General features: G+C 51.7%; 8 protein-coding genes across 32 annotated transcripts; 3 read left to right on the forward strand and 5 right to left on the reverse strand.

Annotated features, from left to right (window-relative positions):
• Nucleotides 1-827: 827 nt before the first annotated feature.
• PKP1 (plakophilin 1) lies at nucleotides 828-42,959 on the reverse strand. The gene is made up of 13 exons (XM_005447226.2): nucleotides 42,758-42,959; nucleotides 35,624-35,724; nucleotides 25,653-26,077; nucleotides 16,433-16,577; nucleotides 14,702-14,909; nucleotides 13,779-13,956; nucleotides 11,584-11,698; nucleotides 10,223-10,378; nucleotides 9,943-10,119; nucleotides 7,726-7,879; nucleotides 7,031-7,217; nucleotides 2,129-2,213; nucleotides 828-899 (listed from the first exon to the last, which is right to left on the reverse strand). Exons 1-13 carry the CDS (start codon nucleotides 42,957-42,959, stop codon nucleotides 828-830), a joined length of 2,205 nt encoding a protein of 734 aa, XP_005447283.1.
• Nucleotides 42,960-61,426: 18,467 nt separating this feature from the next.
• On the reverse strand, nucleotides 61,427-124,708 carry IGFN1 (immunoglobulin like and fibronectin type III domain containing 1). 4 transcript variants are annotated; one of them, XM_055727995.1, is made up of 28 exons: nucleotides 124,187-124,707; nucleotides 121,201-121,421; nucleotides 120,399-120,562; nucleotides 94,976-95,116; nucleotides 90,200-90,268; nucleotides 89,589-89,711; nucleotides 87,003-87,142; nucleotides 86,655-86,754; nucleotides 85,752-85,799; nucleotides 85,086-85,131; nucleotides 84,144-84,318; nucleotides 83,439-83,552; nucleotides 82,273-82,444; nucleotides 81,380-81,652; nucleotides 78,576-80,705; nucleotides 74,604-77,726; nucleotides 73,208-73,332; nucleotides 72,291-72,432; nucleotides 71,472-71,768; nucleotides 70,537-70,836; nucleotides 69,450-69,623; nucleotides 68,451-68,579; nucleotides 67,658-67,960; nucleotides 66,268-66,356; nucleotides 65,130-65,325; nucleotides 64,198-64,497; nucleotides 63,363-63,689; nucleotides 61,427-62,592 (listed from the first exon to the last, which is right to left on the reverse strand). In XM_055727995.1, the coding sequence occupies exons 5-28, from the start codon at nucleotides 90,216-90,218 to the stop codon at nucleotides 62,579-62,581; spliced, it is 8,859 nt and encodes a 2,952-aa protein (XP_055583970.1). In that variant the 5' UTR covers nucleotides 90,219-90,268; nucleotides 94,976-95,116; nucleotides 120,399-120,562; nucleotides 121,201-121,421; nucleotides 124,187-124,707; the 3' UTR covers nucleotides 61,427-62,578. The 4 variants fall into 4 exon arrangements, with proteins under 4 accessions (XP_055583970.1, XP_055583967.1, XP_055583968.1 ...); XM_055727992.1 differs by having other exon boundaries at nucleotides 74,604-80,705; nucleotides 124,187-124,708; XM_055727993.1 differs by lacking the exon at nucleotides 124,187-124,707 and adding an exon at nucleotides 122,230-122,324 and having other exon boundaries at nucleotides 74,604-80,705.
• Nucleotides 122,366-129,473, forward strand: TMEM9 (transmembrane protein 9). 4 transcript variants are annotated; one of them, XM_055727998.1, is made up of 6 exons: nucleotides 122,366-122,421; nucleotides 124,635-124,736; nucleotides 125,159-125,250; nucleotides 125,675-125,783; nucleotides 126,292-126,423; nucleotides 128,165-129,473. In XM_055727998.1, the coding sequence occupies exons 2-6, from the start codon at nucleotides 124,641-124,643 to the stop codon at nucleotides 128,312-128,314; spliced, it is 579 nt and encodes a 192-aa protein (XP_055583973.1). In that variant the 5' UTR covers nucleotides 122,366-122,421; nucleotides 124,635-124,640; the 3' UTR covers nucleotides 128,315-129,473. The 4 variants fall into 4 exon arrangements, with proteins under 4 accessions (XP_055583973.1, XP_055583974.1, XP_055583976.1 ...); XM_055727999.1 differs by having other exon boundaries at nucleotides 122,412-122,513; XM_055728001.1 differs by lacking the exon at nucleotides 122,366-122,421 and adding an exon at nucleotides 122,623-122,771.
• Nucleotides 129,474-130,744: 1,271 nt separating this feature from the next.
• LOC102049618 (alpha-1,6-mannosyl-glycoprotein 4-beta-N-acetylglucosaminyltransferase-like) lies at nucleotides 130,745-136,130 on the reverse strand. 3 transcript variants are annotated; one of them, XM_055727996.1, is made up of 5 exons: nucleotides 136,027-136,130; nucleotides 135,542-135,710; nucleotides 132,811-132,948; nucleotides 132,344-132,491; nucleotides 130,745-131,990 (listed from the first exon to the last, which is right to left on the reverse strand). In XM_055727996.1, the coding sequence occupies exons 3-5, from the start codon at nucleotides 132,919-132,921 to the stop codon at nucleotides 130,846-130,848; spliced, it is 1,404 nt and encodes a 467-aa protein (XP_055583971.1). In that variant the 5' UTR covers nucleotides 132,922-132,948; nucleotides 135,542-135,710; nucleotides 136,027-136,130; the 3' UTR covers nucleotides 130,745-130,845. The 3 variants fall into 3 exon arrangements, with proteins under 3 accessions (XP_055583971.1, XP_027672496.2, XP_027672497.2); XM_027816695.2 differs by having other exon boundaries at nucleotides 132,811-132,945; nucleotides 136,027-136,129; XM_027816696.2 differs by lacking the exon at nucleotides 135,542-135,710 and having other exon boundaries at nucleotides 132,811-132,945; nucleotides 136,027-136,126.
• A 4,874-nt stretch (nucleotides 136,131-141,004) lies between these two features.
• On the reverse strand, nucleotides 141,005-154,326 carry TMEM183A (transmembrane protein 183A). Of its 2 annotated transcripts, XM_055727997.1 has the most exons (8): nucleotides 154,174-154,326; nucleotides 153,480-153,569; nucleotides 150,317-150,472; nucleotides 147,865-148,024; nucleotides 146,556-146,736; nucleotides 143,154-143,234; nucleotides 142,341-142,496; nucleotides 141,005-141,483 (listed from the first exon to the last, which is right to left on the reverse strand). In XM_055727997.1, the coding sequence occupies exons 1-8, from the start codon at nucleotides 154,268-154,270 to the stop codon at nucleotides 141,298-141,300; spliced, it is 1,107 nt and encodes a 368-aa protein (XP_055583972.1). In that variant the 5' UTR covers nucleotides 154,271-154,326; the 3' UTR covers nucleotides 141,005-141,297. The 2 variants fall into 2 exon arrangements, with proteins under 2 accessions (XP_055583972.1, XP_014142155.1); XM_014286680.3 differs by lacking the exons at nucleotides 153,480-153,569; nucleotides 154,174-154,326 and adding an exon at nucleotides 152,138-152,236.
• Nucleotides 154,327-157,209: 2,883 nt separating this feature from the next.
• Nucleotides 157,210-214,816, forward strand: PPFIA4 (PTPRF interacting protein alpha 4). 16 transcript variants are annotated; one of them, XM_055728262.1, is made up of 32 exons: nucleotides 157,215-157,272; nucleotides 177,171-177,303; nucleotides 182,267-183,072; nucleotides 191,066-191,167; nucleotides 191,289-191,453; nucleotides 192,060-192,134; nucleotides 193,274-193,369; nucleotides 193,811-194,032; nucleotides 194,489-194,635; nucleotides 194,759-194,897; nucleotides 195,532-195,611; nucleotides 195,968-196,099; nucleotides 197,597-197,659; nucleotides 199,016-199,107; nucleotides 201,232-201,373; nucleotides 201,625-201,830; nucleotides 202,263-202,503; nucleotides 202,738-202,773; nucleotides 203,362-203,495; nucleotides 203,663-203,826; nucleotides 204,465-204,561; nucleotides 204,796-204,877; nucleotides 205,308-205,508; nucleotides 206,471-206,593; nucleotides 207,745-207,771; nucleotides 208,698-208,873; nucleotides 209,627-209,724; nucleotides 210,393-210,568; nucleotides 210,796-210,864; nucleotides 211,705-211,882; nucleotides 213,003-213,094; nucleotides 213,206-214,816. In XM_055728262.1, exons 3-31 carry the CDS (start codon nucleotides 182,836-182,838, stop codon nucleotides 213,059-213,061), a joined length of 3,759 nt encoding a protein of 1,252 aa, XP_055584237.1. In that variant the 5' UTR covers nucleotides 157,215-157,272; nucleotides 177,171-177,303; nucleotides 182,267-182,835; the 3' UTR covers nucleotides 213,062-213,094; nucleotides 213,206-214,816. The 16 variants fall into 16 exon arrangements, with proteins under 16 accessions (XP_055584236.1, XP_055584237.1, XP_055584238.1 ...); XM_055728263.1 differs by having other exon boundaries at nucleotides 213,583-214,816; XM_055728260.1 differs by having other exon boundaries at nucleotides 213,003-214,816.
• An 806-nt stretch (nucleotides 214,817-215,622) lies between these two features.
• On the reverse strand, nucleotides 215,623-219,485 carry MYOG (myogenin). Its single transcript, XM_005447228.2, has 3 exons — nucleotides 219,006-219,485; nucleotides 216,505-216,586; nucleotides 215,623-215,744 (listed from the first exon to the last, which is right to left on the reverse strand). The coding sequence occupies exons 1-3, from the start codon at nucleotides 219,483-219,485 to the stop codon at nucleotides 215,623-215,625; spliced, it is 684 nt and encodes a 227-aa protein (XP_005447285.1).
• Nucleotides 219,486-232,643: 13,158 nt separating this feature from the next.
• On the forward strand, nucleotides 232,644-256,477 carry ADORA1 (adenosine A1 receptor). The gene is made up of 3 exons (XM_055728395.1): nucleotides 232,644-232,861; nucleotides 233,230-233,614; nucleotides 255,404-256,477. The coding sequence occupies exons 2-3, from the start codon at nucleotides 233,274-233,276 to the stop codon at nucleotides 256,035-256,037; spliced, it is 975 nt and encodes a 324-aa protein (XP_055584370.1). The 5' UTR covers nucleotides 232,644-232,861; nucleotides 233,230-233,273; the 3' UTR covers nucleotides 256,038-256,477.
• The last annotated feature ends 3,031 nt before the right edge of the window (nucleotides 256,478-259,508 follow it).

Genomic DNA, 259,508 nt, shown 5'->3' on the forward strand with positions numbered 1-259,508 from the left:
TACCTCAGGGCTGTGCTTCTTTTGATTGTAAAGAGCACATCGGGGAATGGAGCAAATAATTCATTCTGGGTAACCCAAATCCCCGTCATAGAGACATCTGATATTTGAAAAGCGCTTAAAGCTTTTCCCTTCAGTGGGAATTGTGAATCAAAAGTACCTTATGGATTCAGTCCTCATTTCGCACTGAGGAAAAAAACCATAATGGTGCCCTGAAAATTCTGCCCATGATTTCTCTAACCTGGTTTCTCTATCGGGATTCTTCAGATGGCAGCACATAGTTCCAAATTTTGACATGAGGTTTACAGGTGGATTATTAAGTACTCAAAAAATCCCTAAGGGTGATGGTTAATGCCATAGCATGTGCTGGAATTAATTGCATGTTACTGACACTATCTGGATAACATTCAAAGTTCAGGAATGAAAGTATGTCATGGAGAGATTTCTGTGAAAAGCCCCACCTGAGAGGATTTGGCGAAATGTAATTAATCAGTTATTGCTTGGCAAAGAAAGAAAGACAGGCACATGAGGCGTAGCCCAGTGCAGCGGCTTTGCCTGTCCTACGGTGCCTGCGCCTGCCTGGAACGCAGAGCTGCGCGGTGCCGGCAGCAGCTGCACTAGACAGATGTTCATTGGAACAGCATGACCTCGGACCTTTCATCAAAACAAATGCTTGGCAGTTTGGGCTAAGATTTGTGATGAAAATCTCACAAACCCACTTTAAAGGAGATTAAAAATAGCAAAAAGGGCCGGGGGTTGATGCACCGCTCCTTTCCCCACACACCAGGGCCCCGTTCTCACCTGCAGCCTGAACGTGCATGGAGAGGCTCCTAAAATCTGGAGGAGAGGGTCCTGAAGGTTGTTCCAGCTAAAGATCCCATCATGTTCTTATCAAATCCTTGCTGAAAAAGCAGATGTATACGTAGTGCGGTGAGTGCATATCAATTTCAAAACTGTAGCTACCTACTGCTGTGCGAGTGAGCCTGCTGCCCCACTCCAGCAGCTGCCCTCCACTTTAAAAGTGCGTTTCGTTCCCAAGCAGCCTCCTCTGTCCTCCCTCTGTGTGCCTCTGACACACCACCCTGATCGACGGACTTCATCTTCCTTGCATTGCTCCCCACCCGCCAGCAGCTCGGCTTCTCCAGCTTCACCGCAGGAAACCTTTGCTGAACCAGCCACTGAACATGATTTCACCTTACTCTTCACCCTGGCAAAACGGCAAAGCTATGTGCATGGTGCCTATATCCCTGCAGACTCCCATCCTTCTCGTCTGGTGTATACCTATGCAATGCTCATCTGTGTGAACACAGGAGTGACTCAGTCACATCAAAACGAGTTGGCACGGGCTCCCGAACAGAGCCTGGCACAGAGCTGCACAGGCTCCTATGGAGAAAGTCCCTCACCGTTAACATGAGAAGGGTATTTCGGCGCTCTCTGCCTTCCTGCCCCCGGGGAACCCCCTTGGTGGATGGTGCTCTCCTCTTTAATTTGGCCCTTTTACTCTCTGCAGGTGTTGCTGCTGTGGAGTTGGAAAAACCCAGCCTGTTCAAAGCAAGCCACCGGGAGCTGGCAGCTGCTTGGTGCCCCGGCTGCCTCTGCGCTTTCGCAGTTTCTGTTGCAGGGAGCAAAACAAATCCTAACTATCCTGGGTTTAAGAGATTACCCTGACTGTAGGGTGATCTAACCACAGGGTAGGGTTATGGACACAGAAGAAAATGGGGGGAAGGAGAGGAAGAACCTTGCCAAGGATCTGTTGGGACATGCTGATCCTGCACGACGGATTCAGTGAAGGGAATCTCCTGGGGTACTGCAAGACGCCCGGCTCTGCTCCCAGCGCTGTGCACACCCTGCGCTGGCCATGGGAGCCGGGTGGCTGTGCTGTGGCAGAGACCGCCTGGACAAGCACTGTCCTCAGGGTGCCAGCTGCCCAGCACAGGCTTGTCACCGTCCCTACAGCCCATCCCAGCAGCCGCAGCTGCCCCTGGCTGCCCCTCGCCCAGCTCACTGCTGAGAGCATCGCTGTGCTCCCAGCGCCCCGGCTGCTCCCACCGCTGCTAGGTCACCGGCTGCAGCAAGCAAGTCAGGATTGGGGCTGCTCTTGTCAGCCGAAACACAGAAGCGTTTTCCTTACCTGCTTGAGCACACTCTGGAGCTCCCTGTTCGACCAAAGGTCTGTCAGGAGGAGGCGAGCAGCTTCGGCTGCTTTCGGACAGGAGCTGGGAAGATGAAAGCAACCCCAGTGAGTTACGGCAGGCCACCAGGCAGCGACCCACGGGCATCACCCACCATCAGCCTCCCCGTGGGCCCATCTCCAGCTGGAGGGCTGGCTAGACCTGGCAGGGGGCTGTCAGTAACCCCCCCTCGCTCTCAGCAACGTTATGTGGCAACAACCCCTGGGACCAGGACAGGACAAATGAAAACGAGGGGAGGATGCCAGTGGAAAAATACGCATTACACTGAGCTGAAGGAGTGTTCCTGGAGCATGAAATTTGGGAGAGTGAAAGAGGAGGGACATGATGCCAACCCTTCCTCAGAGTCCATAGGGACAGTGTGGGTGAATCTCTCAGGAGGGCAGCGCAGGAACGGGCGAAGGAGACGGGAGCATTTGTAATAACAACATCTGCAACCGTAAGTCCTTACTCAGCACAACTTAATAGATACTTGCTCATGTAACATCTCCGAAACCATGAGTCATAGCAGTACCTTTTATAATTTTGGAACATTTCATACAACCACCTAGATATAAAGCTCCTTGCTGGTTCTTATCACTGCTCCTGATCTCCTGGACCTTGTCCTGTCTGTGGGAGACTCCTGATCTGGGTTCAGTGCAACAGCCCCAGCCTATCTCAGCCAGGATGATGGAGAGGTAGGGGACCAGACTCAGGACTCACTGTATGATACAGCTTCACAAAACATTGTGCCCTGAAAGCCATCCTCATCAGAGCATGAGAAACGGGACTGACCAGTTAGCAGGAACCTGGGACCTGCAAGCACCCTGCCCGGAGCGTGAAAGGACAGGAATGTTCCCCCATTCAGTAAATCTGGGGGCATTTCTCTAACATGCACGGCAGTTGTTACCAAAGAAATTAGCAAGTTTAACTCCAAAATGATTGTGCAGCCTGTACGTGTTGGTATTGTGTGGAGGACTGGGGGAGATGCAGACCAGCAGAAGTTCTTGAGCAAGGGTGTGGGGCAGAAGAATTAAGTTTTACTGGAAAATCCCTTCTCTGGTTATAACCATTCCATGCCCTGTCACCAGAATGACTATATGTGAAAAAAAATGTTGTGGCTGAAATATTTTTTGTGGCTGAAAAATAATTAAAAAACAATAAACCCAAAGATATCTATGATTAGATGGTCAGTGCATGTCCTGGACACTCGCTTTCAAGGATACATTGTTCCATATCGTTTCTCTCTAAGCTAGAATGATTTTCTTTTTTTGTAATTTGCTCCTAATGATTCCCAATACATACTTTTTTGCCATCATGTCTTCAGAGCGCACCTCAAAAGATTTTTTTCTGTTCAAAGCAAAATTGCCAGCATCTGATATCTGAGCCATTTACAAATTCAGACAAAAGAATTTCTTCCCTTAATTTGAAGGATCGATACTGACTCTGTTTCATACAGCATCTACTGCTTCTATTTATGTGTAAAAAGATTAAGCATGTACTGATGGAGCTGTGATGAAAATTTCAATATGGAAAGTAGCATATCCTAAACAAAAGTGCTGGGAATAGTGTGTGCCTATAGCAGCGTATAAAATGGAGCAGAATACCAAGGACAGTTGATTTGGGGAAAAAATTTCTTAAAACTAAGTTGCTCAAAAATCAAAGTTGATTTTAAGGTCAGTCTCTTTCCTACAAATAGAATTATTTGTAAAAAAATGTAGAAAGACAACAAGGAAGATGTCCAGTGGTGGCAGTGGCAGCAGTCATCCAAAAAACTATTGACTCAACAAAACACAAAAAAGACACTAATCTCAAGGAGGTGCTGGGGCAGGGGAAGCATGAGGGCAGCAAAAAGTCTAAGGACTTCATACATGCGTATCAAGTAATGGGGGAAAATAATTTTTCCTCAAAGGACAAAAAAATGAAGAACATTATGTATGTCACAGGACGTGCCAAGGAATTCCTGGAATAAGGATTTCTTCAGGATGTCATAGGTTTATCATGTTGATGTCAAGGTGCAGTCTTTGAAAGAAGTGGAAAATTGGCAATGTGTGGATGAGAAGAGCTCTCTTCCACAGGGAAGAATCAAGGAAGGACCTAAGTTTCTTGAAGGATGAGTTTTGGTCAAATGCTATGGTAGAATTAAACTGCAAAATTAAATTTTGCAATAGAAAATGTGTGAAAAGTGAACAAACAGAGAAACTGAAACACATCAGTGATAAACGGACTGTGAGATGAACTGCATGTCTGATGCTCTAAATTAAAGGAAAAGGTTTTGGAGAAAAGCTTTTAGTGCAGGCAGAACAATTATTGAGAAAACAATTGAGAAATAGTATCATTTGAAAATCAGCAGAAAATATTTTTCAGACAGTTGGAGAAGAAAGATGAAAAGGATATCAGACATCACAATAAATCAGTAACAGCAGCTTGGCTTGATTTTCAGAAACACCAACAAAAAAAGAGGGTAGTATTCAAAGTTTTGGCAACTTGGATTAAAAATAAGAGTGACTGAACACCATCATCACCATGAAACCCATGCCACAGATGAGGATATATGTAGGAGATGGAGACAATTATTTAATTGGGATGCTCCAGGAAGAAGAAACCACAGCTATCAGATAAACTGCTGAACCCTTCATGCCTTTCACTCAGAATACAGCTACAAGACACATGAAGCAAGAGAAACCTCAGCTTTGAGGAGTGCTGGCTGGCATTCGAGAAGAACATGGGAAAGAAAAAGATCCATAACTTACTTATCTGTAACCTGGAAGCCCTTTCTAAAATACCAATTCCAAGCTGTTTGAGCATGTTAAACTAATGAGATACAGCACCAAGTACAATGGGAGGCCGGTTCAGAAGAACAGGCAGATGGTCATTGGGTGGCAGAAGAAAGGTGCTGGGGAGGCACAAGACAGACAGACCCACCCGGCCAGCACCAGCGCTGGGGGTGAGGGAAGTGTGTCCGCAGGGAACCCGGGCAGATTAACAGAAAACTGCAAAATACTAACAAGGTGCAACATGGCATGGTGTTCTGCATCTGGCCACCCCTGAGACCTCCACTGTTGTCTTTCTGCTGGCTGTGGTGCTGGGAAGGGAGGGGGTGACAGCGTGGGACTCGCCATGTCCAGCATCAGTGTGGGGAACATGGGGTCTGCACTAGGTGACAGCCCCCAGCAGAGGCGCTGGGTCTAGTTATTACCACCAGGGAGTGGGTGAGGTTCGTTCTGATCTAGGGCTGGACAAATCCCACCCTAAAATTTCTTGTTTATCTTCACAGGCTACACAGTGAAGTGGGAAAAGTTAGCTAACACTGTGTCCAGTTCACTAAAAGGGAGAAACGGGAGGTTTCTTTCACATCTGCCCTATGGGAACAGTCTGAAATGATACGGCTTTAGTGAGTAAGATTGGTCTTGGGTGTAAATTGTAATTTTTTTCATAAGAATTGAACAGCATAAAAATCTTTGGGGACAGAAGTGAACCACGGAGGAAAAGGAGCAACTCAAGTATTGGACACCCTAAGAATGGGGAAATTTCTCAGAAGGAGTTTGTGATACAGGAGGCAGGAGGAACACACCGAGGACATCTCCAGAGTTTAGTAACTCTCGCAGTTTAGTGAGTCACTGCAAGTAAAGCTCATCAGACAAAGCAGTCAAGACAATTAAGGTACGCACAGCCCCACTTGTGCAATGCTGCTGAAGGAGTAAATTAGCTGACGACTGGTCTGAGGGATCCGAAGCGGGACTTTAGGCAGGAGAAAATGCCATTCGAAACAATGAGGACTTAGGAGAGGGCTGGGTTTCATGTTAATTGGGCTTGCTGTAGAGTGGAAACATATAAAAGCAGCAAACTGACCAATGTTTGTTGGCTGAGGTCCAAACTACACAAGGAAGCCACTTCTAATGACTGAAAGGCTTTCTGCTGGCATGACACCAGTGGTAGATCATAAGTGGTTTATCAAAGGATGATGGTGAAGGCACGCGAATGTCTTTCACACGACAGAAAACACTAGGTTACTTGCATAAGGTATTTTAAAACAAAGACAGATGGTAAGAGGGATGAAGGTCTAGGAAGGAGTATACATGGTCAAAGATCATGTAAGCTTAACACCAGTTTGGCCAGGAGCGAACATACAGCTTGGCAAGGGTTGACAAGCTTTTGCACAGGGCTGTAGGGATCATGGGTAACAAGCAGGACAGAATTACTACCACCAAAACTCAAACAAAGTCCTAAAATAAGAAGTGGTAAAATATGTTGAGATTGCTCAGTTGTTGTAAAATATGTGTGAGTAGACCAGAAGAGGTACTTAAAGTAATACATATAAATAAGTATCATCACAGCTGCATCTTTGCCGCTTGAGGTGGATGTTTCAAGAGAAAGATGAAAAAATCTGAACACTAAATCTAAGCACAACCCCACTATATCAGCAGTGCCCAAATCTCAGACCTGACTTTCATGACAAGGTTTGCAAGAAGCCGTGAGTGGGAAGCCGAGGTATGAGGGAGCCAGGCTGCGTCCTGACATCCCCTGGTTTGAGGGCTGGAAAATTTTAAAGGGTTTAAGATGTTGATGCTTCAGTTCTTTTTAGAATTTCTTAAAATCCAACCAGCAAATTTCCTGAGGTCCCTTTGCAAATCCCACCCTGGATGGCTCATGCCCGTTTCCAAAAAATTGGTGCAGAGGATTTGTCTAGCAACACGCTTGGATTTTTTTGGCTCTCAGTTTACAAGCACGGGGAAAGAGTAGTGCTTTACTATGGCTCTGAAGAGTGCTGGGAAGGCTCTGGGGCTAACCTGGCTTTGCACAGTGTATATGGGCTCAAAAATGTCTGTGCCCGACCCTCTCCATGCTGTCTGCCCCAAACTCACCCATTTCGGCACAGGCTTACAACATTATTTAGCATGTTGCTTGTCAAGTAAGACTTTCCCAGGTGTGGGTTGGACATGATGAGGTTCCTCAGAGTGTAACAAGCTGATGTCATGATCTCGCCATAGCTGTTGGTATTTCCAGACTGGAATGACAGGAGACGTGATACATCTGGGAGCACCTGGTGAGCTAAAGAGGTGGAATGTTCCAATCAACATTTAAATAAAACCTAGCACAAGTGAATGATACTATTTGTGTTAGCACGACTCAATGCAAGAATGCAGCGTTATCTCTGGAAGGGAGCACTAATAATGTTGGACAGCAACGGCGTAATAGTCATCACTTTCCAAGAGAAAATGAGTGTTACAGGCCTCTGAAAGGGCAATGATACTGCTCATGGGTAGTCATGTCCAACTCAGTTCCCAAAACACTGTCATTCTCATGACCCTGCAGATTTGTCATTGTCTACAAAGCATACCACATGCTTGTAGAGACTTTGAGATAGCACAGATTTTGTTAATTAAGCCTGCAGATGCCACCTGTAATTGTCCTTTTGGCCAGAAGAAATGACATTGCTTTGCCCAGTTTCAGAGCTTGACTAAGTCCTGTTGTGGGGTTTACAAAGCAAGATGGGCAGATATTGGAGAGCTAGAAACCAGACACTGTTCTGGTATCTGCTGTGGTGGAAGTTACTTACCCATGGTTTTGTGGAGAACAGGATGCCGGGACATATTGCTCAGCAAAGAAGCTCCAGACCGGACGACTTCAGAGCTGTTGGACTGGAGGAGCCGTGCTATGCGGGGCAAACCTTTTTCCTTCAAACCAATCAGTTGGCTCATTGCGTTGGACATCTAGGGGACAGAACAGAGATGTCTCATGACTTCTAATGCCAGGAGGACACAACTGGGATGATGTACTGGGCCAGACAAACATGACTACACTGTAAAATAAGCATCTGTATAATACCTTCCCCTGCTACCGTAATCCCACGTACTTTGTCATTCACCCCTCTGCCCCACACACATTTGCAAAGTCAACCTCCCATCTTCCGTGATATGACTGGCACTTCTGTCCTCTTTCTAGAGCCTGAGTGGGGACAGTTGCTCACCCAACTGATATTCCCAAAAGCTGGAGAAGTTTTACCTTCGTGCCCGCATTGCCCTTGCCCTTCACAGTGCCCTTGCAGCTCCCTGCCATGCCATAAGTAATAGGATGTGGTAGAACAGAAATGGCCAATGGACACTTTCAAAAAACAATCTGAAGACCAAAAATACTTATCTTGGATTCTGATCTGGTGTTTGGCTAGGTAAATCTAGAAGATCTCAGCACGTAGCTAATGCAGATGAGCATTCATGGACGTTGAAGCACATACCCATAATAAATTGCCCTCTTACTGAGAGAGTTTAAACTGAACTGCTCTGCTACTGCCCCAGCGGAAAGGCTTCTGAAGATTGTCATACCACCAGTGACACATGTCCCTCAACAGTGACATGGGAGTGGAGGGAATGGGCTGGAAGACAGCCCTCTTCCAGTGGGCTGAGACTCAGTTTCTCTCCCATGCTCCAAAAGGCACATGTGCCGTGTTAGATTCATACCAGCAGCGCTGGGGTGTGTAAAGTGCAGTCTGAGAAGAAATTCGGAGCCATCCTCTATAAGCTAAAGGATTATAGTAACCTTTGTAAGCTTGTCCCCAGTTTCCCTTTCTTTCAAGTGACAGCAAACCCAGCCACCCACCCCAACCTCAGCTCTGAGCTGGAATAAGACCCTTGAAAGGAAAAGCTGCTTCTGCACATCCAGGCAAATTCCAGCCATTCCATTCCAGAAGGCTGAAATGAATTGCTTCAACACTGTCGGAGCTGGTTTTTGTTTGTTTGTTCTCTTCCCCCCTGCCCAAAAGACATTCTTGTATAATGATGCTGATTGCTGAAAGGCTGTTCCTTTCCTTGGAGCACACGGCTTCAACCCCATTTCTCTGATCAGCTCTACCCATACTGCGACAGCCTCTCCCCACATGGTTGTTAGTGGCAGTGCTTGGTTTGACTGCCAAAAAACCCTACTTCACATTGCAAGACTTGTAACAAAAGCTCCCAGGAGATGAGAGCTGGCAGGTTCAGGCTCTTCTCACAGTGAAGGCTCCTCTCGTGAGTCACGCCGTGTTTCTGGGTGGAACGCTTTGCACACGTGACATGCCTCTCCTACGTATGAAATAATTATCTCTTTATCTCCCTAGCCATCTTATTTAAATTGGAATTGATGAAGTTCGACACAAACAGACAAGTCGAGGTTTGCCCACGTGAAGGCAGCCTGTGAGGACGTGTCCACGGCGGTGATGCTGGGCACAACAGAGCTGCTGTCGTGACGTGTCCCTTGCCATGCCCTAGCTCCTGCAATACCCGCGGTGTCACGCAGCCCGTGGGTACCTCCACACTGCCATACCTACAGGTTAGGACATCTGTCAGAGCTACTTTACAAGCGGCTCTGATGTGAGGACAAGCCACAATCCACAGCACAACCCACCCTGTTATTAGAGCCACCTCCCACTTAAAAACACACACAGGCGGTGGCGCACGCACATCCTTGCTCTCTCCTTTAATGACATTTGTCTGCATGTGCACATCTGGGCACATCCTCACTGGTGTCTTGGGGGAAGGGTGCCAATACCAGTAGATGCTGGTAGTATGACCAACAGCCTGGGGAAATGCAATGTGTGGATCTGGGATGGACTCTTGGGATGCTGATTAGAGCCCCCCATGAGACCCTATTTTCGGCATTAATAAATACCTCAGCTGAAACCTCCACTATGGAAAGACTTGCAGTAGTGCCCTGAGGTTTAAGGGGGACATTGCCCTTTCTGATGGCTGTAAAGTGCTGACACCTTTGGCTGCGAGTGTGCGGAGGAGGGAGGAGCACTTACCAGCCCTCGGCTTGCAGTGAGGTTCTGCAGAGCTCCAGCACAAGCTTCCAGGGTGGCATCCTTCTTGCTCTGATCCATCAGGGACAGATAGGTGCGGATGGCATCAGAGTGGTACAGCCAGCTGGGTCCTTTGGGTTTAAAATCCTCCTCAGGAAGGGGAACACCGTACTCATCATTCTACAAAGAGATGAGAAACTGGAAGCTCAGATACTGCTCTTCACTTGCAGCCCCTGCCTGGGGCTGAACTTCACATTTCCAAGCCCTCTGAGGTACATCTTACCTCCATTTTACCACTCCTGCTGTTGAAACAGCCTGTGAGAGTTTTGTCCATATAAACGCTCCGGGCCATGTGGTTGAGCTGGGTGTATTTGTTGGGAACTTCAGCATCCAGGCGGTAGGAAAGGTTGTGCAGGATGCAGATGCAGTTCTCCACAGACTGAAATCACCCCCAGAATAAAAATGCAGGCATCACATTAGGCAGAAAAATATGGAGCAGCACCTGCTATAGCTCCAGAGAGGACATATACCACGCTGTAATTAGCTTTTTTAACAGTTATACTGCATAGGCTCCTGACCCTGCTTAAGGCAGCAATGGATGGGAAGGAAGGAGGAGGTCTACTAGGCATGAATGAAGGCCACATTGCCCAAATGCCAGTGAGCTGGCTGACTCAGTGAACCTTGTTAGGTCCCACTGCTGCAGAGAGGTTTGATAAACGGGAAAAGAGAGTGCAGAGCGTGCTTATATCAAACGGCCCGCTAGGAAATGCTGGCTCTTGAAAGTCTTCCTCTTGCCATAGTCAACTTTCAGTGACTTTATCCAAGTCACAGCTACAGATTAGGGGACACTTTTTACCAAGAACAGGCTTTTAAGCCTCCTTTACCTGGATGCCAGAATGCCTAATGTAAAGAGCAAGGAAGAATTTTCACTAGATACCTGCCACCCGCACCAGACCACACGGACACACGGCCAGAGAGCCATGTTCGGTACGTGCTGCTGAACTGGTCATGCAAAAGCCATTCCCCAAAGAGGAACTTCTCATCTGAAATAATTCTGGTACTTTTTTGGGCATCGATGGCTTTAGGATATCTGGCTAGTATCACAGGTGGAACTCCAGAAAACGTGGCTATAAATGCTATTTTGTCCAGGATAAGTGCTGCTTATACGTAGCAGTCAGAGACACAGTGGGGGGAGTGGCAGAAAGATGCCAGCTCCTGGCTCCCTGCTGGATGTGGTGCCAAGCTGGGGATTATAGTCCTGTTGGACTTGAGCTGCCAATCTGGGACTTGAGTCCTGCTGGATGAAGAGATTTAGTGGAGGGAAGAGCAAGAGATGGAGGTTAAGATGCTGAAAGGACCTCAAGGTAAGAGGGGAATGGGGGAAAGCACATTGGAGGTTCAGGGGCCAAAATATTTTGCCATGCCTGTTGTGTTTGGTAAAGGAAAATTGTAAAACCCACCACTACTTCAGGCCCAGAGCAATCCTATGACAGATCGCACAGGGGTTTGGAAGGACAAGAGCAGCCCCAAAAAGTCTGGTCCCTCTTGTGTTCATTTGAAAGGGATTTTGAGATGTTCCCAAAGTTGCAGTTACTGGCTATGGGGCTGAACCCTAGCAAACAGCTTGGGGTGAGCATCTGGTACCTTATCATCTGGTCGGTTAGAAGCCACACAGTTCTGGGAGTAAGTCATGACAGAGTCGATCAAGCCAGGGTAGTTCCTCATGGTCTGGCGTCCCATGTCTGCAGAGCTCAGGTTTCTGAATAAAGTCATCACGAAGCATGTCAGGAGAGAAGGAGGAGAGATGGTTAGTTGGGTTCACTCACTAGTTTCTGTGGGCTGTTCTGCCTGTAGCTATGATTGAATTCCAGGATATTTTTGTAGGTTCAGCAAGGCTGGTGTACTGGTCTCATTTTGAAGGACCGCACTGGTGCACAGCTCTCCTGTTGCTCCTTAGGACCTATTTAATCTAGGAAAATATCCTGTTGAGGAGCTCTGCATAGAGTGCGTCCTCCTAGTGAGAGTAACTATCAGCAGTATTTGCCTCGGAGGCTGTGCATGTGCCATTACACAGACTCCTCGCCTCCTTGGAGGTGCTTCCAAAGAGAAGGCTAAATAAAGACCATCTGGGATTCTTGTGAAAATCAGGAAGGTGCACCTGGTTGTAAGCATGGAGCTACACAGGGTCAACAGCAATATATGTGTGGGACAGTGGGGCAGAGAAGCTGAAGAGCAGCAGTTGCTCTGACCAGAGGGACTGGCCAGTTTGTAATGCAGTGTATTCCCAAGCACGGCTTGCTGCCAGGACAGGGGAGTTTTTCCAGTAACAGGAAATGTTTTTTGTTGTTTTGTTGGGTTTTTTTCTTCCCTGTTTTATTGCCTTGTAGCTTGCAAATGAAAAACAAAGAGAGGTTGGCAGTCCTTGTGAGATATTCACTCCAGGCGTTCCAGAACTGGATTTGATGTTCACTCTGATTTGCAGCCTCCTCATTAACATGAAGTCATCTGCAATCCAGAAATGCTTGAGCAGCAATGGCTCGAGCCCAGGGCAAACCCAAGGCTGTTCTCATCTCTGTGTTATGGTGTGGCAGGGCAGTGAGTCAGAGCAATCCCGGCTCAACCCTCGGAGCAGGGGCTCCGGACCCAACCATCCTGCTTTCCTTACCTGTCTTGCTGCCCTGCCTGGGTCCCCCAGGCTGCTGAGCATCCCTGCTGACCCACACCCGGGTGCTGGATGTTACTGCGATGTGGGAGACAGAGCCTGCCTTGAGTTAAACTCCACGGAGAGCTGCTTTTGCAAGGTGTCATCGTACCCTGTCCCTTCTTTTAATGGGCTATTTTGTGGCATTGGTGGGTTGACGTGGTCTTGAAAGCAGAGCACCTCGTGCAACGTACAGCAGACACCCTGACATGCAACTGCATGGGGAAGGTGCCTTCCAGGGCAGGGAAAGGAGCAGCACTCGCTCTTTTTCAGACACGGTTCCCAGCCACAGAAGACGATAGTATCACGTCTCCAAAGGCCCCTGCCGTATTCACCCATTTCGTTTCATAAGCAGATACAGCTCCTACTAGCTGCATGTCTGGTAAGGGTGCGGCTGGCGCTGCGCTCCCTCGGGGAGAGCTTCACTTGATGAAAGTACCTAATTATACAGGGTATTTTTTTTTCTTCCCCCCACTTGTTCCCAGTGAGACAAGGAGCTTGCATCCAAGCGGAGGAGGGTGGTAGGAGAAACAGCAAGTCAGGGCGAAGATCCTCTACAAAAGGGCTCTGGCTTTCCCGTAAAAAAAAATAAACTACTCTGGGCTCAGTCTGCACCTCCTGTTTTGTCACTGACCTGCCTGATGAGCCAGGAAAAGTCCAGGGCAATGGGACTTCCCTGTGCTAAAACAGTTACTAAAATCAGTGGGAAAAGCCCTGTTTTCCCCACATAGAGGATTGTGTCATTTTGTCACTTAAAAGCCATACCAGTTTGTTTTCTAGCAACCAAAATTTTCTCTGGGACCCTCAAAAATCTAAAGGAAAAGGTGTGGAGTTCCCTGAGCTGAACACTGCCAGGTTTCACTGTTGCAGCTCTCCTATGACAAAACAACTTATATTTTTTGAGCAGAGACTTAGCAAGAACAAACTTCTTAAAAAAAAAAAAAAAAAAGCTACTAGGAAAAACATGTTACATGTTATTTTTCTCCACCTTCTCTTAGTCAGGAAAACTTTCTCAAGGAGAATGTTTTATTAATACGATTGCAGTGAGTGTGTCTTTAGCTTATTGTGAGAGGATTTAGACAGCCTCAGCTTTTGTCAACGGACACAAGCTACAGTAACTCCCTGCTGGGTGACTCACCTCAAACAGCCTGTAGCATTGAAGAATACTTCTGGGTCAATAATTTCTCTTGTCCTATTGCAGCTGCCATCAGACCAGCCAGAGAAAGGGATGATAACGCAGTCTGTCAAGACGGGGAGTGCCTCCTGTATCAACTCTTCTTTTAATTCATCAGTGGAGGAGAGGTTCCAGAGCAGTCCTAGGAAGGTAGGAGACAGGCTCAAGCAGAGGCTCACCATGTATTAGAAACTTTTGTTAGGTCAGAGTGAATTCCAGCAACTAAGCCCTCCTTCACTTCATCCTTCTTTGCACTAAGCGTGCAGAAGCTGCCCTAAAGCCTAGTCTCTGTCCATCCCTATAGTATAGAGGCAGGATGGGCACCAGGGGCATGGTGTCATGTGAAGGTGGGCATCTGAGCATCCTGCCTTCCCCCAGAATTGCTGTTTATTGCCATTAGATTGCAGGGGGAAGGGCATCTTTCCTGGGATCTCATAAAGGCTTGTACACAAGACCTCGGTCACAGCTGAGGGTGATGTGCACCAACGAACTCACGTCAATCCTTCAAGAAAAGGTGAGACACCCATGAGACGATCTGCCCAGCCATACTGGGATCTCCAGCACCCTTGACCTTCCCTGAGAACAGCAGGGAGCAGGGGTGCAGGAAGGCATGGGAATGGCAGGGTGACCACAGCTGTGGGGGGAAACCTGGGGCAGGTGCTTCCCCAATGGGCGCTTATGACATGAGGAACCTTTATGGGACAACGAAGGGCCAGAACCTCCTCTGCCTTCTGGTTTAGGTTGCCATTTGGTGTGACAGGAGAATAGACCTTCCTCTTTGTGGTGTGGCAGCACATGGCTACTGGCCCTTCGTGTGCTGGAGCAACACGGCCCACAGGCAGGGAGGAGCATGGTCCTTGCTGAGGGCTGAGCAGGCTGCTGCGTACCTGTCAGTTGTTTCTGAATCTCAGTGTTCCCCGTCCTCCGCAGGAGGCTCACGCACTCCCTTATCCCATTCTGCCGCCGGGTTTCTATCTTGTTGGTTGGATTCTTGAAGACCAAATTTCGAAGGGCTCCGGCTGCTGCCCGCTGTACGTTCTGGTTTGTGCTGCGGAGCAGCTCGACGAGCTTGGCGATTCCCCCCAGCCGATAGACCTGTACCAGGGAGGACAAGCTGCCATCAGCAAGGGGTGCAGAGCATCGCTGGGACAGGGACAACTCGAATGGGCATGGCAGTGCAAGGAGCCCACATGGCACGTACCCAGGGGAGCTGGGAAAGCAGACCTGGCAGTTAAAGGGTGGCGAGAGCTTGCAGATTACATGTCTGGTTCAGGCCAGAGGTCATGAGCACAAAGGTGCTGGCCTTGAGGTTGGAGCTTACACTCCAGAAGTGGATGTCCATGCGTAATGGCCATTGCTGATGTAAATGTGCTTGCTCCCACAAACTTTCACCTACGTCCATCACCCTGCATCAGGTGAAAATGTTGCTCTGCCTATCTGTAGAGGCCATTTATAGCAATATAATGACATGATGTGGTAATTTATCTGCATCCTGAAATCACAGGCTGAGCTAAAAGGGATGCTCACGGCAGAGTGTAAACACCCTCCAGGCCAGCCAGGAGCCGTACTGGGCTGTCCTCAGTTGGGGCAGCACCGGGAAGGGGTGTGAACCCCGGCCGGCAGGACACCACGCACATGTCAGGGAGGTTTGAAGGCAAATTCCTCCAGCTGAGCTCTCCAAAACGACGAGCGTTCCCGCTGTAGGATGCCCTCTGTAGCAGGTCTCCTGGGGACATGATCCCGCATGGAGCCCCTCCTGGCGCAATCCAGCCCATGGGCTGGGGATTTGCTGACAATAGAAAATGAATGAGCGCCTTTCAGAAAGGAAAGAAAACAAGCGTGCGCCGGGATGACTCACATACCTGCTCTGACACATCTTTCTGGGAAGCGATGGGATGGGACAGGCCGGTGCTCAGAGAGTGTTTTCAACGGTAACGAAGGGTGTGGCCACCCCACCATTAGCGACGGTGCCGTGGGCTGGGGTACCTGCACTCCCACAGCTGCAGCAAGGGCACAGAGATCTGTCCCTGCACTCTGCCGTGTGTCCAGCTCCGCTATCATGTCAGGCAATGGGAGGCCACCTCCGTAAGGATGGCACTGTGGTAACCCCAGGTTTGCATGACTGCAAGCACACCGGGGTGGGGATAAACCTTTGTGACAGCCTTGCTACAGCAGATCCGTCCTTAAGGCTGCTTCCTTTGCTGCACGTTGGCATTAATTTAGTAACTGGAGAGTGAGAGCATAAGAAAAATAAGCTGCTCGGTAAGAAGGGCTTCTGTTTGATCCAGTATATTTGTACCTGATTACTGTTAACCCATGGGCTTAGATGGCTGGAAATGGCTGAACTGTCACTGAGCAATGCACAGTGAAGATCATTTAGGGCAATTTTATGTGGCTCTTATGTTGCAGCTCTGACATAGCAAAAGATTTGTGTGGAACTGCATCCAGAAGAAGACACTGCACCTGGGTGCCTGCTTCTGTATCACCAAAACCCGATAACCTGCGTCACGGCCACTTACGGTGATAACGTGGACACAGTCTCCTCCACTGCCTGGTAACTATTCCCCTCTTAAAATCCCAGCTGACTGCTATTAAGAGCTCCGAAGGGGTTTGCTCACCTCTTGCTTGGCAGACTCATCCTGGAAGCAGGTGTGCTGGAGGTAGTAAGCACCCATGGCCTGGTATTTGTCATCAGAGGAGCACAGAAGCTGTATGGCTTTCTGGATGGTCATTGTACCGCCGTCTATCTCATCACCACATATTCTGTGTTAAAGAGAAATACAGCATGGCGTGAATGCTCGGCTGAAATGGCTACGTCAGTACTGGGAATTGTTAGGAAGGAATCGATTACAAAATGTAAAATATGATCATATTGCCACATAAACCACACGGTGCACCCCTAGTGCATTTCTCTGTCTCAAAAAAGAGATGATGAAAGTGGGAAATATACAGTGGAGGACACTAAGGCTAATAAATTATGGATCTGGTCTATCCAGAAACAAAGGAGACAGAAAATAAAAGCTTGGTTGAGGTGCTAGATGTCTAATCATGTCTAAAGTGGAAGGTTTAATGAACCGGTATTCACTGTTTCTCAAATAAAAGAATTAGTGGACAAGAGTGAAACCATCTGTCAGGTTATTAGGGCAATCTAAAGTAGGCAGATGCTTTTCCCACAGCATGCGATCCTTTGATGTGAGGTGTGGTGGAAGCAAAAATGTGAGAGCAGCTGATGGTCTTGGGAGGCTAGAGCAGATCCCTTAGGAAAACGCAACTGGCATGTCTGGAGTGATGGGATGGACAAATATTGAGTTTATGAAATACTAATAATAGCAGTGAGACATCCTGCTCCCAGGGTATGTTTACACTGGTAGTCTCCAAGCTCTTCCCAAAAGTTGGCCACTGTCATCATCCCTGTTATAGGTAAAGAATGTGCCTACAGACTCCAGAGGAAGGATATGAATGCCTCTGGCTGGGAGCAGGACTGAAACCTTGGGGGAAAATACAAACACATGAAGATTTGTCCACTTGTTCAGAAATATGAAGGTCTTGCTCTCATTGGCTTGTACCTATTTAGCATCAACTGTGATGTTTTAATCACATAAAATTATAAAAAGGAACAAACTTTCAGACTGATGAAGGGGCTCTGACCTGCAAAGCTTGTCTGCGTTTCCAATTATTTCAGTTAGTCTAACAAAGGTTACTCTCTCTTCTGAGCATCCTTGCGCCTTAGGCGTGCAGCTGGCTGCAGCAGGGTCTCTGCTCGTGGCAGAGGGTCTGCGTCAATTTGCACCAGAATAAATGACCACACAACGTTCAGGACTGAGAAGAGTCAAACCCCAAACTCCTGTTTGTTCATTACTATTTCAGCAGTGATGGGATACAAATGGGAAACACTTTGTTAACAGTGGATGAAATAAAAAAGGTGAGGGAGGGCTTTGCGAGGACAACTAGGTCATCGTTGTGCCTGGCTGATGTTATTCCCTGTTGAAGCTCCAGTTGCGATTGATGTGGAGTTTTACCTGGAGACTGGGGAGATCAGGTCCTGTTTGAACCACATTAATTTCTACATAAGCTTTTTCTCCATGTCAAACTAATGAGTGACTATGTAGAGGGGCTGATTGTCCTCAGGCAATCTGGCAGACTAACAAAACAGTGTTTTTAAATTGGTTCGTTAAATGAACCAATTGCATTTGAAGTGCTAAATATTACTACGAGGGGGTGGCTTCTTCTAGGCATGGGATATGCAGAATTATTTTCATTGTGTCAAAGAAACATTAAGAATAAAGGTCTAAGAAGGACACCCAAGTGTGGTCACCACCACCAGCAGCTTACAATAAGATAAAATATTTTGTCCTTAGCATCCAAAGATTCACCTTCACACAACACAGGCCAGTGAATAATATCCATAATTCTACAGCAAATTTCATACAAGATATCAAACCTAACAATCATGCTGTGACACTGGAAGGCAGCGTGACAGGCTGTTTTGTCTCCCCAACCCTCATGGCTATCAGTCTCTGTCTAGTTTATATTACTCATTTAAGCACCTGTGTGGTCAATGGAGAGAAATAGATGCTTCTAAGAACAACTTGCTTTTGTATCTTAGACATTCTTCCTGAGACAGGAAGGCTTGGAGATACCTCTGCTGATAGACGGGACTGATAGACAACAGTCTTGGATTGGACCTTAAGCATTCAATGTCTAAGGTTAGATGAACTCATTCCACTTCTATTTCTACACTATCAATAAAACATGGCTTCGTCATATGATTTTTCATCAGTCTGAACTTGTATCAAAACTTGGCTCACAGAAACTTCCATTACACTTGCAACAAGGAAACATAAAACCGAAAGACAAAATTTAAACTAGGAACTATGGAACCTCAGAAATCTTTCATTTGGATGCAGGATGCTGTGATTTTCTCTTAGTCTTTTTCACATTCCTCGGACATGCAACAGAGCTGAGATGCAGATGGATCCAGCATGGGAAGCACCAGAGGGACTTCTCCTTTGAGGGATCCAGACCTAGGCTGGCATTGTGTGTGGGGGGAGGCACCTGATTAAACGCACCAGGCCAGAGGCCACACAGCTTAATTAATAATGGTGATTTTTTTTTTTCCTTTTTAATTTACCAAATTGAGAGAACCCCTAAATCAGGTGCACTTTTTATGAGAAAGAAGGATGTCCATTTGGTCCAGCTACTCAAGGATGGTGGTTTTCTACACACCCACTCAGTAAGAGGGCCAAACCCTCCTTCATCAGTAAAAAACTGGGCACCCAGGTCCAGTTCTGTGTGGGAAAAGATGGGGAAGGTTCCATTTCCCCTGCTGGCTCACCAGCAGGAGAAGTTCCCAGAGGCTGAGCCGCTGGGCTCAGTCATGCCACCTGAGAAGCAGTGTTTTCTTCTAGCTGAGAATATAATCACCCTGGCAAAGCCTGCGCTAATGGGAGATTGTTCATCAGCCAGTCAGGGATATTCCTAACCAGATCTACATGACGAGAACAGCCCGCTCCAAGACAAATTCTTGGGCCGTGGCCATCTCCAGCCTGGGCCAATGTGCCTGGTAGGAAGAGCTCCAAAGGTTGCTCTTCTTCCACAAGAAAGCAGCAATCAGAATAGGGAGAGACCTCAATTAGAAATGATTCAACAGGAGACAAATTAGATGATCAGATTCAGGTGTGGAAGGGAAACAAATACAAGGATCAGTATCACAGAAAGGCAAATTCCCTCATTTGCTACTAATGCTTTTGGTTTACTTTGTATTAGCAGATTGGTTGCTGTTAATCAGATCTAAGTCTCCATCCTGGTTATTAGGGCTGCAAGTTCCAGGAGAGGAGGAAGCCAGAAAACTCTGACAAATTCCATTGTTCATTAATAAAATCACAATGGATTCACTTGTCTCGCACATCCAAGCATTGGAACCAAGCTGATAGCCACGGTCTACGCCGAGCAGCCGTGTCCACCCCTGGGACGTGGCACCAAGGTCTTGATGGCACTGAAAGCTCAGCTGAGCTTCCCCTCAGGCTTGGCTCTCCGGGCAGGTGCCAGGGGAGATGAGCACAGACTGACACTGAGCCAGGGAGGAGGGCATCCCCACCATGTGCAGTGACACAATCCCTGCCAGGGCAGCATCACGCACAGCTCCTCAGCAACTGCTTTGGATGCAAATGCGCAGCGCGGGCAAGTTCACATCACAAGGAGCCAGCACTGTGAAACAGTCCTTTTTAGAGGCAGTTAATTCCAAACAAGACCAAACCAAAATGACGGTACCTATCGTTGTACTTGGTTCTTCTTTCATTGTGTGGCATAGCCCTGGAGAATTTATCTTTTGATAGTAGTCACCTCTATTTATCCCAAAAGAGAGGAGATCTAGCAGAAAACACCTTCAATACCTTTTCTGACTCTTTCAGTAACTTTTCTACATTTTCACTGTTTACAGTTTCCAGAGAGACTGAGCTTCTGCCTAGGAATGGATGGTTACAGGACACCCTGACCTGTAGCTACAGCTCACAGGGGCTGCCACAGCTTGGCTGGGGCCAAGTCAGTATCACCACAGACAAATATGTCTGAATGGAAAATCCAAAGGATTGTCCCAGCCTTTACTGCCTCCTCTGTAGCTGCCAGCCGGAGTATTCAAGTCCTTTAACAGAGTAGCACCAAGATCGTGCATATTTCCTGGTGCTCTGAGAGACACTTGCTTCCCCATGATCTCTAATGTGCTGGTTTATCCTTTTTGTCCCAGAGAGCACCAAGGGGAAATGCATCCACATCTGAAATTGAGGCCAAAGGTGCATGTGGTATTACAGAAGACAACACATATTGTAGGTGTCCATTAATGGCTCCTGATCTGTATCAACAACCCTTAAGCTGGAGAATGTCTGCAGACACTCCAGCTCATCTCTTCATCTTCACAAATGGGAATACCCTGAATCCCTCAGAAGGGCAGAGATCAGCCTGGCCTCTCACTTACATCTCCAGCTCAAACGCCTGGGTCTCCCCTGAAGTCACTCGGGAGGCATTGACCGCACCGGGGGCAATTCACTGACCTGCCTCAGATCTCAGCTCCACTGGCCAGTGGCCGCATCTCTGCAAGGGCAGAGGGGACACCCGGCACAGATGCACGTAACCAGCTGGCTAGTGCACAGGTTGTTGCAGAGCCACAACCACCACGTATCACGATCTAGCCTGGCCCTGGGCTCTCAGCCGCACGTGCCCGTGGCATTGGAAGCAATATGGGCAGCACGTCGGCAAACAGAAATAATGCAATGTCATCCGGCAGTAACCACTGTTTTCTTGTACCTCAGGTTCCAGCTGGAGGGGGACAAAGACTCAGAGTTTTCTGGGATGCATTAAGCATCACATCCTTTATTACTGTTCTCATTATCGCTACCTGATGACCAAAGAAAACGTAGAAACATTTTTTCCTGACTGGGCTGAATTACAACATGTTGTTTAGCTAAAAGCTGGCTAGCTCAAGATGACACACTGTCACTTGGAGCATGTCACAGGTGCCACCCATCAGATGAGACAGTTGAAATCAGGCATAACACATGTAGGCTTCACCAGCTGCTGAAATCCCTGTTGCTGCCAGTTTCCAGGATGAAAGGCTGCAGATCTGCAGGATTTCATGACAGCACAAAAAGAGGAGCTCCAGGGAGGAAAGGGAGCCCTGGAGCCCAAGACGACTCCCTCCAGCTCTATCGGGTAGCAAGACTCAATCCAGCTGCATCGCAGCAAAGTGTGAGCGCTGCTCATCGAGAGCTGCCTTTGAGCAGGAGCCACCACAATAACCCATGAACTTCTGAGCCCAGGACAGATATACCGAGCTGGGAAATGCCCCATATATGACATCATGCTTCCCAAGGCTTGAGCCACGGTATGGATGTAGAGAAATATGTCTGGAAGGGACACCAGAAGGTCCCTCTCTGCTCACTGAGGCAGGACCATAACGACAGGGGTGGTGGAAGAGAATATACTTCAGGAGGAGGTTTCCAAAGCAAGGCAGTAACGTTCAACCTCCTGATCTGAACAAACAGCGCAAACTCAGATGTCATCACCAGAACCAATACTATGGGGTGAGTAAAACCCTACATCATGCTGTAGTTTATCATAGAATGGTTTCTCCCCAAAAAACATTTAGGTGTTAAACTACTCATCAGGTAGTTGCAGGAAAGGTGCTTTCATCAACCAGAGTTGCTGCTGTAAGAGGAAGGACTCTCCTGAGAGATAGTTATCAAAGAGACAGCCCTTCCATGTCTTACACAGCCAAAGCCAGTTAAATAAACGGAAGCAATCACCAGTCAAGAATAGTTCCTGTCATTAAATAACTTTGTGACCAAGTGCAGAAGGACTGTCCTGTACAGATAGTTTGACAGTTCTTGCACACTCAGTATTTTGATATCTACACATCACTCTCAATGAGAACGTCCAGTGACGCCTTTTTCTTCTCACACCATCCAAGGAGATCGGATCTGTAACACAGGACACCCGAGAAGCACCATGCTTGAACCAGTACTGACACTGCCCACAGTCACTGCATTGCAGAGGAGTTTTGTATCACAGACAGACCCAGTGGATCACAGGTCCCACTGAAATCACCTCACTGGATCACCACTGAAAGCATGGGAACTAGCCTTTCTGTTGCTCATAGAGATGGTTTGCTAACCTGCAGACAAGATCTCCACCTACACAGATCTGCAGCATGAAAACCGAACACAAAATTATCCCTGTTATAAAGGGAAAAACTCTACCTGAAACCCGAGCAGAGCACCAGACAGGGAACCACCAGCAGCTATTACCCAGGCAAGCCCTTGTCCTGCACATGGAAGGTAAATATTGGGATGCCTACAAGCAAACCTCTCCCTCCTCAAAGATCAGGCTACCCAAATGCAGACTGAGTTCTCCAAGTGCAGAATCCTCCAGCAAGAAACAGTCCTACAGAGCAAAGAGAGCCCAGATAGAGCCCTAACCCATCCCCGAAGGCCCCTTCCCAACAAAAGCAACACTACAGACCAAGGCTAGCAGTGACCTGCTGGGCACTTTATAAGGGTTGATGACCTTCCTATTAAGTCATTTTTTCAAAGAGAACAACTCCTTAGTATGTTTCCAAAACTTTAAGGACCAGTGCTTCCAACCTTATCTCTGAGTGAGGAGCAGAAGCTTTTGTACAAGCTGCCCTCCGGACGAATCCAGCTCCGCAGCGATTTCACGCCAAGCAGGGGGTGTGCCCCAGCCAAATCAGATTTACTCAGGGGACACAGCCCCAGCTGAGCCTAGGACTTGTAGCCAGACGTTTCCACATCAGAACCTGTTCTGCCAGATGAGCCATGCCCCAAGCCAGGAGAAGTATATAAATGGAGCCACTCCCTAACCAAAGGGCATCCAGCACTGGAGAGCATTCCTCTCACAACAGCAGTTCTTCTCTTCAGAAAACTCCATTATTTTTCAAGTGACCTTTCCAAAGCCATGACCAAGTCTACAACCATGAGCGCTGTGCAGTGCAGAGCAGGGCTTGCTTTGGGGAGCCTGCCTGCCTGGGACTGACTTCTCAAAAACAGTATTTGCCTTTGGCAGAAGCCAGCTGCAGTCCCATGTCTAATCATTCTGCTATCCCTCCCACTACACTCCTATGCTCTTTAGTCAGAAATTCCCTAGAACAAGTTACTTCCAGTTTATGTAAGCCTCTGTTTCCTATTCCAGAGGAATTACAAAGCTTCTGAAAGCAGCAGGCCAATGCCACCAGTGCTCTGGGTTGGGCAGGGCTGATTTTGCATGTGTTAAACATGAAGTAACCGGGCACATGGGAAGCTAAAGGTTTCATGACAACATGCTAACGAGCGAGTGAAATTTCTTGGCATACATACTCTGGAACATACTTCTACTCAATACAAAATGAGGGAGGCTGTCACAAGCTGCCATGTCTGTCTGGGAGCTGTGATACCTTCTGGGTGGGTGCAGAGCAGGCTCTGCACGGCAGCGATGCAATGGCAGCGCAGCAGCCCCTGGGAACGCTTGTGGGAGACGCAGACCCTCCTTCTCCAACTCAATAAAACACTGAGACCGTGAACTGCAACGTTTTGCAGTTCAAAACATGCAGACTGTATGCTGACCTCCCGTAAGGTCCTGCCCCTGGGGGGGAACAGCCCCGCACACCAGCATGGGCTGGGGGTGACCTGCTGGAGGCAGATCTGTGGAGCAGCACCTGGGAGTACTGGGGGGCAGCAAGTTGCCCATGGGCCAGCACTGTGCCCTGGTGGCCAAGGGGCCAGTGGGACCCTGGGGTGCATGAGGAGGAGCGTGGCCAGCAGGTGGAGGGAGGGGATCCTTCCCCCCTCTGCTCTGCCCTGGGGAGGCACATCTGCAGTGCTGGGTCCGGTGCTGGGCTCCCCGGTTCAGGAGGAGCTGGGAACTGCTGGAGAGGGGCCAGCAGAGGCTACAAAGCCGATGAGGGGGCTGGAGCATCTCCCTTGTGAGGACAGGCTGCGAGAGCTGGGGCTGTTCAGCCTGGAGAAGACTGAGAGGGATCTTATCGACGTCTACAAAGAGCTTAAGGGCCAGTGTCAGGAGGACGGGGCCAGGCTCTTTTCAGTGGTGCCCAGGGACAGGGGCAACGGGCACAAACTGACACACAAGAAGTCTGAATTTCCTCTGAAGACGAGGAAAAACTTCTTTCCTTTGCAGGTGACACAGCACTGGGACAGGCCGCCCAGAGGGGCTGTGCAGGCTCCTTCTCTGGAGACATTCCAAACCTGCTGGACATCACTCTGTGCAGCCTGCTCAAGGACAACCTGCTTTAGCGGGGGGTTGGACTAGATGATCTCCAGGGGTCCCTTCCGACCAGTCTGGGATTCTGTGATTCCAAGACTGGTTTGTGCTGACCAAATCTCTTCCAAGACAATGGCAGAATATGGTTGGTGCTCCAGAGCTGGAGCAGCAGCAGCATCAGGGCAGCTTTAAATCAACATCACTGCAATGCCATCAAAACCCCACTCATTTTTTTCTGTGAGAGCTCTGCTGCATTGGACAGACGTATTAGCTTGGGAGTGTCTGAGCTCACTGGTGTGTTTTACACGTCCTGTTGTTGTAGGCAACATTTATAAGGGACCTGATGCTGAGACATGAAGGACCATCCTCCACCCTTGCATAATTCCTAACCCAAATGGAACTTCATGCTCTGGACAAGAAGGAATTGAACAATTTCTCTTCCTTCCTCTTTCCTGGCTAGGTAAATTATTCCAGTTAGGCTATTTATTTCAATTTCTGACTCAGTTTTTTTCTGGAACCCAAATCAGACCTTTTGGGTGAATGAAGCAAGGGTTGGGTGGAATGACAGAGGGGTAAATACAACCCCTCAGCAGGTTCTCAGCTCTGCTTTTTGTCAGACTCTCAGGAAGATAATAACTCCAAAGTTAGTTGATTCTGGGGATTTGTTTTCTGCCAAATCAAAGCCACATCACCGTCAGGAGAGGCACCAAGCTGCACACCAGGATTTCCGCTCTTCCCCTCCTCACTCTCATCTTGCAAAGGAGCTGTTGGCTGGTACCAGCGCAAGGACTGGGGCATCCCCTTGCCCACCATCACACAGCTACAGCAGAGGTATGTACGCTGAGCCAGTCCTATTGGTTTCCCTCTGTAGCCCACGGAAAGAAATAAGCCCTTTAAGAGTGTGACTCATCTGACCCACTTTAGACTCTACTGCAGGATGCAATTAGGTGCGATGTGCACTGCGAGCAGACCTCCAGTGGCTATAAAGCTGCTCAGGTGACTAGCTTTGATGGACAGACCTCCACAGCAGACGTCTACATTTACTCAGGTTCACCCCCACAGCAGCAGACTTACTTGGAGCCGGACTGAGCCTGTCCATAAACGACGTCCTGCTTGCAGCTCATCATGGGCTGGGCATAGACCACATCGGGCTTGTTGCTGGAGGGGCAAGAGAGAGCCCGTGCTGGCATTTTTTTACTTGTCCTGGTAGTTCCTTGCTGGGTGCTACAGCTGCTGTAGATGCTCTGGCGGTTCAAGGTCGTCTTGTGCTCTGCCCGGCCCCCCACCTGACTCTTCCTCAGCGTGCCCCGGGGCGGTTCGCAGTAGAGGTCAGGCTCGCTCCGGCTGCTCTTGATGTTCTGCACAAAGCAGTAGTCGCTGCCGGCCCTGGTGGGGCTGCAGACAGCCTTGCTGTAGTGCTTGCTGCCCCAGCCCTCCATCTGGCTGTAAGAGCTGTAGCGCCTGTTCTCCACATCCCGCTTCAGGGTCCCGTTGTACAGCTGTCAATGAGAAAACAGGAGGCAAAAAAATTAGGGAAGGGTTGAGCTGCAGATGGACATTGCCAAGCCCACCCCTGTGTGGGTGTCATGGCTACCAAATCCCTATGCCTCTCGGGTATTTTTGTCACCCAGAATTTATGGGAGGTTAGCCCACCTGCAGGCTTACGAAAGTGCTAAACCCTCCCTTGAAATCTGGGGGCACTTAGTAATCAGGACATGGCATCCAGGAGCTTGAAAGCAGAACCAAAAGCTCAAACATGACCTTGGCAACAGAGAAAAAGCCTTCTTTCCAAGAAACGGGGTCTGACCCCACCTGTACTTAGAGGAACTCACATCACATCTCCTGCCATCACAGAGAATGATGTCCCATTCTGACCTTCCAGCACTGCCTGCATTTATTTTTAATTTCCCTGTGATATTTTGCTCCCCTTCCACCTCTAAGTTCCTTAGGAAGGGAGTAAAGGGAGTGAGAAATCACTAAGAGGGGATTCTTGAGTCTTATTGTGCCAAGAAACAAGTGGAGACAATGAATATCTGTTTATGAGTTACAAGGTGTGTAGTATCAGCTCATATAATGGGGTGTTCTGGGAACAATGAGGGATACGCAGCAGGAATTGAGATGACTAAGCCAGGAAGAAAAAAAAAGAATACGACAGTAAAAAAACCCTGCAATTAGTCAAATGAAAAAAATGGTTTTAGCTTGCCTGCTGTCAGGTCAAAATATCTTCACCGCTTCACCAAAAGTCTTCCAGATTTGCCCCAAGTACACCAGGACTGAATCCAATATTCTATTGCAATGTTAACACTTCTGGACATTCAATGCTGGCACCTGGAAGCCTACAGGGCTGTATCCAAGTGACAGACAAGTCACCAAGGTATAAACTCCGGAAAGAAAAAGAAATAAAGCTATTTTCGTGTTGTTTACCCCATGTAGTGATTTTTCCCACTGCATCCCCCTGAGCATGCTGGCAAGCAGATCTCTAAGACATGCAGCAGACCAGCATAAAAAGAACTAAAGAATAAAACTGCCTGCCTCCTCCCCCTGTGGCTTATCTCAGGAAAGCTCATCTATGATCTCTTGTTGGGCCAAGGTTTCTTTTCTCACATAACTTTAAGCAGCACTACTTTGGATGCCTCTTTCTGCAAAAGCCACCCAAGGATCCCTTGGGCTGGGAAAGAAAAGTCAACACCAGCATCTTATTTCCATAGAGGCTCAAGGCACAAGGTGTGAAATGCCTGTGCCTCGTACAATAGTTCATGTCACTGAAAAAAAAATCCGTATTTCCTAACCTAGAAACACCCCATGTGCCAGAGAAATTGTACCCTCTGCAGGCTCACCCTGAGTCCCGCTGCCCTGCCCCAACTGTGTCCCAGCCCTGAGCACACACAGCATCATTCCTGTCTCCAACGCTCTGCAGAACTGTCATTATGGTAATTAATTAAGCCAAATATTTCCATTAACAAACTGATCTTCAAGAATGCAGCGAATCCTCTCTGCTGTGTCCCAGAGAGTTGCACAGGTAACGGCTGAAAACTTTTTAAAAGGGGCTGCCTAGCAGGCATGCCGTCTGGATGAGAAGGAACCCTTTAGTCCAGCTACGCCAATACCCAGCTTGCTCTGTCATCTGAGCGCCAGTCTAAAGTAGTTTTCATACTTTCATTCTGCAGGTTTGCATCTAAACAGGTGAATTGCTGGAAGGGAAGAAAAGGGGAGCAAATTCTCTTTGCATTTACTCCAGAGGACACACAAAAAACCTGTTCGTACTGCAGCGCAGCAGGTAACAGGTTTGGTGCACACTGCAGGGCTCCAGGGATGTGGAAGAATTGGCATGTGATAAGAAGAGCAAGGATGAGGCACACGGGTAGGGGCCATGAGTCTCAGGGGCTCCCCTTGCTGCGGGGCAAGCCCACTGAAATTTCCAGGATGGCCACATGTGGAGGTTCTCCCCATCCCAGTTTTGCTTTGGATGCAGCACGCACGCAGCAACGGCAAAGTGACCTTTCCTGAAGCCGTGATCTACCCTGCTGCGGATGAGTATGTCCTTCTAAGGGTGATATCATCCACATTTTTCCTTTATTTTCCTGGGTTCAGAAACCCTTGGGACAGTGAGGGCCAGGCTGGGGATGCAGCAGGAAGGTGTAGGGTGGACTTTGCTGCCCAGTGGAGCAGGGAACTGACTCCCAGGGCTTGCCACTGGCAGCAGCTGGCTGGAGGACAGAGCAGCAGCTTGTTAGATGTGAGCCCTGTTGTTTTTCTTTATGAGTCAGTACAAGCCGGGATTATTTTGTAGGGCTGTCAGAAGCTTGGCAGAGCTGTGGAGCCCCGAGGCATTTGCTGAAACCAATTCAGCTAACCATGGACGAGCTAACTTGTTATTTATCTAAAGCTATTGTTTGCTCTCTAGCATGCTCACATGGGCTCTCCACCAGCAGAGCAGGGGAGGGGTGAGTGTGTCTGTGTTTATAGATACAGAATTATCAATTCTCTATTTCCTGCTGTGTTTTATAGTGGCATATAGCATAGTCCTCTTTCTTGCCAGCCCTGAGATGGGTGAAGTAAAGCGACCGCCTGTTTGCAAAGACACCTTTCTGCAACACAGGGAGCCCTGAGCGGCAAGTCAGTGCAGGTCCTGGCAGGGCGGGGAAGCCTTCTGCAAACTCATGGGAAAATAGTTCCCGTGTGATGTGAAGCTCATTACCGAAGTCAGTGCATGACTTTTATTGCTGATTCTACCAGATGCTTGGCTGAGCCCATTTTAATCTCTTTCAAGTGGCACGGACCTAACTGGTATCTTAGGATTCCTCTTTGCAGCAGGAGCCTGATCCAAAGCCTCCAGATCGATGAGGAGTCTCCTGCCAGCGGATTTCAGACCTGCTTGCCAAATAGTCTCTATGAATCCTTTGCACATATGTAGCTGGCCTGATCACTCCTTGATGTCGGGAAAGTGCCATGTCTGCGCCTTAAAAGCAGCTTGGTCAGACTAAAACCCACATCCCCACTGCAGACGTTCATCAAGCTAAGTCAGAGACCTTTGCTTCCAATGCTGGAGCAAACGTGGCCAAGGGAATGGGGTTCCCCACATTGTTATCTCTTTGCTGGATGCAGCGATCAGACAGATAGGATGCACAGCAAGGTAGAAGAGAAGCACTCTGCTGTCTGGAGAAGAGATGACAGCTCTGAAGGTGAAGATGATGCTATTACACAGTCTGTGGTTTAAAGAGCCACCTGACAACAATCTTGTAGCTTTTGCTGATGCCATTAGGTGCATAGATGAGCTCTCCCTATGCAGAATAGCATTAGTGAAAGGAAATAATCAATCTCTCACCTTCAAGCCTCATGAACCGCCCAGATTTCCTAACACCCTGAATTGCGTGTGCCCACTGCTTGTAAGTGTTCGCATGGGGGAGGTGGGCCGGGTCCACACCTTCAGGAGTGCACAGAAATGCTGGAAAAGACAAGGAAGTCCCTCAAAGCAGGGTGGAGACATAAACAGTGATTCCCTCTGTGCTGCAAGATCTGGAAAACACTTCAGAAGACCACAGGCTGTCCCCAAGACTTCTCCCCACGGCACCTGAGGAGTCAGGGCAGGGTGGCCAGTCCATCCTTTCAGCCAGCTGCTGGTAGTCCCCTGCACTCGTGGGATGCTGGAGGATGTTCACGTGCAGCCAGGCAATGCCACCATCCTGAATTTTAACTTGAACTTCTCCTCCCTACTGTGAAACGAGCGTGTGTGCTGAAGCCAAGCCTTGGGAGCCGTTCATTCATATTAAAACAAGGAGGGGAGGTGCGGGGAGGAAAGGCAGCGAAGATGAACCCTGATAGCGCGCAGGTGCTCTGTCAGGCCCAAGGAGTGAGCGCTTCCCTTCGCTGGCAGCAGCAGGGACCTGCCTTTAAAGTACTGAGCAGTTGTGGATCACCAGTTCCCAGCCTGCAGCGTGGGACCATTACAGGAACATCCAACTGCCACACAAGACAGGTACATAAATGTCTCTAACCTCTTATTTCAACTGGAATAAAACTGGTGCTAGAGGGAAAGTCAAAATGGCATTAACCCAACCACTAATCATGAGTCCTTCTCTGTCTTTTTCTTCCATAAATGCTTCTGTTTAAAAGGAAAAGTCTCTTTCCTCGTCCCACTTTCCAGAGAAGCAGAAGCACAGAGCAAGGCGCACCAGCCCCGGGACTCACACTCCGATCTCAGCGCTGCCTTTCCGTGGCGGAGGCCCTCCCAGATAACTGGGTGTTTCTGACTCCTGCATCTAAGGACGCCATCAGTTCATTACCTAGCTCTAATTTTTTCCCTTGCAATTTGTTTGTTTCTAGAGCAGCAGACAGACAGGAGTAAAGGACTCCGTATAAACATGTCAGGAGCAGGTTTCTCCCAGGCTGGAGGGCAAAGCACAGGCAATGCAACATGACAGCGTCCCACCCTGAGTGATGGGTGGGGAAAACTCTTGATGCTACTTGCGAAACGCTTTAGCTGCTCCCTACTACACACTCCGTTGCAGGGACAAAAAATTGCAAAACCAGCAAATATATTGTTTATCTATTTCTGAAATGCTCTTTCCCACCTCTCCTGGGTGCTGCCTTTCTGTATGCTTTTTCATCTGATTCTTTATGCAGCTGGGATTTAGGTCTTGATGGTTCAGTTTTTTCTGGCCAGGGAAGGTAATGTCCAACTTGCTACCCCAAAGCATATAACCTCTTGCAAAACTTCATGGGGGTGGGGGGTGGGGGACACACGGGACAGGACAGGACGGGGCGACTGGGGTCTGATTGAGCAGTGATGTGCAACAGCTATAAATCTTTGCTTTCTTTGATGCTACCCAAACTACTCTAAAATTGAGGTTCCTTTAAATTTGAATGTGTCATCACAGCAAATGACAAGTTTTGCCCTGAAACTCTTACGGAACAAAGCTGATAAGAGATTTTTGTCCACAGAGGCAAAGCCAGCCAGGGATAAGAGGAAGTCTTCCCATCTCATGGCAAACACCACTCATGCAGATAATGCATTTGAGGGAGAAGCTTTGCAGCACACCGAGAACACCTGTTTAAGAATCTCCATACAGCCTCTAGTGCAGAGGAATCACCAAAGTGCACTTTTCACTAGTGCCACAATGGACATGATTGCCACAGAAGCCAAGCTGGGGCGGGGGCAGTGCAGCCTAGAGCCCGAGACCCCAGCAGTGGTGCCTGCGGAAAGTGGTGGTGAGCACTGGTGGCCCAGTAGCCAGTGGTCCCCAGCTGCCATGTGCCAGGATCCAACCCAGTTAACCGCTTTAAATGGAGCAGCATCAGGCATGCCAAATATCCCTCGGTCTGGGAGCAGGGCTGCTCTCAGAAAGGTTCCTCACGAGAAGCCCCAGGCTGAGGTCAGCCCTGCGGGGACGATGGCCTGCTCACCCTGCTGGGGGAAGAGCCCCCAACACCTAGGAGGTGCCTCCTACCCTACCCAGCACAGCAGGGGCTGGGTGCCCGTCTGTTTCCTTCTTGTGGAGATAACAGCATGGGGAGGTTGGGTGCACCTTGTCCTGATACTGCATCATCTGGACAGTGTCAAAACAGACATGGGACCTGGGACCCCCCAGCCTCTCTTCCAGGGATGGAGCTGCCAACCCAGCAGACCCAGGCAAGGGCAGCATTGCTGTGGGGGGAATTAAGCCTCAGAGGGTATTTGCTGATGGCAAGCATCCTGGTTCCACGTGCTGCCTTCCCTTGGTGCCTTGGGCTTGGCTGTGCATCTCCAAAGCTGTGTCCATAGTCAGGATGACCAGCACACTCACTGTAACCCATGGGCCACTGGACCGTGGCAGTGGCTTCGAGCCCAGTGCTAAAGAAATCCCATTTTTGGGGTGGCATTGCGATGTCAGAGTCAAGGGCACAGCTCATGCTGAGACTTCTCCTGCCATGACTGCACTGCTCTAGGTGCCCAGTTTAGCTTACTTTACCTCCCTCAGGTTTGTCTGTGTAAACTGTGGTCACCATTGCACCTTCTGTGGGACCTCAGGCACTACCTTATGTGAGGACAAAGCATAGCCAGCTCATTCGGTCGAATGGCTTTGGAAACTGGTGGCCACTCCTAACTCACATCACCAGTAGGGTGGCACTTGACTCTAAGGGTCTTCTGGGCTCCATCCAGCACCTGGAGTGAAAGATGACCTAAGACGGAGAGGTCTGCAGCCACTACTGCACCCCTTGCTGCATCCCACCGTGGTCACTGCGCAAATAGGACTGGGGGCTTCACCCCTGAAGCCAACACCTGGCACATGAGCCAAGGAAACCCTGCAGCCAAGCGCAGACCTGCTGCCCTGAGTGCCTCTTTCTGGAGTGGTACCTGATCTCAGTTACCTGCACTGATAATGAGTAGGTACTCATCGCATTGCTAATTACAGTGATGCTACGAACAAGGCAATCCACAAGAGGAATAAACAGAAAATAGTCTTTAATAATCGGTAAATCAAAGTTTTAGTCAGCAATGTTGACTGATCTGGAGAGAGATCTTCCTCCAGATCTATCCTTTCCTTGCTCAAGTATTTGAACACCAGTATCATAAGGTTGGGAAGGAAACTCAGAAGCAAAAAGCCTGAGATTTCCAAAAAGACACAAAACAAGATGAAAGGAGGAAGTCAGGAATCATAGTTTTGAAGAGCTGTGAGTGAGACAGATACCTCCAGTCACTGAGAGACACCATCTAAGGCAGTGCTTTATAATAAGGTGATCTAAGAGCAGTGTCTTAAGTTGCAGGTGCTGTGGAGCAGCAGCATAGGCATGGATTGCCTGTTACACCTTTTTAACTCCAGAAGAATTAAGAGTAAGTAAATTTCCTGAACACCATGCTGGGTCATTTCACCGAAACATCTGGATTTGCCTGTGCATCTCAAAGGACTTAGTGGTTCTCAGAAACACTCACAGCACCAGCTCCAGCTAGAAAGAAGTCCAGCAATTTTTTCTTCAAAAATAGATTTGATTTATCTTTGTTTTCACGTCTCAGAAGCCAGGAATTACAAATAGGAAATGTTTTTTAGAACGCCTGGAACCTGCACAGACTTCAAGCAGGTCCATAGACAAAAGTCAAAGTTAACCCAAGCTGGAGGCTGGTTGTGGATGTGTATAAACCTGTAACACTTTTCTGGAAGAAGCAAAATGGTGGAGGTTCCTAGCTGTGGCTGGGGAGTATGATGTCTGTTAAGCTTGTTAAGCAGATTTAGGCTTGAGGTTATAAGTTCCAATGGCACTTGGGACTCATCGCCCCTAACTGCAGTCATCTACCTGTTAGGTGACTGCTCCCATCCAACTGCCAGTGGAAGGAGATAGGCATCCAGAGGGGCTGATTCATCCTGACCTGACAGATCTCCAAGATAGAGGAGATGAATCACCTCCTCGTACTTCTCCCTTTGTTGGCTATGGGAGGAGTCTAGACGACTTGTTAAGACTAAATGGCTGATTTTCAGATAGACACAGTTAGGTAAGACAAATTTTACTGTGAATCCTTCACAAGTCCTGGTCCCTTTTTCTGAAGTAGCCCAGGTCCTGCAGACTTGTACCAACAATTTCTAGAATTGAAGGTTTGTAAGACACAAGTTTGGAGAAAGACCTTCCCTCACCAGTAAATGCAGAAGAGCCCCTCAGGGAAAAGCTATGGACTGCGTAAGTCTATGGTGAACTAGGAATGAGTGAACTGCTGTGTCCATGGTGCTCTAGGGTGTCTAGTGGAGACCCTGACCTTCGTAACCATCTTGTACGCTGTTCACCACACTGTTGGACTGAAGTCCCCAGCAGCCAGTGGTATTTCTAAGTACCAGGCTTCTGTCCAAGCTGTTGTAATGATCGGGAAGAAGATCAGGGATGAACAAAATTAAACAATAATCCTCACACCAGCAACACTAGCTTCAGCACCACCTTGGCAGCATGAACACAAGCTGGAGGGGCAGCTGCAGAGTTGGAGCTTAGCTTCCTCTCTCTCTAACAAAAAAAGACAAAACCCAAACAAACAGCTAGAAACTGCTGGGATGGCTGGAACAGAGCAGTTTTGCTTAGACAAAGCATAAAAAGCTCCACTCAGAAATCACAACAGACAAACAGCAACATATCATCAAAACAAAACTTCACAATCATTTGGCTTATGAACATCAGAGGCTCCAGCTCTGGCTCTGGAGGTCCCTCAGCTGCAATTTTCTGGTGGCCACAAAACCACTCTGGGATGCATCACTGCCTGCTTACCGTGCTTAGACCCTGCTGCAGAGCCCTAGTGACGGAGATGGGCCACTTGGCTGGACGGACCTCTGCTCTGACCCATCAGAGTCACCCCTTTGGTCTTAGAGCAGGCAGAAACACCACTGCCTGGGATTTAACCAGCTCAGCAAAGGACATTAAAACAAGTCAACAGACAGCCTGCAAATAAACATTTCAAAGACGTACCAGTACTCTCAGTCCTTCCTCCTGAACACGCAGTAGGTAGCAAGCCTAGCAAGTGACACTGCTGCCTTGAAGCAAGCACACTACATACACCAAGGCCATTAAGAAAGGCAACAGATATATCTTTCTGAAGCTGAGGAATTCTGGTGCTATGAACAGGCAAAGGATCTGTCAGCTACCAGAAAAAGCTTCAACCCTCTGTCTGTGTGCTTGAAACCAACATAAGCACCTTTCTTGGTTCAACCCTTTGATGGTTGAGAGGGAGCTGCTTTACAGTCCCAGAGTTGTTGAAAGGAGCCCTTTCTCTTTCCCGTATTTAAATCCCAGATCTGTGAATTGCTCCTTTCTACTTTATAGCTGATGAAAACCAAGGCAGAACAGAATACAGGTCTGAGGTGGAGGGGCATCATAAGCACAAATTGTCCCAGTAGACGATGGACTGGCCTGGAGTGATTCCCATGTACCAAGAGTCTGTCACCAAGGACAAGACCAGGACGTCTGTGGGATGTATAAACTTAGATTGCACAAAGACAAGTACTACCTCACCTGTGCTTTTGCTGGTAATCTGTAATATTTTGTTTGGAAATCACCATGAGAGAAGTGGACCTCCTCTTTTCCAAGCTCTGAGAAAATCTGAAAAGGTCTGCTCTAGCATTGAGATTGGGAATAGCAATACAGTTGTAAAGCAAATCCCCTGACCGTCACTGCTCAACCACATTAATGTTGTTCACAGAGGAGTTTTGGTACATGGAAACAAAAATGGAAACTGTTCCAGATGAGCAATGGATGTGCTCTGAACTTGAACTGAGTTGTAAGAGTCTGATCTCATGACTGATCCTTCAGACAGCTTGAAACCTCTTACGCCGTGTGGATATTTATCCACAAAACCAAACTAAATCTTGTTCCACACTAAAATCCCCAACGACATACAACATAGATATAGGGTCCTTGATCATCCTCTTCCATTGCATTGAATTACATTCTAAGATAGCCACAGCCATGTGCAATCCCTCTCTGGCAAGTTTCTGAAGTGCTGTGATCTTCCTACATGACTGCTTCTGCTAGAGGGTGCTTGCTGTACAGGTCACCTCAAGAGTATGCCACAGTCCCCAGATAAAAGAGTATCTTACCGGGTAGCCCCAGCTGCTGTTTCCTGTCTGGGTTTTGGCATAATAGCTGCCCCGGGATGTCCCGTAGCCGTAACCATCAGCTAAACCATCGTACATGGAACCTGTAAATGGAAAAAGCACAGTCAGCAGGGGGAAGCGGTCCCACAGGCACCCCTTCAGAGCACAGTGCTCTTTTTTCCAGTGAGTTTAGTTACTGAGGAATAACAGAGTTAGAAACCTTACCAGGGACACAGGAAAGACAGGCAGTAGGTTGAGCCCTTGCCATTGCAGGCAGCTCATAGATGTTCATTCCAGAAGAGCTCTTGGAAACTCCAGCCCTCAGACCACAAGCAACTGCCTAAGGTTTTCAGCAAAGACTAAACACCACAAAACGTGTGACAAGGGCAGATGGGGTCAGAAACTGGGCCAATGCCTTAGGTCTTTGCTGCATGAGAAGGTCTGGATGCTATTTTGTGCTACACATCCTGGAAGGTCTGACCCTGGAACATGCTTCCTCTACTCTGACTTGGAGATAAATAAAATTTGCCACTTGTCTGAAAGCAAAAGCCACCTGCAACCCTTTCGCCAGCCTGGCTTTCCTGGTCTGGCTGCTAACAATCACATCAACACAAGCAGCCCAAGCAAGGCTCACTAATTCAACCAACAAAACATGATGGATAAATATTTAACACCTGGGGATCTGAAATAGTTAAACACTAAAACACCTGATTGCACTGCCTTAAATTTCAGTCTTCCGTCTCTAAAAGATCACTTTGTGTCTTTGTACTTTCTTTTCCTGGGAATGTATTAAGCTCCATCATTGTTTTGGGGGCACTGGGGAGATCTGTGAGATGAGATCTCAGATACATTTTGTAAAGATGCAGGTGTCTTGGATCAAGAGGAATACACCAGCCATTTCTACTGTTTCTCAGTGCTTTATTCAGAGTGCCTGGATTTGCCTGTCCCAGCCCTACTAAAAGCTGTGTCTCCTCAGTAGCCTTTGGCAGTGTAATCTCTGGATCCATCCTAACAGTATTTTACTCAATGCTACATTCATCACTACAAGAAAAATGAAGCGAGTCATTCCCTTTCCACACTGGAATTCCCTTAACCCCCTTGAGATGGTCCAAAAAGAGTTCAAGTTCATTCACGTTACATTTTTCAAAGTGCTTAATAATTGTGGCATCCCAAGTCCCGTTATGAGGAAGTACAAACCCTATACTCCAATTAACTTCCAGGGGAAGCTCTGAATGTCTAACGAAGCACAAAATCAGGACTTACCTGTCTTAAGTTATGCACCTAAACTGGTGGGTAATGTCAGAAATATCCTAATCTCTCTGATTGTTTGATAAGACTCATCTCTTAGATAAACTGGATAAGCTCGACCACAAAAGCCCTGAAGCCACTCAGGTCTTCTACAGCCACTGATCCTTCAAATAAATCTAGCTTATTGCCTTGCCTAAGGCGCCCAGAACCTGTTATGGTGATTTGGTTTGTGGCTAAAAATTCTTGCATTTTCTCAGGAAGATGATTCCTGTAGATGTGGTATAAATAATGAGATTTGCTTTCTATTGTCAACAAGAGAGGAGCAGGACTGGACAGATGGCAGCATCTGAAGAACATCACTGAATGCAGAATAAGCAACAGTAGAGTAATTTCACAGACATACACTTGCGCAGGAAACCACAGGACCTCGTCTGCCAGTCTAGAGACTTAGTGGGCACTGCTCCCTATTGATATTGCTCCAGCCCTGACTGCTTCATATACACGAAGTTGCACAGAAATTGTTGATAAGGCAAGGAAACGGCCATTGACGTGCAACGGGAGGCACAACTCAGGTGTGCCTTTCACCTTGTGCTTCCCTGCTCCACCCTGGGCTTTCCCAGGAACTCCAGATCAGGGCATTAGTGTTTGGCTTCAGCAGAAGCCAGGCAGGGCTCGAAATGGTAAGTCTGGGCCAGTGATTTGCCAGGGGACAGAGCTAGCCAGGAACCACAGCTCTGAGTGCAAAGGTAAAACAACCCCATGATAACAGTTTCCTGGCAATTCCTTCTTACAGCCAACCTCTTGTTCTGTGCAAACATCACCTAACTGCAGGCAGGAGCACCTGGGAGCACTGCCCCATGCTGTGAATGAGCAGTTGGAAGAAAGGGCATGACTCACAGCTTCATCTGACCGGTCCTCCCTGGGGACCACACTTCTCCTTTCAGGATCCATTCTTGCCATGCACTGCGCTGAAGGCTTTGGGTTTGAGCAAGGAGACACCAAAAATAAGCCAGTTTAGGCACACCTCTGATTTTCTTGTATAAACTCACCATTACGTGGCCAAATTCAATAGACCATGCAGTTCATGCAAGTTTATGTTCTTCAGTTGTTTAAGAGTGGCCTTCACCTCTAAGAACTTGTATAGAAGAGCTTAAAAATACATAATTATATATAACCTCAAATGTTCAAGGCATTTTGAAGCCAACTTGCTGACTGGGGACTACTTCTGGCACCACACGACTGTGATTTTTTGCTTGGAGAGCTCAGTCTATAGTCCAGGAAGAACCTGGGAATTTTCTGATGGATGTGGCTAAAGGAAACATCATCTTTATTTAGTCCTGCAAGTTTAGACGGTTCTCTGCCTGGTTCATCTAAAGAGTCAGCCTGGAGGTGTATCGCCAGCCCTCAGGGGAAGGGAGGATGTTCCTCTTTTCAACCACCTCAAGGGTAAAGACCACATAAGCTGGTCACAGGTCCTGAGAACTTGGGATAAAACCAGACTATCTCCTGAAAAAAAACATTTTGGTAGGGGCTGAAAATGCTTTCTGGGGGAGATGCCTCCTTGGTACTTTTTTCTAGCTATGTCCATATGCCTGTGTCCCATTCGTTGTCATCCAAGCAGCTGTTTACGTCTCTTAAGTGCCCACTTGCGCTTAGACAAACACAGAGCCAATTAAACCCACTGTATTAGCAGCAGATAACAGATGGGATGGAGGCAGAAAAGACATGGCTGAGAATCCCTTGGATGAAGCACAGGCTTCCCAGCAGCTGTAGTTGTGGGCAGAAAATACCTCTAAGGGGCTGCTCAGGTGCTGGCTAGGCTGTCATAGGGACCCCTTTCCCCTGCCCCCAAACCGTCATTACCCCAGGGCATTTCCTTCAAAACTTGGTCGATCTAAAATCTCATTTCTCTTCAGTGGCACAGTTCCCAAGGGTGAAAACCAACTACAACAGGTAAGGATTGCAAGATCTTGCACTCAATCCCTGTGAGCCCCACTACGTGCCCACATGGCCCTCCTCCTCCTCCTCTCTGTAGCGGTTATGGATCACTGCAGAGCAAACTGCAACTTCTATCCAGCCCAGCGTGCCTGTGCTTGATGAGTTCACTGCTGTCTTCAAAGGCAGCTTCACACCCCTTGAAGCTAAGGGACTGATGGCAAGGAGAACGGCATTAAAAATGCCATTTTTCAAGCACGACGGTGAAAGGCTTCAGCCAGACGCATAAAGCTAACAGGGAGCACTGTGGAAATGGATGCATGTTAATAAATATTAATCTGTGGCAGGGAAAGGCAAGACAAGAACCAGTCACTGGTAGCACAGGCTAGACAAGTTAAATAATGAACTATGCACGGCTTTAAAACAATAAGGATGATTAAACATAGGAAAAACGTAGTAAAGAGAAGAGGGCCTGTGGGAGGCACAAAGCAAAGCCTGGCTGCTTCCAAGGGGAGAAGGGTCAGTGAAATCCCAGAAGCTGAGATCCTTGCTTCATTTCTGCTCTCTGTCCTGTGAGCTAAAGTATTTCGGTGTTTTTCTATACTAATAATCTAAGGTTTGTGGAAGAGTGGATGGCGTTCACTGAATCATCTCATGCTGTAGGAAGGTTAGAGAGGTCTTCGAAAGGCTTACTGTCCCCAAAATCTCTTCTTCCCTTCTCATCAGAGCAATGCCCCCCGTCAGAGCTAGGTCAGAGCGAGGCAAGATGGCTATCCGCCCAGCGCAGCAAACCTCCACATCACAGCTCAGCCGTGAGGCAGAAGGACACGGCACTCCACAGCTGGGTTTCCTCAGGTCTTTGCTCCCTGCTATACCCTGCCAGCCAGTGACAAGTCACTGGCAAACCTTTTCTTTAGCCAGAGGACTTTGCAGACGAGCCCCGTTGGCTCCAAGGAGCTGGTTCGGCTTGGCCTTTGCTCCTGCCGTGCCACGGAAATTCATTTTCCCTAGAAAACAACATTACTTGCAAATTCAGAGGGAGCCATCCAGTTAGCTGTTCCCATGGTGAAAAGGCAGGTGTGTCCTAGGCAGACCCCCAGAGCCAGAACCCCAGGAGGGGAGACTCTGCAGACCCCGAATGCTGTGGCTGCCCTTGGGAACATGCTGCTGGGCTGAGAAAAGCCCCCACTGCAGGTGGGGGGTTGCGCTGCCTGCACCAGGCTCCCGCTCACTACCCTATCCCAGTGCACTCCAGTTTGAGCCCCAGTGGCTCACCTTGCCCTGCTGTGGCTTGTGCACATGTTGGGTGACACCTTCAGAGAGCGGCCACAACTCCTTGATTCACTGGATCGCAAACAACCAATTAATTTTATGTATCAATCAACAAGCAAGACATGGAGGGAACATCTGCTGAACCCCTAAAGAAACTCCAGCTGGGATACAACACCACCATCCCTGCTACAGGCAAGAGGGGTCCATGTCCATGCTCTCCATCCTACGTACACAGGCACATGCATTCCTGAAGCTGGGAGAAGCTCTGCACCACGCTTCGGCTCCTGCTCAAGCCACAGATCCAAACACAGCAAGAAATGGCTGGACCCGGACCAAGAGCTAACCAGCCACGGGCAGGAGACTGTCGGGGTGCAGAGGGAGCAAAGCACCTCAATGTTATCAAGGGGCTTTGTGAATTCCCCAACCTGTGCTGCCTTTGAGGAACATCTCTGAGAAACCACGGAAGGAGGCAGGTAGCTGGTGTTGAAGGAGCATTTGAACAGGCAGACATCCACGCCTGACCGACCCACGTAGCCTGTCTGTAGGAAATATTAATGCTCTTCATTAGCTCTGCCCAGCTAACCTTTGGGCCAACAGCAGTAAAAGCAATACTTGAAAGCTTAGTCTGACCCTCTCAGGCTTCAACCCAGAAGAAAACCCCAGGAATAAATGGCAACTTCTTGCCCTTCTGGGATTCCATCCAGAAATGGCCTGAGAGAGCAGCTGCCGGAGTGAATCAGCCATCGGGACCTTCGTGCTGGCCAACCTCCCTGCAGTGGGAATGGGGTGGCCTCTGCCCCATGTTTGGAGGCAGCTCCTGGGAGCTGGTTGTGACTCAACTTCCCTGGGACACAGAAACCAGAGCTGCACATTTCCACGCAATTCCCATTCCCAGACATTTCCAAAAGTGTCTGGAGGAGGGGTTTAGCTTCAGCCTGTCGAGCAGAGACGGGCAGCTTGGGAATTTGTTGGGTTTTTTTAGTTTCCCAGAGGTTTCACCTGGGCTCCTCTCCAAGCAGAATAATCCCCCTCTGCCTCCCTTCCTTCCTGCCGATGGGCAGCAGTGGGAGACATCTCTCTGCCTGCTCCCCTCCGCTGGGAGAGGAGGCTGGCAGAGCCCCAGCCCCCATCCAGAGCCTCTCGTCTCATCCTGGTTTGTATTTTATTTTGTCAGCTCTGGCACCATAACACCTTAAGCAATGAGCCCTCCCGAGGTAGGATGAGATGTGCATCTTCCATTTTGGTGACAAAAGAAAGCTCTCCTTGCCCTGTCCCCCACTTGCCCCTTGGAGTCTATGTCCACAAACACACACAAAAAGAAAAAGCAGAGATTTGTTCCTGGTGGTGCTCATCATGGGTCACTGCACACACGCTGCCCACCATGGAGCTGCTCTATTCCCTCCATTGCAGTAACGCCACACATACAGCCAGGATGGCTTCTATGGGCGCACCACCTCCACCCTCACCCACAGCCTAGTGCCACCCATCTTTTCCTGGTAAACCAGCCCAAAACAAGTGTCTCGACCATGACACCTCACCAGCGCTGGATTCAGCCTCATGAACCAGCTTGGAAAAGCTGCTGGGCAAGCCACAGTCCCTGAAAGAGATGGCAGAGGCTGACGCAGCTCTCCCAGCCTTCCAGCAAATGCCCCTCTGCATGCTGCTTGCTGAGGACACAGCTGAACGGTCCAGTCCCACCCCCAGCACCCCTCTCTCCCCCAAAGTCTCGGGCTTATCCTCTTCCCAGGGAACCCAACCAGGCCACTGAGCTCACTGCAAGCTGCCGACAAAAGCACCTTTGAGAGCCAGGAGGTTTTGCACTGCAGCTGTCACAACCCTCTGGGTTTTCAGTTTCCAGCTGGGGAAAGCTGGGGTTCACCTCCAAATCAGCTTTCTCCAGATACAAGGATGGCAAAAAAACCCCACATTTGCCAAGCCTTGACCCAAAGAGGAAGGTATTCCAGTAGGAAACCTGGCTCCAGGACTCAGCTGACTGCTTGCTTTCTCTGGCACGGACTCAGCGCAGAGCATCCCCACCGAGCCAAGGCAAGGCAGCACGTAGGAAAGGACACCTCTCCTCCTAAGCCATCTCCTTCCTACAGCTCAGCTGGGGTGTCCCGGAGGCTCCCACACTTCTCAGCCTACAAATGGGAGACACGTTGGGAGCTTCAGAGGCAATTCTCGAGCTTGGGCCTGTGTCCCGCACGCGGGCAGAGCCTGCCCTCCGCCTGCCGCACACTGGGTGCCAGCTCCCCACGGAGCGGTGGGACAGCAGAGCTGTTGGCCTTGGCCATCCACAGGGACTGGTCTGGTGGAGGATTCCAACCATGGGGGCACTGACAGAGGAAGGATTTGCAAACATGAGGCAGCTACTCCAGCTTTAGAGCCAAGGAACAAGTGGTTAATGGCACCACACTGAAATGCCCGAGCACCTCAGGGATGCGGAGCAGCGCAGCGCTCCCAGGAGCCCAGCTCTGGCCAGGAGGGAGCCCATGCATCCAGCTCCCGTGCAGTCCTAATGCTTCCATCCAGTGCAATATCAGCACCCCCTGCCTGGGGTAGCCCATGAGAGGCGCAAACCGGTCTGTGCCTCACAAACAAAACCCCACAGAAGCACCCCACAGCATCTGCTCTGTCCCCAGACAGGACCCCCTCGCTGTCCAGAGCGCAGTGGGATTTTACCTCGGTTGGAGTGGCCCACACTCGATGACACGGATGACTTTTGCTTCTGCCGCTTCACCGTCATCATCACTTGCTCTTGGACCCGCTGTTTTCCCGTGCCCTTAGTTTTCAGCTTGTGGTCCGAGGGCAGAGCCAGAGTGGAGCTGGCCTGGTCTTGGAAACACTCATACGCCAACGCTGTTTTCAGTGGAGAGTGAAGCATGGCTGCAAGCAGACCGTGGGGCTGGGGGGAGAGGGGGCTGCACTTCACCTGACCGTGCACAACACAAGGTGACAGCAAAAGCGTCTCGTGCTGGGGTTAATCTCCCAAACCCCTCCTTGCCATACGTCCCCCGGCTGAGGGTGTCTCAGGGCTCTTGCTCCCGGCTCGGCTCCCCAGCGTGTGAGCAGGCACACCCTCTGCCAGACTGGATATACAGCCCTGCCTGCACACACCCACACGCTCCCCGCCGCGGCTCGCTTGCAGCCCCCACGCTGCCGCTGCAGGGCACACGGCTCCCCGCTGCCCTCAGCCCAAACCTGCCTCCCCCAGCCTGTGCCCAAAGGGAAGGGTCGACGGGGCGGGCGGGTGCCAGCGGGGAGCAGGCAAGGCTGGGAGGTGTGAGGACTGGAGGTGGCCATCACCGTCCCCTTCACCACGAAGGGCTCATGGGCAAGGCTTTGTGGGTCTGGGTAGGAAACGGTGCTCTTTGGCAGCCGGAGGGCTGGAGTATCTCCCACACAGCCTGCTCACCTTCTATTTTATTATTCCCCTTAGTCCAAACTGGATCAAAGTGGTGTCTGGGTGCCAAAAGCTTGGGGATGCCCCTGCTATTAGGAGGCAGCATTGCACATGCCCTGGTCAGAGGAGCAATGCTGCCTGCAGACCCGTTCCTGCCAGGGGGTCCAGCCTCCATCCCACCAAGATGCCCCCTGCACAATGTGTCCAGCTCCCCATTTGCAAAAAGCTTCCCCTGCCTGCACAGGTTGCAAATCCACCCCGCTGAGCCCAGGACTGCAAGGTCACCCGCAGAGCACTTGAAGTGGGGGTCATGGAGGATCCTGCTGACTGTAGGGTGATCTGTGTCCATGGGGGTGAGACCTCTTCCTAAAGGGGTCTCACTTTTTGCAGGGACAGCCCTATGCAGAAATCAGGGCAGCTGCCAGGTAAAGAGCTGGGGTGATCTTTGCAAGTAACCTGGGGTAGCACAGAGGAAAATAAGACTTTTTACAAGCAGAATAGAAGATAAAGTGGCTGTACAAGAAATGACATGCCAGGTTATGAGCAGAGAATTTTTCTCTCTGCCAAGCCACACTGCAGCAACTCGTCTGCAGAGAACCAAACACCTCAGCGCTGGTGTGACCAGTTTCAGGTCACAGCAAGCGCTGACAAAGCTCCTGCCAAGCCACAGGAGGCTGGTACAGGAGAAGAGGCACAAATCCCACCAGGAGGGAGGCCAAGGTGAGGGCGTCAGGACAGAGGCTTCCTGGCCCCCCCAGGACCAGGTCCCGGGTGCTCGCACCAGCACACAGCCCGGAGAAGGGCCAGGAGGAGCAGGCTCCTCTGCGCTGCTGGATGGAGGGTGCTGTTGTAGAGGGCACTTGTGGAGTTTCTCACTGGTGGGAATCATCAGTGCCCAGGGTCTGGCTGCCCACAGGCCTGGCGCTTTCAGCTCACAGGTGCTTGGTCCCTCCTTGGAAGCAGTGGGAAAGCACTTTATTTTTCCCATGCATCAGATTTTGTGTTTTGCTGGTGGGTTGTGAGCACACAGGTGCCATATTTCCTATTTCCTAGGTGCAAGAGCAGTATCAGGAAGCACAGGGTGTGCTCTCGGGGAAGATGGATGTAGTGCATCTTCCTCTTCTGATGCTCCAGGATGCTCCTTCAGTGAAACACCACAGCAGAAACCCAAGCTTTGTTGATGAGACAGGACTAGAGCAACTAAAGGGTAATCCCCTGTGGGACCCTCTCCCCACATCTCCTGACCCTTCACCCAAGGGATGCAGCAGCTTCGCTCCGCTCCATCACCCGACCAGCCTGGACATTCAGACCATGCCCAGGCAAGGCCAGCCAGGATGAGGGGTGGCTGATGCCCAGTGAGATGGAGCAGGATATTCTGCTGCTCCTGTGCATTTCACGGAGCAGGGATAAGTCTGTGTGCTCCCAGTCCAGGTAAGGAACAGCAAAGCAATACCTGGGTGTTTTTTTCCTCTGTCCTACTTGTTTCTCCTGAAAGCTTGTTATCGATGCCAAACGATGTTTTCGCAAATCAATGACAGGCTGTCAGCGTCAGATGGCTTCTGCACAACAAAGTGCCCAGCTCTTGCAAACCTGTAATGTCATTTCCCCGCCGGCAAGGAACAGCCCTCACCCTGTCCCCGCACGGGAGAGCCAAGTGTTTATCACATCCCGTCATTTGGCTCTGGCATCTGCCCTCTTTCACAACTTGCCCAAAATGCTGAGCTGGGCTGTGGAGCTGGGGACAGGGAGCTTACAGAGGCTTTCAAGAAACAAGAGTTTCTTCGGGCGAGTTTGCACGAGCTAGCCCAAGGCAGGGAATCTCCCAGGTTCCTACAAGAGACTCCAGCCCCATATCTAAGAGAGCAAAAGGTATTTAAACAAAGGAGTTTGTTGCACTTCTATGCAAACTGCTGTTTCTGCCCTGAATCACGGGCTGGGGATGCTTACCTAGCAGGGCATGGTGAGTGTCATCCCCAGCAAGCCCAGTGCAGCACCGGCGCAGCAGCACGGCTTGCACCTACCAGCGCCTGGAGCAAACTCCCTGTCTGCCTTTCTGTCTGGAGCTCACAGGCAGCAGCGGGGCAAGGCTGAAAGGGGAACAAAACCTGTGCCCAATTCCGGGGGCAATCGGCCAAAGATGGGAGGCTAAAAAAAAAAACCAAACCCAAAAAAATAGGCAATCGGTGATTTGAGGGAGACGGGGGCCTTCGCTGCGGTCCGACAGCTGCATGTGTGCACACCGAGCATCGCATGGCGATGCCGTGACTCACCGCTCCGCACCCCACACCGGGACACGCCTTGTGCATCTGGCCTCTTCAAAGCATTTTTGTATGAGTTCCTGGGAATCCTGCCAACTCGCTGATCGCAATCAAAGGGCTCTCTGGCCCAACACTGCTCCCAGAGCCGTGCAGGATTTGCTGTTCAAACTTGTCAGGCGCTCCCCAGCTGAAAGTGTCTACGGGTGGCTATAAAATCTGCGAGAGGAAAATAGTAGTTGGCCCCCAAAACTGCAGTCCTGCTGTGTGTGTTTGGTTCTTCTTAGCAACTAGGGTTGCTTCTTCCTCAGGGCGGGTGGTCACCAGGAGGGACAGACATAAAGGTGTTGGGAATTTCTTGTATTTCCCAGGATAATGCCATTTTCTGAGCGATGACTCAGCCTCACCCTGGCACAGCTGAGATTTCCCAGCACCTGGCAAGGTTTCTCCAGGAGGAAACCTGCTCTTCAGATTTGCAAAACCTTAGTTTCGCTCTGCCTCTCACGAAAGGCTCTCCTCCTGTGGGACCAGAAAGCGCCACAGGAACAGGGCAGATGGAGAGCCCAGATCCAAGAGGGTAACCAGGACCCAGCTGAAAGCAAGCATGGAACTGCCAAGTTGAGGAAAGCCATGCAGAAGCCTGCTGAGACATGTGGGCAGGTTGTTCTGGAGCGAAACCTTCCCTGCACTCCCTGCACATGTGGCACTGAGATGTTTTTGCGGTGGTGCTGTGGGAGGAAGAAAAGGTGACAGCACTGACCAGCTCATGGGCTGCCCCTTGGCAAAGCAGGTGGGCTTCACCAAGCCCTAGAAATCGCCCACCATGATGGATGGGAGCTTAAGTGAGGAAACCAGGAAATCGCTGAAAAGGAAGGACAGTTCAGGGAGAGCAGCTGCAAGGCTACGCTAAGCAAGATGAAAGCCTTGCATAATGGAGATAAAGTACCTGGGAACAAAGTTAACCCATCGTTAAGGTCTGCCCTAACAGAAACATGGGATCACTGAGGCAGGAAGGGACGGACCCTCTGCCCAAAGCAGGGCCAGCTTTGCTGAGCTGGGTCAGGACCCAGTTGCTCCAGGCCTTGTCCAGTTAAAGTTTGATGAAGATCCCACAGCCTCTCTGGCCTCTCTCCCAGTACTTGACTATCCTCATGGTGATTTTTCCCCCCATTATCTAAGAGGAATTTCCCATGTCCCAGATGGTTCCAGTCAATCTCCTCCTGTCCCCATGTGCCTCAGAAAATCTGGGTCCGTATTCTTTGCATCCTCCAGTTAATTAGCTGCAGAGAGTTGTAAGATCTCTCCAAACTGTCCCTTCAACCTGAACCAACCATCTCTCCCAGCCTCTCCTTGTGTGTCCTGTGCTCCACTCCTGACCATCCTGGGGCTGGAGAGCAAGCCAAGCCCTTGCCCGTGTCAGCTGGACCTTGTGGGGTCACGTTCCTGGCTCCCTGCTTTTGCTGCCCCTGTTTGTGGCAGATAGCACATGTAATGCACACAGGGGACACCAAGCAGGGCAGGACTTGTGTGGCCTGGAGATCACTCTTAATGCTCTGTGCAGGAACCTGCAGGTGCCCGTCAGCAGGTCCAGACTCAGTGCTATCAAGGCTGAGGGTGCAGGCTGTCCCTTCTGCCCCTCCCCGCGCTCGGACATCCCTGCCAACCAGTCACATCCCAGGTCCCACCTTTGATGAGCAACTACATCACAACTTTGAACTTCTTACAGTTCAGAGGGCTATGCAGGCCTGTCAGCGGCTAAAAAGGGACATGCCTTGGTCAGCAGGTCACTCTGGAAATAAGCACCAGCAGTGGTCATGCAGCTGCCAGGGAAGGGAGGTGCCCTGGGAGGAGAGGATGGTGATGGAGAAGGAAGGAGCTCTGCTTCTCCTCCAGGAAAAAGCCATCAAGTTGGCCAGTCCACCCAGTTTTCATCTCCTTGTGTCCCCATCTCACTTGAGGAGCCTCTACAAAACCTGTCCAGGAGTTGCTGATCTCCTCCCATCCCTACCCAGTACCCTCTGCCAGCTCAGTGTCCAGGTCAGGGTGAGCTCAGCCTGTTGCTCTCTTCCCCCATCTCTCTGGGTGAGGCACACTGTGGGGGAGATGCTTCCCACCAAGGCTTACCAAGTGGGACCCCGCTGGCAAAGCCCCTCCTCGCTACAGCCCAGCAGCCCCAGGGCAATGCTTGCAACTGTGTTTGAGTGAGCCTGGGATAACGAACTCCTTTGCAGACCGAGTCCCAGCGAGCTGCACGGAGATCCCAGCTGGGGATCTATCCTACCGCTGGGGCTCGTCCTCTCCCAGGGACCTCCCTGGTGCCAGTACACTCAGTGCCGGGCTGTTACACCTGCAGGGGAGGGTGGCTGCAGTGAGGGCCATCAACATGGCTCTCACACCACATCCAAAACACAGCACCTCACCAGCTACTAAGAAGAAAATTGACTCTGTCCCAGTTGGAACCAGGAGAGGGACTCCTTATGCTCATGGCACTTACCTCTGGCGGTGGCGCAGCCTGTTCTCGGGGACCAGTTACCTGGGGCTGCTGCAAGAGGCTTCCCTTGACAGCGGGCAATGCCGCTGAGATAAGCATGTTGGTCTACATGTCTGTGTCACGCTACTGCCCACCACATCCAGCCATGCACACTCGAGGCTGCCTGTGAGGACGTGCCAGCCCCTCAGCAAGGCTGTGTTCCCACCACGGGCTGCCAGGGGACAGTGAATCCTGCATGACCATGCCCAGAAGACCTGACAAGCCTCCGTGGTAGACACCTGCTCCCTAGCTTCATCTGCCTGCTTCATTTCTGTAGGTCTTGAGGACCACCCAAGGACCTGGCCAGTGCCTCTCTTGCTTCTAGATGTTTAATAGGTTGAAAAGTCCCCCCTCTGCATGCCATCCCATGTCTGGAAGTCCAGTGGGAGCTGGCTATCAATGGAGACAGTGCCTGAGGGTGGCTGGGGTTGGAATAACCACACTCAGATGGGGGAGAAAAGCCCCAAACCCCATGAAAAAGCCCAGAGATAACCTAAATGTGTTTCAGAGGCCCTATGGGGTGCAGGAGCATTACCTGGGTGGTGCCTTGTAAATGCAGTCAAGTCAGGTCCTGCCAGGTGCATCTGCTGCTTCCAGGAGTGGTTGGAGGGAGGGCAGGGATGTGAGGCACCATCTCCAGAGGTGATGCTGCCAGGCTCAGGAGCATGGGAATGCAACTGCACAAAACATCAAGGAAAGGACTTGAGCCCGTGCCCACCGTAAGTCAAGATACAGACCAGGGGGGTGACTACAACTAAGAAGGTGTGAATGGTCTCCCACAGCTGGGACTTGGGTGAAGAGTAGGTGGACAGACACCTCAACCAGGATGGTACCTGGAGTCCTCACCTCCCCACCCCGTCACATTCTGGACCAGCTCAGGAATGCTGCAGGGAAGGGAGAGTTTGTTCCCACTGTGAAAGGTACAGAGGTGACAGGACAAAATTTAGAAAGGGAGCAAGCGTGCAACTGGCACGAGGATGCCCTCGATTCCACGATGTTGTGAAATCCCCACACAGCTGGTGGGGGAGGAAACCTCGTGGATCAGTTTATGTAATGATTTAGCAACACACCGTAGTGTGACCTGACTCGTTAAAGCAGCCTCTGGGGAGGGGAGCGGGGAGTGGGAGGCGATCATGCCGTAGTCCCCTGGGACAGACGGGGAACACGGGGTGCGTCTGGGAGCGGAGGAAGGCTGTGAGTGCCACATGGCCCGTGAACAACAGTATGGCAGGCACGGGCTGCTTCCCCTGCTTACGCATGGCTGCGTGCCCCCACTGCGCCTGGCAGCACCATCGCTCCACCACCACGTCTCTGCTGAGGGGTGCAGATGCTCCTGGCACTGGTGGAGCCTTTTCCCTTCTCTCCAGGGCACCGCTGCGGTGCGGGGGCTTTGGGACATTTTGGGGACATTTGGGACAGGATTTTATTTCTCTCCACACCCTGGATCAGTTTCACCCTAGCTTAAGCACAAAGGTACTGTTTGACATTGGCGTGGGTCTCTGCTCACGGGGAGGACCAGGGCAGCCCAAGCACTGGGATCACCAGCTTGTGGTGGTGCCACCCCACTACCTGGCCTCCAGGCCTGGCCTCTCACCTACCCGAACTCCAGGAGGGTTTGTCTGCAGCTGCCACCATGGGTGAGTCCTCTCCAGATTAAAACACTGCATGCATGGGGCCAGCAGTGTCCTGCAGTCTTAATCCCATCGGTATCTGGCACCATCACCACTTGGATCTGTGGTGGGTGACGATGTCCTTCGTCAGTCACATAGATGCCATGCTCATCCCCTCCTTTGGAAAAGCAGATGCTGGAGGATCTTGTCTCCCCATCCTCCTTGCTGTCTGGCGTTTGGGAAGGCTCTGATGCCTGCACAGCACCAACTCCTCCCTGGTGTGAGCTGCACCAGGCCGTACTGATGGACACCCTTGTCTAACTACATGCAGGGCTGTGGTAATCCTTGGAGAAGCCTCAGCTGCTACGTGGAGCGCTGGCCAAGGAGGAGAAGAGAAGATGATTGAGAAGAGGACACAGACTCCCAAGTTACTCCAAGTGAGTGGCACCAGGCTCCCATCAGGGAAGGCTCTGGGATGCCACGGGCTGCAGTAGCACATCTCTGCTCCATGCTGGGGACACTCACTGGGTGGGAGACACGTGGAGCAGGGCTGACCCATGGAGACTCATCCTCCAGCCCACCCCATCCCAAGGGGTCAGAGGCCCTGCAGTGTCAGGGTCAAGCACAAGGAGATGAAGTGGGGTGGGGGGACGAAGAGGGCACATGGACACCAAGCATGGGGCAGAGGCAGTCTTCGCAGCATCTTATTTGCTCACCTGGCATCCACTGCAGGGTGCAGAGGGGGACTTTGATGACATAATAATCCCCATAATCAAGGATGGACCAAATAACCTCATTCTCTTTTCTAAATAAATTATGAAACCTGGTTAAACCAAAAAAAAAAAAGTATGAACCAATCGATGGAGGTGCGAGTCATGCTACTAACTTTCTATAGGATATTGTTAATTTTAATAGTGAAATCTAATACTGGTGATGTTAATCAGCATGTCAAGCAGGGGTTGCCTTGTTCACCCACATCTGCTTTCCAGGAAGACTCCATCCCGAGTTGGGGTCTCAAGATGGACAAGCATTCCCATGTCCACCTTACCAGGGAAAAACAGATTTTCAAAGCTAATTTACAGCCAGGCACAAGAACCACCTTCAGGTAACAGTGCTAGAGATGAGGCCAGGAGCTTCAAGGGAATATTCAGCCACCCAGGTCGTACCTGCACACCCAGCGCTGGCCCTCGCTTGGCCTCCGAGTCCCTTTTGCCAGGGCTCTTCTTGCAAACCCCCCCTCTCCACTGGGAATATGCCAAAGCACCAGGCTACATTTTTGCAGTCCTACCTGTACCTACAGGAGGGAAGCTGGGCTGCTCTGGGAAGCACGGCATTGCGCTCCTGCCCCTCTCCCTGTGGCACCGTGTGGCAGGGAGCCAGCACAGCTACCCCACTGCCAGGACAGCCTGACCCAGCTCCGACACCCAGCTCCCAGCGCTCGGGGCAGAGGAGGTGCGCACCTCCCCTCGGCCTTGGTTTAAGGAGGCAATTTATTCCGCCTCCCGGCGAGTTGGCTGGGCTCCTGCTCCGCATCCCGGCAGCCCCAGGCACCACAGAGGGACTTGGCGACACTAACTAGCAAGTCCCAAGTGGAGCTGGGGACAGAAACGGCATTTGGCCCTCAGCTGGGGTCCCATGTCTTGACCACGACACGAAATCAAGGAGAACAACAGGAGGCTCGTCCTGCAGAGTGTGTCCCTCACCTCCTGCCACACTGCTGGAGGACAGCACACACCCATCCCTGTTTTACAATGGAGACGACTAGCCAAGTCATCTGTGCAGGAATGTCCTACACACGACGTGTCTTGGTGCAGCGAAAGCAGGCTGCGGTTTGTGCGCCAGCTCCTCCTACCATCTTCTAGGCTGCCGAAGCCCAGCAAGATACACCACTGTCAAGAGCCATCTCCCTTTTCCAGGTCTTCTGTAGGATGCAATAAACTGCCATGTGTGTGTATGTGTCACTGCCCTTCACTAGGTGAAAGTCACAGAAAGGTTTGGGTTGGAAGGGACTTGGAGTGGTCCCGAGTCCAACACCACGTTCAAAGCAGAGCTCGCTGCAAAGCCAGCTCAGCTCGCTCCAGTCCTTGCCCAGTGGAGTTTTGAATACCCTCAAAAAAAGATCCCATCCCAGGGCTGCACATCTCATGGGAAAAAGATTTTTCTTTACGGACCGTTGGAATTGTCCCTGCTACAGCTTCTGCACAGTGCCACTTGTACTTTCGCCACGCACCTTGGAGAATGACCTGGTCTTCCCTAGTGGGGGTGAGCTGCTGGGCTGGAGGCACCATCTCCTCCAGCCTCGCCGCGGGGATGCTCCGGCCCAGCTCTCCTCCCTGATGGGGGAAAAGGGGTTTTTAAGTAAGTTGTCCAGCAACTTCATGGACTTCAGAGTTTCGGTGCACAGCCTAGGGATGAGCACATGCAACCGAACTGGCCAAATACAGTCATTTTCAACTACCCAGCCACTGAAAACATCTGGGGGGGTGCGAACATCGCTGCGAAAGGGTAGGAATCAGTAGTCTGGCAACTGGGGGCTACCGTGTTCATGTGCCATTTCTGCAAAACTCAAGGCTGACAATCTGCGGTGTGAAGGGGCCAAGGCAGCAGGGTGGGTTCACTGCTTCTGTGACACCAGAAAGCAATTTCTTTTTTCTTGAAAGACAAAGTAACTGCTGGGGTTGAAATACACATATAATTTCATTAAATTAAATCATTAAGGACTGCTCTACTGGTTAGGAATGACTGGGAAAAAAAAATAAAATTACCTTGCTTCTGTAGATCAAAGTGCCTTGTCTTCCTCTTGTAATAAAAACAGTCTGACATTTGGTATAAATGTTTGATCTAGAAAACCAGAAAGGATGTTTCAGTAGTTATTAAGTAGCAGCTGCTCTAAATGATTTTTAATCTCCTGTTTAAGTTGATATGACAAAATACAGTAAAATTCAGTCTTCTTTGCAGAAATGGGTTTTAACACAAATTTTCTAGACAGCTCTACTGCATATTCTACTGGAGGCCTTGTGTCCTGGAAATTTCCTTGCCTCATGGACGCCTGAATGGGAGAGGACAGGGCACCTCGCTGCAGCCCAGCAGGGGCTTCCAAAGGCAGAGGACCTCCGTGGGAAGGGAAACTACCCGTCCTTGGCACAGCACCTGGCGTTCAAAGCATTTACACTGGCTGTGGGAAGGAAAAGAGGACAAATAGGCCACTAGGACACTTTTTCGGCTTTAAGCAGTACAGAGAGCCCTATCCCAATGGCCAGGACACTGAAGTGTTGGCCAGGGAGGCTCCCACCCACCCCATGGATGTCCCAAGGGTCTTCCCTGCGCAGCGACGTTGGCAGTGCCATCACAGCTAACGCGAGAAGGACAGAGACGAATCCCTGGTGCCAGGGCAGGAGCATGGATGGGCTCCCAGCCACCCTGCATCCCTCATCAGACCAGGCTGCATCTACGGATCACGCTCTTCAGACCCACGTGGTGGCCTACGACTTAATTATTATTCTCAGAGGTTTTTTTTGGTGTGGCTCAAATGTCAGAAATAATTGGAGGGCAGCGGTAGGGTGGGGTGTTCAGAGCATGAAACCAGGCTTTGTCCTGGAGACAGCTGGGTGGAATAACTCAAATAAAAGCTGAAGAGTGAGATAACGTTGGAGGAGCTGGGTTCAGGGCTGGAGCTGCGCCCTGGACCCCCATCCTTAGCAGCACACTTACACCTAGACATGTAGGTCACTGTGTCTCCAAGTCAGGACACAAACACACATCAGACACCAGCAGATGATCCATCCATGTGTGGTCCGGATTTCTCTAAGGCCCCCAGCAACCCAAAAAGCTCAACAGCCCCAACACAGCTGCTGGAACGGCCTCTGCAGCATCACAGCATCTTCCCTCAGTGCCTGGTCTTTCCCAGAGGAAACACGAGTGTCCCAAAGGCTTGGCATTGTCCCAGGGTATCACAGCCGATGCTACTCCAGGGGACAGGAGGCTGCACCCAAGCTCTCACCTGTCCTGGCTGCTGGGGATGGTTAATGGGGAGGATAGCTCCTGGAGCCTTCTGGCCAGCAGACTGGAAAAGGGTCTTGAGAGGAATAGAAGAAGCTGCTGGTGGTTTTGGGGAAGTGCCTTGTACCCCAGTAAGGCATGGAGCCTGCGGCACTGGAAGCCTTTAAGGAGCAGACAGACACCTCATCTGAGCAGGGTGATTGCACTGTCTCACACTGGAGCAGGGGAAGGACCAGGAGACTTTTTGAGCTTCCTTCTCACCCTGCAACACTAAAATTCTGCCCTTCCTTGAGCACCATGAGACTCCCCCCGTGGCCAGCAGCCAGGTCTGTGGCATCTCACAGCAGAGATGAGCGGTGACAAGGAAGCTTCAGGCATTTGCTGTATGACCAGGCCTGGAAGAGGTGACCCGGCTCCCTGGGCGCGTGGTCCACACTGGCACAGGCTCCTCACATGCTGCCCAGGGCTCTGCCCCGCAGCCACAGCAGCACAGAGCTTGCTCAGCCGGAGAGGCTGCTGCAGCGGCTGGGCATCGCCGTCTGCCTGCTAGAGCCAGAGCTGCCATGCACCCGCCTCACGGCCAGGCATCCCCTGGGGTGTGCCGGCACACAATTCCTGCTGCCCAGAGATTCAGGGTCATCGGTGTGAAGCTTACTCACATATTTGACCGTATTAAAGGCAACAAGCTCCTTTCTGGGCCAGTTTTCTAGAAGGGTGGAAAGGAGAGGTGGTGCAGCCCTGTTTAGGCATGTGCACAGGCACTCTGCTGCATCCCTGCTGCCCTTTGGACCAAGGCTCCTGAAGCTGTGATTCCTTGCCAGACAAGTTTTCAAAAGCCAGCTATCAGCTCCTTGCTCCCAAACACGTGTCCCTGTAATAGAGGCAGCTTATCCTCTGCTAGAATTGAGCAACACAACCCTCCTCTTGCATTACCAAGCCTTTCAAGCATCATTTGATAAGCAGTATGAGCGCAGCTCCTCAGGCATTGCTACATCTTTTGGCGTGCTTTGCCCTGCCAAAACTGTGTTTCAAGCTAGCTATAAATTATGCTTCACGGCTGGCTTTCATCTGCTCGCCATGCAACGGGCGAGAACAAAGGACACTACGTGCCACACCAAGGCAGAAGAGCCAAGGGCCGGGTGGAGGCAGAGGCAAGGCAGCAGCAGTCTGCTGGGGGAAGCAAAACAGCCCCAGCCCGCTGCGGTCTTACATCAGAGGTGGGGAAAGCCGGGGCGGCTGCTGCTGCCAGCACAGGAGCTGGGGTATGGCGGGTGAGGGAGAGGAAGGGAAAAAGTGCAGAGGAATCTGGGTTTGCCTGCGTGGCCCGAAGCAGTTACAGCAGCAAAAGCAGCAGCAGGCAGCGGGGCAGGCAGCCACTGTCCCATCAAAGGGACCACGCGGAGGGCAGGCAGCTGCACACGGACATGGTGCGGGAGAAAGGCAGAGCTGGAGACAGAAAAGAGCTGCACAGACCGGCACCTCTAGAACCTCCGGCTACTCCGAGGCCATCCTAGAGGGAACGGCATCGCCCAGAGCAGAGGCTCAGGCCAGGTCAGAGAGCGGGTTTGCTTGCACAGGAGTGAGCAAGTCAAAGGAAATGTCACTTGCAGGGTAACAGAGCTTCAGAGGTCAGCGCCTCTGGGTCTGTCATGCAAATCCGCATCTGCTGGAGAAGGCTGCGCCTGCGGAGGGCGAGGAGGAGCCAGTGTCACTGGGGAGGCCAGGGGGAACAAGTGTCAGCCAGTCCAAGCACAAGTTTGCTACGCTGGGTGATTTTACCAGGTTCTGTTTCAGCATGATCCTTTCTGGGTGAGCTCTTGGAGGACCCTTGGAGGACCCCAGCCTGTGGGGCAGACACCCAGTCCTTGTGGCAGGGCTGGGACTGGGCAGCGAGAAAGGAGCGAGGCTGGAGGCCTTGGAAGTCCCTTTTTACAGCAAGAGCAGCTGCTGTGCCAATGGTCTCCTTATCGTGGTGCAAAGACCCAGCTCCCTGTGGCTTAACAGGATCCCTTCTGTGAATCCAGGTGCCTCCGGAGGCTGCTGTCAGAGTAATGGAGCACACACAGCACCACCTTGTGCTGCCTGCTGCATCCTGGCTTAAAGTGACCCCCCCTGGAACATCAGGGAGCTCCCCCAGGTACAGCAGCGCTTACATCCCACCTCTGTGGCCCACAGCCCGAGATCCAGTCCACGCTGTATTCACCCTGCCTGCCTTTGGCAGTGGATGGCTAACATCATCCTCGCTGCAGTGGTTTGCTTTTGTCTTTCATGTTACCAGGCCCAGAACTAAGACCAAACAGGAAATTATGGTCTGGCTGACACCTCCATCCAGCTTTGCACTGCCAGCACTACTGAAGGCCTGTTTGAGTTGAGACAGCACTTGAGAAACTTGCGCACCTTGATGTGCTTCCCTGTAGGAAAGCTGCCCTGGGTGACCATCATGCCAAGCATGGCAGGGAGATGCCCTGGGCGCTGCCGCTTTGCACTGACCGCCTAAATCACGAGAGGTTCAGCTGAGATGGGCAGCTGCCGGGCTCCCATCAGGTGCTGAATCACTGCTGAGACATGCTGCAGAGGGTTTAGAAATCCTCCAGACTTGTCCAGTTTTACTTCTTTGCATTGCCAATTGCAGCAGTTTCAGCCAGGCATCCCAGAGCGTTTGAGGGTGACTAACCCAGACAATATCAGCTTTCAGTGCCTGCACCCCTCTAACCCGCCGACAGACTGACTGTGCTAATGCAGCAGAGATTACAGCTTACGTGGCACTGAGAGCATGCAGGGACCTCCGGAGCCGGGGAGACATGGTGAAGGTACCCACACACCCATAACACCCCAAACCTGCAAGGACAAAGGGCAAGGACTTGGAACCTGGTAGAAGTAGAGTTTCCCCCCTTGGGAGCATCAACCCTGCACATGGAGTACCCCTGTACTCCAAGGAGGGAAGTTGCAACCAGTGCAGATCCAGCATCCATGGAGTCAGAAAGTGACTCCATCCTGTCCTCCAACTAGCCCAGCCTGTCCTTCCCCAGACGGGGTGGAGGAAGAGATCTGGTTCCTGTTACTTCTCTTGTACAAAGCAAGAAAGGCTGACCTTGCAGAGTAGGTCCTCCATACCCCTGCCCCCAGCAAGCCATGAAGCAATATGACATTCCACTGGGCTCCCGTTCACCCTCCCAGGGAGGGCCACTGCCCAAACCAGCACCCTCCAGCATAAAACATCCTTCCCTGACCAGGCTGTCCTGGTGTAGGTGTTCTAGGATGCTCTGGAGTTGTGACTGCCTCCTTCCAAAATGGGCAATGCTGTATGATCAGCATCAAATTCATCCTTCTCGTTGGGCTGGCTGCTCCCCCAAGACTTCCAGTGCAACTGCACAGACCCCCTGCATTTGAACAGTACCCCAAGGTGGGGCAGGCTGGGGCTGGCTGCCATCAGCCCTTCCACACTCTGCTTGGCTCGCCAGCTCGCAGCACACCTGCTGCCAGGCCGACTAACTTCCGTGGGGAATGGGAAACAGCACAAAAGAAAAAAAGTCTTACCTGATTTTGAGAAAAGGAAGGGAGCCACGGAGACTGAAAGCAGAGCAGAGCAGGATGCTGAGCTGCTCCTACGTGAAGCCACGGCCCCACCGTGCCCTGCCGCATGATGCTGCCCTGGGCTGGTGACCACCTGGCCTGGTTTGGGCAAACCAGCACGGCTCCTGCGCCCTCCTGCTCCGCTCCCACCTCTCTCTACGTGACAGCCACGCAACCAGGGCCGAGCACGGCACAGAGGGAGCACGGCAGGACGCGCAACAGGGTACCGCAGCTGTGCCCTCTCACGCAGGCTGAATCCCTGCCTCGGCAAAGCCTGCGAGCCCCTCTGCCTGCGGCACGTGTGCCTTCCTCGCCTTCCTCACCTCCCGCCGGGAGCTCCGGCAGTGGCTGCCTCCTGGTCTGCACCTCCAGACAGGCTGCAATGACCCCGCTCAGGAGCAAGGGAGAGGCAGGCTTTGGAAGCAGGGATGATGATGTTTGGATCTCAGCTACAGAAGGGCAGCATCCTCAAAGATTTGGGGGTGACGCTGCCAGGGCACCCTTGGGTGTGCACTGCTCCTGCCCTGCCCTCAGCATGCAGGAAAGCCGTGCTCAGCCCGCTGGCTGGGGGTCAGAACATGCCAGTGGCAGCTCTTGAAGTCTCAGGGGGGTCCTGAAGCGTCTCGGGCCTCTGAAGGGGCTGGAATCGCAGAGGCTTCTGCACTAACACCCACTCCGCACTGTCCCCGGGGGAACCAGGGGTCCCACCGCACTGCTCCCTGGGGCAGAGGGGCTGGGGCTGGCTGGGGGTAGGGGGTGGGGGGTGGGCAGGGGCTGCCCCCAAGGCTGCCGGTCCCTGCAGAGCGCTGCAGTCCCAGGGGCGGCCAGGACCCCTCCTGCAGCAGCCAGGCCCAGGAGATGGATGCAGAGATGGATGCAGAGGTCGGCAGTCACTGCTCCGAGCTGCCCAGCGTCCATCCATCAGCACCTGCCAGGAGGGTGGGCTGGGAGCCCCTGCAGCTAGGGAGGATTTGTCCTGCCCAGAGAGGAAAAGACCCAGAATTCCACCCCATGGGCTGCTCCCACCACACAGCCAGACCCATCTGTGGGGAAGGGTGCTACGCTGCCAGATGCACCCAGGCTCTGCATCTTGAGAGGCTCCCCAAAGACACCCGTGTAAAACCCCACACCACCTCCTGCCCCCTGGCCAAACCAGACCACCACCCAGCCTTCACACCCGGGTGCACGCCGAGGCAGGAAAGTAGCAGCATCTCCTCACGGAGGGCTCCCACCGAAAGCGGGCCTGCAGCGTGGGCAGTGCTGTCCTGCAGGGAAGGGAGCCAGGACACACGGCTCTGCGGGACACCGGCCCCCGCAGCGCACCGCAGACCGGGAACCCGCAGGGGAAGGAGCGGGGGGCTCCTGCCCCTTAGAGCCTTGGTCGGTGGCTGCGATGGGTGCAGAAAAGCCTTCGCTAAGCAGGGCCTAAGAAGGAAAAATCAGCAAGGAAGAAGGTCCAGAGAGTCCCCAGAGCTGACACTAGCTCTCAGAAAACAGCACGGAAAAGCACTGCTGATCTAGGAGCAGACCTGATCTCATTCTCCAAGTCACCAAAAACCACAGAAGTTGGAGTGCTAACACGAGAATGTTGGTTTTGTGGGGTTTTTTTTGCTGCAGATCAGGCAAAATATGCAAGCACACCTACTGCCACGGAAGGCTCCTGCGTGAGGACCTGCCTCCTGCCCCGGCAGGGTCCACTGCCGCGTACTCGGGGGCTGAGGTGATCTTGCTCTTACGCTGTTCGCCCCAAGCTGACACAGCTGCTCACCCTCTGCAGTGACACACACGCCAACATCAGCCAGGCCCAGCCCTGCCTGTGCAGAGAGGTGAAAATCCCTGTGCTGGCAGAGGCACAGCTCGGCACATCCACCAGCCCACCCCGTGCCCTCCACCTGGGGTAGCAGTTGGCAGAAGAGCTCCTCTGTCCCTCCCAGCTGAGGAGCATCGCTTTCCTCCGTGCTCATAACCTGATTTTGGGGACAAACTCCACTAACCTGGTGTTGCTGCTCCCTCTTCAGATGGGAATCTGGGGGAGCAGCTCCAAGGGGCTGCAAGGCAAGTGCCAGCAGAGGCTGAGCGCTGCAAAGCTGCAAAGGCAGGCTGCAGCAGTGCCACATGCCAGCAGCCCCAGGGCACCCCTGGTGACATGAGGCCACGGGCTAGGGTACCCTTACAGCATCCTTGGAGTGCTACAAGTGGTTCCTGGGAAGAAGAGTGGTCAGGCCCACCCCAGCTCCCCAGCTACCATCTTCTAAAGTCAAACAGCGACTGCAAAGAGTGACAGCAAACCATGCAAAAGGGACGTGGAATTCTCTAAATGCCACCGAGCTGGAGTATGAGCTCAGCCACCCCCAGGGTGCCGGGAGCTGCTGGCCAGCCCACAGCGAGCATGGCATGAGACCCTCTTGCTGAGCCAGTGGCAAATGAGCAGCACCAGGGATGCAAGAGGGGTTTATCAGCTCGATTCCTCCCTCTCAGCATGCCAGGGACTGGGTGACTGCTGCTGGTGCCAGCATCCAGAGAGCTGGTTTGGGACCACCTTGATGAGAAGATTTTCACTGCAAGAAACAGGGGAAGTAGAGCTCAGGGTGTCTCTGGAGAGCCCAAGGCTTTTGTGGCCTGCTTCCCCTTCGTGACTCGGGGAGGCCACTCACTTTCAGACCAGGAAAGTTTGACCGACAGCTCTCTCCTGCCCCGCCACGGCTCCCTCCAGGCCACGCTCTCCCCTTCGGCTGCCCCTGCAGCATCTGGTTTTCCACGGGGGAGGGCGATTCCCGGGAGGGGGGCACCGCTTGGCTGTGATCAAAGTGCAGCGCTGCTGACTCCGAAGCGTTCAGCAGCCTCTCCTGCTGCCTGGCCGTTTCTAGCCCACCAGCCTCACCTGGCCACATGCCACTGGTCAGGCTCTGTCCCACAGCCCTGCCTGAGCTGCTGGCTCAGCCCCGCTCCCCAGGTGTAAGTACTGGTGCTTTAAGCACGTGGGGCTGCAATATAAAACATTTAAGAGGATAACAGCAGAGGACTAGCTTGAATAGATGCTGCCATTTGGGCACAGGGATAAATCTGTGCACCTCAGCAAGACTTGCAAGAGGCTCCTGCTCCTGGCGTGCCAGGTCCTTCCAGAGACCACTCAGGCTTCAATCTCAGACGTTCAGGTCCTTCCAACAAGCTCGGCCCTTATGCTTATCAGTCAAGAAGAAAACAGCAAAAGTAACCGCAGTGCTGCGCTGGCCACAGAAACTACAGCGCGCTCCTACAGCATCGCACCCGTGTCAGCCGGTCTGAAGCTACTGAAAGCTTGGTGCTCGTCACTCACCCATGCAAGAAAGCATCTCTCTCCTCTGAGCATGTTCAGAGTACGAACGGCAGCAAGTGCATCTCCAGGAATGAACCTAATTCAGGCCTGCTGGGATCCACGAACGTGCAGATTGCAGGGAAGGAAATCTTGGTCCTTATCGACAGAGAATCATAAACAGAGGTGCCCTTCCTCCAAGGGAAGGGAGCAGCACATCCCACTCCTTGTAGGAATTAATTTTCCCTCTTTGCAGGGAGCAAAAGGCCACCTCAAAAGAAACATCTAAATCCCAACGGGCCCTCCCCCAGGTGCAGCACAGCAGCTCCCAGCTGAGCACAGAGTCCCTCAGCGGTAGCAACAGGCACTTGCTTTCCCGACCACGGCCCTGCGCCTCTGGCTCAGCACATCCTGACACCACTTCACCCGCCGAACGACGGCGGACGGCTCAGCGACACTTACCCTCCGTGCCCAGTTTCCAAGCACCTCCAAAGGACGGACAAGTAGCAGCACATCAAGGGGCCTGACTGACCTGGCTACCAAAGCTGCTCGAGATGTCAGTGTACCAGGGACAAGTGGCCTCAGCACAGCAAAGTACACAGGCCGGGCATGCAAAAACTGCAACAGACGTGGATTGGCATTTAGGAGCTGGCTGGGTTTCCTTCTCCAAAATAAACACTTGCTCATGGTAGTTTTTACTTAATTTTACTTAATTATAGTTTAATTTCACAATCTACTGTCGCTACGTCTGTACAACATTGTACAAAATATAATCAAAAACAACATTTCAGCCCCACATAAATGTTTGACTGGCTGTCTGAGGATCCAGTGGCTTTGAGTCTTCGATCTACACTCTCCTGTCTTCTAGATGCTGTCATCAAAGAACCTTTGGTGCTAAGGCTACAATGCCAGACGTTCGTACAGGCATCATAATATTTTGCTTTCCAGGTTCCTTCTCCGCTCAGTGGTGGAATTCCCCAGCCACGACAGAAGATCTCTGGTGGTACCTCATATTTCTGCTCAAACACAAAATGTTTTTAACCTCTTTTTGCATCAGGCAAAACCACTCTAGCAATGTCATGAGGTAGGGGCAGTTATGTTTCAAGGGTGATACTAATGGGGCGGTTCAGGACTGATACATCCTTTTTTATGGCACTTGCTATTGGAGATTTAAGTAAGCACCAGTCTGCTCACAGTAATATAACTGGTTCTAAATTTCCATTTGTTTCTGTATTCACTGTGAGTAGCGCTACCCCATGTTAGCCTAGTCTGAGAATGAATTTCTTGCCCAGATAAAACTAGCAGGCAGATACTCTTTGCAGCTTAGAGATTAAGGGAAATAATATATTAGCTGCTACTGGTAGTAAAATACATGCAGAACTGCTTCTACCAGAATTAAGAAACCTGTTGAAAATTATATAGAATCTAAAATGACTGCTTTGGATTAGAAAATAACATGCTAAAAGGCCAGCTTCATAGATCTCTGGTGCCAAGAGATATTCTTGTTGCAGCCTGACAGCAGGTGATCTCTGTGGAAACTTTCATTTTGGCCTATTGTTTTTCTTCTCATGTTCTGTGTTCCTGAAGCTTCTAATCTGTGTTTTAAAGGTCTAGTGGAAAGCCATGATCTTTACAAAAAGATACAATTATCTTAAAGCTTTTTTCCCCATTTTGACTACAATGCAGCATCATGTTTAAAATGCAGCTACTGGATCTGAAAAATAAACACTCAGACTATAATGAACATTTGAAAATAAATACATAGCCTTCATATAGGCCAGTTCACAATAAAAACCTTTGCCGTCACATAGTAGTGGAGAGATTTTCTCAGGAAGGTCATGCTACAGGGTGGAGTCTGAAAACAAAAGAAAGAGAGAGTAGCTCAATATTGTAATGAGGGAGACAGACAGTCTGTAAGGTACACTAGGACGGGGACCTGAAATGTTACGGGGACAAAAAGACCAATGTCTGCAAAAGCGTTACAGGGATTTAACTGACCCATTTCTCCACTCATATAATCCTACCAAGGTATTCCAAGTTGCATTAAAAGGGAAATACTTGACTCAAAGTAAAGGATATTTCATAATTAACTCAGTAAAACTGCCAACAGTATTCATCCACAAGTGCATCCACCATGAGTCTATCCCCAGTCAACTACACTGATTCTCTGTTCACATCAGGATCCCCAGTGACCCCATTTAACTTATACCACGTCCCTCTCTTTCCTCACTTCTCATTGCCTTTGGCCACCTAACAGGCTGTTTCCTCACTGTGTCACCTACCCTTGCACACCTTGCAGGATCTTCTATTCTGCAGTTCCTGCACTGTAGAAATATCTGACCTAGATATTATCAAATGAAGATGGGAAAGTTTCTAAAAGATATTCCCAACATCAGCCAAAACCTCTGGCTCACGTAGAAATCATGTGTTTTTCTCATGTCTGCCTTTTCATTTCTATTTGTTTCATACTTGATCATTAGTAAGACAATAAAAATTCAGTAAAGCACATACACTGCCTTATAGGAGATTGTTCTTGTCAGTAAATAAAGCTGTATGGGCATCTTGACAGCAATGACACATCTTGACATCACATGATGAAGGAAGAGAAGCACTGAAGTTTGTTACCTTTAATAGTGAGGAAGGCTTTGCTGAATGCATGGCCCGATTCATTGGTGGCTTCTACCATATATTGTCCTTCATCACATTTGGTGACACCGAGGATGACCAGGGAGCAGACACCAAAGTCATTTGTGCAAAAATAGGCAGGATCATTGGAGAGGTCTCTGCTGTCCTTGTACCACGTGATCTTTGGAGACGGATGGCCTCCAACCGCACAGCTCATACGGCACTCGCTCCCAGTAGTCACCACATGAGGCTTCAATGGGACGAGGAATCTCGGGGGCTGGTTTTGATTAACTCCCCTGTATTTCTGTGGTTTGACATGACATTCAGCTGTAAAAAGAAGAAAAACACAACAGCAACTTACAAACATACACTCAGATACTGCTCCACAGCTACCCACGTCAGGGTTTAGAGGACTGGGTTTTAATCATGACACTTTGTTGTGCAGAATGTCTGGCATCCTGCACTGTAAATGGCCAGACATCCCATGCACCTAAGAATTGTTATCTGTAATCTATGTTTCTTCTCAAATTAGCCAGTATTTAACGCTGAAGTCAGAAACTTTAGCTTCTCCAAAACTTAAGCGTTAGATTTTGTTGGAAATTAATTTTGGGGTGAATTGCATGATATAATGGCTGGAAACAAAGGATCTGTCTGCACAGTGTCCACGCAGAAAGGACAAGCCTTCCCTGTTAAACTGGAATTTCTTAGGGTATCTCTACAGGTTCTTGTTCTGGGCAACTAAATGTTCACAGGAGGAAAGACCCATTTCAGGATGGTGTGTTAAAAACAACAAAAGAAACAACGCACAGATAAATATTTGTAAAAGCTGTTTTACCCTTTGGTTTTTGAATTCTCCAAGGCTTCAGAGTTTCAGACGGACCACTGGCTCCCAAGTTATTTTTTGCCACAACCCTAAAGTAGTAGTCCCGGCCTGGGATCAGTTTGGTGAATGTGAACTTGTTAGTGTAGATCAGGTCACCCACCACATGCCACAAGCCCTTCTGTGATTCACGTTTCAGGACTGTGTAGTAGAGATCACTTTCCCATTTCTCGGATGGTGATGGCTCCCAGGTTACTGTCACTGTATTTGGCACATTCTCTTGCAATTGAATAGGCCCAGGAGACTGTGGGGTATCTGTCAGATGAAGGCAAATATGTAGGGAAATGTAGGGAAAGTGGCACAGTACAGAACCCTAAAAACTTTGAGTCCATTCTGTCTGGGGGCTGAGTAAACATCCTGGTCATTAGAAGGAATAAAATTTGATTCCTCCTCCAGTCCCCAAAACTCATTTGCTATTAACTGACCTTCTGCTGCATTACACCTGCGTTGCTGGGCTGCCTTCCCATGAAGGGAGGCGATGAGGGCTGGTACAGCTGAACTTTTACACCTCTTGGAGAGGCAGCATATACAATTGTTGTAGCTATGACTAAATGTCCTACAGCCTACTGCTGGCTAACCTTAGACTGTTACAAAGAGCATGAACTACTCCTCTGCAGTTTGCACTATCCATCTGTGCAACCTCGCCTTTTTAAGCAGAGTCACTCTGGAAGCTGAGTGCAATTCTAATTAGTAGACTGCTCTGTCCTGCAGACATGGCCAAGTGATATCACAAAACAGACAGAGTGAACCTCCAGGAAAATTGTGCTCTAGTTCTCCCTGTGCCTGCACGGCCTAACTGCATCAGAGCTCGCTGCGCTCAACTCAGCTCATCGCCTACTGCCTATCCGCAGTAAATCTGTGCGTGTATATGGTAGTGAGCGAGTTACCTGTAACTCGAACTTGGAAGCTGAACGTTTCTCTTTTCCCTAAGCCATTCTGGAGCTCAACAGTGTAGATGCCACTGTCAGTGAACTCAGCTGCTCCAATCAGCAGCTGGGTGGTACCATCCTTGGTGTTTATTGTAGCCCGGTTTGGAAGAGGAAGCCCATCCTTTAACCAGGTCACCACTGGATCTGGTGATGCCTGTAAAGAACAACACAAGTTATAAGCCCGCATGTTTTGCCTCCAGATTGTGTCTTCACATCTTCAGTTTCATTACCTGTATGAATTCCATCCCAAATGTATACCTACATGACACAGTAAAGTAATATTTAGAAATACAGATCCAAGATGGATCTAAACGCCATAGATAAAGGGCTGCTCTGAAGTTTCTTTGTAACTTTTCTCTTTCTCTGTGTCTTTTAAGAATGTTATTGTAGTAAGGTGTTCAGGTTAACTATGACAAACAAGGTGTGCTAGATCAAGAACAACAGATGACATCAGTAGTTAGTATTTTCTACTTTTTAAAAGATGTGCTGGTTTTGGAAAGAAAACACATCCTCAAAGTCTTTATTTCCATTGTGCCATCTTTGGTCTCTATTCTCCATGAGATTAGGAGAAAGGCCAGCAAATGCACACCCTTTGCCTTCATCAACATTTTCCTGATACCCCAGACCTCACCTATGTTGTTCCAAGCTTGTCAAAGAACACAGGATTTCTGCCAGTGCATGCCTGTTTCTCAAGTCCTACTGCTTAGTAGGACAAACAGTCAAGATGTTGCTAGAAATGCTGCCACGAGGCCTTCTGAGGGAATCAGAGGGAAACTGATGGATTTTTAAACTCTAAGTATATCAATATTTTCTGGTACTAATCTGTCATGGTTGATGAATAGCATTGTGCCTTGTTTGCAGAGGCTAATGAATGACCACAATCTCATAAAAACACTAATGTCAAGAGTGACAGCTGAATTCTCATTCATGTTTTTCTCATGCAGAAAGTATACCCAGCACAGGCAGGTTAAAGGATTTGCCCATTGTCTTGTAAACAAAATTTCATGCCAAGAAAACAGTAGCTCAGTTTTCATGCCTGCTATTGAATACAACATAGAAACAGATGGGGAATTTCAAAACACATTTGAATACTTACTTCAAAGGGAATATCCACTCGGATGGTATTTCCTGCTTTTATAACCAGGGAGCTTTTCACCTTGTCATCTATTAGTATCCTGGGAGAAACTGGAAAAGACAGTAATTACAATAAAAAGTTGTACATTATTACAGAGTCACTGGCTGACAAATTCATACGCGTGTTTGCTACCCCTAATGCCTTTCCAACAGCAGGTCTGCAGGCTGTTGATAAACTCATAGTGCTACTGTGGAAAAGATGCTCCTCGATTCAGTACCAGAGTTTACACCTTTCACACTTCTTTACTATTTGCCACTATGAGTAAACAACGGGAAATGATGAAAAACCACATTCACAACAACGTTTGTATACATGTGATGTCTCAGTCGCAGAGAAACTGTCTCTTTGACACACTTTACCCCATCATATGGATGATTTTGTATAAATGACATCTGGGGACAAGGAGATTGCAACGGACGCTTACGAAATATACATGCAATACAGAGTACAGAACATCCTCAAGAAACTAGCCTGAGTTTATTAAAAATAAGCTTCTTTAGTATTTAAAATATTTTTTCTTTATTCTCTCTTTTCATCAATATTATATACTACTGTACTTAGCATTTTTCTAAAAATGCCAAAGTCAATAGTGCTAAGTTGTATCTAGCACGTCCAGTTTCAAACTGAAAAAACTGCTTCCCAGATGGACCCACATTTATCTATTTACTGAGCAGTTACAAAAGGAGTCTGCAAGCATAGGCCAAAAGTAGACATTTTCACTTGGGATCCAAGTTAAGGAAGATGAATCCCTCACACAGTTATCTCTTACTCCTGCATTTCTGCAATATTCCCAAACAGCAGGGGAAAAAACAGAGCTACAGACTGTAAAGATGAAAAAGTGAAAAAGGTAAAAACTTTCAAACTAGAAAATTAAAAAGGAAAATAAAGGTTACAAAAAACAGCATAACAATTGCGATTTAATAGAATGAAATAAAATGCTGGGTTCCACAAGACTGTATTAAAAATTGACTGAAACCTCTATTTTTCCCTTAATAGAGCACAAAGCATGTGCGGTTTCTGTTTGGTGATTGTGACTGTGGTATAGCTCCGCACAGGGGGCGAAACATAAATCCCAGGCAAAAACAGAGGTTTAGGGGTTCTTTTATCATAATGAGTCTTTAACATGAGCTGAACACTGTGCATTATACATTTATTATTAGTTAAATCTTCAGAATTTCCTCATGACGTGACTTAATAAGACCCATACTCTACAGGAGTAATGTAGTACTTGTCCTTCTGCTGCAGTCTGGGACTTGAAAGCAGCTCTTCACAGCGTCCTGCAGACCTTGCTTGCATCCCATTACCTATAGAATGAGCTCGTTCACTCTGAGAGCAGCCCGCTCTGACTTACCTACAGCGGGAGCAGCTTCAATGCAAGCTTCAACCTCTGTGGCTTCTCCTGAGCCACTGTCATTGATGGCTCTCACACGCAGAAAGTAAATCTCCTTGGCTTGGAGGCCTTTAACTGTGTAAGTGGCCACCTCTATGGGGAGAGTATTGCATTTGGTCCAGCTGAGGTTGTTAGAAGACCGCATCTCCACCTCATAGCCTTTCACATCCATCCCATCCTTTGCTTCAGGTCTCTTCCATGTCAAGGTGACACTAGTGCTGTTGCTGCTGCTCACTTTAAGGTCTTGCACTGGACCTGGAGGTTCTGGAAACAGGAATTTTATTTACATTTTTATATTTTTTAAACTTTTACAATTTTTCTAGGATTTCTGTCCCCTCTTTTGAGTCACTTCAAGAATGTTGGGGCATCTCAGGAAGTGCACTGGATATCCACCCTGCTGTCTTGACTCCACCTTGTTCCAGTTCTTCAAAGCTGGATCCAGATGCCCACTCCTGCCAGCTATGCAGTACAACCTATGACACTCCTGAAATGGTCTGCAACCCATCCTGAATACTTCTCCACACTGTATGTAACCCCCACGCAGGAGTCTGCCATATCCAACTTAGACATCACACAGGAAATCCTTCCATTGCTTCCTCATGCCGATAGCAGATTCTCAACCATGAAACATTCCCCAATTCTTTGATCTTTGTTTTCACATACTTTTTCACAAAGCATTTAAAAACATACATTGTCAGTCTACATTCAGCTTTATGTATCCCCAAGCCAGAAGGATGGGGGGCAGTGCACTTACTCGTGGAATCCCGCGCAAAGACAGGCTGTGACGGTTCACTGGCATCTCCTATGCCAGCAGCATTGACAGCTGCCACACGAAATTCATACTGCAGACCTTTCTTGAGACTGGTCATTTTCAGCTTCTTGTCTGCAGAAAGAAAAGGAGTGTGTTGGCTCAGGTGTTCCTCAAGCAAGAAAGGGGAAGACACCAATGCTGTACTTTACTCCCTGTAGAACTGTGGATTGAATAATTCTCTGGAGTCATGTAAAAATGCTGTCACTGATTACCCTGCCCTTCCCCACCCAAGAGCATGTGTACTTCTGGGACATGATCATTATATTCCCTTTCAAATCAAACAGCACTTAAAAGCTATTAAAAGTTAGAGAAAGCATAATACTGCTTTCCCTCATGGAATGATCCTGAACTCTTCTACACCAGATAAGAAGTCCTAGCTTGCACCTGATAGATAATGTTAGCTATAGTCAAAATGCATCTTGGAGCTCATACATTTCACTTGGGTTTCTTTATATGCCTTCCACTTAAAAATTTCCATCTGATGAGTTCCTAGTGCAAGAACTGAGGACAGTAGTTCTGCATGTGAAGACTTTAGTTCCAGAAATTGGAGACCTCAGTTTATCTGTAGAGGAGCTACATCCCAGGATGCAGCAGTGAGCATCTCTGCACACTTCTCCAGCCATATGCTTCCACACAATCTAGAAAAGATCATAATCCTCCTCTCAGGCATTCAGTTGTATATAAACTCAAGACCTGGCTTTGCTACGGCATAGCTGTGAACCTTAGCTGTGAGGAAACATATACACTACAGCTGTGGAAGGTAAGAAGGTAAAACTTCAGATCGGGGTAACATGATTGCGACAGGGACAGCAAGCATCTCAAGAATTCATGAAGAAAAACACTGATGTGAAAAGGTGTAAGATCCTAAGCAGCTCCTGAACCCAGCTGACCTTTTTGTCTTTTTCAAGTCTTCCAGTGTGTTCCGGGATTTAAGCTACCTACCTGCTATAGGCACGTTGTTGACTGGCAGCCAGGTCACGGTACCCTTCTTACGCTTTTGAATTATATATCCCACGATTTGGGAACTGCCAGTTTTACGAGGTGCTTTCCAGGATATTGTGATGGTGTCTTTGCTGGCACTGACAATCTCAGGGGGATCTGGGGCACCAGGTGAAGCTAGAGAGAGATTAGTGTTTCATTATTAGCAGGTATATTTTTATTGCAAGATAAGAATGTCTTCTGTGTCACTTACTCTTCCAGTTTCCCCAAGGTATTCATATGGATGTGTTTTGAAACCGTTTGACTGAGACCTAAAGCTGTGTATCTTATTCCCCACACAAACAGGATCCATGATGGACCTCTGTTCCTGAATTTCATTTTCATGAATGACCTGCTGTCACCATGACTGACGATTCCACTGTCAGCCTACCGAGTGAAGTATGTCATTCTTACACAGTAGAACAAGTCAGCATTATTCTTACTTTTCATGACAGAAAGTGGAAACAAAATGGATTTTCTTAGCCCTCTGCTAAAGCAAAGTACAGAGATTCTCATAATCATGAGGAGGAGAATGTAGAAAGAAGATAATTGGAAATAGAATAGAGCATCGCTTTCTCTCTAGTACTACATTCATGCCCACGGCAAAACTGTTCTAGTATTTAAACTCATTAAGGGACAAAAAATAGAATTAGTAGTTTGGGAATCAGGGGAATGAAGCGGTCATGCTGAAAAATGTTGCACATATGGAGACACTCCTTTACCTATGGAGTCAAGAAAAGGCCTCACATGTTCCCCTTCCAGCCAAAAATTTCCTTTGATCTTTATGCATATTACATTTCCCCCATGAAACTTGCTTTCCAATTCAGAATGGAGCATAAATGAGAACATAACGCCATCTCACTCAGACCACCAGAGCCTGCAATAAACTTCTAGTCTTGATATGCAATCTCCATGGATTTGTGTGAAGAATTCACAGCCATGATTCAAGTTAGATCTGTAGCAACATCTACAATGCAGTGAGTCTGATATCAGCTTTGATAATGAATTTCCCAGATAGTGTTGAACACTATTATGGAAAGTATTTACTTACCTTTACTGACAGCCTTCACTTCATCTGATTCCAGTGCATCACTAGTTCCCTCGGCATTTACAGCTCTCACCCTGAAGTAGTAGCTCATGTCTTGTTCCACTTTGTTCGTGGTGAACGTAGTACAGCTCCTGGGCACTTCTCCCAACGTCACCCAGTCGTTCTTGCCTACCTGTTGACTCTCAACAATGTAGCTTTGTACTGGTTTGCCTCCATCATCCTTTGGGGGCTTCCACTGAATGGTGATGTCATTTGCAGAGCTTTCTACAACTTTGATGGGTCCTGCAGGTGGCTGTGGCTTGTCTGAAAAGATGAACACAGAGAGACTATGAGTTGGCTCCAGAGCCAGACGTGCCCCTGGGTTTGGAGCAAACACTGTCTCTTGCTCACCAGCTGGGAGACTCCGATTCTGATGGAATACATGCATAATTGCAGAACGAGGGATGGGTGCTTGAATTGTCTCTTAAATACTTCCACTAACTTTTGATAAGGAGGGGTGGTGAGGGGAAGGTAGGCCCTTGCTCCATGAGCTAATTGTCCTCATAAGCACGGCACCAATTCAGCTTGCTTATAAAGGAAGAACACCATTTCTGGTCTTCCAAAAGAGTACCGGCATTTATGGCAGGGCTGAACTTGGCCTTGATAACCTAATGTTAATAAATTTCCCTGTTGCTCATAGTTCCAGCTCCCACAGTCACCCAACATTCAAAACTCAGCTGCTGAGGCTGTGTAAAACCAAACTAGATTTGTCCCACCTCATATTAAAGGGCAAGAAACATGTCAGCAATCTTTGCTTGGACCCTAATTTAGTGGAAAATTACATAGTCTTGTTCATCTTGGAATAGGCAATAGCTCTAAATAAGGTTGTCGCCAGTATTAACGGGTTGCCTGCCTAAGCTTTACAATGAAAGCCACAGTGGATGTTGTGGGGCTCTTACCTATTACCACAAGCTTTAAGTTAATCTCCAGGACTCCGCTGTCATTCTTCAGCCTGACTTTGTAATCCCCACAGTCCTTTCTCTCACTGCTGGAGATGGACAGCATGGTAAAGGTCTCTGTTTTATCAACACGAATCCTGGTGTCATCTGCTAGCTCCATTCTGTCCTTCAGCCATGTTGTTCTGACTGGTAGCCGACCTTCAAAAGGGATCTTGATCTTTACTTGCTGCCCTGCCTTGGCCACAGTAGGAACGCTTGTTAAGTTTTTGAGGAGAACTTTGTCAACCTGTGGAGGATCTAAGCAGGTGATACAAGATCATTAAAAACTGCAGTTCAAAGAGGATAAGGCTCACCTTGGAGGGAAAGGCTTCCCCTCATGATGCTGCCACTAATGCTTAGAAGCTCAGAACATTTGGACCTTCACCTTTAGTTGCGTGCTCGGTGCTTCACATACATATGTGTACTTTGCAACAGGATAATTATTGCAAAGCATTTGTGGTATCACACTGCCCTTTTCAACGGAGCAACTTTCTCATAGGCAATACGCTAAACACAAGAATGAAGAATCTGGGCTGACAAAGTGTTATATGCACCCCAAACAACCCCTCTGGGTTAATAACAGAAGCTATTCAGGAAGGCAACCTAGTTAAATTTGTAAATACAAAATGCACCAACCTGTACAAAACCTATCTCCCATTTACATGGTAATTCTTTATAATAAAGCTGCCACAATAACCAGCTGGAGGTCTCTGAGAAAACGTATTAGGTTTAGAGCACATCAAGGCTAGCGTACTGCATTGGTAGTTTGAATAGACTCACCTTCAACAAAAACTGAAGCTTCAGTTTTTATATCCCCACCTTCAAACCTGTATTTCCCGGCATGAATATCTTCCACTTTATTAATAATTAGTTTGTGGACTAGACCTTTCTTTTCAAAAAAGATTCCATCCATGTTTTTTAACTACAAGGTAAAGCACAGAGACCATTCTTTAAAAAAGGGCAATCCAAACTTAAACAGACAAAAATTCAAAATGTAATTGAAAAGACTTATGAATGATACACATTTAATTACAGTAATATTCTGGGATTACTCATCTGGCAACATCGCATATAAGCATTATCAACATACTTCCCACAAAGACTTGATTCAAACACCATTAAAATGAATTTTAGTAAAATCTCCAAGCTCTTTCTTTCTATTCTTAATGACAAAAACTTTGGCCCACGCTCCAGTACGACACCTCAGAACTCCTACAGTATCATCCAGGTCCCACAACTGGAATTACTGTTTAGTGCTGTTTTGGAAGATTGAATACGATGTCTGTTTGACCTTAAGCACTAATTTGAAAAAGCACTCTGTGTTATGCCTGCTGGAAGGAAGGATCCTTTGAAGATTTTTCCCTCGCCTTTTGCATGTTTCTTACATTCACCAAGGAAAAGGATTGTGTTGCAAGGGAGAGACCCACACCATCTCCACACAAGAAAAAGAATAGAAAGCACAAAGACTTCTGTTGTCATCAAGAAGGGAAATGTCTTGCAGCAGGAAGAGGAGAAATCTTGGTGGGTTTGTATCAAGAGTTTTGTTATCAAAAGGCTCCCACAGAATCCTTCCAGGGCCATACTCAGACTACAGTAAGACTGGCAGAGGGAAGGACACTTTGACATGACACTTAAGAAGTAGAGCCAGCGAGCAGAGCATTGCTAACCAAAGAAAACAGCAGCTAGAGAACACCCACCTTTAATCCATCTTTAAACCAGGTTCCTGTCACTTCATCTTTACTGACAGTGCAAGACAGCTCGGCTGGTTCCCCTTTCAGGACTCTGACATCAAATAACTGTTTGTTGATAAAACAGCGTGGTGCTGAACATTCAGAAAAGAAAATGTTGAAAAGATGCTAACTCTGTGTTATACTGACCGGGAGAAATGTATAAATGGAAATGCATGTGCACATGAGAAGAAAAGAAAGCTTTTTAAAAAAACATACTGTGGTCATGGCAGGCTTTTGTACAACAAGACTGTGGGCCAGCTGGCATTAACTTATTGCACTGAAGGCACATGCCAGCTGGCCTGCATACCATATAGTCCTGACATCAATCTAATGGGCAATGGATTCATCACGAATCACATTATCCATCTACAGATTTGCTATGTTAAATCTGCGCTAATTGTCTTGGCTCCCTCTGCAGCCAGTGGAAAGAAGCAGGGTACTTTGGGATATGGATATACTATTACACCGTTCTCCTCTGCACTGACCAGATCCAGGGCTGCCCAACCACTTCCCCCCAAACAGCCCCCGGTCACACTATTCTCTACCCCCCATATTCCTCTTTCCCGTCCCAAGTTCTTCTCCATTAACAAGCTCATCCCCTCTCTAATAAACACCCCATCTCCCTCCCCAATTTTGTTGATTTTACTTCCTTATTTATACTGATGTTTTGTTTGTCTTGATAATTTCTAACTTGTCAGAATTCCATTAGGCAAATATTCCCCTTCAGTTATACATTTGAAGTTTCTCATTTCTACAGTTTTCAAAGTATTGTCTCGCTAGTCTTGCCACTGGTCTAAGTCAAAGAGCTGCATACACATTACTCTCCTTTTACTATATGCAACACCTTATTATTTCTGATGTTACAAGAGAAAAGAGCTCTTTACATTAGGCTCAATGTGCATATTAATCCAATATAAGCAGGCACAGATTTATTCCCAGAACTTGGAAATACACAGATCTTTGCACTAGATGTTAGAACAAAGTGAAACAATAAGTTTCAAATTGGAACAATATAAAAGAAACATGGCCATATTCCTTGAAACTATATGGGAACTAATATGTTTGTGAACTGAAGTCTGTTCCATGTGGATATGAATCATACACTTGAATGAACAGGTGATACCTGCTCTAGATAATTTAAATAAAGACCATTTAGACCTTTTACGGCAGTTTGATCTGAGCAAATTGAGTAAGACTACACAGCAAATCATTTGTAAAATTAGGAATAGACCATGATATAACCAAATTTCTACATATAGCTACATTCGTCTAAACCATAACATTCAATTTCTCTCCAGGATTAGGAATGTGAGTATCAAAATGCAAAGACCACCAATACAGAAGCCATCAGTTAAACACGTACCTTTCAGATCATCTAGACAGTAACGTCTTCTTTTTTCCATACTTTCCGTACTCAAGAAATCATTGGCTTTAATATCAAGGCTGGGTTCCTGTTCTCTCAGATTTACTGAAGGAGGTCCACCATAAAGATCTGACATCTGGCCATAATCCACTGAACCTTGACCAAAACCACCTGAATTCCTCCCATCAGCAGATCTGTTACGGGATTTACTCCCTGTCCCTCCAAAGGCAGAATTTTTGCCATAAAGGGAGTCTACCTGGCCTAAATCTCTGTCCTGACCCTTGGCATCAACTTGACCTGAATGCGAACCTCTGTCATCAGATGAACCTTTGTTCCCTGATCCTCTGAAATCACTGGCAGTGCCCTTTCCAGGTTCACCTCCCATAGAAGATTTGCCAGGATGTGAACCGTGCCTATATTCACCACCTCGTCCAACAGCATCTTCTTTACCACGGACTGAATGTAACCCCCTTTCATCACCTCCCAGCCTCCCACCACCACCCATGCCAGCCCTGGCCCCAGCAGACCCAGTGTCCTTGCCGTAGGGAGACCCAGCACCCCGTATTGCAGACCCTGCAACACCACCACCTTCTGAGGAAAAGCTGTCTCCTCCTGATCCACCCATATATCCCTGACCTCTACTCAGCATACTATCCTTGCCACGATAAGATCCCACTGATTCTTCACCTCCAAACGGAACACGAGCAGCTCCTCCCACAGTCCCAGTTGGGAGACCATCCTTGCCGTAGAAAGAACCAACACCCCTTGCACCAGATACACCAGCACCAGCCTCATGCCCACCTGGGAGACCATCCTTTCCATATGGAGATCCAAAACCACCAAAATCAGATGCACCAGTACCAAATCCGGTTCCCATTCGACCTGGAAGACCATCTTTTCCATAAGAAGAAACAAATTCACCTGCACCAGCTAAGCCAGCATCACCATAACTCCCAGCTGGGAAACCACCCTTTCCATAAGGAGAACCAACTGCCCCTGCGTGAGCTACACCAATACCTGCACCAGCTGGGACACCATCCTTTCCATAGGGAGAACCAACTCCCCCTGCACCAGCTGCACCAACACCTGCACCAGCTGGGAGACCATCCTTTCCATATGGTGACCCAATACCCGCTGCACCAGCTACACCAGCACCTGCACCAGCTGGGATACCATCCTTTCCATATGGATACACAACTCCCCCTGCACCAGCTACACCAGCACCTGCTGGAAGACCATCTTTTCCATACGGAGACACAAATCCCCCTGCACTACCTACATCAGCACCAGCTGGAAGACCATCCTTGCCATAGGGATACCCAACTCCCATTGCACCAGCACCTGCACCAACACCTGCACCAGCTGGGAGACCACCCTTCCCATAGGGAGAACCAACACCAGCACCTGCACCAGCTGGGAGACCATCCGTTCCGTAGGGAGACCCAACTCCCCCTGCACCAGCACCTGCACCAACACCAGCTGTAAATCCATCCATTCCATATGGAGATCCAACTCCCCCTGCACCAGCTGCACCAGCACCTGCACCTGCTGGGAGACCATCCTTTCCATATAGTGACCCAACTCCCGCTGCACCAGCTACACCAACACCTGCACCAACTGGGAGGCCATCCTTTCCATAGGGAGACCCAACTCCCCCTGCTCCAACACCTGCTCCAGCTGGGAGACCATCCTTTCCATAGGGAGACCCAGCTCCCCCTACACCAGCACCGCCAACACCAGCACCTGCTGGAAGACCATCCTTTCCATAGGGAGACCCAACTCCCCCTGCGCCAACACCTGCTCCAGCTGGGAGACCATCCTTTCCATAGGGAGACCCAAGTCCCGCTGCACCAGCTGGGAGACCATCCTTTCCATATGGTGACCCAATACCCGCTGCACCAGCTACACCAGCACCTGCACCAGCTGGGAGACCATCCTTTCCATAGGGAGAACCAACTCCCTCTACACCAGCACCGGCAACACCAGCACCGGCTGGAAGACCATCCTTTCCACAGGGAGACCCCACTCCCCCTGCTCCAAAACCTGCACCAGCTGGGAGACCATCCTTTCCATAGAGAGAACCAATTCCTCCTACACCAGCACCGCCAACACCAGCACCTGCTGGAAGACCATCCTTTCCATAGGGAGACCCCACTCCCCCTGCACCAGCTACACCAATACCTGCACCAGCTGGGAGACCATCCTTTCCATATGGTGACCCAATACCCGCTGCACCAGCTACACCAATACCTGCACCAGCTGGGAGACCATCCTTTCCATAGGGAGAACCAACTCCCCCTGCACCAGCTACACCAATACCTGCACCAGCTGGGAGACCATCCTTTCCATAGGGAGACGCAAATCCCCCTGCACCAGCTGCACCAACACCTGCACCAGCTGGGAGACCATCCTTTCCATAGGGAGACGCAAATCCCCCTGCACCACCTACATCAGCACCAGCTGGAAGACCATCCTTGCCATAGGGATACCCAACTCCCATTGCACCAGCACCTGCACCAACACCTGCACCAGCTGGGAGACCACCCTTCCCATAGGGAGAACCAACACCAGCACCTGCACCAGCTGGGAGACCATCCGTTCCGTAGGGAGACCCAACTCCCCCTGCACTAGCACCTGCACCAACACCAGCACCAGCTGTAAATCCATCCTTTCCATATGGAGATCCAACTCCCCCTGCACCAGCTGCACCAGCACCTGCACCAGCTGGGAGACCATCCTTCCCATAGGGAGACCCAACACCCCCTGCACCAGCTACACCAATACCTGCACCAGCTGGGAGACCATCCTTCCCATAGGGAGACCCAACACCCCCTGCACCAGCTACACCAATACCTGCACCAGCTGGGAGACCATCCTTTCCATATGGTGACCCAACTCCCCCTGCACCAGCTACACCAATACCTGCACCAGCTGGGAGACCATCCTTCCCATAGGGAGACCCAACACCCCCTGCACCAGCTGCACCAATACCTGCACCAGCTGGGAGACCATCCTTTCCACACGGAGACGCAAATCCCCCTGCACCACCTACATCAGCACCAGCTGGGAGACCATCCTTTCCATATGGTGACCCAAGACCCGCTGCACCAGCTACACCAGCACCTGCACCAGCTGGGAGACCATCCTTTCCATAGGGAGAACCAACTCCCTCTACACCAGCACCGGCAACACCAGCACCGGCTGGAAGACCATCCTTTCCACAGGGAGACCCCACTCCCCCTGCTCCAAAACCTGCACCAGCTGGGAGACCATCCTTTCCATAGAGAGAACCAACTCCCCCTACACCAGCACCGCCAACACCAGCACCTGCTGGAAGACTATCCTTTCCATATGGAGACCCCACTCCCCCTGCACCAGCTGGGAGACCATCCTTTCCATAAGGAGAACCAACTCCCTCTACACCAGCACCGGCAACACCAGCACCGGCTGGAAGACCATCCTTTCCACAGGGAGACCCCACTCCCCCTGCTCCAAAACCTGCACCAGCTGGGAGACCATCCTTTCCATATGGATACCCAACTCCCATTGCACCAGCACCTGCACCAACACCTGCACCAGCTGGGAGACCACCCTTCCCATAGGGAGACCCAACTCCCCCTGCACCAGCACCTGCTCCAACACCAGCTGTAAATCCATCCATTCCATACGGAGATCCAACTCCCCCTGCACCAGCTGCACCAGCACCTGCACCTGCTGGAAGACCATCCTTTCCATAGGGAGAACCAACTCCCGCTGCACCAGCACCTGCTCCAGCTGGGAGACCATCCTTTCCATAGCGAGACCCAACTCCCGCTGCACCAGCTACACCAGCACCTGCTGGAAGACCATCCTTTCCATATGGTGACCCAACTCCCCCTGCACCGGCTACACCAACACCTGCACCAGCTGGGAGACCATCCTTTCCATATGGTGACCCAACTCCCGCTGCACCAGCTATACCAGTACCTGCACCAGCTGGGAGACCATCCTTTCCATAGGGAGACGCAAATCCCCCTGCACTACCTACATCAGCACCAGCTGGAAGACCATCCTTGCCATAGGGATACCCAACTCCCATTGCACCAGCACCTGCACCAACACCTGCACCAACTGGGAGACCATCCTTTCCGTAGGGAGACCCAACTCCCCCTGCACCAGCACCTGCACCAACACCAGCACCAGCTGTAAATCCATCCATTCCATACGGAGATCCAACTCCCCCTGCACCAGCTGCACCTGCACCTGCACCAGCTGGGAGACCATCCTTTCCATAGGGAGAACCAACTCCCCCTACACCAGCACCTGCTGGAAGACCATCCTTTCCATATGGATACCCAACTCCCCCTACACCAGCACCGCCAACACCTGCACCAGCTGGGACACCATCCTTTCCGTAGGGAGACCCAAATCCCCCTACACCAGCACCTGCACCAGCTGGGAGACCATCCTTTCCATATGGTGACCCAACTCCTGCTGCACCAGCTACACCAATACCTGCACCAGCTGGGAGACCATCCTTTCCATAGGGAGATGCAAATCCCCCTGCACTACCTACAACAGCACCAGCTGGAAGATCATCCTTGCCATATGGATACCCAACTCCCATTGCACCAGCACCTGCACCAACACCTGCACCAGCTGGGAGACCATCCTTTCCATACGGAGACACAAATCCCCCTGCACCACCTACAACAGCACCAGCTGGAAGACCATCCTTGCCATAGGGATACCCAACTCCCATTGCACCAGCACCTGCACCAACACCTGCACCAGCTGGGAGACCACCCTTCCCATAGGGAGAACCAACACCAGCACCTGCACCAGCTGGGAGACCATCCTTGCCATAGGGAGACCCAACTCCCGCTGCACCACCAACACCTGCACCAGCTGGAAGACCATCCTTTCCATAGGGATACCCAACTCCCCCAGCACCAGTTATACCAGCACCACCAATGCCTGTGCCACCTGGGAGACCATCCTTTCCATAAGAAGTCCTATATATGTCTGCACCATCTACACCGGCACCAACAATGGCTTTGCCAGCTGGGAAACCATCCTTTCCATAGGGAGACCCAATTCCACGTGCATCAGCTACACCAGCATCACCAAGACGTGCTCCAAATGGATGACCATCTGGATCGTACAATGCCTCCATTTCTCCTGTGGTACTGCCACCTGCACCAGATATAGCCCTGTCTCCAGCTGGAAGACCGCCTGGGCCATATAGCAAGCCTGACCTTCCTGCCTGACCTAAATGACCGCTAGCATTAAGTGTCGGGCCATCCTTGCCATAGGGAGTCCCTGTTTGTCCTCTGTTCATGCTTGCACCATTCATATCGGCTGCAGTTGGCAGACCATCCTTGCCATAGGAGGTCCTCATTCCTCCTGCAGTCTCAGTATCTGCAACATTTTTTCTAGCTCCAGTCCCCAGACTAGTCCGACTGAACCGATCACCTTTACCATCTCCTCCTCCAGCTGAATCATGATCGAGTCTGCCTAACACAGAACTTCCATCAGTAGCACCTAATCTCCCAACACTCCCAAAGCCAGCTTTGTAACTAGCATCACCTAATCTACCATCCTTGTCACGCTGAGAGCCCACACCTCTATCACCCATGCCAATGTTAACAGCACCCAGCGTACCATCATCTCTGCCACCCACAGAATGCCGTTCACCCACTTCTCCTAATTCATCACCAGTGTCTGCTCTGTCTGTCACAGAATCCTTGCCATGGAAAGGCCTTAGCCCACTTTTGCCTCCTAAGCCTTTTAATCCAAAGACACTACCATCACTTGCCACTGAGTCTCCATCTAGGCCTGCTCCAGAAAACTGCCCAAATCCCATCCTTCCATTTCCATGGGCTCCATGTAGCTCATCTTTTCCCAAAAATCTACGGTTTCTATCCATATCAATGGAATGGCCTTGACCATTTCTGTACAAGCCATCTTCTTCCGTGCCAGTGTCCATAAGATTATCTTCATCACCAACATATTCTCTGCGTCGAAGTTTCTTAGCCCTGTCTTTATCTGGTAATGTTTCTTTCAGCCACTCAGATTTCTCTCTTTCATCTCCTTCATGCTGTCTTCTCTTTCCTTTGGCATCTGTATTGAAGATGCATTGTTTCATTGTAGGAGATATAATTTACAGGAAAAGAGAGGGGGAAAAAAGAACAATTAATGGGTCATGTACTGCACCAACAGCCAAATAAAATGTGTTAGCATTTGTTATAATTTCATTCTAGGACACAGAAACATAATATATTTATATACATTTCAATTCAGTTCAAACCTTGACTTTTTCAGTGTCACATTCAGATGTAATTTTACATTTCTTAGTTAAAGAGACAATTATTTTTAGTGGAAACATGCTTGTTAAAAAACCCATATAAACAAAACAAAAAAAGCAGAAAACCAAGGCAAATTTCCAGCATTACAGGTCTAATTTAGAGGGGCTTAGATTGTTTCTGGGACTCATTAGTTCCTTCTGCCTTCTCCCTCCAGCCCTGGAGGAGTTACAAAATCTCTCATGCGCAGAGTAGCTGTAAATAAGCCAATAGGATTTGTCAGGACTAATAAAAAGGAAAAAAAATCTCTCATTTGAAGAGGCCAGGGTCTAACCAGACCTTCATTTTTCCAAATATAATTTAGGAACTAGAGGCTTAGTAATTCATTTCTCAGCATAGAATCAGCTCAATAAGCAATCGGGCAGTGAGAGGAATATTGTTTTGTTAACAGACCTCAAGCCAACACCATGAGAATAATGCAGTGTCACTTACACTCTACAACAAGCCAGGCATTTGAGGAGCAGAGTCCGGTGTCGAGCGTGTACATGCCATTGTCAGAGGGCACAACGTTTTTGATAATCAGCTGGTGGGTCAGACCGTCAGGTGTTACGGAGATCTGGTGCTTCTCACTTGCTTCGAGGAGGTGGGTTTTGTGTAGCCACACAGCGTCGTAGCAGGGTGTGCGTAGGTTACATTCAAAGACGGCATCTTGTTCCTCAGGACAGCGCACATCACTGAGTGGCCGCTCAAATCTCACAGGGATGGCTGCAATGGAAAAATCAAAAGCTGTAGAAGGGAAACAGAGAGCTATTTCTGTCCTCCAAGAAGAAGTTGTTGCAGCTGAAGGAAGACAGACAGACAGGAACTTGCCATGTCTGCAAGCACTGGTTTAAGCAGAAAAAGGAAAAAGTGAGATGTGCTCCTGTGCCCAGTTCTACAGGACAGAAAAGCAGAAAAATAGATTTTTGTTATCTTCTGAGATATTTATATCAGCACATCGCAGTGATGTGTGGTAATTTGTAGTCATTAATGTATTTCAGCAGCATGATACTTGTATCAAGATGGTAGTTATTATTCTGAGCTTACAAAAGGAAACTATAGCATGGGTAAGTTAAGGAATTTTCTCACTGTCATCCAGAAGTCAGAACAAAAGTGGTACTTGAACCCAGTACTTCCGACCACAAATGCAACACCCATATCACATAATCATCCTCCCTCTTTTTCTTGTGTCATATAAGCAGCCCTTACTTGGCAACACAAAAACATCTTCTGTAGTTATCAGGCTTTACTGCTGAGCTTTGCATATGTTCCTATATACAATTTTCCAGCCAAAAATAATTCCTTGTTACAGTTGCACATCACATGCATCTAACTCGATTCCTTACATTCAGCATCCAGTTCAGTTGAGAAAACAGGTACGTCCTCCACTCTGACTTGGTACATGCCTGCATCTTCTGGCTGTACATCGTTGACAATGAAATTATACCTTTTTCCAATTCTCCTCAGGCAGTACTTTCTGTATTCATCCTCCGTTCCATATCTGACCCTCTCACCATCCTAGGAAGAGAAAGAATACGCTCTTAAAGGCAGTGCACAACTAGTGCATGTCATTCCAAGCAAATGAGGCCAAATTTGTATTATGATCACCTTGATATAAACAATTAACAACAGAGAAGCCTACACTCTATTACTACTCACAGGGCTCATTGCTTATGTAACGCACAGGTAATACTATGTGCAGTAAGTCCTGCACAGAGCAGAGCATCAGACCCTCGAACTGGGCAAAACAATAGCACTTTGCTAGCTCAGATAAGGGTTTGAAACTTAAATAATACACAGTTATTGTAACTTGGAGGACAAAGTACTTTCTTTGCTTAGACTTAGCATCCTCATAGATGGATGCCATAAAGCAGGTGAGTTCACCACTTTACAGACAGGAAAACACTTGGGTTATGTTCTCCATCCTGTGGCTGCATCGACTTCATGTCATGCATTTGATTCAGAAGTTCATAGAGTTCATCTGACCTCCTCTTTAATGAATTCCAATTTCCCCTGTATTAAAGCCACTAACCACAGTTTGAAATGTATCTTCCAGAAAACGATCCACAGCACTGATCACCTGGGGATCACACCAGGATAACTACAGAACTAGATGGGATGTTTTACTTCCTTGAGATCTTCTTTCACAAAAGTGAATTGTAGTGGAATAACACACTCGAGAAGGTGAATAAAATCAGTCTGTTTTTCTTATATGAGCCTGAAAGACACTGTTAGAATTTCCTCTTACTGGAAGAGCTCTTGAAGCCAAAAGGATGTCAGTAACTGACTGTTTCCCCTCTACATGGATCTACAAATCCCAAGAGATATTCACCACCAAAGACCTCCTGGATACCCACACCAACACTTCTCCCCAGCCAATCTAGGTTTCTGCAGTGGACAGACAACTTTAAGAAGCTTATTTGCTCTCAGACACTGCCCAGCAGATCAAGCATTTTATGCAAGAAGACTTCAGTGGCTGCTGTAAGCTGGCCAACTCATCTCACCCCCTCACCTTCAGCAGATAAACTTTGCTATTACTATTTTTCAGGTCCATCTCCAGAGTGAACATAGCTTTTCCCTCCTTGTTGACCTTGATGTGTCCAAAGTTTTTGATACTGTGTATTAGCTGCAAAGAAAGATACAAGAGCCTATTAAATAAGGCTACCATGACAGAAGTTCTTAAATTGTTGAACTAAGGTGAAATCTACATTTTAACTGCAGAGAAAAGAGCTACCTCTAACTTCATGTGTATAGAAGAAACATCTGTAAGTTTCCAGAGTTTCCTCTTGTAGGCAAATTATATTTTATGTGCTACGTCCTAGTCATTCACACACTATGCAGCCACTAAGAATCCAGGTTTCTACATGTTCTGGTACGTAAAGGCCGGTTTTGACTCTCAGGCATATAACTTTTCAATTTGGGGTCCAGATTCTCATCAGAGGCAACCGAATACAGATTTTAGCATTACCCTATGGTCAGAATCCCCTGTAATTTATGAACGGAACTTCAAAAAAGTCAATAGCATTTTCATCTGCATGAGTATAGAGGTAGGACCTCTTTAAAACATTGTCATAAATCATTCTCTGTCATGCAATAAAAATTTCATCTACAAAGCAAATTTAGGAAGGTTTAGCCTGTTTTCAGAAGCTACTGCAGAACTATAGCACTCTGCAATTTGTTAAAAATCAGTGTTTTCAGTGGTTTCAGTTTATTTTACCTCTCCTTGTTCACTCTCCGCGTCCTTCCTCAGCTCCTGCAGCTTTCTCAGCATCCCACGGAAGTCAACAATTCCGTATTTCATACAGATTTTTTCATAATCTCTCCTATCTGCATGCAGCAACAGTTGCCAGACTGCTTCTTTGTCCAAGGGTTTTGGTTTTGGTGCTGGGGCCCTTAGAACCAGGAAGGGGAAAAAAAAAATCAAAATATTTTGACAGGCAACAAGATGTCTTGTTTTTCTGTATTTAATCCTCTTTCATCTCTCTCTCCATTTTTGTAGTTTACTTGGCCCTGTAGATGTAGACAAGAAAGAATGGGACTCTTCCAGAACAAGTATTCTGCATCTATGCTACAAATTCAATGCTGCCAGGGTACAGTCTTGCCCTGGGCTGTACAGGGCGAGACTAATGCAGTTGGCTGCATTGTTAAATTGTTGGTCACTGGCACACTTTGGCCCAGGCCAGCCTGCACTCTCTCCAGTAACTTCTCAGCACAATTTGGGATGTTGCACAGGCCAGAGATCATTCCCATTAGGCAATCTCTGAAGGGTCCCACCTGGGAAGTGAAGGGGTTTCTGCAATGTGCACATGGCAGTTTGTGCAGTTGGCCTGGGAGCCAGGGCTCAGTCCCTGATCAGCCAGAAAGATGATGAAGACTTGTCATTTAGGAAGTTATTTCTGAGCTAAAAACAAGAAAGCAGAGAAACAGATCTTTTAAATCAAACACTTGTGGTGCAAAGGAACGTACACCTCAAAATGAGGTTGATACCTGCTCTTTATCTCAGCCTTACAGACAGTGGCAAACAGTCTTGTTATGTCTCTCCATATTGATTGTCAACAATTTTGGAAACAAGACATGTTGCCTTGAAGATCTATGAAGCTGTCCCCTATCAACAAGAAACATCTTGGAAGTGTAACAATGGCCTTCATTAGAGGCTTACCGCTTCCTCAGCAGCTTCCTGAAGTCCTGAAGCATCTTCTTTAACTCTATTAAAGGGGAGCGGGGGGGAACAACAAACATTCAGATACCCAACACTGTAAAATACATCCCCAAAAAGAAGATAATGCAAAACAGCCACAGAAAACAGGCCATTCTACTACGCTGTTTACCCCTGGTGATTTTTTCACACTTTACAAAAAAACTATCATGAAACTTAGAGCCAGTATTCTCTGCCATACTCACATCTTTGAGTGGGGTTAAAGATCATCTTTTCCTAGGGGGCTTTCCTCTCTTTCTAGAGAGGACACTGTAGAGACCCACTATATTCCAGCCATGTTGTGTTTGATCCAGCTGTATTTGACATCACAAAACCCTTTTCTAGCATTAACAATTCCAGAATCATTACTTAGAACAGCTCAAAGCCATGTCTAAGAATGTCACTTTACCCAAAGGTAAAGAGCAAGCAGAAAGAGATGACAGAACATCAGAGTTCATTAACCCTTGTCTTACTTTATTCTTTACAAGTTTGGGGCAGTGGTAATGTGGTAGACAGAGAAGAATTAATTATACCACTCCCCAAAAAAAGAAATTATATCTAACTGTATATTTATATTTTTATATATATGTGTGTGTATATACATATATATATAGAAACCCTCTAACTTACCATCAGCAGGATGAACAGGAACGTATTTCGCTTTCCTCTTAAAGCCAACTGTAGTTTATAAGAGAAAACAGGGAAAACAAGCCGTAAATTGAACAAATTAACACTCAAACTAACACCAGTAAACCACTGAACTATAAACCCTCTGTATCTGATACCAATGCAAGAGGAAATCCTAGTCTGAATTTCCTTGTCAATCTGACCCTGACTCCTAGTAATCTCCATCTACGAATGCAATATTTCTGTAACAACCAACTCTGTGCTTACTGGATACTCTCCACAGTGGAGGAAATTTTCTGCCCTATGAAGCTTATAGTTTAAGCAATGGTATGAAATATTAACATCTTGTTTTAGAGATGGGGAGCCAAGGTGCAAGGATTATCTGGCCAAACACAGATAGTTTCCTTCTAAGCTTACGTTACAGGCACACAGGTGAAACGGATGCTTCCAACATAGTTCACCTCCTACTCAAGTAGATTCCAAGAACAGTTCCGTTATATCGTACCCACAAAGTCCTCATTTCTCTCCACTGAATATAAAGGGAAGCAGGGGACTAGGTCAGGTGGACACCACAGATGTCTGAAGTGGGACGAATCCCTTCCAAAATACTGATTTGTTCAACATCATAAAGCAATTATTCAGCCAATTCAACACTAAATCCAGAGTGTCTGACTATGGTCCAGTGCAGTGCCCACAATTTCTTCTCCCTTGCCTTAAGGTTCATACTGTCATGGAGCCACTAACATGAGGGGAGTCACAGGAGACCTCCAGTCCCCAGTGAGGGGAAAAACAGACCTTCACAGCAAGGATACTTAGACAATGCTCTGGGCACCCACCCCCAGAGGACAGCAAAGCAAACCGCTTGGGACCACAGGACCTCTGGAGGACAGAACCTGGCAATCCTACCTTGTATGATCCTGAGGCCGGCAGAGCATGCAGCTTCCCCATATTCATTCACAGCACAGCAACGATACAAATCACTGTCATCTGTAGTCAGTTGGTTTATCTTAAAAAGAGGAACACAGTAAAAGCTCACAAGTGCCGTGGTTCAGCTCACACACCTTCAGCTTCTAATAAAACAGCTACTAAATGACATCTCAGATCTTTCTTCTGTTCCCAGAATGATCTAAAAAGCTTAGTTTGCTTATCTTTGTGTTCTCAGACCTGCTGACATCTGTATCAGCCCACTGCAGGTTTTTCCTTTCCATTGCACTCTTGGTTCCATGAGTCCTGTCTGAAATATTTGATCTTTACCTGCAGAATGAATTCATTTGTAATGTTATTGAAGAATGTTTCGTATTTGGCAGGATCATCCATTCCTCCTCGCATACGTGTCCATTTCACGTCAGGGGTTGGGACACCTTTGACGACAGCTCTGAAAATGGCATTTTTACCTTTGAAAAGAGACAAGAAATTAATTATTTAAGACAGCTTGAATGTAAGCACTTTCATGTCAGGCCCCTTATTTTGTCAACAGACTGATCTCCAGAGTGAGACATCTGTTTTGTTTTAGGCAGAAACATTCTTCAAAAATAATTATATCTTTTTGTTTTCTCTGTAAAAGATGCCCAAATTACCAATTTAAGTTGCATTGAATGCCCAAATTACTGTGAGACATCTGCCATAATCTCCATCCTAACTCACTGTCTTTCAAAGAGATTACTTGAAAACTAACTTCAAAATTCACCACTGACACGTATGGCCTTTGCCTACGTTTTTATTGCACAGCCATGTGGCTAAGAGAAATCATGTACCCAAGAGAGCAGCATTTTGGTATCTTGGTTTGACTTTGACCTCCCTCAATACTTGGGCAGGGTCAAAAAGCAAGCAGTTATTAGCTCAAGTCCAGGCTGGGCTACCTTTCCCCACACCAGTAATGTCAGGGTTTGCCTGTATTCAACCATAAAAAGTCCTTAAAATGTGGTGTTAGCCTGCCAGACGTGGCTGCTAACATCCTGTGAGTCTCTGAAATCAGTGGTGCTATAGCAAGTTCAGCCTAGACTTGCTTCTGGCTACTTGTATGAACTACTTGTGCCACCGCCATGAAATGCCCAGATCCATTCTCGTCACGCATATATTCCCCTAAAGTTCCCATTGCCTCTCCATTCCTTCAGACTATTTTCTTTGCTGTGACCATGCTGGGCTGGATGCTAAATAACAAAGGACTTAGTGTGCTGGAGTCCCCTGTCTCTACAGTCACCGGTAAAGTTCACCTGTAAATAGTTGCAGCTCCTGGTCTCTTTTTCATCTGGATAAATTTGGATTTATTAGGAGGTGGAAACCAGAAAATACCCCCTCTGCACACTTCAGAAAACCCATTCTTAACAGACAACACTGTACCACAACTGGGAAGACCCATGCAGATTAGGGTGTTTCCCCATGACTCCCTACATGTCTTCTGTCTGGAATATCTTCCTTGTCTGCTAGCTTAGCACCACCTTGCACCCCAAACACACCAGGCTCAGCTACTCAAAGAGGCAAGGAAGGGAGAAGTGGATGGGGTTTACCTGTGAGCTCTCTCATTCACCTCTGCTTCCTAAAACCCCGAGTACACTGCAGCTGACCACAGAAACCTCTAACCGCTTTACCACTGCCTAGTACAAACCTTTTTTTTTTTTTTTTCCCAAAAGGCTTCAAAGACATAGGAAACAATATGAAACAAAACACAGAAATGACTCGTGTAGGTAAGCGGGAGTGTCACAGGGCAATAGGAACGGAGATGAGTTGTGACTGGGGATGTAGCTCAGGGTGGAAACGATTACTATCTTTCTTATGCAATAGTTTTGGTCTTCAGGTGACCAACACTGTTAAAAATTCTCCCCAGAAAGTCTTGCAATATTTCCCACACCCTTCTGCAGTCAACACCAAAAAACTTAATTGATGCAGCAAGCTCCTGCCAACAGATTCTTATCAAAAGACATCTTCCAACTATTTCTGAGCTTGCGGTACTATCTAATATTAAGGTTGTTTCCAACTGATTATACCTTTGCCAAATTTTAGGCATTCTGGCTGCAAATTCCTATCCTTGCCATCTGTCACAGGACACAAGTCCACAGCTAGGAGTATCAGCTAATCCAGGCACTGAATGCAATGGGGCAACGGTGATACAGAGACACTCGTGCCTCTGCACAGCCACTGAATTCAGTTCACAGTGACCAGCCTGGAGGCCCTAACATCTTGTATGTGAACTACGAGGAACCTACTGCAAATGAAATAACTTGAGAAATTTAGGCAGGACGGCTGACCAAACCGCCCTGGTTCACGCCTGAAACGTGCAATGGGAGGAAGGTGGAGGAGGAGGAAGGTACCACTAGAGGCCACTGCGCTCCTTCATAAAATCTCAATGGCTCGTGAAAATCAACCGATGGGCGTAACGACACTGAAAGCCAGGGTGTTCGTTAGTTGCCTTCTCTGTACTCTAACGATCCATACTGCTTCTTGAAGTACAGCCTAAACAGCATCTGCAGTCAGTATATCTTACTTCAAAAAGCAGTTAATTTTGGTGCTGAACACTCTATAGTAGTTAGTTCAACAGGAAAAACCGACTTTTTCCATGCCCTTAATCTTTTGCTGTGAAATACTTGGAGAGCTTCCTGCAGAATTCACAGGAATTGTTGTACACATTAGGAGCCAGATTTTGATCTTGCATATGCTAGCGAAAACTCGGAATACCTCTATCAGTACTGATGGCATTTTCATCAGTACAACAAAGACTTTGGCCACACAACACTTTTTTCTGGTATAGTCAAATCTCCTTAGAGACTAGCTTCCTTTAATTATGATAATTGCTTAATGAAGGTGAGATGGTCTGTGGCTTTGACTGCTCTTCAAGAATCTCACCTTCCTGCAATGTCAGAGTGACGGGTTTCCGCTCAAAGTCAGGTGTGCTGCATCCTTTTGGAATATCATCCACAAACTGGGTTATAACAACTCCTGGGATGGAAGATTTCTTGAAGGATCTTACTAGGAAGGCAAGGAAAAATACATTCAGTTAAGATAATTTGTCCTTTAGAAACTCTCTCAATCTGCATTGCCTCTGTGGAACAGTAGCTGTTCCTGCTATAAAGGACACCTGCATTCTAGTACTACAGGCTGTAAGCGTGTCCAAAGGCTGGAGCGTTACAGTCTGTGATGTTGTGCTGATTCATTGCCAAGCTAGGGCCCAATGGGAAAATCTGAAAGAGAGATCACAATCCAGGGCCACATCGGCTTACAGGTCTAGTGGCGACCTGGATAGAGAATGCTTTATGTTCTGTTATTGTTCCAAATAAAACTTCCGAATCTGACATGACAAAGACACTATTGCAAAGGTCAGCAGAACCTGATGGGCCAGTTACTGGTATCTCTCCTTGTGGTGGTGAAAGACAGATACCTACCTACCAAACAAGAAAAGCAAGTTGGGCTTTTTCTCAGGGGTACCCCGGTTTTCATTGCTGTGTTTATTCTCTCACCTGCCTGATGGCTTGTCATGGTGCTTTACACAGCTGCCTATGGTCAGCACAAACAGACTACAGGTTCTCCTGTGAAAAAGACAAATCATTTCATTTATTCGCAGATCACAAGGAAAATGTCAGACATTAATACTGCTCACTTCTGTCAGACATTAATACTGCTCACTTCTATGATACAGTTTGCCCTTCCTCACTTGCCACATCCTAGCAGCCAAGTTGAAAAAGGCCTGCCAATCAACACACCGTGGTATGCCTTTCCAAAACACATCATGACACAGTTCTGAACCAATGCAAACCAGGTACGAAATGGCTAGCAGGGCTAAATGGAAAACGTATGCATCTAACAGCATCCCTCTGTCACCTCTTCCATTTCCATGTCATCTGGCTTGCCTCCAAAGACCTCCTCTCATATTTCAGGCAAATATTACACCACATGGCACTCACGTGGTGAGTTCTGATGGATGACAAGAGCAGTTGCTGAGAAGAAAGCCACAGAAATGGATGTCTAAACTGGGGCATGAAGCAGAAGCACATCCTGATCTAAATTAGCTTGTTTAAATTAGCAACAGACCTGAGAGCAGACTATAAGCTACTACCTACTTTAGAAGGAAATAGTGAAGTGTGAACTTGGCGTTAACTAGCTATTGTTATAGATCACTCATGTGACCTCCTGCTAAAGGTGTCTCTTTCCCTGTATTTAGAAATTGGACAACATGTAATGTAACACATCACTATCTTGCAAGTGAACTGTGAAGGCAGATTCCTTGTCATATGAGAGATGCTCGGGAACTATAGAGTTACTGAAGCTCTGAAAGAGCAATTAGATTAGATTCCCATGTGGGATTAATGCTGTCTCTCTGTTTACCCTCTGCACTCCTTCAGTCAACACAGTCACAGAAGAACATGCAACTTTCAACAGTTTTAAAAGGCAGATGGACTCTGTCAGCACACCCATGGTTTTAATTCTGTTCCCTATATCAGCCATTCATCCAATCTAATATTGCCACACTATACTGGATGAAAACTAGGACCCCAACATCCCCTTGTTATATGCTTAGCTTGGAGTTGCATTAGTTGTATGACACTTGGTTTCAGCTAAGGGTAAAAGACAACTAAGCTAACAAAAATAATTTGTGTCGCATGTCCCATAGATAGGCCAAAGAAAGTGTAACTCACAGCACTTCTGGGTCAAATTCTGAACCAAAAGGATAAACTTTGTTTTTCTGTTAATCGGCAGTGGCAAACAGGAACGTAGACATCTCTCCACAACAAATCACTGGCTCCACTGCTGCCCTTAACACAAACCTTATTTTAGGGCTCTGCAGACTATACAAATCTCATAAATAATTGATTACTTGGAAAATCATTCTGTTAGCCTCACTGGCTTCAGTGGAAATGCACATGAAACAACAGAAATGGGAAATGATAGATGGGACTGTGCAAATGACAGCCAAGTCCTCTATGTCACCTCCCCGTCTGGTGTGGGTGACTTTTGCTGCTATACACCAAAACAAGAGTTTTACATTTCAGTGCTCCAGCTTCCATGTGCTGATATTTTGGCGTATCACATAGTCACTTCTGAAAACCATTGGCAGATGTTTTAAAAATTGCAAGTGAAGGGAACAAACAGCTTGTGGGAGGGAAAAGATGGAAAAGTGAAAGGAAAATACGATGATTCCAGGGCACCCTGCCCTGCACCGGGCAGGGCATTGCATAGCAAATGGCAGAGTTTTTCAGAGACTCTTGATCATCCTCTTCTGATGGATTTATTTTGTCCTCCAAAGTACTGAACTGTATTAACAGTGAGCATTATAATCCCCTATTGCCTTCTGTAGTCTTGTATCTTCCTAAACTCCTGAGCTGAAATGTCTAATGATTACAGTTTTCAGCAGACATGATGACTTGACATCAGCTTGCAACAGTATTCTACTAAGCTCTTTTTAGGTTACGCTCACATTTCTTCTTTGCTACTCCTCATGACTTCTCTCTACACTAGGCAATATTGACGAGTATCTACAATGAAACAGGAACATGGTCCAAATTCTCAGGTCCAAAGCTATCAAGAAACTTACTCTTTTCTTGTTACCAAATGTATCATGTCATACGGTTGTTCCCAGTCCAGTGTGACATAACATAATTATAACCTATTGAGAGATGAGAGATGACCATATTCAAATGTAGTTTAAAAAAAGAAATAATGATGATATATGCATCGGTGGTAACAGACACCACATATGCATCTTCTCAATGTACAATATGCCATACAGGCACTATGCATAACCTCCTGAGTTTACAGGGCCTTAACTATTTCAGAAATTCACCTGGATTAAAGATAAGCTGCTGTGACTCCTTATACTCCTGTGAATTCTTGCCTTCTGGAGAGTGAGACAGAAGCATGTTAATGCCACACATTGATTGCACAGTTAAAATAACAGTGCCAGGATACGCAAGAGAACATTCCTTCAGCGTAATTAATCCAACCACATCGCCTTTTCTAGTGTCTTCTATGTTAAATGAGGACCAGAAAATAACGTATCAGCTGGCAGAGACTCATTCAGACCCTTTCCTGCTTACTTTTAAAATTTCTGCTCCCTTCTTACATGAATAACCATGGTTTTTCTTTGACTTCAGTTCAATCCTAGACGAGAAATCACAGAATTTTTACAAGAAATGAAAGACAGCAAAAGCCTTCCAAAAATTACCACAGTGTAATTCACATCTTCACTCACAGATGCTTGAAACATAGGTGTCCACACTAAGATGATCACTGAGGTTGCTATCTATTCAACAGAGACAGACAAATACTTCCAAAAGGCTATCTGCTTCTCCCTAGGTGAAATGCTGCTGAGCAATATCCCCAGCACAACAGGGCTAATGCTGGAAGTAGCTCAACACTCTCACTCCTCTGAAAAATACATCACCCTTGCCCACCTAGCCTTTCACCCTTGCGTCACCCTTGCCCAGCTAACCAAGACTGGGCTATTTCCCAGCCCAGGCAGAAGTCTGCCTGCTTTTCAGCTGTGGAGACATTCTCTTTGGAGATGTGGCAAAGCTTCCACAGCTTTGAATGCAGAGCAGGAGCAAGACCTTGACTTGTAGATATTTCTAATCTACAAAAATAAACCAGATAGCCTGATGGCGTGGGAGATCTGCCCTTCATTTTGTCTATCCATCAATCTGTCCAAATGAGATAGAGCAAGAGCCCATTCCCTTTTGCAGTCTGACTGGACACTAGTGATAGAGCCATTAATCAGTTAAGTGAATAAGGAAAACATTTGGGACTCACAGGATTTGGAGGTACTAGTGGTGTCACACAGTTATTTATGAGGTTCAGACAGTGGAACAGACAGACAAGATGTGACATAATTGCTGGCAGAGACTGGTGGGCAAAATTAGCCAAACTTGTAAAGAAGTGACAGGCAGTGACTGGTTCGGACAGAGGTGATGGGTCCAGAGGCACGGGATGTACCACAGACATTGGCACAAGCACAGTAAATGTGGAGTACAAAGCCATTAGCATAGACCACAGCAGAAGACTTGAATCATCTTTATTTTTTGATTATATTAATGGCAACAGATGTACCATTCTATTTCTCTTTGTAATTCATAAAAATCAGGACAGTTCTAACACAACAAATATTTTGTGTTGGACACAAATACCAAATTGTGCTCAGTCTTAAATTCTAGCTGTGCTTTACACCAGAAACCCAGGTACTCACTAAGAAGGATTTCTCACTGAAAATTTCTCTTTTAGCTTTGGGTGGGCTTGCTTTGTTTATTTGTTAACTTTAAGTAATATTTTGAGCTTGAGTCTTCCCATTTCAGAAGATTTTTAAAGAAAAATCTCAAAGACTTTGGTTAGAACCACAGAACTGAAGGCCAGCAACTGCAGAAGTGCAACTTCATGACAACTTCTGAGCAGGTCACAGAGGGGGAACGTCACAAGCACTCCAGTGATGAATGGTCTTATGTAGAGTGGGGAGGAATGCCCAAGGATCAGATTTTGTGTGACTTATCCCTTCGGTAAATCTATACTTGACTTGATCTTCTCTTCTGCCTCAGGGATTATGAATATAACATAAGCGATTGCTCATGCTGTCCACAATTTACGTACGCATACACCAGATACTCCACAGCTATTTATTTATGAAAGTGGCACTGATAGAAAATGCCAGAAGGAGAGACACATTATCTATATTTTCTAAGTGAATGAAAGCAATTAAGGCCCAACAGTGGTGAAGAGGACAGTGAATTCACGTCAGTTTGGTGAAGCAGGTATGGGATGACCACACGACAACAGGTCAGTCTGTTCCTTTTGATGTCCACAACATACCTATGAATTCTTTCATAATTTACATGTGCATTTTCATACAGTCAATAAATTTAAAGCCAGCATAACAGAGCAAATACAACAGAGTTCTACTAAACATCCAGAAGAAAAAATAACATATCCCTACTTACTGTCCCAAGAAACAATGTGTCCAAGATAAAAAAAAAAAAACCAAACAACAGCTTTAGAAACCATAGTGTACCTGGGCCACAAGCCCTATGTTAGCTCCATGGGACAGTTACAGGAGATCTCCAACAGCCTGCCATCTTACTGGGGCAATCAACGTATGCTGTAGGAGACCACTCCTCCCAGAGCATTTTCAACAATTTTCAGACCTACTGCAACCCAGAGCAATGCCTACTGTGACAGTGAAGGTGTCACTTCATCCTCCCAACTCTGTATCAGCCCTACACAAATCTCAGCGGTGACATAACCAAACTCACTACCTTGTAAGTTGAACTTCGGAGATGATCCTGCTTGAAGTCAGCACTGTGTCTCCTGGCACCACGGTGGCTCTGTCTGTTGGCTCAGACCACAGAGCTCTTCATAGGTGTTCAACAGGTCTCTTGGTCACAGATATTAGCGATCTGTATGAAAGAAGCCACGCCCCTTATTAATCTGTTGTAAATGTCACTAAGTGGCAAAAGAAATGACAAGTTCTTGTCCCCCACACACCTCTCCACTCTCCTAGAAGCTAAGTCTGTGCTCAGTAGCTGCCAAGTCAGGGCGTCTCTATACTGTGCTGTGCGCAGTTGTAGGGGGCTTGTTACCCGCCCATGCCTCCCACAGCACCAGGGGAGGTGCAACTGAACCCCACTGCCTTTGGCAAGCCTCAACCAAGGCAGTGGGCCAACTTGGTCAGATGCGACCATCAGTCAAGGCAATGCTGGATTTCCAAGTGTAAGCTGGGTCAAGACTTTGTACCTCAAGGAAGGACAAACATTTGTGCAGATCAACGGCTTGTCCAAGGAAGGGACAACCTGTACATCCAAGTTTTGTACGACACACCAGTAAACTGTTTCTCAGAGGTCGTTGAGTCCTCAGGAGATCTCATAATTGCTTAGCAGAGAAGTAAAACCGGTGAACTATTGCATTTGTGTATGGGGCAACCATGCCTGGGCTTGGCCTTCATAAGTAAAGTCTTTCAGTCTGTGCTGTTCTGAGAGGTCTGAAAGAAATCCAGTTCCTCCTAGAACAGCTTCACCACTACAGCCAAAACAGACACCTCAATTCACAGTCTTTCCTTCCAACACAGCCACAGGCTGATCCCTGCTCCCATGAGCAGCAAGAAGGCCCCTTACTTCCATGGACAGGTTTACCCTAGAAGTGCAAGTGCCCCAAAATCTTTTGCTTCCAGTCTGCCCTTGCAACCTGTAAGCCTTTCTTCCTCTACTCAGAAAACTGACTTAGAAGCAAAGGTGCCTCTATTTAGTTCCTGATGTTCACAGAGATGGCCAGTCTGGGATCAAATGCTATCTTCTCCCAGCACCACTACATGCAGGCAACAAAGCCTACTCAGTCTGGGAGTCTACTTTCCTTCGTGTCTGGCTGAGAACTTACAATCTTTTTTTCCTTTGCATTGTGTGCCATACTAAATCCTCACATTCAGCTCTGAGATTCTGGCTCCAGAAGTTGGCAATGGAATTACTTTTGTCATGCTGACCTCCAGAACAAGGTTTTCCTCTGCTTTCCTATCAGGAGATTAGAGTTCTAAAAGCTGTCTTTAATGGGAAAGGGAACATAAAGTAAAAACTTGGTCCTATAGCTAGGACTCGTGTTACACAGGACAAAGAAGAACCACGAAAAGCACCGTTTCTGCTAATCTTAGAAAGATGATCTTTCCGTTTTGGTAGCAGTATGATTCGTCAGCTGTTCTGAAACAGCTATCAAAAACTTGTCCTTTGCAGGGCTGGGGATCACCATTTTAATCAACAATTTGAAATGTGAAAATGAAATTCTGGAGTAATTTTCTTCATTCCTTCTTTCTTTTTGACAGTTATTGCTGGTGACCGTATTTATACCTTCCCAGTGCAAAAGAAAACATGTTGATAGAGGAAAATGTGATTGTTCAAACTGATGCTTGGGCTAAAATCATTCCGTTCTACATCTCTTGTTACATTCACAGTGATATAAAAGTAGAAGCAATTCCAAAGTCAAATATAAACAATTTGAAAGTTAACAAACTAAGAAAATAAGACAACAAGGACTTTCCGTCTGCTGCTGGAAAATCCTCGCACTCAGGAGCAGACACTGTTTTCTAGTGGTGTCCCAGTGGTTTCCCACAACATCTTTCTCTGCCTGTTTTGGCCAATGATCACCCCAAGGACACTTCCTCAGACATTAGTCTTACTGGTCCGGGGCAGCAGTTATGTTACTTTGTTGACCAAATGCTTAGCCTTAACATTAAGTACCTTTAATAAAACCAGTTGCTACGCAAGACTCAAAAGACAGCGACACTTCAGGTAAGCCATAGGAACGCTCCCAGAGGAAGCATTTATTAGCTTCTACTAAAGGCTGATTTCAGCTCTCATCAACTGCAGCAAGAGCCGTCCGCGTAGCAGAGTTAGCTCAAGCAAAGGACCTGAGCCATCCCAGAGGCACAAGGCTTACTGCTGTTCCCCTTCCCAATGATTTTCTCCCCACTGAAAGCCCACAGCCGATGATATTTAGTCTCAAATCAAAGACATTTCTATCAATGTGTCATTTCCATCAATGCCACTTTCATAAATAAATAGCTGTAGAGTATCTGGTGTATGCGTACATAATGACAATTTAGCTGTTGGTCTCTGCCTGAACAACTGAGGAATTCCTAATTAGATAGGCAGTTGGGTCTAGCAAGTACCAGGAGAGCCACAACTCTGCCTGGTCCATTGAACCTGGACCTGATAGGGCTTTGACCTATTTCCAGCCCTGGTTTTACAGTTTTCTTGGCGGGGAAGGCAGGGAGACCTCTCTTACAGATGGACTGACAACTTAAAACCATCTGTGACAGAGCAGAGTCCTCCAAGAGACTGACCTTCTTCCATTTCACAGTTTGCTTTCCACCCGCCCACCCAAAAGTCCTGTTAACCCCTGCATGCCAGTGGATAAGCTACCACATACCACTGAAAACCTGCAAAATGTCATAATGAATCCTGGCACATTCAGCAGCGGTCACTGCTTTCACTGCAAAGGGGACACGTTTTTCCCTGGAAGCAAGTTCATTCCCCTAATGAAGGGCAGTGAAGAAGTGTCAAGAAGCAACAGCTGCAGGACAGTTATTTCAGGACTGAATCGAAAAGTATATTTTATCTGGAAACAAGACTATTCCCACTATTCCTGTCTTCTGTTTTCCCTGCAATTCCCTTCTTCAGCATATCAATATGAAGTCTACCCATTCTGACCAGTGACACTGGCACAACTCTTCTTATAGACAATTGGTGCCCACCACATGGCTCAGACAGAGCAAGAAGTGAAGAAACCAAGACCTGGTAGGTCCAAAAAGCTGACTGGACTTTCCAGTTCACTAACAGATGACCAAGGTCAAAAGTTAGTCTTTTACTTGAGTCTATTGGCCAAGCCACACCATTGCCCTGCAGCGTGGGGGTCTGGTCAGTCGCTGCGCTGAAGGTCAAGGCGATGTCAGGGAGGCTTTGGGGCAGAAATATTCAGAGATATGTAACAGGTCAAGGTATGCAAAGCTCAGAACTTGGGTTCAAAGGCTACTTCGAAATAATTGCAATGAGAACCCCATAAACACTGCACACACACAAAAAAAAAGTTGCATTCATTCAAGGATGGGAAAGGGCATAAAAAATGGAATAAAGGTCCAAATTCACTGAAGACTACCAGTTACCTGCATTCCTACCGCCACCCAGCATACTGCATTGAGTCAGGTGAGTCTGACAGTACCAATCTTGCTAGTCATGTATAAGTAAAAGGACATTTTATCATTCAGATCAGGCCATGGACCCGGTGGGTCACAGGAAGACATTTTATTTTTACCAGGAGAATGCCCTGCACCAGGATAAGGAATACTCACACCACACAAGTGGGTGCCGCAAATGAGTCTTCTGGACTCATAGTATTTTATTTGAAATATATGTGATGTACCAAGTATTGAGTACTCACAGCTCACTTTGATTTCAGTGGAAGAAGCTCATGCTCAGCCCAGTTCCTCAACATCAGCTCATCCATGTTGTACACTCCAGAAGAAATTTAAAGGACTATTTTAAGGCTTGAAGCCTTGGTTATTTTACCTCCCACACCCAAGATGCCACTCTGCCCCTTTGCTACCAGCAAGCTGAGGTCTGTCATCACTGTTCACGCAGAGCCATGATTAGACCCACTGCTGTTAGCTGGACTTTCAGACGCTGAGATGCAACTCAGCATAAGGAAAAGATTAGAATCAGGGTAACAAATTCAAGAAGCAGCAGCGCTCTGCTTTCACACTGTAGATTAGCTCCCTGCTTCCCACGGTGCATGGAATTCCTTCTATTCCCTTGGTCAGGACCGATTTAATCTGTTTGCAGCCATGACTGACTGGAGGGGCTTGCTAGCATGATCTATGATTTCTTTCTATCCAATCTATGATATCTTTCCCCTTACGATAGCTGCTCTAATGACTTTCTTACATGCTCCAATGCCTAGGCTGGCCAGTGTTGGGTTTCACTTACCAGACTCACCAAAGATGCGATTAAACATCAACATGTTACCAGACATACCACCCCACCAGTACTTTTCACCCCTCCTTGAGATACTGAAAAAAACAACATTTTAACCTGCTGTGTGCTTTAATGAATATAGAAAGTCAGGCATGCCTGCATCGCTTTCATTTGACCCTATATGGCCACTGGACTTTGCCAAATGTCTTCTTCTCTATTCACATTTAAATATACATTCACTATGTATATTTGAACCACTTTGCATACGCCACCCCTTGGCCATGCAGAGGGTTAATAAAGCTCACTACAAACAGCGAAAAAAAAAAAAATAAAATTGTGCTATTCAGATGCCACAAAAGACTCAAGTTTTAAGGCTTTTTCTCATTCCCGACCCCCCCTCCCCTGGCCCTGCTTCAAACTAGAGCACACAACAAATACCCCGCTTCTGGTTTATTTATTTGTTTCCCCAACCTCTCAGTGGCAACAGATGAAAAAAGCCCAGTCCTCGCATGACAAGCTATTTTAATATTTCATGCTCTAATGTCCCAGGAAGTTTGACACTGAAACAAACAGTAAGAAAATCTCTCTGAAACACCAAGAGTCCGCAGCATGTACCACCTTCCCGCTCTCTCTGCAGGACACCTGAATATTATTGTCGGCATTGTTCTAGTGCTGCCCTGCCTGACCTTTGCCTGCCCAAGTTAACATGGTGCCAGAGGACTCCCATCGCTGGGAATGCCATCCGATTACTTCTGAAGGTTGTTCTCTGTCAAACTCTCTCCTTATCCAGCACTAAATAATGGAATAAATAAGTGTCATCCTGAGACAGAAAACTATGCCAGCATCCAATGGAGAAATAACTAAAACAGAAATAATCACAGTGGAAAGGACAGCATCTCCCCCCTTTTACCCCTCCTTGCTCCAGGAATCCTGCATTTTCACAAAAGTGTTGCAGTGTCCCCCCTTCTGCAGTCATGAAACTAGCAGGGTCTGTCACTCCCCATCAGTCACCCTTCCCGCCTTGTGAAGGGGATCGCAAGGAGCTCGAACACACCTTGGCTCACAGCAAACACGGCTACCGAAACAGGTACACAGCACCCACCTGCCTGTGCCACCGCAGAGGTCCTCTTCTGCCCTGACAGCTGTCCAAGCTGCAGCTCCCCCCAGTCCTTTCTGCTGTCAGTGCTCAGTTGTAAGATCAGTACTGGGTCCTTGGGATCCTCAGCTGCTCCCTCCGTCTCGCCTTCTGCCTCCCCTTCTCTCACACTTAAATCTCTCTCTCGCCCTCTCCCTCTGGTAGGTGAAGCCTGTCACAGGGCTGTTAGCCTGTGAGACATCCAGATGATATTTTTTTATGGGAACCTGATGCACCTGCCTCCTATTCATTATTATTTCAGTCCATACCAGTAATGGTGCTGGACAAATTTGAGATTAACATAATTCTTCACCATTTCACAAGTCATTGGAGTGGTGCTTTTTCTGCAGATTGTGTTTCCTCTTCACAGCAACTCATTAAAAACTTTGACACAGCTGAATGGCTCTGGATGTTTTAAAGGAAACTGCAGCTTTATTGGTTTGAAACCAATCTCAAGAACAGCTAGGGTTACTAACTTCGGTCGAGTGGCCAAGACATTTAAAGATGAGGCGTCTCCAAATATGCTCCTTTTAAAAATAACTCTTTGAAGAGTTAGTATTACAAATATAAAGGATGAACAGAACATTTCACAGCACCAGTTCACAGAATTTATTAGCTTGCAGTTGAAAAGCATGAGCCTGCACTCCAGTGACATGGCTGAGAGCAGCCTCCGTTACCTGCATAGCTGTGCATACCCCTTGGAACTAAAGGTACCTCAGAAGCATTAGCAGGCAATTAGGAACCGTTAGGTCAGGCTGGAAATGGAGATCAGATGTACGGACTAGGTTCTGCTTATCAGGAAAGGCTTCTTCTGCTAGGAGACATTTATCCAGAGTCACCTGGAGCTAATCTAGATAAAACTTAATGAAAACAAAAGAGAGTCCCAAAATAAAAGAGCCTAAGGCAGGGGATGAAGAGGTTTACACACACAGTTTCCTCAGCTTGCAGAGGGTAGTGGGCACCCATGGACTACCCAAAGCTCTCCTTGCTCCCACCCCTCGTAGGTTTGCAAGCTACAGACATTTCTGGTGTTTCATTGCCCACATTGTTCACCTCAGGGACAGTCACACCTTGGGTGATAATGTCAGCCATACTCACTAATCTCAAAGGCAATCCTGCACAAACTGTGAGGGAAGGCGCACACAAGCACATCAGAGCTTTTAAAAAGCAGATGGATAAAGTTCAGCAGCTTGTCCTCTTCAAGAAATAAAATGTGCTTGTGGCATAGGCTGTACATGAAGCACTTCAAGCACTGAAACGTGGGCAAAGTCCACAGCCCCAACGATGTAACCTAGCCTGGAATCACACCAGCTAGTCCAGCGCCATCCAACAGGAGATGCAAGAATCTAAGGAAAACATAATTTTCAAAGGTTTTGCTTCCAACCACTTGAAAGCAAACCCACACACACCAGGCAACGGGCCTATTGCACCCCGCATAAAACTATACCTCCAGTGCACCAAGCCTCGGTAAGCCCTTAATTGTTAAGAAGGCACAGCAAGAAGTATGAAGATGAAGTAGCAGGAGGACAGCAGTTTTGCTTGTACTTTTATGTACTTTCCAGGAAATCAGATAACTCAAATGGGGTTATCATTCCCTAACCCTTTTACTTCAGATTAATCAGCTTTTTGAGTTTGGATTCTCAGTCCCTTGACATCACAGTGGCCAACTGAAATCTGCTGAGGATTTCCTACCTTGCCCATCAATAGCTAAGCATCCTTCTTGTAAGTGAGAGCGCTTGAGCTGTCGCACAATCTGCTGAAGTTATACTGGAACAGATTTAAGCCATAAAGTGCAGGTGACATCCCAAAGAATCACATTTACACACACTTGCAGTCAGCAAAACATAGAAGGTCCCATTTCATGTGGTAGAAGAGAAAAAAGGTCTTCTGCTGCAAAAAGCAGAGTACCAACAACCCAGGAGATGCTAAAATCAGTCTGATGATAGACTTGAAAATATGTCCCAGTTACCAGACCTCAGAAACCCAAAGGGCAGCCTTATGTAATGTGCTTTACTTAGCAATCCTGACACATCCCTTTCCAATAACCCACTTCAACAATTTGTACGCCTGGGTATTCCCTTCCCTTTGACAACCCTCATAAATATTATTTCCTATCAGACATGTGAGAGAACTCTACTGGAAACCCACCAAATACTATGACCGCGCTGACCTGAGGATGTGAGATTCCAATTGTAATTTCATCCCAAATTAGCAAGTGGTTATTGGTTGTCTCAAAATTGCATTTGTCGGGAATGAAAATTCTTTGCCAAAATAAGCCATTCAGATTTATTTACGACACAGACAGATTTTGTTACTCTCCCGCAGAGTATTATCCTAAAACACTGTCAGCTTGACCAGCTCTGGCCCTCTCCCCTTCCACGTTGCAACCCAGTCATTAAATTGTCCATTAGAAGTTGTACTGAGGGCACAAAAACCTTCACACCTCTACATCAAATGAGGATAAAACACGGAAACAACCTACTAGTGCATTAAGCCTGAGAACCCTGAACCTCTGCTGTGACAGACTAAGAATACAATCCACTTTGTGCTCTTCTCAAGCTTTATGCTCAAAAAGTATGGAGTCTCAAGGAACTGGACATGGACACTAGAGACAGTTGTACAAATTGTCACATCTCAGCCATTTTCATACTCCCAGCATGTAGTCTTGACAAAAGTGTCCCACAGCAAGGCACAACAACACTGCTTCAGACCCAAAGCACAGGCTCCACACCAAACCAGGATGCAGCCTGGCAGCAAAGCATCCCTCTGAGGGACCAAAGATCCATTTTGATTATGTTTGTCATCTCTCAAGCATCCAGCCAGAACAATACATCACAGTCCCTTCAGGCACCTGAGCATGTACAATTCACTATTGCCTTCAAAGGCCACACTGTGTCAGTAATCACTGGAAGTCTCGCCTCTAGGGAGGCTGATCTCAGGTACCCAGCTTCTGTGGAGAACAAGCCCATGAGCTGAATGACCTACCCAACAGCCAGGAGCTCGGCATAAGCATCCGGACATCAAGTGGAGGGTATGGTTCAAAACCAGAAACTCTACCAAGTAAAGTGCTGGGATCCCCTCAATTACCCAGGCCCAGGGTATAAAGGCAGACTCCCCTCTTAGTTGTCCTACAGCCTTCTGCCAAAGGGGCAGTGAGCACCTGTTAGGCAGAGAAGACAAGTTACTGAAGCATCCAAAAGCACTCAGAGCCTTCCCGGGGGTTCAGCTACAAGACAAACTAAGGGCCATCACCACCAGAGCTTCTTTTTCAACTATTGCACGTCCCTTTTCCCCACCCCTCAGCCACCCACATCCGCCAGATCAGTAACTGCATCTTCAGAATAGCAGCAGGAGGACATGAGAATGCCCCAGGTAATGTCACATAAAAAAAGATGGGCCAAAACCTAAGCAGCAGGGATAACCAAACTGGGTCAGAAACCATTCACCTCTTCCAGCCTTCTTCAAATGGAATTAGTATGTGCCAAAGGGGATTCACTGGAGCTCACCTGACCCAGAACCACTGACAGACAGCAGCCTGCCCTTGTAAGCTCTGATTGCTATCTGGGTAACCTGACCTCTGCCTGTGGGCACAAACCAGGCCAGCTGACACTAAGCAAGACGGTAAGTGTCCAGCCTACAAACGCCTCCTTGGTCCTGGCCCAAGGCAGGTCCGATATCACCCTCTCACTCTGGCTTGGCTGACAGTTGCAGGGATCCTGATGGCCTTGTGAGGGCTTTTACCACACCATGAAGGCAGCTGAGCTTTTTGCCCCCAAACACCCCGTGGCAGCCAGTTCTCTCGCTTGTTCTCCCACGTGATAGTGACCCAGTGTGTGACAGTCACAGGCCTTTACTGCTCGCTACCAGTCACAAGGCCAGCCCAGGGTCCTTAGCAGGGAAATACCTGTAAGAGCTGGATGCTGGGGAGCAGGCGGGGCTGGGCTGGTCCCCAATGGAAGGGGCAGCCCCAGCAGCAGCACGTACCTTACTAACCAGGTGCTCTCACCCAGCACCTGGTGCGGGCTAGCGGAGAGGTGATGGTAAAAAGTCAAGGCCAAGGTCAACCTGGGAAATCCACACAAGAGTTCAGGCACCAGCCTGAATACAGGTGCAACTACAGCAAAGGGCAGGAGGGGGACAAAGGCCCAGGCCTGAGTTTAAGTAGAGCTCCTGGGCCATAAGTGGAGGGTGTGGGAAGGGGTCCCATGTGAGGATGCTCAGGGCAATTAAGGCCTATTAGTGCCCTCAGAGCCCCATCCCTGGATTTCAGAACTTTATTCCTGTGACACAGCAGCTCGCCTAGGCCTTGCAACCAAAAGGGGCTCAGCACCATGCTTCAAATTCAGCTCCCCCTTCCCTCCCACCCTGCCTTCCCTAAATTGTCCTGCTTCTATGGGTGGTTCTGCTCTTCTGCTGACTTCTAGGCCCAAACAACCTCTCTATTCCCTCGGCAGCACTCATCTGCCCCAGGCGCCTTCCCTGTTCATGACTGAAGGGGATGGTGGGAGCAGAGCCAGGGGGAGGGGCAGGTAGCAAGCAGAAAATGCACCGGGCAATGGACAGGCAGTCAAGTACAGAGGTTTACCTCCCTCTCCTCTCACTCCCCAGCATATGACAGGAAAAACTGTACCATTTCATTGAACGTACTCTTCACTACTTTGGAACTAAAGAGGAAAGTCCATTTTTGTTAGGATATTCTGTTTTTCTGAAATTTTCAGACTGAGATGCTGCTCCCTTCCATGCTCTCTCAGCCTCTAGAATGAATCTATGCGATCCCACTTTAAACAACATGGCAAGACTTTCCACAAGGAATTTAATTTGGTTCTTGTGCCATTTCCTCACTCGAGTATATGCAGTGGATTGATCAGTGCTGTCTACACAACGGTCTTCATCCAAGTTCATCCCTGGAGGTACCTGCTCTTCACACTAATGTTGACTTTCTAAAAATTACTTTGCCTTTCAAACTAAAGCTGACTTTCTAAAAAGCATCACAGACAGTAATCTTTCTGTTTAGGATCAAAACTGCAACTAGCTCTTGTGGGAAGGTCTCCGTAGTCTTCAGCAAAATAGTTCCTTGCTAGGGATGTTCAATTCATTGTGCTGTGAAGCTGTACCAGCTGTGTCCCCAACCACAGGGCTCTCCTTTAGCCAGTTATTCCATTGACCCAGGGATGAGACAAGCACAGAACTGGAGGTGCCCAGTAAAGAGCATCAAAGAATGATGGTCAGACTGCCATGTGGCCTAGTGCTTGGCTGTGTTAGATGATGAAGTCACTGCCAGTACTTCAATGCTTCTGAAGATACAAGATTTCATTTTTCAATGAACATCTCAGTTTGAAGTGTCCAGACCTGACTAATAGGTCAGTACCTCAAGCCTTCCCTGACATCACTGGGATCACCTGGATGCACATGTCTTGGTGCCCACATGCTGGGAAGACCACTGGGATATAACGTACATGCATGAGTCTGAATGAATGAAATCATTTTGTTTTAAAATAAAATCACCTTCCCCTCCTTTAACATCTCACACTGAGTTCTGTCATCTCATTGCAATGTTACTCCCTATGACACAGCTAAGTTTGCAACTGCCTGGGAAAGGCAGAGCCTCCAAATAGGAACCAGACGATGATACAACATCTTGTGGACCAGTTTACATCCCGGTCTCTGACAGTCTCCAGGACGTACTTTTTATGTATTGCCTTTGGTGACATTCAGTTGCATGTGCTCTGTATTTTCCACCACCAAGCACGTTCTGCCTGCTCTCAGTCAGGCAGACAGGCAGGCTCCTGTCTGATTGAAGGGTAGAGGGACATAGTGAGCAGGTCACTTTTCAAGGCAGACGGATGGATAGACGCATCACTGAAACAGACAGGATAATGTCAGGGGTGCTGATACGTCGCAGCCAGACAAGAAGAGAGGAAAGGAGGAGTGGGTGTCAAGAGTCGGGTCCTGTGTCAGAATGGGTGATGGATGAGGGAGGACTGTCTTCTGGGAAGGGTGGCTGGGGCAGACAATATCAGTGCCAGGAGCTGAGCAGAAGGAAACAAGACCCACGAAAAGGCCCTGATTAACCCTTCATTTAGACAGAACTAGTCTGTGGCTCTGAGACAAACTGAACAGCAAGCAAATTGCTTGCAGTTTGGGCCTTCACAAAGTCCAGCATGTCCTTGTCAATCACTTTGACAGATTGAGTCCTAGATGGTTCAGAGCTGTCAATGACCATGACAGTGAATGGGTCATCGTCTCAGCCACTCGTGCTTTTCAGCTTCATTCAGCTTATTTTTCAGGCATATCTCATTTTACACTCACCACTTTCACTCCTCTCTTTTCACCCAGTAAGTGTTTCTACTTTGAAGGGGTTGTAACCAGAGCAAAGGTATTATTCCTTCCACAGTGACCATACAGGGGTGGAGCTGTCTGTGCAGCCCATGGTGGACCACAGAAGAGGAGAAACCTCACATGTGTATCATCCGAGATGGCTGGCCTGTATTCCTCAGTGGCACTACAACTTTGGACCCCCTGTGGTTCCTCAGGGCCAGCTGGGTCACGCTGACAATTCCCCAGTCCTTGTTGGGAGGAGGAATGCACTAGTGAGATGCTCCTCTTCGCCATCCTTAGCATTCCTTTCATGGCAATATTAAAGAACTTGTGTTAACACTCTGAACTGGCAACAGCAGCAGAGTGGGAGGCTGCTGATGCAGGAGCGTCAATCTGGCACAGAGAACAAGACTTCTAGCAGCCCAAGAAGACACAGAGAAAAACTCTGGAAAGCTTTAAAAAGCAGGGAGCAAACAAGTAAACCATTAACTGTTGCTACTCACCTTCTGCAAGAATATGAAGACACAATTTCTGGGCTTTGTGTTTATTAAAACATGTCCATCTTTCGAAGTATAATTTTAGTTCTCTGTCCCATACAAATACACTAAAAATTCAACTTTTTCATCCTGGTGTATTATTTTCCTATCTATCCATCATCTTCTAAGTGGCTATCTCATATCCCAGGTGCCCTTCTTTTCCCTGTCCTCTATTTATCCTGTTGGATAACTTGTATCTTCTTTGTAGCTTATGAACTTATATCTCATTGATAAGAACATTGAGATCTGCAGTTTGTCTTCTCTGGAAGGGTTTTGGCCTCCTTCCTGACTCTCTAGGTATGCCTGCAAAAATAGAACATGCGCATTGCTGACTTATGACCATATCCTTGAGAAATAAACTTCCTTAAACAACAAGCCACAGCCGTCTGAGGCAGAAGCCAAGATATACTGGCCTTGCCACATGCCACAAAGGTCAACAGACCCAAACTGCCAGATCAGACAGCGGGACAGAATGCCAGAAGCAAAGGACATATAAATCTAATGACTGTCAGCTTAACTATGTCAGCTGATTTCTGAGCTCAACCAAGAGGGTCAAAGGAGAAGGATGGTCCCAGTTTACCTTTACAAGTCTCAATGAACTGAAGCCTCTTTTAAACACAAGTAGTTATAGCAGTTCCTTAATTGTTTGAACACGCAGGAAATGTTCTTTAACACTCACCTATATGGTGTATCAGGCAAGAAGTCTACAGGTCCCAGGCAGCCAGTCACACCGACCTGGTCAGAAGGTGGCAGGAAAGCTGTGAGAGTCTACAAAGCAGCTGAGGCCTGTAGTGCTCTCTGCTGCATCAGCAAGAACACGGCCAGCAGGTCAAAAGGAGCAGTTCTTCCCCTCCTTTTCTGAGGCCACATCTGAAGTAGTATGTACAGGTTTTGGCTCCCCAGTTAAAAAAAAAAAAGGTCTGGACATACTGGAGTGAGTCCAGTGGAAAGCCAACAAATAGGAGGTTCAGTAGGGGGTTAGAGCCCATGAGGCAGACAGGCTGAAGGAGCTGGATGTTTTCAGCCTGGAGAAGAAAGGATGGGGTAGGTCTGAATTTCAATCTCCTGTGCTACCTAGGGTGGCTTACAGCGAAGGCAGAGCCAAACTCCTATCATCACAAGAAACAACAGACACAAGGTACAAGAGCAGTTCCAATAAGATGTTAGGGAAAAAAAATCCTGTGAGAGTGGTCAAACTCTGGAACAACAGCCCAGAGAGATCATATCTCCATCCTTGGAGATATTAACAATTTTACTGGATAAGCACTTTCTGTGTACAAGTACTAGGGCAAAACTGAAGGAACTTGCTTTGTTAAAAAATATGGAAACAGGTGAAGGGCTAAAAGAAGATAACAATCATGAATACAGTAGAGATCAAGACGAAGGTGGAGTGACAAGGCATATCAGCAAAGGCATGACCATAAAGAAAGAAGGGCAAGCAATACAGAAAAGAGAACTTCTGAGAGTCAACAACCATCTTGATAAACCATCCCCCATAGAGCAGGTTGGGGTGGAAGCTTCCAAACCTCAGCATGCCAGAGTCAGGGATTTAGGATTCCTGGCAACATTTCTCTTCTAATGGTCTTGCCTGCCATTGAAGTCTGTCATTAAGGCTCTACGAAAAATTGCTGACATGCTACAGTCTGATATCAGTTATTATTAACAACTAGGAAGTCCTAGTTTATTAAAGGAGTAAATTTGTGCATGCTCAGAGAGGATACAAGTTACTTTCATCTGCCTTAAGTGAGTAAGAGACCTTGCACGATCAGGTTCCTTTGACCTTGCATGGGTGTATGAAAACACCAATCCTGCCAGGGCCATTATGGCCTGTTCCTACACTCAGGACCCTGACTCTAACCTTCAAGTCTTTGGCATGGTACAAAGTCAATTTTAAGTGTAAAGATAATAGTTCAGCTATTTAATCCCTACATTGGGGCAGATTTTAATCTATCTGGTCCTTGAAATCTGTTGGTTTCATTTCATCTATACGTTCCATAACTTTCTGAGACTTCAGTCTGAGAGAGGCTCCAGCGGAGACACTCACAAATGAGAAACCAAAGAGTAGGGACCTCCACACTGAACACAGATATAAAAAAAATATTGGGCTTTTTTTCTGCTGTGACCTTAATTTTCCAGCGTACTTCCTTCACACCTTCTTCACACCTAGAGATTCTGTCAGGTTTCTTGTCCTGATGAGTTTGAGAAAGGATGTTTTAATAGTTTTTATGCCTTTTCCAACCTGGTTTGTTTTCAAAATCAGGATATGCTGTGTTCAAGAAGTGACAAATATCAACCACAGTAGGATAGTACAAATTCCTTAAAACAGTGAAAAAATCTAGACAAAAAAAGAAGATTAAATGGGTTCACTCTGCAGTGTTGAGAGGGTGAGAATGTGTGAAGCCTCAGTTTTCAATAATAATGACAGTGATAATTATGACAACAAAGCTGACATGAGAACAGAGGGAACAGAAACAGAAATTACCGTGAAAGCAGTGGAAGAAAAACTCCATGTGCAACTCCAGTACAAGCTGATGAAGTATTGCTGTTAGAAAAACATCAGTGCCAGCTTTCAATCTCAGTTTTTGAGGCCTACACCAGAATACGGGGAACACTGCTGTTTGTTCATATTCAGGAACAATTTTCTTAAGTAAGAAGGTGTATGGAGATGGCATCATGGGCTGTTCAAGGTAGTGAAGAGCAAGCTATATTAAAAAAGAATGAATAAGGTTAGTTTGTTCAGCCCAGCAAAAGAGAGAAGGGGGGAAAATACTATTAAATACCTTACAAAAGTAAATATCAAAAGGGGGGACAAGGTGAAAGAAGGACAAATGGAAATAACTGACTATAAAGAGGAATATCAGGAGATTTTTAACTATTAAATCTGACTAATACAGCCTCCTAGTTAGAATAATAAGGCAGAGCATCTGACAGAGTTAACAGAGGTTTATTTATTTTATAATGGGAACTCTGTGACACAACTTTCTGCCACTCAGATTCAGAGGTCTTTTCTAAGGTCAGGAGTGAAGTCTGGGGGGACAAATGGCCCGGAGACACTGAACTCAGAAACCCTTGGCTGCAGTAAATGCCATTTGGGAGTGACTTGCTGTACAGTTATTTTGGCAATTTGTTGTCCCTGCCCTCAGGCATTCTCTTCCAATAGCCAAATCATAGTGAACTTTGTGCACAGCACGGTAGGGCACCCATCTACCAGGCCAGCAGCACGGCAATGAAGAAAGCTTTAAGTAAGACAGTGTACTCATTTGAACTAACAAGCCAGCATTACACAAGCTTTAAGCGCTACCAACATCCAGGCCAGTGATGCCCTTAGAATAGAAGGTCCCAGTTCTCACCTGCTAGCAAGACCTCCACATCTTTTAGGTAGAAATCATAGTTTGGTATTTCATAGAGGCGGAAATACCACTGTTGTGTGTCTGTCTTCTCCTATGTCAGTTATAGTGGTGATTCTTCCATCATTTGGTGTGTAGATGTGTGTATTTGTGTGCATGCCTGCTTGACAGTACTTGATTTGATTTGCTGAGTGCTTCAGGGCCTAAGAATCACAACAGTTGTCTTAGGGTTCATAACTCTGCTGACTTGTGATCAAGAATGCGGAAAGCTGTGACCCAGAGTATCCACTCCACCTCCTTCGGCATCCGGCTGACAATTGAGCTGACAGCAGAGCTAATGCTCCAGCATGCTCAGTCTAGTGGGCTGACTCCCCTGCTACAGACTATAAATTACACACGGCCAGTTTTAACACCTCTTGATATAGTTATGCATAAAAGCTTTCAGTCCTAGTGGCTCTTTAAGTGGTCCGCGCATCTGCCTGCCCGAACAGGTGTTAATAATAAGGAAATAACCTCCCTGGTGAGAGGAATTTTAGAAGCTGTGAGGAGGGGTTGCAGTGGCAGGGAGGACAGTGTGAATGTGGCTGTATACACCTACTGACACCCCTGGGCACTTGGCTTCAAGGACGGGAGCTCACCCTGCAAATAGATCTCCCTGGCAGAGGCCTGTGCCAAACACAACTGCAACAACAACAGCACTTGTACTGTGCCTTTTGGGTAAGAACGTTTTGCTGGACCGTGAATCCCCAGACTGTTTCTTGAGGAGGTGGGAGACAGAGCTACTGCATGATTTGTTAACTTGAGAAATGAGCGTTCCTGAGGCAACTACTAGAAAAGTCTTTCTTCAGACTTTAGGACAAGACACACAAGACCTGACACAACTGCATTACAGTCCACAGTCCCTTTCAGAGCTACAGAGACCATCCAGAGGCTCTCTGATTAATTTTCCATGTTTGGTGAGAGGCAGTAATTTGGTTGTGATTCACAGAAATCTCAGTGACACCATTCAGAAAGGAAGCTCATCATGGAAGCATAGCCAGGAAGCAAAGCCAAATAAAAGCCTCTTCATACTCATAAGCGAGCTTTTCCTCATACTCGAGCATCCCCCAGAGGTGAAGAATTGCCCTGCTTGGACTAATTTGGATGAAGTGGGAGAAGCAGACACCGAGTGGGGCACTGAGACCAGTGTCGGGCTATGCAGCTCTGTCAGCAGCCTCATCGCCAGCACACTGCTGTGACTTGGCCGTTTGCCGCCGACTCCCTGTGAGTCCGGGCTGGGCCAACCCCGCGTTACCCTGCAAGTTACCAGCACACACGTTCCTAATGAAATGACCCAGCAGAGCATCTGCTCCTGCCAGTGCCAGAATCCACCTCCCTTTTGCGCTGATTGTTGCTCTCTGTGCACTGTACGCTGCAGGAAGGTGAGCTGGCTCGCAGTCAGGGCTGCTGGGTAGCACATGACCTTCAGCATGACCACCAGTAGTCCTGAGAAGATGCCATTCCTGCTATAGGCTTTTTGTCCCCACTGCCACAGATGTAGCATACTTTCCAGATCACCCATTGTAACATGGTAAGACGGCGTAACTCCATGATAGAGGTATTTACATGACACCATAGAGGAAGAACTGGACCTGGGAAGTTGTGATCCCATCACAGCCTTTCAGGACATGCCATCAAAAGAGGTCTCTGTTACTCTGCCCTACTCTGTGTGGTGAATAGCTCCCTTGAACCATCAATTGCAACATACAATTAGCTCCCCTAAGCAAGTGTCACAGCAGAGTCCTGGCAAACTGCCCTTCCTCCCACTTCTCCCTCATTAGGCTGCTCCTCTCTTGCTAGATCTTTAATTAGCTTGTCATCAGCAACTTGGCCTGGACTGAATACCCTGTATTGTCCCAAAAGAAACCATATAAGGCAGATGGGACACTAAAAGCAGCAAGAAAGTAGAGTGAGAAGACATGCAAAGCAATTGGTATGTGTCTGACTTCAGTGGCAGGCTTGCCAGGGGCAGTAGTAAGATTGCAGCTGAACAAACTGGGAGTGTCCAAAATGTAGGCTGGCTGAGATGCAGCAACCTCATTTCAACAAACTCACCGTAGGGACAAGAGAAGGGAGAGGCAAAACCCAGCAAAACCAGTAGCCTTGGAGAATAAAGCTATTTATTGTGCCATTAAAGCAAAGAGCTCAGCCACGGTCAACCTACTAATTCAGCTTGGAGCAGTTTCACAAGAAAGCTTTGTTTACACCTCACCCGATTCCCTTGCTTTCACTAATTCAGAAGGCAACACTTGGCCTGAAATCACCTTTTCCCTGAATTCTGCAGCAGGTTGTATTCCCCCTGTCTGCCACCCACTGAGCTCTGCAGATGCTCCATGGCGCCACTGCGAAACACTGAGCCAATACATGGAAGGAGAGGAGGGCAGCAAAAATGCTGGATGGGGAGGGCAGCCCATAAAATATACACCTGTTGTCAATCAGAAGCCAAGGCTTATGTCAGCCTGCTGCAAATATTTTCCCTTCCACCTTGGTGACCTTTTCAATCACACTTCATGAGGGAGACTGCTCCCATTAAGTGCTACTCGATCCTCTGCTAATGCAGCAGTTATGAAAGGACCACAGCACTTGTCAATAGGATAAACACCTTTGCAGTGGGAGAAGGCTGCAGAGAAGGGGCATACACCCACCTTCTGTAGGATCGCAGCTCTCTGCGCCAGTATGAGCTGGTTATTGTGAATGCAGTGGTATTCCCTGCCACTGGGACACCCTGCAGACCTGGCCACCACTCCTATGGGCTATCTGGCCACCCCTGTACTATCAGACATGAGTATTCCCCAACAAGGAAAGAGTCATTGAGACTGGGAAGGGACTGTGAAATCTGGCCATGGTAGAAAGACCAGCTTTCAGGATAATCTTCCCTATTTCTGTTGCGTTTGAGGCAGAAGATCTATAGAGATCTAAGGGGGTCTCACAGCACACTGAGAAAGAACCAACCACTGAGCAGCAAGCAGCAGAGGTTCCTGGTGAGCAGCTGCAGTAGCCTCCTGTAGATAAGACAAAAGAAGGAATGGTGGCAATAACAGAGACACTCTCCATTGTCTTTAAATCACCAGGGAGAGATTTCTGCCCATCTGACACGTGGCTGAGTGGTCCTTCCCTCCACTCGTCCTGTGTACGTAGAAAAGATAAACAGTACAGCTCGGGAGATCAGACTGTTGAAATATAAAGGGAGAGATGTTATCTTAGCCCTGAGGAGAAATTTCCTGGCATGTGACTGCCATCCAGGTGGTGATAACTAGATATAATTTATTCAGGTAGAAATCTCTCTTCCCACTCTAACAACATTTTGTTTGCTTTGTCCTGAATAACAAGCCCACCAATGCCCTGGAAATGATGATTTGGAACACATGTGCAGAGTTCCTAATACACCGCAATGACAAGAAGTTTCATCAACTCAGATAAATAACCCTGCCTTCTCGGTGACAGTCTCTCATACTTCAGATGTCTCACTTCCCCTACCTGCCAACATTTGATATCTATAAATAGGGCCAACTGAGAGAGGAACAGGGGATGTATGCTGCCACCCACTAGATATGTTAGTCTCAGGCATATGTTTGGAGGGAACTAGTGGTAAGTAAACAACACAGCACTAGGCAGCAGAGGCCTGACCCTGCAAGGCTGGGGCAGTCTGGCAGATCACTGATCAGTCCAGAGCTCCCTCCAGAGCAGACTGGCTCTGGACATTCTCCAGCTCTCCTGCCAGGAGCACAGGCCTGCACTGCTCCAACACCTGTGGCAAAGCTCCAGCAGAGACCCCACATCCCTGCAGCAGACTAAGCTGAGCCAACGGCAAGGTTCAGGAGACGCTTGTGACGCCAGGTGCAGCACTCAGTGATGTTGGTGTCAGCCTTTCCAGCACTGCCAGTGCAATGTGAAGCAGAATACCACCACCAGCACCTTCCAGTAACTGACCAGTATCTTCCAGTGTTGCATCAAACACCCTCTGGCACAGCATCCCCCATCCCTCTCTCTGCACAAAGGCTGCACTCAGGGTTCTGCCAGTCCCAGCAGTGCAGATCACCCATGTTTCCATAGAAAGGGCAAGTATCTCCCTCCATAGATGTTCTTCACTGTTACAACCACAGGCTGATGAATCTCACTCTGCATTACACACCCCTCAGTCCCTGAGCTCAGAAGAGCAATGGAGGGAAACAGGATTTTTGGCATGCTCCTACTGCTCATGGGACCCTTTGTTACACAGAGCTGGAAGCCCAGAACAATCCAGCACAGGTCTTGGTGATGCAGAAGCATTGAGTGGTGGCGTGTCACATTTGCACAGGCCAACCCCATCAAATATATCCCTTGGAACCCAGTCTCAAATAAATCCTGACCAAGCAGAAAGCTGCCGTAGCAGTAGCACGGACCAGCTTCTGTGCCCAGGCCCTTTTGTCTTCCTTTCCAAGCAGAAGGCTCTTTGACAAGTACAGAATTACAGCTTTCCAATCAGTATCCACTTGCTGGTAAAAGCTGTTAATTGCCTCGTATAGTCTTCTGTCAGCAACATTATCCCCTCTCGTCCTGCTGAGACTGGGATGAGGGACTGTCCTGTTCAGTGGCTGCAGAGCAACATGGGGAGGGGGAAGATGAAATATAATATGAGAAATAATATCTATGGCAGCAAGCAAGGCTAACCAAAAAGCCATGAGGAGAGCAGGATTCCAAGGAGAGAGGAATGCTGGGGGAGGAAAAGCATGGAGTTCTCTTGACAAAGATCCAGGATCATTTTAAAAGGGCCCAAGAAATTATTTTTTAAGGTCTATTTTTAATACAACCTACATGTGTGATGAGTGCACTGCCTGCCACAACACTATCTTATTACTTCCAAGATTAGTAACAAAAAGATTAATTTAGAGAGGATGGAATATTTTCTAACAAAAGTGTCACTACCTTCTGGGGAGCAAGTCTGACCTGAAAAGATCACGTACAGGGAAATCCCACACCACAGACAATCCCTCATGGATAGGAGTCCCCCAGCTGGAAATACAACAGTTTGGGTTAATTTCAGCACAGCTGGGGTGACTGCCGATGACATCATGTGGCTGTAATATGTCACTTTAATTGACCATAAATATATGTACTCCGCTACAGCTGACAACAAAAGCTGTGGAGACAACAGTGGATTAGGCCTACGCTCCTGTTCTCTGAGGAAACTTCATCAAGCAGCTATTAAATACTGAAACGAGCCCACGGTCTTTGGTTCAGGAAGTTCCTAACTCACAGACAGATGGACCTTTGAGGCACACCAGGAACTGGATCCTTGAACACTACTACAGCTCTTGCACCCTGCCCTACACATCACTGTCACACGAAGAGAGAAGCAGGTTATTTGGCTAGATGCTGTGATGCGGTGTCATACGAGTGTATTTTTGTACTTGCGTTGAAGTGACTGATGTAATATGGGGAGCCTTCAGGAGCTTCCCACCTGCATGCCAGTGCTTGCTTGTCTGACTTATGGCTTAATTCCTCCAAGTAATATAGAAATAAAAGGCTTATGAACATTCCCTGTCCTTTTCCAAAAGCCACAAAACCCACAGACAACCCCTCTCAGCCCTCCCTAGTGCCGGTCCACACAGAAGACGACAGGCTACTGTGGCTGGAGCCTCCATTGCTCTCCAATTTGAGGCAAGGCCCTGGCATGAGAGGCAAAACTCCCATCCACATTGATGGATCCATAGTGATGTCCCATCTGGAGACTCCCAAATTAAAAGCTGATGGCACAGCGTTTGGGACTGAGGGAACTTGTCCACTTGCTAACATTTTTGTATTCTCTTCTGTGCCAGAGAAACTGAGAATATACTTTACTTACACTGAAAATTACCTCCTCCAAATGCAGCTGAATCATTTCTCCAAGTTGCTACTAACGTTTCTGGAGAGCACCTTGCTCCAAGGGAGCCAAATACAGACGGGATCCTACAACCACAGCCCTCTCCCAGTCCCACCAGCCCTTCCACATGCTGGAAACTCATTCTGCCCGGAAGTCTCTACAAAAATCACTTCACTCTTTTCAAAACAGAGCAGCTGTTTAGCAGCAGCTCAGCACAGCAGGTCAGAAGATGATGAATCCTGTATCCAGTTGAGGCTTGGGAATTTTTAGGGAAACAAAACCCCAGCTGTGTAAGCTGGAAGAGGGCTTAGACATCTGCTCCAATACTGCTGCTCCCAAACTAGCACCAAGCAACCCTTCCAAACCATGGAGACCTGGCTTTGAACTGCTCCGAAAGCAGTGACCTCTGGCAGGAATGATTTCCTTGGTCTCACACAAAGCACTTTCCCGCACTGTGCTGGTTTTGGCTGTGATAGAGTTAATTGTCTTCATAGTAGCTAGTATGGGGATATATTTTGGATTTGTGCTAGTCACCGTGATGACAATACAGCGATGTTTTCATTACTGCTGAGCAGCACTTACACAGAGCCAAGGCCTTTTCTGCCTCTCACCCCACCAGTGAGCAGGCTAGGGGGGCACCAGAAGCTGGGAGGCGACACAGCCGGGACAGCTGACCCCGACTGGCCAAAGGATATTCCATACCATAGACCGTCATGCTCAGTATATAAGGCTGGGGAAGGAGGAAAGGGGAATGCTCAGAGTTACAGCGTTTTGTCTTCCCAAGTCCCCACTGGGTGTGATGGAGCCCGGCTGTCCTGGGGATGGCTGAGCACCTGCCTGCCATGGGAAGTGGTGAATGAATTCTTTGTTTTGCTTTGCTTGAGCACGTGGCTTTTGCTTTACCTGTTAAAATGTCTTTATCTCAACCCACAAGTTTTCTCACTTTTACTCAGGATTCTCTCCTCCATCCCACCAAGTGGGACCAAGCAAGTGGCTGCGCAGAGCTCAGTTGCTGGCCAGAGTTAAATCACGACCCACTCTGAACAAGAAAGAGGGATCCCTGACTATCAGCCCAGCTCAACAGCTCTTAGCTAACAAAGTGGAGTAGATCACAGCGGGAGGTGGGCTGGGGTGGCTGCAGCCAAGCAGGAGCATGACCTTAGAAGGTAAAACCAAGCTGCTGCAGGCCTGATGCCAATAGTACACTTAGGCCTAACTGTTCCAGTGTTCCATGCCATTCCATCAAAAATCTTGGAGAAACTTATTTTTGGCTGAACCAGATCTCACAGAAAAGAATGCCAAATGCAGCGTTTCTCTGCCAATCAGGAGGAGACTTACAGGGAAGCCCAAGCAGCCAAACAGCAGAGGACTGTCACCAGAGGCTGTAGCCGCTCAGTCTCACAAACGTGATCTATCACAACCAGCCTGATTTTATTCCTTCCCCTCTTCCCCCACATCACATACAGGTTAGCAGGAGGATAGCAGGAAGGGTGCCGCTGACACTTCACAGACTTCTATACACCCAAACCATGCCGTAAGCACCACCTCTGTAGGCAGTGCTCTTATAAGCACCGTCTTAGAAGATGAAAACAGTTATGTATCTGGCTCTGCAAAGTCTCTATCTGCCCCAACCCCGTAAGAACACATTCTCCTACCCCTTCAGGTGGCAGCTCCAGCAGATGAGGCTATTTCTCAAGTTCCTGTGTGGTTCACAGTAGAGCTGCATCTCTACACACCTCCCAGGCTTCAGGACAGAGCATCAGCTCTTGAAGAAATACTGCAGGTCAGAAAGAATTCTCTTTTCCTTCTAACAAGGCCTCTGTTCTTTACTTGGGAACCGAGCTCAGGCAGAGGGAAGCAGTGTGGACCAGTGGCTAGAGCACTTCCCTGGGGTGTAGCAGCTCTTTCTTCTAGTCTTAGCACTGCTGGGTGAGCTTGGACAAGGCCTCTCTCCTCCACTGACCTGTGCATATTTAGACTGGAAATGGTTTCCAACCTAGGGGCAGAGGCAGCCTACGGAACAGTTAAATGCAACTAAGGTGGAGAAGCATGACTCAAGCCCTTTGGGATATAAGCCATGCCTGGGTTGTTTCCCCCTCGCCAACCCAGAGACACCCTGCCGCCAATGCTAGGAGTCTCCTCGCCATAACACTTCGAGGTGCAAGTGAGCAATAGCTGCACAGCTGTGAGCTGTGTGACACAACACCAAATTCCACGGTCTAGATTTATCCTTCCATGGCCGTTACATTAATGGTTGTTCTCCAACACATTCATCCCACAGGAGATCATGGTTGACAGAGGGTCCTTCACAACACCAGCTTGTCTGTGCACGACCAAAGGACACATACTGACACTGCATCTCCCGGGCTATCGGAGTCCAGCATGCTGGGAAAGCCACACCTTCTGTCAACCCCCACACGCACACCAGCTGCTCCTGCTTGTGATTGACAACGTTTGTTCATCAACATATACTCAGAAATCTCTATAAGGCTTCTACATGTCTTTTTAAGATTGTCAGGTCTTTCATGTTGAGACCTTAATGCACCCTCACAAGCAGTTCTTGTGATCCCCATACAGTCTTCAGTCACCCTCACAGGAACCCTAGAGCACTGCTGCATACCATTTGACTGAGAAAACTGAGGCACATCACCAGAAGCTGCTTCCTTGGAGTTGTAAGGGAGGTGACAGCAAAAAGAGAAGAATTGCTGTTCCTTGGTCTAACCAACCATCCCGCACAAGGAAGAGAGCTCAGGGAGGTTGGGCCAATGCCCAAGCACCCTTGCATCCTTTCTTGTCAAGGGAAGCACCTTGTTTTGAGCTTAATACAAAGACCAGATCATTTTGTTGCAGGTGAGGAGTGAATTGTCTTCTCCCTGAATTATAGGACACCTTTTATAATGGTAGGATGTATCCCGAGAATATTTACAAGTCAATCTGTTTGTTTACAATATTAAATAAATTGCCCTTTAAATATCTGGCAGCTGATGTGACCCCATCGTTGTGCTGGAAAAAGGTTTACAGTGTAGTCACTAACACCCATTTCCAGAAAGAGCAAGGACAAGCTGCTCTGTGTCCTTAGCCATTGGTCACGTTAACAAAAATGCCACCTGTCCTTCAGAAGCTGATACCACAAATACCAGTAAGGACTAAATACATCGGTAAGGGGAGAGTTCAGGGCACTAACAGTGGCGCCTGACGCATTTCTCCTCTTTTATGTATTTGTGTTTCTTTGTTTCCTATGCTGATCTCCAATTCCTTCTCCCTCCATGCCAAATGATTTGTGTTTGGGTTGTATTCCCAGGATGCTGCCTATGGAAAGCTCCTCTGAGGCACCTCTCTCAGTTTTCTGCTGCCAACAAAGCTAGAGGGAAAAACTGGGAATGAACAGCCCCACAAAGTCATTGCTGATCCTGCGGTCTCCAAAGTATGATGAAGCCCCTCCACAGACCACCATGCAAGTCACAGACCCCTGCAGGCCAATTTCAGTAGCTAACATCAAATATCTTGGAATCCAGGGCAAGATCTCTAAGTGTTCAGGACACACTACTGGAGCTAGATTTTTGCAGGGACCAGCATTCAGCACACTGAGAAATTCAGGAAACGTGACCACATCTGTTGGATCTGTGTAGCAGTGCACTTATGAATAAAGAAATAAAGCGGCAAATCCTGCTCCCTCCAGCCAAACTCTGTTTTTTCACTGCTGCTGGGCTTTAAACACAGCAACAGGGGTGACATCCAGACAATAACTGATCCTGCTACATCTGAGTTACCTCGAACAGACAAAAAAGCTGTACTGGGCAGGGGGACAGCCAGCAAGAAAGGAAACAGAAAACTCTCCTGGAGGTGTTGTGTGTGAGATCTCCCTCCCATCACTACGAAGAAAATGCACACACAGCTAAGTCTCCTTTCCGAGGGATCGCAAATCAGTCTCTTGAAAAACAGCCTTGAAAGCGAAATGCAACTTCCAAGCTCGTGTAGTGTTTGGTGGGTCTGTCTTTGAGGCACTCACCTGAAAAACGTGATCCCTGCATTCAGTGTCTCAACTGCCTGGGCTGTTCCTTTATTTATTCCAAGGGGATTTCTCAGTGTCTTGTCACGAGTTCAGGCTGCTTCCTGTAGGTTTCTATTCAGCTTACTCCAGCCCCACAAGAAGCAGCGATAGGTACCTTTGGGCTGCACAAGAACACAGAAGAACAGATTGACAACAGGCATGTCAGAGAAGACAAAAATATCTCCTCACCAGTTGTGTGCTGGGAAAGTTGGTAACATAAAATCCCCATGGTCATCTGGCTCTTAAACCTATAAAAACTCAGTTATTTCACAACATTGGCAGTGTCCCACAGCCAGGCCTAAGGTTCTTCTCTGAAGTGAGATCTGTGAGTTAGCACCAAAGAGGTTCTTCCGCTCAGCAGTGCTGGAGTAGGAGGAAGGAATTAGAAGTCCCTTGTGCATCTAATACCCAGGATTATTCTCATGGAATATTTCCTTAGATCAGTCCAGCTGATGTAGGCCACAGTCCCATAACCGACTCCAGCTGAGTATGGGGGGAATGCAGCTGTGGCAGGGTCAGGATTGTACACATTACAGCAATGGGGTTAGAAAACACTTTTACATCAGTAATTCCCATCCCTGGGTGCATAGAGCAGTGTGGGGCATTTTAAAGGCTGGCAGTTGCCACAGTCTATACATTCTGCAAACCCTAAAACAAGCAGCCTCAATCAATTTACTCCTTTCTAAAAAGTTACAACTTATCTATGCCAGACAGACATTCCCCTCTGATTTACACAAATTTCAGGCTGAATATCTCTCACCTCAGTCTTCTCATTTTTATTTTCATCAAAGAAGCATCGATGCAGAAAGGGTCTTGCCACCAACACGGGACAGGGCTGCAGTGCTGCATGGAATGGTCCCATCGCTGCACAGACATGGCCGCGGGCACACGCCAGGTGAGGCACAGCCACCAGGTTTGAAGACTTTAGACCTCAGGTTTGGGCCTCCTTTTTCCCCTGTTCCATCAATGGATGCTTTTTATCTGAAAGAGAATTAGATCCTGATTTTATCCAGCGCCACAGATAGAGCTCAGGTCAACCAGCAGAAGACTGGAGCAAGCGGAGAAGCAACTCAACCCTTCCAGGGGGCTGCCACAGAAGCAGGGCCACAGCCGCGGCTCTGTGCACGCCTGAAGCAAAGGGTGCAGCCACAGAAAATGGGGCAAAACCCAGCTGGTTCTCGAGCCAGGTCTCAGAAACGTTCTCTTTGGACAAACACAAGACCCCACAGGCTTGGAAAGGCACAACGCTCTTCCTGGCATAATGATAGAGCAAAAATGAGTCATTGGCTTCTAATACAAGAGACTGACTACAGACCCACAGTCTTTGAGCCTAGAAGATCACAAATAACATTTATAACTACGTATCAGCCAAAACATCATAACCAAGGTTATGTGGCCTGGGTTTTCTCCTCTGATGGACAGCAATGCCTTTCCTGCGAAAGGTGTGAGGCCAATTAAGGGGGGGCGCTGGGGGGGAGAGCGGGGGGGGGGGGGGGGGAGTGGGGGAGCTGGGGGGGGGGGAAGCTGAGAGGGAGGGAGCTGGGGGGGGGGACCTGAGGGGGGGGGGAGCTGAGGGGAGGGGGAGGAGCTGGGGCGGGGGAGAACTGAGAGAGAACGGGGCTCTCCCGTGGCTCAGCCTCAGAAGGGGGCGGCCTGGCCTGGCCTGGCCTGCCCTGCCCTGCCCGACGAGGGGGCAGCCACGCGGGGGTTGCCCCAGGCCAGGTCCGCCTAACGCCGCCTGCTGCCGCCCGGGCCCGCCGGGGCCGATGGCGGCCGGCCCGTCCCTCACCTTGCGGGGCGCGAACGGGGCGCGGAGCCGCTCCTCAGGAGCCGCCCGGGAGACCTGCCTCCCGACTGGCTGCGGACTACTGCCTGTCACTGGACGTCACCCCTCGCACCAATGGGAGCGCGGGGAGCGGGGCGGGGGCGGGGCTTGTGGGGGCCGGCGCGGCGAGCCGTGCGCGGCGGTGTGGAGGGGCAGGTAGGGTCCCCGCGCTCGGAGCGGCCTGAGGGGAGGCCGGACCCGGCCCGTTCCCTGCCCCGCGCCGCCTCCCTGCCCCCCGGGCCTGAGCCGTGAGTGGCCTCGCCGGCCCGCGGGGGAACCCGGTGGGCGGATGCTTGGTGGGCGGGGGCGCTCCGGTGGCGGCGGCCTGCGGCTCCTGCGGTGGCAGCGGCCTGGATTGCCGGAGGCCCCTCGGGCGGCCGAGCCGCCGGAGCGGGGGCAGCGGCGTCGGGGGAGCCGCTGAGGGGCTGAGCACCTGCCGCCCTTCGGCGGGCACCGGGGGGCCGCGGCCGGGGGCAGCCCCGCGCCTTGCGGGGCCGAGGGGCCGGGTGAGCGCCGCCGCGGCTGCAACGCGGAGCCCGGGGCGGAGCGGGGCCGGGTTTACTCTCGGGGGGCTGCGGGGGACCTGAAGGTGGAGCCGGTGTCGGGGTGACCCGGGGGCGCTGCCAGGCGCCTCAGTCGCGACTACCTCGCCGCGTGTGAGCCCCGCTGCTCCGCGGCTGTTCCCGGTTGGGGCGGTCGGGATGCGGGTGCCGTTGGGCAGGTGCCTGCGGGGGGCCGGGCTGATGCGCTGGGAAGAGCCGGCTCCAGGCGCGGGGGCCGGTGCCCCTGGGCACGCCGTGGGGCCGGGGCTGCGCTGCCCTCGGCGTGGTCACGGTGCCTCGCAGGTGACGGGTGGCGCCTGGCCAGCGGCACCCCAAATTCGTATTGCGTTGCTGGGAGGCACGGTCTACTAGACGACGCGTTTTCCCCTGCTTTTATTAAAAATGACAGTTATGAATTGTTCAGATGATCTGAATTTAGTTGACCAGGCTAAAACAAAATTCTAAGTACGTGCTCGGTTGCTGAATTATAAATCCAAGCAAGCAGCAACCCGAAACCACCTACAGTGGGGCACGTGCACTGTGCAGCTAGGCCGTACACTAACCAGCATTTCTGATAGAGATAAACCCCTGATGTCTCCAAAGAAAAATACATTGTTTGTGGAGGTTTCTGCTAACTGGGGTGCAAAGGGTTAAGAAATCCTGCGATAGGCTGGTAGGTAGGACTGGAATGCATTTTGATGGTTTTTGGCAGGTCAGCTTGTTTAACTGGTGTTTTGTTTAGATAAAGGAGAGAGGAACTTGGTGTTTGTAACCTGTTACATTAATTTTTAAGAGAGTTCACACAGGATAAAGCAAACGGTGATAGAGCATCCCAGTGATGTAAATACGAATGGAATTATGTTAGGTAATAGAGTATAAGTACCTGCAGTTAGCTGTGGGATTACATGTGCCGTATAGAGCTGATTAATAAAGGTGTAAATTACCTTCCCTGAATAAAGCTGTGCTGAAGTGGCTTTTCAGAGCTCTCCCCAGGGTGACACCATGAGGCCTGCCGTGCCTTTTGTCTCCGAGCTGCTGCTGTTGCAATGTGAATGCCAGCCTTGTTAATGGACTGACTTTCCTTTTGCGGCAAAGAAAATGAACCCATATTCTTTTGGATTTGTGCAAACACACGTCTCTAGAACAACTTTACCTATGCATATAGAGCAAAACGCATATAATGAATTCAGCAGCCTAGCAACTTGAAGTAATTTTTAGAAACTAGGTTTGTACGGAACAGTTGTCTTGAGGTAAAGGAGGTTTAGGAATCAGTAAATATTCCATTCCATTGCCATAGTTAATGGCTCTTGAGAGAGGAAAATATGCTGACCCCTTCAGAAGCAAAATGAGTATCAGAAGGTGAACGATTTAACACTTACACAGTCCACCAGCGAGGCCCAACTGTACTTCTTCAGGTCAGTCTTGGTCCGTGGCTTTTCTGGTTCTGTGTCTTTTACTGGGCGAAACTGTCAGCAGCAAAGTACCTGTTGCAGAGCTCTTCAGTAGCTGGAGAGTAACAGGAGGTTATCTGGAGTTGCAGAAGTCAAATTGTGAGGAAGTCAGCAGTATTTTTTTGCAGGACTATGAGAGTTTGGATTTGTGGCTCTAGATGGTGAAAGCCTTGAGAGTTTTATTTGAGTATTTCTTGGGATCTGTGTAAAGTGTTTCCAGGAGGTTCCAACTGGCATCAGCCTTGATTCAGGGATAAATTTCTACTTCCTGGGCAAAATAGAAGCAAGTGGGCCAAAAAAGAAAGCTCAAACTAACTCATTCTGGCTGCATTCAGCTGAGATACTTCATCCTGGATATGCATTTTTGTTTCCTCAGGCTTCCATGATGTTTGTCCAGTGCACCTGGAAGTGTGCGAGCTCCGTACTGCTGATTGTGCTGCTGTGCTGCATCCTTTCTCCCCCAGCACAAGCCAGCAAGGTGAGTGAACAGCTTCAGACACAAGCAGTGAACCGTGTGTGTAGTACAACACAAACAGCAATGGCAGAGAAGCAGCTGTTTTTCTGTGGAAGTTTGCAAAGATAAGGAGTGCTATAGCAGTTGTGCATTTATCGTATGTAGAGCTGTGAATGTACGTGATGGTAGCCTCTGCCCTGTCTTCTGCCGTATTTTGGAGTTTGTATTTTAAAATTTGTTTGAAAAGTACCTGGCATCTGGAGCAGAGGTGCTCAAGGCGTTTTAAAACTGTGAAGTTATTGATGTCAAAGAAGCAGCACAAGAAGAGATGTGTGAAGTCCTCTCTCTGAGAATGTTTTGCCTCTTCCCACACCCCTGCGTGGCCAGGGCAGCAGAACTGGACACACGTGTTCGCTCACTAGTGCCGTCTCCTCTTGCTTCTGCAGAGCTCAGAGGACATCCGCTGCAAGTGCATCTGTCCCCCATACCGGAACATCAGTGGGCATATTTACAACAAGAATGTGTCGCAGAAGGACTGGTGAGTTGTGGGTTGAAGCCTGAGGGGTTGGTCCAACGCTCCAGAGTTTCCAGCTGCTGCTAAGGAAGTAGTTCCCTACCTGTGCATTTGCAGAGGAAGCAGTTTTGGTAGGTGATGTTCAACCCAGGCAAGGGGCATTTTTTGAACAGGGATTGAGGAATCTGGGAGGCGTGACTTCTTAAGCTGCGGCTCTCAGCAGATGTAGGGCATACCCTCCAGTCTGTTTCACCTGGACTGGATCCCTGTAGAAGGCGCTTGGACAGTCTGTCCCAGGAGCTTTGGGCCAGTTGAGCTGTGAGGGGAACTCTTAAAACCGGATCGGTGTTATCAGCCTGATGGGAAAGCTGGGACATGCAAAGTCACCTCAGCGTCCTTCCACAGAGCATGAGTGTCACTTTGTACTGTCACTGATTTTGTGTTGCAGCAACTGCCTGCACGTTGTGGAGCCAATGCCCGTGCCAGGGAATGATGTGGAGGCCTACTGCCTGCTGTGTGAATGCAAGTACGAGGAGCGCAGCACCACCACCATCAAGGTAATTGTGGGTCTGCTCCCTGTGGCTGGCTCCTTCTCCTTGCCATGCCATGCCATCACAGGCACAGCGAGACTGGTGGGCTCATGGAGAAGAGCCCAGAAAGGGAAAATAAAACTGTCACAGCTACTACACGGTGGTAGTGCCAGGAGCACCGTGTCTGAGTCAGGAGGCTTCCTGGCGTGAGGAGCAGGCTGCACAGGAGCCCAGTCTTCTTGCTGAGGATGTGTGACAGTGCCAAGCACCTCTGAGCAGGGACCCATCATGCTGGTCTCCTCTCACATGCAGCACATGCCCAAAACTGGCACAGTGCAGAGCAGATCAGCACAGGTTATGCAGCGATGGCACTTAGGTCTCCTCAGCCTTCCTGCAAGTGCGGGAGGCTTTCTAGTGAGCAGAATTAGAATGAGAGATCAGATGTGAGAGGCAGTTGTGAAGGGAGCTTCCCATCCTCTGTCTGCTTCTCCTCTACATTGCTGATCCTTTTCCACTATGCTGTCCTTAACTGCAGGTGATCATCATCATTTACTTGTCCGTGGTGGGGGCACTGCTGCTTTACATGGCTTTCCTTGTGCTGGTGGACCCTCTGATCCGGAAGCCAGATGCTTACACCCAGCCCCTGCACAATGAGGAGGAGAATGAGGTGAGGCTGTGCCGCTTGATGCATGCGGGTGGCTGTGGTCATGGTGGAGACGGGGTGGTAGGGCGACAAGAGAAGGACTGACAGGGAAACAGAGTGACCTTGTGCTTGTCCCCTCTGATCCAGTGTGGGACCAACTCCATTGATCTTTGGGCACTTATCACAGGTAAACGTTTAGACTCAAATCTGTGCAAATCATGCTGAAGCACAAAGAAATACTCAGAGTACAAGTTCTGTATTATGAGCCCGGATGAGACCCGTCCTCTGGGGCAGGGGGTGGCTTTTTCACCAAGTGACTTGAATTCGGTATGTCTGTCTAGATGAAACTGAAAGTCAAACAGTTCCTGTTTGTGCAGTGTCCTAGGTGTAGTTACTTGGTGGTGAGCTTCCAGGGAGGGATGGGTTTAATGATGTGCTGAAACATCAGGCAGGCCTCTTTTCTAGATGCTTGAAAGATTGGCCTCTGAGGTGTTGTTTGACCCTGCTCTGGGGCTGGGCCCTGTTGTATCTAGGCTCTTGTCCCTTGTGCTTCTTCCCAGAGCAGAATTTCAGTCAGATTCCATCTTTCTGGGGTACTTGGCCTACAAAGTCTTGGGTAAGAAGATCAGAACCCAGCTGAAGAGAGCTACTCTCAATCTCTCTCAGATGTCGGGAGAGAACAAATTTCTTGCCGCATGAAATTCATGCAATTTCAGCATCCAGCTTACAACATCCTTCCCCCTGGGAGAGAGGCAGTGCTTTAGGGGGAAAGATCGGGCCCGATTCCAAGGGGGATTTCAGAACAAGGGCACCCTTGTAAATCTGTGTGGAGTGGAGTGGCTGCATGAACAGTGATTAGCTCTCATGCTTGATTGCATCTGTAGCTCACGCTCTGTTTGTAGGATGCAAGGGCTGTCCCAGGCTGGCTGGCTCTGAGCGTAGCGCGTGGCTCTGTGACACAGCTTTCCCTGGGGCTTGCTCGGTTCACACACGCGCAGTTTAGCCAGGCGCAGAGCTCTCCCGGAGCTGTTCCAAACCCCAGGGCACTGCTCGAGCATCACCCCGGCTGCCACCCCCGGGCTGCTGGGAGGACACTCGTGAGGAGGCCTTCCCTAGCAAGTGGTGACTCTGGATGCTATCTGATTATGCTTTTGCTCCACAGCAATAATTCAGATTTAGATCTAGGTGCGCACTGTAATTCCTGATCTTAGATGAAGTTTATCGTATGCCAGTGTGCTGGACTGTAAACTCTGTGTGCCTTGGTGTTTGTGTGCCACGATGGGTCCCCATTGAAGGGGCCATCTGACATTACTGCTGTGTAAATGCGGTTGTTTGAGCAGTCTGAACAGCAGGGCTGGACAAAACTCCTGCAGCACCGTCTGAGAGACAGATGAGCAGCTACTATGTAAGCTAAGTGCGCCGAGGACAACAGAAATTGTTGGCCTCGTTTCAGCAGGGTGATGCAGTTTTGCTTTAGCAGTGCGGCTCCCTGCAGACTCCTAGCAGTGGCTTTCCAGCAGAGGTTTAGACTTGGTGCAGTTCCTCTCCTAAGGGCTTTTATTTGAGGCCTGTGTCTTTACCATGGGTGGTCCCCAAGAGCAAGCTCTCCAGTAGAGTTGGGGAGCTCTGAAAATGAGTTCTTTGTCAGGACAACTCAAGCCTTGAACTGCTCTTTCAGCTGAAGTTTCTTCCAGAGTCAAGCTGCCACCTGCTGCGTTTGGGCTGGGCATGCCTTAGTCTCTTTTACCGTTTCTTTCCGTTGCAGGATGCTCGCTCCTTGGCCACAGCCCCCACCCCGTCTGGCGCCAGAGCCAACACGGTGCTGGAGAGGGTGGAGGGGGCCCAGCAGCGCTGGAAGCGCCAGGTGCAGGAGCAGAGGAAGACAGTTTTTGACCGCCACAAGATGCTGAGCTAGATCTTTGCTGAGCTATGTGGCACCACTTCCCAAAAGACAGGGAAGCTCCGCTGGTCAAGACAGACAGCAGGTCACCCTTCAGGACATTCGTGGTGTTTGACTGACAGCTCTAACCCTCTCTGATTTACCGTCTTCGTAGAGAGAAGCAGACCAAAATGCTTGCCTCTGGTTTTGTCCCCTTGCCCTTTACCTCTCAGCCCAGAGGCTCCTTAACCCTCACCTGGCTGAGCTCTGCGCTGACCGTTAGCCCCGTGGCTGCATGTAAGCGGTCAGTCGCGTGCAACGCTGCTGCCCCGGCCACGAGCTGGCTCCAGCGGGGCTGCAGCTCCAGCGCACTGTGCTCGGCTGGGCCCTGCAGGCACCACCTGCTGGGACTGAAGTCTCCGTCAGCCCACCCCCGCATCAGAGACAGGGGTCTCGCTGCGGAGTGTTGGAAGCTGGCTGAGGCCTTCTGGGATAAATATAGTGGGATAATTTTTATGTGGGATAAATTATGTGGCGCTCCTTCAGGACAAAGAAGCCACCCCCTCCTCCAGTTTACACCGATGTTAATTGGGTGTCAGGTGCTGAGACAAGTGTGTGGAAGGACGAGGAGGGGTTTCCCTGCCAACGGTCAGCTGCTGCTTGCACTTACCCTGGTGTAAACGGAGTGGATTTCCACTCCCTTCAGTGGAGTCTGTCCAGATCTACACCAGCATAACTGAGACTGCAGCTTGTTTCTGTGTAGGTGCATATCACAGAACTGATTAGTCCATTCAGAAGTAAGAGACCAGCAGGTAAAAGGTTGATTTACATTCCTATCTTTTCCTGCTTTATCAGTGGATAAAAGCATACTGGGGAGGAAAGCCTTCCGTTTGTACCCACGTTGGTAACCCTTGGTGCTCTCCCTGGGGTGAAGAGCATTTGTGTCCAGGAGAACTTGAGTAAAGGGTCTACTGGAGCACCGTAAACACTTGTCTGGGTCCTGGGGCCCTGGAAAGGGGACACTTGTGCTGCTCAAAACACTCGGAGAGCTCTGACTGTACTTGAGCTGTGTGGAGGAAACTGAAGTGAATCTGCAATGTATATACTGATCCCACTGAGAACATTTGTAATGTCAGGAAGGTGCTGGAGTTTATCATGTAGCATCTCTCTATTAAATGCAGACAAAGATCTAGTACACAGCTGGCTTTTTTTCAGGGAAAGGTCCCATGATGCCAGGTCTGGGGCTCCCAGCACTGGGTGGCTGCTCTCCAGGCAGCCTTCAGCGCCCGGCAGGCCACAAGACCTCAAGACAGAGCTGTGCTTACGGCACTCGGGTGTTTCTGCACCACAGGTGGATCCCCGGGCACTGGCTTTGGTCTGTCTGTGCTCGGGGGGTGACTGTCTTGCTCCAGGAGAGCAGGTCTTAAAACGGCAGCCCACCAGAGCACTCCTGTGTGGCAGAGGTCAGCCCCGAGCTGCCCAGCGGGGGGGCCGAGCGGATCAGAATTCCTCGCTTGCGGGAAGTTGGGCAATTGGTGCTAAAAGCTTAACTGGGAGAGGCACTGGTCACCGCCTTGCATGCTAGTGCCAGCGGCTTTTGATGGAGCTGCCCAGCAGGATCTAGCCCTTCCCGCTGATCCTGCCAGACAAATCCAAACGGAACCTTCTGGGGGCTTTGTGCCCGCTGCCTACGTGAACCCCAGTTACCCCTCAGCACCTCGCTGGGCTAAAAAGTACCCAGAGCTGCACATCGTACCGAGGTCACATTTTTCCTTCATCCATCCTTGTTCCGTGGTGCTCAATCGTTGGATCTTTCTCCCCCTTTTTGAAACCTCATCTTCCTTGTCCATCCCTCGTGGACACGGTGTTGGTCCCTGGGAACTGCAGCCCCTGAGAGGGGAAAAAAAACCAACAAAACTTTTACGAGTGTGAACAGAAGCAGGGGCTGGCTGAGCTGCCGAGGTGTCGTGCGGGACCGGGCTGGTGCGATGGGTCCATCTGGTGGCCGGTGCCCCTCGGGTCAGCGCCGAGCCGTGGGTGATCACCAGCGGTGGGGGTCCTGCACCCCTGGGTCCCTGATCCTGGAGGGCAGGGGGGAGGGGTTGGTGAGCGACACCCCCCGCCCCCCGGAACAGCTTGAAAATGGGACAGGAGAGGAAAAACCGCGCAGGCTGGATGTCGGGAGGCAGTGGGTTGGAGACCTCAGATGGGGAAGGGACTGTGGAGAGGTTGCAAAAAATGCCGCTGCCTGGTTAATTACTGGGTTTGTTAATTGGTTGATTAGCTTTGTTCTGTACACCACCCTCCCCAGGACGAAATGTTTTCTACTGCCCAGCCTGAGGCTCCCAAGCCTCTGCTCCTCTCCACACCCTTGCGCTGCTCGCGCGGGCACCCCCCAGCCAGCACAGCCTGGTGGCCCCCACAGCAGCGCCTGCCATCCCTCCAGAGACGGGCAGCAGTGCCAGCGGCAGTCAATAATTTAATTCCTTATCAAAAAAGCGAGTGATAAAAATAAAGGCTCTCTTAATACAAAATCCAGCCGCTCTGGCAGCCTGCCACGTCCGCGGTCAGGTGTCTGTTGCGGTCCAGATGTCGATGCTCTGGATGATGAGCCACTCGCTCTGGTTCCGAGTCACCCGGATCCTCACGCACTCCACGGGGCTGGGCATGCCCCTCTCCAGGCCCCGCCGCTCAAAGGTCCCTTTCTCAAAGGTGCCCACCGTGGTGTAGGCAGCGCAGTCGCGGCCATCGGCCCGCTGCCGCCGGCCCAGCTCCAGCACCCCCGCGTGCAGGAAATCGCTGCGGCGCTCGCTGGAGCCGGTGCGTACCCGGACACGGGTGACACGGGCCGGCTGCTGGAAGACGACGGAGAAGACGCTGCCGGCTGCTGGGTCCTTCCCCCAGAAGTACCCCTCTGCCGTGCTGTAAGCCTTGAGGGGCTCGTAGTTCTCGAAGATGGACATGCTGGTGAACAAGGCGGCTGGCGGGTTGTCTGGGAGGTCCAAGGCATCGGCCTGGAACTCATCGTCCTCCAGCCGGTTGACGGTGCCCTGGAAGGAGGAGTAGAGGCCCATGTGCTGGAAGAGGGAGGGCTTGAAGCGGATGACGTCCTTCTGGGTGAGCAGGAGGCGGAAGTGAACCAGCAGCCAGTCGCACGGCATCTCCTGGTAGAAGAGGAGGAGGAAGCGAGCCAGGCGAGGAAGGTCACTGGAGCGGTAGAGCTTACCGATGTAGCCCAGCTTGGAGAACTCAAGGGTGGCCCAGTTGGAGCCTTCCTGGGAAGCCAGTGCCTTGCGGATGGCCGTCAGGAAGGACTTGGCGCACCACACATCATCCTCGATCATCAAGTAGTAGGACGAGAGGTTGGCGGAGAAGGCGAGGAGGAAGGCATAGTCCACGTTCTGCTTGGACCTGAACTTCACCCGCTCCTCTGGGTCATTGTAGTTTCTCTTCAGGCCTTCCAGGGTGGGATAAAACTCGTGGGGGGCGTGGATAAGCAGGAGCCGGCCCAGGAGGATCTGGTGAGCAAACTTGTGGGCGATGTTGGCGGCCACACGCGCATTCCACCCAGGGTCTGCATCTGCCAGGTGCACCACCACCACCATCTCCTGCAGCTCCTCCTCTGTCGACTGCTTGAAGAGGGACTGGAGCGTGGCCGGGAGGTAGTAGCCACGTGGCCGCCGTACTGATGCCAAACCCACCGCCAAGAATTCTGCAAGGTAAAGGAGAGGCAGTGGCAGGCTGCGGGATCTCAGCCACCCCACAGAGATCAGGGAAACCCAAAACACCTGCCCCAGTGCAAGGCGCAGAAGTATGAAGCACACCTGGACCACATGGATCTTCCTCTACCCCTCCATCTCCCCAAACAGAGCAGCAAAGGCTGGCTAGGGAGGCAGTCACCAGGTATCAGCAGGTCCCCCATCCCCACAAGGTTGGAAGCAGACCCACAGGAGCTGCCACGGCAGCAGCAGCGATAGGGCAGGTCCATGCTGAGATGGGCAGCTGCAACGGGGCAGATGTGCAAACCCAGAGCCCTGCTCAGTCCAGGGTCCAAGAGCCACTCACTTTTGTGGGGTGACGGGGAGCCAGCGAGGAGGTGGTAGGAGATGTTGTGGAGCACAGAGAGATCATCCGAGTCCCTGAGGATGCGCTGGGCTCCTTCCGGCTGCAGCATCTGCAGGATGGTGTCTGGGGCCAAGCCCCTAAGCTCCACCTGGATGGGAGCCGCAGGCAGCCAAGTCAGATCCCATGGACACACGTGAGCAAGGGGTAATGACAACAGAGAGACCCAGAAATAAAAGGGAGACCCAGAAATGAGGGGGAGCCCCTGTCCTGCCCTCCCAGCTCCCGGATCAGGGAAGGCCCATGCACACTGGGCAGCCCCAGGGAGAAGGGAAGGCAGAGCTGGGGTTTGGAAGCAATCCGGTGCATGGAAGGGAGCAGAGCTGGGCTTGGGGTCCATGTGGGGCAGGTAGGGATGGAGGATGCTCCAGAGGCCCCTTCCAGTAGGACATCATTGGCGGGGGACTCACCTCCGGGTGATCCTGTTCCTGCTGGCTGCCCCCATGGAGGAGGAGGAGGAGAAGGAGGAGGAAGGAGGCTGCAAGCACAGCTGTGACAGAGCGCTTCAGGGAGCATCGCATAGCACCAGGCTGGCACGCTCAGGCCTGCTGGAGGAACGGGTACAGGCTGGGGAAAACCACCGTCCCCTGGGTGGGACAGTGGGGTGGCACCTGCATGCACCCCTGGGGCTCACCCCTCTGCTCAGAGCACCCAGGGGTGCGCACCTGGGGCAGCCATGGGGCACTTGTGCACCGTCCCCTTTGGGCAGGCAGGGGCAGGACACTCCGATCCAGCACCAACAAAACTCAGCCAGGTACAAAATCCACCCCACCAGCCCTGCCAATGCCCCCAGCTGCCCTGCAACACCCCACGCCGCAGCCCCAGAGCCAGAGGCAGAAGAAACACAGGTGACACACACATCCCTGAAGGCTTTTGGGTCAGGGTGGCACCCAGGAGCAGCCACCAAGTCCTCGATACTTGGCACCAAGCCCTGGGAAACACTCAGGTCTCAAGGGAGCCCAGGCTGCTCTTCCAGCACGGCCAGGATGAAGCAGCTCCCCCAGCCCCCCCTGCTCCCTGCCTGCCTCCAGGCAGCCGTGTTTGCCCAGTCCCAGCCACATCACTTGCTCGGTAGGACAAGAAACCTGTCCCCAAGGCAGGAGAGCGTCACCTTCAAGGACGTTACACTGCTCTCGAGATACTTCACCTCTCGTAGCAGAGGTGTGGCAGGAGGCTAAAAGGCTCCTGTGTGCACCTGGGGTTTTTCCATTATAAATATGACTGGGTCTGCCCTGGGAGAGAAACTGGAGACCGAGCGAGCGCCCAGCCTGGCGGGGCACACACAGCCAGCTCCATCCAAACTCCTCAGGCCACGGCAGCTCCTTTTGGACAAAGCATCTTTGGATGAGCCACATGGAGGCAAAGCACTCACAAGTTGTACAACAAGCCGGTGAGAAAGCTGCCGGCCGGCCCGCACGAAGGCTGGGCTTCGCCCAGGGCTTCTCTCCCAAAACATCACCGCATCAACCGCTGCTCCGCAGCCAACACGTAGCACCTCTGTGCCACTGCCCTGCTGCACGTGCTGGGCTTATTTTAAGGAGAAACCCCCCATTTTCCTGCCCAAGAGTCCCTCGGAGGTTTTCAGCCTCTCAACAGGCTGATGTTGACTCAAGCAGGTGTCCGTACGTTGTCGTCCCGTACTGTCCGTCTGTGTCCGTGTCCCCCCCGTGTCCCCCTCCCCCAACGCAGCAGCCCGTGCTGTCCTTGCTGCGTTGACCTCACCCAGGAACGTTGCTAGTTTCTCAGATAAGCAATTAAAACAGCACGAGCTGCTCTCTCCCGGGGAGGGCTGGGCTGAGCCGTGCCATTATCCAGACCCACCTGGGCCAAGGAGGGTGGAGGAGCCACCCCCCCACACCCCCCCACACTCCCCCCCGAGCCCAGTGGTGGCCGCAAGCTCGCCATCGCTGGCTCTTCGAAGCACTGGGGGGACAAGAAGCTCCTGGAGCTGCTTAAAATCTCCTTCCAGGGCACAGCTGGGTGGGGAGAATTGGGGGTGCTCATTGCCATGGGGCAGCCCTCTGGCCAGCTCTCCCCAAATCCCCCCCCCCCCCCCCCCCCGCAGCGATGGGGCACAGGCTTTGCCGGCTGCGGGGGGAGCAGCTTTGGGGACCCATCCCAGGCCAGGGGACCCCCCACCCCAGAGCCACCTGGAGGTGGATTTCCAGGCCCGGACCTCCGTGCTCTGCGGGGCAGTGCGAGGCCGTGGGGCAAACTGGGAACGATGAGGCTTGGCCGCTGGCCACACACCGCGCTGGGCGTATTTATGCTCTGGGTGGCCAAAGGATTTCTGGCTGCCGGGAGGGCGGTTGGCTGCCAGAAGCCCATCCTGGATGGAAAACAAGGTGCTGCTCAGCATCCCCAGCTCCCACAGGCAGCAGTATCATCTGCGGAGCCTGTGGGGAACAGGGGGTCCCATGCACCTCACCCCTCCAACATCACAGGCTTAACAGAACAGAAGGTAATGAACGCTACCCCATAATTAGCTCCCTAATTGGGCTTTTGATTTTTAGCTCCATGCAGAAACGAGCAGCCAAGCTAGACAGGCACAACCAAGGGCCATGCCACTGTAGACACATCACCAGGATGCAGCACCCTCTTGGCTGCTGCTGCTGCTCAGGGTGCCTCCACAAAGCATCCCGGTTCCTGCTCCTGCCCTATGGAGACATTGGGCCAGTGGCCAGGAGCAGCTGGCTGCTGCGAGCCACTTGCCTGGAGCCAAACTCCTCTGCTTCAGTAGGAGAGCCCCAGCCAAATGGGCTGCGTGACGCAGCAGCCATGACTCAGTTCAGCAGCGGAGGGGAAGGACAAGGAGTAAATACACAGCCTCGGTCCCGCGAGGCTGTGAGGAAGGGCCGGATGCTCCCTGCACGCTGGCGGCTCCAGCTGCTTCCTCCAGCACTGGGGAGACTGGGGCTGGTTGCCGGCGGAGGAGGGGAACAACCAGGGTTCACTGTCCCACTGCCAGAAGCACCCCTCCATGCTGGGGGAAACTGAGGCACGGAAAAAGGCTACGCATCACCCAGCGGGTAAGTGCCAGATCTCCCGCATCCTGGCCCAGTGCCCACCACCACCTCTCGGTGTGGATCCCCGGGATGGAGAGGGGCAGGGTGTGACCCAGTGCCAGCTATCGTCACTCACTTGAGCAGAGGACACGGCAAATTGTGGCAGCACGATGTCCCCGATGGGCAAATTACGGCAGCTTGGGGCTCCGTGGGATGGGGCACCCCTGGGCCCCCTGGGAGCCAGCCGGGGGTCCAGCCCCACACTGTTGGTTTACCTGTTCCAGGGGATGTCCCGCAGGGAGGAACTGGGGGGAAAAGCCTCGTTTCAGTAGTGCAGGACACTGGGAGCCAAAGCTTTAGGTCAACCCGGGTCTCCCACAGCCCCACGGCACAGGGGGGCTCTGCAAGCAGCTCAGTAAAGGGACACCTGGGTCTGACCCGGTCCCCACAGCTGACAGCATGGGGACCCCCAGCCACCAACCCGCCCTCACCCGCCCCAGCTCCCCAGGCGACCCCGGCCCAGGGCACCCCTTCCCCATGCAGCCCCGTCCCATGACACCGGTGAGGCAGCTGATGCCCAGCACCGCTCCAGATGCGCCCACCGTGGCGGCAGAGACTTACGGGTGCACGGCAGCCCAGCGCGTGGGTGCTCAGCCGTGGGAGCCAGGCAGCCTCGCTGTCTCGCAGGGTGCTCGGCCCTGGCAACTTCCCCAGGGCTGGCTGGACTCTGGTTTCTCGCTCAGCAAAGCCCCACCCCGAGTCCTCGTCTGCCTCCCGCAGAGGAGGAGCGTCTGCTGGCGGCCTCTGCCCCATGCTGGTGAGCACTGGGTGAACTGGCCGCGCTGGTGGGGACCCCAGGTGGGATGGGGCAAAGGCCCCCCAGTCCCACTCTGGGAGTTAGGGCAACCCCAGCTTCCCCCCTAGCCCGGACTGGGCACCCCCATGGCACCGGCTGTATCCCACCCACCGCCCCTGCTGGCAGCCCTGGTCCCTCAGGCAGGGTCAGACCCCCAGGGGCTCTCACCAAGCCCCAGCGCCCCAAACTCCCACGGTGACACTGCGCTGTCCCGTCCGTTCGTGTTCCAGCCCTTGTGCCGAGATGGCAGAAACCTCTGGGGCTGCCGAGCCAGAACTGCACCCCCGGCAACCCAGGCCAGGGCAGGGCTGGCTGCCAGGATCCCACCCGGGATGCATCCCACAGGGGCACCACCACGGCTCCCCCCCATGCCCCACACCCACCGGAGCACTGGGCATCACAGCCCTGACTGGGGACAAAGCCTCTTCCCTCCCCACGAGCCACTGGGGGCCACGCGGGGCTCTTCCCACAGCCCAGCTGGCCCCCAGCTCCTCCACCCTCCAAGCCTTGCTGCTCTCCCACTGCTTCCTCCCTCCAGACCCACAGCGGGAACGTGGACCCGGAGCACCCATGAGTCACCCAACAGCAGCACCCAGCTCAGCCAGGTGCTCCTCACCACCTTCCAACACGGCAACTCACCTACAGCATCCCAAGGAGAGCGAGACCCTTCCCTTCTCCTCCATCCCAACCTCCCCATTAATCCACATGGAAGCGCAGATCCCATTTCCCTCCTCGCTGGCTTGGACCTCTCCTACCTTCAGAAAGGCCCCAATGTCTCTTCCCAGGCTCCATCTTCTACAAATCCCCTGTGACACCTCCCAGCCCCTGCTGCTTACTGCGGGTCCCAGTGGAGCCGCTGGCCCTGGACACTTCTGCGAGGACAAGGGGCTGCAGAGAGGCAAGGCAGGGCAGGAGGCAGGCGATGGCGCCGGGAAGGAGAGGAAGAGATGTCCACAGGCTCCTGGATCTGATGGCTTTTGCTTTTCAAACTCTGCTTGATTTTTAAATCCTTAAATTCCCATCACGGGATGCCTGTGGCTCTGTCACACCAGGGTCCCGAGGAGCTCAGTGGGGACACCCTGCCAGCACTGGAGCAAAGCCAGCATCTACACCTGGGCAGGGCTGGAAGATGCTGGGAGAGCCAAGGGAGCCAGGATGGTGCAACCCAGCAGAGATCTGCTGTTTAATCGCACGCGGTAAGGAAGGGATGTGGGGCTCGGTAGCTTGTGGGGGATGTCTAAACCACCAGCAGCAGCTACAGTATGGGGAGGGCTTTTCCCACCGCAGATGCCCCATGACCCCCATCCCTGTGCAGGAAGGAACCAGGGCTTGGTCCTTCCTGCACTCGCAGGAAGGAGGAGGAGGGCGGGCGGCCGCGGAGCCCAGCGCAGCCCTGGAGTCGCCAGCACTCGCGGGTGCAACAGGCAGCCCGGCCACAGAAACACGCCTGTCAGGACAGCACTGCTGCGGGTGCTGCAGAGCCACCAGAACCCTCCTTTGGTTCCCCCCACGTGCCATCTCAGGGTGCAGTGCTAGGGCAGAATTTGACCCTCTCTAGGCACATCCATGAGCCTGCCTGGAGCAGGAAAGGAATTCACAGGCAGGACGCAGCCCCCGGTGCCCACCGCCACGTGGTCCTGGGCCCTCTTGCCTTCCAAGCAAGTCCCACAAGCCCAGCCTGAGCCAGCCCATCCTGTCACCCCCTTGTGCTATGGTGCAAATCCCAAATGCTGAATTCAGGGTCTGGAAAAGGGCCTCTCCACCCACCTCCCCCCCAGGGGCCACCGCACATTGTTAGCACCCAGGCACAACCAGGGCTCTGGCCCCCAGAGCCACTTGCAAACCTCCCCCTGGCCTGGGACCCAGTGCTCGCACTCTGCTCGCTGAATTATTTTGCCTGAAGAACAGAGGTGGCTCAAACGAAGCTAAAAGGCACATTTTTTGCTGGTTCTTGGAATAAACTGGAGAGCGAAGCCCCAGGTCCAAAGGCTATTTCAAGAGGTGCAATGTGGCTGCACAGGCACAGACCCTGTGCGGGGGGCCAGGGAGGGCCAGTCCCCCCAGCTGGGGCTGGAGCGGAGCACTGGGGTGGGACAGGCACCAGGGGACTCCCCGCAGGTACCGGCCACCTGCCCCACGGCACCCAGCGCTCACCCTGCCCCGGCTCAGCTCCCACCCTACACCTGAGGCCCGGCAAGGAGAGGGCAGGGTGGTGGCCGAGCCTCTGTGTTTCCCCTGGGGAAACCAGAGAGCTGGGCCAGATCCGCTTACAAGCCCTCCATTATTCAGGAGCCCAAGCAGGACAAAGCGGAGGTAAATGAGGGCCCCACGCAGCAGGGAGAGCGTCGGGCTCTGGCCATCACGATGCCAGGGAGGGGAAACCACGGTGCCCTGCGGCTCTACACGTGGGCAAGCAGATCCCAACCTCTGCAGCGTCCCCACTGCCTCACTGGTCTCCCCACGTGGATCACAACAGGTCCTGGATCCCTGCCCACACTGCTGATCCACACAGCTCCCTCACTGGAGTCATCGTAAGGTTTGCTAATTGCAAAGGAAAAAAATTCAACATTGTTCCTCTACCTTTTATGCATTTCAGACTTAAAGGCAGCTGGCATAGGAGAGGCACCTCTTTGAGGTAGGGGCATCTGTCCGTATTTAAATGTCCTTATCTGAAACCAGCCAGTCTGTCGGTAGCACGAAACCTCCCGCCCAGCCGCTGCCACCCGCACGGCTCAAGGGCCAGCTGCCCAGGGAGAGTTATGGGGCTGAAAGCCATTCACCATCTGGCACGGGTGCTGCTGCAGCACCTCTGCTCCAGAACACGAAGCGCACCCTGGACATGCCGTATGCCTGGTTAGAACATATTCCTGCTGCCACAGATGTCAAAACCACACAGCCCTGAGATTTGTTCTGTGTTTCTTCACAGAAGCAAGAGCAAGGCACAGGCTGCCGTTGCCGTCCCCACTGGGCTGGAGCAGCTCTCCACCAGCAAGGGCAGAGCTTCATACAAACCCCAGCCACCAGCCCAGAACAGAACATCCCTGCCCCCACCCTCCACATCCACACCTTGTGCACAGCACAAGCAGCAACCACCAGGCATGTGGCGCTGGCACCATCGTGGCCAGCAGCACTTCTCAGGGTACGCTGTGGAAAGTGCCCTGAAGCTCTTCAAAGCACCTGGGCTTCTGCAGGAGACAGGCCCCGAGCAGCTGGGTGCCCCCCCGGGCCAGCACACACCGGCTGAGACAGCCCCGGCGCAAGGCAAAGGTAACCATGTTCACTGTCCATGTTTCCTTCCTCAACTCCAGTGGAGAAACTCCACCCTGTGACCAGAGGACTTGTCACCGAGTTCATCCCACCATAAAAAGAAAATTGTTATCTACCCATTGCTTCCTGCCACACAGGCACTGCCGTGTGCTGCGCAACGCTTGGAGCACTGCAGCTGCAGCCCTTACGCACGGCTCCTGCACCAGCTTGCTGTTCTTCCTCTCCTGCACCGCAAAGGCAACAGCTCAGACTCGGCTGCACCATCACCGAAACCAGCTTCGTTATCATGGATAACGGCACGTTTTTCTTGCCCTGTAACTCTACTTTGATTAATCTAGTTTCAAAACCTACCTGTCGGCATCGACGTGTGTCCAGCGGCAGTGAAAAGGGGAATGGCAAGGTAGTTTTCCCAAATACGTTTGTCTGAAGTCAACAGCACAGAGACCCTCACGCAGATCCACATTTGGGGCAGATGTCCTTGGTGGAGATTTACAGTGGCAGAGGCACACGCAAGGAACTCCTCGCAGGCAGCTACACCGGGATCAGGGGGTATTTGTGTATGAAATTCAAACGGAGATGGCAGAACTCTCTCTCCTTCCAGGAGCTTCACTAAACATTAGGCATGGAAGAGCACTCGCTCACTCCCGCTTGAGACAAGATGTGATGCGAAACAGGTCTGAGGAGCTAAGCACTGACAGGCAGCAAAACCCAGTCCAGGGTTACTCTTCCCACTGTGGCCCACCTGCACTCCAGCACCTCCACCAGACCCCCGGCTGGCAGCAGCAAGGTGTTCACCTGCCATCGCCTCTCCAGCCCGACGCACGCTGGACGCAACAGTCCGTGCTCCTGACGGGCCCAACCTCTCTGCCCCTCTCCCTTCTCAGTCAACCCAGAGCCACAGAAAGTTTCAGGGCCGCTTCTTCCTCACAGGAATTAATTTCTTTAGGCAAAAGCCAGACCACAGACTGCCTCCAGGCTTTCCAGTGCCAACAGGCCAACACTACTCCACTGCTCTTAGATAAGACACAGGCAAGTCCTTCATCACTGCTTCAGTTATTTCAGTTTACCCCCTCCATCCCCTCTCCCTCCCTCTGTTTATCTTCTCTGAAAAGCACCTTCTGGTTTTAAAGGTTTAGATCTTCTTTTCAAAGAGGAAACATCACTGTGAGAACCTGGAGTATCTTTAAATTCAAGACAGACTTTTGCCTTACAAATCCTCTTTGAAATAATTCCTTTGTTTGATCATCTATGCTTTTTTCTTTCCTTAAACTCCTGTCTGTTGGACTGCGAATTAGCATTATTGTTGATCACCGCTGCTTTGCTTACTGCTCCTCAGACACTGAAATATCACACTGTGTTTGAATGCAATCCTGCTGGAGCAAAACAAACATGCATTTTGTCTGTTCATTGTTTCTGGTCCTACTAAAGCTGGAAAGCAAAACCTCCTGCTTCCTCCCGAACAGAAAACAGGACCACTTTCATTAGCACCAAAAGGATTTTAAATGAACAGTTCCAGGGAGCTCCTTTCAAATCATAAAATGTGAATTTTACATAAAAGTGTGTTTACAAATAGTTTCTGCTTTACACTCAGCTCTGCCCATCACTGACCAGAAGTTATATACATACAGATTAGCTCAGTAGCTTCAACCACTTGCAAGGAGACTGCAGAATTTATTTAAGAAATAAAAATAGGATTTCCTGGTTCCTAGAAATTCTCTTCAGCCTGCCAGATTCAGTCACCTGCCGGCTCCTGCAGAGTCAGGAGAGCACTAAGCTTTTGGAGAGAAGGGGTACTGCGGGTGCCACCAGTCCAGGAGCCGCACACTATGCACAGGGTCCAGCACAACCTGCACTCCTTGGTCAAGGCGAGGTTTCTTGCCGTTGCGAACTGGGGCATCCTGGAACACCAGGCGCACGCGATGATGCCTCATGTCTGTACTCACATTGATGGTGAACTGCAAGAAAAGAGACCAGGAGGTGCTTCAGAAAAAGCAGTCATGAACACACAGAGTTCTTAACAGTACACTTTTAGATATATATGTATTTTTTTTTAATTCTTCTAAATCGTACAAGTCTGAGGTATTTCAGGTGCTGGCAGAGCTGCACTCTGAATCTACAGCACAAACCAGTTCTCTCTGGCTTGCAACCCCAAATAATAATGCCAGAAGTGAACCTGAAAGCAAGTGGCTGTCTGAGGAAGCCTGGAACTCACTGCCTGGCTCTTAAATGCAGCCAGACTGAACCTCTCCTGGGCCCAGGTCACTCTGAAAGCCTGACTCCCACATACAGCCGCAGGTGCTGCCCCACGCTTTACTGCTGCTCTTGCCTAAGCATACCTGCTCTGCTGCCGTCTGCAGCACGGCGTGTGGAAGTTTGTTCGAAAGCTGCTCTGTTCTCCCACGAGGCAGGGACCACATACACATCGAAAGAGTTTGCTCATATAGATTTTTGCTCTTACAATTTATTGCCATGAGGTAAAGAGATATTTTCTCGAGGAGGGAAGACCTCCTCTTCTCCTGCATCCCCACCTCTTGCACTCCCTGCTGGAGTACTGACAACTCATCTGCCCCCAGATGCTGCACAATCACAGCTCCTTGCAGATTGTCTACATCCAAATAGCGAAGAGCTGATGGAAAAGCAGAAGCTAAACTGAGAAGATCCTAAGCATTTCCTCTGATTCCAATCTCCTTAAGATTCCCAGAATCGGTTTGTTGATGCAGCAGCATGATTTACACAACACCCAAGAGGTGTCCTCTCCATCTCCTTACAAAAACCGCACATGCAAAGTTTGCCTGGCAGATTGCTCACTTACCAAGGTAAACGTCATACCCATGACTATTGGCACGAATATGAAGTTAAAGGTGGTGATCTGCAGTAGACAACAATCCTGATCCGGATTTGTATGGACTTCTTCATACTGAATTGGTGGCTGAAGACCTTTGTAACACTTGCTCTTAAATCTGGGAGACTTGAAAGAGGGAGAAATTTATTTAGCTAAGCAGAAACCTATGAGGAGAGCTTGGCTGCTTCTCACCAGTGCTGACTAGCAGGTTCTCACCACATTCCCATGTGTTTGGGCAGAGCATTATATAAACAACAAAAAACCATCATTCAGTACAGGCAACTTGCAGGACCATTTCTTTACAGGGGAAAGCTACAGAATCCCCCAGGTTGCCTGAAACTCCTTGCTTCTCCTGAGACTGCTGGAGGTTTTCATTGGCAGTGTTGGCTTTTTTCACTTCTCTGGAAAATTCTTTCCAATGGTAAAACAAGAAGTTTCAGATTTTGGTCCGCATTTTGACCACTAAAGCCAAACAGTCTGGATTTTGGTAGTAATCAGTAGCAACGACCCAAAGATTAGATTATTTGGGGTAACAAGTGATCCACATCTTACAGTGGAGAAAGGACACCTAATGAGGAAATAAAAATGTAGGATTCTAAATGTCTTGGTAATACAGACTGAAAACTGAGTGTAGTTTCAGAATGTGCTTTAGTTGATCATGGGAGTCAGAGTTTCCATTTATTGTCTGAATGAATAAAAAGTTTCCACCTTCCTCACTGCCACCCAGAAAAAATCGTTACTGCTTCAAAAAAAGTCACAGCCATTCTGGTTCTTCTTTCATACCTGCTTTTTGAACTTGAAGTTGAATTCCCACATTGCTTCTTGTCTGTTCCCTTCAATCTTTTTGCACCAGAAAAGCAGACACTGCGGTGGAGGGGAAAAAAAAAACAAGAAACACAGAATTATGAAACCCTTAGAGGTACCACTTTAAGTAAGTTTTAGCAGAGCATAAAGGCTTCCAATTACAAACACAATTACATAGGAACAGTTTGGAGCCATTTATTCAAATTAATTATGTTCGAAGAACAGGCTCAGCAGTTTAGATCTCCCAGTTTCAAGTTGGCCAACTCATCATGCAACTGGATGATACAACACATGGCCACTGACGTGCTAAACAGAAAAATCCTGTTGTGCAATTTGCCCCTTCCACAATGCAGAGATGAGCAGTACAAACTCACCTGTTTCCCCCGTCCACCAAGAACTCCCATTAAACTGGACCCCAAACAAGACTAAAGCAAGGAACAACTGAAAACAGGCTAAGGATCAAGAAGGAGAGAATCCAGAGGGAAATGCAAAGACCAATACATGAGCTATGAGGTGACAGATGAGAAAGTTCCTAAGCCACCGTGGTGTCAAAAGATCTTGACATCACTAAGCACTAACTGTCATACTTCAGAGTATAAAAACACTGCCGGGATAGCACAGCCTGATCAACCTACTGTCCCTTTTTAAAAGAAAATGAGAAAAGGGCTTCAAACAGCATCGGAACTAACCAGTACTTCCCTCCCATGCAGGCATACACCAGGAGTCCTCCAATTTAATCTGCTTATCACTGTGTGTCCACAGGATCCATGCCAGCACGCTGCACTCATTCTAAGCAGAAGTTTCAGCAGAACTCCTGTGTTGAACTGAGCAGGAGGGAAATTCCCTGCCTACAGTGAGCAGAAGCAACTAGCTTTCAACAGCTGAGAAAAGAATCTAGCAAGTCAGTCCAACCAGCCCTGAAAACATTTCCACACCACAGATGCCAGCCCACCACAGCTGGTCTTATCTTTTAACAATGTCAGCAGGAAAAGGAAGAATAATATGAGTAAAGACAACTCCCCATGACCCACGCACAGTCTCTCCCATGCCAAGAGAAAGCCTGACTGGGTTGCAGGGTGAAGCACACATTTAATTTCATTCCAAGATAGCATGACCCCAAATGAAATAAAGCCAAAGCCAGCTTCCACCATGGGGGGTCCATAATTAAACACTACAGGTAATACAAGACCATTTACTTCAAACTCTTGAGTCACATCCATAAACAAGAGTCCTAAAAAGGACCTTTATCCTGACAATCTTCATGAGGTCAACACCAAAGCTATGTGGAATCAAGCTCAGAAATGTGTCAAGTCACTTCCACCTGGGATAAGGTGGCCCTCAGGTTTTTTTCCCATTAAAATAATTCTCCAGGTCTTTGCTAACTCAGGTAAGCAGCAGATGCTGCTGCCATCAGTGGCATTTGTAGCTCACCTGCAGAGACAGCCTGATCTAGCAACTTGTTTGGTCATGGCAAGTAGTGAAGCACAAAATGGTCAGTACCTCCTAAGGGGCAGAGGATGTCGTCCACGGGTCAGCCGTCCTGCCCTTCAGACGCGCCGTACGGCCTGCCGCTCCACCAAAAATAATGGGGGTGTCTTTAAAGGGCAAACACTTCTGCTGACACCATAACGGCTCCAGTGTCCCACACAAGCTAGGCTAGGGAAAGAAAAAAGGAAATTAAAGAGGAAAAGCTAGATTTGATAACACCCGGGCCTGGGGTCTCCTCTTGCCACATGCAGTTTATGTAGGCATTTGCCATTAGTTTCAACGACCCGTAAAGGTATAACCAAAGCCCATGAAAGCAAGAACATGGGGAGGCAGTGTCAGATCCTCCTCTGTACCCACTGTGCCGAGGCATTTCTGTGCACAGTAACACAGGTGGAGCTCAGAGTCTTGCAACGCAGTAGTGCAGCACGACCAGACTCAGGATGGCCTTTTACGCTCCAAGGGATTAGGTCAAACCTCTACTGTTCTAACAAAGCCTCGTCACCATTTAATTTCCTTTTTGAAAAGCTGAATAATAAAAGACTGCACTTCAAGAATCTTCCTCAAACTGTTAGTACAGTAGAAGCACTAGCAGTGGGCACCAAAGCCGTTATGATGTCAACATGTATGCTTCCAAAATGCCAACCCTGCCAGCATCACTTCAGGGTTTCTAGCTCTTACAGCCACGCTACCAGATCCGAGCAGTGGTAGGAAGTTAGACTCAGAAGGACTAAGCTTAAGTTGGAATTTCCTAGAAACGTTTATTGTTTATTTTTTATTTTTTAAGAAAGATGATACCCAAACTGGGGTTTCAGGAAGAGAATGAAGAGCTCTGGATGCAGAGATAAGACTACACACAGAACTGCGTGCTTTTCTCCTGCTCTGCAGCACGACTTCCTTGTGTTACTGCTGGATGTTCCCTGAGTGGTATGACTTTTTTTTTTTCCCAGTATTCACTCAGGGATAGGAAGGAAGAAAGGAGAGATGTCCGTACAGATAGATGAGGTTGCTCTCTTTTGCATGGAGAAGAAAGTACAACTCTTGAACCAAAAGCACTTCAGTTTGGCTCCAAAAACCTCATTCAACAGGTTTTTGACTTTGGATTTGGAGGGTGGAGAATTCACATTGTTGCTTAAGCTGCTCACAAAGTATCAGCCAGTTGCAAGTTAAAACCAAACAAGAGACACAGGCATTTCAGAGTTAATGGTCAACAGCAATTACAGAGGAATGGATATGCAAATGCTCCAAGCTGGGATAGCAAAGGGAATTGGCTGCCCACACCAGAGACAAACCCTTTACAGCCCAACACAGCTGCAGCCCCAGTCCCAAAGCAGACTTGCTCTGCACACTTGCCATGCTCACAACCTCACTACCCTCCCTTGGCCAGACACCAAAGTCGATGGATGACCGACAGGAACGCAGTATGAAATGAGTCCCTTTCAGAGGCTATCGGTGTCACTTCTCATCTCTCCAGATGCCTGCTACAGAGAAAAGATGTATTCTGGCAGACAGTGTCAGAATAGAGCAGAAGACATAAAAGCTGATCCTACTGCAGCCTCCTTTCAGCAACAAATTTGCAACAGAGGCGGGGAGAGCTGCAAATATCCCTAGCAGTTCTGATGTTCAGTGAAGTGCTTTTTTGCTGATTACAAAGATGTTGTGGTAGGACTTAGGCAGAAGTTACCCAGAAGAGTAACCAAAATCCTCTGCAGTAGCAACTACACAGATACAAGTAACCAGCACACTTATAAAATCCCTATTCAATTAGTAACCCTCCTATACCCAGGCTCCACTGGTCACTGTCTAAATATCACCTATTTTTCTTTTAGAAAGAGAACAAAAAGCAGGAAGAGCAACATCTCTGACATATCCAATGTCCTTACTGATTCCACTTACTCTGGAATTTTTTAAAGTGCTGGGAGTACTGTCTGGAATAGCTGGATTCCTGGAGACTCGAGATGCGAAAGGCTCATACATGTGGTACAGCGACCGGATGACACACGCACGGAGACAGTGCAGCTTCTCCATGGACTCTGGCCGCAAGCGGAGAGGCAGGTACGCATCCAGACTGTAGTGCCTGAAAAGCCAACGACAAACCCAGCACATGCTAAAGGGTCAGAATGCCAGAGACATGCAGGAGAGAGCTATGAAGAGATCAATGCTGAGAGAAAACTGAACATCTGATCAGAGGACTTCTTGTCAACTCCGAGTGCTTCAAGGGTGTTGTACTGCTCTACATGAAATCACAAGACAGTCTAAAAGACTTTACCTGCATCAGAGAGGTTTTCAGCATACACATAAGCCTATCACGCTACAATTCCCCAACAACTCCTTGCAGTTTGCCCAGAGACCACATGGTTTTAGCTGCAGGATGCACAAAGGCCTGCATGCAGATTCCAGCAGATTCTCAAGGACTCGCTTTAGCTGAGCTTGACAGCACGCTTACAAACAACTGCCTGAGCGATCTGAATGCCTGCGCTTGAGGGTCGTTCTTTGATCAGATGCCAAAGGAGCCTTTGCTAAGGAAATTCACAATAAAAACCAGAGGCGAGGATGACCATGGCTGCTACTTGCTCTGCACTCCTGCTGCTTGTGCCTCCTGGGTGACAAAGAAATGTAAAGAAAACGTTCTGTCCTGAAGGGAACCCTAATTGACATGCAACAGGACAGAAGGGTTTCTTTCACATTTTCACCACCTCTTTGCTCTTCTTCTCTTACTTTATTTATAACTTACTTCTGCCACTGAGACAGCTTCAAAATACCTTAGTTTCTCTGAGGTCACCCAAATTAAAGGAAGGTGGCCATGATCAAAGCTTGAGGCAGGGCAAGTTTTCTATCAGGGATGTCTGCCTGTTTTCAGCAAGGTAATGGCACTGACCTTACTGTAAACACTTTGAGTGCTTTACACACAAAGCACACTGTTACAAACAGGAGTGCGTAGGCCATGGCTAGCAAAAAAGCACAAAATGCTCTGAGATTTTTATACAGAGCATCCAGGAACATGCCACATAGATCTATTTCCGGACCCAAAGCAGATGCAATATACCACAACCCCTGGCCAAACAAGGCCTGCATCACCATGTCAATATGCAAACATTATAGGACCCTAGCCTGCAGGGAGTTATTTCCCTATTTACAGCTCTGCAGAGAGCTGGTCACTGCTGAAGCCTCCTACAAATAGTTTAAAAATTCTCTAGAGTCTCACCTTCTGTAGAGTCTGGTCCAAAAGGCGGCAGTGCAAGTAACAGTCCAGGCTTTCTTGCAAATCAAAGAAAACCGGACAATGTCTTCAGGACGAATGTAGGAAGCCAACAACAGCCAGATATCGATGGGGTATTCTTCTCCGCCACCCCCATCAGGATTTTCTAAATGCAATGAAGGTACGTTAGTGTAGTAAAGAACCTCTTTATCAGTCACATCTAGAGGCATGTGCTTTACTACCTGTAGCACAGGGTAAGAAGCTGCAATACTGCAATATATACACACAGTCAGCCAAACAAACCCGAGTTAGTACAACTTCATTATCACTGCCCCCGGTCTTCTTCAGTGTGCTCTTGCCCGTCCCCACGACCATTACACTTTCCCTTTGCTGTATATATGCCATCACTTGTCCCTGCTGCACTGTTTGCACAAGTATGCAAGGTGGCAGCTTCAAATAATAATTCAGGTTGAAAGGATTCTCTGGAGGTCTCTAGTCCAAGCAGCCCAGCTCAAAGCAGGATGAGTTAGATAATTTTGTTCAGGATCTTATTCAAGTTCTGACTGTATCCAAGGATGGAAACTCCACAGCCTTTCTGGACCCTGTTTCAATGCTTGAACTTTTCACAGCTGAGAAGTAACATTTAAGTGGAGCAGTAAAAAATTGGATGGCTCTGTATTTGCCAACTTCATGCAAAGGAGGGCCAAGCTCATGCATTTTTATCAAAATCATTCATTTAACAGGTCTTCAAAAAATGCTTTACACTAGAAGTCCCTGAATATTAAGGCATTGCCAAGCTCGTCAATTCTTTGTTCAAATGGTCATGATATTTTTGTAGGAGCTCTGCTAGGGAGAGCAAGCAATCTCTTCTGCAACTGGCTAATCAGTTGCTTTTTTTAAATCTGTAATTGCATCAAAGCTTCTTGAATGGGAAACTTTTAACACAATTCACATGAACAGAATGGCCTGTTCTAACTCTCGGAGGTGTCAGAACTGCTCAACCAGAACTGAAGGTTCAGAAACTCTTTTCACTCCTGCAGTGTTTTTAAGTCAACACCACATGTTTTTCCACAGCCATTGCTCCAACTTTAGGAGAAAAAATACTTTTAAAGAACATAAATAACTAAACAATACCAAGCATTAGGAACATCAAGAAAAGAGAAAGAAAACATACAACTTGTACACAGTCTAACAGAAGAACTGCTATGAGGTTTGCAAACAAGTGGCCTAAAAAGAGGTGTTTAAGAACTTGAGGGTGCCAGATCTAACCCCGAGACAGCAGATTAATAACATAGGGCAGTACTTTGTCCTCACATGATGAGGATAGTACTTTATTGCTACGTTCATTGCCAAAGAAAGCTCTGGATGCAATCACTTCCCTACACCACTACAGAATTATGGCAGGCACACCCACAACGGGCTTAATGTCCCCTTTGCTCTTTCAGCTCTGACTCAAGCCATCAAACTACCCAACTGCTGAACTGCAGAGTGCAGCCAGAAGCACCACTGGTGCGTTACCATTTTTTCTTCCCTACACATGTAGCAGAAGTAAGACAAGGCTGTGGTAGAACAGAATACTGCCCTTCCAGACTCATAACCTGCATAACTATCTGCTCAGATATTCTTATTTTCCCAGGATTCTGAAGGATGTAATAATAAAAGAGATTAAACTCCTGTCCCAGAGGAGTGCTGGGCACCTACAGGCAGTGGTGGATGTTGACACGTTACATAAATTAGTATCAGCATTAATAAAATTAAGTTTTTCTTAAGCTCAAGAAACCAAGTTAAAATTTTAATTCTCAGCCTGAAAGCAACCTGTTATTAGAAATTCCTGCAGGATTCCACTGTGTGGCAGAACAGTGTGTTGCTTATACTACATTGCAAATTGCTTTCTACAGAGTTGCACACAGTGTAAATGCTGACAGATCTATCTCCCTGGAATTAAGATACAATGATGCCACTAGGGCCAAATTCCCTTGCTGGAAGAAGAGCCCTCTAAACTCATTTGTAACAAACCACAGCCTTGGAAACATCCTCAAGACAATGTATTTTGCCAACAAATACATCCTGGAAGCAGCAGTGGTTTTCTCCCCCCTAAAGCAAACCCTTCTTTCACCAACTTGTGCAATGAAGTAACATGTTCAGTGGCAAAGTTTCACAACTCTTTTGAAGGGCAGCATTTGTTTTCCAAGGTTGAGGGAAGTTTACTGAAGGCAATGAGCTCTCAGGCTTTGATTTCATGCCCAAGGCTCTGCCTTTGTGAAAAGGCAACACCTCTGACCAAGTCCCAGCAGATTTAAAAGTGATTTAACCCTTGGCATTTCTTTGTGCACATACAAGTTACAGAACGCCCCAGAGCCCCACGACTAGCCTGTAAATAGCAAACATTAACATCACACATGCAGAAGATGCAGATGCAGCCCCCACAGAGACCCCCAGGAGAAGCTGGCAACCATACCTTTGTGTCTTTTGCTCTTCTTTTTTCTAGATGCAGTTCGCCCATTGATGCTTTCCTTTGTATCCATTTCATCACTGCTGTCACAAGACTCTCCTGACACGGAGAGAACTTCCTCAGCAGGAACGCAAGAAGCTTCCAGACCACAGAGGGATTTTACTAGAATGACAAGCAACACCACAGTAAGTATAATAGCAGAGAGGAAAAGGTGATCCGAGTTCAGGAGATATTTCAGTGGAACCACTGCCACAGCTAAGAATGCTAACTGCATTAAAGCTTTCTGGTGAGTGACACAAGCAAGTAAATCCTGGGCTCAAGGATTACCTTGTCAGAGAAAGATTAGTAAGGGTAAGAGAACTGGAAACATAATCATTCAGCTTTTTGTTTTAAAGAATGAACAATGAGGATGATTAACAGCACATTATGCAGATGATTCCATTGGTTTAGCTGAAGCTGTTTACAACTGAATAGAACAACAGGCTCTTTTTCTACAGAGCTAACTGGTTCCCCTGCACACCAGAGCTTCTTTGAATGACCACTGCTCAGCCTGTATAAAGCCAGCACCTACTCTGTAATTGCTCTATGAACACAGAGAAGATGCCCTACTCAGCAGAATAGAGATCCTGTGGCTGATGACACACAATCCATCAGCAATATAACTGAGCGCCAAGCACCCAGGAGCTCCACTTACCCTAGAATCCAGTGAAGGGAAAGACTCTGGCCTAATGAGGAAAAGAGCAAGTCGAATGAGTTGGGTTTTGGGCTGGTTTTGGGTTTTGCTGCCTCTGGGGAGATGTTTAGACACACTCCCGCTAGGAAATATTATTTTTAAAACTTGATCTGGAAACAGAGGGCTCATTAGGGCAGAAAAATACACGTGTGAGGCAGTAATGGCATCCTTGAAAAAGGAAGATGTGGTCCTACATTACAGCTGCATGAGGCACTGTCATAACGACCAACATTGTAACAGCATTACAAATGCTTTGCAAATAGTCTGTAGAATTAATTCAAGAAAGCTGAATTTCAACCTAATGTACTGGGTGAAGAAAAGGCACCTGACTACACCAGAGGAGGCTTGCACTGCTAAAGCTTTTCTAACCCAGCACAAACTGAAGCCCAGGATGGTTTTCTACTTCAGTTACAGTCACCAGAGCCACTGGAGAGCAAGACATGCTATTTGAATTAAAGGGACAGAGCAGCGGGTTTGGGGGAAATCGAGAACTTACTAAACAAACTCTGGCAAGAAATGTTCTCATTTCTAATGACAGAACAAGGTTCTGAAATGGTAAGACAGCAGCTGGGAAGACAGTCTTAAGAAAGAGCTTGATTGTACCCACTGACTAGAGATACTTCAGTGCTTTGCTAAAGCAGTTCTGCCTCACTTTGCACAGTTTACACTGTACACTATACATTCATGCCAGTGGCATTCCTCGCTGTCAAATCATACCGCCCTCTCTACAAGACCTTTCTTAGGCAAAAAGAAAAATAGATGTCAACACAAATGACAGTAAATTATGAAATCAAATACAGCCAAGCAAGAGAGGGCAACTGACAAGAGACTCAGAGAGAGGTTTAGAAACAGGAACCATCAAACTCTGCAAAGGAAAGATCAACATCTAAGTCGACCACACAAGTCCCGAATCACACTGCACTGCAACCTTGCAGAGGCACTTCCCCTTCATCTCACTGTCCTAATCTCCACCCCACCCCTGGGGGTTAGGATGTGGAGGAAAAAAGCTCAGGAAAATTCCACCTGGCCTTTGCTTCCCTCCCCGTGAGGTTGGCTCCCCACGTGCGGGCAGCTGCACAAAGTGCAATGTTTACCTGGAGCCAAGAGACAGGAGGTGCGTGAGGCCAAAGGTTAAAGCTCCCTGGGCAGAGGCTGCCATCTCCTCCCGGCTGCCTGCTATCCCCATGGCCGTGGCCTGCTGCACCAGATAAGGCTGTAGCATGCGTCAGGACTGCACCAGATAAGGCTGTAGCACAGCCCTGGGGCTGGGAAGGAGAGATCCAGAGGATCCCCGGCATAAGGAAGGGAAAGCCCCAGTGATTCTGCACTGCAAAGACCTGAGAAAGGGGTAGGCAGGGAACTGCCGTGACCTGGAGTCATCTAGATAGCATGGAGGTGAGCCAGAAACAGAGCAGGATGGTAGGAGAGGGGTTAAGATGGACAAAGCAGGTAATGCTGGATGCAAGGACTCAGGGTGGTGGGCCAGGGAGAAAGAAAAGACAACAGTTTGCCAGGTATAATACTGAAGGGCAATACTTTGAGCCACTGCCTCAGAGAAACAGAATACAGAAGGATGAATAGGGGAGGGAATGGGAAGAGGGAAACCCCCTCCCAAAGGAGGTGACAGAAGAGGGAGGTGCCCTGATCTTAAAAGCTTGAGAAACAGCTGCTAAAAAGGGTATTTACCAGCATAGCTGCCCCATACAGTTTCCCTATGACAGGCACTCCTGCAAAGAGCATATCTTCTTTAAAGGTGTAAGATTTCAGCAATATAATAAGAGTTTTCCTATATGAAGGGTTCAGTTGTCACTGTCAATGTAATACCATTCACCTGCAACACATGTGACCAGCTACATTTAGAAGTTGAGGCCCAAATAGCAAACAGGGTGTGTTGGTTCCAAATGTTCCCAGAAGCTAAAAACCAAGGAGGAAGTAGATAACAACTTATTACAATACCTTTCCAGGAAACTCCTTTATACAGTTCACCAAGGAAACAGCAACACCCTCAAAAGACCTTGCAGCTCACAGCACAGGGAGGGGCAAACAAATATGCCAGAACTATCATAATCTTATTCTCACTGCAAAGAGTTTTACCTGCTAATAAAGTTGTCTACAGTTTTACAGGAGGTAAAAAAGACTCCCATCAATGTTATTTTCTGTTTCAAGCATGAGGTAACACCCGGTAGTTAACGGAAAAAGACCCTCTATTTCAGGCACTAACAAAGACTCAGCAATTCTTACTGGACTTCTGACAGGCTTTCTGTAAAACCTCCTAAGATCCTTAATACCTCACTCTGCAGAGAGACAGAGACTTGTTTTCAGGCACTAAATGAGACAGATTTTCTCAGGCCATGGAAGGGGAGTTTCCCACATCATGCAGAGGCCAGCAAACAGGGAGGCAGCCTGGGGAAGGCAAACTGGCCAGTGTAGACTCACCTTCCTGCTGAACTGCATTGGCCACGGCTTTTTTCACCCGTCCAGATTTCACAACAGCCGGATCTGAGTTAGCATAATCTGCCACCGTCACTGAAGGAGAGTTGGAAGACAGGGCGTCAGCAGGATTACGGATTATAAGGGGGGAGATAGAAGGTCTAAGAGCTGCAATCCCTCAAGGGGACACTCCCCACAGGAACAGAGGATTGAGCTGGAGATGCACAAGCAGGAAAATGCACCCAGGCAGACAGCGGCAGGCCAGGAGCCCCAGCAGGCCTCTACCCCCGCCCAACAGTCTAGGAGGCCAGGGGACCCACCCCCCTGCCCAGCCCGGGTCTCTGCCTCCCTCCACCTCACCCAGCGCCAAGCCCCACGCCGCGCCTCACGCAGCCCGACTGATCCCCCGGCCCAGGCTCCTCCTCCACAGCCCAACACAGCTGGTTCCCACACTCCCACATCAAGCCAGATCCACCTCCCGCTGAGCCTGGGCCGTCCCCATCGCCCCTCGCCCAGGCCAGGCCCAGGCCCCTCGATCCCTCGGGCGAGGCCGCGTCGTCCCTCGGGCCCTGACCCCGGCCCAGGCGCCGCTCTCGGGCCAGCCTAGGCCGGCCCCCCCCCCGGCAGGGCCGGGCCCCGCTGCTCCCAGGCCCCGCTGCAGGCCCGGCCCGGCCCCGCTCCCCTCCGGCCCGGCCCTCACCGCGCTCGGAGCACACATCATCGGCCCGAAACTTGAGGCGCTTGCGGGCGCCCCTCTTGGGCATGGCGGCGGCGGCGGGGCGGCCGCGCGGGGCCATGTCCCGCCCGGGCCGCAGCGGGGCCGCGGGGACAGCGGGGACAGCGCCGCCCCCGCGCGAGACCATGACGTCATCCGACCGCGACCCTGCCGGCGCGCCGCTTTGACGTCACGGAGGCACGGGAGGGGTAGCTCTGCGTGCTGCCGCTGGGTGGCGCCCCCTGCCGCCCCAGTCCTCCCAGTAAGAACAGCCCCAGTACCAGCGGTCTATCCTCTCAGTAACGAGGGTCCCTGAGGGGACACCCCCCAGTAACGAGAGGCGCTGAGGTAATTGGCCCCCTCAGTAACGAGGGTCCCTGAGGGTTAACGCCCCCAATAACGAAGGTCCCTGAGGTAACTGACCTCCCAGTAATGAGGGTCCTTGAGGTAATCGCCCCCCCCAGTAACAAGGGCACCTGAGGGGATAGCTCCCCTTCCAGTAATGAGAGTCTCTGAGGTAATTGCCTCCCATCACCTCCCAGTTACAGAGGCCTCTAGGATAGCTGGCTCCCCAGTGCTCCCAGTAATGAGGGCCTCTGAGGTAACTGGGTCCCCAGTCCTCCAGGTAACAGGGACCTCTGAGGTAGTCACCTCACACACACATAACAAGGCGCGCGCCCCAGTGGGGATTTCCACCCCTGGTTCTCCCAGTAATAAGGGCTTCTGGGGTAACTGGGTCCCCAGTCCTACCAGTAATGGGGACCTCTGAGGTAATTGCCTGCCAGTGTTCCCATGTGATGAGGGCCTCTGAGGAAACGGCTCCCTCCAGTCCTCCCAGTCACAAGGACCCTGAGGTACCTGCATCACCAGTCCATCCCCCAGTCCTTTCAGTAACAAGGGGCTCTGAAGCAATTACCCCTTCCAGCAACGACTCGTGCCCACTGTCCCCCTGAGCACTTCCCCAGTGCCAACATCTGTGTGATCCCCCTCCCGCTCCCCTCCACTCCCCAAATCCCTGGCTCCAGCCATGCCCCCGACCCTGGCTGTCCGCCACCACCCTGGGGTGCCTCAGCCAAAGCTCACCATCACCCTGCAGAAAGCTGCTGACCAGGGACTGGGAGCGCAGCCTGCACCACCAGCTCCCAGTGCCCATCCCATGTGTTCATGGTGGGCGTCACCTCACCTGCGGGTGCAGTCATGGGTGGTCACCAGCTGTAAACCATTTACTATTTCTTTTAGGGCTAGATCGGGTACTCCATGCTTGTTGAAGAAGTGATGCTACCTCATGGGGGAGAAACCACTTAAAGAGGATCCACAAAGAGAAAATGGGAACAGTAGCCCAGAGTCTGATGGAAATTTTGGGGCCTGTGACCGGCTGAATGTTAGTGCCATGCTGAATCGGGGATCTGGGCACCACCAAGAGCAGATGCTGGTTGGGAGTCCTGGCTAGTCCTGGAGGAGTCCAAACCGGGAGGCTGGTGGGTCCCACTCCCCTCCTTTGGAATTTACACAACAGCAGAAGAGCACAAGCCCTGTCTGGCTCTCCCTCCTTCAGCAGGCACCGATCAGCCCCCAGAGTGCTGCATTTTCCACCTGTGCTCCTTTACTACAAGACCACAGGAGATGATTCAGCTCTTGGGAGGCTGGGGCCGCGGTGAGATGCTTTCAGGGCTGTGGCTTCACCTCTCATGCCTCCCTGAAACAAGGCAATGCACAGGGTACGCAGGAATCCACATTTGTTCTGCTTTCCAGGCACAGCCAGGAGCTAACAGTGTGTGTAACTTATGTTCCTGACTACATTTCTTTCTCTCAGCATTTCTTAAAATATGTTAAGAGCATTTTATCAGCAAAGAACATACCTGATGATTGAGAAGACTTTTGATCATCCCAGACAGGAAAGGCCATTCCTTGACAGAAATGCTATTTCTAATTCATCTGTTTTTAAAACAATTGAATCAAATTAAGGGGAATGGCAGTTAATACAACCAGATCCTGGCTCCGATGGCTTTACCCACTTCTTTGGTACTTGAAAATGTTTTCTTTGGACTATGCTATTTATCATCATCATTCGAGAACCATATCACAGTATTGTTTTTGAAAAGTAGAGGTTGTCTTGGCTTGGAAAACTCTGGCATGTGGAAAACAGATAAAATTTTACCAGGATGTTAATGAAGCAATACAAAGCCAGTTGTTTCTGAGTCTGGCTGGGATTCAGATCCAGCACAATTCCTCCCCTAGCAGGTTGAGGGTATTTGTCTGAGACCTCCCCAAAGTTCTCCAGCAAAAATACTGATGAATGAGCTCAATGTCCCTGATAAAGCCCGGTGCGATGATGGAGCTGGTGCTGCTCCCTGACGATGCCGGTGATCCCACTCGTTCCCAGCTGTCTTGCTGAGAAGAGCTCCTTGGTGAGGGCTGGATGCTGGGGCTGTGTGAGGGGAGGAGTGGCATCTTGTGATTTCAGGGGCCCCAAATTAATCACTTATCTGTTAACGATGTCTCCCTGTGTGGGGTAGGATGCTGGGGTGGGTTAGCCCTTCAGCTGCTCCCGCTGCAGTTCCTGGGCAGCCTCTGTCTCAAATCCCATTTTAGGGTGCAAGAGACCCTCACCAGGGAAGGAGCCAAGGGCGATGGTACAGCCTCGCACATCCACTGCCACCGAAACCAGGAGGGGCGATGTGCCTTGTTCCCCCCCACAGCTCAGAGCTGGGCCTCGGCATGGCGAGGAAGGGGATGTGGCAGAGCATGGGGCTCACCGCCTGGCCCATCTCTGCTCCCACACGGTGGTGGTCTCTGCAGCTGGAGGGGGAGGGAAGGGACACCCAGGGCTACACAAGCCCCCCAGGAGAGTCCTGCCCCCTTGGGGGCTACTAAACCACAAGGAGGTTCCTGCCCCCCAAGAGAGTTCTATGCCCTTCCCAGGGGGGTTCCTGTCCCCCCAGCCCCCCGACCCCTACCTCACCCCGCGGGGCGTGGCCAGCGGGGCGTGGCCAGGCGGGGATGCTGACGCAGGGGCGGGGCGGGGCGGGCAGCGGGAGGCAGCGGCGCGGTGGCGGCGGCGGCTTCCAGCGACTTCGGCGGTCGGTGAGTGCGGGCGGGGCCGGGCGGCCCCATGCTGCCCAGGGGGATGCTTCGCCCCACGCGGAACCGGGCGGAGGACGCTCTGCCCCCGTGGTCCCCCAGAGGGGCTGGGTAGGGGATGCTCAGCCTCGCTTCTGCCCCCTTGGTGGGGCTGGACTCGGGAGGCTCTACCCTTTCTGCCTTCTCGGGGATGCTCTGCCCCCCCTCCCTCGAAGGGATGCTCTGCGCCCTCCCGTGGGGGTGAGCTGGTGGGGCTTTGCTCCCCATTGTCCCCCGGGTGGGGCTGGGCTTGGGATGCTCTGGCCTGCGGTGCCCCGCAGGGATGTTCTGGCCCCCAGGAGGGGCTGCTTCAGTCCGGGGGTGCTTTGTCTCCCACCCCTTTACCCCTTGGAGGGGGTGTCTGGGTCAGGCGGTGTGCTGAGCTCCTCCATTTCCCTTGGGTTACATCTGAGCTGGAGGGATGTCATCCTCACACCCTATCTGGATTGTGGGGGGACTTGCTGTCCCTTGACATTACCCCCAGGCTGGGCATCTGAGCCAAGGGTTTGCTCACCCCACACACACAGCTGGCCACAAGGCAGGGGGCTGAGAAGGCAGATGTGCTCCCCCATCCCCGCTGGGTGTGCAGGCAGGAGGGGTGAAGGGGTGGGCACATCCACCTCCCCTGAGGCTGCGTGATTTGGGGGGGGGGGCAGTGGTTCCTGTAACTCAGGAGTGGGGAGGGGTTTTCAGCTGTTCTCTGCCCCTGGAAGCCCCTCAGTATGGTCCCAAGCTGTCCTTTTGCACCCCCCCACATCCCCCTCATGCTGCCACCTTACAGTGAGGAGGGGGGGAAGGCATCTTGGTGAGACTGGCCCTACCCTGGCCTTCTGCTTCTCTGATTTCCCCACACTGTATCCCCCTACCTCCCTGAATACTGTCTCCAGCCCTCGAGCATCTGCCCTGCAAGCATCCACCCAGTGCAAATCTCTGGGCTGTATCAGCCCAGTGAGTGTCTGCTTGGCACTGAGCTCTGGGCTGGACCAGCTCATGGGGATGCTGGCTAGACAGATGCTCATGGGGCTGGTTCAGCCTGGAGCTTGGTAGAAGGTAAATGCCCACCAAGCTGGTCCAGTTCGGAACTGGGCAGATGCTCACCAAGCTGGTCCAGCCTGGACATTGGCACTGGGCAGATGCCCACTGTGCTCAGGGCTGGACCAGCCCAGTGAGCATCCAGCCAGCTTGGCTAGCTCCAGCTGTGCTCACACTGGTTCCCATCCTCTTGTCAGCTGGTGCCATCTCATCACAGCTGTGGCAAGCTGCCTCCAGACACCATGATTTTCTCCTGAATAACCAGCCTTTAAGGGCTTGTTTATCCCCTAAATTGCATCATTATAACAGCAATTGGCTTAGGAAGCTGGGTTTTGTTAAAGCTGTGCAAAACCTTCTGGGGACGCCCTGGTTTTGGCCAAGTCAGGGTTGGCAAAGTATTCATTTAAGCTCGTTTGCCACCATCTGCTCATACGCTGGAATGAAGTTTTCCTGGTGGGTTTGATACCACCACGCCACTTCGCGAGCGTGAGCTGGTACAGAGGCAAGGTGTGAGCTGGAGTTTGGTACCTGGATGAGTGTGCCCATGTGATTCAGGAGTTTCTTGTTTGCAGTGCTGCCCAGAAACCTGCCCAGGAGGTGGAAAGTCAGTGTTTTCATAGCTCTGATGGTCTGGGAGTCTTAGGTATCTGTGCTGTTGGGGATACCACAATGTGGTGCTCCCTGCATCTCAGGACAGTGCTGGTTGGGAAACAGGACTGATCTCTAGGGACTTCCCTAGAGATTTGTCAGGGAGCTGCCAGCACAGGATGCTGGTGCTGTCCCCGTGGCACCCAGAGGTGTTCAGTTGCACAGACGACTTCCCAGCTTTGGTGCTTGCTTCTCCTACATCTCTTTTCAAGGAGACAGACCAGAGGTTGGCTGGGACTTATATCACCAGCTGGAGGGTGATGGGGAGCCCCTAAACTAGCAGGTTTCTGAGAAATTGATGGTGGGACTGGTGATCTGGCTTTCCGGGGTGGCCAGCTCAGCTGTGACTTGGCCAATGTGGGATTAAATGGCTTGTCCATCTCTGTGCAGCTTTCTGGCTTCATGGCGAGGGCGAGGAGGTCTTGCTCTGTACCAGTGGCTTGGTCCAGCTGTGCCTCCACGCTTGCCAGCAGTTGAAGAGCAGATGCTCGGGGATTGATCTTGCTGGAGATTTGGGTTCCTGCTGGTCTCAATTGTCTAAGAACGTGCTGCCAGTAAAAAACACCCTCAAAACCTCCTTGCCCGTATCTTTTGAGGGCCCTTTTTTTCAAGCCTTGCTCTTTCAGGCAGCTCCTGCTGGGGTGCAGGGGGATAGGGACAGGCACAAGTGTGGTAGTGTGAGGAGAAGGAGGCTGAGTGAGTGCGAGCTGGGCAGATGATGGGATCGTGGTGTGCTGGCTGGGGAGATCATGGCCGTGAGTCAGTGTGAAGAGAGAGCCTAAATACTCTGTTAGAGGTGGGAGTTTGCGCTGAAGCTGAGGGAGGCAGCCCTGAAACCTCAGAGGGTGCTGAACCCAGACTTGGGTCCAACTGGAAATGCTTCTGGAGGTCTCCACTCTCTGGGGACAAGGAATGACTTCAGCGCAAGTATCTGTCCACTGCCATTTCATGTTTTCCAGCCAAGCAGACATATACTGGATTTTTTTAGCAAACCTTGAAACCTTGTTTTACAATTAATTTCTTCCTAAAGAATGCTTTGGTGAGTCTGAGGTTTCCCAGGTGATTCTCAAAAGTGAGCTGGGAGGTCTCCGGGCTGGTAGCTGGAGGGGAAGGATGCTGAGTCCATTGCCCAGCTTTCTTACCAGAGAGGTGTAAAGGCAGTAACAACCCCCTACTTCACAGGTGCTTTCTGTGAAATGCCAAGCACCAAGTATGGGGGTGACTGATGGTCCTGACTGAGGGTGAGGGCTCTGGTCTGGGCTCCACAAGTGGATCCAAGCCCTGACCAAGCTCCTGAGGGATGTGGTTGGGAGTTTTCAGTGCTTAAAGGGCCCTTCTCAGAGCAAATGATGCCAAAAGGCTTGGAGGTGGGTGCACGTGTGGGTGTGCACACACGAGTTGGCATTTGGAAGGGAAAATATCACATGAAACAACTGCAGTGTTGGGGAACAGGTCCGCATTTGGGCCCATCTGGAGTAGAAGTAGTGAAAAATGATTCAAGGCTCTTTGCTAAAAAAAGTTGTGCTGATATAATCGGATTTTTTTTCTGGGCTGTGGTCAAGCAGGTTAAAATCCTTGTGGGGACATCGTAAAGCCCTCCATTTAATTTGTGCGGTGAGGATGCCCTAAGGAATGAAGTGGGTGTTTCTCTCTCTCTCTCATTTATGTGCAAAGCTGTGCATAGAGCAACGCTGCCTGCCCCTCAGCCCCTGTGCAGCACTGGCAGTGCAGCGATTTCCATCCTGCAGTGGGGAGGTGGAGGGATCTTGGAGCTGGGTGCCAAACCTTCTCCAAAAGACAGGGCCAAAAGTCGCTGGCCAGGAGGGGGCTGACCCTGTGTCCTCCAAGTTGCCCTTCCTTTCCTGAATCTCCACCCTGGTGTTTTAAATCAGCTCATGGGTCGCTCTCTCCAGCACTGTAATCCTGCAGGACTGACAAGGCTGGAATTTATCTGAAATGCAGATAGATATTTTTTTTCAGCTCCCGGTTTTCAGTTTCTGCCACGCTTCTCTTGGCAAGCGCGAGGAAGTACCGGCTGGGTGGCTGCCTTTAATTGCATTAAAAAAAAAAACAAACGGGGGGTGTGTGGTGTGTGTGTGTGTGTAAAAAAAAAAAAAAAAAAAAAAAAAAAAAAGAAGAAAGCAAGCGGTGAATGAGAGCTCATTTCCCCCATCCTCCTGTCTGTTGTGACCAATTTCCAGGAGCGGGCAGTTCCCAGGGTTTTTTGCTGTGTGATGCCCCTCTCCCCTGCAGCCTCCCAGGCAGCATCAGCTGTGCCGAGCCCCTGCCACTGCATGCTGGGGGTCACGGAGGCAGTGTCAGGCCAGGAAACGCTGGGGCATGGGCCCAGATCCTCTGCAGGGAGGTGAGACGTTGACAACGTGCGGCCGATAGCTTTAAATAGCGAGTGCTGTGCCGCGGGGATGTGCAGCAGGGAAGGATGCTCTCCTGCCTGGACTCTCCATCCAGCATCCCAGAGGGGAGAGGATCCATCGTCAGGCCAGGATGGCACAGCACCGGAAGCGACCCACTCCCAAAATTGCTGCCCATCCACCAGGCACATTGATTTAAAGCTCCTGTTTCCACCTTTTCTTGGCAGAAATGAATTTTTTCCATAATTACGAATGGGTTTTACCTCCCTGGCTAGCATTGTTTGTGATGCAGCTGATCTTCTGGGACAGAAGAAACGCACTGTTGCAGGGCTGGCTGCTGCGTGGTGCCCTGAGGGGTTTGATAGGCAAGAGGTAGGCTATCTCTTGGGCTGCACACCAGATAGCTGGAGCCTGGGGAAAGGGGAATGTTTGGCCGTGCTTCCAGCCCAGCGCTCACCTTTCTGGGAGTCTCATTAGTGCAGTACATCTTCAAACAGATCCTCTCCTGCCAAAGCCTGGCCTTTCTGGCTTCCAAAATCAGGAAAGATATTTGTAGCCTTGCTGTGGCATTAAAACAGGTGTCATAAACGTGATCTGAAGCTCTTAGGCATGAATTAAATAGGTCTGGTGGTGGTGCCTACTGCTGTTCCCCTTGCAGAAATTCATGGTGCCAGGGGCTGCAGACAGTGAGGGGAAAGAGATGGGCTTGTACAAAGTTTACAGCCTCGATAATCCAGTTAATCTGCCCCATAATTCAGTGTCTGGCAGCTGTACTAACTAGATCTTGGCCTCTTTCTAGCATCCCTCCAAAACTGCTTTGGAGGAAGGAGTCAGAAAAGGTCCAGAGGTTATTTTTGGCTGTGGCTGATTTATTCACACACTGATCAGCCAGGAAAGGAAGTTATTCTGGTCCCAAACTGTCCCACATAACCTGCAAGTACCTTGTGCGAGTGTGATTTCTCTGGGTGAAGTTGCAAGATGATGTTCTTATTTGGGGGAGTGAGCTCTCATAAAGCGCCTTGATGGCTCACTGTCCTGCGAGCCCACTCAGGGAGCTCAGGTCAGGCCAGCCCCACAGCCAGGGAATTACAGGATCTGCACCCTCCTGTCCTTGGTCCTTCAGGGACAGACCTGAGCCTTGTGTCCCTGGGGTGGTGGAAAGCACTGTGGCTTGAAATTCCTGCTTCATCCAAGGGAGCACCCAGCTAGACTGTGGGTCTCCCTGGGTGAGACCTAGGTTTGGGGAGCACAGGGCAGCATTTCAAGGCTCATTGGAACACGGCATCGGTTTGAGGCTTGGAAAGTGCCACAGCGTCTTGGACAGTTTCTCTGCAGGATGAGGTAGCTGTGGTGCTGAATGTCTTCTTGTTATGTTTGCTTCCCCTGGCATGCTGCAAAGCTGAGTTCTCTGCTCTCAGGAAGGGGTGGTGGGAATGAAGTGTGAGGGCGGCACAGCCAGATACTGCTTTTCTCCTGTGTATGCACAAGAGATTGTTTCCATGGGGCTTCCTGGTGTCGCCGCAGCTGATTTCTGGCCAGGGCTAGTGTGGGTCGGCCAGGGTGGGCATCCCTGGGACATAGCGCTGACGGTGCCTTTGCCATCCCATTGTGCCGATAATGTGTTTCCTACCCCAGCTGAGGATGGCATTTCCGTCAGCTGCATCCCCCTGCAGAGCTGCTGGTTGCAGCAGAGATCCAGTCCCTGTGCCACCCTGGTAGTTGCTGCATGTCTGGGGACGTCAGTGGCAATGTCCAGCCATGGATGCACTACTGGCATGAGCAAAGGGGGACCACATCTGCAGTGAGGAGGCAGGCAGGGCCAGGCCTGCATGGTGAGAGCGAGCCAGGCATTTTGGCTAAGGCAGGCTGGGGAGGATTGCAGGAAGCTTTGTGAGGGCAGAGGAGCTGTGAACCCAAGCCCCTAAAGGACCCATGGAGCTGTTGAGCAAACCAAATGTTGTCTGCTGCTTTGCCACTTGGAAAACTTGGCTGTGCTAGACTGTGGGTAAGTGGAAGTCCTGCAGATTCCCGTCTGCCTTTGGAGAGTTGCTGCCCTCACTCCTCCCCAGCATCGCAGCACCTGGAGGCAGGTGCCTGCAAGCTTTGTTGAGACACAGGGGACAGAACGAGGTCTCTAAGGTCACTGCAAGCATCCCTTGGAGAGACACCTCCCTGAACCCTTCCAGAGGATTGGGCTCTCCAGTTGCCATGTGCAGAATAATATGACTTAACTAATTTTAATCTAGTAAGTGTTTAATTGGAGGCAGAAGGCTCATCTTTCTAGATCAGAGCTGTGTTTCCTTTGAGCCCAGGTCCAGAAAGGGTTTGCTTTGCTGCTGTTAGCTGTCTGGTATCCAGATATGACACCCAGAGAGCAGCTAGTATTTGATGAAGAGAGGCTTCTCTTTCCTCCTTCCCAGCATCAAAACCTGGATGATAATCATTTGATTATTGCCAACACTTTGGGGCTGCCGTATTAAAAAAAAAGAGCATTTTTCCCCTTTTTGATCATCTGCTTCTAGTTAATTTAGTTACAAGTCTTTTGCAGTGGCCATTTTTGGAGATGGCAATGAGAGCATCTCTGCAAGTAGAAATGGCTTTCGTTCTGCATGTCCTTCATATTTGCATGTATGTAAAGAAATTTTGTCTCTTAAAATGAAGCTGAAATAAGCCTCAGCATTGCTGATCACCGCGTGGCTCTTCATGAGCGCTGGTGTCGCTTTCAAATCACACGTCGTCAATAAATCTAATTCTAACTGCCCTGCAGTAAATGGCATCAGCCTGCACTTTGAGATCTCTCCCACACGTACTCCTGCTGCCTAAAAATACCAGCGCTTTAATTCTCAAATGACTTGGCTATTGTACAGCCACCATTTTTTATTTAAGTATTGCTGCATGGCTCAGTGCAGGACATCTGTTATGCTACAAAGGGTGAAATTCTGCTCTTGAAATCTGGTCTTTAAGTAATGAAGCAGCTGTGTCGATCTTTGGGGTAAATGAACATTTATTACTTTTACTCTCTGTGCTGTGAAATGTGTTAATCAGGGGTGCAGTAGTGTTCAGTGAAGCAGGGTCCAGGTGGGGAAACTCATCCCTGATGTAGCATCAAGCAAAATACCCCGCAAAACGCATCCTTTCACCAAAGAGATGGACCCTCAGTGACCGCCAAAGAAAATGCCATTGTTGTTGGTGACCTTCCCAGGGAAGGGCAGGCCAAGTGTGCTTGGCCATCTCAGGGCACGGGAAAGGCACTCCAAAATCCCTTCCAGCCCATCGCGGGAGCCCTCCAAGCCCCTGAGCTGTCCCTGTGGTGAGGAGAGCAGAGGTGAACAGACCCGTCTCCCCAACACTACCCATGAAGATGCTCTTGTGCTCAAGTACCTGCCCACTTTAGGAGCTCTTGATAACGCAGTGTACTGCACTTCGTTCCTGTTATACCCTCCGTGTGTGTGCCCCAGGTGTCTATTACATCCTCTGCAGTAAATACATAATTTGCATTTGCATGTCTGGCTTTGAGATGTGGAATACAGGGAAGGGGACTGACTGCTTCAGTTTGAGTAGCTGGTTCTCTCTGTAATGGGTGATGCAGAGGGCATGCTGGTGTTTGCAGTTCATGCAGGGCACTGGACAGACTGGTGTGTAACTTGGAAGCAAGCAGGCTTTTTTTCTTCAGCATATTTCAGCCTCTTGACCTTACTGGCAGGGCAGGGAGAGCTCATCTGTTGGTCTACAAATGAAGCCAGGGGCTAATAACATGTGCTGTGATCTTGGGGTGAAGTGGAAAACTGGCTTACTGGCTTTGTGGCATTGACTGGGGGATTTTGGAGCCGTGCTGGATGCAATGGATGTGAAAAGAGGTTCAGCATAGCTGGGAGGTGCTGAGGCTATAAAACATGAGTGATGCTCTAAATGGATGTGTTTCTTAGGAGACTTTGAATTGAAGGTATTTGGATTTTCCTCTTTCCATCTCTATGCAATAAACCCTTACACTGCTGGGGGAGTTAATTTCTGAGCTGTAAATGCTTCCTGGAGCAGTGGGCGAGCACAGGCTTGAGGCACACACAGCTAACAGAGTTGGCTGGTAGCTGGGAGTTCTACACCCTGCTGCAATATGGTCAGGCCATGAGCACAAGCGTTGATAATTCCCTCAGTCTAGGGGCGGGGGGGAAGAAAAGTATGTTTTGGAGGCTTAAAAGGTGAGGAAACCAGCTACCAGCCCCGCATAGCTGGCAGACACTGGCTACTTGGTTTCCCCCAAGTAGCTCTCCACTGCAAGTAGGAGGAAATCCAGCCATTGGAGATGCCAGGCAGGTACTGCCACTGCCCCAGGTGGGGACAAGTGTAGTGACTTACCAGGAAGAGCCACCCTGGTCTATCAGACCAAGATGCAGTAGGTCATCCATCACTCAGTGCCCAGATTTTCTCCTTCCAAGGCTCCACGTGTGCTGACCTGGTGTGCCTCAAAATGCCAAAAACCTGTTGTGGAGAAGGAAGTAGAAGGTTTTTCCCATGTACTGCCTTCACCCTCAGCTTTTTCCACCCTCTTTCCTTCAATGCAAGTGTGTACACAAGGAGAGTGACCATGGGGCAGCTACAATCTAGTCGCTGGTGAGCTGGAGATTTGCCTGAGCCTGTTCTCCCAAAAGCATGAGATTTAGCAGGATTTATCCCCAAATGATTGGGAGATGCTGATGAGTGTCCAGGTTAACCAGTCTTTGGGGCAGTTGGGGACCTTCATGGTCTCCTTTTGCCCCTCTCCATCCCCCCTTGGCTTGGTTTGAGGCTGATCCGCTCTGAGGCAGCTGCCAAGTGCACTTGGTAGTGCCCAAAGCTTTCATAAATCTGTGAGGAGTCATGGGCACAGGACAGGTGGTAATAACACCAGTAACCAGAGCAGGCTGGCTGGAGAGAGGTGGTCCGGACTGGTGGTGATAGGAGGATGCTGCTAAGGAGAAGGCGATGGTGGCTGCTGTGACAGTTTTATTGCCTCTGTCTTCCTCTGAAGATGATGGTCTGGGTTTGAAAGAGTCTGGCCTCTGTGCAGCTGCAGCTCCTGGCTCCCAGCTGCCCTCAGCCTTGCTCCGGCAGGGAGATGTGTGCAGTTGGACTCTTGCTTCTTGTTGTTTTCCAAAAAGCGAATATTGTCAGATTCAGAGCAACTCCGGCCATATCATATGCATATTAATGTGGAGCCAAAGCAAGGCTTAGCACGCACGTGTCTACCTCTGTGGATAGCTGGGGTGGGAGCTGGGTGTGTGCACATCGAGGTCTCTGCTGAGGGGTTTCAGAAGGATGTTATCTGCAAATGCAGCTCACAGAAAGCTGGGAAAGTGATAGAGAGAGATGCCAAGAAGGGAGGCTGCTGCGGGGAATCTGAGCGGCTCCTGCCTGCAAAACTCCTCACGCTGCTGCTTGTGAGATGCTGGAGAGGCAGATCAGCTGGGGAGCGCCAGCTTGCCCCCGCGCTGGGAGCAGGAAAGGGGCTTTGTGTCAGCGCTGGAAGAGCAAGAGCAGCATGACTTCAGCTCAACCTCCCAGGCTGGGATGGAGCTACCTTTGCTCTGGAGCGGCAGCCACTGAGCCCGCAATGCTGCGTGACACTGATACAGCCCAGACACTCCTCTCCCTGGCTGTCACCGCAGCAGCCTGAAAAAGCCGGGGCCGTGCAAGGCCGTGCTTGTGCTTGCCTAACGTAGGCACCGTAGGAACCAGCTGCTGCCGGCTACAGCTGGAGGCTGCAGTCCTGGCCCTGTTCCACCCTGGCTGCAGATGTTCTGGCTCAGCTCCTCTGAGGGTGGGGTGGTCCGTAGGGGGCTGGAGGCATGGGTGACCCTTTGCAGAGGATGCCAGAGGGACTGCTCACTTTGCTTTTCTGCTTGGGATTCTGGCAGCTGGGTTTGTGGCTGTGCTGATGGTGCTGCAAGCACCCTGAGAAAGCTCCTCAGGCAGGCAGAGCAGGGACCCTGTGACGTGGTACAGTGGCAGCATGGCCCAGGAGTGGCCGGAGAGCAGGATGAGGGCCTCTGTGAAGGATGCTTCAAAATATGGAGGCATTTAACGGCAGCTCCTAGAGGGCTTGCTGGTCTGCAGGGGGGTGAGGCTGGCCTGGGGCTGCTGTCTCCTGCAGCTGCTCTTGCCTTCCTTGCTGGCACAGCCAAAAGCATCCTAAATTTCTCACAGGTCACACCAGGCACACCTCCAGAAGTCAGCCCACCACTGTAGTCACCAGGGTGGCTTTCAGGGATGAGCAGAGCCATTTTCAGGTGCTTGCTCCCCATCCCACTTGTTCTCCAGCTGTTCAGCTTCCCCCATCATATCCCTGTTCTCATCAGTCATTATTTCTCTCTGGGTGGAGGCTTTTTAATAACATCTGACATTTCAGCTATTTTTGAGTCATTTCCTTTCTTCTACTCCAATTTTCTTCCTCTTCTTCATACCTAGGAAACCTTTCTTTGTCTTCGGCCAAGGGGGAGGTGTCTGTTATTGCCTCTGTTATCATATTCCAGGAGGTCTGATCAGGTTAATGAAAATCTTTCCCTCTTTCTCTTGTGTGTCGCTTCCACTCCCATCTTCTTTAGCCTGGTATCTTAAGGAAATGAAACGAAAGAACTTGTGTTGTCAGGGCTTTTTTCTCCCCACGCTTGCTCGCAAATTTGTTGATCTCCCTTAGCAAATCTGATGGGGTGGAGAGCTTGAAACATGCTGGGGCTTGTGGTGGCTGGCAGGGAGGACAGAGCCAGGCCGTGCCCTGGAGGGGCATGGTGCAAGGTGCCCGTGGTGGTGCAGTGGACTGGGGCTCATTGCCCAGAGAACAGGGCTCCATATCCCACTCAGAGCACAAGGGGTGCCGAGGCTGTATCCCCAAGCCCTTTAGCTGGGATAACAGGCTGCACTGCATGGCTATTTTTGCGGTCCAGCTGTTCTTCTTGTGTTCAGGAAGGGAACCAGAGGAGGAGAGTCGCTCTAAGCTCACAGACAGGGTGTTAGTCTGTGCTTCAAGAAAACTGGGCTGTGTTTTCAGCTGCAGCCTCACGTGTGGCTCGAGGGCTCTTCCTGCAGCAGCAGGAGCTGCAGCTGGTTTAAGCTAATCTGTTGGAGTGTGAACTGCAGCGACAGAGGAGCCAGGGGAGATTTTCTGCTGCTGTCCATGCTACAGGAGGGAGAGGCGGTAGAGCTTTGCCAGTGGCTGCTGCAAAATCTGGTTCCCTGGTAGTAACATGAGGATTGTAGCACTAACTGGTGAGGGAAATCTTGGGGGTCCTGGGAGAAGCACAATGTGTCACCGGTAGTTCAAGTGCATTGGTGGAAAAGGACCAAAGTGGTTCTTGATGGGTCCTTGGAGCTCATTGCCATTTGCAACAAGAGATGGGGTACCTTATGAGTGTGTTCCCACTTTTCCCAGCCTAGATTGCGGAGAAGGATTGTGCCAGGCTGGGGAGGAGGGTTTGCTGAAGCCCTGCAGCATGGAGATGCTGTGCCCAGGCCTTGCAGTGGAGAGACAACCTGTCTGCTTGGCAATTTAGCTGCGGGCAAAGCTTTTCTGTGGGTGAGTTACTGCTCATTGGCACCAAGTTGTGTTGTAGAGCTGCACTTGGAAGGTTTCACCCTTGCTGTGCCACGTCCTTCACTTTCCATGTACATTTGGTATTTCTTTTGGGCAACCTTTTCTGCTGTTCTCTCTTCAGCCTTTGTCCCTCAGGCCTGGAGCCCTGCTGAACCTCAGCATGGCCCCTGCCTAGTCCCACTGCCAGAGGAGATGGGGGTTACTGTAGGGGGCCTTGCCTCACTCTCTGCCTGGTCCCACCAGCCACCTGCCTTCCCTTCTCCCTTGTGGTCCTTCCCAGCGTGGGGGGCTTGCTGGGTGGCACCAAGCCGGCAGAGGGCAGAAGGGCACTTGTAGCCTAGCAATGAGCAGGGTCCTCACCAGGTCCTCACGGGATCCCTTCTCCTAGCAGATCCCCAAATGTGCAATCCTGTTAGTGGGGACGCAGTGCGTCTGTGTCGCGGCTCATGGACAATTTGCTTGGCCATACTTGTGGTCTGCTGAGTGGGAAGGCTTGATGGTGGGAAGACAAGACCAGCCTTGATGCCACCGTGGTCATGCGTGATACAGACGTTTGGGGTGCGTTTTGGAGCTAGGTTTCTTAACCAACTGTGAGACATGGATAAATGTAGGAGAAGGGCTTGGCAGTGCCCCCTGCTTAGGAGCTGGGTGCTTGGTTTCTCTTTCCAGGAAGGGTTTCGGTTTTCCTTTGTTCTCTCCAGCCTCTCTTTTGATGGTGGTGAGATGGGCTCTCTAATTGAGGAGATCCCAGCTGAATAATCCACTGAGGAAGCTGCTAATTTGAAGACATGTCTGTAATAATTAAATCATTATCTGGAGGGAAGTAGAGAACAGATACCAAAACCGGGCTAATTAAAATCCAAACCCAGGATGACTTGGGCTCTGGGCCAGAGCACAGTATAGTCTGTTGGGGATGTCTTCATGTGTAATTGCTTTTCAGAACATCAGTCCCACCAGAAAACCCATCTGTTCCCTGTCACGAGACCAAGATTGACCCAGAAACCCTCTTGTGTTGTCCTGTCCCATGTTCCCCAGACTAGACACAGCTAGAGGATGGTCATGTGCTTCTCAAAAGGCACAGGAGATGGCGAGGCCCAGTCTGGGTGAGTATGCAGTTCTTGGGCCTCGGGAACTAAATTCCTCCGTATCTCTGGAAGATTTGGTCCTTATCTTCTTTCAGCCCTCAGGCTTGGCCAATGTTCTTTGAAAGTCTGTTGAGATCTAGGAGCAAGGTGGGCTCATATCAATGCCTACTGCACGCATGGAAGGATTTGGACCTGCAAAGGTGCCATGGGGACCCATTGCCTGGGAGGAAGGTGGCTTTGGCTGTAGGGAGAGATGAGTCTTGTTCAGGCTGACTCTACATCTCGAGTGGGAGCACCTTGGGAGAGGTTTTGTGTGCTGCATTGCCTGTAAGGATGCACTGCGTTGCTACATATGAACCCAGCCGTTGAGCTGTCCTGGGGTGTCAGTTCTCAGCAGGTCCAGATAGGTGGAGGTGGCTCTACTGAGCTGAAATGAGGTGACTGGCAGGTGTGGTTGTGATGTTGGAGTGGAGAGAGGGTCTTTGGACAGCACTTCACACTGTGCCATGACGATGGCAGATATACAAGGTGGGTGTTAATGTGCATGCCCAGAGGTGCTGTGAACGCTTTGGCTGAGGCTAGTCAAGCCTGAAGTCCACCATGTCCTTCAGCAGGGCCAAGCCCTTTGCAAAGGACAATGCGTAAAAATCCCACCTCCCATTTTCAGGATGCTGGGTCGAGAGTAAATTCAATCCTTTTGAGTTCCTGCACTGGGTTGATTTCTGGGTCAAGGAGGTATTGTTGCTCTGTCTGTGTAGACTGAAGGTCCTGATGTAGGTGGTAGCAAGGTGAAACCCAGCAGCAAGCATCGCTTTAGACAAGCTGGCACTGAATCACTATTTTGGCAGGGAAAGGCTTGCAGCTGTCCAAACCAGGGCCCCTTCCAAAACTGGTTAAGATAAATTAGTGCATTTACCTAGTAGGGACAAGGTCGGGGAGCTCTGTCTATCAGGTGTGCATGTCCTGAGCATCACTTGGCAAATGCCCCTGTATTGGCTCATCTCAGGTGGGCTGGTGGCTGCAGTCATCATCTGAGCTTGGTAAGGTGGGAGGAGGGCACAGCGTGGGAGTCCAGGCAGGGAGTCACTTCTGTTGGGGTAAGCATCCCACCAACCCTGACACTTTTTTCCCCCTACATTGCCCTGGAGTGAGCGCAGCATCGCAGCAGCGTGGTGCTGGCACTGCAGCAGTGATGTGGTGGATCTCAGGGACAGGCTGCTTTGGGCTGAATCATCCCTAAGCCAGTGCCAGTGGAGCTGGGTTCTGCTTGGTCTAACATCTGCAGGAACAGGGCACTGTAGGATGCCCAGGGTCCAAAATCATGTTGAATAGAAGCCAGAAATCGAAAGCTAGCTGCAAAACGGTCACTAAACCTTCTAGAAAATGTTGGCTCAGCTGTTGTGCTTGAGTTGTGTGTGGAGAGGGACTCCCAACCCTATGTGCATCCTGGTGGCTTGTGAGCTTTAATATGCTGCTTGCTTTTAATAGTGCATGACATTGTCATCTCAGGCAGCAGATGTGTTGCCAAAGCATTGGGTCATCCCCAACTCTTCATCCCCCCTCCAGGGATTTCAAGGTTCCTGGCCACCACATTTTTTTGAGTGCTCACAGGAGCACTGCTCAACCAGACAGACAGGGTGGAAACCACCATGCCTGCATCTCTTCCAGCCAGTTGTGCACGAGTGTAATTACCTACATTTAATTTCTCTAAAAGCCTGCTGAGCTGCAAACACTGTTCCCCCCTCTCCTCGTGATATCTCACATGGATTGGCCAAATCCGGCTCTCGCCTCCTCCTGGGGGGGTTTGGGGGATCATCCCTGGCACCGGTGCATGGCCACAGGGACGCTTGCTCAGCTCAGTTTGTGCAGGAGCTCGTTGAAGTGCTGGGGGCCATTGCAAAGTGCTGTGTCAAGGCACTCTGCATCGATGGGCGTAACGGGGGTGGATGCTTCTTGGACGTGCTTCGGAGGTGATGGGTGGATACACAGGCCAGGAGTGATGATGGCATGGCTGGGGCCACCACCTTAGTGGTCTTCTTGGGTGAGCTGGCCATCACTGTGGGACCTTGCAGGAAGCACAGTGGGGACAAGGGGACAAGCTGCTGGGGCTCTCGGTGCCAGGCATGAGGCTTTGCCTGGGGTGCACTGAGTGCTACCAGCAAGGACACAGAGCTCACTGCATTACCTTAGCTCCACAGAACTGACATTTTAAGAGGGAACAAGTTGGAAATTGAGCTGAACTAATGCCCAGTGCTGCTTTTTGTGACGATAAATGCTCAGACGAGAGCTCTGCTGACACAGAGAACTGCTGCATCACTGCAGACACGACACTCCCCACGCTTTCTGGAGCTATTTTGTGTTAGTTCCCTCAATTTGAAGCTTACGCTGTTTTTTTCAAATCCCCCAAATCAGGGGAACAGTGCTGGGTCACTGTATTTCCTCTGGTTGGTCTCTCTGCTCATCCAGCACAGTCCTGAGCATCCTTAGATCATGTGCTGGTGCAGAGGAACAAGGATGAAGGCAGTGCTGGGCATGTACCATTGGGACCACTGCAGGCAGGATGGGTGACAGGATCACCAAATGGCATGGTGATAGCATGGGCTGGAGCATGCTCACTTACCCCTGGGGTGCCTTGGGGACATCTCAAGGGGATGGTTGCTCGGTGGCACCCTTGTCTCTCCCCACTGATACACCGAGGCTCCCAGCTGGGATGGGGACCACACTGGGTAGGGAGCTGGCTGGTGTCCGTGGCTGCTCTGCCCTCCAGGCCACCTGGCCCTGCTCCATCTGCCTGGGCTGCAGGACATGGCCTTTCTGCCCCATAAACCATGCGGGTCATTAGCTGGGGGACAGGGGTGCTGGTTAATGAAGAGAGAGAGGAAGGAGAGGGCTGGTGGAGCTGGGTGAAGCCCTCGGGGACTCTGCTCAAAGCTCCCTGCTGGGTCTAACACAGCTCGTGACATTCACAAAAAGCTTGATTTGTTCTTCCCAATCTCCTCCAGTACTTGGGATCTCTGGAGGGAACTGGACTTAAATATCCCTTTTGTCTTCCTTGTGGACTACATCTAGGAGGAATAAGCTCCAGATGGTCGACTAATTCCACCATTCTCCTGAAAGGAGACAACTTCTATTTTCCTTCTCAACTCAGTTCTCAAAGCACATCATCTTCAGGACCTCCGCCTCACTCGCGCAGTGAGCTGGGAACATAGTCTTCTGCTTCTTGGTGTTTGAGGATGTGCAGGGGCAGAATCATCACCAGAACCTCCTTCTTGCAAGAAACAAGCCTTAAAAATGCAAGACAAATGCAGGAGAAGCCTTTCTGCAGCACTGTCTGACCAAGGCTGGCACTTGGCGCTTTCCTGCTGCTCTGGCTGGAGGCTGTGTGGCTAACTGTGCATAACGAAGAGGGTGGGTTGAATAAGTGGACTTGCTGGATGTGGGTTAGGCAGAAGCAGACAGAGCTCTAGTGTCTGTGCCTTGCCCCTGGCCACCTTTTAAATGTCACTGTCCTCAGATGTCCCTGTACGGCTGCTTATGCCATGCCATGTCCTGTCACTCGCCATGAACCATAGGGATGAGACGCCGGGAGCTGGCACCCGGCTGCCTGGGTCCTGATGGGCACAGGCACCGTGTGAGTGGCAACAGGGTTATTCCAGCCTGGCTTGGGGGTGCATGGGAGCTGTGCTGGAGTTTGTCTCCATCTCTGCATGCTCCTTACTGACACCAGTCCTGTCTTCTGTTCTCCTCTGCCAGCTTCATCCACCCCTTCCAAACCATGTGGGGGGACAGACAAGATGCCAAAGGACCATGACTTGGCCAGGGAAGGTTGTGGTTATCCTCGGCATGAGGATGATTGGGAAGAAGAGCAGGTTTCAACCAGGTGGGGATTTAACCCTGCAATCCTGCCTTGCCCTAGAGAGCTGAGCAGCCACAGCTCAGAGATCCCATCCACCCACGTGTCCCAGCAGGAGTGGAGATGCATGGAGTATGTCTGAGGTTTTTTTCCCCATGAATATTGCAGAGCTGTTCTGGTGCTGGATCTGGCCCGAACATCCTGAGAGCCTGGCTGCACAAAGCTGAGAGTCACGCTGGTATCCTGCTCCTCACCAGGGCATGTCTGCAGCTGTTTAGTAATTAGCAGTGCCATCAGAAAAGGGATTAAATACCTTGCTAAAGTTACTTAGCACAATAAAGGGAAAGCAGAAGGGATGAATACAAGGGGGACACACACCCCACTCCACCCCATCTCTTGAATTACCAAAACCATCTAAGTTGCCCCTGGCTGGGATCATCTAATGCCCAAGCCAAGATGTCACTGCTCTTCTTGAATAGGAAGGACTAAAACCTCCGGTGTTTTGGGAGTACGGAGGAAAGCAATGTCCTGCTGCATCTGGAGAGTCCCTGAATTGCTTGCAGGTGGGATGGGGAGCATGAGGCAGGCTTGGGGTGCAGGTCTTACCGCCTTTATCTCTGCTTGTGTGCTAAAGTGGTTGATGGTGTGTTGCAGAGCTCTGGAGGCCCCCCCATGGCACGGGTCATGCTCCAGGACCATTATTTTTCCCTTTCAGGTTGTGTTGGCTGTGAAACCACTCTAAGTGTGATGCAGAAATGTGTTCCCAAGCCTGCCATGGTCCAGACTGGAGCCAGCAGCACTAGGCATTTTCCTGGTCTGTCCTCTGTGGCTGTGAACGCCCTCTAATACTTCCCAAATTTCACACTGAAAGCCCAGTCTGCCTCTTTGGCTCCCCAAATTACCTCCCTGGGCTTTTCCTCAACACCACTCAAAATCTGTGGTCCAGTGAATGATAGTGGCAAAATGCTTAACACCTGCCTGAGCGGGGCAGGGAGTGAGGTGCTACGCTGGGTCCTGGGGAGGTCGCTGAGCTGCTTTCCCTTTCCACCACTCATGGAGCTGGTGTCCAAATTTTATAATGGGAAATGGGCAGGTGTGTAGCTGATATGTGGGAGCAGTTATTGTTGCTGAGGCTCGTTGCACGGAGGGCCGTGCTTAGGGTGCGGATGATGTTCCTGGGTGTGAAAGAGATGCCAGCAAGCTGGGCGATGTGGTGGAAACCCTGAATCTTGGGCAGATGAGGCATGCAAGCTGCTTAGGGCGAGCAGCCACTGCATTAGGATGCACATGGTGTTGGCTGTGGGATTTCTTTACAGGCAGCAGCCTTGTGTGTTCCCTGGGCTGGGCACAGAAGCCCAAGCTGCCTGCTGTAGTGTGGGTACCAGGGCTGGGGTGGGTGAAGAGGCACCTCTGCATCTTTTCACAGGGTTCGGGTGCACCCACAGTGCAGATTTCAGCAGCCCCCCTGCGTGCTGGTGACACTTCCCCCATCACTGAATAAATTAGCACCAGCAAGTGCTCACAGTGTGTGACTAAAGCAGGGCAGGGACTGGTTTGTCAGTGAGGAGGAGGGCTCCCGGCTCCAGGGCGTTAGGCTCCCAGATGAAATAACTCTTTATCAAAAGTGTCATGGGGTGGGAGGGATGTACCCCTGGCAAAACCTCAAGTGACCAGCCATCCTCTGACTCTCAGCGATGGTTGAGGTTATGCCCTGCTATTGGGGAAACTGAGGCACAAACCCTCACTTTCCCAAAGGTGAGGGGGCTTCTGCAACAATGCCGCCTCTGTGACAAGCACATGATTTTCTCCCCCCAGTTGTAGACTGCTTCTCTGTGCCGTCCCCTCTCAAAGGAGTCTGCATCCACCTTGGGCTGGAAACCAGCCTAATTTCTGGGATCACAGTGCTCAGCTTAGCTTGGAGATTCTTCTAGGGACTAGTTAACCTTGACATGCTGCTTCCAGAAGAGCTGTGGCAATTGCATTTGCCTCTGCTGCTTGTTTAAACTAACCTTGAAAGAGGCAGAAATCAAAGGCTTTGTCCTAACAGAGCAAAGGACATAGGGTTTGGTTGCAAAGTTATAGAAAAAAAGGACGAAACAGCCACGTGCATGTACAGGGATGGCAAGTGGACCAGCTATTGAAAAAGGAAATGATTGTAACCAGTGTTGTGGCTTTTTTGTGTCGGGTCGGTTGCTGTTAATACCCCTTCTTGTCTCCTTGGATAGATCTGAGTGCAGACCACATCCTGGAAGAGGGATGTGAGCTCAGTGTCATGCATCAGGCACATCCTTCTCCTCCCTTCCAGGGAGTCCGGCTCACAGCACAAAGTGGTTTCCCAACCACTCACCCATTGAAGGAATCGCTGTTTCCTTGTCGTGTCAGCAGTGCTGCTGGACTTCTGTAGAAATCCGCTACAAAACAGTATCGGTGCAGGTGACTGGGGCGGGATTGTGGTGACAGGATTTGAGGGATTTGGTTTGTGTTTCTAGTGGTTTGGGGTAGCCCCTTCTGCCTGCTGGGGCAGGTCTGCAGCGGGGTGAAGTCCAGCTCATGGGCTTGTTACAGTGACCATGTTCCCTTGCTTCACCAGCATGCTTGCTGTGCTCCCACATGAGCTCCTGGCCACACTGGGATCCTCGTGGGTTTAGCAGCAACTTCAGACCTGTTGTCCTCTCTCCTCTTTGTCTGTTTTTGTCTGTTGCAAACCCAGAGATAAAGGTGTGCCTGGGCTTGCTGAGTCTCTGGGCCAGGCTTTGGGTTCCCACTTGTCAGACAGATCATCTGCTTTGGAACCCCTCCAAGGCTCATCCCTGTCTGTCATGTCACCCCAAAGTGCCAAGGCAGGGGGGTTGTGTGTTGATGTGTCTTTACCCCAGCAGAACCTTGCCATGCCAGATTCCTCCTTGCATTTGAGATCGTCCCTTTCTCTGGGGTCAGTTGAGGACACGTAGCACATTTTGGAAACAGGGAAACTGAGTCAGGAACCATAACATGACTGATACAACATTTTCCAAGGGGTGTCACGGTCCTGTAAAATGGTATACGTGACAAAGTTAGGTGCCAACCTCTGTTAGGGGTGTTCACCATCCTCCACACTATGCACCCCATATCTGCGCTGGAGGACCCGACAGAGATTTCAGCTCATCGTCTGACAAGCTTTTTGTTGTGGAACAATTGTGTTTCTGCACAATGGCGAGGAGCAGGTGGCTTTCTGAAAATACCCACTGGAAGTTGTGTGTAATGCCTCCCCTCCCACTGGGAAGTATAAATATCGGTTGAATACTAACACTTTACTTCTCCCTGCAAAGAAACAGCCAGATCTGGACATTTTTCCTCCTGGTTTCTCCTCTGGCTTAGTGCCTTGGAGCAAGCAAGGGCTGAGGATGGGAACCGCTTTTTGGTTTTGGAGCAAGCCTTTGGGGCAGAAGCGTGCCCATTAAGGTAAGATACTGGGAGTAGCTGTCTCTTGTTGCTTGCAGTCTCCTCTTTCCCCATGCTTCAGGTGCACCCGCTGCTTCCCTGCCACCTCTGAGACAGGTCCAAAACCTGGAGACGCTGCCCAAATGTCCTGTCCTTCCAGGGTTGCATCTCCAGCAAGGGACAAGTTGGGCATTGTCCCCTGGGGAGCAAAGGACACATTGCTGTGGGTGTGGGGACCCCAGGTGACTTCCCAGGCCTGGATGAGAGAAGAGGCACCACTACATCTTTTCTCAGGTCTCAATCACATCCATAGCACAGTTCTCTGCAGCGGTGATTCTCCCTCTGTGAATCCATCTTACCCTTTAGTATGTGATCATTTGCTGCTAAAAATTGGCACCTTACTTCTATCTAGAATACCTCATTTCCCTTATTATCCCTGGGTGTCCTGGCCACGGGTTGTCTCTGGCATCAGCCAGGTACCATCTGTGCGGTACCCTGCCGTTGGCGGGGCTGCATTAGGGAATGTGGAGGCACCATCACCATATGGGCCCCATGGTAAATTGGATCTTCCTTATCCTTCTCAGGGGACTGGAGGTCTCCAGAGGCCACAGTACATCCTGGGAGTAATGTAAGGACTCTGGAGAGATGCTGGGATGAGGCTGTGTCTGCCAATTGGTTTTCTTATCAAAATGCAGCTTTTTCCCTGTGGATTGCCCAGAGTGGAGAAGCCAGGGTGCTTGAGTTTGCAGATGGGGCTGCTCAGATCCAGGCTTGTAAAACTGTAAAAAACCTGTAGAGTATATAGATAAGGGTCTGTGCCCAAACATAGGGATAGAGGGAGGAAAGGAAGGATGGAGAGAGGCCCTCGGGGTCTATGGGGCTTTAGAGAGGGATGTGAGGAGCTCCTGGCACACGTGGAGCTCAGCTGGCTATCTCCAATGCAGATAAGCCCCATCTAGACGCCGTGGCACAAGCAGCAGCTGTCCTGTGGTTGCAGGGCAGAAGCACCTTGGGGAGGTGAAATCTCAGCCGGTGGCCCGCATGAGCATGTGGCCAAGGCATCTCCAAGACTTGTTGCAGGTGAAAATTTCCGTTTCTAGGCTCTGCACTTAAAAACGGCAATTCCCACTGTTGAGCCAAGGCACTTCAGCACCCTCTTTGTCTTGTGCGCAGGAATAATTTCCGTTTTCTCAGCCTCTAATTACCACATCTCCCACCAAGCGTAAAATGGAAAGCGGGCCCTGTGGGTTGGTGGAGATGCTGAGGATGTTCCTGCTCTGCCATCCACAAGCTGTCTCACAGCTTGATGGGTCAGGACTGACCTTCCCCGGGGCAGACCATGGGGATTTGGTGGCTCAACATGTCCTGGCTGCTCCAAGGTGGTGTCTGACTTCAACGAGGGTGGGAAGGACTTATGCCAGGACATGGTGCTCTCTGCAGAAACACTGGAAATGTCAGGATACAAGACTTTTACAGCCTGTCCATGTAATCATTTTCAACAGAGCATCACAAAGAAAAGGTAAAAAAAGAAGTCCTGCAAGGAAAAAACAACAGCAGAAGGGCATCACCCTCCTTCTTCCTCTTGGGTCTGGCTGGGAAGGGGTCAGTGGAGGATGCTGGGACCCCGTCTTCGACTGGTTTGGTGGAGGGGAAGCTGTCCTCATGCTGGTGAGCTGCAAGCAATGGGTACTGGTGTGGGCTCTGCTGCACTGACTGTGCTGCTCTTTTGAGGCCAGGTTAGGCAGCTGATGAGGATTTTCTAGGAGCAGAAGAGATCAAACTGACGTTTTTATGGGATGATCAATCTCCATGAGCTTGTTGCCTCCAAGGTGTGCGTTAAACCCTCTTTGCCAGCTGCCTGCTGGGGTGATGATCTTGCTGACAGAGCCGTGGAGGTTTTTTAGTTTCTCTTGTCAGGGCTGAGATGAGAGTGAAGCTGTTCAGAGAAAAAATGCAAGCCTGTCTCTGCCTCAATGCACAGGCGGTTTTGTGTGTGGATAAATGCTGGGTATGCTTCTCGCTCTGGTGGAAAAGGGAAAGCTGGGGTGCTCCCTGGGACTGAGCATATCCCACAGGCTTGCTACGGAGTCATGCCGAGCAAATAATCAGCTCAAGGGCAAAAAAAACTCCTCTGCTTTCCATGAGCTGCTCCATGTCTGGGCACCATCATTGCAAACCGGCCTCTCCAAGCAGGCAGTGCGTGACTGTTCTGTTTTCCATCTCAAAGAGTGGGGAAAGCATCGTTTGGCTGGGGGGGTATAGTAAAGCAAGCACGTTTTCACTGGCAACAAACCTGCTTCCAGCAAGTCTGTGCCTGGCAGCCCTGCGGGACTAAAAATACTCAGCAAAGGGCTAGAGCTGCACAGTGTCTGTTTTCTCAGCTCACCAGCTGTCTCCTCACATCCTCGCTCCTCTACCCAATGATTATCCCATCAGTTAAGGCCCTCTAAACTCAGGCAGTAACATTTATGTAGTTTTACCAAACACAGTTGAAAGGTTGAGATTCACAGGCGGTGTTTTGCTGCTAATTGCGAGCAAGCTCGGACCTCTCCGACATCCAGTGCCGAAGGGCTGCTTTCAGTCTGCCCTCACTGCTGTAAAATCACCAGCAAAGTGTGTGATGTGCTCGGAGTGTTGTCCGCACTGACATCCTCAAGGTCCTTAAAAGTGACCGGTTGGACATGGAGGTCTGCTTAGGAAATGCTGAGCTGCGCTCTGCAGGGACAGCATCTTTGTGTGTGCAGCTGCAGCTGGGCTCCCAGGGGAAGAGATGTGTGGGAATGGGTGATTCTCTGTTGCTTTTGGAGAACAAAGAAAATCCCAAGGTTTGAGGTGGTACAGAAATGAGAAGATGCTTGTGTTGAGGGGAGCTGACCCTGGGCAGGAGCTTCCTGCATGTGTTCCTGCACATCCCTGCACCCATGCACATTCCTACTCATGTGCACATCCCTGCATGCATGGATATTGCTGCACATGTGCATGCCCCTGGTGTGTGCACACCCCTGCATGCTCGCCCATGCCTGTTGCTCGCTGAACACACTTCCTGCTCCAAAAGGCTTGAAGGCAGCAGGTGCAGAAGACAAGCGGACTTGTGCTCCAGCCCCTTCCCCAGCTCTGTTGCCCTTCTCTGGACACCCTCCAGCATATATAGCATATAACACATGTAACAGGATATAGCTGTGCACAGGAGCAGGTTGCAGTGAAGCAAAGTAGCGCATGGGTTTACCTAAACTGCCCCAGCCACCTGTGCGCAAGCTCAACCATGGGGGAAGCAAAAAGAAAATTAGCCCTTGGGTGATGCCTAGGGTAAATCTGCGCTGCCTCCTGCACTGTGTGGGTTCAGCCCCTTGGAATACCTCCATGGGGTGTGGGGAGGCACCACTGCTTTGCCGGGACTGGGGTCTGTGGAGTCTCCTCGTGGTAAGTGAGTCTCTCCTTTGCAGCTGGGATAAATTTCCATCCCATCATTGCTCCTGTCAGATTTATGTCTTGGCCATTCCCTGCAGCATTTCTCTTCCCTGAGTGGCTGCAGGGCTCTTCCCTCCCTGCCTTGATTGATATCTCTTAATTCACCTACTAATTCATTCAGTACCTTGCCAGCAGCTGGGGTAGGGATGTGGCCACGTGGCTGATTTTGCCATTGACATCGTGATCAAGAGGCCATCTGGCTTTCCACAGTGTGGACATCCTTGCTCCACGCTCATCCCACAAGCAGAGGTACAGTGGCAAAATGGTGCATGAAAGTCACCTCATTTGGGCTTTGCACCCAAATTAATAGAGCTTAGCCCTGGGGTAAGGCTGGTATTGGCTGTTCTTGGCCCCAGCTCTCCCTACAGCCTGGGGAGGGAGGGCGTCTGCCCTCCGAGGAGGCTGGCAGCATGGCCACGTTCATGTGTGGGTACCACTGGGACTGCTAATCGGGGAGGGAGGACTGTACAACATTTTACCTGCTTAATTACGGGGATGAGGCTCATGTCCAACTCAACCCAAGGAGAGCAGGGGATTGGAATGGTTCCTCACTCTGTGCCTTTTCCTCTATCAGCCTCCTTTTTGCAGGGAAGCTGTGGGGATGGATGTCCACAATGCACAATTATCCTGGTCATCCACATCCCAACAGCCAGGAAAGGAGCATGAACAAGCCTCGAAGGACCACGACAGCATTACAGGCCCATAACAGATTTTATTCCACTTGAGGAATGTGACAAATCCGTAAAGGGGAGGAAGTCAGACAGCTACCTGCGGGTCAGTCCAGCCCCACGTCCCTGGCATGCAGGAGCCAGCTTTCAGCATAAAGTGCTGCATACACATTGAGGGGCTGGTGTTTTTGCCAGAGCTTCTCTATTTTTAGAGGGTTTTTTGTGTCAAACTTCCCATCAGCTGATGAGCCAATGTCATCCCAAGAACGGAGCTATGGTTCCCCTGGCCCTGGCAATATGTGTCTGCACGTCTGGGTGTGCACAAAAGCATCTCCTTACACACACTGCCTTTGAACTGGGGAGAAATGCCCCACTGTGCTGCCGAGCTGTTTGAGACATGAGCTTTTATTCCAGTCCAAAGGGCCAGAACAGGCTGATCTGGCCCATGATGGCGTGCAGGTCCTTTTTGTCTGTGTGCGTATGCTGGTTTGAAAGGAGAGTGATATAAGGATATTGGGACCTGTCCTCAAGCATTGTATCTGTTGTAAAGGTTTAAAAACTTAAGGAGGACTGCCCTATAATGAGGATTAGACCAGTGACTCTCACCCCAAGCTTGCTACATCATGTTTTGCTGCTCGACTCATCTTGCCCATGGTTTGTCCCCTTGCAGAAGTGGAGGTGAGTGGAGGGTGCCCACATGACCCCAGGGCTGAATCCCATTCCTGTGAGTCCTGAGCCCACCTGTTGCAATCTACCAGGGTTTGATGGGGGGCAAAGGGTGCTGGGCAGATGCCCTGGGCATTTTGGGGGCAGCAGGAGGGATCTGATCTTTGTCCCCTCTCCTGTAGGTCACCGCTGTGTGTTTGAAGAGCTGTGATGCCAAACGGAGACATGTTCCCACATCAGTTGTGACCATCTCATCCAGCCTTGGGGAGAACAGCCCACCATCACCAGACTCCTCAGCATGCCCAAACAGCCCAAATATCTCCCACGCCCTCCCTGTGCTGCTGCCAGCTTGGGCTTCCCATTGGAACGAGTCCTCAGGGGTCACTTTGTCTGCCTATGAACACCCCTGTGGCTCACTGATGCTGCAGCCCCTCCGAAAGGCGTCAGAGAGGTGACACAAGGGACCCTGGCAGTGACAGGCAGCTGACTGGAGTGATTTAAGACTACGAGGGCCTTGTCGGTGCCAAGGAGGTCCCTCTGTCCCTGCCGGAGTGATGCCAGCTTCTGCTTAGTACCCAAGAAGTGATGGGGTATTCCCTCCACCTTCACCACCCCGTTGTCCCCTCCTGTGCTGATTCCCCTGACCCGTGGGAGCCTGTAGCAATGTGATCAGGGCCCTGCAGCTCAACAGCACCCACTGCCTGCCCCACTGGGCACCTTCAGGACACTTGCCCACCTGTCACACTCCGCCATGATGTGCGAGGTGATGCCCACCATCAGCGAGGGGGACCCTCTGGGTCCCCCACAGGGCTCTGAGGCGGATGCCGACTTTGAGCAGCTGATGGTGAACATGCTGGATGAGAGGGACAAGCTGCTGGACACCCTGCGGGAGACCCGTGAGACGCTCTCTGTCACCCAGAGCCGCTTGCAGGAGACCCTACGGGAACGTGACCAGCTCCAGAGGCAACTCAACTCAGCACTCCCACAGGTAAAGATCTGGCCCTGGGATGATTGTGAGCCTTAAATGAGGCATACAAGGGTGATCAGCCACTTGGATGTGATTTTGAGATCATGCATTTAGAAAGGTACCAGGTGTGATAGCATTGATGCTGCTGGATGTTTTGCATCTCATGCCAATAGTAAAACCCATAGGTTCTCCCAAGGCCAAGCCACAACCACCTTGGGCATCTCCCCTTCTCTGTACCCCTTGTTGTCTGTGAGTCCCTGTGGGGAGGTGTGAGACTGTAATCCCCTCCGTTACACAGGAGAATGGGTATGGAGAAGGGGCAAAATCTCCTGAGGATGCCCAAGGGCAACAGTGAGGCAGATGCAGAGCCCACACTTACCCATTGGGGAACAGTGCTTGGGGAGCAGATGGCACATTTTGGGTAGCAGATCTGGCTTGCTGCCTCCGGCCAGCTCCTTGGGATGTCAGAAAGGCCTCAGTTTCATGAGTCCACACTGGCACTTACAGAGTCCCCAAATGAGGACATTAACCATGTTCTTTCCCCAGTGCTGAAGCCCCCCCCTCTCTGCCCCTTCCCTCAGCAGGAGAGCTCCTTTCCATCAGCCCCACTGCCCGGTGGGGTGATCGGACTTTCTTTGTCTTGAGCTTGGTCCTGACATGGGAGGCTGGGGGCAGAGTGGGGACTGGGACATTGCAATGGGCCAGTTTGTTCCCTGAGCTGGAGCAGATAGGCAGTGGGTGGGGGAGCTGCCAGAGGTCTGTGCTCAGTGAGTAGCCCAGGACATAGGGAAATCAGGGCTTGCCATGGCTCTGCTGGTGTTTCTGGTGTTGCTCTGCTCCCAGCTCATCCACCTGCATGACCCAATCCAGGTACACCAGAGACCTGGACTTGAGCTTGGCCTCCACGAAGAAAGATGCTCAGGTCAGAGGAAGATGAGGTGGATCAGTGTCACAGGGCTGTGCAGGGTGGATCCGAGCTGCCCGCCTTCCCTGCAGAGTCTCATGGGGCAGCACGCGGTGTCCCAGGGCCCAGACTTGGGGCGAGCAGGATTTGGGAGGCTTTTGCACTGCTCCATTGTGGGTGTGTTGTGGAGAGGAGTGCACCAGGCAGGGGAAGCAGGAGGCTTCAAATGTTTATACCTGTTCTGACTGTGATGGTGCTGAGACCTCAGATCTTCCCTGCCTGGGTGCTGGGTTTGGGGCACCCTAGGGAGACGGGAAATAACTAATGGATCAGAACTGGTGGCACAAGCCAGGACAGAGCTTGGTCTGCTGGCTGGCGGGCTCTCGGCATCCATTATCCGCTCTGGACAGGGGAAGGCAGCTCAGGAGCAAGGCAGCCTGTGTCTCCATGCACAGAGCTGGGCTGGCCCTGGCTCTGCCCAGGCTGCTGAAAGCAAAAAACCCAGCAGTGCTTCCCTGGGAGCTCCTGGGGTCCCCGTGGATGAGTTGCTCCCTGTCCTTGGGGATGTGCTGAGCTGTACCCAAGTGCTGGGTGCAGGCAGGACCACCACCACCTCGCATGCACCGGCAACTCTCCTCCCCTCTGCTCCCAGCTTCCCTGCCAGCGTGCACTGGAGAGAGCAAGTCAGGTCACCCTGAGCACACACTGCCCGCCCCACCACAGCCGCCTCGGATTAAGGGACCACGCGGATTTAGTCTCCACTCCTGCTCCAATAAGGGGTCCTCGGTGCCTCGGCAGGGGCGGTGTGCAGACGGAGCAAACTGGGTCAGTGCAAAGGGGCTCGGTTGGAGCGCTGCACCCACAAGCCTGCTGGGTGCCCCGGTTCAGCCAGGGCTGCCTCCTGCCCCCTGCCCCTGTGAGGGATGTGATCAGGGCAGGTGGCAGATGGGGAATTGCCCTGAGCTCCCGCTGCCTTCCACTGCCCTGCCTGCCCCTGCGCGGGCACTGGGGCTCTGTGCCCGGGCACGGCGGCCCCTAAAGCCCACTGTGCCACTCACCCTTGGGACTGCACTAGCTGTCCTCACAGGAGATGAGGGCTCAGCATGAACACGGGGAGCAAACCCAAAGGCACTCACCTGCCCAATGGGATTAATCCCAGCATGTGCATGTACCAGGTAAGCGGGACGCGGCCGGTCTCTTCCCCAGGGCACTGCATGGGGGCATTCCATGGGTCTGTCCTATCTTCTTCTTCCTCTGTGTGCCCTTTTGCCCAGGAGCTTACTGCAATATGTCAGACCCCATTGGCATGGGATTCAAGCTGGATTGCTTGAAGAAATCCTTTTGGGTGGCAGGGTTGGGCACCCAGGCTCATCGGTGGTCACCCACAAGGCTGACAGCCCTTTCCCAGTCTACGGAAGAGCCAGGCTCTAGCTGTACGGAGGACATGCTGCCTGGGGAGGGTGGGATAGATGGCGGCTGGGAGCCGTGGCACTCCGCATCTTTTCAGAGCACAGTGGCAGCTGGATGTCACTGCATTGTCACAGGGTCCAGAGTGCCAGCAGAGCCTTTGATGGGGCAGGCAGGGAACATGTGTCTGGCGTAGACCCACACATGAGGCAGGCAGGGGATGTGTTTGTTGTCTGGAGCAAACCCCTGCATGGGGCAGGCAGGGATGCTCCAGGGATGTTCCTGCCTGTAGCTCCCATTCCCCCTTGCCTTTGTGGGGCTTGGTTGCCACATGGCCAAGCCACCCCCCCCCTTAATCCATAGGGGTATCCCTCAGCCCCCAAAAGGCAGAACTCCAGGGCAATTTCCTGAGGAGCGTAAGCTGCCTTAATGCTTCTTACATGATTTATTTATTCATATGGGAGTGCTGAATGTGACTTAATCGGGCTGAAAGCTCTCAGCTCCAATCCCTCTGCCTTCCCTGCTTGTGCAGGGGGTTTGCAGCTGAGGACCAAGCCCTGACCAGGGTCCGGGTGCTCTCAGCAGCCCCGGGGACCCTGGCACGGCTGCCAGCTCCCTCCTGCCTGGCCACTCAGCTTGGTTTCTCCTCTGCTCTCCTAGGTGTACATACCACCCAGGGATGCAACATGCAGGGCTCCAGGTGTATCCAGATGTCTTCCTGGTGCAGGATCCTGTGTGGGATGGCAGGAGTCCCTGTCCTGCCAGGGCTTGGGGATTTGGCAAGAGTGCCTGGTCCCCAGCTGTGCCAGGGGGAGAACAGGCTCCCAAATTTCACAGGGGCTGCTGTGCTGAGGGCTACCAATGGCCACAAAAACCTCCTGCAGTTCTTCCTTCCAGGCACTGCTCTGCTGTGCATTTGCTGCCTCTTGGAGCTGCCTGAGGAGTTGAGAACTGGGCTTTTTGGGGTAGCCAGACCCCCTAAGACTCCCCAAGATCTCTGGAGGTCCCCCAGGAGCTGGGGGAGGTCCTGGCATCAGATAATCACCCCAAATTCCTCCCATTTAACTTAAAAATATATCTGGAGTTAACACCTGCAAAAACCAGCATTAAAATAGGAACCTCAGCAGCTCCAGGTGGAGGGAAAACACCCACTGAACAAGACCTTTAACATGTCTCAAGATTTTGGGGAAGGGTGGAGGGATCTGGTGGCTCAGTGATGAGCTATTGGAGCCGGTTGTGCTCCCACAAGACCAGGGTACTGAGATGTTGAATTCTTGCTTGCTCAGCTGTACAATGCTCCTCTCCAAGCAATCCTGGGTGGAAATACACATCATGTCTGCCTGTTGAGAAGGGAGGACACCAGTTCTGCATGGATGGTCCCCACAGAGTCATGGTGCTGTAGCTGAGAGGTCCAGAACATGCCACACACTGCCCAGTGCTGAGGATGGGTGACGGTCGAAGCCCTGAGTTTACCCAGTAGGATTTAATCTTTGTAATCCCATGCTACACACTGCTCAGGGTCGTGTTTATCCCTTCGACTGTGACTTAGGGCTTTCTTGTAATTCTGCACTGCTGTTGGGACAACAAGGAGAAACTGGGGTGAGTGGTCTGCCAACTCCCACTGTGGGTAGACGGATGGATGGGGCTGCACCCCTCAGGTGCCAAGTCAGCAGTGCGGTGCAGGCATCATTCTTGCATCACCCTCTGCCAGAGATATCCTTCCCGCATCACCCTCCTTCACATGCCTGGCCCATCAGGAGCAATCACTCCAATTAGGGGCTTTAAAATGCCATTAATCCCACAGCTGGAGCCAGTTTGTTCCCAAGGCTCGGATGCGTTGGAGCAGCGGCTGCGTTCCTGCCACAAACGGGGGAATTTTGCTCACTTTGGTGCAGTCTCACTGCATCCTTGTCTGTGCTGCAGATGGCACAGGGAGAGGCAGAAGATGGCTCTGGGCTGAGGACTTTTGCATTTCAGCTTTTTCATGCTATGAGCCTTCTCTCCCTGAGCTTCCTAAACCCATCCTTGCTCTCCAGCTGTCTCTGTGTAGCTTATTTCTGGCCTCCCTCCAGCTCTTCCCTGTGCCTTCCCTATTGATGCAGCCAAGGGGGAAGACCCTGAACCCTGAACGTGCCTGGTGCTGACCGAAAAGCCTCATTTCAATACCTTGTGTGGTGCTCTGGGTCTCTATCCCTGCTTTGATGGTGAAAAGAGCGTCCGTCCACCCTGCTCCCTCCCACCTTGGGGCTTGGGGCTGAGCCCAGGCAGGTGCACTTCGGGTGGTTTGGTTTTAATCCAAATTAGCCACTTCCCAGGCTGCTGGGCTTCCTGTAGGGCTCCTGAGGACTCCCAGAGCTGTGTCTCATCATCCATCCTTTGATTGCAGATCAGGCACCTCTCCTTCACTTTCTAATCCATTTATAGGTGTCCCTGCTTAGTTTGAGAGCTTATCAGAGCCAGGGGCAGAGGCCTCTGCGTCTCCTGGAAGGTTCCTGGCCATGTCCAGGGCAGAGGAAAATCACCCAGGTCCTCTTTATCACCACTTTGCTGGGACCTAGGGCAATAGCATACCTGTGAATGGGGGTGAAAGCTGTACTCCACAATGTGACACTGCAGCTGGGAGCTGGGGACAGTTTGTCATCATGGTCCCCAAACTCACCTGGTGCCTGCCAGTGTCCCAGAAGCAAGGAGGCAGATGTTGGGCACAGCTGGGGCTGATGGAGGTAGATACAGGCGGGTGCTGGAGTGTTGTATTCCTCTTTTTTTATTCCCAAGGCATCAAATCAGGCTTGCAAGTGCCCCCCAGCCCTGTGTACTCGGCTCACCCTTACTGCTGTCCTGTCTTGCTGCAGGGGTGTTGCTATTTTTGGTGACAAATGCTCCTTTTTGCAGCCTTTCCCCAAGGGAGGACAGTTATCGTGGTCTCTCTTATTTCTCATAGGATGCTCCAGGCCTGACAGCCTCTCTGGGGCGCGCAGCACAGGATCTGGCCAGCCATTCCTGGCAGGGTGGAGTGCTCAGAGAGGAGCACCCCGTGGGATAGGTTTGGGCAGAAGTTTTGTGCTGTGCCTGGAGTGGAGCCACCACCATGCTTTGACCTGCTGACCAGTGCACTGCATTGGGCTGGCCGGGGTGGGGGCAGTCTGTCTCTCTCCAGTGGATTTTCTCTCTCTTTTAATCTCCTTGCCTTTCAGGATGAAAGCCTGATTGCAGGCACAATCTGTACAGCTTGGCCAGCCCGGGTGGGCCATGCAGGCAATGCAGGGTGAGGAGAGCTGAGCGCTGGCCACCACCGTTCCCAGCATGGCATCTCTCTTCCCTTGCTGCCTCCAATGCCTTGTCCCATCCATCCCACGCTGCTCACCCCAGCAAGGAGAGCATCCATGTCCACAGCCCCTGTTTTCCCTGCCAGCCATGGAGCAGAGCAAGAGGTTTCCACCCTTTGCAGATCTGCGGGCTTTGGATCTGCTTGGTCCCTGCCCCAGTGCTGAGAGAGAGTCCACAGCCGATGTGTCACCCACTGTTACAGCTTGGGCTGCTGAAAGACATTCTTGAGGCTGTCACGGCTGTGAGGGTGCTTTTGCTGAGCTCCTTCAGCCTTGTTGCCTGTCTCTTGGTGTATTGAGGGACTGGGGAAGTGACACGTCCCTAAATCTGAAACAACCAGTGATGCACGGGCACCTAATTTGGCACCTCCTGCTGCCGCTTTCGCACACTTTCTGCCCAACGCTGGTGAGCAGGAAGTCCCAGTGCTGATATAATCCGCAGGGATGCTCGCGAGCTGCTCACTCTTGTGCGTAGTGCTTGCATAACCCGGTGGTGCGCACACACGTGTGTGTGCTGCTGGGCTGTGCCAAGCCATAATCCCCACTGGCTGGGAGAGCGTGGCTCCAGGAAAGGCTTGGCCAGCACAGCGGTCTCCTGGGGAAACTGGCTCTGCAGTGGGGCTCGCTGCACTTTGGGGGTCTATGGGATGGTCCCGAGAGCAAGCACAGGATGGTGCCTGGGCATGGCAGAGGCTGGTAATGGAGGTTTGGAGTGCTTCAATCGATTTTGGGACAAGTGATGGGGACAGGGATGACCCCAGGGCTGGAGTGGTCCTTGGGGAAGCAACAGGGCAGGAGTGGGTCTGGAAAGGAGCTGGGGGACTCAGGCCCTGCGGAGATGCTGGAGCAGGGATGTCAGGTGACAGCAGCCCTGAGGCATAGTGATGGGCAGAAAAGCAGCTGTTTATTGGGATCACGACTGACTTCGGCCTCTGCGATTGCTTTTTCCCTTCCTCCACATTGTGGCATGCTCAGTCTCTGTCCCACTGTGGGATCTCAGCATCACCAGTGACACCACTTTCCCCACCAACCCCACGCTAAAAACCACACTGGTGTGAGCAGTTTGGGGTGGAAAGGGAGAGAGAAAATCTAGCTGGGACAAACAGAGATTAAAAAGCTCTTGATTTCTTGGAGGGATGTCAGCTGTTGCAAGAGATTTCACTTTGAGCTGAGCAGAGCATTTGATTCAACCTAAGCCTCAACATTTTGCTTCAGTTTGAAGGGGTTTTATTTGTTTAACTTGAAAATTAAAGTGAAAGAGAATTTCATGCTGTAAAACAGCTCTCAGCCCCCAGTCAAAATTGGGTTTGTTAATGCTCGATCAAATCCTTCCCAGCCTCTTCTGAAACCATTTTCCTTTTTAAGTTCTTCTTAACAACACTGTGAAACTGGTGTAAATTCATGAAGCGTTTCCACATTTGCGTTTTTCACCCCAAGAAATTTCAGCTGCAAAATGTTGCTTCGTCCTGCCACCACTTGGTGATTAAAAGAGCAACTGGGAGCAATGGGAGAGTGCTCCTGAGCTAACCCAGGAGCCTGGATTTCTCCTGCATCCTAGGAACTCCAGAGCGAATTTCTTTCCCCCTCTGACACAGCCACAAGTGCAGTTGCTCTGTTTCTGAGAAGCCCATCATATCCCAAAGGATGTGCTGCCTTTTCAGCTCTACTTTGGCATTGCTCTGTGCACAGCTCTTCCTTGCTGGATGTCACCTCCCTGGAGTCGTAACTGCAGCAAGGACTGGTGGCAGCTGCCACATCTCCTGCTCTGCCCCATCTCCCTCAGCTGGGGCTTGGGGCTCAAGGGTGCCCATAAGAAGCTTGATGGGACCCTACATGCTGGACTGGGGCAGATCTTGCTCTTTCCTTCGGAAGGAGATTTTGGATGATATCCAGTTCTGAAGCCATGGCAAAGGCTGAGGGCCAGGGGACTCATCCTGGCCAGCTGCAGCTTTGTGGTGAGTTTTAGCCTGATGGGATGCTCCAAGGTGGGTGCTCTGCTGGGTTGCATCAAGGGGGCAGTGGAGATGGGAGCATGCTGGTGGCCTTGACTGGAATGCTGTAAATACCATCGAGTGCCTCTGGAGCTGTAGAGGAGTTTCTTGTGTCATTGGACACCAGACCAAATGGATAAATATTGGGATCCTGCATTCTCCTAGTCCAAACCATTCAGGCAAGCCAGGAATAGATCGCCTCGCAGCCTGGCTGTGCTTCTCCACCAATTTCTCGATGTTCCCCTTGGTGTCGCCGTCTCTCCCCGGTTGGGTTTGGATGGGAAGTGCTCTGCACGTGAGGTCCCAGCAGTGGGGCCAGAATACTGGCTCTGTCTCCAGTCTCCACCCCACTCTCCCTGCTCATGGCTATGCTCTGATTTCTGCAGGAGTTTGCAACGCTGACACGGGAGCTCAGTGCGTGCCGGGAGCAGCTCCTGGAGAGGGAAGAGGAGATCTCGGAGCTGAAAGCTGAGCGCAATAACACCCGGGTAAGCATAGAAAACCTTGTCTCTGGCTTTTAGTCCTGAGAAATGTGGGACACTGCAGGCTGCTGGGCCGATATCGGCATTGACCAGGGGTGGTGAGAGCCTCACGCTTGCCCTCTTGCAGCTCTTGCTGGAGCACCTGGAGTGCCTGGTGTCGAGGCATGAGCGGTCCCTGAGGATGACTGTGGTCAAGCGTCAGGCCCAGTCGCCGTCCGGGGTTTCCAGTGAGGTCGAGGTGCTCAAGGCGCTGAAGTCACTCTTTGAGCATCACAAGGCGCTAGATGAAAAGGTGAGACAGACTGCTGGGACCTCTCCTGGCTTGCTGCATGAGCATCCCCTGCTTAAAGCTGACCTTCTCCCAACCCTTCTTCTCCCTCCTGCTGGACATCATTTTTTGTTGTTGAGCTGGGTGGTGACATGGGGTCCCTCAGGAGGAAGGTCTTGGATATCCAAAATCTGCAACACCCTCATTTTAGGAACTGGTGGGGCTGGCAAGTGGGTGCTGTGGGTTTGAAGCTGTCGAGGATGGGGAACTTGCTTCCACGGGTTACTCACATGTGGTGAGCGCTGGCATTTGGCACCCTGGTTCAGTCTTTTGCTTTACAACTCTTGTTCCTCCTGATTCATTTACCTCAATCATCTCCTTTGCTAAAAGATGTCTTCAAGCTGTCCTGACCATAGGTCTCCAAGAGTCAGCTTGGCCCAGGCTGTCCTCTCCAACATGCTTTCACTCTCCCAGGCGATGGGCTGGAGCATCCCTGAGCCTGTGTCCTGGATGTGAATCCACCTGAACCTGGATGTCAGCCAGACAAAAGGGGCTGGGAGCTTGCCTAGATCCTGGGCACCCTCGTAACAGGTAAATAATGGCCTTTCCCATTGTCTTACACAACTGCAGGTCAGGGAACGCTTGCGAGCAGCCTTAGAGCGAGTGGCAACCTTGGAGGAGCAGCTCGTGGATGCACACCGGCAGGTAAGGTATTTGGGCAGCCTACCCTGGCCCCTTGCTGGGGTGCCCACTGGGCTGGGACTGCTCTGTGCTACATTCATGAATTCATGTTGATTTTTCTGAAATACCAGCCTCAAACGATCAGGCAAATCAGAGAATTGGCATTTAGGCATTTTTAATGTAAGGCTTTTATTCTGAAATTGCTATTTAAATGAAGGATTGTCTGTATTTAAGGAAATCTTGTAAATATGCTGAAAACTTGTGTCTCACAGGCAAGGTTTCTTGTGTTCTACTGTTTGGTATTCATTTCACTGACAAAAGCAACCTGAATGTGAATCATTTCAGGGGGCTGAGAGTGGCTTGGGATTTCCCTGCCTCAGCAGAGACCCAGACCTCACTGCTCTGAGCACCTCACCTTGGATCATCCATCTCCTTCCTTGCTGAGACCCTGGCACGGGGACTTTGCTGTCCCCAACATCTAGTCCTTTTCATCCTGGAATTATATTAACCCTGCTTTTAGGCAGTTAGATCGGAAGTTTGTGCCCTGCCACTACTGCCAAAAGGAAAGAGCCACCCTTATAGCCTCTGCCTGGCCAAATTTTGCTCCCCTTTCCAGTTCCCAGGATGTCTCATGGTACTTCCCCAGGCTCAGTGGGGAGGCAGTGCCTGGCCTTCAGTCACCTTGCAGGGAACTTTCCCCATCCTCCCCCAGCAGAGCAGGGTGCGATGTCAATGTTTATCCCCTGCTCCTGCTGCTTATGTCTGCACCAGGTTTGGAGTCTGTCTGGCTGCACACTAGTGAAATGAGTTGGAAAGGAGTCCTGGGATGCAGGGCTCAGGTCCCCAAGGGCTCACCAGGAAAACCTTACTGCTGGGGCTCAGGCTCTTTGTGTGCCTGTAGTGAGCACCGCTCTGTCCATGCAAGACATACAGGCTCCACCCTCCATCAGTGCTGAGCCTTCAGAGCATCTCTGCCTTCCCCTCTCTTCTTCACGCGATCCCTCCAGTTCCTCCTCAGCTATAGGCACTAATGAGTATGAAGGTGGAGGATTCCAGCAGGAAGCCATCTGCAGACCTGGGTGCACCAGGGCTGGTCTCACCAGCTGACAAGACCAGCTGGTCTCATCTGCTTTCTCTCATTAATTAAGCCCTTTGTCATGCAGGTGGCAGCTCTGCAGCAAGGTGCTTCTCGGGAGGCCCCAGCGGGTGAGCGGGATGAGAGGGAGCCCAAGGAGCCAGCACAGAAGCTTCCCTGGAAGGTGAGAGCCCCAGAAACCCCTGCTCTGACTGTGCTCACTGAGGTCATCATTACTCCAGCCCCCTTGTTGCTGCCTCCAGGGTGCTGAAAACTTTTTTCCTTCTCCCCTTGGTCCAACCCCCTGGGAGATGCTATTCCCGGTAGATACAGGCCATTTCTGAGTGGAGGGGAGTTTGTGCTCCTGCTTGGATGTTCCTAGGGGCTCTGCTTCCCAGGGGTGCTCTGGGAAGCCCTCAACCATCCCTATTCCATCATGCCTGTGAGAAGCCACATCCTTGGCTAGCGGAGACTGTTGACAAGGGGTCCCAGAGCCCCATGTCTCCATCCCCACCACCTCACTGCGTCCCAGCAGGGCCATCTTCCCCCAGTGCATAGCTGCAGGCAATGCCAGCCTATGCTCTGGGGCAGCCCGGCATCCGCCTCCCTCTCTGCTGCCTTGCAGCGGCTCTCCAATGGCTCCGTCCACCCGGATGATGAGGCAGGACGGGTGGTGGAGCTACAGGAGCTCCTGGAGAAGCAGAATTTCGAAGTGGTCCAGGCCAAGGAGCGCATCTCTGCATTGGCTGCCAGCGTCGCTGAGCTGGAGGAGGATCTGGGCACCGCCAGGAAGGATCTGATCAAATCGGAGGAGATGAGCAGCAAGTACCAGAGGGACCTCCGAGAGGTTAGACACTGTCCTCTCGCACTGCCAAGCCTGTTGCAGTTGCAGAGACATTCACAGGAGCTTCCACATGCTCTGGGCTGGGAAGGGATTGTAACTGCTGTTGTATGCAGGGTGAAGGCCTGTGTTCCCCAAAAGAGGCCACTGCCTTTGGGAGATTGTCCCCAAGTCCATCAGCAGGGCTTCCCTGAGGTTGTAAGCAGACACAAAGATACCTGGGTGTGCTGCGGACCTGGGGCAGTGAGCTGTGTCCATGCTAGAAAGTTTTCTTGTGATTGCTTGACTCTCACTTTGTCGCTCTCCCACTTTGCTGTCCCTCATCCCTGTATGAAGCAGGGTTTTCATTGCATGCTTGGGCTCAGGGGTGACCCAGGCTCGCAGGAGCTGGGTGGCCCAATTATTCCCACAGTGGGAATGGTAGACATAGACCAGTATGTGACAGTCCCATCACTTCCCCAGGCCCTGGCTCAGAAAGAGGACATGGAGGAGAGGATCACCACACTGGAAAAACGCTACCTAGCAGCCCAGCGAGAAGCAACCTCCATCCATGACCTCAATGACAAGCTGGAAAGCGAGCTGGCCAACAAGGAGTCCCTGCACCGCCAGGTACCAAAGCTGGACCCAAAGACTCCCCACCACCGCAGGGACTTGGGAGGGAGAAGTGGGTGCTGGGGATGGGAGAAGCGGGCAAGCCTTGGTGCCAGGCACCCACCCTGCCCTGTCCCACAGTGTGAGGAGAAAGCCCGGCACCTGCAGGAGCTGCTGGAGCTGGCGGAGCAGAAGCTGCAACAGACAATGCGGAAGGCAGAGACGCTGCCTGAGGTGGAAGCGGAGCTGGCCCAGCGCATTGCTGCACTCACCAAGGCAAGTGTGCAGGGTGTTCGGGGACCAGAGCCAGAAAGGGAGCACAGGAACCAGAGGAAGAGGCAGGTCTGGCCATGCCCCTGCAGTGATGGACCCCCTGGCAGGCCCAAGGCACCCCACTGTCCTCCTCAGCCTCTGAGCTTTGCTGTCCTCTGCCTTCCCCATGGCTGCAGGGACAATGCGCTGTTTCTAAAGTTCTCAATGTGTCCTGCATGCATGGGGTTTGCCCCCTCCCCACAGCTCCTTTCTTCAAGGCTAGCATAGTCCTGTCAGTGTGGATAGCCTTCAGGTTGTGCTGGGACCACTCTGGGATGAGCAGGAAGAGGAAGGACCCAGGGTGGATCTGGGAAGGTTCAGGCCTGGAGGGAGATGTGGATACGGCCAGCTCTACCCTTCCTGGGCACTGGAACGGGTGCCTGATTGCTCACAGAGCATCTCTCCCTCTCCCATCACCTTGCTAGCTGGGCTGTTTTGGGTGCAGAGCACAGGGTGAACCATGGTGGGGATGCAGACAGTGGGAGAGAGTGCTGCATCCCACAGAAGGATAAGGATGCAGAAATGGAGGGAAGGATGCAGGAGGACCCCACATGGTTTTGGGGAGCGTCATCCAAGAGGGCTGCTCTGCTTTTCCCAGGCAGAAGAGAGGCACGGGAGCATCGAGGAGCACCTCCGGCAGCTGGAGAGTCAGCTAGAGGAGAAGAACCAGGAGCTGGCCAGGGTAAGTGCTGCTCAGCCTGGATCGGGGAGTCCTGGCAGGTTCTGATCTGACCTTGGCTCCCCCTTGTCTTGGTGGCTGGGTACCTGCACACACCACAAAGGGTCAGGCAGGCAGGATCTCTTTGAATCCTGTCCTCTCCTGTTCATCCCTGGCTGGGAAATGGCTGAGACTGGCAGAACCCCACAGAGGGTCTGATCAGTGCTGTAAGGGGTGGGTTTGTCCTCAAAAGCTGAGCCAGGTGGGTCAGCTCTGACACCACCAGCAGGCATGGGATGGCAGGAGGGCACTGAGCCCCACGTGGCCAGAGGAGCCGATCTGCTGGATCTGATGGGGCCGGTCGCTGTTTGCCGTTGCAGGCCCGCCAGCGGGAGAAGATGAATGAGGAGCACAACAAGCGGCTCTCAGACACTGTGGACCGTCTGCTAAGCGAGTCCAATGAGAGGCTGCAGCTGCATCTCAAGGAGAGGATGGCAGCCTTGGAGGAGAAGGTAGTGACTGGGGGGCAGGGGGTCCTCTGGGGGGCTGTCGGGGGGTTGAGGGGTCTGCAGCCCCTCCAGTGTGGAGCCTCAGCCAGCCACAGCCCAGGGCTTTGGAAGTACCTGTGCAGGGATGGAGGAATGATCACATGCAGTATGCCAGCCGGGCACTGGGGCTGATGGGAGTGCAGGGAAGTGTGCTCTGCATCATACCCTCACCTCTAGCCAGCCCTTGCCCGGTAAGACCCACTCCCCACCACCTTTGATCTCCGGCAGCACCAGGGTTTGTCCTGCTCCATTCCCTCGCTTCCCTGTGTCTCTTTTGGCGCAGCCTTGACTGCAGCCTGCACCCGGCTGTTGGAGCAAAACTATACTGCATTTTGCAGGAGAAAATGCAGCGTTCATCCTGTGCCACCTGCCCATCCCCTACACATGCTGCCTTGAAACCTTCCAGCCCCCCAAGCCCAGACTGATCTGCTTTCTCCATGCCTGGGCAGAGTCCATGAGCAGCCTTCCAGCTCCCACCCCGCTCCTTCTGGGGATCTGAGCTTTCCTTTGAGGAGCCAGCTGGAGTTGCTGCTGCCCCAGCATGAATGCAGTTAGCTGGGACAGCAGGTGGCTCAGAGCAAGGATCAACCTCGCAGTGCCAATGGGAGGCCAGGCATTGATAATTCACCTCTATCTGGGTTCCTGCAAGGGCCAGGCTCCCTTTAGTAAGTCAGCACAGAGGGGTTGCACCGCCCAGCTGATGCCTCCAGGGCTGGGTCTGTCTCCCCTGCTGCTCTGCACCTCCTGTCCCCAACCAGATCTGGCTATGCCAGCATGTCCAGTCATTCAGCAGATAGGTCTGAGTAGCTCTGGGTGAAGAGCAGGACCCAACACATGAGGCCGAGTACAAATTCCCACCCCATTAAGTGACAGCAACCAGAGAGGTGGTACATTGCAAAAGGGCATCACCTGCTTCCCAGCCTGCTGCTGGCACTGGCTCACCCAGATTGTTTCTCCAGGTCTTCCACAGGCAAAAACGATCTTATTTGGTTGCCAGCATCTCCCAAAAAAGAGCATGAGGTCAGGCAGCTGCAAACGCATCTTCTTTTCCCCCTGCCTATTCCCTAGCTTAGATGTAGAGGACATTTTTGCCCTTGATCCAGCTGCTTGAGAAGTTGATCTCCTCTCAGACACGTTTCCTAATCTTCAAGCCCTGCCCACCAAATCTCTAATCACCACTTGCCCTCCATGGCCATGACCTGGCCACGGTGTGGGGCAGGAGTTGAGCTACGGCAGCCCTGCTTGAGGAGCAGGAGGTCTGCAGAGAAGACCGGTTCACAGGCAGGTAGGTGAGGAATAGATCAGGGAGCCATTGCTGTCCCTCCTGCCAGGCATCCGTCACACCGCCCACACAGCAGCTCCACACTGGCCGTTCCCAGGAGGCTGCATGGCCGTTTTCTAAACGGTCTCTCTTTTTCTTTCCTGTTTTTGTTCCCTTTTCTTTTGTTTCGTTTTTCAAAGAACACATTGTTACAAGAGCTGGAAAATACCCAAAAGCAGATAGAGGAACACCAGCACGACAAGGTAAATGCCGCTGCAGGGAGCCTGCCCTAGTGACTGCGCTTCCTCACTCCTAATCCCCGGCTAGTGGCAGTCGTACCTCCTAAAATACCCTAGTTTCGGAGGAGCTGGGATCCCGAAGCGCCCAGCAGCAGGAGGCCACAAACTAACCCACGCAGTGGCTGGATGGAAGCTGCCACCCACCTCCCTGGAGACCCCCGGTTCGGTTCCCTAACAGGCATGTTCAGTCCCGTCTCCATATTTGTATCACACTCATCCATCCCTGACCCCCCCGCCGAGGACAGCAGTGAGGCCGGGGTGGCTTCGCCCGCGTGTCTAGAGGAGGATTTACCCCAGTGCTCTTTGGTGCAGCCTGGCTGCGAGGGACAGTGCTGCTCAGGCAGCCATGTCCCCTTTGTCCCTGAGGCTGTCTCAACCCCCTCACTCAAACTGGGGGGGAAATCTGCTCCATGCCCGGCTTGCAGAAGGCCCCATAGGTCTTTGCACCTCCCCTGCTCTCAGATGAAACATCTAAGTAGGGTCTGCAACTTGAGTCCACATTGGCCTGTGCTGGAAATCTGGGGGGTTGCAGCTTTTTGAAGCAATGGGATCTTTCAGGATGTGCCCCTACTCTCATGCATGGTTGGGGGGTTTGGGGGGGCTGCTTTCCCCCTTGCCCAGGGTCTTGGTCTCCCAGATGCTCCCTGCCTGTGGTGAGGATGTGCAGGCACTGCGCACGCTTTCCAGCCATGTCTGCTCAGCTCAAGGCAGAGGCAAAGCTCTGAGACTCGCATGACGCTGCCTGCATGTTGCCCACCCCAGTACGGCCCATTTGCCTACAGGACTGGATCCTGCTGTGCCTGGAGGATCCCATCTCCCCTGCCTCCCTGCCCTCCCGCAGCCTGCCCCCTCACACCTCCCGCAGGACAGCACAGCCACTTAGTGCAGGCACAGGTTCCTGATGAGGATGGGGCTGGCAGCTGGAGGGACAGGGCCAGCATCAGATTTGGCTAGTGAGTCCTTTGCTGCCAGCCCTTTGCCAAGACGAACGTGCACGTGCCGTCTGGAGCACAACCAGAGCATCCTAGTGGGACCAGTTTTCCTTCATTTCTCAAAGCAGCATCGCTTCAAGCACGCATGTGTCTGTCTGTCTGGCCTGTGATCACTCCCTCCCTTCGCAGCATCGCCCCAGCATCATCATTCATTATTGCCTGCATGAGCTGTTTCTTTACCGATGTGTCAAAGGTGCTTTAAACCTGGGATGGGGATTTGTAAAGGGAATATAAACCTGGAAATAGCTAAGGATTTGGATTGCCCCAAACCTGGCAGCTCTTCAGAGCAAAACCAACCCCTGCCTGTTTCTTGTCTCACCCCAAACAGCGACGGTTGTCTGATGAGATTGACAAACTGAGGCTGGAGGTCGATCAGCTCAAGACCAGAAGTGGGACGTTTGTGGAGAGCGTGCACACAAGGTAAGGGCCACGCACCAAAACCCCGCCAGCCTGTGTGCTTGCATCCTGCATCCACGGCTTTGGGGGCATTTTGCTTTTTTAGGGCTCCAAAATGCTGTTGGCATCAGGCATTTCTGGTTTCACCAAGCCTCAGTGCAGGACTGCAGGGTGGTTCATCGCAGCAGGGTCAGCCTCAGCTGTGCTGTCCCCATCGTGGATTATCCTGGGGTGGGACACAGGCTGTTGGGAATAGCCCAGCCCAGCTGAATGGCCCCAAATCTGCTCCTCTATGGGTGAAAAACCACTGGGCTTTGTTTCTTTTTCTGCACAAAGGGCTTAATTTTCTATGAAAGCTGGATGTTCACCAAACACATTTCCCTCTGTGGTGTGCTGGGGATGGGCTGGTGGAGAAGGAGGAATCTCTTTTGAGGTGTTGCAGGCAAAGGACAATGACCGCCTCATTTTTTCGCCTCCTTTCTACAATGGTCCTCCCACACCCTTTTCATTTAAAGTCAGCTGGGAGATGGGGAGGTACCAGCCCAAAGCACCAGGAGGAGAGATGAGTCCATCGGGTCTCAGCCTCTGTCACTGCTCAGGGTACCCAGCACTGCTGCAAGAAACCAGGGGGTTAGAAAAGGAAGGTGCCAGCACGAGATGCACCCCACCATGTTGCTGCAGCCACCTGGGAGTTCACATCCTCTTCTGAGCATTTTCAACAAGGGTTAGAGGCAGCAAGGGATCAACGAGAGCAACATCCAGAGGGGAAAATTCACCTCTCAGGAAGGCTGGAAGAGATGGAAAGGAGCCAGTGTAACCAGCTTCAAATCTGTTCAGCAGCTGTGGCAGAGAGGGGAGGGCCTGGAGGCCCTGTGTCTGTCACGGAGGGGAGAGTGAGGGAGAGCTTGTGGGGATGAAGGACAGCTGAGTGCCAGGGGAGTGTCTGGAGCACCTGTGGGACCTCTTTGTACAGGTCTGTAAGAACAGGATGTACAATTTGGGGTTGGTGGTTTTTTTAATTATTATTTCTTGGATGAAAAATCATCAGAAATCTTGAGTTACAGAGGCCAGAATAATTCCCCAGCTGAAATGTTAGCTTTTGTCTAAGGCACCTTTATCAGTTTTTAGCTTGGGAGCAGCTTGTCAGTGGCTCCACAACAGAAATCCCCTTGAAACTTGGGCTGTGCCTTCATCTGCAAACACCAAACTGACACCAAGCCAAGCTGCTTGTGTTAGTGGTTTTGGAGCCCAGATCTGTATCTGCACTGCAAACTGGACCCACCGTGGTGGAAAACCTGCTATTTGCCATGGACAACTGCTTTTGTCATCGTAAATCCAAAAAACCCTCACGCCTCCTATGGCAATGCATATAGAGAGTAATGTCCCCTTGCTCCAGGAAGGCACTTTGCTCAGCTGTCTGGTTGGGTCTTCAGGGTGAGGAGGAGCAACCAGGCAGTGTGGAGATATGCAGTGGGTACCACAGGTGGCAAAAAGTGGCCTCGTGTCCCACAGCAGCTGCTGTATTGCTCTGCCTGGCATGGGGACCCACTCCCAAGCACCAGCCCAAGCATGGAGGAGGAGGATGGAGAAGTCCCAGACAGTTTCTACTGAGAGATCCCAGAGAATGCTTATGTCCCCACACCTGGAAAATCTGTTTCAAATGAGATTTTCTTCATCAGAGTTTGGGTTTTCTTATTTCATGAGAATGTTGAACATATAAATAGAAGGAGAAAAGCAGTACATGTTGGGAGGTGCAAGCTGTTCTTGAGAGGGAGGGACAGGAAGGGACTGTTCAGCTCATGGTTTCGCAGCAGACTCACTGCGCCAGGTGGTTTTGGCCAGAGCTTGGCTGGCTGCCCCAGTGGGTACTGCAGCGAAGGGGGAGGCAGCAGCAGGCCAGGGCCCAGGGCTGAGCTTCCTACAGTCTGTGAGCACATCACCAGGGCCAGCATGGGGGAATGGGGCATCTTTTTCCAGAGCCTGGTTTTGCATCGTTTTCTGAGAGCAGGCAAGCATCGCTGGGGTGGGCATCCCAGAGTGGCCTCATCCTCCTCTGTCCTGAGCAAGCCTGAGCTGCAAGGGGAGTAGCCTGGTGATGAGGGCATCCTTGCATGGAGCAATGTCTGCAACAGGGCTCTTTCTCCCCAGATCACATATGGGCAGTGCCACGGACCTGCGCTTCCCACTGAGCGCTGTGGTCCATGCCCCCGCCGAGCCCTTCGGGACAGCCCCGGGCCTGCCTCGGGCACAGAAGGGCCGATTTGCCACCCGTCGAGAGGAGCCAGCCAAGGTAATCCATCTTCATGCCAGCATGGAGTCAGAGCTGGGGTTGGGGTCTCCTTCTGCCTTGCATGCTGGTCTCATGTGTCTCATTGCCCTCATGGGGCAATGTTATTCACCTGGTGCGTGGGGGGGGTTAGTGTGGCAGGATGGGTTTCCCATTGGGGTTGCGTTGAGTTGTAACTGTTGCGTGGAGGTCTCCAGTTTGGCTTTTGGAGACATGGGGGTGCCGAGTAGGACCAGTGGACCTTGTTCCCCCAGGACTGGGAGCAGACCCAGGCAGGCGGCGTCCTGGCCACAGGGCCTCATGCTTTCGACAGCGACCCTGAGATCTCCGATGTGGATGACGATGACCGTGAGACGCTCTTCAGCTCCATGGACGTGCTCTCCCCTGGCGGGCACTCAGACGCCCAGACATTGGCTATGATGCTCCAGGAGCAGCTGGATGCCATCAACGAGGAGATCAGGTAGTGACCATGGCCAAAACCCACCACCACCTTGCTCTGAAATGGCTCCAGGGGTGGCAGGAGGGTCTGATGCCCTAAAGTTGAGGTCCTGGTTGAGCTTCAGTCAGGGAAATGGCTCTAGGACATCCACCCACAGGGCTTGGTCTTTCCTGCACATGGCTCCCTGTCCCTCAGCTGCACCAGCGCTGGCTCACAGAAAGGTTCATTATTTAAAAAAGTCCTCCATGAATATTAAAAGAAATCGTGGTATGTCTCAGCTGTGGTTTATGTGGATCCTGATGGAACTTTGCTGCCATTCCTGGAGATAGGGCGCTTGAGTCACAACACCCAAGGTGCATTTCCCCAGGGTAGGGAGATCCTATGCTGGGAGGTGTGAGATGACTCCCCAGAAAGGTGGGGAGCCAGGAGTCCTGAGCCCTGCTGCTCTTCCAGGATGATCCAAGAGGAGAAGGAGTCCACGGAGCTCCGCGCAGAGGAGCTGGAGACCCGCGTCACGAGCGGCAGCATGGAAGGCCTCAACCTCACCCAGCTCTGCAAAAGGGCTTCCATCCCCACGTCACTGACGGCCCTGTCCCTGGCCAGCTCATCCCCACCGCTCAGTGGCCGCTCCACCCCCAAGCTCTCCTCCCGCAGCGCCGCTCAGGACCTCGACCGCATGGGGATCATGACATTGGTGAGGAGGCAGGCGCGGTGGACGGGGGGCTGGACAGGGTGTGCGCATGGCTGCCTGGGGTGGGAGCGATGCCCCGGCATCCACGTGGGTGTGCGGGAGGGTGATGTGGAACGGGGGTGCCCATGTTCGCTGTCTCCCAGCCTGGCACACCTGGCCCCGGGACTGCTCTGCGGGGGGGTTCTCCATTAACTGCCCCCCTTTCTGTGTCTCTCTCGCTTTCCCCCTTGCAATCAGCCCAGCGACTTGAGGAAGCACCGGAGGAAACTGCTAGTGAGTGGCTCCCATCCCGTTGGTTTTTGTCCAAGCCCCTTTTCCAGCCTGCTCCTGGCTTTGTCCACACCAGGTCAGGGTGCAGCAGGCGCGGGATGGAGCTGGGGACCCCAGGGATTCAGCAGGAGGATCATGGGGATCCCATAAGGTGCTTGGAGATGTGCCGGCTGGCAGCCTGGGGGGTCTGGCAGGACATGGGGAGGTTCAGAAAGCCACTGGGTCCTCAAACATTGTGTGTCCCCTCTGGCAACAGGGAGTCTTTGGGACATTCCCATCTGTGCTCCTCAGAGCCCTCTTCTGAGGGCCGGCAGCTCCTGTCTCCACACCCTGACATGGACCATGGAGCTGCATCCTCTTTTCCCCCTATTCCCAGGTTCTTGGCCATGTGGCCACATCCTCCCCATCTGCTTGGGCATCTCGAGCCATTGCCAGAGCTCTAGTTCAGGCCAATCCTGGAGCGTGGCAAAGCCTCAGGGCCCTGGTGGCTCTTTTGGCCATGCCTCCATGGAGCAAGAGAGAGGCAGGCAGCAGGGCAAGGATGGAGGTGGGCTTTGGCTGCCCAGCCTCATGGCTTCTGTGCTTGTTCAGTCACCTGCAGCTCGGGACGAAAGCCGAGAGGATAAAACCACCATCAAATGTGAGACGTCCCCCCCATCCTCACCCAGGACATTGCGGCTGGAGAAGCTGGGCCACCCTGCGCTAAGTCAGGAGGATGGGAAGAGGTATGTGGAGCACCCTTTGGATCTCACACCAGTGCCTGCTCTGTTGGTTTGAGGATTTACATGGGGCAAGCGTGGGATTGTGGGACGGGCTGGGGTTTGCCATGGCTTGTGTGCTGCTCAGGAATAACCGAAAGGCTTTGCTGTTCCTCTCCCTCCTCCATCCCCAGCTCGCTGGAGGAGCAGGCCAGCAACCCCAGCAGCAACAGCAGCCAGGACTCCTTGCACAAGGGCTCCAAGAGGAAGGGGATCAAATCCTCCATCGGGCGCTTGTTCGGGAAAAAAGAGAAGGGTCGCTTGATTCAGCTGAGCAGAGAAGGGGCCACGGGGCAGGGTCCGTGAGCAGCCCTATTCCTGTGCGTGCCGGGCGGGCGTCCTCTTGGGCCAGGCTCTCTGCACGTCTCCTGGCACTGTCTGGCTTTAGGGTGCTGTTGGGGTGACAGACGGAGGAGCAGGGACACCTCTGCTGGTTTGGGGATGTTGGGGCCACTGGCTCTGGGCCCCCTGAAGCTACAGGGCCATTGGGTTCTGGTGCTTTCTGCCCCATGGCCCTTTCTGGCCTGAGCATGGGATCACTCTTAATGCTCTGCAAGAGCTGCAGTGAGGATAGTGACCCCCTGTCACTGTGCCTTATCTTTAATGTCCCCAAATCTGCTTCCCTCGCCATAGGACCTTCTTGATTTTGTAGAGCCCTTTGGTAGGACCAGCTTTTCCACTCTTAAATCCTTCTCTGCTTTGATGTTTAGCATTTTGCAATGGGAGGCATGGCAGGCAGAGATCCCCTTGGGCTTTCCAGGGATGCAGGAGGGCTATGTGGGTGGGTTGGAAATGGAGACTGTCACCTCTTGTGGTGTGATGGTGCATCCCCAACACCCTGGCATGGGGACTGTGAGAGTGCCCACACTGGCCCTGGGGGATGTCATGCTGACCCTAGGGAAATCAGGCTGACCTGAGGATGTCTTGCTTGCCCAGCAGTGCTGCTGACCGAGATGGAGGTGGGCATGCAGGACCCTCTGGGACTTGGCAAGCTGGGTGCTCAGGCCGAGAAGGATCGGCGCCTGCGGAAGAAGTGAGTGAACCTTCTTCCCTGCCCCAGCAAAAAAATGTCCTGCCCAATGGCTGAGAAGCAGGGGCAGCATGGGACTGGAAAAGGCCTCTCATCTTCACCTTCTCTTGAGCCCTGTTAGCTCCTTTATTGCTTTGCTACCAGCTGGTTCTTATTGCCCATGGTCTACTCACTTTCAGGAGCCCCTTTCCCCAACAAGCCCCCAATAAATGACTCTTGTGCTTCTGTTCCCTCCAGGCACGAACTCCTGGAAGAGGCTCGGAGGAAAGGATTGCCCTTTGCTCACTGGGATGGCCCCACTGTTGTCTCCTGGCTGGAGGTGAGGCAGAGTGTACCTGTGCATCGTCCCCATGCACCAATGGCTTTGCAGTCACTGCTGGTCTGTAGTGTGCTCCCCCAACAGCGGTACAGCACCCCACAGTCCCACCATGCTTGGTCCATGCACATGGTTGGTGGTTACAAAACCGCGGGAAACAGAGCAGATCCCCAGATCCCTCACATATTCTGTACAGTTGTGATTTGAGTAGAGCTTTGAGTTGAAAGGCTTGGTGGGTGCTCTTTCCCTGTGCTGTGTCCGTCAGATATAGGGATGCTGGGGTGCCTGCAGGCCATCTGTGCAAGCTACAAACAAAAATGGAGCCCCATGTGGGTTTATTGATATTGAGCTTCAAAGAGGATGACCTTGATCCTGCCGGCGGTAGTTAGAGGGGGTCTGTCAGGCAGTCACCAGCTTTGCCCTGTTTTGGCAGCTCTGGGTGGGGATGCCAGCCTGGTATGTTGCCGCTTGCCGAGCCAACGTGAAGAGCGGAGCCATCATGTCGGCCCTGTCTGACACTGAGATCCAGAGGGAGATCGGCATCAGCAATGCGTTGCATCGCCTGAAACTGCGTCTGGCCATCCAGGAGATGGTCTCACTTACGAGCCCCTCAGCACCACCCACCTCACGGACGGTAAGTGCTCCGTGCTACAGACCCTCCATGGAGCAGGACAACGCACTGGTTTCCCTCCTTCCTCTGGCTCGTTGTGACCACAGTGGTCCATCGGTCACCAGGGAGTCCCAGTGTTGCAGGCAGACGTGGCCGTGGAGGGGGTGACGTTCCCTCATGGGCCAGTCAAATCACCAGACACTTGTCCTCAGGCACAAAGATCGTTTATGACCATCGAGTGTGAAGCACTTTCCTGTCTTGAGGCACCAGCAAATGCTCTTTTCCTCACACTGTGAGACTGTCAGCAAGAGGCTGACCCTGCTGAGCAGCCCGCGAAGAGCAAAGCTCGGGGACGGTCTGCCCTGGAGAGGATAAAATCCCATCCAAACAGCATGTGTGTGATTTACAGGGCCAACTCAGTTATGCACAGCCTTTTTCTCAATACCAGCCTTTTCCTGGGATCACGTGAAATTCCTGGGGCAAATCAGAGCAACTGCAGGTCCCAGTTTTGCCCTGGATAGAACATGGAGCAGATGGAGGGATCGTGTCTTGTACTGGTCCCCAAACCCCTCGAGGGGTTAATGGTGCCCCAGTAATGTCAAGACACATCTGTAGAAATGCAGCCAGCAGAAGGAAAGGCCCCAAGCGTGCTGTGTCCCTTCAGCTGGCCGTGGCTGGGCTCACAGCTGTTAGAGACAAGCCTGCAGGCTCCATGAGCGTAACACCAAAGTATAAAGGCAGCCAAAGGGCCAGTGGTCCTTGCTGCGCTCTCTGTGGCTGCACGGACAGCCCAGGGTTCCCACGGGCAGCAGGGTGCCACCAGCCTGAGCTGCAAGGACGCTGCAAGACCTCCCCAGTACAGCTTCAAGTGCAAGGGTGGCCTGATCCTCCATCAGCCTGAGCCAGGCTTATTTCCAGCACGGTTGTGAACTGAGGCCGTGGCTCCATGGTGGTTTACCCTGACCACTCTGCTCTTTTCCCTGCAGTCCTCTGGAAATGTCTGGGTCACCCACGAGGAGATGGAGAACATGGCGACTTCCACCAAGACGGTGAGGCTGACTGGCCCCACTGCTGCTGCACAGCGTATCAGTTACCGAGCTGAGCTCCGGGTGTGCATTAACACACTAAACCCCGGGAGGGAAGGGGATCTTTGCTGCATCTCGTGTGTCAGCTCTTGGCCAGCACTGTGCACCTGTTTGGAAAACATCTTTCAACCTTTAATATCCCAACAATTTCTAAAACTGGCTTAAAAACCATCAGATGCATTTTCCTTTGTCAAGCCCCAGTGGGTTTTGCTGGGTTTCTAGAGTGGCTTGTCTTGTCTGTTGTGAGTTAGAGGAAAGAACTGAAAGACAAAAAACGAGAGTGATCTCAAGATGGATGCGTGAGATTGAGTCCCACATTGGCCACTCTGCACCCAGAGAGGTCGCTGTCTAATCTCCCATTGACCTTAGCACACCCAAACATTGTCCCCACTGTCTGTCCCTCCCACTGGCTGGTAGCTTGGGGTCCCTCGGAGGGATGTGGCTATGCTTCCAGAAGCTCTGGCTCCTTTGGAGAGGTGTAGCCGTGCTCCCCTCTCTGCAACTGAAAACATGGGCCCCACGACCATGTCTCAGAGCAGGAGCAGCATTTTGGATTTGTTGTGTGAATTAGGCATTTTTTTGAAGCTTTTGTCTGCTGGTAGCACAGACTTGTAACTGGCAGATGCCTTTTGGGAAAGGAAAGCTCAGAGGCACGGCAGGGGTGTGACACTTTCCCTTGGTGGGTTTTGTGAGGTTGAGCAAAACCAGCACAGGTTGACAAGGGAGGAAATAGCTACAAAATTGGTGAATTGGGTTGAGCAGCCCCTCTGGGGGTTGTGACCCGTGAGCTGAAGCTTGGGTTTCTCTCTGCATCCATCGGTCTTTGGGGAACCCAAGAAGTGCCCATATTTCCCAGGGAAGATGTATGAGCCCCAGTGTCTGTTCCATCTCCAGCCCAAGGCCCATCCGGAAAGCCTCATCCCGTATCCTCCTCACTTGTCTAAGAGATGGGGTGAAACCTGTACCCATCAGGGTCGGGGCGTCCCCAGCACCCTGCTGACAAGGCTGAGCTCCCTGACCGTGCAGCCATGAGACCAGCCCCCATCCCTTCTGGGTCACGCTGTGCCGAGGGGTCCCACGCTCAGCATGCATGGCACGCGATTTCATGGTGCAGGGCCGCCGGGTACTGACTTTACCTGTCCTTTCTGTTGACATGCTGCATGTGTCACACTTAGGACACAGAGGAAGGCAGCTGGGCACAGGTGAGGTCCCATGTTACGCTTTTCTGTGGGCGGTAAATGGGGTGGTTATGGGAGGGAGAGCTGGACATCACGGGGCACATGGGAGATGAGCTTGGGGCATCAGTGTTCACCCGGTCTTTGTTGGAGTCTGAACCTGCGCCCTGTGGTTGCTCCTCTGAGCCATCTTTCAAGTACAGGGTGGTCCTCCTGGTGGTCCTCCTGGGACCTTGCATCAACCAGTGTCATCTGCTTCAGGCAGAGTGGCTTTTTCTAGGACCTCCCCTGTAAGATACAGACGCTGCGTTAAAAAAAACCACCGACACCCTGCATGGGAGACAGGTTTCTAGCTGCACAGACATTTAGTGTTCACCTTTCTTTTAGCCCCAAGTTCAGGATACGAACCATTCTCATTAACTGAAAGGTGGGAGGGAAGAGTCCTGCTTGGATCCATCTCTTCTGGTTTTATCACTCTCAAATGTTTTACTTTTCTTCTGGTGGGTTTTATTTTATTTTTGGACCCAGGATCAGCTTCTGCCCAAAACCTGTTATTTTCATTTTTAAGTCATAAAGCAGATCTTTTGGTGATTTCTAAGCTTCTTAAAAATCAATTGGAAATGCACTGAAACCTTTTTCTTAGTTGTTTCAGCTTTCATGAATATACTTTTTCCAGAAGCAGCTAGTCATAAAGTCCAACTATCCATTATGCTTGCTTTTTGGCTACTGCCTTGTCTCCTTGGGGGACACCAGCAGGACACAGACCATGGCCAACAGGACTGTTCCCTTCAGTTCCTTTGATAGAAACTGGGGTTAAACTCCTCTGGCCTAGGTTTGGTCCTTAGGACAGCGACCCCCAGGCTGCAGCACTGAAACTGTCACTGGTTTCCTAGGAGTCTGCAGCTCCACCAAGCCATGGTTTCTCCCTAGCTTCTCCATTTGCTTCTCCACAGACACTGGCCTATGGGGACATGAACCACGAGTGGATTGGGAACGAGTGGCTGCCCAGCTTGGGTCTCCCGCAATATCGCAGCTACTTCATGGAGTGTCTTGTTGATGCACGGATGCTGGACCACCTCACCAAGAAAGATCTCAGAGTGCACTTGAAGATGGTGGATAGCTTCCACCGGTGAGTCCTCTCCTTTGGGAGGTCACTGGGGTGCAGTGTCTGCACATGGAGCAGAGGATGGGGCAATCTGAGGGGTTGTCCCATCTTGGCCTGCCCTGGTGCTCTAGGCTAAACTCAACCACCTGGTCTGGAGCAGCTCATATGGGCTAATGTTCTCCTTCATCATACTCCTTGCAGCAAAACTGCAGAGGATCAAGCCTTCTCCTGGCTGTGGAGCAAACCTTGGGCTCATCCCACCTGGTACCCCACTGGCAGGCAGAGCAGTCATCTGCCAGCAGCCCAGCTTGGAGAAGGCTTATGCCATCCCAACCACCCGGCTCAGACACCAGTATCCAGCCCTGTCATGGGATACCACCGTCCACCCTGGCCCACGGGTGGTATCCGTGGCCCTGCCAGGGGCCCCCTGCTCTGGGGATGAGCCCTTTGCCCTGGAGCAGCCCCATGGGCTGGTTCTCCCTTCCCCCTCCTGCCACCAAGCACGGAGTACCGATTTTTGGATCCATGCGCTCTCAGGCAGGTAGAACAGGGTAAAACTGGTGGAGTGGGGAATTACCATGGAAGTGAAGGACATTCCTGATTTTCCAGCTAAGATCTTCCCTTTGGGTTGTGTCTGTAGTGACCCAACCCTGAAGTGAAGCATCCTTTGGGGTCAGAGCAAGCAGGGAAGTGGGTCCCTCTGCAGGTCCCTCCGAGCCACCCAACGCACGACGCTGAGCCCTCGTGAGGGTTGGGTAACATCTCATGTCCTTGCAGCACCAGCCTGCAGTACGGCATCATGTGCCTGAAGAGGCTCAACTACGACCGCAAAGAGCTCGAGAGGAGGCGAGAAGAGACCCAACATGAAATCAAAGGTCAGCAGCCACGTACACAATCCAGCTCTGGAAAAGGAGATGAGAAACCTCCCAAGAGATGCCCAGTGATGGTCTCTCTCCTATCCCTTACTTTTAACTGCATTTGCCTTGGAAAAATCGTGATTTCTGAGCAACAGAACAGCCACAAGGCTGTTCTCCAGTGGGGAGCTCCCTGCAGTATTTCCCCCAAGAGATTGCTCCAAGCGCCTTTACGCAGCTTACTCCAGTCAGGCATGAGGAGGGAGGAAGGGTGTCAAAACAGAATAGATCCAGTCCGAGCATCATCAGATCATCTTACCCTGCCTATTTCAGATGCTCAGGACACCCTGCAGCTTGCTCAGCCTCCCCTTCCTCGTTGGCTGTCCTGAGATTCCCTGCGCATCTGGCTGCTGCTTAGATTACATCTCATTATTGATAATGCCCCTAATTACACCAGCAGCCGTGGGTTCTTAGGATTAATTTTCACAGTTGTTTTCTGCCTGTTATTTCAGCATTTAGTTTGGTAAATTGAAGTGAGCTGTTCCTGGCACTTGAGCACCCAGTACTGCTGCTGGCTCAGGAAAGAGAGTCCCAGGATCAGCCTGGGGCAGTGCAAAAGGGATTCCAGACATCATCAGGCTCCCGCACAACCCTGAGCTGGCCCTGAACATGCCCTCTCTCTTTTGCAGATGTGTTGGTGTGGACCAATGACCAGGTCATTCACTGGATCCAATCCATTGGGCTTCGCGAGTATGCAAACAACCTCGTTGAGAGCGGGGTGCATGGGGCGCTCCTGGCCCTTGATGAGAACTTCGACCACAACAGTCTGGCACTCGTGTTGCAAATCCCCACGCAGAACACGCAGGTAAGAGCAGCATCCTTGGGGGATTTTGGAGGAGGGTAGCCAGCATGGGACATGGCTGCGATGGAACTCCACCAGTCCCACCAACCTGGCTCTACCTTTCAAAGGAGAGCACTCGGATGGCGTGTGGACTTTCCCTCTGTCATTCTCAGGCTTTCCTGAGTTTGTGCTGGAAACCATTTCCATCGATGGGGAATGCTCATTTCTTGTTAATTTTTTGTTAATTTCAGGCTCGACAAGTGCTGGAGAGGGAGTTTAACAACCTGCTCGCCTTGGGCACAGATCGGAGGCTGGACGATGTGAGTACCAAACCTCCTATGTCCAGATCATGCTGAGCACCTCTTCTTGTGCAAGAAACAGGAGAAAGAGGACCACTGATCTCCCCCTCCTTGTCCAGGGGTGTCAAATAGTGCGTCACGGGCTCTCTAGAGCAGTCGCATGAGCAGTATCAGTGGAATAAGCTAAAGCTATTAGACAAGGCCCCAAGGAATGTGCTGCCAGGCTGCGGAGGCAGGTGAGGAAGAGCCTTGTGCATCATTTCGAGCCTCACGCTCAGGGGGCTGAGTTTCAAGCAGGCTCACCTGGCTTTCCTTGCCAGCTGCTTTAATGTTGCCATTTGGAGTCACAGATATTCTGGGCATGCCACATCTGCAGTGGTGGGTTAGAGATGCCCTGTTAAGCAGCCAGAAAACTGTTCACGTTGAGTCACTGAAGGCTGGAATTCATCTAGATCTCTCCGATGTGTAACTTTCCTCACTAAGATATGATAGCAGAGCTAGTCAGGGCTCTTTTCAGAGCATGGAGGGAAGCAAGCACTTCCAGATGCCATCACCTGGCCAAGGTTAGATGCATCCCTTGGGGTCTTTACTGAGCCATGTGTGTTGATGTCTCCAAGGCATCTTTGCAGGCAGGCTGGAGAGAAGAAATGGGCAAGCTGGAAAGGATAAAGCTTATGTCATGGGATCCCGGAGACGTCTCCTATGTCCTTGGTCCAGTTTGATGACACACTTCTGCAATGGTAGAGTTGGCCCTCATGTACAGGCCCACCCTTGTTAGGTGGAAGTAGTGCTAGTGTGTCACAGGGGGAGAAGGTCCTGCTGCCACAGCTGCCGGGCCCATAACCTGCTCCTCCCTCACAGGGTGATGACAAGACCTTCCGTCGAACCCCGTCCTGGCGAAAGCGCTTCCGCCCACGAGACGTTCACAGCATCAACATGCTCAGTGGCTCAGCCGAGACGCTGCCCGCCGGCTTCCGTGTCACCAGCGTGGTGCCCCTGCCCCCTCCATCCGCCTCTGCCAAGAAAATGCCCCCGGAAGGTAGGTCACCCCCATCCGCCCAGGGTCCTCTCGCACCCCTGCTCAGACCTCATGGTGAATATGGGGATTGATGTGCCACTAGGAGAGGAGAGGGAGCGAGGCTTGATCACCTGTGATGCTGAATCCGTGTGATCCATGAGCCATTGTCTGCTGTAAATGATATTTTCAGACTCTGGTCTGGTGTGTGATTTCTTTGTTTTGAATTGCCAGGACAAGGGAGAGGGCTGGACTGGGGATATGTTCACTCACCCTGGGTCTGGCATCCAGGTCTGAGCCTGTTGGGGTAGCACTGGGGGCTGTCAGGGAGCAGCAGCCCACTCTGGGCCAGTCTTGTCCATCCAGCCTTTTGGGACCCATCCCCAAAGGGACAGAATTAACCAGCTCAATCCAGTCTGAGCGCTGCTGAGCAGCCCCTCTCCCAGGCTGGCAGGGACCTGCTGTGGCTCGCTTGCTGCCTGTGCTGCTGGCTGTCGTGTTTTAGCTGAGCACGCACGTCCCCACCACACGACTCCTCTCTACAAGGTATTTTGGTCCCTTCCAAAGCTGTAGGAAGGCACAAGCTCCAGCTGGTTTGTCCCCTGGACCAGGCACCCTGGTGCCCCTGTCCCAAGCCACCCACCACATCCCCAGTGGTGCAGAGCTGGCTTCAACAGGCTCAGAAATGAATGTGTGAATGAGAATTAAAAAGTTATGCTTTCACCTTCTGGCCCCAAACTCCAGGCTCAGCTCTCCTCCTGCCTCCAGATTTGCTCAAATTTCACAGCTTTTCACCCAGTGCTTTGGGTCAAACCTGTTCAACCCTTTCCACCCCATCCCTGGGAGCTGCAGTTCCCACCCAGCTGATGACAATGAAACCTGGGACAAAATCCCTGGGTCTGACAGCACCCAGACATGGGTAGCAGGGTGCTCGCTGGCCGAGAGTGGGGATGGCAAGTGGCAACTTGCCACATACCCTGGAGCCTTGAGAGCATCAGAGCTGGGCAAACATGCCTTTTCCTTTGACCCTCATCTCCATTTGGCGTCAGCACACAGATACTGCCTAACAAATATTTTGGTGGAAAGCTGAGGGCTAATTGGAGCAGTTGCTAATTGCATGCTCTGCTCTTTGACTCACTTCCAGTTGGTGCCTCTGGGTCGCCAAGGCTGGAGACCTCCACGGTCCGGACATATTCCTGCTGAGGGTCAGCGTGACAGGAACCAGCCCAGCCCTGGGTAAGTGCGAGGAGGACCAAGGCCTCGGAGCTGGATGGGGACCGAGAGGAGAGCATGAGGCCCAGCGTCCTCTGTCCAGCATCACCCAGGCAGGGTGTCTGCCTTCAACAGGTTTGCCTTGCCATGGAGGACCATGGAGACCTCAGTGGTGGGGGAACAGCCCACCGCTGCTGCCTGAGGTTTACAGGACCTTGAGATGATGCAGGAGGGATGCTCAGCATCCCAACCATGTACGGTTTGTCCAGTCCTCGGACAGACAGCTCCACTGGGGACCCCAGAATGCCATCCTAGATGGGGGGTCCCACTGGGGTGAGGGAAGGATAGTCAAGCACTTCAAAGATGCTCCTGGGATCCTGCTGTACCCTGGGGCATGGTTCCCCTGTGCCAGGAAGATTCATTACTGACTGCATCTGGGTTTGCTGGCCTGTGGGTGCACGGGTGGAGGTGTGCCGCCATCCTCACAGGGCCTTTCCCACTTTGTTTCTCAGCACATCCCCACTATCAGTATGGCCACGTGCTGGCTGCCTTTCAGGACAAGAGCCCAGCCTGCACCTGTTCCTTGGCCCAAACCAACAAACGCTGCAGTCTCGCTGCGGTGGACCGAAAAGGATGCTCTCCCTTCTGCTTGTGCACCCCACCGCTTCCCCCAGCTCCCCATGGCTCCCGCCTGAGGCTTGTCCACCCACCTCTCCCCACACTGGCCGGGCTTTGGGTGCGCTTGCTGGGTGCCTGCTCCGTCGCTGGCAGAAGCGTGGTGCAATCACGGAGCAGCAGAGACACCCCAAAAGCGGGCTGCAATATTTGGAAACCTTTCTCCTGCCTGGTTCATGTTGCCAATACACCATGGGCTGCTGCACTGACTCATCTGAGCCCCCTTGGGCATCAGGAATTCTGCTGCCCACAGGACTTGAAGCCAAGGAAGATTCAGGCTCGTGAAAATCCTCACACCGGGGTGGCCAGGCAGGGAGCTGCCCCCAGCGGGGGCCAGTGCCAGTGCCAGGGTCGGTGCTGCATGGGGTGGAGCAGAGACCAGCCATCGTAGGGGCGAGGAGGGTGGCTGTCTGCCAGGGTGCAGGTGGTCAGGGTGCTGCATTTTGGGGTGCTGCCAGATGCCATGTAGAGGGGAGGCTGTGCCTGCACGACGGGTCCATGAAGGGCTGCGTGGGGAAGGGCTGGAACCGCCCCATAGGCTCACTGCTGGCCGGGACGGTACCCAGCACCCACAGGAGAGGGGACCTTCCTTGGGCACCTGGGGAGACACAGCGGGGGGCACCCCCCGCCCCGGGACATGCCCATCCCTTCCCCTCTGGGACCAGAGGAGATGCTCTCCTCTCCTGCCTCCAGGCTGTGGGCAGGGATCAATCCAGGAGGCCCTTCACTCTTCCCATTTCTTCCCCGTAGGGTAGGATCTCTTCGTCTCCTTATGCCACGTTTGCCTTGTGTGGCCCCTATTTCTGATGTGATATTTATTGATGGCTGGAATGACCTTATACTTATCATGTGCTGTCTGGAAGTGCAATATCTGAGAGGCTATACAGTCACGATGTCTTTTCAGTGTATTATTTGCCTAATACAGTATTAAATATTTTTTTAATTTGAAGAGTCAGTGAGCCCTTTATATCAATGCCCTACTTCTTTCATCATATTATTGGTACTGCATGGACTCCAAACCCTGGATCGGGTCAGGAAAGGATGTATGTGTGTTCCAATAAACAAGATTTTAAAACAGTGCTGGCTTGAGCCTTCTTTCTAGAGCCCAAATTAAAAATACAATTAATCTTTAGCTCCCCCAAGAGTTTTTGGGGCACAGGGCTGAGCCACAGTTGCAGACTAGTGAGATCACTGTTCTCTGCAGGGCTGATTTGAGTGTGGGGCATCCAGTTCCACCGCTGAGTGACCACACTGGAGTCCAGCTGGATTTTCTGATATGGAGAAATCCCCAACCTGGGAATTAGGGCAGACCTGCACAGAGGCGAACAGGAGTAAAGGAAGCCCCGAGCAGTTCAAACAAGAATGCCTTTATTTAAAAAAAAAAAATCCAAATAAGTTAGCAAAAATAATAATTAAAAAAAAAATGGCAACTCCACACAGCGTTCAGTAGAAAAGACAGCTCGGGCAGCCTCCGCGGGGCTCAGCACCCGCAGGACACCAGCTGGAGAGAGACGTTGGTCAAAGAGCATCTTGGAAAAAAATTAGCAAGCGAACCCAGCACACACATTGGCCCCCAAAAACCGATCGCCCCGGACAGGGAGTGAAGTGGAACCCAACACCGGGCGGCCGCCCTCACGGGAACCAGGGCCGCTGCCAGCATGGGGCTGCAGCGCTGCCGACATCCCACCTCTCCCTATTATTTTTTTCTAGCTGGCTGGGCAGGAGCGTTTCACGAGGAGTGGGGAAGGAGGCAAGTGGTTTCAGCGGTGCAGTCCACAATGCCGGAGAGGTAAATACAATTTCCAGTGGCTGGACCCTTCCGGCATCTTATTCCCACTCCATTACCAGCTCGAAGAGCCACCGGGGTTTGCGCTGGCTCAGTTTTGAACCCGCTCCTCCTGGAACGTCACGGCCACGTCCTCCACAGCGATGCTCTCCACGATGGAGGAGAGCGAGTGGAGGTTGCGGTCCTCCACCGCATCGTCAGCCAGGAGGTGATCTGCAGGGAGGAAGGGGATGATCACGCTGCTGGGGACGGGGACCATGTGCTGGGGATGGCTCCTGGCTCCGTGCAGGGGGGACCCAGTGATCCCTGCACAGATGGAGTGACCAGGGCACCCACTCCCAGCTCCCACCCTGCGGGGAAGTGACACCTTCCCCTGGAGAGTGAAACTTTTGGACACTTTTTAGCTTTTATTCCTCATTGGAAAATAAGATTTAAGTTTCTGCCTTCTGGGGAAAAAAAAAACAGGTGGATTTGGTGGGGGTGGGGATAACTGCAATAATGGAAAAAAAAAAAATAGCAGCTGCAGAGTGGGGCATGGGGACGGAAAGGGAGCCGGGGCAGCGACATGCAGTGATGCCCAGCACCGCGGCCAGCAAAACCAAGCCAAAGGGTGGCAACAGATGAACCCTTGATGGGGACCAAGTTGCTGGGGCCCTGAGCTGCTGCCATCCAACTGCTCGGCTCCTCAGAGCAGGCGTCTTGGAGAAATCAGGCAGTGGGAAAAGCCTGAACTCACCAAGCACTGAGCCAAGGCAGTGCTGGACTATTTATGAGCCTGGGGGGAGCTCATGTCTTTGCAAAAGTGGGGTGGGGAGGGAAGGACAAGGTTCCTTTTGTCCTCCACATTGAGCATCTCCTCTTGGGGGGTTGGCTTAGCAATGTTCTGCTCCAGAGCTGAGGTGTCCCCTGCTGCTGCCCCCGCCCCGGAGCCCGGTGTCACTGCAGGATGCGGGACAAGGTGGGGGGACCTTACCTGCAGGGTTGGTGCTGAACTCCAGCTGGCTGCTCCACTCGGGACTGCAGGATGAGCTGCCGGATCCGCACTCGCTGGCCGCCTGCAAGGAGCAGAGATGCTGACCATGGCTGTCACCTCCTCCAGCCTGGCCAAACCCCAGCAGCCACCCCAGAAACACCCTGGGGTGCCCAGTCACCTCAGCACAGCATCCCTGCAGGGGTGGGCACATCCCTCCCCACCTGCAAGCAGCTGGAGGAGCCAACAGCATTCGGGGTCCCCAGGACCCATCCGGGCCAGATGCTTCCTTAACCATAAAGGCTGAAAAATCTCCCTTTTGGGCTCTGGACAGAGGAGAAATGGGGCCATCTGCTCACTGCAGGTGAGAAAAATGTCTCTTCATCTGGTGACTATGAGAAAGGGCTAGAGATGGAGCAATGTCCTTGAGCAAACCAGTTTTTTGCTGAAAATCATCTAATCAGGCTTATAAAAAATGACACACAGGCTGGACACTCTCAGGCCATCCCAAGGGGATTTCTGGGGAAGATCTTTTTGCAGTCTGATTTGTGGATTTGGGGCCTAACTCTGCTATTGCAGAGGGAAGAGCTGACAGCCTGAAAAATGAGAGTGTTACTCAGCAAAGCTCTGAAGTAACTTTCTTTGTGTGTGTCTTTATCTGGAAGTGATGCTGGCTGGGGTTAAACCCAAAATACAATTTATAGGAGCAACCCCAAGGACCCAGCTATACATAGCAGCCTCGAAATGGTACTTTGGGTCTACAAGCTCACGGCAGCACAGGCTAATTAATTAACACTTGGATTTATTTCCCACTGAAGTAGGAAATTCTTGCAGATTTTTTTCCCCCAAAAAATCCTGGATTTTGCACTCAGTATGTGAACCCCTGGCTATGCCTCAGAGAAGGGATGGCTCGGGGCAGCAGTGACATGGGAACTGCTCAGTGTGGTTTTGGGCGCATTTGCAGGGGCAGCCAACAAATACACCCAGGTGGGTACATTGGGATTACACCGGGAAGTCTCAAGAATATACAGGATGGAGCCTAAAAGCTTTTTCAGTCCTTTATTCAGCTCTAAATGTTGGGCTACCTGGGTACCTGCCGGTTTGGTCCTTAAATCCTTTAGTCTGAAAGGGGATAATCCCCTGTGTAGCCCTGTCCGTGCCTCTTGTAAAGTCCTTCTGTATCTATAGTTACGCCTGTATCAATATCTCTATATCTATCAATATAGCTATAGTTCTATCCATATCTATACATCTATATCTACTTCTACGTCTATATAATCTATATCATCAATGCTTATACCTATATGTACATCTACATCTATCTGTATCATCTATATCATCACTACCTGTATTGTCTATAGCTACCTACACATTTCCGTGTCCAAAGCCTCAGAGCAGAGGGTAGTGCACGCCCAGACACCCAGCCCAGAAATCAGAGGGCAGATGAAAATATCTTTCAAAAACTTGGTTAAATGACCAAAATCTTGCAGCGCGACCGGACTTGGCTTGCGGCATCTCTGCCTGGGGCTGCGGCAAGACACACCCGCTGCGAGCATCCTCATCCTCGCCTGGCTCACCGATCAGCACCTTTGGCCAGAGAAACCCGAGGTGGCCCCGTGCTGACCCCCTCGTCCCCTGCCTGTCCCCTGCCTGGGGGTGCTGTGCCACGCTGACCACCAGAGCAAGTCCCCTTGCCCCAGCATGTCGTGGCCCTGGCAATTGCATGGCAGTGGGCGAGCGGGAAGCGAGGCTGCGGGTGTTGTGCCCAGGAGCACCGATCCCTGCGGAGCGCCGCGGGCGGCAGCAGGTTGTGACCCCCCAGCGGTGTCTGGTCGGAGGCTTTGTGGGATGGGCTGCCCTGAGCCTTTACAGGGAGAAACCAGGAGTGTGTGTGTGTGTGCCTGTGAGCAGGGGAATTTAATTTAATTTTATATTTTATTTACTTTATTTTCTCTCATTTTAATTCATTTCATTATTTAATTTTATTCCATTTTATTTTCTCTTAATTTATTTATTTTGATTTTATGTTATTTCTTTCATTTTCACCTTTATTATCCCTTCCAAGCCCAGGCACAGGTGTCACACCCAGTGCAGTGCCCAGCACTGAAGCATGCAGCCCCCAGTACATCCATACACAGGGAGAGACCACCAGTGGCCCCTTTACCCAGGGGTTTGAGCACCCAGTCGGGACTGGATCAATGTCACCCCGTGCCTTTACCCAGGAGACATTCACCAGCCCACGACAGCAGCACCTGCCTTGCCCCCGGGGCTGGGGGGTCCCACTCCTCCCAGCAGAGTGCCCCAGAGCTGCCCAGGGTGTCTCTTTCTGGGATCACCCCCATAAAACATCACCCCCATAGAGCATCACCCCCATATGGCATCACCCCCATAGAGCATCTCCCCCCTATGGCATCACCCCCATAGAGCATCACCCCCATAAGGCATGACCCCCACGCTGGTCCCCAGCCCTGGTGTGGGATGTGGGGCTGCACGACGGCACTTACCCCGGGCTGGGCAGCAGCGGGGCGGAAGCGCAGGTCCCTCTGCTCCCGCTCCTGCTGGTTGAGGGTGCTGAGCAAGCTCTGCAGGCGCTCGATGTACTGGATGGCACTGCGCAGGATCTCCACCTTGGGCAGCCGCTGGTTGGGGTTGAGCAAGGTGCTGCGTTTCAGCGCCTCGAAGGCTTCGTTCACCTTCTTCAACCTGCGTTTCTCCCGCAGGGTGGCCGCCCGCCGCCGGTCGATGGAGACCGTCTTCCTCTTGCACACCTTGCAGGCCCAGGGCAGGCACTGCCCGGGGCAGTGCTCAGGCAGCGCTGAGTCCTTCTCCTCCAAAGCCACCCTGCCCTCGGGACACAGGGCCACCTCGGGCCGCTCGGGGTACGCTGCCGGCTCGTAGCCCTGCAAGCGGGAGCCCAGGAAATTTTCCCCATCGTAAAACCTCTGATCCGGGAAAAAGTAAGGGTTGGTCTCAAAGAGCTCCATGGGCGCCCGGGCAGCTCAGGGACGTGTGCGCGGCTTGGGGATGGCTGCTCCCTCTCCCCACGCCAACTGGTTGGTGCCATTTAAACCCCAGCGCTGGCATTAAATCACAGAGATAAATATAGAAAACCTAAAGGAAACCTGAGCCCACCCTAAGCTGCTGCCTCACATCAAAACTTGTCCATCTGATTTCATGTGCTCTCCCTGCGGGGATTACGCTGCCCGGACCGTGGCTGCTCTAGGGGGGCTGGGGGGGCTGGCACAGTGGGGAGGGCAGCCCGGCCGCCCCGTAAACAAGGGCTTTGTTTGAGCCCAGAGGTGCCACCAGGGCCGCGGGTGGCTGCCAGCTCCCCCCAGCATTCCTGCCTCATCTGGTCCCTTCAGTTATGGCAGGGCTGGGGCAGCCCACGGTGGCCTCGTGGCCCTGCCCGGCCGGGCACCCGCACCCCTTCCTGGCTGCCACCTGCCATCCCACAGCACCCCGGATCCATCCCTTCTCCGTGGTCAGACCCGACACCAGCACAGCATCCTCTGCTGCTTGGCCTTTGCCCCCTGCCACCCCGCACTGCCCCACGCCGCTCCCGCTCACCCCCCGTATTTCCCATGGCCCCATCCTGCATGGGAAAGTGCTACTGCATGTCGCATGTTGCAACATAAAGGCTGAGGCTGTGGAGAAGCGGAGGAATTCAGCCCCGAAGCGATGTCCCACTGCAGGGACGACCCTGCAGCCCTTTCCCCATGGGCACCCCTGGCCACGCAGCACCCATCCCCTGCCAGCCACTGGGCACCCCTCCTGCTGTCCTGCAGGAACAGAGCGGGCAGGATGGTGCCAGGCTCAGCCCTTCCTCCGCTGCGGGCTTCCTGAAGGTTCCTGGCCAAGTCCCTTATCCCAGAGTGGCATTTTTGGTACAAAATCCATGTTCATGGCCCTTCCCATGCACCAGACCCAAAGGACACCTCCTCCTGTGTGTCTCCATGCCCCACCAGAGCAGCCTAGCTGGGCTGGATCCCCTCCTGCCCCAGCAGGCTCATCCCAGCTGGTCTCTGGTACCGGCCCCTGTACATGTGGATAACCAAAGCCCCAGCACCATCCTGCCGCACCCGTCCCCAGCAAAGACACGTTGCTCCCATGTTCCCAATGGGGAAACTGAGGCACCATCATGGGCACTGCCTGAGTAGCAGCATGGGTGTGTTTTTAACCCATCCCCAGCCCTTCTCTACTGACTCCAACCTCTTGACCATGTCTCTCCAGCTTTGTCTTTAATTCAGAAGGGATTTATTTTTTTCCATCAGGAACGTCAGAAACCATCTCCCATCTCCTCCTATTCCTGCTCCAGGCCAGATTCCAGCCGAGGGATCGGTCAGTGGAAAGAATGTCAGCAAAGAGCAGGGCCAACCCTGCCGGGATTTTCCTTCCCCAAATCCCCCCCTCCCCAGAGAGGCTGTGCCGCAATGCATTCCCCACACCCACTACCAGCACCCTGGCTCACTTCGGGTTGATTTCTAGCCTTTTTGGAACCTGCCACAATGCTTTTCTCTCTTTGCAGTGACTTGTTTGGGCCCAGAAGCCTTATAACACATCCTCACACCGATTTCAGCTCTCCCAGGGTCTCAGCCCTGGGGGTTTGCTGACCCCATGGTTTTAGCATCCATAAAAAATCTGCAGTAAGGAAAGCAGGACCCTCACCCTCAAGGGTCACCCTCGGCACAGCCCGTGTGCTCCTCAGGGTTAACCAAACCCCCAAATGCTCAAGAAGGAAAGAAATCAGAGCACTGGCTTGTCCCCTGCTTAGGATGACAGCACTAAAGCAGTGAGGAAGGGGCATGATTCGCCCTGAGAGCCTGCAGAGGGGCCAGTGGCAGGTGTGAAGCCACTGGGAGGGAAAACCTGAGCCCGAGGGCTTCACAGCAGCATGTCAAGCAGTTTGCCTCACTGATGGAGACCTTTACAGTGGCACTTGGTGGAGGACATGACCCAAGTGAGCCCCTCGAGCTGCAGCCAGGTCCCTGGGTGAGGGATGCCTGCAGGACCACCCTGGCTCTGCCATATAAACGGGCTTTTTGTAATGGCAAGGGTGTGTTTGGAGGGTGAGGAACCCGGCGGTGACATAACTGGCTCTGTGGGGCACGTGGTGGACCCACCCAAGAGAGCAGTCAAGCATTTAGCACTTCATAAAACAGGGGCAGCATCAGCAGAGCAGGCGCTGGCTGCTGCCGTGGCCTTTCCCGGGCCAGGAGAAGTGGCTTGAGCCAGCCTCGGTGGGCCACTGAGGCCACTGTGTCCCTGAGCAGGCTTTGAAGGCTGGAGGGAGCCCGTGGAGATCAGGAGGAAAGAGCAGCCAGTGCCAGTTGGGATGGGGACTGGGGAAGAAGGACCCCGCACTGGGTGGCAACCCCAGCCCCTGCATTCACTCCAGATCCTTTTTGGGGGGTCTCATCCAGGCTGCCCTGCTGCCACCGATACAGGGAGCCGGGATAACGCTGTGCCCACCCGGCTGTGGCTCTGCTCTTCCATCAGACCCTCTATGCCAGATGACCCTAATCCTGGACACAGGCCGGGGGACACAGTGGGGTCTGGAGTCCCTGGGTCCAGTGGACTCATCCTGACTGATATCAAGCCAGGGATAATGATTATCACTGGGCAAGCAGTAGCCACGGAGGGACCCTGGCACCTGGGCTGCCAAGGGGGCTCCCTGTACGGCCTGCATCACCCTGAGCACCCCACAAAGAGGAGTGCTGGGGGACGGGCGAGTGGGGGGGCTTTTCCCGGGTCCCATGGGTGCCCATGGCGGCTGCAGGCTGCGCCCTGGGTAATTTGGAGCCGGTCAGGGATTAGGGCTCTGCTGCCGGCTGTCAGGTTAGCCCGTGATGGATGGCGGCGGCTGGGAGGCACACAAAGGCAACGCTGTGCGAGCCCCGGGCAGAACGTGCTGCGATCTGTCACGGGGTGACCTTCCCCGGCTGGCGGAGGCCTCGCGGGGACGGCTCACCCCGTCACAGCCGCCTAGGATGGGCAGCCACCAGGCCCGAGCTAAAAATACCCCTCCATTGAGAAAATCTCAGCGAGGAGGGTTTGCCCTTGCTCCTCCGGGGCAGCTTCCCAAGCCGGGTCCATGGCGCAGGGTTGCGGAGATGCCTGGGGGCTGCCCCGGCTGTTTTGCCTTCCCACCATGGCTGATTTGCTGGGATCTGGGGAAGCGCATCGGCACGTTGCACCCTGGTGCACGACCCTGCGTGGTGCACGGTCCTGCCCGGTGCACGGGGCTGCACACACTGCTTGCACGTCCCTGTTTGGCGCACGGAGCTGCACGGTGCCCATGCTGGGGGTGCTGGGGATGGTGGGGATGGTGGGGATGGTGGGGATGGTGGGAATGGTGCCAGCCGGCTCCTTCTATTGGAAAGGGCAGAAAGAGCAGCAGGGTTCAGGGGCTGGTGAAACAAGCCGCGTGGTCACGGAAGCATCTACACCCACAGCGGTGGGGAGAAAGGCTGGGGCTGGCCAGGACCCAGCAAAGAGATCATCCCGCTGGGATTTCAGCACAGGAAAGGGGTCCCACCAAAATGCCGCTTCCAATGGGACCCACCTTCCCGTCGCCCCTGGGCAGGCGTCCCCTCTCGCTTTCCAGGCTCACCAACATCCTTTCCTGCCGCTGTGACAAGTTGTAACATATTTGGGAGCAGCTGCAGGCGGTGGGGAGATGCTTGGCCCTCTCCCCGCTCCGGCTGAGGAATGCAGAGCAGACCTCTGCTGCGACACCCAGGATTTCCGACATGCCTCCTCGCCGAGATTCGGGACAGCAACAGCTGTTCGGCCACGATGGGGCCACGGCAGAAGCTGCCCCCTCAGCCCCATCCCCACGGCCAGCAGCTTTGCACAGCGACCTCTCGGCCCGTGGGGATTTGGGATTGGGGTTAGGTCCAGCCTGTGGGGAGCGATGGGGACAATGTCCGTCTACCTGTCCCCAGCTGGGGTGGGAGCAGTGGCGGCAGGACCGGCTGACACCCCTTGCCTCACCCCGGGTGGGTTTGCTGGGAGGGTGCTGGGCTGGGGCTGCTCATGCCCCTGCAGTGCCATGCCCCCATGGGGCTCAGCATCGCTGCTCCCCACCGCATCACTCACCCCCGCAGCCCCAGGGACCGGCCTCCGGGCCCCAGTTTCCCCATCACGAAATCAGGGATAATGACGGAGGTATAAAGTCCAGCTGGAGAACAGTTTTGTTTTGGTATTACTGGTCTTTAGAGGTTTGACCTGGGATGGGGGGCAGGGATCAACAGAGAGGTGCTGGTGGTGGAGCAGCCCCCAGTCCACTGGATCCCAGTCTGGGGACTACACTGGGTGCCCCAACATACCAGTCCACTGGATCCCAGTCTGGGGATGTTACTGGGCACACTGACCCACAGCCTATTGCAACTATCTTGTGTGTCCTAACCCACCAGCTGCTGGGACCCCAGTCTGGGGACCAAACCAGGTGCCCCAACACACCAGTCTACTGGCTCCCAGTCCAGGACTATATGGGGTGCCCTGACCTCCCTACTTGCCTGCACTGATCAAGTGATGCTCTGCCCCACTGCCAGCACTAAACCACCTGCATTTCTGCCCCACCGTGGCCTCCCCTGCTCCATAAGCCCACGGCCCGGACACAGCCCTTCCCCTTCCCAGACCCCAGCCCCAAATTGCAGCTGGAGGAGGGATTCACCCAGTAGGGCCCCCACTAACAAACCCCACCATGGGCTCTCCCACCCAGAGTGCCCCCCATGCCAGAGGCATCCCCAGCACATTAGAGGCAGCTCCTCCATTGCTGCACGGTGGCACTGGCTGGGCTGTCCCCACATGTGTCACAGAGGGACTTGGGGGGGACACGGGACTCAGGTTGTCAACAAGGGGCTGTTTTCCCTGGGTGGGAGAGCCTGGCTGGGGCGAGCTGGAGGACAGGTGGGTGTTTGGAGGAAGACCCATGAATGCAAGGGATTCAGCAGCGACATATGGTGGCTATTCGACCCCCGAGAGGGACAGCTGTCTGGGCCAGGGGGATGGCGCAAGGCCCGGGGATGGGACCTGGGGACAGCAGTGTCCCTCGGCGGGGGACAGACCTGAGGTGGATGCCTGGAGCTATGCGGGGAGGGGGCCAGGAGGGAGCTGGTGGCTGTAAGCCCCGTCTCCTGAGTGGGTGACCATCAGCTTGTCCCCACGGTGGGCACATCCCCACTGGGGCTCATTCAGCCCCCGTGGCCTGACCGGGGACTGATGCTGCAGGATCAGGGTCCGGTGAACAGGGGAAAAGGAGCTGGCGGTGCTGATGTGGGGCTTTCGGGACACAAACCAGTGACTCCTGCATTTTTCTACCCCCATCCCATGGGACAGCAACTGTCGGCACAAGGAAGGCTGACACACCGTGGTAACTTGGAGAGTCATGGAGGGAGGGTTGTGGGGATCTCATGGCTTCGGGGTGGGATGCCCAAGGGACGAAGGGACAGCAGACCCTCCCCCCCACCCCGTGACATGCCAGCCGTGATGCCAGAAAGGCCGGTCCCCAGGGAGGGGCACCCAGCCCTTCCGGAGGGGCCTCACCCAGCAAATTCCCATGGCAGGAGGAGAGGCTGCCAGTTCAGCCCCCCCCCCGCCATGAGCACCCAGGCTCGGTGCCACCCCCCACCCCGCGGCTGGTTTTCCCCCTCGTCGGGATGTTCAGCCCCATGGGGGGCCCTTCCTCAAAAGCACCCCCACTCCCCTCAGCCGCTGTCCGCAGGCTGGTGGGGGGGGGGGGGGGGCGGGGGCAGGGGGCGGCCCCGCAGCGGCCAGAGCCGGGGGGGGGGGGCAGCAGCGCCGCACCCCGTGGGGACCCCCGCCCCCCCCCCCCCCTCGAGGGGGCGTCCTTCGCCCACCGGACCGATGGACCCGGACCGCAGCCGGCGGAGGTGGGAGCCGGGGGGATGAGGAAGGGCTGGGCGGGGTGAGGAAGGCTGGGGGGCTGGGGGAAGTGTTCCTGGGGTGCCCCCCGCCCCGCCGCAGGGATCGAGCTCCTGCCAGCGCACCCCCACCACCGAGCAGATGCACCCCCGGCTGCCTGCGAGGGGAAATGCCTTGACACGCAAATTCCCGGAGCCCTGAGGCTGTGGCCGAGGCTGGCCGCCCCCTGCCCGGGCCGGGGGTCGGGGCCAGGGCAGGAGGCAGGAGGCACCGGCCGTGCGGCGGCGGACGGGAGAGGGCAGCATCAGCCCGGGCATCCTCCCGCCCGCGCCGCCCGGGGGCTGCGCACGCAGCGGCGGCGGCCAGGAGCATCCCAGACCCCTTCGAACCCCCCACGCCCTCCCCCGTTTTTTTTTCAGGAGGCAGACACCCCACCCACCCCAGGCCCCGGGGTGCGGACCCAGCCCGTCGCCTGGCCGCCGGGTGCGGGGGTCGGGGCCCGGGACCCCTCGGGGTGACCCCTCGCACCCGCACAGTTCCAGCGGGGATGAGCCCAGCTATTTATTTCCAACCCCCCGGGAAGAAAATCTCAAGGTTTGTTTTTTTCCGCGGCGTAATGACCCCAGCAGGTGCTTTTCCTGCCCGAGGGCTGAAAATAGCTCCCGGAGTTTAGTTTCCTCCGGTTCCTGCCCCTCTCCCCGTCCCCTCCATCTTTTGGGCCAAAACATCCCAATCCGGGGAGGGGAGGCTCCGGGGAAGTGGGGGCACTTCCCGGAAACCCTTTCCTTTGCGTTTTTGTGCTCAGCTGGAGGTGGAATTTTCCCGAACAGGAGTTTTTGATCTTGGCTCCAGCAGCCGCGCTTGCCCTCAGGTGGCTCTTGGGGAGCAGCTGGGGCTGTCCCCCCCACCCCCCCACCCCCCCCCCGCCAGGAGGGACAGGAATGTGCTTTGGGAGGTGTTTCTCCTGCAGGAGCTGTGGCCTCTGTCCCTCACAGGATGCTCTTGCCCAGTGCCTGTGTCACATCTAGTCTCTTTGGTCCCATGGACTCACTTGCTTTATGGGGGTGAAGTGGCTGGGGGGAGCCGAACCCCTCAACCACCAGCATTCATGCCGGTCCGTCTTATCAAGAGCATTGATTTAGGGAGTTGGAACTGGGAGCCACAGCTGGCCCTCAGGCCAGGCAGGTCCCTTGTCCCCAGGAGGGACCCCAGGGTGGGCCTGGGGCTGTATCTGCATTTTTCTTTCCTGGTCCCCAGTGGCTGTGCTGGTCCAGGCTCCCCTTAAACCCCGGGGATACACGGAGGTGCAGCACCCCAACTCCCAGCCCCCTGCAGTGTTTGGGAAGGCTGTGGGGTGGGGGTTCACCTGCTTTCATCCCTTCAGGAAAACACAAGGGATGGGGACATGGCAGGGCGCTTCCTTCCCCTGCTCCATCCCTGTGTATCCACCCTGGATGGAGGAGACGGACAGTGATGGCAAACGTTGCTTCGGCCAGGGCCTTGTGTGGGAAAGGGGTGCTCCCGGGCGGAGAGGAAATTTGGGGTTACACACCCAGCTGCCTTCACAACGCTTGCCTGAGGTCTCTGCCCTTCAGCCCGGTGCCCTCTCAGCCCACCCCTCCTCAGCCTTTCCCAGCAAGGTGATCTCTGCATCCCCCCTCACCCCTCCCTGCTCCCCCAGATCTAGGAGAGCATCTGGAGTCTCTCAGCACCCCAAAAGCTTCATCCACCCATCTGACACCCCTTGGCCTCTGCAGCAGTGAATCTCCACTGATGGGTCCTCACTTCTTCATCATGCCTGAACCCCAGAGCCACGCAGCACCCCGCTGCGGCAGCAACTCCACGGGGCATTGCTGCACCAAGCCACCTCCTCCCAGAGCACAAGTCCATTCTGGGCTTCCCACTACGAGGTTGGATAAGCCCCAAGCTGGGTCCTGCTCCCCAGATCCTCCCCACCCATGGGAGCAAGGGGAGGAAAGGCAGGAGAAGCAGCCTCCATGTCCACTGAAGCTGATATGCTCCAAGCTCATGGCAGGGGACTTCTGGTCGCGCGTCCCCGAGGAAGGCAGCCAGCTGTGGGAATGTCGCCGCCGACCATCTCAGGGTTGCTCTGTGCAATGCAAAATGTCACATGTCCCGCTGCAGCGTCACTGTCCCGGAGAAGCCATCCCCCAGGGACTGGGGCTGGGAGGCTGTTTTTACCGGCCCTTGGACAGCTCGAATAATGTTTGTGCTGCTCTGGGGAGAAAGGATCACAGCTGGAAGAAGAGAAGGGGAACAGGGCAGGAGGCGGATCCCCTCTGCTGACAAGGAATTTTCCACATGTTCGGTAGGAATCTGTAGGTTTAGGCATGTGGGAAGGGTTTAAACAGCTTTTCCTACAACGTGGAGGACCTGCCCAGTGAATTTCTGTCCTGACTTATTTCTGGAAATAAAAAATTTCAGCTTAGGTTGGTTGGGAGCAACGAATGTGAGCAGCGGCGGAGCGCAGGGCTCAGAGACTGCAGGAGTCAGATGGAAGAAGAGCTTTTGTGTTGGAGGCTGGCAATGTGGTTACGGTCTGTAAGTGTCTGAGTGGGGAAAAGAGCCCTGTTACCGAAACCGAGAGCTGCGCAGCCAGCAGAGAAAGATGCAGTAAGTGACAGCTGGAAGCTAAAAGAGAGGATTTTAAAATAGAAATATGGGACATGTTTCTAAAGCAAGAAATGCAAACTTTGGGAGCAGCAGCCGTGGGGACGTGGCTTTCCTCTACACCCTGCGTGAGGGGGCACCTCTCCATCCTCACCCTGGAGGCACTGCACCAGCCCAGCCTGGCCCTCCTTGGCTGCTCCCCTCCCTTGTTGTTGCTCCTTCACCCCCCATTTCCTCCTTCACCCCAAATCCTCATCTGCCACTGCCCCTCCGGTGGGTGAGGAGAGCTGTCCCCAAGCCACTGCAGCCCCAGGTCTGGGGCTGGCCCTGGGGTCTTCCAGGCGCAGCACTCGCTCAGGTCTTCATCCCCTCCCCAGTATTTCCCCAAAGGCAAATCAGAAAATTATTATAACATCTTGGAGATCCATCAAGGGAGGAGGTTCCCCTCATTCATCTCTCATAGCAAACCAGGACTCACAGAAGCCATATTGTTCCTTTTACATTTTCCTCTTCCCCCTTCCCCCCCCCCCCCCCCCTTTCCTGGGAAGTCAGTTTCACCGAGTCTTTGCCCCAGAAAGATCTGTCATCACTGCTGCGTGCTCCAGAGCACTTACACCACCAGCCTCCCTCCTCCCTCCCCTTGGGCACAGCTCTGTGCCCATGAGGCTGGAGGTAGCAAGCACCATCCTGCCTTTCCATGGGCTACTTCAAATAAAAAGAGAGGCTTTAAAAGTGCTGGGTTTGTTTAAGGGGTGGCCATGGGCTGGGGCAAAGACTTTTAACCGTCCTGTAAACTGATTTGCAGGGGTGGAAAGGTTTAACCCCCTCCTGCACCACTGGGCTGGCTGGAAGCGGTGGGCAGAAATAGCTCTTGGCCAGCAGCCTGGCTCGATAACGCTCCTGGGGCTCCCTCAGGTTTAAAATAAACCCAGTGCATGTTGAGGAAGATGCAGCAGCGAAGAGGCAAAGGGTCTGGGCTGGGGCACGGGGGCAGATGCCGGCACCCTGCAGCGATCCCGGCGCGGGCAGACCTCTGCTCTACCCTGCAGCTGCACCAGGGACGGCGGGCGGAGAGCTTGCCAGGGCTTGGACATGTTTTCTCTTCCATCAAGTGATGTCTCAGCAGCTCCTCTGCACCAGGGAAGCACAAAAACCCGTTAGCACCCTGCTGTGCCAAGGTACTGGCTTGGCTCCTACACTGCCTGCAGGCAACATCTGGCTGGCATCTGGCAGAGCACTGAGTGGGGCCTGACCCCTTTGGCCACTGCGTGGGAGCCTGCAGCCTCATGAACGTGGCATCTACCCGGGGCAGAGGGGAGCCAGGGGACGTCTGCATGCCAGACACACTTGCTGATGACCACAGACACCATCCGTGACTCACTTTCTCCCTTGCGCATGGGCCACACTGCCCACCCGCTTTTAAACCCACTCGGGCTGCCGAGGCTGAGATGTGCTTGGTGGAGAGGGTCAGCCCACAGGGGAGCAGCCACTGCTTTGTCCACCCTCCCGGATTTGCTGGTATAAATTATCTTCGAGGAATTTTTTCTGTGCTGTGTCATTGCTGCCGAGTATCTGCTGCAAAGCCTAGATGGGGATGCATCACCCTGCAAAAGTGTGGTGCTCCCTGCTCTCCAAGTGGCTTCCCAAGGGCCACGGATCCCGTTAAATGGGAGAGAAACTGAGCACAAGTCAGGGAGCAGCCTGGTACCCTCAGTGAAGTCCCGCCGGGTCTCTGTGTCACCTGGCACATACAGACCAGTGGCCCCAGGGCTGGTGCTATGGGGCGAGCATCACTCTGCAGCATCTCAGCACAGCAGAGGCATCCTTGGAAAAGCTCTGGGGTTTCCCTTTGTCTGGTCCTTCTTTTTTTGCCTTGTGCCATCTTGTCTGGACCCACTGGACCGTGGCATTCAGGGGTCACTCACCCTAATTAATATCTAGTGGACACGTCAGTCCCCTAGGCACACAGCCCTGTGCTGCTGGCACCAGCCGCACTCCTAATTAACTTTCCTAATTAAGAGGCCCCTTTCCATGACGAGAAGGGCTGCAGGATAGTCACCATGATGGAAGAGGTGGAGAAACCCTCAACTTCTCCTGCTGTGAGCACCTGGGATGGCAGCATGGAGCTGCTCTTCATGTAGGCAAACTGTGGCAGGAGAGGGAAAGTTCAAACCCCCAAGACAGGCTGAAGAAAGATGGGTGGAAACGAGCTCCCCACGCCCTGACTTGCCTCCTTGGAAAAGCATTTCTTGGCTGCTGCCAAGCCCTGGGGTGTTCAGTCGGGGTTTGGCCTCGTCAGCCAGGCAGGCTGGCTCAGCCAGCCCCAACACGCCAAACCCTTTGGTGCATCACGCTGGCACGGAGCCGGACACCAACCGTTCCCTCCTGCCATGGCCAAGGTTAGGTTCTGTCCCCATCTCACAGGAGGCGGTGAGGTGGAAAAGCCAGTGCAGGAATACTGAAGCCATGTCGTGTCCCCTCTTTGCCCTCCTTCATCCCACCTCTCCCCCTGCGCCAGGGCTGGCAGTGAGTGTTTGCCCACAGCAGCAGCATTGGACACTTCCTTGGGACCATCACAAACCACTGCAGATCTCAGGCCATTTTGTCCTTGCAAACCCCAGCAAGAGCCTTCAAGACCCTGAATAACCTTCTCAGTGCTTGATGTTCACCAGAAAATTACCTTTCATGGGTTTTTAAGGAATCCCCAACACAAGCCCTAGGCTGGTGTCCAGGAGGATGAGCAGATGATGCCACATCCATCAGGAACGGACTCAGCGCAGCCACCTGCAACATTTGCACGTTCAATCCTGGCAGCCTTTGCCAGGGCCCTGGGACAGTCCCCTTGGGCTGGTGGCAGAGCTCCTACCCTCCTCTGGCAGTCTGGCAGAGTCCCAGCCGGGCAGCTCATTTTGGACATAACATGTTTTTTTCAGGGGTGCTGCTAAAATTAAGTATGCTGGGGCATGAGTCCAGGGAGGGAGAACAAACTGCAAATCCGCTAAGGAAAAGGAGTGGTTTTCAATCTCTGTTTGGGAGATTTGCATACAATTAGGCCGGGACCTGCCTGCGTTTGCTTCCGCATTGCACTCCCGTGATGAACCTGCCGGTTTTCCTGCTCTGCTCCCAGCCAGAGGTTGATTGCAAGGACAATTACCCTGGGAAGCTGGTGGGCAAGGGGTTTCGGGCTCTCTGAGGATGCACTCTCCTCTGATGGTACCCTGTCCTGAGCACCCCCACCCCACGTGTTGCCCCGGCTTTAGAGCTTCAGCTGTATAGTGAGGTCCCGGCTTCCTGCCTGCGGTGGAGGATGTGTGAGGAGATGCACTGCGAGATGCTCCAGCAAACGCCTCCCATAAATAGCGCAGTGTTCATGTGAGCCCGCCATCCTCAGTTTATTTTTCTCTCTGCAGAGCAAACAGATCGTTCAAATCCAAATATAAGCTCTCCTCACCCTGCTGCTGGCACAGCCCAACAGCCAGAGGTGGCACATTGCCACCATCCCCAGACAGCCCTTGGATGCTCAAACCCACCAGACCTACGCTGGCCACTCAGCCAAGGAGGTGAGGGGGAAGCCCACGGGCCACCAGCTGATGGAGAAGTCCAGCACTGGGTTTGTGATGGTCCCACAGCTGTTCCCATCCCTGCCTTGGCGTGTGCAGCCTCTGATGGAGGAGGGGGTGGAGGGTCAGGGCCAAGGGGCAGATCCAGGTGTTGGGACATCTCTCACCGAGGCAGAGCAGAGCAGGTGGGTACAACCCCAGCCCCAGGTCTTGTCAGAGGAGGGGGAAAGGGCAGGGAGAGGTGCAGGTGGGGTTTGGCAGAGTCCCCGTGCCCCATTTTGGAGGTCAGAGCTGGTCCTGGTCCCTGCAGCACTCGGACAAGGCAGCTCCACTCCCGGGGAGCAATTTATGCAGGATGATCCTTGCAGGTGCCTGGTCATACCTGGGGGTCCCCGGGAGGACTCTGCTGGTTCAGCTCCTCCAGTCAGACCGAGTCCCCATGCGCTACCCAGCCCAGGGGCCAGAATTTGGGGGTGGCCATTTTCCTCGAAACTTCTAGGACCTTAAATAGCTCCCGGGCCATCCTGACCACCAGCTTGGGACCACTCTTCCTCCACAGGCTTCTGCACAAAGACCCTCCGCCTGCCCCAGCAGCTCTGTGCCCACCAACAGACCCCGCGTGAGGGATGCTGCCAGCCCTGCGCCTTCCCCCTCCCCAGCATGGGGTGCAGCCCCACCCCAGCACCCAGGGGTGCCATCCGGAGGGTGAAGGGTGCTTTGGGGCTGAGCCCCGACCCACCCCAGTAGTGATTTGGGGGAGACGCTGTCAGCCGGAGCCAGGGCGAGCAGCGGCTCTTTGGTCGGGGGTCCCGACCCGGGGGGCGAGCCCGGAGCCCGGTGATGCGCTGGGTCCTCGCTCACCCCAGGCTCAGGCTCTGCCCCCCTGCTCGCCCTCCCCCCCCGGCCCCGCCGCTCACACCCCACCTCAAAAACCGGGTTCGGTGTAAAAACGCGTGTGGGGAGCCTGGGGCTGGCTCTGCCCCCCGCCACACGCCCCCGGCCCCTCCCGCGTTCGGCGGGCCCCAGGCCGGGTCAGTCGCCCTTTAAAGGGCCGGGGGCGGCGCCGTGTGATGCTCCCGCTCCGGCGGGCGCTGGCGGAGCCTGCGGGACCGCGCGGTGCCGGGCACCGGGGACCGAGCGCAGCCCCACTCGCCGTGGCCAGCCCGGTGCCCAGCGCCCCCGGACCCCCAGCATGCCCCCCGGGGGACCCTGCGGGGGGGCAGCTCCTGCTACCTTGGGGTGAGGGCGCCCCGGAACCAGCCCCGGGCTGGCAGGACCAGGTGAGGTGGGATGGGGCCGGGGGAAGCGGGCGGCTGCGGGGCCGGGAACCAGCCGGGGGCGGGGGGGGGGGGCGGGGGGCGAGTCCCGCTGCAGCTGTATCGGCCCCGGGGGTCTGGCAGGCGGCCCCGGGGCTGCCCCGAGCGGCGGGGGGGCTCCGCCGCTCCCCCCCGGCGGTGGACCGCGGCCCCCGCTCGCCCCACGGCCCCGGTGGGTGCGGGACGAGCCCCGGCGGGGCTGGAGCCCCAGGGGACGGCACAGGCGAGGGGGGTGGGAGGGGGTCCCGTCCCACCCCCCCGCACAGGCTCCAGCCCGGCTCGCAGCGCAGTTACCGGTGCCAGTTGCCACCCGCCTGCCCGTGCGTTTGCAGGTGACTGAGGGACCCGGTGAGTGGCCGGGGGACACCGGAGCATCATGGCACACTCCGTCTCAGCCTTCCAGGCTGCCTACATCTCCATCGAAGTCCTCATCGCTTTGGTGTCCGTACCAGGGAATATCCTGGTCATTTGGGCTGTGAAGATGAACCAGGCGCTGCGAGATGCCACTTTCTGCTTCATCGTCTCTCTAGCGGTGGCCGACGTGGCCGTGGGGGCCCTGGTCATCCCCCTGGCCATCATCATCAACATCGGACCACAGACAGAGTTTTACAGCTGCCTCATGGTGGCCTGTCCCGTCCTCATCCTCACTGAGAGCTCCATCCTGGCGCTCCTGGCCATCGCTGTGGATCGATACCTGCGGGTGAAGATACCTGTCAGGTAGGAAAATGCGTCCAGAGCAGCTCCGCGGTGGCTGCTGTGGGGTTACAGGAGCGAGTGTGCCCCAGACTCTTGGAGAAGCACTGGAAGCAGGTCCCCCTCCAGGCTGCCGACCCAGGCACATCTGGCTGCAGCAGCAGCACTCGGGGCAGGCTGGGCTGGGGGTCCTGGAGCCTCCGGCAGCTTCGCCTGGGGGTTTGCGGGAGCACTGGGTGCACAGGCAGGGACTGCATCGTGGCAGCTGGCAGGCAGGGCAGGGTGGCCCCGCACAGGGTCCCCGTGGCTGGGACAAGGTGTGTCCCACCACACATGGAGAACACCTTTCCAGGGAGCGGAAAGGGGACGATAGATTTGTCTTCAGCCCAGGTTTTCCCTTGCTGTGTTGAGCCCAGGAACCCAGAGGTGATAACCTGCTTGCTCATGGACTTGTGGGACACAGCTTTGGGGTTTTGAGGGACCTGAGGTGATAGCCTGGCACGCCTTATGGGACAGGCTCACCCAGGAGGGACCCCCTGGCTGTGGGGCTACCCCACAAATGACTCCTTTCCCTGTTTTTCCTCTTCTCATCATCTGTATCTGTCAAAGCCAAGCCAGTAGCAACTACTGTGGAGTGTAAAAGAGGGGCACGAACTGTATTTGAACTCTGCTGCTCCGGGAGGAGATATTTAACCACTTTGTGTCTGGCTCCCTCCCCGCCGGTGGGGTTCTGTGGCTGGGGGGAGGCAGCTGCAGGGCTGGGGTGCTGCAGTGGGACTGGGGGCTGTCAGCGGGATGGAAGGGGATGTGACACCCGGTGTTGGTGCCGCTCAAGTGCAGCTGGTGGGTCCTGGCTCAGACCCTCACCGTGCAGTCACTGTCACTGGTCCCTCTTGCTCTGTCCGAGGATGTGCCCGGGCTGCAGGGACACCTTTGCCAGGCTCATCAGCTCCAGGAAGGTTCCCACTGCTGATGGCATTGCTGGAGAGCTGAGCCCGGCCAGGACGGCTGAGCACACACCAGCTCGTGTCACCCCACCAGCCCCTTTGCAGCTCAGCTGCGGGCTCCAGCCCATTTGCCGGAGGGGTCCACGACCCTGCATCAGCACAAAGGTCCCCCAAAAGGGACCCAGCCCCCTTGTGTTAGGTGCCACCCAGACCCCAGCAGGTGTAGGACCCTTTCTGGTGCTGGAATTGCCTCCCTGTACAGGGAAACATGGACAGGAGGCACCTGCGTCGGGATCAACCGACTGCTCCCTTCTGTCCCCAGATCCACTGGATCAGGCCAGAGGTCTCTTGCTTTGAGGGTTTTCCTGCAGCTATGGGTAGCAGAAGCTGCTCGGTGAAGAAGTGTAAGACAGGGGGGGCACAGGATAAAAACACTGTCCCTGCCCACCCCCTCCTCGCTACACATGATTTCGCAGGCTGTTCCCAACTTCCTCCCTAAGTGTGATTTTTCCCAGCCTGAAAAATCCTCGTCTTCCAGCCTGTTGGTGTAACCAAAGTGATTCTCACCCTGTCATTGCTCTCGGTGCTTTTTTGGTCTTTCCGCATCCCCTGTGTGGCGGGGATGGGTTCAGGTGTGGGAGTACTGCGGCTTTATACATAGCAACACTGCCTAGCTCTTGTCAGTCATTTTCCCAACAGACCCAGTCTTTTTTCCTCCCTTGCTGCCTCTGAGCACCAAATGGGCCTTTTTGGGGAGATTTCTGCCTGATTCCATGAGATTTCCTGGGAGCAATATGAAGTTAGAGCCCCCTGTGCTATGGATACTTCGGGTGGGTTCTTTCAACCCTGAATTTTGTTCTCCCGTTACGTGCCTGAGCACTCGACATCATGAGATTTCTCTCTGAGTTTTTGTAGCTCGCTTTAATATTGAAAGGCTTCATGGCCACAACAAGAAGGGTTTGCTTTTGCCAGCTCTCCTGTTCACTTATTCCTGGATGTTTCCTTCTTTCCCTGGCGTGAATTCCTGGCAGTTGGCAAACATGGTGATTTTAGGTGACGTTGTGCCCTAGACACAGCAGCAAAACAACATTGGAGATCACGTATAGGACAGAAAACGCCACAAAAGAATACTCCCTGAATCTGAAATGCCTCAAGTTTCTCCCAACCTGTTGCTAGATGCTAAAAGGTGATGCTGAAAACACTTTGACAGTGCTGACAGCTCAAATCACGGCTTCCGTGCTGGTGTTCCTCACTGCGACGCTGAACCCACCAGTGTGCAAATCGGTGCTGGGTGCCAAGAACCTGCGATGCCTCGGTGGGACTTGGGTCCCTCGTGAGACACGAGTGGCCACTCATGCCTGGGACACCTCAGGGAGAGCTGCTAACGTCTCTGAAGGCAGCCATGGCACCCCGTCCTGGGCAGCGATGGCGTCCCACAGTGATTTGCAGGCAGGTAGGGAGCGATGTGGGGGGATCTCTGCCTCAGCCACATCGCAAGGGCAGCCAGGACATGAAGCAGGGACATCATGTCTGCACGTGGCCGACCAGCATCAGGCACGGAGGGGACAGGGTCAGCAGACAGCGTGCACGCCACAGCTCACTCCTGTGCCAAAGAAAGTCCCCAGATAAGCCTGGCACAGGGTGGATGCTCGCCAGCGTGACCCACACGTGGCCTGGCATGGCCAAGGGGGTCTTGTGGGCTGTCATGCATGGGAGTCCCCCACACTCCCTGCTCTGCTCGCAGGCAGCCCTGGCTCTGCCAGGGCTTGGGGAGAGGGGACAGCAGGCAATGAAATGCATTTCATAGGGGCAGCTGACAGGGGCTGGGAGCAGCAAGGAGAGAGGCTCTGTGCATCCCAGCTCCATCCTTGTGCCGGCCACCCCCACAAATGCTGTCTCTCCTCTGGCACACTTCATTTTTGGGGTCCATGAAGGAGTGTGTAAGGGTTTCCACATTCCTGTCACATACTGACCAACTGGGGTGAGGTGGGGACTATTGCCTGGGAATTGTTGTCTGAAGGAGAGGCAAAATCACCCCTGGACTTGCCAGGCTTTCTGTTTAACCCCTAGGTAGGGTCCCTCCTGGCTGCTGAGGTCGAAGGATGCTGCCTCCTCCCAAGGGGCCTTTTCTTGACTACGGAGAGATGCAAAAGCATCGCTTGGGTGGAGCAGGCTGAAGCAGAGGGTACCACGGTCCCCAGCCTCCACAGGAACTGCTGTAAACAGCTGGAAACCACCTACAATAGGCTTGTTGCCTTCATGCTGGTGGAAAAGCTCACATGTCCCCTCTCGCATCCTTCCTCCCCGCCTGGCGGCAAGGCAGGACCCCAGTCCTGTTGTCCCCCCCAGCCAGGCACAGCGGGGTCCCCCAGCCCAGCCCAAACTTCCCTCTCAGCCGCACTCAGGGAAGATTAAATGAGTTCAAAGGCAGGGGAAGCAGCCGGCCGGGGGTGTCTGTCAGGAACTGGCCGCTCGGCAGCCCCGCGGCGGCCGGTTCGTGGCAGGATGCTGGAGGGGACTGGGCTGGAGGGATGTTTGTGAGGGGATGTCGCTCCTTTGGCACCAGCCTCTGCTGACTCAGGGCCCCCCCTCTGTGCTCTGAGGTGCTACACTGGGCTTTTCGGAGAGGGCCGTGGCAGAAGGACCTGGTGTTCTCAGGACACGCGGAGCCACAGCCCCTTGGCCAGGGGTGGTGGATGCATGGAAGCAGCCTGGTCCTGTCTTAGCGTGTCCCTGGGGGTCCTCACCTTGTCCACTTTGCTTGGACCACCAGCTCTTTCCTCAAACACTTTGAAACATGCCAGGAAGATAAAAACTGGAGAAATCTGCTGGTAGCCATGAGCCCTTGTACGTGGGGTCTCTCACTCTGCTCTCTCTTCCACCCCCTGTGCCCAGGCCTGGACACTGGGATGCCCCCCTGGCCCTGCCCTTCCCACCCTGTGGCATCCCAAGGAGCATCCTCCCAGGGCAAGCTGCGTTTTGTGTTGCAGAAGGTTTTGAATGCACATGTGAGGCTGCAACGCCATGCAAATTAGATCAAACCATGCTTGAAATTGCTGGGAATTGAGGGGGCAGGAGGCTGGGGTGCAGCAGGGGGAGAGCCCGGGGTAAAGCAGGGTCTGCAGGCAGCACTGGCATTCTCCAATGGTTCAGAAGTGCCCTGTCCTGAGCCCTGTGAGGTAAAACAGCTCAGGGCTGGCAGGAGCTTCCCTCAGCCCTGAACTGCAGCCCCTGCAAGCCAGGAGGTGAGGAGGACTCGAGGGCAGCCTGTGAGCCCTTGGATGGACCCAGCAGTAGAAGGAGGAAGGCTTCCGCACTGGACCTCACAGCTTTTCAGCTCCTGCCTGAGCTCAGGCTCTTGCTGGGATTGCAGCGCTCTTTCCCCTTCTCTCCTGGCCTGCCAAGGGCTGCAGGCGTGGGGCCAGCTGGGGCTGGGTCACAGGGAAGCCTAGGAAGTCTCGTTGCCCTCAGCCAGCTGGGTCGTGGAGCAGGGCATGCGTCTGAGATAGTCCTCCCCTCTTTCCTCTACTGAGAGTTCAAGGAGGATCTTGGCAGGAGAATGGTGGGCACCCCGCTGCCATGGGAGGGGGGGATGAGGAGGATGTCAGGATGAGACCCTGCTTTGGCCCACATTCCCAGGCACCAGAGCACCTAAGGGTGCATGGGCAATCTTTCCAGCACTGCCAATGCTAAGTGCCAGGAAACCTCCCCAGACACTTGGGCTCTGAGACCCAGTAGATGAGTCCAGGATGGAGATGGGGGGGGGGAATGTGTGTGTCAGACCAGGCTGGGGTGTGTGGTGGCCTGTAGAGGCTGGTCCCCTGGGGATGGTACCCACTGAAGTGGGGAGGTATCAAACTGCGGAAGCAATTTTTCAGGCTGTCATGAGGTTTTCAACCCAGAGCAATGGGATGAAATTAAGAAAAGGAAATGTATGCTCCATCTGAGGGCAATTTGCTGGCCAGATGGTGGGTTTTACATGTCCCCAGGGAGGCAAGGGTGACTGGAGACATCTCTAGCTAGCCTGGCCAAAATAGAAGATAATAAGTGGTGGCAATGGGGGGTGATTCTGTCCAGCCAGGCAAATGAATAAACAAAACCATGACTCTTCTGAGGCTTATTTTTAAATTTAGAGGAAACATTTCAAAAGTGTCCAGGTGTCTCAGAGCCAGAAGCGTGAATTCAGAGAGCTGCAGGGGGACTTTCATGCCCAGGAGCTCATCTAGGTTTCTCTCAACCTCCATTAGTCAATAAAAAGATGCCATCCATCCTTACAGGTCCTCCCCTGTGAAAGCAGATTGGATTTCTGAGGAAAAAGCTCCTATTTTTTCTAAAATGGGGAAATTTGGGGGACTGGCAGGACTTTGCAGTTGCCTCATTGTTTTTTCCCTTGCTGCTCTCCACCAGGTATATTTTTAGCAAATGAAGGTGATCTATGGAGACCTTCATTCCTGAGGAACAGGCAGATCTGAACCAAGGATGGAGAATAAAAGGCAGAAATCACAGTCCAGAGAGGTTTGCTGGAGACTTTGGGCTGTTTCCAAGCTGCAGCTTCCAGCACCCTGCACCAGCTCAGCAGCTTTAGCAGGATGCTAAATCAGAGCAAGTGTTTCACACCGAGCTCTGTGTGAACCAGATCTGGGGTGCACGGATGAGCTAAGCCAGTCCAGGACCAGGAGCTCAATTCTGGTATCACCAAAATACTCAGACCCTTGGAAATGGGAAGGGATTTACCAACAGCTTATATTGGTCTTGAGATCCTGGTAAATACCCAGGTGAGCTGGTTTCCAGCATGACCCTCTGATCGGCAGAGTAAATTTGAGCCCAGATCACACTAAGTCAGAGATCAAAGCCACGAGGGCTCTTCCCTGGGTGATGGGACGTCTGGATTAGGCTCGGCAGGAGCGTGCACAGCTGCCGCAGCAGCACCACGAGACGTTTGCCGACAGACGCAAAATCAGGTCACATGAAAAAGCTGCAGATGCTGCCATGCCAGCCAGAGGGAAGTGGTTTGGGCTGCAGGCAGTGTCCCCAGCTCCCAGGCTCTTAGAGAAAACGCTGGGGTTTGCAGGTGTCAGCCTCCTTGGGATGCAGCAAGGGTCCGACTGTGGGATGCTGTGTTCTTGGTAGCACAGAGGGAAGGGGAGAAGAGCAGTGAATCCTGTGCAGGGATGCTCCAGACTTGCTGATATTTGGGGTTATTCCCAGGTTTTCTGGATTAAAAGGGTAAGGGGAGGTGAATGGCCTCCAGAGACCCTGGGCAGGCTTCCTGGGCAGCAGCACCCCCTCTCATCCCAGCCCTTCTGCATCTCCGAGCAGGGCGAGACGTGGTTCCCGTGCTGGGTAATCCGCCCAGGGTATCATTTTGCCCTGACCTCATTAGCGGCGGGTCAACATCGGTCTCCTCAGCAGAGCTTACGTCTGCCTGCATTGCACTGCAGGGTGATGAGCGAAAACCAGCTCCTTGCTCATGTTCACCTGCTACACCCCAAAATCATGCTCTAGGGATATTTTCATTGGGTTTTTTTCCCCCGTTTCTACTGATTTTCAGGTTAAAGCATTGACTTTTGGCAGGGGTCACCAGTAAATTTGAAGGCATGCTCCCAGAAAGGGCAGTAGCACTTTTGCAGACAGGGAAACTGAGGCACAGAGCAGTGCCGTGTCTCACTCAGGGTGACCCCACCAGGCAGGGACGGAGGCTGGGGCACAGCAGGTATGGAAATTGAGATAAGCCAGGACAACCTGGCCTTTCTGTTCATGCACTGTGCAGTGATCAGCTGGTCTTATGTCACAGCTGTGCCCAGGGCACCCAGCAGCCAGGCTCCTCCGTGATGCCAGCCCATGCCATGGTGATCTGTACAGGAGTAACTCAAGGCAGCGGGGTTATCCAGGAGGCCAGATGGTCCCCCTGGGCTGCAGGTCCCTGGGCTGCAGAGCTTGAATGCCAAGTCACTCCTGTCAGCAATCAGTCCTAATTAAAAGTGACAGCATTGCTATCTACTGAGTCAAAAGGGGCTGAGACACCTCTGTAGGGACAACGTCCTTGGTGAGGGGTCTCCCATCCATGAATTCATCCTGCAGGGAGCACAGACATCAAACCAGGTGAAGATGGGTAGATGGAACCCAGCAAGGCTCTCCCATGTCCATAGCAGTAATTCAGGTTGTTGGGTACCATCAACCCAAGAGGACGTACTCTACAAAGCAGGCCAGATGGAACACTAGCCAGCTCACGTTTCTTCATCCCGTGGCAACACGAACTGTCCATGAGGTCCCCATTGAGCAAAAGGTGAGGAGCACCAACAGCCAGGGCCACCCGGACATGGTGAGATGGACAGTGAGGTGTCTGCAGTGAGTAAGGTGAGGTCCCTCACTGCAGGTGAGTGATGGTCCTGTGTCCATGGTACAATAGTCCATCAGACCCATGGTTGAGTAGCAGAGCTCCCAAAACATCTGGGAATGTCACACTTCCGACAGCACTGCTGAGCACTGGGGAGATGGTGCTCCCTTTCTGGAGCGGCTGGGGTGTTTCCAGCGGGGGGCACTGGGTTGGTGGAGGCGCTGAGGTGGGGGTGATGCACGCTGGGGCTTGGTGCGCTGTGCTTTCCAATGACCCTGTGCAGCTGCTGGCACTGAGACAAGCGAAACACCCTACAGGAGGAGGCTCTGCCAAAGCAAAAGCTGCTGATTCAGCCCGCCCTGTCCCTGCCAGCCCAGCCTGGCCCTGCAGGCAGCATGTCATGAATGAGTCAGGACCAGTTCACCATGGTATGTGCCACCACCACAGCCATCTGGTGCTGGTGCTGGCTCAGGGCATGCAGGAGCCCTTCGATGGGGGGTCCCGGGTCTTCCCCCACCCCTGAGGTGGAAGAAAGTGACTCCAACAGCAGGTATTGTCATCACTTGGTCTTTACAGAAATGGTCCCACCTCCGCTCCGTGCCAGCCAGAGCCGGTGACAGAGCAGAAATAAGTGACTCACGGGGTCAGGGCTGGGCGTGCAGGCAGGCTCAGGCACTCCTCTGCCATGGGGCCAGCACCAGCCCCCTCCCCAGCCACCGGCTCTGGGGCCGCAGGTTGGGTGCCATGTCATTGCCCAGCCCTTAGCACACGCGTGTGGTGCCTGTCCTGCTCTGGTTGGACATGTGCCGTGCGGCCACCACCAGCCAGGCCACCCTCAGCTCCTTTTACACCCCAGGGCACATCACAGCATGGTTTTTCTAGCCCATTCGCAGCGTTAGAATAAGCTGAACTGGGTCTTAAAAGTGCCAGGTTGACTCTGTTGACCAGACAGGGGATTATGGCCATGAGATTGGATGTTGGACAGCTGGGACACAGCCCGCCAGACTGTTCTCGAAGTCTGATCTGGAGGGACTGCCAGACCCGCAGCTGTAGCCTGCAGTCACTGAGCCAGACCCAGCAAGATCTCCTCTAGGACAACTCAAGGCAGCTTGTAACCAAACCCAAGGGGCTATTGGACATGGAGATGTGCTCAGGGGGCACATGGCAGCCACCCAGCTGGGTGGCCTGGGACCTCAACGTCCCTGGGACTCCAAGGCAGAGCAGGCAGGGCTGGGTGAAGGCTCAGGGCTGGGGGCCATAAAGTCACCGCATCCAGGTGGCCCTGCTCGAAATCAGCCTGACAGTGGGGGGGTGACTCACGCCAGGGCTCACAGCATGAGCCTCAGCACAGAGACGGGGGGCACCGGGACTAGTTGGAGCAGACGTGAGGGAATCAAGAGGTGTGGAGGCAGCAGGGATAGAAAGGTCACTGCAACACAAAGGAGGATGGTAAAAAGGAAGAAAATGTGGAGGAGGCACTGTGGTGCAATGACCTGGGAGATGAGTTTCATTGTGACACACACAGGAGTCATTTCAGAGTGGAAAGAAACTGATGGGCTGGAAGAAAACCTCTGGCTGGAGGAAGGGCAGGGAAAAACCTTGCAGGGTCCTGCCCACAGGGGTGTGAGGGAAGCCCAGAGACAGGTCCTGGCGGGTTGTCCCTGCAGACAGCGGGACGTGGAGCATGGAGGAGACCATGGAAGGGATGGGGACAGCTTGAGAGGTTCGTCCCCTTGGGGACAACAGCATCATCTCAGAGCCTGGGGAAATGACAGCTGGCACAGCTGAACTAATATTAACAGCCCTGGTTTATCCTGGAGATAAATTAATGATTTTTTGAAGGGATTCTGCCAGGTGCAGCAGGGATGGACACAGGAGCTGGGAGAACCCAGCATGGGGGCTGCTGATGGGCTGGGAGGAGCAGATCCAAGGAGCCTGTCCTTTTGGGACACGTCTCATCCAAGGTGACCTGAACTTTTAAGCCTACAGAATGGGAAACCAGCCATCCCAGAGGCTGGCCAGGCTGCTGGCGGGGAGATGCCTTCTCTGGCAGCACAGCTGCCCAGCTGCTGGGGCAGGCACGCAGCTCTTGCGTGGGATGCCCAGTTGCAAGAAAGAGCAATTGATGCTCTCCAAGGCAGTCACAAAAAAGCCCCACAGCCAGTGGGGTGTCCTGCAGAATAGCAATGAGCTGAGCAGAGCACCCCCTGCTCCACCAGCACCCAGCCCCACTGCAGCCTGCAGCCGGGCACGCAGCCACCTTTCCCACCGGAGGGCATCTGGATGGGCAGGTCTGGGTATTAAGGAGACATCATCGTTGATGCCATCAGCAAGAGTCAAAAATAACCCCAAGGGGTTGAGATCCTCCTTTCTGTAGAGCACAGGCAGCAATGGGCTAAGGCTCAGATTGGGGGGGGGGAGGGGGCAGGCAAATAGAGGAGGAAGGACAGCTTTTGGTGATGTAGGGCAGTGCAGAGAAGGATCTGTCACTGGAAATTTTTTGGGCATCTGGATTTGCCTTTCACTGCACTAAGCCTGGTGGGACCCAGCAGCTCCTTCTCACGCCCTTGCCCCACCTCTTGTTGCCTTTTCCCTCCTACCCCCCATCCTGTCCTGGCATGGTCCTCGCCCCCTGGCACTGAGCAGGGGACCACTTTCAGCAGCCGTCGCAGTCTTGGGGGGACTGGTTGGATTTTGGTGAAGAACAAAAGTCTCTGTTCACAAAAAGGAGCTGGAGGAGGAAAGGGAATTTTTCTCCTGGCCCCGTTCCCTTGTCTTCCTCAGCAGCCTCCATCCACGTTGCCCCTGAGACCAGCCGCAGTGCTCTCGCATGCAGACCCCTGGGTACCAGCGATGCCCAAGCAGGACCACAGGGACACAGAGGCAGGGAGGTCACATCCCCCGGTCCTGGACCCTGCCTGGGGTGATGATAACACCTTTCCATTGCTCCTCAGAGGAGGGCCAGAGCACAGAAAGCCGGGACATCACTGGCGTAGCTGTCCATCCACCTTCTCCAGGCCACTTCTCTTCCTGCGTCCAGAGACCAGGATGATTTTTCTTGGCCTCCTTCAAACAAGGGAAGTGCCAGCTCCTGGCACCAGGGAGGCTTTCTCATTCAACTCATTTCATCTTGCTTCACTTGGCACATCATAGCCCCCCTCTGCGACTCAGTTTCCCCATCTGTTCACAGAGGGAATGATGCTCCAAACTCCCCGAAAGAGCCAAGAGGCTGATGCTGCGAAATGCTGTCTCAGGCACGGCTGTAACTAGCAGTCTTACAGACAGAGTTATTTCTCTCTTTTCTGCACTGGTAACAACATTCAGTGACTTAAGCCTTGTAACATGCAAAAAAGCAGCACTCTTTTTCCTCTGTGCAAACAGCTCTGCTCGCCTGCGGCACGGAGTGGCCGAGCCTGGGGGAGAGCTCGGAGCACAGATGGACGGGCCAAGCCTGCGCAGTCAGGCGGACGCCGGCGTGGGTGCAGGCGAGAGGGGGTTATTTTAAGGGAGATCATTCCCCACGTTCAGCACTGCTGGGACACAGGTGCTTTATGGGCTCAGCGAGGTCTGTTTGCTCAGAGGGAGCTCCAGGAGCTCCGATACTGCAGCCATCCCCATCTTGCCTTTACAGCCACTGCCATGATGCTCGCAGCGTCAGTGCCACCCTCCGTAGGGCCACCCCCTGCCCAAAGTGCCACAGGTCCATCCCCAGCAGCCTGGGGACCCTCTTGCCGCACGGCACGTCCCTTGTGTGCCGGGGAAGGAGGTGCTGGGTCCCTCGCAGGCTTCACATGTCCCTTGTGCTTGGGGAGGACCTGATCCTGCCTGGCCCACGCATCCTTCATCTCCATGCCCTGCACCAGCCAGGCTGCCTGGGTAGACTCGGGCTGTGTCTGCACATTGCTCCTTGCTTGGATTTAACTGCCGGAGTAATTAGGAAGACGCACAGGGTGTAATTTTTGCCTGACTGATGCATTTCACTGCTGTTCCTCGTCTTGGGGCTCAGCTCTTACTCTCCACCATCCTGATGGAAATACTGAACTACTTCCTTCCAGGCAGCAAGGTCAGTCAGTTTTCCTCCAAAGGAATAAATAATCCTTTAAATCTGAAAAAGGAAACAGAGTTTAAGTACTAAACTTCAGGTTTGCTTTACATTTGCACTTTTAATTTGTTTTCCTGGTGAAAGATCAATTCTCTGAGGTGAGGGAACATTTGATTGTGGTGTTAACTGGAGCCTTCACTTTCAATTTGGCATTTAATTTGGCTGATCAAGATATATCGATCTGCACTGAACAGATTCTTCCCAATGCAAATAACTTAATGGCTTGACATATATGTGCTCCTCCTGGTTTATAGGGTGGTGGACAGGTGAATAGCACAGGTTTTCCTCAAGCTCTGTGGCAAGCTGTGCTTGGACAGGTTGAAAGTCAACCATAGCACAAAACAGCATCTCCAAAATTAATTTCACTGATTGAAAGTACATATATGAAGTCACTAGCAAAAAAAAAAATAAAAAATTAATCCAACTGCTTTTTGCATTTGAAATTGATCTTTTGATCAGGGGAAATATGCATTGGACAGAAGACATTGAACTGGTTGTTTTAGATTATCATGTCCTCTGAGGTTTAGAAACAGCAGATCTTGCTGGCATGCCTAATTCTTATTTAGACATTGGGCAGAGAGAACAACCCCCCACATTTTGTGAGCTCCCAGCCAATTTTTTGGTTTTGAATGTACTTATCTTTGAACTGGGCTAAGTGCAGGGAGGGAAATGTTCCCTTTGCAGCGACAAATCGTGCTGTGGGGATCCTGGACAGCAGTAACGAGTTGTAGCCTAAGAAACTGAGGAGTTCAGCTGTTGACTGTGAAATCAGGAGTCAGGTTAGCAGAAGTGTAAAAAACAAGAAATTAAAAGGCAGCCCGTACTAATCTCTTGTTCCAGCTCCAATTTAGGATATGTCTTTTTCTGAAGACTGCTTCTGCATTGGAGAGATAAAGACCCACCTCAGCCCTGCTTCATGGCTGGGTTAATGCCTCTTAACAGGAGATGCTATCTCCATTTTCCTGCCTCCCATTTATCCAGGGAGCAGAACTCGATGTCCTGTCGAATGCAGAAAAAAATGCCAACAGCAGGTCTCAGGACGCCTCTTATTTCCCTTCTAGTTGGGACCTCTGATCTCCTCCTGCCTTTTAATGGCTCTTGGTGCTTTTCAGACTCACCTGGTTGGAGGTCTCCTGTGGGTACCAACCTGGCCTTTGATTTATCAGCGTTCGCAGAGCACGGTGGTGACAGGCAGGGAAGGACGGTGGCACTGGCAACCTGCCCTGGTGCTGTGCAGATGGCACCAGGCGCTTCCTCCGCTGGCATCTTCCTCCTCGCACGGCCGGCTTTCTGCAAGCCGCAGCGTCTGTGGGATGGAGTAGGAGCCATGGAGGCTCTCGGAGCCCAGTCACACCAGGCATTTTATATCTACCATCTCATTGCAATTTCTCATAAAGCACACATTTGACAGATTTGGCATTTTCAGTGGGTTTTAGAGCTGCTTGCTTTCTTCGTTCTCTCCTCTTCCCCCTCCCTTCTCCATTTTGGGAGCTGACTTCCAGAATCCTCATTTCAAAGAGGTTCCTTTGCATAAAGGATAAAAATATGCAATGCATAGAAAAATTGAAGTACAATACAAATAGTAATTGAAAAAGCCACTGCTTTTATCCAGTGAAGCCCTGGATTTACACTGAAGATAGCCAAAGCTGCCTTTTATCCCTTCTTTGTACTACATGTGTACACTGCCCCGACTTCGCTAATCGCAGGGGGACACGCAGGGACACGCAGGATCAGCTGCGGAGTCAAGCCTGGGCAATCAGCTCCCAGCTAATTGCCACGACAGGGGCAGGGCTGATGTGTGAGAGCCTGCGAGGTGGCCACATCCACAGGGTGGTGGTCCGGCATGGCGAGGGCAGGCGAGGCCAAGCACACTGACCTCCCCGCCAGGGCGCTCGGTGAGGAACAGCTCCAGCCCGCTGCCCACAGAGCCGCGCACATGGGGTTTGAGCGGCTCCTCCTGAAACCTTCTTGCCCTGCAGAAATTGTCTTCAGCTGGAGGTGGGGTTGCTCCCAGTGTAGAAGGGACTCAGCTGTGTGATGGGGGCGTGCAGGACCCACCCTCAGGCTCAGACTCATGCTCCTCTCCAAGGAGATGTCCGCATGCCAAATTTCTGTTTTTTACAAAAAAACTGTTTAGACACTAAAAATGTCCATTAGATTTACTGTCTGGGGGTAACACTTAAAACAAATCCATTGTGCCCATCACTCTATCCATCAGCGACGTACCCAACTTTCATAATTTCACCCCCACCTCTTAGGGACTGGGCTGTTCCTCTGTATGTGCCCTAACTCCTGACATCCTAGTGCTATAGAAGAATCTCAGTTTCTGCTTCTAATCCCTTTTAAAGCAGCACTTCTCATGCTTTGCATTGCACAGAAATGCTCAAAAATGCTGCTGCCTGAAACCAGGAGCCAAAAAAACAAGAACATCACATTTTTTCCCTCCAGTTCTGAGATTCTCAGCTCGTTTCACGATTTTGCAACCGTTGCCAATAGTGTTAAATCATTTCCCTCCCACTTACCTTGGGGTCCTGGAGGGAGAAGCCAACGATCCAGGAAAATCCTGGAGGGCTGTGACCACACATGGTAGAGCTGGGAGGGATCCCTGGAGCTGCCTGGGTGCAAATCTATGGCTCAGTGCGACTTGTACCCCATTGACCAGGGACACTGGGTGCACATGCAGGACTGTCATATGGCAGCAGGAGGGTGACACATCCAGAGCATGGCCACCCCAGTGCAGGCGCTCAGCACCCTTGGATGCACTCAGTGCTGCCCACAGCATCAGGTGGTCTCACTGCTCCCTTGGGGCATGAGGGATCTGCTGAGGTTAGAGGGCAGCACTCCCCAGTCGGCACAAATTAAATTATCATTTCCAGCAGGCGTTGGATGCCCTGGGTGTCCCCAGCCCCTTGCTTAACCCCCACCCACCCACATTTGGGGTGAGCAGGCTGAGCAGTGGGTGAGTAGTCCTTGCAGAGAATTGCTACTTAGGCAGTGGCAGAGCACTTGAACGTGTCGGGATCCAGCCACAGGCTGTAAACCAAGGCCAGTTTGAAAACAAGATTAACTTTATGTGCACAAAGGATTTATATTTGCTGCTGGGTTAAAGGATGCTGCTTGAAGGATGTGAGGAAAATTGCCTTTCTCATTAAGCAGCAGCAGATGACACACGCTCCTTTGCCTTCTTTGGACAACAGTAGTGTCTCCTCTACAGCCAGGGCAGAGCCTGGAGGGGGAGGACGTGTGTGAGGTCCTCATGCTTCCCATCCTCCCGCTCTGCAACCTCCACTCCCCCCCCCCGCCCTGTGCTCTCCCTTCCCCTTGCAGGATACTGTCACAGTGGGAGCCACCAGGATGCCCAAGCAGAAGGCATTGGCTCTGGTCCATGGTGGAGCTGCCATGGAGGTTACTCACATTCCACCTCTGAGATGAGGACAACTGAGAAAGTGACCTGAAAGAAGCTCTGCAGTTACTGGAAGCTGGTGGTTTGCTCCCAAAGATGGGTTGTGATTCATTGCCAGAGCCCAGGGAGTCCAGCAGCACAGACATCCCGGAGGCAGCAGGCTGCAGAGGTCCAGCCAGCACCTACTGCTCCATCGAAGCCAGGAGCAGCCCCAGGAGAGGTGCACGCGTGCTTGGCGATGAACTCATCTAGGCTGGTGTGATGTTGTGGCTGCTCCTAATATCCCGAGGACCAGAGATGTGAGAATACAAATCTCTCTGGCTCAGCAGGCAAAGATTTGACTTGATCCTCTAGCTAGAACCTGAAATACGGCAGGTTTTGACTCAAAAACCAGGCAGCCAGCGTGGGTGTCTCTATGGGTATTGGGGAGCCGGGAAACAAGCCCTTAAGCAGCCTCATGAGGCTGTGGGTGATACTGCCCCATGGGAGATGCCAAACTCAAGGTGGGCTGAGCTGTGACGTGTGCTCTGAGGCTTGGTCCCACCAGGGGTGATGGCATCACAAGAGCGGCAGATGTGGGGGGATGTGTCTGCCCTCTGGTTCCACGCTGTGGAGTGCTGGAGCTGGGGAAGGACACCTCCTCCCACACTTGCAGCCATCCACTGGATGGACATCTCTGATGGACTCATGTTTTGTACTGCCAGCCTGGGGTGAAGATACCCTGGCACAGCCTGGCTGCCCTGTAGAAGCATCATTCCCCATTTGCAGGCACTGTAACCCATAAAGCGCTTTTCTACCTTATTTCCCCTACTTCTTGTGGGGATATTTGTGTCCCTAGGCTGCATTTGGATGTGTCCGCATTGCTCTGCAGTCCTCAGGGATCACAGGGTGCTTCCAAGGTCCTGGGAGATGTCTGCACCCTGTCTGGGGTGCAGGAGGGCTGCAAATGGTCCAGACCCCTGCACAACCTTCTCCAGCAAAAGCTCAAAGCACAAAACCTCCTTTTTTTGTCACTTTCTTACCATGTGACCAGCTCCAGCTTTACCCATTGCTAAATGAAGCACTCACCAAAGCCCTGGGGACACCATGGCTTGGTGTGTGGGGACCAGTCAGTTTTGCAGGATGGATTTGTTCTCATAAGCCTCATAATCACCCTCGCCTTTATCCATTAAATAATCAGTGGCTATTAAAAGTGGTTAGAAACATTCGGTGGCCCTGCCAGCTGCTTCGCTCGGCTGAGGCCACTTGTGCTTTGGAGTCACTTGGTGCAGAATAATTCCCATGCAGAGAGCTCCCATCTCAGGATGCTAAAACCAAACCCTGGACACAGACTGGACCAGGAGGCACTTCAGTGGGATGCACACAGCCCAGTGCATTTATACACGCCGCTGCACACGCTTTCATCCTCTCTCGCGGTGGCTTTGGGTGAGGTTTGCATGAAGCAGCCTCATGGTGTGGTGCCTCTTGCTGCGGTGGAGCGGACCCAGAGTGTTTTGGGAGCAGAGGTCCTAAAAGACAGGTTGGTCATGCCCAGCTCCCCTCTGCTGAGCCGGGGGGGCTGAGCTGCTGTAACTGTGGGCACCAGGTGTGGGCTGAGCTGGAGGGCTTAGAAAGGTGCCAGCTGCTTGCAGAGCTGTTGCCAAGCAGAAAGGACACCATACTGTGAGAAAATCCTTCTCTGACTCTTGGTGGGGTGGTCCCAGCCCTGCTCTGCCCCTCGTCAGGGTGCTGCCCCAGCTGTGGTGGCAGCTGTGACCTCTGAAATCATGGCTCACTGCACGCAGGGGGACTCGCAGCAGCGTGGCAGGACCTGGCAGCTGTCGGGGACATCCATCCCTGGATCCCATCACAGACTACCAGCTTTGGACTCCCCCCAAAGCCTCTTCTTAGAATCATAGAATCATTTAGGTTGGAAAAGACCTTTGAAATCATCAAATCCAACTGTTAACCCAGCACTGCCAAGTCCATCACTAAGCCCTGTCCCTAAGCACCGCATCTCTGTGTGTTTTAAACACCTCCAGGGGTGGTGATTCCACCTTCTCCCTGGACAGCCTGTTCCAATGCCCGACCACTCCTTCCCACGAAGAAATTTTGAACTTAAGGTTTTTACTTAAATTAAGCCCAAAGGAGATCTGAAGGGAAGGAGAAAAATAACCAAAGCAAGAGGCTGAAGCAGGAATAAACTTTTCCCATCCAAGTTAGAGGTGACGAAGGAGTGACTGCACGGTTCTCTGTGAAGCAGTGTCCCTCCTGCAGCACGTTCTACCTTGTGCGGGTACCCAGGGAGCTCCTCGCCCCAGCCCGGAGCCACAGCTGAGATGATTTCCCTTCACAGCACTTGGATGCCGCTTTGTATTTCTCAGCTTCGCATTTCTGAGCAGCTTTGAACACCAACATCTGAGTTTTCCCACCCAGCAGCCCCAGGACACTGAAGGATCTGAAGCAAAGATAGAGCCAGGAAAAAGATGCAGGAACCAAAATCCTCTGACATCAAAGCACTTTTGTCTAGAGATTTTCAATTAGATCAGGACATGCTCTGGCTGCTTTTCCTTGCTGCATTCATAATGCAGATGAGCTTCATGTCAGCTTGGCCTCCTTTCCTCTTACCACGTTGGCTCCAGCTTCATTTCATTAGCAATAGCCTGCCTTCATTAGTGAATTAATTCCCCAGGAATTGCACTGCAATAAACTCTACCAGAGCAAGGACCAGCAAAGCCACATTTTGGGGCTCTCTGGACAGCTGCAAGTGTTTTCTGGACAAAAAGGTTATTCACAGAAATACTAAAAACAAACAAATTTTATTCAAACCAGGCCTGGAATCTTTAAAGCTTTTTCAACCAAAACAAGAAGGGTTTTGTGAGTGTGAGATTGGGATCGACCTGTGGGTTGGAGACCTAGGAAAGGAGACCTCGTCTCCCTGTTGGGGGACAGACCCTGAGACAAAAGTCAAATCAATAGAAATGCAATGAATGTGTCACTCTCCGTGTGTTTTCATATGTGTCCTGATATGTTCAATGGCCATGGGGGCTTTGCCCACCCAGTGCCAGACACCTAAAGAGCAAGTCCTGGGCTGAGCTGGGCTCCCTTTGCTGCCACAGAGAGGGATGCAGAGGTCTGGCTACGTCAGGATGTGGCAGAAAAAGTTGAGTCAAGTGTGGGAATGATGAGCAAAGGGAAAGGAGGGTGGATAGTGTCTTTGGGTTGAGGGCCCAGGGAGCATTTAATGATCTTCTGGAGAAAAGGGGCCTTAATATCTCCCCCAGTGACTCCATGCTTAGCCCAAGAAACTCTGCAATATCTCCTGGAGCATCCCACCACGAGACAGCATCTCTCCCTGGAGGACCCTGCTCCGTATATCCCCGTTAGCTCTGCACAGCCCTGGGGGACAGTTTGTTTGCCTCTGCCTCCAACCATCACTTTTTGCAGTTCCCCTGAGGACACAAACAGCACTCTATCAATAATTGATATTTTGCCTCTTTGCATTATTTTCTAAACCCACAAAGACATTTTTGTTCCACAGCAAACCAGAGCTCCTGCCCATCCCAGGATATCAATGAGGCTGGATGTTTGCTGTGCTCCCTCCAGGCTCTTTTCTCCTGGCCTTGGCAGGGCATTCAGGAGGACTTGGGGTGATGCCCATCTCTGTGGGGAAGGGATGGTGCAAAAACCACCAGTGAGGGAGGACAGGAGGAAAATCTAGCAATTATGGTCAAGCCTAAAGCCCCACAGACAAAGGAAACAAACCCAAATTGTATGATGATGGTGGTGACTACTATCATGGATGGTTTAGTCACAGCTGTTAATAAAAATAATAGTAGTAATAAAATTGCAATGATGTTAGCAATTGTTCCAGTGCTGATGATAATGATAAGATTATTTATTAATTGTGAACCATTATCAGCATTTTCTAGTGCTTCCGCCACCCAGACCCATCCCAAACTCTAGTCCTATTATATTAATGCAGAATGAGGTAAATGAGAAAGGCTTTTTCTTTATGGCATAACCAAGGAAGAAATACAGGAGCAGCAAAGTCTGCCCCTACCCCTCTGCTAATTGCCCCCTCCCAAATGCCCTGTGCCATGCGGTTGAGCGTTAGGCAGGATCTTGCGTTTCCCTCCTTTAAGTGAGGTTTGAGCCCCACAAGAGCTGTGTGGGCAGGCTCTGTGGGGTGCACAGAGGTGGCACTGAGTCATTTCATGGCTTTTGTCATTGTCTGTGTAGGGCTGATGGGGACAGTGGACATCCCAGAGCCCCCAGGGAGCATGTTCCCCTGCAGGGTACTGCAGCTGCCTCTGCTCTTGGCTTGTTGCTGGAAGGAGCAAAAGGAACAAAAGCCCCGGATCCAAATGTTGCTGTTTTCTATGGATTTTTCTGGTTCAGCCACGGTTCCTGTGACCGTGGTGCACACCTGCTGGGGGATGCATGGACAGGCTTTGCTCTGAGCTGCTGGTGGCTTCTGCAGTGCCACGCTTAAATCTCGCAGTGCAAAGTCACTTGAGGAGCAGGGAGGGCCAGGTCCTGGTGCTTGAACTGCTGAGTGTGTCAGGCCAGGCACGTACAGCGAGGTGGTGGAAATGGATGTGCAGCGAGGAAGGATGGATATGGAGCATGGCAGAGAGATGGATGTGTGGCAAGGAGGAGGGATGGATGCGCAGCAAAGTGGGGGCATCCATGTGAGGCAAAGAGGGATGGATGTGCAGTGAAGAGGAGAGATGGATGTGCATTAACGAGAGATGGATGTGCATTAATGAGAGATGGATGTGCATTAACGAGAGATGGATGTGCATTGAGAAGGTATGGATGTGCACTGAGGAGGACAGATGTGTGGTGAGGAGGCAGAGGGACGTGCACTGAAGCGGGGAGATGAACGAGCAGCCAGCAGCGTGTGGGGTGGTTGCTCTGCTATGTATGTATTAGACACTTTGGACCATGTGAGCTTGTGTGCATCCAGGGACCTGAGGTCTGCATGACCTCCACAGCTGTCCTGATAGCCATCTGCACAACACGCGGTGTTCTGGAGCTGCAGGGGGCCGGGACCATCCGGGCTGGGCCCCCTGCAGCCGTTCCCCATCCCCTCTGCTTTGGCTGTAAGAGTGAACACTGCGTCCTCTGCTCTGACCCTGGTTCATGACTAACAACAGGTCTAGAGGTCACCCTGCCCCATGTGCCCCCCCAGCCCAGGCATGCGGGCAGGGGGAGAAGGGGTGGGTGCTCGGGGAGCAGCTCTGCTCCTGGGTGCTGGCTGCCAGCGCTGGAGAGTGTTTGGGGACGATGCTGGCACAGCTGCTGCTCCACAGCTCAGCAATGGGTGCAGGGCAGGGAGCAGAGACCACTGGGAGTGGGGAGATGGGATGCGGGGACTGCAAAGAGGGAAGGAACTGGGCGGGGTGGGGTTGGGTGTGTATGTGCTGTTATTTCTAGCATTGCTCCCCCACAAGCTGCTGGAGCTTGGGGAGGTGGCAGTGGGCTGTCACGGCTGGAAGGGCACATCAGCCCTCCCCAGGGACCTGTTATCGGTGACATGGGGTACATGGGCCAGCACACAACCCCATGGGAGCCTGAGCCTCCAGTATCCCTGTGCCGCTCCTGTGTTGTCGTCCCTGACCCTTTCCCCTCACTTGGCCCACAGCACTGGTGCTCCCCCACCATCCCTCATCCACCCCATGCCCCAGCTCTCCCTGCCCTGCACCTTTCTCAGGGTCTCCTGCCTTCTTTCCTCACCACAAGGAATAAATCACCCTCCAGATCCAGCCTCAGCTCTCAGAGGAGGACCTGGCTGCCTTTAGGATGCTGGGAATCTTTTCCCAGGCCAGTGGGAGTTCATTCAGGAAAGCTGTTTGGGGCTGGTGGCTCTGGACTCTGAACTTCTGAGGCTTGATGTTCCCCCTCTCCACCCTGCACCCCTCCATGCTCCCACCCAGACACCTTGCCCCTGAGATGGGTCTTGAGAAAGGACCTTCAAGGGGGTTTGGGGTCTTGGCTGTATTAAAAAGCCCCAAAATTCTCCATTTTTCCACCAAAGGTAAAGGCTGCAGTCATGCAGCAGAGAGCTCTGAGCATCAGGATGCAGATCCAGGTTTGCCAGCCACCTCCACACGGTCCCCATGGCCGGGTTAACACCAGCATCGCTGACAAACCCAGCAAACAGTCAGGAAAACATCCTTTGTTCAGTCCCCTCCAGTGGAAAGCAGTAACACTTGGGCTCCGAATCTTCTCAGCCTCCAAAGACAAGCTTTTCTTTGAGGGCCAGGGGGAAAAATCAATCTAGCAGGCTCCACTTCCCGCTTGGAGAGCTCTGGAGAGACCAGCCCAGCCCCGGCGTGCTCCCCAGCGGCATCAGGGAGGGAGCAGAGCCCAGCCGGAGCACAGCTCTCCTCCTCCTCCTCCTCCCTTGGCACTGGCCCATTAGGAAAGAGGGTTTTGTCGATCAGCTCAGCACATTAGGAAATGAAACAGGCTGTGCCCAGAAGCTTCCCCGGGGGTCCATTAGCACCGGCAGATCCTTCCTGCAGCCCAGTGGGTCCCAGAGGATGCTTTTGCTGGCGATTTCCTCCCCGGGCGCAGGGGGAATTGTCTGGGACAGGGTGCCAGCAGTGCGGGTGCATGGGGGAGGGAAGAGTGACCTGCCGCTGTGGGTGCGGGGTGCTCACATGTAAGGTGGGCTGCTGGAGTGACGTGAAACCTCCCCTAGATATGCGAGTTGAACGTGCAGGCATGCTCCAGGTTGCTAATGCACTTCTTGGCTTAGCATCAACCCCCAGAGCTCCAGGATCATGTCTGAGGTCTCTGCACCCCCCCGGGGCGTGGGGTGGGAGACAGGGTGAGGTTCCCCAGGGCACATGCAGAGAAACCAGTCCGTTAACACATCTATCAGGACAAGCTGTTACCAATTGCCAGGGAAGGGAATGAGGAGCATCATGTCGTCTCAGTATGGGTGCTGCCACCCCACACGGAGCAGCCAGCCCCCAGGCAGAGCATCTCACCTGTGTTTAATTCTTTCCTGTGGTTGCTGTCTCTTCCACAGGTATAAGAGTGTGGTGACACCCCGGCGGGCAGCAGTGGCCATCGCTTGCTGTTGGATCGTCTCCTTTCTGGTGGGACTCACCCCTATGTTTGGCTGGAACAACCTGAACAAGATGCGGAGGACTCAGGAGCTGAATGGCAGCCACACGGAGTTTGTCATCAAGTGCCAGTTTGAGACGGTCATCAGCATGGAGTACATGGTGTACTTCAACTTCTTCGTTTGGGTCCTGCCTCCCCTGTTGCTGATGCTGCTCATCTACTTGGAAGTCTTCAATCTCATCCGCAAGCAACTCAACAAGAAGGTCTCCTCCAGCTCCAACGACCCCCAGAAGTATTATGGGAAGGAGCTGAAGATCGCCAAGTCATTAGCACTGGTCCTCTTCCTCTTCGCGCTCAGCTGGCTCCCTCTGCACGTCCTCAACTGCATCACCTTGTTCTGCCCATCCTGTGAGACACCACACATCCTCACCTACATCGCCATCTTCCTCACCCATGGCAACTCGGCCATGAACCCCATTGTCTACGCCTTCAGGATCAAGAAGTTCCGGACAGCCTTCCTGCAGATCTGGAACCAGTACTTCTGCTGCAAAACCAACAAAAACGCCAGCACCACCACGGCTGAGCCGGGCAACTAGGGGCTGGGAGAGAGCAGAGGAGGGTCCTCCGTGCCCAGCCCACATGGGGCCATCTGGCCACTGTCCCTGCTGTCAGGGGAAAGGGTAGAGAGGACCGGGAAGGCTGGGTTCACCAGCCCTGTGCAATCCAAACAGCCGTGTCCCCCAGCTGCCCCAGGAGGTTATTTATTCACAAGCATCGTACTGTTTTGATATTGTAGCCTGCAATGTTCCTTTCTTTTTTTTTTTTTTCCTGTTTGTTTCTGTTTTTCATTTTTTTAAGGGTTGCCAAGTATTTAAGGAGAAATTGTACAGACAAAGACGCAGTTTATCTTCATGCAAATAAAGTAAATGATAAAAACCACCCAGGAGGTCCTCTGCCATTGATGGAGAGAGACCTCTAGCTCCTTGGAGCGTGGCAGTTGGTGATGCGGGGAACACCTCATACCCTGGCCCCTGCATCCATGGACCCGTGGAATGGCAGTGAAGCTGCTGGGAATTGGGAGAGCCCAGGGCAATGTGGTTTCTGCAGCTCTGAAGCTGGGAGCTTTCAAGCTCTTTCTTTCCCCCACGGAGAGGTGAGCTGGGCTGAGACATGGGAAGAGATAGGAAAAGGCACCCCGTGGCAATGCCAGCACGCCCAGGGTGACGAACCCACCATCCCCACAGAGCAAAGAGTCGTTCTCCAACTCACAGATACCAGGGAGGTAGGTAGAGGGGAAAGGAAGCCTTTAAGCATAACCCCAGGGTACTCTGCAAGAAGTACCCTTCGCTGCCCCGATGGCTCCCCACGGAGCCCAGCAGCACCCACCAGCCCTGCAAGCTACACCCAGACAGCTGTGTCCCCTCCATGTGTCGTTTCTCTCCTTTCACTTCAGCGTTGAGTCATTTCTCCCTCTTTTCTCCTGCCTGCCTTCTGTGGAAGGCAGTCACAAGTATCTCCCAGCCCCTGCCCCGTGTCCCCCATGTCACTCCCTACCACCCTCCCTGTGCAGCCAAACCCTTTTGACCAAACCTTGGTGGCTGATGCAGCCACCTCCACGGCCCAGGGGAGCAGAGGGGCACCTGCACCCCCCTGGGGCCAAGCAGGGAGGGCTGCAGGCCACCGTGGCCATGCTGATGCTGCCACAGGGCCACTTCCCCACCCCGCATCCCTGCCTTAGGTATGGCCGTGAGCAGGGTGTATTATCGGTTACTTTTGAGGAGATGGACCAGTGCTGGGTTCATGGTTGGACTCCATGATCTTAAAGGTCTTTACCAACCTAAACAGTTCTATGAGTCTATGATCACCCCCACCCAGCTCAGTGGTCCCTATGGATGCTGGCAGCTGCACTGCCAGTCCCTGATCTACAGCAGGACCTTTTCCAGGGCCAAAGAGGTGGTGGGAAGAGTTAATTTGAGGTAATTGTTATTCCTTTCTTATCAGCATCCCTTGTTCAGCACTCTCCCATTGGAAACACACTTCCTATGACCCTGGCCCTGTCCCAGAAGGGTCGTTGCCCCTTGGACGTCACCAGTCACCAACTGACAAAGTGACTGCAGCGACAAGTTCCTGCAGGGGCTGGGAGGTGGTGCAGGGAGGAAAAGGACCTTGGAAGGGTGAGATTTATGGGTGGCTTGTTAGCTGGCTATGGAAAGCAATGCTGTGCACATGTAGCATATGTTGGGTGTCCCCTTTGCCCACTGCTGCAGCCAGCTCTGTTTAGCGCGGAGGGGGTTCCTCTGTTTCTCTGGAAGGAGGAGGACGGCAGCAAAGAGAGGAGATGCGGGGCTCAGCCTCCCATATTTTGCAAGGGCATCAATATATTGTATCCAGGCTCCTGGCTCAAACCACACTGGGCAAAACTGGAGCAGAGCAGAAAAGCAATAGCAAGGACAGGAGCAAATCCTTCCCTTGGGCCTCATCGCAATGGAGGGGTCCTGAACACCCTCCCAACCTCCTTGATGTGAGGAACCCAAAATCATTAGTGCCTGAGGATGCTGCAGCTCCAGGCTAGTGCAGAGAGGACCTCCCTACCTCGTGCCCACAGTCCCTTTGCACAGCAGTAGCCTGGCCCCGAATTAGGGCTGCTGTTTACCGAGCACAGGTCTGATTCCCACTCGCATCTTATTCCTGCAAGAGGCTGCTTTCCTGGAACTGATGCCTTTGCCTGATCCTTGCTAAGGTGCCCAGAAACCTGACAACTGGGATGCTCATAAATAAAAAGGCATGTGAATGCTTTCAGAAAAAAACATCTAGTGGATTTTTCCACTCCATGCTCTCTGGACCTTTCCCTAGGAGAGCTCACTAAATGTGGATGCTGTTACCCACCCCAGTCCCCTGTGGGGTTACAAACACAGTCTTTGCCCCGTAGGATCACATTAAGAGTCTGGAAAGGGCACAGCATGCAGCATGACACAGTCTTGGAGCTGCTGCTTCCCCCTGCGTTAGCAACCCCCCCGCTAACACAGCCCAGCCCCAGCCCCTGTCCCCCAAAGGCTCCCACTGGCCCAAGCCACATGCCAAAATGCCAGGGACGTCAAGGGGGCCAGGACATCCCCAGCAGTGCCCGAGGGCAGGTGGGAGCGTGCCAGGGGAAGAGCTGCTCTCCACCTGCCAGACACACTGCAGCCTCTGCCCACTGCCACCACTAACCCCAACCACCTCGGTAAACCAGCCTGACCAGCAGCTGGGGTAAAAATTAATCCGACAATGCCCTCTGATGGTGGAAAGGATGGCTGGAGTGGACAGTGCGGAGCCCCTGGGAACAGCAGTATCCCCACAGACTTCATCCTGGGCATGACTGGGGTGACTGGGGGCACGCAGGGACAAAGCAGAGCTGCAGGAGTGATGCTGCGGGGAAGGGACAGCTTTCAGCTATGGGCACTGCCTGGCTTTGCTCTCCAGTGGCACCAAGGGCTGGGCTCGGATCTGCAGATGCCCAGGCTGGATCTGCACCCACGCCAGCAGTGCCAGCACCTGCCAGGATATGCCTCGCTCAGGGCAGGGTCTGGCCCCATGGCCAAGCTGGCAGATGGGGAAGAGAGCTCCTGCCCTTGCCCACCCCAGCCCCAGAGGGATGCTGTGCTGCAGGAGGGGGTACGCCAAGCTGCTGACCCCTGGCTAACGATGTGCTTAGTCAGTTTGATGGATCTGTCTGGGCTCTCTGTTAATAAACAGCATCTGACCTGAGCTGTCTCAGAGCTGTACGGAGTCATCTTTATGCACACGAGCTACCAGTAGCTAACAGGGACCATCCCTCCTCCTCCAGATAACACATCGGCACATCCTGCCCCTGCTGTCTCATGCTGTGGGGAAGGGATGCTGGTGGCAGCATCATTGCTATGCTAGCATGGATAAAGAAATTGTACTTCCATGAAGAAGCATCAACATGCCACAGTTTTGATATTGCTTTTTCCACCCCCCAGCCAGAATTATTCTCCAGCAAGAAACATTTCCCCGTCCTTCTCCTTCCCGTTGTTGGGTTGCTACTGGTTTAATCATCTTCATAT

The sequence above is a fragment of the Falco cherrug genome, chromosome 16, assembly GCF_023634085.1.
Source record: "Falco cherrug isolate bFalChe1 chromosome 16, bFalChe1.pri, whole genome shotgun sequence".
Taxonomy (NCBI): Eukaryota; Metazoa; Chordata; class Aves; order Falconiformes; family Falconidae; genus Falco; species Falco cherrug.

What these genes read in the sequence shown, in the direction of transcription:
- PKP1 (XM_005447226.2), bottom strand. Translation starts at nt 42,959, where the DNA reads ATGCTTCACTCTCCACTGAAAACAGCGTTGGCGTATGAGTGTTTCCAA. An exon ending in ATGAGTCTGCCAAGCAAGAG is followed by an intron (nt 14,910 to 16,432) that starts GTGAGCAAACCC and finishes TCCCTGGTACAG; the next exon opens with GTCTATCGGCTGGGGGGAAT. An exon ending in TCACTGCAAGCCGAGGGCTG is followed by an intron (nt 7,880 to 9,942) that starts GTAAGTGCTCCT and finishes TCTGTCCCCTAG; the next exon opens with ATGTCCAACGCAATGAGCCA.
- PPFIA4 (XM_055728261.1), top strand. Translation starts at nt 182,836, where the DNA reads ATGATGTGCGAGGTGATGCCCACCATCAGCGAGGGGGACCCTCTGGGT. An exon ending in TGCTGCACTCACCAAGGCAA is followed by an intron (nt 194,898 to 195,531) that starts GTGTGCAGGGTG and finishes TTTCCCAGGCAG; the next exon opens with AAGAGAGGCACGGGAGCATC. An exon ending in TCCCCACGCAGAACACGCAG is followed by an intron (nt 210,569 to 210,795) that starts GTAAGAGCAGCA and finishes TGTTAATTTCAG; the next exon opens with GCTCGACAAGTGCTGGAGAG.
- TMEM9 (XM_055727998.1), top strand. Translation starts at nt 124,641, where the DNA reads ATGATGTTTGTCCAGTGCACCTGGAAGTGTGCGAGCTCCGTACTGCTG. An exon ending in CCCCAGCACAAGCCAGCAAG is followed by an intron (nt 124,737 to 125,158) that starts GTGAGTGAACAG and finishes TTGCTTCTGCAG; the next exon opens with AGCTCAGAGGACATCCGCTG. An exon ending in GCAGCACCACCACCATCAAG is followed by an intron (nt 125,784 to 126,291) that starts GTAATTGTGGGT and finishes CCTTAACTGCAG; the next exon opens with GTGATCATCATCATTTACTT.
- TMEM183A (XM_055727997.1), bottom strand. Translation starts at nt 154,270, where the DNA reads ATGGCCCCGCGCGGCCGCCCCGCCGCCGCCGCCATGCCCAAGAGGGGC. An exon ending in CAATGCAGTTCAGCAGGAAG is followed by an intron (nt 150,473 to 153,479) that starts GTGAGTCTACAC and finishes TTGTCATTCTAG; the next exon opens with TAAAATCCCTCTGTGGTCTG. An exon ending in TGGGTATGACGTTTACCTTG is followed by an intron (nt 141,484 to 142,340) that starts GTAAGTGAGCAA and finishes CTTTTCTTGCAG; the next exon opens with TTCACCATCAATGTGAGTAC.
- ADORA1 (XM_055728395.1), top strand. Translation starts at nt 233,274, where the DNA reads ATGGCACACTCCGTCTCAGCCTTCCAGGCTGCCTACATCTCCATCGAA. An exon ending in CGGGTGAAGATACCTGTCAG is followed by an intron (nt 233,615 to 255,403) that starts GTAGGAAAATGC and finishes TCTCTTCCACAG; the next exon opens with GTATAAGAGTGTGGTGACAC.
- LOC102049618 (XM_055727996.1), bottom strand. Translation starts at nt 132,921, where the DNA reads ATGCGATGCTCCCTGAAGCGCTCTGTCACAGCTGTGCTTGCAGCCTCC. An exon ending in AGGAACAGGATCACCCGGAG is followed by an intron (nt 132,492 to 132,810) that starts GTGAGTCCCCCG and finishes GCTCCCATCCAG; the next exon opens with GTGGAGCTTAGGGGCTTGGC. An exon ending in CTCCCCGTCACCCCACAAAA is followed by an intron (nt 131,991 to 132,343) that starts GTGAGTGGCTCT and finishes TTTACCTTGCAG; the next exon opens with AATTCTTGGCGGTGGGTTTG.
- IGFN1 (XM_055727992.1), bottom strand. An exon ending in CGGCCTCAGGATCATACAAG is followed by an intron (nt 85,800 to 86,654) that starts GTAGGATTGCCA and finishes TATAAACTACAG; the next exon opens with TTGGCTTTAAGAGGAAAGCG. An exon ending in GAGTGGATATTCCCTTTGAA is followed by an intron (nt 65,326 to 66,267) that starts GTAAGTATTCAA and finishes TGTTCTTTACAG; the next exon opens with GCATCACCAGATCCAGTGGT.
- MYOG (XM_005447228.2), bottom strand. Translation starts at nt 219,485, where the DNA reads ATGGAGCTCTTTGAGACCAACCCTTACTTTTTCCCGGATCAGAGGTTT. An exon ending in CCGCTGCTGCCCAGCCCGGG is followed by an intron (nt 216,587 to 219,005) that starts GTAAGTGCCGTC and finishes TGCTCCTTGCAG; the next exon opens with GCGGCCAGCGAGTGCGGATC. An exon ending in GTTCAGCACCAACCCTGCAG is followed by an intron (nt 215,745 to 216,504) that starts GTAAGGTCCCCC and finishes TCCTCCCTGCAG; the next exon opens with ATCACCTCCTGGCTGACGAT.